This window comes from Acipenser ruthenus, chromosome 47 (genome assembly GCF_902713425.1).
Source record: "Acipenser ruthenus chromosome 47, fAciRut3.2 maternal haplotype, whole genome shotgun sequence".
NCBI classification, from domain to species: domain Eukaryota; kingdom Metazoa; phylum Chordata; class Actinopteri; order Acipenseriformes; family Acipenseridae; genus Acipenser; species Acipenser ruthenus.
The window spans coordinates 3,142,650-3,431,007 of NC_081235.1; the positions used below are offsets into that span (position 1 = coordinate 3,142,650).

The window sequence follows — 288,358 nt, forward strand, 5'->3', positions numbered from 1 at the left end:
TGAATCCTGGCCTTGCTGATTTGGTGATTTTGGCTGGAGCCATGCATCGACCTTTCACTTTGGGTTAGGAAGTAAAATCTGTATTGTGAACACTAGTACCACATCAATAATATAGCCCTCACCCTTTCAGATAGTGTCTTCACACTTGTTGCACAGCTGTATTCCCCGATCCTCTCAATACAATTCCATTACAGGCGTTTCCAGTAAAAATAATCAGTTTCACTTCTAGGGGTGTAATGATTCACCATGCATCGATGAATCATGGTACTTTAATTACATGATGTATTGTATCGTAATAAATGTATGTATAGTTACAAGACCAAAAGCACAACAATATGGTATTATAGTATTGATTTATCTTGCATTATTTCCAGTTTATTGATTTAAAATGGAAACCTACCTGCATAGAAAAGGCTATCGTTATTTCAGCGGATGTCAGTGATTAAATTGTCTACAATAAAGTGTTTAAGGCCATTAAGAGATTAACAGGAAAGTGCCCCTGCGTAGTAATCTGTTTCTAACATGGATCCAGCTCCATGTGAGAGTCACACTGCACGAGGCGTAACCATCCAAAAGCAATGGAGTTTGGAGGCAGCAACAGCAGATAATGTGGAAGAGGATGGTATGCATGGTCCAGGTGACAGGTGCTGTCAAAGCCTGCACCACAACAGCGCCCCCTATGATGCAAGATGCCAACCACACCATCCTAACTGCTATGTTTAAGTGTTCATTTATTAAAGTAGGTCTAAGTGATTAAGCAGGCCCAGTGTCTAGTTAAAATGCCATGCCTTTCATCTCTGGATGCTGGGGTCCAATTTGGCTACTCTGAAGCAGTCTCAGTTGGTATCACATAATGTCCTAACCCTTAAACCCCCTAATTAAACACAGACTGTTCTGGGCATGCCTGAATCCTTGTCCTTTATCTTTTAAGAGTAGACTGTCTGGTCTGGATTTAAACCCTTTTGTTACCGAGGGACATCTGGCTACCATTACGCCTCAACTTTGAACTTGATGACAAAGACTTTTTTTTCAGGCTGACTGGTAAAATACAACGAGGCCGACCTGTGTAGACACTGTTTGCATATTGTCAGCTGATGCCGGTGCAGAGCGTGGCGACGTCAGACGCAGCCTTGATGAGATCTGTGCAAGTCGGGGTCTGTGGAGGCTGCTGCAGACCGAAACGGTGCACAGAAAGGAACCGGATCACCTATTCAGGGGCAGGGCGGCTGTTTCAGCAAATAAATATTCACTTCTAAAGGATTCGTTGAACATTTGGCTCTGGAAGAGAAAGCAGAATGGACAACCACAAAAGGACGGTTGTTGTGACAGGTAGGCTAGTTGTCAACTCAAAGTTGGCCGGCGTAACCGGCCCGATTATTGCTGTAGTTTGAACTTGGAGACTGGGAAAAGAAAACCAGCACGATGTCACTTTGCACCTGACGTGTAGAATTGTAACGAGTTATCATGTTAAAACGTTTTTAATACAGTCCGGCCAAAAATAAATGTAAACAGAACAGAAAAGTTTACTTGTATGTCGAGACAGTAAACAAAGAAAAAAAAATCAAAGCGTGGCGTGTACAGCGAAACGGCGCTGTGTATGTTTAAAAAAAAAAAAACCCCAAAAAAACCTTATTGCCTCGTCATAAGTATATAGTATACTGTTGTTAGTTTCAGCAAAACGTTAGGGAATGCATTTTGGAAAACAAACAGTATGTAGCTTAGTAGTCGTGTATACATTTTGTTTATTAAGTAAACAGTGAAAGTTTGACACAATGCATTTCAGAGACGGGTAAAGAAGAATTTTGTGGTGCAATTTTATTACCCTTGGAAATTGGTTGAAAATCGCGAGTTCAAAAAGTTATGGGAAATGCACAAACTTTGTGAATATTGTAAAACTAAACCTAAACTAACGCGGTAATGTTTCCCATGAGGAGATATGGAATTTAAAATCGTATTTAATCAGGGTGGATAACTGTTGGAAAGACACAATGAACTCGGGGAAATCCCGGGTCAGACGGAAAAGAGAGAGATGAGATGCAGATTGCCTGTGAACAGGCGAGCAACACAAAGACAGAATGACAAGCAGCTGCAGAGTGCCCGAGCCCCCCAACCCCCAGCCATGAGAAAAGACTAGGATATTACATCAGCTATATACAATGTAGACGAGACAGCTCTAAAGCTGCATGAACACCAGCATTGTATACATAAAAAAGTGATGTAGTAGATACAATACCGTTACTTGAACCAGGTGCTTTTTGAGTTTTGCATTGTAATGCATGGGCTTCAGATCTTAATAGGGCTTCTGCATAATAACTGTATTAAGTCTCCTATAATTAATGCAGGCACATTTGCTTCCCGTCCTTTTTATTTTGACTCTTGCATTTCCTGCCACTACATTACAGACTTTCTTCCTGTGCATCAGGGAAAAGGGCCCCACCTGAAACTCGCATTCTTTCTGTGCTGCACTTGGGGGACCTAACGCCAGCTGCACAGGTGGAACCTGTGAAAATAGTTTCGAAACTAAAAAATCTATGAGAAAATAAAGATCTTAACAAAACATTTTGCAAGAAAATGATTTGGTAACTAAAACCAAGACATTCTGCTACAGAAAAACTATAGATTTAAAATTGCGCAGTGAACTTTTAAAACAAAAATTTTAGGTTTCCTGGAAAACTAAATCCAGTATCCCTCTTAAGTCTGCAATTCTGAGCATGTTATTCTTTCTAATAAATTAATAAGTGAAAAATACCGTGTTGTTACCAGCCACACTTCAGTGCTGTGCAAACCTGGTATTCGTTCAGCTAGTAACAATTTAAAGTCATTTTTATTTTGAAAAATATGAAGGCAATAGTTACGCTTATTTCAGACAAGGCTGGATGCAGATTATTCCCTCGCTGTACCTGAGATTATAAAATGCAGCATCTTTTGGAAAGACGGTTTGATGTTTAAAAACTGTTTCTGTAGTTTAGGGTAAAACTGACCTTACATAAAGGAGCTTGAGATGCATGTGCCATGGGAGCTCTCTCCATAGGCAACAGCTGAGTGCTGTACTAAAGCAGGGGATACAGTATCACATTGTAACACATTAGTAGTCTCTGAGATGGCCCAGGACAGCGGAGGGAGCGGGAAGGGTAGTTTGCTTTATTGTGCAGATCTAAATTGTGCAATGTAGCTTGAGTTGATTTGGTTAATATGCGCCATTTGTCACTGAATTGAAGTCTCTTTTGGTGTTTTTAAATTGGTGGTCTCAGTACTTTGTGTACTTGCTGTACTATTCAGTGTTTCATAGTTCTGGATGATTACCTTATTTGCATCTGTTGTTGGAAACTTACCTTGTTCATGTTTAAGAAAAGTGCTGACGAAGGACTGGGTTGTTTTCAGCTGTTCTGGTATCTGTTTAACCAGTTTCTCAGTAAAAGGATTCTTACAACAGTCCAATGTAACCTTTAGACTAAAGGTTTAAAGTGAAAGGTGGCATTATGAGCAAACACTACAGTCCCTGGGATAGGTGCTGTGAGATCAGTGTTTAAAAAAAAAAAAAAAATTGGAATTTACGAAAACAAAAATAATCTTGTTGTTTTTCATATAATTATACGTGTTCATTCTCATTTTGGTGATGCTGCTGTATACATTATACACAACTGGAGAAGCAGAGAAGGTACTGTAATGAGGTGGAGTTAGTAAAAAAAGAAGAAAAATGTGCAGATTTCCTTTGCAGTGCAAATGTCAAGAACAGGAAGTGTAAAAATAGAAATAAAAGTAGTCTGCCCATGTTTTATTTGATGTTATGGAGGTATCACTGGCATTGCAATGGGGAAAAATCGCATTAACTAGGAAAACATTCACCAGTCAAATATTATAAAAATAAATAAAATCTAAACAAACTCCCAGGCCCTAACTAACAGGAATGCATTTATGTAAATTAAGGTGTTTGAGAAAATGTTCAAATTTGTAGCTGTCAACCTTACCTAATATTTAAATACAATTATGCAGATTGACAGATTGACCCTACAGAAAGTGTGCTTTCTCTTATGCCTTACCGGTATAACTAAAGCTGCTGCTCAAGAAACGTGAAAAATACCTTCCTGAAAATGTGTAGCTTTGCTGCTCAAGGATTTCATGTTCATATCAACATGATGTTAAAAAAAAAAATAAAAAAAAAAAAATTCTGGGGGCTGCTGTAGCGGCACAAAATCACGCTGGTGGAAACATGCGTCCACGGTGGCTGCTTTTGAGAAACGTTGCTTCAGAGTCTGTCGGTGACTCTTGCGTACCGGTAAATCGTTACACACCAACTTCACATTAATCTATTACACATAGAATTGTGAGGGCCTGGAACCAACTCCCCTGTTGAAGCTGACACCCTGGGATCCTTCAAGAAGCTGCTTGATGAGATTCTAGGATCAATAAGCTACTAACAACCAAACGAGCAAGATGGGCCGAATGGCCTCCTCTCGTTTGTAAACTTTCATATGTTCTTATAGATTTACAATGAAAAGGTGCAACATAATGACTGTTCACTTTTCTTTTTAAGGGTTTGGTCCATTTGGAGAACACTCAATCAACGCCAGCTGGGTTGCAGTTCAGGTATGTTCAGTTCATGACATTTTGTGATTCCTGTGCACCAGTTAAGTGTCTAGGCCAGTCCTTTGAAACCGTGTTGTCTTATCATCAGGAACGAATTCCCTTTACACCATTACAGAAATAGGAACTGGGATTTCAAAGGCATAAGACAGTAATTAATAATAAAAAAAAAAAGTCTGTCTAGTTTTCCTTGGTGAACTGGAGAGAGGGGTTTTGTGTGTGTAATTAAATATTCAGCGTTTCATAGAGATTAGTAATAGTTTTGACATGTTTCAGAAATGCAGTACAGTGCTCCCCTTTATAATGCCATAGTCGGGAGCCTTAGTTCCGAGACTGGTCTATTTGTGTTCTGCCTTACGATAATGAAAGTGCTGGTGGCATGGCATTTATAGGGAATATGGGAGCCACGACTGTGTTGCTTTAACTGTTTATTTAGTTTGAAGTGGAAGCACTGTATCTAATTTGTGATTTATTGTGGTGCATTAATTCTTTGTGTATGGCTGAATAGTGATACTTCCTTCATGTGATATACTGTATTAGAGATGTCTAATGTGAGTGTGATATCCCAAAGCACTATATACTGTAGTTACTTGTAATTATGAAATCCAATAATTCACGAGTGATAGTGTATAGTTGGTGTGTGTGGGCACGTGTAATTGTTTATTCAAATAATCGATTAGTAATTTTCTAATCTTATAATCCTGAGCTGGCAATGGAACGTGAAACCAGCAATGTGATTGTTCGAGTGAGTTTCCTGCTGTCCGTATATTGAATGGATATGGACAGTTGGAGCCTTGTTACATATTCGAAATCACTGCGCTGCCTCACAGAATTTAAAGTACCGGTAGCCATCTTGTTTACAGTAACTATAAAACTGAGTGACCAATTACCAGCAAAAAAAATCCCCAAAGTAGTAAGTAGACATGCCGATTTTGGATGAAGAACAATGAAATGAACTGGAAGATAGTAAATAGGGGGTGGGGGACTGAAACAGGACTGACTGAAACAAAAAACAAATTCTCAACTGTGGAAAATGCACATCTTAAGAAAATCTTTATAAAATAGTAAGGCGTTTCTGTCGAGATGTAAGAAATGCTCATGGAGAAGAATATAACATTTCAAGCTACATTCGTCTCCCAGCTGGAATAAACCGCTGTCCTGAATTAAACAAAACTGGGGAATCTGTCAATATACACACCGACTTCGTCACTTCAAATAATGTTTTTTTAGCAGTTTGTAAACGTTACAGAAAAACACAAAGACACACATTTTCAGCCCATTTCCAACACAGACCTTAAAAAATTATTTAAATCCGAGATGGCATTGAATGTTTTTGTATGCCTCTCGGGCCTCCACTCTGCTCAAACAACACTAATAAAAAATTAACTTGGTGCTGTCTCAACGCCGCTTCCTGGCAGATCTTTTCAATGGCAATGTACAACTCAACACATATCAAAAATAAAGAAAAATCAATTAAATGAATTTACTCAGCTTAACTTGGTGTGTAGTTCAAATTATAAATCAGACTACTTGGCATAAGGATATTTAATAAAAAAAAAAAAAAAGTTTGCCCTAAACATGATTTATGCTTTTTTTTTCAAATCCACTGTCAAATCTTGGATTATAAATTCAGTAAGACCTGTCAGGGTGTCCATATACGTCCAATATACAGACTTCTCGTGCCTCACAACGCCTCGGAGTCTGTATATTCGACGTATACGGACACCCTGTCGGGCCTTATTGAATGTGTATAATCTCTTGAATTGCAACAAATATAAATTAACAGACTCATGAACCACGCTGAGCCTGCCGCTGCACCCAGTGTAGTACTATAAATAAGTATTACATCATTACTTCTTTATACGGCTCTAAATTACTCAAGCTCCTGAGAGATAAAAAAAAATAAAATAATAAAATACAGTCATTCTTAAGTGCAGGGCGACACCGGTACTGTAAGAGAGATCATATAATGCAGTATTGTCGGAGGTCATGGGATAATTACTTATACTTAATGGTTAATACTAATAAGCAGGCCGATACCAAATGGAACATGAGCGAGATTGCAGCCAATAAACTTAAAAAAAATTCCATTCTGATTTTAAAAAATAAAGTTAAAAAAAAAAAGTGTTTGGGGACATTTTACCAAATTAGACACTTTGCCATCAAAGACGGAGCTACATGAACAGCACAGGGACAATAATAACCACCTGCGATACAAGCATGTATCCACATACCTGCAGAGAGAGGCCCAGCCGCAAGCCTCGGGCTCCACTCACTGACAGCATGCCTTTATTAATTATTAATTGGTCATTTAGCTGACTCTTATCCACTAGGAGGTGAACTAGGTATCAACAACTGCTGCTGCAGTCACTTGCAATAGGACCTCGGCATCACGTCTCTTCCGAAGGACAGAGCACCAACCAGTAGCTAGCTGCACTGAATGTACTCCACAGAGGAGCAAATAACAGACCTAATGGTTGAAATGAGCGCTAAAGATAAACGGACTATCAGCATTGTTGACTTTTAGTTAATGACATTCAATGGTTTAACGTCTGCTCTGTACTGCATTATTTATTAGGCTTCATGTAGCAGAACGTATACCAAGACCGGGAGGTATGTACCATGTTTAATATGATATGCTGCTTCATGGAAACAGGTATTTATATTTCATAGATGTCCAATGAAGACATCATGTATTCATTCATTATAGTCTGTACGTTCTTATGTTGCCTTTAATTGCTGCTCGGAAATGATGCAGAAGTTGGGTTTTATGCATACTGTACTCGTATTACACTTCCTGTTAATAAAAAGAGCTACTTATTGAAGCATTGTCAAATAGTACTGTGATTGTTATTTATTTTAGTTATTTATTTTAGTTATTTATTTTAGTTATTTATTTAATTAAGTATTACTTCTATTTTGGTATTATGTAAGTATTGTTTTAGCCAGTGGCACATTGATGTAAAGTATAATAGTGTAATCATTTAGTAAATAACATGTATTCGATTATTAAAACATACAGAAATGCCCATCCCTAATATTAATAATGCTGTCTTGTTGGACATCATACAAAGCAGCCTATAAATACCGTAGCATGTATTGCTTTGCACGCTGTATTGTCACCTTGGGGTTTCCTTAAACTATAACCATCAGGCAGTCATGTAGACAAATATTTGGACTAGTGCCTCCTTCAGTGTGCTCATGGTTCAGATACCAGTGATCTGCATTGTGAGGTGTGATTTCTTTAAATCGGGAGCATGCAGATGACAATCATAACCTTCCACTGCTCCAGGTATTGGTGTGTGTGTGTGTGTGTGTGTGTGTGTGTGTGTCCTTCACAAAGGGGCTTGAATTAACCCTGCAGGTGAAACATGCAAACAAACGTTTTGATAAGGTGCGCTGCTTGGTAAACTATGAGGAAATGTAGTAGAAGGTCACCAAGGAACCATATTTTTTATTCTAAAAGTGAATATGATTGTGGGATACCGCAGCTTTATAATTAATATTTGTATTTATATTGACAAACTCTGTGAGCATTAGGCAAAAGCCACATCATTTTTAAGGCTTGTGTTGTACTTTTCATTTTCAACAGTATAAAATGTGTGCTACAGTGCTGCCATGGATATAGGAATATTCCTATTACAGTAGAGAGTTAATTATCCAAACTAATTGGGACCGATACTATTCGATTTGTATGGATAATTGAACCGGTATTAATAACAATTACTGTACCTTTAATGTATAGAAGAAAGTTAACATGCACAAGTACAGATGAACCGGTTTTATATCACCTCGCTTAATATCATGCCCTGTTTATTATCACGATTTTTCAAAAACCACCCACCATGCACCATAGGTTCTTTGAGAAATTATCTCTCAATATCATCTCACAAACCCGCTTGTTGTCATGTTTTGTGCAGCCTGTCAATGCTGCTTGGGCGGGCTTTACGCGTTATAGTTCAGTTTCATAACACCAACGTCGCCAAATGTTTCTTCTTTAACATAGTCAGTCTTATACAAATGCACACAATAAATCGCCAAGTGCAACGCCTAATTGATAGCTCTCATCCGTCGACAATTCATGCCTTTTTAAGATAATAACACAAATTGTTTTGTTCCAGTTAATGATACAAAGCGTATTTGTCCTGTAGTAAACTATATGCATTTGATTAAATGTCAAGAACGACTAAGTATTAACAGGAATTGAAAGCCTCTGTGTCATAAATACAATCCAGAATATTTAGCACTGGGATTTACATGTATTGGATCCGAGGACGACCCAAAACCCCAGTGTGTTATTTGTCAGGTTTTGTCAAACAAAGCCTGCAAAATATAGACTCCATTTATCTGCAAAGCATTCAGAATGTGAAAAAAGTGGACTTTTTTAAACAAAAGAAACGAGAACTTTACCATCAGTGACTTTCAATGCGCCAAATGACAACCTTGCTTGATGAACTGGTAGCGGTAGTGAAGATTCAACCCCAGTGATCTCAAGTTAGGAACGTTATATAAGTACTTTACTTTCTACATATACACTTGAGTTTAGAAAAAAAAAATGAAAGAATCATTTTTAAAGTGTGGCAAGTGGTCTGTGGGAAAAATCCAAACACCAAGGTGGTCCCTACATTGAAAAAGGTTGGGAAGCACTGCCCTTGACCAGTTAAGCAGCTTATGAATTATATTTCTCACCCATTTATTTATTTATATATATATATATATTTTTTTTTTTTTAAATGTACCTATGTGCACATTTCGCATCATGCTTCATGAATTGAAGAACATTTAAAATGGATCAACCTTTTTTCTTTTGCATGATTAGTCAGATTTGTATCTGAAATCAAAATCAGTCTGTGTCCTAATTTTAAGTTTAGCAGTGTGACATCGAAAGTGCTGAATTTAAAGGGGAGGGGGAGGGTCAGGGGGAGGTCTTTACTGCATTGTGCAGTGAGAGGGGGACAATGGTTGTCCGGGTGTCTAGACAGACCTGATAAGGATATTTAATCCAAACAAAAGGGGCTATTGTGGATGGGTGAGGGAACTGGTCACATGTTCTCCATTTCAGCATTTATTGGTGTGCTGGCTGAGGCCCGTGTGTCCTGTCTGATGGGGTAAATTGAGGGCTTTTTATAAGGTGGCAGTATTTTGAGTAGGAGGGAGATGATCATATTACTCCAAGGTGTTTTTTTTTTTTTTATATACCTGGGGTACATTTGAGAGTACATTTTACAGGAAAACCTGTCTGATCTGGCATCGCTGGACTTTACTCGTATGAGCAAATATTCTTACTACAACTGCGCTTAGTTGAACTAGCTCTTTAATGTAATTATTTACTGTCTTCTTTATTTTGCTCGTATTTGAATTTGATCTTTTTGCATTTGATTTTACTGTACTTTATAACTGCTCTTATCTCTAATATGATACTCTATTCTGATATTTTACAATGTGATATTTTGTAATGTGATACTTTGTACCGTCATATTTTGTAACAATTGTAAGTCGCCCTGGATAATGGCATCTGCTGCTAATACTACTACTAATAATAATACTAATAATAATAATAATAATCGCTTGGGACTGGAAAACAATACATGATTATACAGTGTGCTCGATTACAGAGGTACTGTGACATCTAATGCTGCACCCAAAATAAAATAAAAGTATAAATGACAAACTATTTGAACACTTATTTGATTTAATTTAACATCTTTTCAGGCCTTAGGGTGTATTATAGGTAGTGTACCTTGAATCTAGTGTATTTAAGCCATCAACTGTAAAAGGCCTTGAAAATATTAAATTTGTCCAATTGAACAAATAGTTAGATCAATTATGTTAATTGATAGCTTAAGTTGGAATGAAAACCAGAAGACCCTACAGCCCTGTGGACTGGAGTTTGACACCCCTCAGGTAAACCCTAAACTCGAGTATTTAATTTATTTAAATTTGTACTTTTTCCATTATGTGTACAAGGCTTTTACAGTACCATACCTGTGAGACATGCATATATTCACACAACATGTTTGATTGTAAAGTTAGAAAAGAAAACTCTCATGACTTGGTGCTGGACTACACAGCCAGATTTGCATTGATTTTAGGCAGACAAGACAAGTCATGCCGCATTCCAGAAGAGACAGGTTCTTTCAACAAAGTCCAGACTGAAAAAACAAAAATCGACCAATATTTCATTCATTACTGTGCAGCAGTTTGTTTGCAGCAAAAAAGAAGCATATCACTGGGTAAGGGGAGCTGCATTTTTTTTTGGTTTAACATAGGCAATGGCTTGGAAAGCATACAGTACTGTACACATTTATTAGAACACCACAAGATTTGTCATTTTATAATATAGATATATATATATATATTTAGATATATAGCGATAGATAGAGATATATATATATATATATATATATATATATATATATATATATATATATATATATATATATATATATAAAATGTGTCACTAGGTTGGTTGTTTATTATAATATGTAGTCATTTTTGCTAAACCATATGTGACGGACGTTACAAACACACAACGTTTTGAAGTTTTCCAAACATTAGCTAAAAACTGTGTAATAATCTTTCTGTACAGTATATGAAGCTTATTTCCAGCTATGATAAAAACACCAAAATTTAAACCTAATGCAGTCAAAGGCTAATACTGATTAATTAGCACGGACGTTACTCAGAAAACACAGATTCTTCAAACATAGTCAATTGACAGTTAGAATTGTGTGAATTGGCAACTTGTATAATGATCAATCATCTTTGAGTACCTGTGATTGTCCAATATAAAAACAAAAATTAAAAAAAACAAACTGTAAATTTGGAAAAAAAGTATTTAATTGGTGATAATTAGTTGACCATGATGGACGTTACATCAAACCAAAAGAAAAGACTAAATAGTTTTTTATTTACATTTATACTTGGCCAATGAGAGGGGTTATAATCTACCTCTTGGCATTAATAACACACAAACATCTTTAAAGTAGAACAGTTAACATCATGAACATGGAATGTTTTGTTAAAATCATATCTAATGCAATGTGCCATCATGCATTTTTAAATGAACCACCAATTTAAATGAACATAAAACCAAAAAGGCTAGGTTTGAACACTCAACTTTCTCTTTCTCTTTCAGGGATAGCATTTTATCATATCCCTTGAGAGTGGGTTTACATCACTTCAGGGATTGGTTCCCCAAAGATAAAACCACAGTACTTGTCAATCTCTGGCACTGGTAGCACACGCACAATGTCCATTTTGCTGATCCAAAAGTCCTGACTGTTGTCACTGTACACAAATCTCATAGCTTTACCATCTCGTAGCTTTTGCATAAAATTCATTTGGCATAAAATTCAAACTTACACTAATTTCACTGCGTCAGCCTCTGTAATCTGAGCAACAAAGCATTTTTCCTGCGTTGAAGTAGTTGGCACTTGCGTAACCACAAATACTCCTGGTGCTATAATTGGCAACTTTTGAGTCACTGGTTCAGACACCACTAAACAAGTCAAAATCTGTTCCAAGCGAATGGGCATGTATTTTGATGTGAATTTTTCCAGGAGCCAGTATTGAAATTTGGTGGACTTTCTAAGTACCAGGCAGTGTCGGGACCCCTTCCCAAGCCTCATCTAGCCTCTGTTTGGTTGGCTCTGTTTCTGGTGTTACAATAAAGATGATATTTACATTTTCTGTCACTTGTTTAGCACACTCTGCATATGTCTTGGCACTGTTCACAATACCTTTATTTGCCAACACTGCTGTCCATACTCTGTTCTTAACACAGCCCCCAACCCCATCAGCTGCACCCTTTCCGTGACTACTTTCAAAGAAGTTCCAGCCCAGGTCTTCAAGGCCGCACTCATCCCTGATTAATGTAATGTTTACAGAATTACATTTTTGCTTAAATTGTGATGCTGCACGATCAGAGAAAAAAATCAATTGAGGTCAGCCCAGGTGTGCGTTGCTGAAGATCTTTAATGATTGCAGTAACAAACACTGAGACTGCGTATTTGTCATGTGAAAGATAATCACTGATGAAAGCATATGGAATGGTGGTATTGGAACCCATCCATGCAACAGCTGTGAAAATAGCAACCTGTTAATGACAGAAGTAGGCTCTCTGAATTTCATTCTGATACCTAGCAGTAAAATCCACCTGTACAACAGCACAGAAGCTGTTTGTGTTTGCTTTGTGATGTTCGAAGTGTCAGCTCATTCTTTGGTAAAACAATGGGCAAGGAAATGGGGCAGGGATTCTCTATAAGATTTAGGGTAAGGTCAGCCGAAGTTCCATTCTTAACAGCCTTTGACATTCTGGAGCGTCCACTTCTTTCTTCCTGCATTGCTTGCCATGCATGCCCTTGTACTTCTTCTGCTTCACACTCAGTGAAAATTTGCTGTCCAGTAGATGAAAATTCTTGCAGACATCACACTTATTAAACATACACTGTTCATTACTTCTGTCTCAATCAAAGCTGAGGATTTGCATGGAAATCCAGGTACATTTTGGGCGATGGTTTGCAACATGAGATTTACGTTTTCATGATCACGACATAGACATGAGTCGTGGGGAGCGCTGACATTGGTAGCACGTGTTTAGGCCGAATTTCCTGGAATATGGAGATGCCTAATTTAATGTCCAAATTGTCTTTGTTCTCAGCTAAAAACAGCTGCTGTCATGATCAAATGTCATTTCTGAAACCTCAGTTTTGATCCATCTGACTGTCTCACTGAAATGACGTCCTTTTTACCCGGAGATTGGCAACTAATGTCATCATGGATATAAATGTTTTGCACGGCTTTGATAGTTATGACTGGTAATCTATTTCCATGATAAACTTTCACTTGCCAAAACCTTAAATGTAGGTCAATTTGTTTGTTTATTTATTTATTTGTTTTTATTTATTTATTTTTTAACCACACTATTAAGGATGAAAACTTATGGCTTGCTTGCACCATGCTCCTGTACCAAGTTCCTGGTTTTAAGTCACATGACTTGTTCTTTTTAAAGTTTAACACTAGGTGGCAGCACATGTAATGCAATGTAACGTCCGTCACGGCAAAATAAAGTATTAACGTCCAAAAACTTAAATGTACCAATCTTATGGTACCTTTTTAAGTATAGACCTATTAAGAATTTTCATTATGAATTTAAATGGACAATTCAACAATGTGTTTTGCTTTGAGGTAAATGGTGCGAATAAGTATCATGTCCCTCATGATAAAAGCAAACTTCAGTTTTTCTTCCTTAATCTTTTTGCTTATACATAAAGGAGCTTGTGCTAGATGTGGTTTTACATTAGTGAGGTGCAGTACAAGCAGAATATTAAAAATACCTGAAAAACAAAACATTTTAATACATGAAATACATTTACAGAACAGGAAGTCATCTCTGACTTACCCAGGTGTTCCTTTATGTATCACTTTAACAGGGGAAAAAATGAAAATTATGAGGGTGCCACTGTAAAAAACACACACATATACATATAAAACTCCATGTAATCCGAGGCGAACCAGAGTTGGCTGTAATTTGGTCTGTTAATTTAGTATAGTACCCAGCTTTCTGATCCTTTTTTGTTGACAGTTTTGGTTATTGTTGCTCTTTTTTTTTTTTTTCAGGAGCTGAAAAAGTTGGGCCTTGGCAACGAGGTGGAGCTGCATGTGTACGAGGTTCCTGTGGAGTACCAGACTGTCCAAACTCTAGTGCCTTCACTGTGGAAGCAGTACCACCCGCAGGTTCGTGCCCTCATTGAAACTCTGCCCAAAAGAAGGTTCATGGTACAGGCAATGAAGGTTCCTAGTCACAAAATTTAAACTCCTGGTTTATTTATAGCAACTTGAAACCCAAAATATATTTTTTTTATTGGATTTCCATTGCCTTTGAGCTGTTGATAATCCTGAGGGGGGGGGGGGGGGACACTTTGGAAACATTAGCAACCCATGAAAAACATTGGCTACATTTACAGCGTCCTTTTTCTAGAATTTTTGTACTATACTTTTCTGGGTTTTAACAGTTCCACGGTTGGAGTGGCAGTTTGGTATTATTAACAGCCCAGCTGGGTTTACTTTAGCCAGCCATTGCTTTTTGTTGATGTTAACTTTCTGCACCATCTCTCTTGTGAGTTCCCCAGTCAGCCTCTTCCTTCCTCAGCCAGAGCCTGTTAATACTTCTGTCTGTCTCCTCGGGTAGAGCCTTCACTGTACACTGCAATTCCTGTCCACTGAATCCAATATCTCCCAAGAAGAAATTGTAAATGCAATATACGAATTGATATACATACCTCCAGTCAGTGATAAATCAGTGAAATGTCAGCAACTAGCTTAACTCTCTGTTTAGGTCATGCAATAAAACCTTAGCTTGCGGTCCTTAAGAGCATACTGTAGCATGAACCCCCCCCCCCCCCCCCCTGCTGAAAAACATTTTAATACAAATTACTTAGAATTTATAGTAGTTGGACTGCATGCGTTATAGTGTCATTATTACAGCCTGCATTTGATAAAGTTTTATTCACAGCTGTTGCGAGGAGTGCCTGTTCCTGGAAGACGTTTAATTTATACATTCATGCTTTTACAGCTGGTGGTCCATGTTGGACTTTCTGGAATGGCAACAACAGTGACCCTGGAAAAGTGTGGCCATAACCACGGCTACAAGGGGCTAGACAACTGCAGCTTCTGTCCAGGCTCTCAGTGCTGTGTGGAGGGAGGTCCTGACTGCATAGACTCTGTCATTGACATGGACTCCGTCTGTAAAAGAGTCGCTGCTTCAGGACTGGGGGTTGCAGTCTCTGTATCGAAGGACGCTGGCAGGTAGGTGTCAAAAAGACATGCTCAACTGAATTGAACCCAGAGGCCAAAATACTGTATCTTCACAGTGAATTTCTTACTAGTTTAACAAAACCATCTGTTTTACTTACAAAGCCTGAAGTAGCTTGTTAGATGAACTTCATAACTTGTCGTTACTTGTTTGGCTCGCAGAGTGAAATGACAGCAGGCAGATCTGACACTTGGAGATGTTTCTCTCCTGTATACAACTTGCTTGTTCTAGTTTTGTTCAAAAGACAGACACAGGCTGCTGAGCGAACTAGCAACTGGGGAGAATGTTTCCCATAAGAGTTGTACATCATTATCTTGATACTTTTAGCCGATAACATTCATATTAGAATGCAGATTGAAATGTATTTGGTGGTAAAAACACCCATGTTTGTATTTGTTCATGTAACAATTTATAAATGGCTGGCAGTAAAACCAAACCTATTTCTGTCCTCCTTTCTTTATAGTTAATTGGGGTACTGGGATTTTACTGTAATGTGCTACAAATTATACTATACTGTAGTTTTCATTCGAACCCATGTTCAATGCAGCACTGAATGGAATTGTTGTCCAAACAGTAGCATGCAGTTGGTTGAGATCCAGACACAGCCTGTTTCCTTTGATCGGTCACAGGTTCCAGTAACTATTGTTTGCTCCTAGATACCTGTGCGATTTCACCTACTACACCTCCCTGTACCTGAGCCACGGCCGCTCCGCGTTCATCCACGTGCCCCCGCTGGGCAAGCCCTACACTGGGGAGGACCTGGGCCGGGCACTGCAGGCCATTGTGCGAGAGATGCTGGACATCCAAGAGCAGAGTGAGGCGAAAATCAACTGTCAGCATGCACACTGAAGACCCCGGAGACAGAGAGAGAGAGAGAGAGAGAGAGGGCTAGAGAAACCTCGTGGAACATTGCACTTAGGGAAAAATAAAAAGATCATGCCTCAACAATAATAAAAACCCAAATATGAAAGAAGCTTGTGAGAGCGGGTCGGGACATGAACTCGTTTGACAGGGGATCTGCTCAAATACTCCACGCAGACGACGTGCTGTCATGTGACCTTCCTCCTCTCTGCCAAGATTCCAAGTCCAGCAATTTAGATCCAGCCACTTTCACCTACTCAGAACCTCAACTGGTGCTAGTTTATGCTCTAAACTGCTTGTACATTAAGAAGTCTAGGCACAAGAATCCAAGTTCTGGTCAAGATTTATACCAGCTAGCCTAATTGGTCACTTGTGCCCCCTGGTCATAACTTTTGTACAAGATCCTACAAACGTGCATTAGTATACAACAAAGAATGATCAAGATACCTTAGAAGTAAAATATGAAATAGGTTAATTGTTTTTTATATATAATCTATCTTTTAGTTTTGTGATCTAGTATTCTATGAAGACAGTCTTTTTAATATTTTCAAATTGTATACAAATATATATACAATTACTACTTTGTTTTGTATACCTCCCTATAATTATAACAAAAAACTTTTTTCTTGAGTTTGCTTGAGTTTTAAATACTCCATTTCAAACAAGTGTATTTTTTTTAGAGAGCTCTAATCCAGATTACAGTACATTTGCCAGTTGAAGTGAACATAGTTTTTACTACAAAACCGTTTCAATTAAATTACATGGTTCAAAACTAATTTGCGTAGCAGTAAATAGAAAAAAACAATTCCTGTGATTTCTATTGTTCTAACATGTCATATCTGTGATCCTGTGTGTTGAAACAGTAGCACTTGTTCATTAAGAACACATGTTTTAATAGATTATTCCCCTTGTCACCTTGTTCCTTAAGCAGAACCGTATGGCCTTCAGCTAGGGATATCTTTAAACTATTGCACTTGCAGTAGTACTGTGAATCGGTCCTATTAGGTAGATAACGGTAAGGTAGACTCTAGTTTTGACTCTTTTCTAATTCCATGATTTTTGTTTCCATTAAATTCTAATGTGAATTATTCTTATTACATTTCCAGTATATTATTCTCATTCTATTTCTAGTGGTGTGGTTTATAGATGGTATTTGTAGGATCGTTTTTGAAATGTGATCTGTATTGTAACCACATTTTATTGTTGTTTTTGGTTGGTAGAGATGTGCAGCCTCCCAAACTTTCCATTTCCACACTGAGCTTAATCCAAATGGCATCCATTATTTTAAGTGCACTACAGTAAATTCAAAAACTTGTTTCATCAGTCTATGAAACCCCTTGTTCCGATGTCGCACTTGGGCTGCTGTCGGTCCTGCTTCTAGTCTACAGTCCAGTCTGCAAACAGACACAAACGTAAAATGTTACCTCCGAGTTCATACATTTTCATCTCTTTCCAATGCCTCCGGGACCTGATATACAAGTACAAATAAAAAGATTTGAGCTTGGACTCTGTATCAGATGGAAGCATGGCTGTAGTCGGGTTCCCAAACTCGTGCTTTCATCAGTGTTGGTCTGAATGGCAGTTGTATATTTTCAGTACATCAGTGTTGTCATAAAACTTGCTTGCTTGTCAGAATGGACAGGTTAAGCAGCTTGACCGAGAGATCCCATTCGTTCTGCTCAATTTAACAGCAAGTAGGATCAACAGAACTGTAACTGTCCTAAAGGGAATCATGTACAGCTATTTCATGGATGGGTTAGTGCTTCATAGCATTATCACTGGGTCTGCTTTCAGTGCTAAAAATCGGTTGGTTCTTCTGGCTTTTTAGCAGGATATGCATTGTGCTGTGGGTCACATGACTCTGATTGCAATTAGACCATTGGAGTAGATCTGACCTGCATCGGAGGAAGTGGTTAGGTACCGGGGAAGCAGCAACAGATGTGCGTTTTTTCATTATTTTAATGTTGAGGTATTTTGCCTATTGATTCTGAAATATTTTTTCTTGATGCATAGTGCCACCTGCTGGGTCGATATTGTATGTTTTTTTTTTTTTTTTTAAAGGGGATGCAGCAGCTTCTTTAGCGTTATATTTTAAATATGTCCAGAACAAACATAAACAAGTGAAGAACCAAATGATTATTGGCACAATAAAACCGGTACCAAGAATTATAGTAATAAAACAACTAAGTGTTCATTTCACCTGTTTGCCATTAGCGTTGTTTATCCCTTATTCGAAGCGACTGGAGTCCCATGTTTCTTCCACATTACCAGTTTAAAACCATTGGACACGGTGAGCATTAGGAAGCCTGCCCGTCTCTTCTGATTATAGAGGTGGTGTTGGTGTATGAAATCAGTCTGCAACCTTGGAGTAACAGTACTGTAGTGTGTCACAGCTGCTCCAGACCGCTGGCGGCACTGATTTTGACACAGACGTGGCGTAAGGTGGCATTACTCTACTTAGGCTTGTTTAAGCTGTTTTGTTTAAATCAATAAGGATGTAAAGTCCTTAAAAAAAAAAAAATAATAATAATAATAATAATAATAATAATAAAAAATACAAGTTCCACAGGACGTTGTTGCCTCTGTGTCCCCTTTGTGTAGCCAACCCAGTGAATCATGAAAGCGTGTTCTGAACTGAGCATTGGAAAGCAGTATCTGCAGGGTGACAGTCCTGTTGTATTTCAGTGCCACTTTGGTTCTGTGTGCAGTTCTTGCAGTGTGTATTGAAAGTAGTGGTGGTGATGTACAGCACTATATTGTGTGAAATCATAAGCCAGTAAATTTGGTATTTGTCTGAAAATGTTTAGTAGCTGCTCCCTTATTGGGGGGGTTATCGGGGTCAAACCAATCGATCATTTGAGGACCTATCTAGTGTACTGCATGAAGATCCATCACAGTATACAGAACTATCTAGTGTACTGCACGGAGATCCATCACAGTATACAGAACTATCTAGTGTACTGCATGCAGATCCATCACAGTATACAGAACTATCTAGTGTACTGCATGGAGATCCATCACAGTATACAGAACTATCTAGTATACTGCATGAAGATCTATCACAGTATACAGAACTATCTAGTGTACTGCATGAAGATCTATCACAGTATACAGAACTATCTAGTGTACTGCATGAAGATTCGTCACAGTATACAGAACTATCTAGTGTACTGCATGGAGATCCATCACAGTATACAGAACTATCTAGTATACTGCATGAAGATCTATCACAGTATACAGAACTATCTAGTGTACTGCATGAAGATCTATCACAGTATACAGAACTATCTAGTGTACTGCATGAAGATCTATCACAGTATACAGAACTATCTAGTATACTGCATGAAGATCTATCACAGTATACAGAACTATCTAGTGTACTGCACGGAGATCCATCACAGTATACAGAACTATCTAGTATACTGCATGCAGATCCATCACAGTATACAGAACTATCTAGTGTACTGCATGAAGATCTATCACAGTATACAGAACTATCTAGTGTACTGCATGGAGATTCGTCACAGTATACAGAACTATCTAGTGTACTGCATGAAGATTCGTCACAGTATACAGAACTATCTAGTGTACTGCATGAAGATCCATCACAGTATACAGAACTATCTAGTGTACTGCATGCAGATCCGTCACAGTATACAGGTACAGTGACCTGCTGATCTGATCCAGTCGGTGGTTTGTTTTGTGCTTCATCCTGAACTACAAAACCCTTGATTTAATGGTAAATTTTAGAAATCCTAAAAAGTCTTTCTCAATGAAGAAATGAAGTTTCTTTAAGTATTTCTAAACTGAGCATAATCAGTAACACACTTACAAATGCCATAGAACCGTCTTGTATTTGACACTTTGCATACTTCTCATTCAAAATACTTCACTCTAACTCTTGTATTTTGTTTTCTCTCCCTCTCTGACGGGCTGAACTGTAATACAGACGTGTTGGTCTCTGTTTGCAGTAGTATTTTAAATCCCTAGTGTGGAGCGTTCCTGTCGTTGCGATGGAGTGCTTCGGATTGTCGTTCAGTTCAGGTTTGTGGGAGTCTACTCTGTTTAATACAGTCTCACTGTATAAAGCAGCTTGACATGTAGGGACCCAGATTCTTTACAGCTGTGAGCTCTCTGTGTTATTGTCTATCTGCAGTGCCTTTTAAACCACATTGTTAACTGGAGTGTTGTAAAGGGCTCTGTCTTGCTAGTAAATAATAATTATTATTACTACTGCTGGCTTGTACGAAATATAATGACAGTTTTGAGTGACACTGTTTAAGCTCAATATATTTTCAATATAGATCGAATACCTACCTCTCTTATATTGTTCCCCTCCTTTTGAAATGTAATTTTCTGATTTCGGGGTTGTACCGTATTTAAATATGGCACCTAGCTTTATATTGGGTTCCACTGTAAAGGAAATGTATTTTCCAGTAAAATTTGTTATCAGACTTTTCAGCTGAACCTCTTAGTCTTTGTAACTTTGTAAGTGACATTGAAATTAAAATTGGGACAAAAAAAGGGTCAACGCACCTTTTTTTTAATTGAAAATATTCATGTTTAAAAAATTAAATAAACAATTGAAAATCTTTTTGTGATTGTATCTCTGCTTTTTATTCCGTTTTGTTTGACAGAGGGTGCAGTACTATCCTTTTAACAGCAGGTGGCACTGTAACACCTACCTGCTTTCTTGTTTTTACACTACCTGGTCGATTTGGAGTAAGTACGAAAAAATATATATTTATGAAAATAATCTTTTTGTATTTAACATGTAATCAAAGAAACTACAAAATGATATTGCAAAAGTCTACCGGAATCCATAATGGTAGTACAGTATTTCATGTTAGATTTTTGAAATGTAACATTTTACGATTTGTCAGTTTTTCATGAAGTATATGGGAGACTACAAATCAGTATGTAATTCAATAAACATTCAGCAGGTTTCATGTGACTTTATGAAGCTAAATTACTTAATTTTATAGGGGGGTGCAACACTTTTGGCCACAGCTGTATAAGCACCAAGATTGAAAGAGGAATCTGCAGCAAAGTATTGGTTCTATGTCTGTCTAATAACCTACATTAAACTTCAAAAATCAGCAAACGTAGACTAGACCCCAATACAATGTAACAAACTAGAGGGTGTGTGTTTTATAAAGCATTAACATGCCAGGAAATCCATAGGGCCCCAATGCAGTAACTGGCACAGAAATACATTATGGATTTGGCCCAATGTTTTTTACTTGCATATACAGTACCCTTAACTTGTTTTGTGATGTTTTCAATCAGACTGAGTGGTTTGTGCAGCAGTTCATTCAAATACGGTGTATTTTTTACTTTTTGATACGGTGCTTTGACCCGACTCAGAAGCTGGAAACTGGGACTGAAGAGCAACAGAGGTCAGAGCACCGTAAAAATAATAATACATCTGAAGCTATTTAGAAGTAGAATCGATGACACAAAATAAAACCCTGTGTTTACAGCATTTAACTGCATATAGAAAAAACAGTGAAGACATATTCTATATGAAATAAATGGGCTTACACTGGATACGTACTGCTATATAAACAGTAAGGCTAAGGTTTGGCATGCATCTTTTTGACATTTAGGCAAATTCAAAACATTTAACACTTTAAATTTTGAACGTTTGAGTGTAAAATGGCTGGGTGGGACAGCTGTCCTCCATGTTACTCCTTAATACTGTGTGTTTAATTCTGGTTGGCTGTTCTGTAACCCAGGCAGTTTGACATTCATCTGTCCCATTAATCGGGTGAAGGGGGATATCGTCTACGAAACTATCATGCTAGGATTTTAGCTTAAACCCGAAACCTAAATGCAGGTCCAAAACAACTGCTTTTAGTACGTGCAGCTCAGTGGATCACAACTATGAGCAGCTGCAAAAAGGCAACAGATGCACGTAGTGGAAAAGTCCAGGATGCTTCACGCTGTCTGCTCTCTGACTTCAGTGCAGTGAAACTGTTTACAGAAATCTGAAATCTGAAAGTGCTCAGCTCATGTTAGAAATAGACAGGAATAAGGGCCAGAAGTACAGCTATGGCCAAAAGTTTTGCATCTCACGCTGACACTACAGACCGCTCTGCAACCACACACCCGCACTGCAAACACACTGCAACCGCATACTGCACTGCAAACACACTGCAACCGCATACTGCACTGCAACCACACACTGCACTACGAACACACTGCAACCACACACCCGCACTGCAAACACACTGCAACCGCATACTGCACTGCAACCACACACTGCACTACGAACACACTGCAACCACACACCCGCACTGCAAACACACTGCAACCGCATACTGCACTGCAACCACACACTGCACTACGAACACACTGCAACCACACACCCGCACTGCAAACACACTGCAACCGCATACTGCACTGCAACCACACACTGCACTACGAACACACTGCAACCACACACCCGCACTGCAAACACACTGCAACCGCATACTGCACTGCAACCACACACTGCACTACGAACACACTGCAACCACATACCCGCACTGCAAACACACTGCAACCGCATACTGCACTGCAACCACACACTGCACTACGAACACACTGCAACCACACACCCGCACTGCAAACACACTGCAACCGCATACTGCACTGCAACCACACACTGCACTACGAACACACTGCAACCACACACCCGCACTGCAAACACACTGCAACCGCATACTGCACTGCAACCACACACTGCACTACGAACACACTGCAACCACACACCCACACTGCAAACACACTGCAACCGCATACTGCACTGCAACCACACACTGCACTACGAACACACTGCAACCACATACCCGCACTGCAAACACACTTCAACCACACACCCGTGCTGCAAAGTGCAAACACACTGCAACCACACACCCACACTACAAACGCACTTCAAGCACACACCCGCACTACAAACACACTGCAACCACACACTGCACTACAAACGCACTGTAACCACACACCCGCACTGCAAACACACTTCAACCACACACCCGCACTGCAAACACACTGCAACCACACACCCACACTACAAACACACTGTAACCACACACCCGCACTGCAAACACACTGTAACCACACACCCGCACTGCAACCGCATACTGCACTGCAACCACACACTGCACTACGAACACACTGCAACCACACACTGCACTACAAACGCACTGTAACCACACACCCGCACTGCAAACACACTGTAACCACACACCCGCACTACAAACACACTGCAACCACACACTGCACTACAAACACACTGTAACCACACTCTGCACTACAAACAGTAATCGATTAAAGGAATTCTACAAATATAACGCACTACTGAGAACAGACTGAGAGATCAGGTAACAAATCTCTTCTGATCTCGGCTTTGATTACAAACTGTACAGAGACTCGCAGTGCAACATGCTACTGAACGCGCCCTGTTTCTTTGTAATCCTTTTAAAATAGTAAGTTGTTTAAAATTACTTTCATAGGTTTTCATAGGCAGCTGTTCAGAGTTGTTCTTACAGCTATTACTAAAATACTGTTTTGTTTTTTTCGGTAAGTGTTTTCACCCGAGTTCAGGGGCTGCTCTTCAGTTCTGGTTGCCTGCCATACATTAGTGTGCACGTGTATTAGAACACCCCATTGCTTCTGCATTTTGATTTTTTCTGCATATAAAATCAAACCACTGCAATGAAAAAATCTTGGAAAATAGGCAAATTGTCTAATGTAATTGATAACTTTAATAGGCTACACATGCAATTAATTTAAAATAGTAATTGAAAAGGAACACAAATGGTAAAATGCATGAGACTTTTTTAAGATGCCTAATTAAAGCACAAAGTGGAGATCATTTTCACCCCCAGAGGTTTTCATGCAGGTAGGATATATAAAGGATATAAATGACCAATCTTGAGGTGTTGTAATAAATGTACACACGACTGTATGTTACACAGGCTAGATCATTGCCAGGCGCTTACTAACATAGACAGTCTGGCTGAACCAGTCTGTGTTACATGGCTGTGGCTGGCAAGGAGAACCGAAGAGCAGCTTCTGAACTCTGATGACCTGAGACGCAGTATTCTCGTCACTGCAATGAGAACCTCTCAGCATGGCGCGTTAGTGAAACAAGCCCAGTCTTGTTTGCTCATTTTCACCTTTCCCCTATTTCTTTTTTCCCCTTCAGTCACCACATCGAAACAGTGGCGCTGACATCATTTCACACAGCTGTTGCACATAACTTTCAAAACAATGGGCCACATTTATCAGAGCCTTTATTAAATGTGAAAAGAAAATCTTACTGTGAATGACACAAAACTGCAATACGCTAAAGTTAAAAGCTGCTGTTACAGATTGTTTTTAGGGTCTTTTTCATTCACAAAAAACAGCTTTCCTTAGGATTGTGTCTGTCTGTCTTGCAGGTTCTTGTTGTAATTACTCAAATACTGTTTGTGTTTTGGTGTTACTCTTTGACTATGAGTTCTGGAGCTAGGGGTTACCAGATTTACAGTGTGATCGGGGCATTTTCTTTCCTCAATTCATTGGAGCTGTAGCAACTCTGAAGCAGTTAAAGTAAGTATATAATAACAAAATAATAATTTAAAAATGAAACATTGTGTGTATAATATATATGCTGTGCTTGCCTCTCTAAGGCTGGGACCAAATCAAAACTTTCACAACCCGCTAATCGCATTTAACAAAACTGTATTTAATAGAAGAAATGAGATACTTACAAAAAAAAAGAAAACGCTATTAAATACAGTTTTGTTAACTGCGATTAGCGGGTTGTCAGAGTTTTGATTTGGTTCGGGCCTAAATCCAAGAAGCCTGTCACTCCAGCCATTGCTTTGAATGTAAACAAAATTCCAGGCCGTTCCCTTGAGTGTGGGAATGTTCCGGATTAAGAAGGAAAAAAAGCTGCAGCCTTGCTCCCCACACCCTCTTTGTGTTGCTGTAAACAGTGGGGGGGGGGGGGGGGGCTGTAGAAGGCTGACAAGGTTCCAACTTTCTGCACAGTATTTACAGGAACAACAATTATAAACAAGGCCTCTCTTTGCTTTCAGTTGTTTTATGTTGGTTGATAATATATACTGAATTCGGGTCAGGGGTCAGGGGTTATGAACTGAATTCCCTGCTGTTTTCCTACAGCTCGTTTGCAGCATTGTATTTGAAACTTGGTTTGGAAAACTGACTAACATTGATTATATAAGAAAAATGCATTTTTTTAAAAATTGTTTTGTTGATATTATTTTAAGTCGACAGCTAAGTGAATGACAATTAAAAGATATAATAATCACAGATGCTAGGAATCTGATTGATGTAGATTAATGGGGAAAAAATGAAGATTTTCTGTCTTTTCAGATAATTTTTAGGTTTTTTTTTTACTCTCTGTAGGAAAACTAACAAAGATAAAGACAATCAATACAATTAACAACATTGCTAAATTAGCTTTATATTTAGATAAACTACTTCCAATGCACAGGAGTTTGTAAATCAGGTGGATATACAAATGAGAGATAAGAGAATGTAGTTTAAATCGTTTTTCTCTGTTTTAAGACACTATAGTAGTAAATGCAAATGTAGACCCTGTTTACAGTTACAGCCAAATTGCAATTACAATTCTACTTAGTTGTTTTTGCTAGAATTACTTCAGTTGTGTGGTCATCTGAATGGTATTACAGCCTTTCTCCACTAGAGGTCGCTAGCTCTACAAGGTAAGAACAGATTAAGCAAGCGATTTACTTGAAATGAATCAGACTTCCTAGCAACAAAAACAAGTGGTGAAATTCAGGCAGTTTCCAGGAGGCATTTTCCAATTTGGGGTGAAAACGCAAGAGAATAAGATGGGCGTGTCTGTCAAAAAGAACAACAACATGCAATTATTTATGTGCCTCTTGTGCTTTTTCCTATTGTTTTCATCACGAAATAACGCAGATACCAAAACATAAATAAACTCGAATACGTCAAACAGACCAACATTTCGAAATGCAGACATTTGAAATACAGCTGGAGTAAAAAGTTGACTCAATATTTTCCAAGCATTAAACGGTTTGAAAATGCATGTCAAATAGAGAGGTCAGCTGTCGGGTTTCTACAGCAGGGTTTGTGAAGTGTAAGATTATTTATTCAATATGAATTCTGTTCCATACGCACAGAATTGTCGTGCAAATTGATGTTGCAGACCAACATGACACGCAACACGCTCTAATGGAGGGCTTCTGATGGCTGTTTTGATTGTTTATAAAAACGCTACAGCATTTACAGCACATGCATTGGAACGCCCCATTGCTTCTGATTGAAATCAATCCACTGGAACTGAAAATAGGCAACTTAGTGATTGTCTAATTTAATTGATGACTTTAACAGGCCACACATGGAATTAATCTAAAATAGTAAGAGAAAAGGAACACAGAGCCACAAATGGCAAAATGCATGAAACTTTTTAGAAGTTGTTTAAGAGGCCTAATTGAATCACAAAGTGGTCTAACATTTTCACACGAGTGCCTATTGTTTCTCTATCACTGATTACTGACTGAAAATTGAAATTCTCAGAACCCTGAGGTTTTCGTGCAGGTAGGTGTAAGGATATAAATGACACATCTTGAGGTGTGCTAGTAAATTTGCACACTGCTGCAGATGTTAAGTTTAAACATGTTCAATCCTAAAATTTAAGCAATTAGGAAATGTAATCTAATATCCCCGGACCATCAATCAAAAGAGAAGAGAAGCAGGGAGGACAGATGAGTTTTGAAAGCTGTAGTTAACACTCCTTGCAACAGACATTCAGCATGACTTTGGAGCTGTGCAGTGCACAATGCTTTTAAACCTCCTGCAACCAAGCTCTGGGCTATAGGTCATAAGGTTCCAAAATTCCTGACTGGGGAGGAGTGGCATTCTGCAGCCAGATCTGGCTATAGAGGTCCCCAGCTGACCAAACAGTTATGCCCCCAATGCTGTCATGTGACAAGTTTAATGAGCACTGCCTGGACATGGAAACGGTGCCAGAAATAAACCTCAATAAAGTGCACAGATCAGGAGGGCTTTAGTTTTCAGGGCTATATGACCTGATGTATTTTAGCGCTTCACAATTATATATTTTTCCTTCATGGCTTTTTAAATTTTTATTTGAGTTGATATGATAAATACACAGAAGCACAGCATTATGTGTACACATTACTGTGTACAGTTTTTCCTGGCTATAATAAAAAATATGTTGCTTTACCTGCCCTACTTATCATTTTCATTACTACTTAAATATTTAGACTTTACACAACAACCAGTACAGAATACTTCATACCAAACTTCATATGAATTTTAAAGTGTCGCCACATTTCTACCTAACTACCTAATTCTAATTATAATACAAGCAGTGCATGTGGCAGATTGCACCCTTTCTGTGGAACTGAGACACAATCACTGTGCATGTTTTCTGTGCACTGTGTCTGTCTGTCTGCATACACATGTCCTTTATGACCTGGGTTCACCATTTCACGGGGGGGGGCAGATCTTACCCGCACCCTTTCCTGTGGGGAGGTTTTCTAAGGGAACTTGCCTGGCACATGTGCTGTGTTTCAATCTGATGACCCTGTACAGTTACATAATATACATTAGCAAGGGATTTTTTTGTGGTGTGCAGTAAACAGGAAAGTGTTGTTTCCGTTCCCTGTGTTTGCAGTTTGGGGTTTGCTCCAGAGCAGTTCTTGGTCTCGTGTCGCCTCATTACCGGGTGATTCGTCCTGGAAGGCCGTTCAGCAGGTTTCTAGGTCCATTTCTGGAAAGCCCCATGTTTAATATATGCCCTTTTTCTATTTTTAATTAGTCTACCCAGTTATTTTACCCCAGTGTTTCTCCTCAGTTTTATAATGTTCAATTATGTTCCTTCACTGCAGCAACCCTCCACAACAGCTCAGGAAGACTGAAGGTCAGTGGGTGTCCCCTGATTCCTAATCCAATCGTCTCTTTACATCCAGGATCTTGAGCGTGGATGAGGAGGAACAGTCCCTGCTGATTCCGGGTCCGTAACCCGTCGGTGTACCAGAGCCAATGTCCCTGTGGAATACCCAACAAAGACCAGCAACCCGGCACAGCCAGGGAACTGCGCTCCCCTGACTGCATAACTCACCATGCACACCACATGGACATGCCTTTACCAAGTGAGCCACATAGCAGCCCTATAATATTAGTTAACCATTTAGTTATATTTCTTTGCCCAACGCAGGATCACGAATGCTAAAATACCAAGGTGAATTAACACATACAGGTCAGCACAAACAACAAGACAAGGCTGGTTTTGACAGGAAAGGCGAGTACATTTATTTAAATCCCATTGTTGCAGCTGTAATATATGCATGATCATGTATAGAGACCTGGGATCCAGGCTTATAAAGAGCCTGACAAACTGGTTCATGCTGGATCCTGGTGTGAAAATGAAAACACTGCCTCACTGTAGATGCGGCTTCTTACCAACATCCAGAAGGCATGATTTAAACATTACTTCAGTGACAGTATTGTGTTTTGGGTTTGTCAAGGAGTTCTGATTGCCTTAAATTGACTGTAGCAATCACAGCAACACACTCTCGATGCACGCTGTGCATGTTATGGTACATGGGCTAGGCCAGCATGGATAAATGATTGGTCCTATCAGTCTAATATTCTGATCCAGAGTAGAAAGCTAGTTGATGTTTAACAAAAATCCCATGTCTCTTATTTATCAGTCATAGTGTTTTTTATTGTTAGGCAGACCACACAAGCCTCGTCGAAGACCAGGGCGTGTTTTTTTTTGTGTGTTTTTCAAATAGTAGGGAATGGTTTAAAGATACAGCAGCATTTCAATATTAGAATTCAGAAACATGAAGTCAATGCATAAAAGGAGGGTCAATAATTTGCTATCTAATCAGATTGATTTATGAAATACAAATGCAAAAAAAAATGTTTGCTTGGAAAGAAGTACAGTGTATTGGTGTTGAAAACAAAGACACATTGAAATGAGGAATCTACAGGTAGATGTTAAGGATGCAAGATGGCTGTATATAAAAGCACAGTTATAGAGTTGATTTTGATTCATTGCTATATAACCAAGTAAATTAGTACTTGGTACTAGCAGAAATTTATCACTAACCTCACCCTTAGTAATAGCCTGTACCTTATGTAACACAGAAAATTACAGGTGCGTATAGAATAGCTGATTTCTGGTTATTACATATAATTATCTAATTAGTGATGTCAGCACAAATACGCTATGACATGTAAAGCAGAACCATGAATTAGATCAATATTGGACCCATAGTCTGGAATCAGCTGTCCTATTTATATGCCAAGTATTTTATATATGGAAATACATTTGATTTTGTTTATTGCGTAGACAGCCGGTAGGATTTATTGTAACCTAGCAACCGGCTTGAGTTCTCTTCAACAACTCTAGTATTAGACCTGATGTGGGACGTGGATCCCCTATCAGTCACATTACAAAGCTTGTGGAATATTCACAGGCCCTAATTGCACTTTAGTCAAGCTGAGGGATATTGAGTTTTGAACACTAAATATTTTCAAGTATAAATATATCCAATTAGCATGACACACACATTTTACTCCATTACAAAAGGGATATTATGGCCTTGGAGAGAGTCTAACGAAAATCAATTAGCCTAATCCCAAGCCTAAAATGCATAAGTTATGAAGATCTGTTTAGGGCACGGACCCTCCCCTCCTGCTGTTGTTTATTATATATATCAGGGCTACTCAACCCTGGTCCTGGAGGGCCGCTGTCCCACCTGGTTTTTGTTCCAACTGTACCGTAAATTACTTCATTGGACCAATTAAGTGCTTATTAGAAGCTCAATTGGTCCAAAATCAATTTAGTGTCCAGTTAGAACAAAAACCAGGAGGGACAGCGTCCCTCCAGGACCAGGGTTGAGCAGCCCTGATATACAGCACTGACTTGAATCAGGGAATAATTAGCAAGCTTCTCAAATTTACAGACGATGCAAAGCTTGGGGGAGTGGCCGGCACACTTTCAGCCACCCAGGAAATCCAAAAGTATTTAGGCCGTATCATACAGAACTGGACAGAAACGAGGCAAATTTAATGTCAACAGTGTTACAAAACAGTATCCACATACCAAATGGGTGGCATAGAACGAGAACAAGCACACCCAGAGAAAGCCCTCATGTTGCTACACCTGTTTAAATAATGTACTTGTCATTTTTCTTTCCATTGTTAACATCCTGACAACTTTTTATAACTTCAAAGTCTGTTTCAAAGCTCTTTTCAAAATAGCTGCTCTAGTGTACTGGTAGTGTGAAGATTCCTGCCCACATTGTCAAACAGCAATAACGACCCATGATGTGGTACGGAACAGAAAAGCCAGAGCACTTGTTATGTGTTTTTTTCCTGCAGTGATTTAGATTAGAAGACAGATCTCAAACCCCAGTGCACTAGAGCGGCCATTTAGAAAAGAGCTTTGAAACAGACTTTAAAGTTATACGTGTAAAAATGTGTCAGGATGTTAACAATGATAAGAAAAATGACAGGTACATTATTTAAACAGGTGTAGCAACACGTGGGGACGTGTAACACTATATTTTTCTCAAACCCGCTACTTACTTTTTAAAGGGATGAGCTATGGAGATCTAGTTTAGTGAGCTTTTAGACTAAAAATGAATGGGCACATGACTGAAGTCTTTAAAATCTCAAAAGGAGTTGACAAAGTAAAACCCAGAGCAATACTTTAAGTGCAGCACAGAAACCAGAGGATAGTAATGGATATGAAGTAGACACGTCTTTACACAGAGAGTGATGAGGGTATGAAATGGGCTACAAAGCCACATTGTTAATGCTGAAGCATCCTTTAAGGCCCACTAGACAGTTTGGGGATCAATCATCTACTTGGAAGCAGACGAGCGATGGTGAGCCGAATGGCCTCCTCTCTTTCATGAATCTTCTTATGTTCCAATGCCATCGCATGCATCAGATACTGTCTTCTTTGGGAACTCAGTTCTGTGGTAGTCGCACCGAGAAGGACCTTGAAATTCCATCTTTAAGTTTGCGTTAAAAATGCTGTCACTTTTCAAGCAGGAGCACAGCTACTGGCACATCAGCAATGTAACCCACTCAAACACAGCCCTACCTCAGCATCACATTCTTCTCCCGTTTATCACAGCTCTCCGGTCTCTCAAAGCAGAGGCCAACGCTCCTTAACATTTGATGGTTCGTCATCACAGCAGTGTTTACAGCAAGCTCCTAGCTGGCTCTCGCTACTGTTTGTCTGTGTGGGTGTTGATTCCAATTTTGGCCAGCCTACACTCTCAGTACCAAAGTGTGACTAATCCGGGCACGCTGCCAATGCTGTATTTACATGTCTGTGGATGTGAGAGGTAGAGAGAACCAGTTTTAACCAGCAGGCACTGACTCAATGGGGGAGATTCCAGATACCCGCTGCTTTCAGTGTAGAACCCAATGAACTGTCCTAAAGCTGTTTGTCACATTCCGTTTCATAGAGTGTTGCTCTCAGATTCCTGTTAAAATAGGACCATGTTATAATCAGCTGAGATAAATAGGATATACAAATCTGTTTCTTGTAAGGTGGCAGTGGGGTTGAGGGGGTCATAGCTAAATGCAAAGTCATAAACATCACATATCTTCAAGGTATGATAGGCACTTAAAATATCACCTCTCACACTATCAAAATGTAAGCCCTGTAAGATTGCTTTCTTCCTGTAAGAGGAGGGAGAGTGATTGGAAATGCCTGTGAGCTCCATATTCTGCAAACCTACTTTCTGGTGAAACAATAGCCTCTTATGCTACAGAACATGCTATAGTGCTAGATATCGCTACAGTAGTGTTCATCAATACAACTTATTTTAATTATACAGTCTACTGCACTACAGCTATGGCCAAAAGTTTTGCATCACCTAGAATTTTAGGATCGAGACATTATATTTTTTCACATTTTTACACCATGTAATCAAATACATTACAAACTGATATTGCAAAAGTCTACTGGAAGCCATAATAGTAATGCAGTATTTCATGTTAGATTTTCGGAATGTCACTTTTTTATTTTTGTCAGTATTGTAATTCAATATGTTAACATGACATTATTCAGCAGGTTTTGACTTTATGAAGCAAAGGGAGTTAATTCTATAGGGTGATGCAAAACTTTTGGCCAGAGCTGTACATGTAGGTTAGTAAAATCCATCCCCCGCCACAGCTGTAAATTCACAATTAGAGCTAACGGAGTGATGAAACAGCTGATGACTGTGACGTGTAGTATGTCTAGAATAAGAAATGGCAAGGAATCGTTTAATGAAAATTGGTATGTAAGTCCTAGACTGGGCAGCAGTGTGGAGTAGTGGTTAGGGTTCTGGACTCTTGACTGGAGGGTCGTGGGTTCAATCCCTGGTCGGGGAAACTGCTGTTGTACCCTTGAGCAAGGTACTTTACCTAGATTGCTCCAGTAAAAACCCAACTGTATAAATGGATAATTGTATGTAAAAATAATGTGATATCTTGTAACAATTGTAAGTCGCCCTGGATAAGGGCGTCTGCTAAGAAATAAATAATAATAATAATAATAATAGATATCATTAGTTAAGCAAATAAGGTGTTGATATCATTAGTATGTGGAATAATTTCTTGTGTTCTCAAGATATATGCAAAAATGAAAGTGTGACATACAGATGGACAAATGTACTGACTGACTCCCATATATCCCCAGAATCTAGCACTCCTAATAACGTCTGCTAAATCATACACAAGTATGCAGACGTGTGACGTGCCGACGTGGCATACTGTACGTGTGACATATAATCCCCCTGAGGGGAATCATAAACGTTTTGTATTTAATATTGTCCTACCGTACCTTTATATTTTGACTATTACATTAGCCTAGCAAAATTTCAACAGAAAATAGGTTATCTATGAAGAGCATATTGTGATAAATTGATGTCAATTTGTTTCCAGCAGTGAGGCAGACTGGCACACGGACGGCCTTCCTTGAGGTATGAAAGAGATGAGCTGGCTGCCCGGGGGCTGACCGCTCACACTGGTCAGTCTAAAGAAACTCCATGTACCAGCGGAGCACAGCGCTCCACAAATCCAAACAGCTTTGTAAATAGTATTTCTGACCCCTCTGCCAAGCAGGAAGAGCGAAGCAGTGTTACCAAGCCCTAGACACAACACTTACATGAGCATTGTAAACTAAACACAGATGGGAGTCCCCTTGAGGCAGGCTGGGCTGCAGTGTTGCAGTTTTCTCCCTTGGATTGTCTGTTTTTGAGTCAAATGGAACACAATATTAACAGCTGATATGCAATCCTAAATTCTCAAAGAAACTCAATAAATTCAAAGAGAAACGTTTCTTTAGTATTTCAGCACTGTTGAGTGTTTACAGTAATGGATGACAACCCTCAATTCCTGTAAGATTACTGGGTGCATTGCAGTGTCTGGTAAGACAAGCACCTGCCTAATTTCCCACTATTGGCAATTCGCCCCCTGTCATACATTTGCAGTGAATAAACCAGCACACATTCTGACCAGCACACACTGTTCATTTATGTTGCTTTACTATTTAAAGAAAAGTTTCCCATAAACTTTAAAAAAGAAAATAGGTGAAAGCAGCCATCCTAAAATGTATAAACCTGATTTTCTTGCAGACTATGAATGAACTGTGTTTCATGAACACTGTATTATCTGTAGGAGTTAATAAAAAAGGCCTTTACATCTGCATCCTGACACATTGTGGTTTTGCTCTCGTATAGTGAACTTGGCTGTCTGATCCCAGCTCCTGTGGAATCGTGTCAAAGTTAAAGGTTAGGGTCTCTACCAGCAGCCTGAAAATGAATTACACAGCAGTCCAGTTATGAGTCCAGGCCAATTCACTGGGAACATTCTGTTCAGGAACTTGGTAGATTTGAGCTGTTTAAAAAGTTAACAAACACAGCCCTGGCTGTTTAGTTCATTGTATACAGTAGACATCAGGGCCCCTCTGATGAAGTGCAACACAGAGGAATAGAGAGAGGATGCATCATCCAGGCAGCACTGCAGACACAAGCCTGATCGGGGGGTGCAATGTACAGATACCCACAGGGTCCAATTTCATATTTCTGGCAGTTTTTATCTCATGTTTTCTCCATTCTTTTATAAGAAGTGCCTCCATTCACTATCTTTTAAAGAAACTTATGTTTTAGCAAACCTGTATTTTCATTATCTGGTACTACAGCAGGTTAACGAATTAGCTGTTTGCTGGCCTTGCTTTCAGATAGCCTTGCCCTTCAGGGCCTTCTTTCCTGTCAGTAACCAGCCAGCTGCTTCCCCTAATGGTTGGCATGCTTTGCAGCCAGTAAGATGCATGACCCAGGCGACACTTCTAAGGTTGACTGATCTAGGAAGTTCAAGTGTCGGGCTTCCTAGAGAGCAAGGCAAACAAACTGAGAACTTCTTTAAGTAGTAACAGATGGTTTTAAATGAAAAGCTTGCAATATCGTGGTTGAGATCGATCTAGTGAATGAAAGTGCACAGATAAGATTTATGAAACTGTTTTGTCAGCTTGTGGCACGGTAGCGTCCCAGCCCAGATGGTATTGGCAAGAACAAAGACTCAGACACAGGAAGTTGCAGGTTAAACTGCGTTAATGTGCTCTTTTAATTCAAATGAACAAAAATAACACGGACAAAACGAAAGGCACAAGGGCCAAAACAAAAGGTTTTACACACACTCACAAAAAAACAGACAACACAGAACGGAACACGCATCACGATATCATCAACATCAATCCTAATCCTCACTAACACCCGTCAACACATATCTTATACACCTTCCCTGCCAACCTAATATTCCCCACGCAACATACACCCGTGCAGCGGCAGGGCTTTCACTCTGCCACACTGCCACACAGCTACAGACACATCTGAAGAATATTTTAAGACATTTAAAGTGCCGTCTAAACTGACTAAATATGAGTACTTGTTTAATAATGTTGTTTATCTCGGTGTGCACATTGTATCTGAATATGAGTACTTCTTATTTCAATCCGGCTCACCGCTGCCAACCCCACGCTGACTCGGGAGAGACGAAGACGGACACATGCTGTCTTCCAAAATGTGTGCTGTCAGGCGTCCACTTCTTTTCACTCTGCAGACCCGCCATGCAGCCACCTCAGAGCTACAGCGTTGGAGGACCATGCAGCTCTGAGCAGCTTACAGGCAAGCCCACAGGCGCCCGGCCAGTCTACAGGGATCGCTGGTGCACGGTGAGCCAAGGACACCCTGGCCAACCTAAGCCTTCCCCACCCGGGGAGGCTCTCAGCCAATTGTGCACTGTCCCCTGGGAACTCCCGTCCACGGTTGGCAGTGGAATAGCCTGGACTCGAACTGGCGACCTCCAGGCTACAGGGCACATCCATGCGGTACTTGTTTAATAATGTTGTTTATCTTAATGTGTACGTTGCATGTTTATTTAATTCAACTGGGTTTACCGGGATTGTTTTTGTAACAATGGAGACTGTAAATAGAACTATGGATACTGAAATTTACAGTGAATGTGCTGCTGTATTGGTTACATAACTAATACAGTCCTATTCCACTTTTAAACTTTGTACCACATCGCTGTGCCAGCTTGTTTTTACCTCTTCCCCTGACCCATGTAAATATGACCATCCTACCTCTAACACACTGTTTTCAAACAAACATGGAACGAACTCAATACAGTGGACAGAATGTCATGGAAAATTACCAGAAAGTTGCAGTTGAAGTGAATTCCAGACTGAACACGTCACATCAACCGTACCAATTTTGAAAGGAAAGCACGGTAGAAACTCAATATGGTTGATGTCATGAGTTTCTCTGTGACGTGTCATTGACTACTGCAGGTGAAACGTGCACTCTGATTGGCTGAATGATCCTTGGCAGTCTATCTCTACCACAGTAAATCTACACAGTAATCTTGCAGTTTTCCTCCCATGCTTTTGCCATGATGATACATTTACCGTCCTTTACCGTGATTTGCCATGTTTTTTAATGAGCTTTACCATGCTTATCAATTCTTTATCATGCTTATCAATTATTTTCCATGCTTATCAATTCCCTCAATGGAATAATTTAGTTAGATCTGTGTACTTTAAAGCTTTGGCTATTACACTTAAACAAATGAAAACAGGGCTCCCGAGTGGCGCATCCAGTAAAGGCGCTCCGTGCAGAGTGCAGGATGTGCCCTATAGACTGGAGATCACAAGTCCGAATCCAGGCTATGTCACAGCCGACCGTGACCGGGAGTTCCTAGTGGGCGGCGCACAATTGGCCGAGTGCCGCCCGGGTAGGGAGGGCTTAGGTCGACAGGGGAATCCATGCATCAGCGACCCCTGTGACCGATGGGGCGCCTGTGGTTCTGCAGTGGAGCTGCCAGATCTGTGTTGACCTCCGGAACTATAGGTCTGGTGGCCTCGCTGTGGATCCACAGTGCGAAAAATGACGGCTTGGCAGGAACACGTTTCGGAGGACGCGTGTTCCAGCCGCCGTTTCCCGAGTCGACGGGGGGTTTGCGTTCAGTGAGCCGAGGATACAGATAATAATTGGGCATACAAAACTGGGGAGAAATACTAGGGTAAATAAAAAACATGTGACAGTGAATGGCCCCCACAGTGCAAGTCACTTTCCTTGGTATAGTTTTGTCAGTAACAGCATAATGTTAACTGTGTTATACCCCCGTCACTAAAACATAATCCCGAACTACAGCAGACCCACCACAAGAAGTTTTAATAGACTCATGCTGTCAGCAACCACAGAGTATGGGGAAACAATCAAACAAGCAAACAGAATGTTTGGGTATATAACCAAAAGTGCACAAATCCAAGAAGGTAAGAAAGGTTACAAATGAGAGGAGGCCATTCGAACCATCTTGTCTGTTTGGTTGTTAGTAGCTTATTGATCCCAGAATCTCATCAAGCAGCATCTTGAAAGATCCCAGGGTGTCAGCTTCAACAACATTACTGGGGAGCTGGTTCCAGACTCCCACAATTCTCTGTGTAAAAAAGTGTCTTCTATTTTCTGTTCTGAATGCCCCTTTATTTAATCTCCATTTGTGACCCCTGGTCTTTGTTTCTTTTTTCAGGTTCCCTGGGTCGACATTGTCGATAACTTTTAGAAGATGGTACAGAGACACCAACTCCTGAACTTCCGTACTGACTCTTCACAAGAGTTCATTGAAATTCCAGAGATGTGTCCATTTATCTGAGATGTAGCTTGGTTGTATTTCCATTGTATTGCTGTAAACATTGTATTGCTGTAAACATTGTGTATTGCTGTAAACATTGTATTGCTGTAAACATTGTATTGTTGTAAATGTGATATTGGGACCAGGTATATAATGGTCCCATTTTAGTTCTCATGCTAACACCCCTTACTTGAGTGGAAATATTTCAAAGTGAGCACAAGTTCAGCCAGTTTTCTAATGGCATTAAAACGCTTCCTTGATGAACAGATAGTGAAACATTTTTTTTAGATGTACACAAAAGGTTTCAATGATTTATTTAACCTGTGTACAAAAAAAAAACCTTTCCATTGTTGTATTATTATTTTGTACGCTGCAGTTATACTTCCTTTGAAACTTCTATGAGACAGGAAGTAGAGAGAACATTGAAAGGTCAGCTACACTGTGAGAAAGCAAGTACTGCCAAAATCTGGGGGAAATGGAACAAACACAAGGGCCAATCACATTCAAGCTACACGCCACCCCCAGCCAATCACGGAGACGCGCCCTTCCTGCTGCTCTTCCTTAGCAACAGCTTTACTCGAGCCCAGCCAATGGGAAAGGTACTCAAGCCTCCCATTTAAAGTGTTGAAGGGGGCAGAAGGAGGGTCATTTCCTTTTAGCACAACTGATAATGCAGGCTTTCCTGTCACAAGTTTGCAGATGTGAGCTGAAAAAGAGACAACTGTTTTTTTTTTCTGTGGCTGAACAAGAAAGCCACTGCACTCACGTGGGAAGGATACAGAGGTAATTGCCTTGAATCTTGTGTCAGTTTTATCCCACGAATGAGGAATGACACAATTACCCTGAATTATATGAGCTTGTTCCTCATGAGTGGCACTAGAATATTTTTTCATTTTTCTTAAAATGTATTGCAGCGTTGCATGGAAAATGAAGGAAGCTCACACTGATATTTGCAGGTTCTTGAATTCACTGTTTATTAAGCTGGGACTCTACACTGGGCAGGTAAAAGCGTGCTGCTTTACCCGCCATGGTACAACTACAGCTGAGCAGCGTAGTGCAATTCTGTGACTGTGACAAATAAGAAAAGACAAGAAGAGAAAGTCCAAAAACACACTGTTTCGGCCGTGTGCTACAGCCACTAAGTGCAGTCTCTGGTGTCTCTTTGCTGTAGTCCTGCTTCTCTTCTGCTGTCCTTGGCTCTGTCTTCTGCGTTCTTCTCACTCCAGCCCGTTACTTATCCCCCTGTCCAGGGCGCGCCCCCGGTGCAGCAGCCACCATTCCCCAGCAGACACCGCTCTCGATCCATCTTGTCCCTTGGTTTGTGCCAACAGTGTTGCAACCTGGTACCAATCGCACGGCAAGCCGAGCCCTGATTGGTGGTGATTCTCCCGTCTCTGACATCCCTGAACACCTGCTGCCTTTGAACTGTTCACCGCGCACCAGCGACCCCTGTAGTCTGGCCGGGCGCCTGCGGGCTTGCCTCTAAGCTGCCCAGAGCTGCGTTGTCCTCCGACGCTGTAGCTCTGAGGTGGCTGCACGGTGAGTTTGCAGTGTGTAAAGAAGCAGGCGGCTGACGGCACACTCTTCGGAGGACAGCGTGTGTTCATCTTCGCCCCTCCCGAGTCAGCGCAGGGGTGGTAGCGGTGAGCTGAGCCTAAAAATAATTGGGCATTTTCAAATTGGGGAGAAAATAATAAAAACTAATTGGCAACGACTAAATTTATAAAAAAGAAAAAAAAAAGATAAGATTGATGATTTATTTCTTAGCAGACACCCTTATCCAGGGCGACTTACAATTGTTACAAGATATCACATTATTTTTACATACAATTACATTATTTTTTGCACATTATTTTTACATACAATTACATTATTTTTTGCACATTATTTTTACATACAATTACCCATTTATACAGTTGGGTTTTTATTGGAGCAATCTAGGTAAAATACCTTGCTCAAGGGTACAGCAGCAGTGTCCCCCGCCTGGGATTGAACCCACAACCCTCCAGTCAAGAGTCCAGAGCCCTAACCACTACTCCACACTGCTGCCCTCTCAGAAGATGTAGCCTACTCTTGTCTTCTCAAGACAACCTTTTATGCCCTAGATCAGTGTTTCTCAAACTGGGGGTGCCGACCCAAAATACTGACATAACCTTGAGATTAGGACTTCTGAGTTTCGGTTTTATTATGTAAGTATAGTTATGCACCACCAATCCCTACCTCTTTCTTTGACCCTTACAGTACGACTAGGCTCACTGAAAGCAACAGCTGTACATAACAAAATTGGGGTGTAATCGTCAGTATGGCCCTGTCTGTCTTGCTCTAGAGCTAAACACTGACAATGGGAAATCATGAGCATTCCAAGGTTCTCATTGTTTAATTGCATCAACATCATCAATGTTGAAATGCACCTTAGGAAAAATGTGTAATCAACCTGCATCCTGACGGGAAAGAAGTTGTGAAATAAAGAGAGGAGAATAGCTGCCGCCTCGGAGGATTATCTGTGGTGGCTTGACTGATGGCTCTGCGCCTGCAGTTTCTAAAAACGTCATCGGTAGCATTTAACCCTATCAGGTAAGAAAATTAAGATTTTTTTTTTTAAATAAATGATTTTATGTCTGTAAACAAATATAACAACAAGATGATGTATCTCATTAATCCTTAACAGTGAATGATGTCATATGAAGTCAGACCTCCTGCCGTGTTTACTAAGTGTGGATGCTTGTTTGTTTGTGTATATTAAAGTTGTATGAAGTGCTAGCACCAGTCACAAAAAAACTTTTTAAAATGTTCAGGTTTTTTTTTGTTTCACACTGTTTCTCAATTTGCCACAATCTTTCACAGGTCCCAAGTTTCATCAACTGGAATGCCTGTCCAGAATAATCTGCCCAGAATGATTAAAATTCCATTTTGAATCAATACAAGAAAACGAACTCAACAACATTGTTTAATTTAAAATGATTTGCAACTTTCAAGAACCCCTCAATGAATGTTCATACAATCATATGCTGAGAATGACAAGCTTGTTTTTTTTCATCACCCAGTTTAATCCACTTTCTACATTTGTATGCTTATTGGGACTCTAGTCTTGTGCTGCACTGAGATAGGGAACCAGCCAAGACTGACCTTAAATCCAATCTTACAAATCTGTTTTATTTTGTACAATGACTGTCGCGGGTCTGCGGGTTTTAATGTCAATTTGCGGGTCTGACCTGCGAAATGTGGGTCACTTAAGGTGCTTTCACCTGAGTTCTAGTAGCCATATAAAACAATTGAGCCGGACATTTTTAGTCAAAACATTTGTCATATACTGAGTTTCTTTTTCTAGGATTAGGGTTAGACTGAAAAATTGGTGGTGCCATATGTAGTTCTATTTTTTTTTCCAGTTACCTACCTGGTGTTCAGGGTATTATTGTTATATTATATTTAAAAAAAAAAAACTAGGTAGGCTGCACAAATATTGTGATATGTTTAATCGTGGTTTATAAAAACATAATTTTGCACAGCTTTGCCTTGCAGTCCTCTCGTCCACACTGCACGAGATGAAACCTCTTGCACAGTAAGAGACACTAGGAAATAAAAAGAAAGTGTATCTACATCTCCTGAGGACTGTTATTAAAGAACCCAAGTGAATTAGAGGACTGATGTCCAAGCAAACTGACATGCAAACCTTTCTGTACCAGCACTTATACACTGTCAGTGTGTCAAGAAAGTAGAAGACCTGGCTAACACTTTACATTAAGTGTCTCTAATTACTGTGTATTTACATAGTAGTTACTTAGTAAATACAGGTGTACTTACACATAATTACAATATTATTATGCATAGTTGCAAAGTACTTAATGTGTAATTTTTTTTTGCATGAAATAACCCTAATCCTGACCCTAACTCTAAACCTACCCCTAACCCTTTTCTGATACAATTGTGTACTTACATATATCGTGCAAAAATATTTGCATGTTAAGTACATTGTAACTATGCATAATAACATTGTAACAACTATGTAAATACACACTAATTACAGATACTTAATGTAAGGTGTAACCAAGACCTGCTTCCTAGAAACCAGTGTTGAGAAGTGCAGCATGGCCAGTCTCAGCCATGCACTTCAAAGCTGCTTGCAGCATTGCGGGGGTTAACAGTATTTGCCTTTTAAATGCTTGTGGTTTGAAGCTTCAGTGCAATGATCTCATTTAGAATCTTAAAATAGGCTTTTAGAGGAACAAGGACATTTTTGCTGCGTCCTGATTGGCTGCAACTTGCATCTCAACAAGCTCTGAGTACGCCTGACGACAGGTCATCCAATCAGAAAGCCTGACGCTCCGGGTTTGTGGTATGATGAGTTCTGCAGTACTAATCAGCCTTTAATAACGTCAGTGCTGCTGTGTGGTCAGTATTAAAATAAACAGGAGTTTACTCATTTCTGCTCTGTGCAAAACCACATTGTGTGTCTAATTCTTTTGTGAAAATATGAATTTGACGGGAAATGTTTTCTTAAATATTAATATTGTATTGTTTTCACAAAACAACATCAATAAATGATCAGTTAATCTGCTAGTGAACAGTGAACAAATCACAAATATCTATTCATACACATAGACAAGCGGTGGCACCATCAAGTGGTTAAAATCACCTGTTTTTCATATATTTTAACATTCTTTACCATGCCTTTGCATGCTTTCACTGTGTTAAATTACACTTCACCATGCTTTCACTGTGGGAAACTTTTATAAAGCTTACCATAACTTCAAAATGCTCAATCAAATTTCTAAGGTAAAACTAAGTCAAGTAGACAAACGTTTTGGCTAATGTTTTCATCAGGAACAAATTAAGAACTTGTTTTGTGGTATTTTTCTATAATTATATCATTTTGGTGAAGCAGTGTGATTTTGTTAATTTCTTATGGATCCCAGTGATGCAGCAGCAGCTTGGCTTGGTAACCCATACCATACCCTCACCACTCTGTGTGAAGAAACATCTCCCACCCTCATTTTAAAGCCACATCCATTTAATATTCCAGCTGTGTCCTCATTTTTTGAATTAGAGTACCCAATTATTTTACGCCTGATTTTCTCCCCAGTTTAGAATGTCCAATTATGGTGTGGTACCCTGCGATAAAACTGAAGTCAATGCGATATGCAATTTAGTTAACCTTTTAGGGTCTGCCCAATGTTAAATATCCCGCTGGCGATCTGGCCCTTTAACTCCTTTTACTCAGGCACTGTGAGAGACAGCCCTGACGATATGTCATTGGAAAGAGGAGATTCAGACCTTTAAAACGAGGTCCTACTTGTGTATGTCTGGTAGATGGCCATATTAGGAGGTAGCCGTGAATGCGTGTGTCTTGGAATGTTGTTTGCTTTGCTGAAGACAGCCCTACCTCAGTGCAGTAAACAAACATTTTCACACAAAATATTTACTAAATAAGAGAAATGGTGACATTGAAGGCACAAGGACCTATTTTCCGATAAATATAGATATATTTTTTGTGTGTGTTTGCGGATCAGATGCACTAGACCAGAGCTGTTTAGGGTTATGTTGCCCTGGTTGCCACCTTGCTGGCCATGATCAGGGTGCCTGGGACGCATAATCTGAAGGTTTTCTTTTCTTATTTATTATTTTTTTTGTTTTCTTTTGCACATTTTCAATTAATCAGGTTTTTTTTGGTCCCTTTTGTATATAGGGCCATAATTCCTTTATTTTGTATCCAATTTGTTCAATGTATTTTTTCCATGTTCCCTACATTTTGAATTTTTATTGTGCACTGTGAGATTTGAGCTGGCCATGCTAAAACATTTTTTTTTAAAACAATAAATAATGTTTTTTGTTATCTGTATTGATAACTATGTTATTTAATAGTTTCAGACTATTTCATTTTTTTATGAAAGTCTAGTGTGTGCGCACATTCATATCATGTATGACATGTACCTGTAACCTTTATCTAACAAATCGAACAACAGTAAAAAAAAACAGCCGAAAATAGCTCGGACACTTTTAATCTGTCCTGCATCTTCTGCACCCTTGAAACTGGTTTGTCACAGATTACTACTGAAATAAAATGTTTCACCAGCAGGTGTCACATGCTGAAGCTTATGAAGGCCAAACACGAAAAGCTTGCATTGAGTTAAAGTCATTTTTATCGATTGCAGTAATAGCTTGAATATGCCGAAGCCTGAAGAGATGGATAAATGCAGCATGCTACAGCCCAAACAAAATAGTTCTGGTGATATTATATCAATGAACCGCAGAAGCGGAGTCAGTGGTGCTCTGGCCCACCACACGGTCCTGTCTTTACCGTGAGGCCTAGTGTGAAAAATATATATATATATGTATTGTTTAAATGTATTGATTTCCACCTCTAGTATCATGACAACGAGGATACAGTTTATTAATTTGATCCTAATCTCTGTAGTTCATGAAAACTAAACTAGATAAATGAAGTTCTGTTTTTTAAGCTGATTTTAAAATAGTGATTCTAAAATGTAAACCAGATGTGCTTTGAATTAAAAAAAAACATTTAGAAATTGCAAAACATTAGCGTTTGTCGGCAGCCATGAACTCCCATCTACTGATAAGCAGATGATGTGGTTTCAGCTGATGAGACAGGATATTAGAGACAAGGGATCCTCTGTATTCTCGCTGCATTCTTTCTCTCGTAGCCTTTAAATGCCCTTGCAGGTACCTGGAGGAACTTGTTTTTTTGGCTTGTCGGGTCTGTTGTTTATATGGTGCACCGTTTGCCCTGATCACAACCTTGACATGGCATAGACTCCACAAGATGCTGGAAGGTGTCCATTCATTAATTAATATTTCATGCAATTGGAGCAGAGAGGCGGGCAGAGGATTGTGATGATGTCCAAGTTCATCCCAGGCATGCTCAATTGGATTTGGATTGCTGCTCCTCAAACTGTAATTTACCAGGAGAACATGCCCCATACCAGGGTATTCCAGGAGAACATGCCCCATACCAGGGTATACCAGGAGAACATGCCCCATACCAGGGTATACCAGGAGAACATGCCCCACACCAGGGTATACCAGGAGAACATGCCCCACACCAGGGTATACCAGGAGAACACGCCCCACACCAGGGTATACCAAGAGAATACGCCCCACACCAGGGCATACCAGGAGGACATGCCCACACCAGGGTGTACCAGGAGAACATGCCCACACCAGGGTATACCAGGAGAACATGCCCACACCAGGGTATACCAGGAGAACACGCCCCAGACAAGGGTGTACCAGGAGAACATGCCCCACACCAAGGTATACCAGGAGAACATGCCCACACCAGGGTATACCAGGAGAACACACCCCAGACAAGGGTGTACCAGGAGAACATGCCCCACACCAGGGTATACCAGGAGAACATGCCCCATACCAGGGTATACCAGGAGAACATGCCCCACACCAGGGTATACCAGGAGAACATGCCCCACAACAGAGCGATGCCAAGCCCAATCAGGTAGACAGGTCCTAAGTGGCCACTTTTAGTATTTTACCAATTAGAAGCGACACATCCTTTATTTTGTCAGTTAACTTCATTTTTTTATTTTTTATTTTTTACTGTTTTAGCCTCACAGTTTTAATTCAAATAAGATTAGCTCCCTTTTAAACAAGTTCTGCTTTTCAATTTATTAAAGTAGGGTTAGCCGTGCTGTAACTCAAACAAGATCTACAACAAAGGGGGTTTGGTTGTGGATGCCTCTTTAAAAGAAACTGGAGGCGAAGGAAGTTTGTCTTACAGGTGAGCTGGAATGTAAGAAAAGTTTGAGAAGGAGAAAAGGCCATTCAGCCCATCATGTCTCGTCCCTTGTTAGCACACCATTCTCCCGTACGGTGGGATCTCATTTAACAGCACAGAATCTAGTCTTTTTTATGATCCCAGTGTTTTAGATCCTACTCCGTCACCTGGTAGGATATTCCATGCATGTGTAACAAAGTGCTTCCTGCCTTCTGTTCTAAATTTATTTTTACTCAGCTTCCATTTATGCCCTCTTGTTCTTCCTGCTAAATTTGCAGTAGTGTCTTGGGTTCACTTTATCTAAACTATCTTAGTCTGAATTTTAATTTTACTTTCAGTTTCCATTCCTCACCTTGTAAGAATTTAAATATTGTATTAATTGTGACCACCCGCCAAAGGCCCTGTCTGTCTGGGGAAAGAGGATAAGATCTGGTTACTTTGAAGTTCAGAGTACCCTTTGAACTCAGGTGGAAGATGCTTTGTTTTCAAGGTGCTCGTTCCCCTATATAGAGCGGATTTGGGCATAGGTGTTAAAAACACGATCACGCCAGACAGAGACAGGTTTCCACAGACAAGGTGTCAGGCCTTGGCTGAGGGAAGGAGAGGGGCTGGTTATGCCTTCTATTTAAATGTATTTCTGTGCTCTTTACTCTTTCATCAAGCTCACCTGACGACGCTGAAGGGTCCTGTAGGGTCATACCTACAGTATTGTTTTGTTTGAAGATTTGTCCTTGCAGTTCGTATGGGGTTACGTTCTGTACTGTGTATCATTGGTTTTTGCTCTGTTCTGGAATTAAACTGTTTTTAAAATCACATCGAGAGGACGGGAATTTTTATTTTTGAGAAATAAACAAACCTATTAAATCTTACAACCTGAGAAGAGAGCTTTTACATGCATCTGGAGCTGCTTGTATAATTCTGATATAACTTGCTAAGGACATTCTTTATCCATAAATGTTAAACACTATATTGCTATATTTAGACATTTTAAAAAGAAATGTAATAAATGCAATGACAAATGTTTGTTTCAAAATCTTGCCACTGAATTTATTAAGTTTCTTTAAGGATTCTAATGAAATTCTTTAGCACAAGGTTTTCATGACCTGGGGATAGATGGGAGCTATCTGTCTGCCTGTCTGTAGATCATATTTACATTATTATTTCTGTACATCATATTTATATTATTATTATTTATTTCTTAGCAGACGCCATTATCCAGGGCGACTTACAATTGTTACACAATATCACATTATTTTTACATATAATTACCTATTTATACAGCTGGGTTTTTACTGGAGCAATCTAGGTAAAGTACCTTGCAGCAGCAGTGTCTCCCACCTGGGATTGAACCCACGACTCTCCGGTCAAGAGTCCAGAGCCCTAACCACTACTCCACACTGCTGCCCTAGTTGCATATACTGTATCTAGTGCTGGACGAACATGGTTTTTCATGTATTCAAGTATTCTTTCAAAATGTAAACCAATCTTCTTTAGCATTAGCTGGAAACTATAAATCTGACTATAGGCAACATTCTCAGTATTAAATAACCCCAGTACCCCATCACATGACCTATTAAAGAAAGGAGAGGAACACTGTTCCATACAGTGGAATGTGTGTTACTGATTTCAGACATTGTTGATGTATTGGTTTCCTTTGCATGATACAGTCATTTATAAATGCTGTTATACGAACATGGTCATTTTTGACAACAGATACGTTTCAAGCAGTGTTTGTTTGAATATTTGTCCCAGCACTACATATATCTATACATGTATATAGCTATGATTCATGCTGAATTTTCTCTGCATGTACTGTATAAGGAAACCCCCAATAGCATATCATCCCATTGCATCAGAACGCCTTGTGACTCTTTTGTTGCTAAACTGGTAGGCACCACTTTCAGCAGCATACACTGTAAAAAGAACGATAGTGTAATTGTGTGGTACTTCTTTCTGCTCGTTAAACAGAACAGAGCTGTATTTACCAACTAGTTGTGGCCTAACATGTCTTTGAGTTATTCACATTTCTTTTGCATGTTTTTATTCAATAAAACATATTTTTACATCCGCCCCATGTGATTATCAGTCCGGTTTCAACTGAGATTAGAATTTTAACACTTAACTTGCTTTAAAGGATAAGTACTGGGGTTGCGAAAAATATAGTGTTACACGTCCGCACATGTTGCTACAACTGTTTAAATAACATACCTGTAATTTTTCTTTTCATTGTTCACATCCTGATAACTTTTTACACTTAGCTTTGTGTTTCAAAGCTCTTTCGAAAATGTCTGGATGTTACAATGAAGTGTAAAAACCCTGCTACTCTTTAATCAGCCCTGATAATGAGCCTACATTCGCATGTAAGGCTTGTCAATCACACTGTCACAGTACGGATTTTATCGGTAAACAGTTTCTGTAACCAAGATCTTGAATTAGTTTAGACGAAGACTGGCCAAATTATAGAACAAAAAACGTTGTATATACATGTGCATATAATGTTAATATTTGTTTGTATATTTGTATTAGGTTAGAAGTAATTTGTATTAAAAATATTCATATTAAATGGTTATTTTGTGCAATACACCGTGGATATATAGTGTTATTTTATACAAACCTGCATATAGTTTTATATTTTGTGCCTTTAAAATACATCTCTGGCCCTGATTTTCATCCCAAAAGTGACCAGACAGTGGTTTCATGTTTAATTAGCAAGAATTTTGATAATTTTAAAATGTTTTTAATTGAAGCGCATTAATTGAGGTCAGTTGTTTCTATTTGGTGGCAGTGGAGGATTGAACTGTCCTGTGGGCAGGGCTGGTGTAGCCTTCAGGGTATGAGTCGGACTCTGATTGGGAGACAGACCTGGGTCTCTGGTGGGCCTAGTGAACACCATCGGGGGACAAACAGCTTGTGCTAATGGTTTTGCATTGTGAAAGCTGGTGCAGGGGGTAGGGAGACAGCCTGCACTGGCCCAGCAACAACATTCATGTTCTGAAGGACCAGAGACTGTGTGGGCCAAGGACTGGGCTCGTATTAGACCAGTTCCTTTCATTTGGTTTTCTTATGGGGCTGTGGTGGGTTATCTGCCATAGGGCTTTTATTTAGTAAAGACCAAAGGGAAAGATGAAACTGTTTTTATAAAATTGGGGATTTCTTTTATGATTATGAAGTTTCCATCACCGATAGACAACACTCACAGTTGCAGAGTTAAAATGGCGAGGGCGGTGGTGTATACACTGATAACTTCTGATGAGACAACTAAGAACAATGCAAGATATATTTATTATTGATTTACTAGTTTTGGGGGATTTCAGTTGTTTGGGGAGGTGATTATGTAATGAGTGGTATATTATTTATTTCTTAGCAGACACCCTTATCCAGGGCAACTTACAATGGTTACAAGATATCACATTATTTTTTACATATAATTACCCATTTATACAGTTGGTTTTTTACTGGAGCAATCTAGGTAAAGTACCTTGCTCAAGGGTACAGCAGAAGTGTCCCCTACCTGGGATTGAACCCACGACCCTCCAGTCAAGAGTCCAGAGCCCTAACCACTACTCCAAACTGCTGCTATACACAATATCTAGTAAATATGATGAGATTAATAAAAGAAGGCAAGAAATCTCCAAGACACTCATTATTTTGCTGTTATTTGGGGGTGTCGTGTTTTGTTCTCTTTTTCTTTAATATTAGACTGTGTCACCCTGGTCCGTCCTCCTGCTCCCTGGGTTGGCTCTCTCTCTAGTCATCTCATCACGGCTCTCCTGGAGCCAGGAGCTGATTCAATGTATTTTTTTAGATATAAAACAATGCATAGTAAGATAGTAAGTGATGGTAAGATAGTAAGACGTGCACACAAGATTTATATTTTTTCTCTCATGTCCCCTCCCGGGCTCCGTACAAAATTACTGTATGGCCATGCTCGTTACGAATACTCGTTTGTATTCATACTCGGGCACATCCCTACTAAATACATACTTATTAATAGAGCTCTCAGAATCAGCCTGCAGACATGATTATGAGAGCTTGGACTTCTGATATACAAAGTGAATCTAAACAAGAAGAATACATCAGGTAAGATAACCCTGATCCTTCACACCCGTGCCAGGTTGCACCAGGCTTTGCTAGAGTTTCAGCAGTGTTACATCACACTGGTGTGTGACACACTGACAGCGTGGTGTAAATCAGAGCTGTTATTCCATTTTTTCTTGAAAGGGAACAGACAATTTTTGTTACACGGAGCAGGTGGGTAGATATAGATGTCTTAGCTGGTTAACCCTTTGTGACATGCAAAAAACTGAGATATATTGTACAACAGAAACTGTTATTGAAAACAGCCCAGTATTGTAGCAGGAATGCCACGCATGGCTGATTATAATGAAAATTTCCCTGCTAATCCTATAAGCCGTGGGTGTGAGGGGGAGTTACACCTACTGATGCCAGGGTACAATGAGCTGAACCATGAGTAATCCCCATTGTGATTTTAAAGAGATTGCGTGACATACCACTTTTTTCGCTAACTCGTAAATATGGCGAAATTCACCAGAACCTTGCTTTACCCCCAAAGAATAAATGCATTAATTATTTTATGCATGGTGCTTTGGTAAAGCTGAGTCCATTATTACAGTCCCGTCTTGTCTCATTTCCATCTGACTTGAAACCGATTTGAAATCAGGCTTGCTGGTTCCCATCAGCAGCAGAGATAAAAATCAATTTCAACTGAGACTCCATAGGATTGCAGGTTGGAGGAGCTAGGTCTCTCCACACCGGCGGTTGGATTTACATAATGACTTAAAGAATGCGACATGTGGGGTTCAAATCTGCAGAAAAAAATATGTAGGTTGGGTACAGCTCTGCAAGTGAGGCAAGATTCCTGGGATTTGGGCCTCTGTGTGTACCAGAGAAACTAGAGGAAGCGTGTGATATTTGTCTGAGCCGCTCAGAACTGTCGTGGAAATGTGTTTTCCTTCTCGGTTGAATTGAGGGTCTGTTTCATGCTTTGGTATTACACAACCGCCTTTGACGAATCAGAAAGAGGCCGAATTGCTTGCCTCAGCACAGGGTTTACCCTCCGGTTGAAAGCTGTTTTTTGTCCTAATCTTCCAGTTTTTTTTTTTTTTTTTTTTGGCACGCACTCAGAAGACAGGAGGTTCTGTTTTTAACATCAAAGACTTTTCAAAGAGGAATGAAATATTCTGAATGGTATAAAACAATTCAAAAAGAATGGAGCTGCTTAACCCAGCGACTAGGTAGTTATAAAAAATGATATTCTGTTTTTTTATTCTCAGAAAACTACATGTTGATGTCAGCTGACAGTAATAAACCCTTCATGAATCCCCCTGTGGGGTTTGTCTGTGGCTCTCTTGCTGAGTTCTGTGTGTTTCTCAGAACAGGGCACGCTCACACAAACACACAAAAGAGGAGTTTTGTTCTCCATGCTCCACTCAGTTCTTTTTCCCCATCAAACTAATGTTAAATAAGGATTGTCTAGCCGTTACTACAAAACAGCCCTGTGGACAAGCATTATTTCCTACAAAGCGCATATATTGTCAACTACTTAATGTTATCTTCACTGTACATTCACTGACTTAAATTGAACCATTTTGCCATTGCTAATGGAACTTTCTATGCTCTAAATTGTGCAATATACTTTTATGATATTTGTTGGCACAATAGTTAATGTATAGCAGAATATTCCCTGGTAAAAGCATAGCACAGTGTAATAAAGCACAGGTGCGGTAGAGCATTAAAAACATGGTAAACTATGTTTAATACATACAATGCAAAATAACAGTGCAAAATGACCCTGGTTAACTATAATGAGGGTTAAAGTGTAACTAGCAGGGTTTCAGAAAATATATCGTTACACGTCCCCATGTGTTACTACAACTGTTTAAATAACGTACCTGTATTTTTTTCTTTTTATTGTTAACATCCTGACAACTTTTTACACTTAGAACTTTAAAAAGTTTCAATTAACAAATCCGGGAATTACTTTCGTTAGATCAAGTAGTTTGGAACCGTGTGATTCGTCTGGTCATTCTGTTGGACTTGAATGAATGAAATTGAAATTGTTTGGTGTGGCAGGCCCAAATCACATAGCTTTTCACCAGAATGCAGACCCTAGTGTGGAGCACAGTTACCTTCCAGTTGAGGCTTGGTGTCCTGCTGTTGCCTGTCTCTCTCAGGTCTCCAGTTGAGGCTTGATGTCCTGCTGTTGCCTGTCTCTCTCAGGTCTCCAGTTGAGGCTTGGTGTCCTGTTGTTGCCTGTCTCTCTCAGGTCTCCAGTTGAGGCTTGATGTCCTGCTGTTGCCTGTCTCTCTCAGGTCTCCAGTTGAGGCTTGGTGTCCTGCTGTTGCCTGTCTCTCTCAGGTCTCCAGTTGAGACTTGGTGTCCTGCTGTTGCCTGTCTCTCTCAGGTCTCCAGTTGAGACTTGGTGTCCTGCTGTTGCCTGTCTCTCTCAGGTCTCCAGTTGAGACTTGGTGTCCTGCTGTTGCCTGTCTCTCTCAGGTCTCCAGTTGAGACTTGGTGTCCTGCTGTTGCCTGTCTCTCTCAGGTCTCCAGTTGAGGCTTGGTGTCCTGCTGTTGCCTGTCTCTCTCAGGTCTCCAGTTGAGACTTGGTGTCCTGCTGTTGCCTGTCTCTCTCAGGTCTCCAGTTGAGGTTTGGTGTCCCCCTATGCCTGTCTCTCTTAAGTCTTGTTTCTGTTGAGAGAGGAATGTTCCTCGAGAGCCCCTGAGCGATTTCAACAGGTTGTGCCAAAAACAGCCCTGGCTACAGTGCTTGTCATGGTTTCAACACTACAGTGCTAGTTCAGCAATGTTTTGTGGACATTTTTAAGAATATTCAAATGGGGAGTAGTCACTACTGAGGTATCAGCTCTATAACCCACCCAATATTGAACAGTCACATTTTATAAACTCCTTAAAACATGTTTGAAATCAAATACTTTCCTTTATATTCTTGTAGTTAACAGATCATTTTAGACCATGTTTTATCTTTTGCAATACAGTGTGTTGTACATCTACAGCAATGTGCACATTTATTAGAACACCCCATTGCTTCTGTAGTTTTTGATTTGTTGTGCATACGAAATCAAACCACTGGAACTGAAAATCTTGGAAAAATTATTAAAATAGGCAAATTAGTGATTGTCTAATTTAATTGATGACTTAACAGGCCACACATGCAATTAGGGAAAGGAACACAGAGCCGCAAATTGTAAAATGCTTGAGACGTTTTAGAAGTTGTTTAAGATGCCTAATTAAAGCACGAAGCGTTCTAACATTTTCACACATGAGTGCCTGTTGTTTCTATGTCACTGATTACTGACCCACACCCAGAGGTTTTCATGCAGGTAGGTAAGACACATCTTGAGGTGCTGTAGTAAATGTGCACTCTGTTTATTGTATGATATAGTATGCAATGTCACTCTATCGGAATTAATAATCCTCCTATTATAGTTCTAGTTCCTCAACAGAACAGCGGCATGTGTTGTATCAGCACTTCTGTGTTTAAATGCAGAAGTGATATCAGACAAAATTATACAATAATAATTGGGGGCTTGGCAGTCACTCTGGCCATCCTCATGTGTGGAATAACTACAGCATCTGCATGGTGAATTCTCATGTGTGGAATAACTACAGTACCTGCATGGTGTATTCTCATGTGTGGAAGAACTACAGCACCTGCATGGTGTATTCTCGTGTGTGGAAGAACTACAGCATCTGCATGGTGTATTCTCATGTGTGGAATAACTACAGTACCTGCATGGTGTATTCTCATGTGTGGAAGAACTACAGCATCTGCATGGTGTATTCTCAATATACTTTTAGTTAGTTTTTTGACTAACTTAAAAGCTAAAGACCAAAGCTGTCTGTGAGAGATGAATGCTCTCTACAGAGACTCCCACACAAATACACAGCACACAATTATGATCTACTTCTAAACCATCTCCACCGTCATGAAACTTTTGGACAACATGTTTACATTTTTAGAACTAGCCCGAGGAGTGCTTGACAGATGAGGCGTGACATGTTTGATGCATTCTTCCACAGACAAGAAACAGCCCTTTTATTTCACCGCAATCTGTTTTTGGAAAAACTAGCCTGATCTTAATTTTCGGGTTAAGACACCCATGGCACCTCTAATCATGTGTTACACTTCAGTAAAATTGGAACTGGTCAGTGAGCTTGGTACAGCAATTCTGTGCAGTCTGAGCATAACTCATCGACCAGCTAGTACTCCACTCCCATGCTATGACTGGTAATACAACAGTTACAGATGTACATCTCGTGATTGGAAGCTATATTGTATTCAAATGTGTATATTTGATATTTATCACATAATGCTTCACAACATTCTGAGCACTGAAGCTGTTTGCAGAGGGCGCTCCATTAGATTCAGATCTGGAGGTAGCGTTGGTGCTTGCAACCCAGTGTTGAAATGTTTATTCAAAATGAACAGTTCTGGCATGCCAGAGGGAATAATGTTGATATGGATAGAAGAGGTTAATACTTATGTGCAACACATTATGCATAATGTATATATTATATCTTGAATATTTACACCTGAAGAAGGGGTTATAACATTGAATCTAGTAAACACGAGCAACTATTCAAATCAACTCCATGCAGTATACACAGGGGTTCAGTCGAAACAAATCAAACCACTGGAACCGAAAAATCTTGGAAAACTGTCAAAATAGTCAAATTAGTGATTGTCTAATTTAATTGATGACTGTAAAAGTTGGAGTCAATGGGGACAAACTCCTGATTACATCACAAGTACAAGATTAGAAGGATTAAGTGTAAGTAAATTGCTGTACGGGATTGAAATGTTCATATAAAGCAAGTCAGAACTGTGTAAAACACGTGTGTTTTAAAATGGTTACAATGTGTATATAGCAGACTGTATATTAAAAAGACATTGTATGAATGAACACTACTGTAATCAATGCTATACCTAATGTAATAGAATCGCCCTCACCACGGTTCGTTGCCCCTTTTAAAACACTGACCCAACACAGGAATGGATTTTTTTTTTTTTTTTTTTTTTTTTTTTTTTTTTTTTTTTTTTTTTTTTTTTTTTTTTTTTTAAGCGCAGTTGGGCTATTTTTAATGAACACAAAAACAAAAATAAACAAAACAAACACCTAGCTCTTCTTTGAGCAATAACTAAAACAAAACAGGAACCTAAACTGAAAACAGGACAGCTAAGCTGTTTACCTGTACAAAAACAAACAAACAAAACAGCACACACACAAAAAGACGTCACACTACCTTTTTCTTTTTTTAAATTACAGCTGTACCCACACACCAGCACAGTCGGGCCTCTGCCCTCTTCAGCAGCCGCCCAGAGCGGGCTGACTGCTCTCCTTAAATACCCTGCACCTGGCTCCAATTTTCAATAGTAGCCAGGTGCAGGTAATGATTAATCAATAAAACAATTAAACAATTAAACAAAACAATTAACAAAACAATTAAACAAGACAGATGTGCATTCCGCACATGTTTTTTCTGCAGAGAGGTTTTAACCCCCTCCCTGCCATCTCACACTAATAGCACAGCACTCCGTCTCAAAGCAGGCCTCTTTGTGGTATCAGCACTCCTGTTTTGCCAAGTTATTAGTATATCACCTTTGTTTATAGTCACCATTTTTACTCAGGACTTTTGAAGTGGCTATTTCAAGCTGGGGGTAAAATATTTATATTAATAAAATTAATATTTTGCATATATTTGAATGGTTTTCTAGACAGGTTTACCAAGATAGTAAGGCAGGGGTCTGAGTGAACCGTATGTCCAACACCAGGTTATGAATATATATTTATTTTTTCAATCTGTTGTATTATGGCAGCCACTGTAGTTATTAATATTATTTCTTAGCTGACGCCCTTATCCAGGGTGACTTACAATTGTTACAAGAGGTCACATTATTTTTACATACAATTACCCATTTATACAGTTGGGTTTTTATTGGAGCAGTCTAGGTAAAGTATCTTGCTCGAGGGTACAGCAACAGTGTCCGCCACCTGGGATTGAACCCACAACCTTCTGGTCAAGAGTCCAGAGCCCTAACCCCTACTCCACACTGCTGCCCTAGTTGCCCGTGCACAAAGCTGGCTGTACGGCATGTAAAGGGATAAAGAGTGAACTACATCCCACCATGAGACAGAAAGGAGAGTATTCAAAGAATGGCAGTTTGGATCTTGCAGGCTCCATTCCTGTTTGGTGCTGCTGGATGGAGGTAAGTTCAGGTTTGAGGTTGTGTTCAATATGTGTGCCTGGATTTTGTAAATGAATCATTTCAAACTGACTGTAAGTCTCAGTTTGCAGGTCTTTATGCATCAGCGTGTTGAAATGCACATCAGCAATGTTTTACTCAATATAAATCCTATCAACATATTACACCAGTCTTAAAATATTTCAGGTATATTTGAAGACACGTGTATCTAGTCGGCAATATCAAGATATGCAGGTGTATTGCCTTTCTACATTCCTATCACTCAAATCCTTTTCATAAATTTAAAGAAGAAATGCTGATCAGGGATTACTAAATCTTTACAAAGAAAGGGATATGATATAAAAGAGGAAATAACCCCCACCACCAGTTATTCTGTTTCAAGGCTGGAGACACCGTTGTGCACCAGTGTATATATGATTCAATATTTACTGCACAGTGTAGCAAGAAATTTAGCTGATAAAGGCCCTGAATAAAGTGCTGAGACAACATGGAACACTAGTCACATGCAAAAAAAATCAAAAATAGTTTCCTCTTATGAGAAGTCGATTTAACCAGTGAATGTATATTTCAATTCCTAACGCTTGCTTGTCACTGGATCACTGGTAGTTTCTGGAGTTGTTTTGAATGAATAGTGGGTATTGCTCTTCTGTTGCTTTAAAGCTGGTTTGTTTAAATCAGTAGCTATTATAAGTGTTACTATTTTCTTACAAAGGCCTTTAAAATGAATGGATTTAAAGTAATGGGTGCTAACAAAATAATTCCATTCATTTTCCACGCCACGCTCATTCACAACATTTTAGCACGCATGTATTTTCATTTAAAAAATGAAAAAACACCAGGGTAAATACCTCTCTGTTTGCATGCCTTGCTTTCAATAGTCATGCACTTTCATGGTCATTTTACCTGGAGAGTGAAATTGTCCCCACCCCTTCAGGATCTTCTTTCCTGTCAGTAACCAACCAGCTGCTTCCCCTAATGATTGACATACTTTTCAGCCAGTAAGATGCTTCACTCTGAAGAAACCGCTGAGTTAAAATTACCCAAGAAGTGCAAGTGTAACACATTTCCTGGAAGACAAAGCAGGCAAGCTGACTACTTTCTTTTACAAGGTGTAGTCCTATTTAACCAGTAGGGGGACTACATCAGCTGTCAAACAGCACATGGTGTTCCAGGTGGTCTCCCATCCAAGTACTAACCAAGCCCAACCTTGCTCTTCTTCTGAGGTCAGATAAGCTCAGGTTTACTCAAGGTGGTGTGGCTGATGTGACACCTGATGAAAAAATTAACTTTAGCACCCCCTAAACAATTGGGGGTGCTAACAAAGTGTCCATTAACTAAATTTAAAGAAAAAAAAGGTGAAAAGTCTGTAAAAAGAAACAAGGACCAGCGGTCACAAATGGAGATTAGATAAAGGGGTATTCAGAACAGAAAATACACTTTTTTTACACAGAGAATTGTGAAGGTCTGGAACCAACTCCCCAGTAATGTTGTTGAAGCTGACACCCTGGGATCCTTCAAGAAGCTGCTTTAATGAAATTCTGGGATCAATAAGCTACTAACAACCAAACGAGCATGATGGGCCGAATGGCCTCCTCTCTTTTGTACACTTTCTTATGTTCTTCTTATGTTCTTAAATTAAATGTTCAAATGTAATAATGAACCAAAAACACTTAGAGTCCACTGGTCAACAAAAGCTGTCATGTTGCCAGCGGACTCCGCGTTGGCATGCTCTAAAACAACCCGGGAGTGGACCAGGGCCCTGAACATGGCTCCGCAGTCAAAGAGACCCTCCCCGGTATACCAGGCGTAGTACTAGATGTCATGCTTTAAAATGAAAATATATGTCTTCTTGGCCTGACAGAAAGCCGGTGTTGCCCCCATGTCTTCTCTTCACACTCCCTCCTGCTGAGTGTTTTCAGTGAGTAACCTGTTTGAGTTAGTGTGTGTGGGAACTCTGTGCCCTCTCTTAGCTCGTATTTAGTGCTGTATTTACAGCAAGCCTGATATGAAAAGGGTTCTATTTAAATCTTTAGTTTAGTTTTAGAAATGACTCACTGAGATCCTGAGCCCAAGTTTCTGTTTGTCAGCTTGGAGATAAGTCTAGGCATGTTACTGTAAATGTGCTGGTACAATTACATGGAGAGCTGACTCATTCCTCACCTGACCATTACCTAACCAATCACAGAATCTGGCAGGTGTACTGGTATCACAGAATGTGTGTGTTGAACGCTCATGGTCCAGTTCTATGACAGCATTCAAACTAATGTCCTGTTATCCTAAGCTTCAGTCCAACTCAAGTGGACTGCTCTTTTAATAAGGAGGGGGTATTTAAAAAGATCCCAGTGCAGACAATCATTAACCCCCGCGAAGGGAATGCAGGAGAGGCGGTCGTACATACACTTCATTTTTCCATACATCTGGAGAACCACCTCTCCAGTTTGACAGAATTCGGCATTAACGTTATTTAGTTATTCAGAAGTTCGGATTCTGGGGACTGTCTGTCCGTTCATCCGTCCATCTGTTACACTTACATGTCTGCAAGTATGTGAAGAACTGCTTATGAAACTGTGATGAAACAATTCATCGCTCATTCATATTCTATACTACTGTGTGCACACGTCGTGGTCCTCGACTCTTTCATCATTCTGATGGCTCTGATTTTGAATTTACAGCCCTGGAAGGGAACACATGTTACTGCCAGACTTGTTTAACTGGTTAACACTTTTCGTGATAATATTTACTTTAGTTCTCTTTCATGCAAACTGTTCTAAGTTACTGTTTACGTTCTGAATGCAGTTGGTGCCACTTCTTTGTTGCTTAACAGCTGTTTTATAAATATAGCGAGACCGAGAGAGTGAGAGACTGATTGTTTGTGTATGATTTTTATTCACCACAGTAAACCATGAGCCCGACATGGGAGAGTTTATGGACATCCTCCTAAGGGGAATAAAAACTGTACCACGAGCGATCATTCAATATAGTGTATACCACAAGTATATCTTAAATAGCAATAAAGTTTGTACTTTTTGAATATTAAATCCATTCAACTAATTATGTGACTTCTAAAGATAATTGATTGCACCAGAGCTTATTTAGGTGTGTCATAGCAAAGGGGTGAATACTTATACAATCCATTATTTTCTGTTTTCTATTTGTAGTTAATTTAGAACAATTTGTAGATTTTATTTTTCACTTTGACATTATGGACTTTTTTGTGTTGATCAGTGGCAAAACTCCTAATTAAATCCATTTTGATTCCATGTTGTAACACAGTAAAATTTGGGAAAGCCCAAGGGGGGTGAATACTTTTGAGAGCCACTGTAACACTTGAAATGTGGGTGTATTGTTTTGCATTGTGAACATAGTGAACCTAATGACACAGATTGTGTAAACTATGAGTTGTTGTTTTAAAATACAGATGGCTTAACAATGTGTTCTCAAGCCTTGCGTGAGCAGAACTAGTAAGGCAGCATTAAGGATCTATTATTGTCATTTTAATTGAGAACACAAAGGGACTTGAATATGAGCTTCCCTCCAGCTCTGTATTTTTTTTAACACATTCAAGGGGTATTTTCTTTCCTCTCCGCTGTATTATTTCATTTCTTTCCTCTTTAATATCAGATTCCGTGTGATTCTTTGTTGCTGTTTCTGATTAAATCATTTTTACCAGGATTTCTAACTAGTGTCCTATTTCCTTCTGAAGCAGTTCTATAAAGCACCACTAGGGAGGCGCAAGGACTTGTTTGCTTTTAAACGGTTTCTCGCTGGTTAGGTTCCCAGTAGAGCGATCATTGTCCTACGGTAAATTCCCATTAAAAGTTAACGGCTTCATCACAAGCAAGCGATCCAGTCCAAAATGTAACCTAAAAGCACTGGTAAACCCTGTCTGTTGCATACACAAGAAGCATCTGTTCGGTTTACAATGGCACCAGCTTAATTAAACAGGTAAGAAGTGTCACAGAGTATATGCAGCAATTCAATGTACATTCAAGACCATTGAGTTACTATTAACATTATATTACAGTGATATCTTTGTATAATGGAGGGGGAGCGGTGTTGCCTGTATTACAGGCAGGGTCTTGTCAATTTGAATAGGCGCTAGGAGGGGTAGGAGTAGCCAGATTCTGGAAGGGGTGGGTGGAAATGTCGCCCATCTTTTGAAAGAACAAAATCAAACTGAAAAGAATAATTAGACATTAGAACGATGAGACTTTTGGCTCCCGAGTGGCGCATCCGGTAAAGGTGCTCCGCGTGGAGTGAAGGATGCGCTCTATAGCCTGGACGTCGCCGGTTCGAGTCCAGGCTATTCCACTGCCGACCGCGGACGGGAGCTCCCAGGGGGCGGCGCACAAATGGGCGAGCGCCGCCGGGGGGAGGGAGGGTTAGGTCGGCCAGGGTGTCCTCGGGTCACCGCGCACCAGCGACCCCTGTAGTCTGGCCGGGCGCCTGCGGGCTTGCCTGTAAGCTGCCCAGGGCTGTGTTGTCCTCCAACGCTGTATCACTTGGGTGGCTGCATGGTGAGTCCGCAGTGTGAAAAAAAGCAGTCGGCTGACGGCAAACGCTTCGGAGGACAGCATGTGTTTGTCTTCGCTCTCCCGAGTCAGCGCAGGGGTGGTAGCGGTGAGCTGAGCTTAAAAAATAATTGGCCATTCCAAATTGGGAGAAAATAATAAAAATAATTGGCAACGACTAAATAAAAATAAATAAATAAATAAAAGAACCACTGAACTCCTGCCCTGCTTTCCCCTACAGCTGTATCACCCCTCAGCTCGCCTCACCTGATTCTGGTTCATCGCAGCATTGTGGGGGTCAGCTGAACATTTCCAGGAACATTTTGCCTGGAGGAGCAACACATTTCCCCATGCGCTCTCAACCCGACGTGCGTTTTTCCCAGCAAATACCCAAATGTGTGTTGACAGAGACAGCATGATGTACTGTTTACACATGGACTGTAGTCAACATGTTTGAACACAAAGCAAGACCTTGTTGTCTTCCAAACATCATCGGAACATCCGTCAACACTGATGAGGACGGGAACAGCAGGGGGAGCGTCCTAAAGCAATCAGGTTCTCTCGTTTTGTATTGAGGACTTCTCTTATGTGCTGGACACAGCATGCTTCTACTGAAGTACAAACACAGGCACGTTTCTGGAAAATTATGAAGCTCCTGTAATTATGGTACTGTCAACTCTCATTAATACGAATTTCAAGGGAAGGGCAAAAAATATCTTATCAGTTATTCTTAAAATACACTGTATTGTCTTATAGTCAATATATTGAAGTTACAGTAACACTGAAATCAAATTTCAATTACTGTACAATGAAAAGTACTATACATTCAGAAGTACTGTGCAGTTTATTGAAAATGCAGTTTTAAGTGAACTTTTAACTTTTGTTGTGTTATTGAGTAATAAGACACCTCTATAGTAAACAATGGGAGCGCAGGGCCTGGTTGTTCTTCGATCAGGGATAAAACACACAGACAACACATGCACCATGAATGTGAATCTGTGAAGCCCATTCTACACAGTGAAAGCCCAGGACACACACCCTGTGCCATTCAGAGCCTTAGTGATGTTGCGTTAGTGTGTAGATTTCATCAGTGCATGAATTGATAGCCTTCTTTATTTGCCCCTGGTTTATAGTATTGGCTAACAAGTGGCCGGATATGGTGGTATTCTGTGCTTTATTACAGATTCTTTCTCCAGTGATCTTGCAGCACAGGACAGAAGATAATCCTAGTCCATATAGATGAAATCTGAAGCCATGTGATGTAAAAGGGATTTCTTCTATCTTCAGATTACACTCAAACTGGCACAAGTCACTGAACAACAGTGTCCGGAAATACCTCCGCTTTTGAAACAGATTATCAGATATGTTGAAGTCACTCTCCTGCAAAAATCGAAATAACACAGACTCATAAACGATGACCTTAGTAAAAGCATAGCCAAGTGTAATAAAGCATAGTAAAAACATGGATAAGCCTTGTAAAGCCCAGAGAGGTCTGGTAAAGCACGTGGCAAACCATGGTAAATGTATGATATAACTATGGAAAAAGCATGGGAAAAATGCAAAATTACTTTGGTAAACTTTCAAGGGGACTGAGGAAGGCACTAGACCAAAGAAACGTGTCTCCATTACTAAGTGGGGGTCAGTGTCAGACAGGTATAGTGATACAAGCATTGTGGAATTGACCAGGTCAAGCACCATTCTGCCCACACCTCAAGATCAGATCCCATAAGGCCAGGGCAGCGAGTGCTGATGCACACGGCCTCCACACAGTGCAGAGCTAGACCTGTAGACCAGCAGTAACATCAAGGCCCATTCTGGAGCTGCAATATTTCTGTGCTCCTCGTCAAAATACTGTAAGAAGAGCCCATCTGTTGTTTGTTTAAGGGAGCTATTTATTTTCAGCTGCTTCCTAAAAGCTTGTTTTCGCTGCCGTGATTATTCCTGGTTCCGTTTAAAGAACACCCGAGGAACAGAGAGCTTGCAGTAAGTGATATGAGTCTCCTAGATTCACTGGCGTTCCCAGAAGCGGGGAGGAATTCAGCGAAAGGGGGGCTGAGAGAGCAGCAAGCTGATACTCCAGATGGAATCAACAAGACATAGCCCAGAAGCCAGTCATAGTGAAGAGGCTGCACTGGATCTCTGTGTTTACTAGAGCAGATATTCTGTATACAGTATATGAAATACCCCACAGGAATACTAGACATGGCCAGGCAAGGGTGGACAAGGGTCTAGAACATGAGAATTTGGCCTGCAAGTGACGGCCAAAAAATGTGTATTTTACTTTTTTTTATTTTAGAGTGCCCAATTATTTTCTCCCTGATTTTTGTCGTCTGTTTCAAGTGCTTTGGGTCTGTAACCCTAACAGCCCATTCATGATGGCTTAAAGATAGTGTCTTGGTTCCCCAAGTCTGAGTTTGACCCAGGGCAGTATTCGAATGAGGACCACTGTGTTGTAAAGTGCTAGCATGTTCCATCACTGGGCTGGACTAACTTTGGTGTGTTGTGCTGAACCGATGAGAACAGGAGCTGCGTTGTTGTGTCAGAGAGGATATTATTGGCCTCCAGTCATGTCCAGGGTGTACTCTTGTGAGATTGTTTTACATGCTGGCTAGGTAGTCACACAATCTCACAATCTCTAAGCATCTCTTCTGTGTGTACTGTGAGATGTCGTCTTGAACAATCTTTCCTTACTAGAATTTAGACCCTTTTGATTTTTTGACGAGTTGCCCTAATATTTCTCTGCTGAAGCTGTAAGCTTGTACTATGATAGACACATTAAAGAGAACCTCTTTTGCTGGAACTTGTGTTAAATATTGCCCTTAGCAAGTTTCATCATAGTTAGGTAAGCGGTTCTCTAGACTTTTGTAAAGACATAAGCGTGACATGTGAACAGTCTCCTCCACTTTATAGATGCAATCACTGTAGACTGTGTTTATATTTAAATAAGAATTGAGCAAGGTTAGTTTAGAAGGCAGGCGACCTTTCTGAAGCAAGAGTTCAGAAAGACTGGCTTAATGTGGTTCTAGCTTACATTTCTTATATAGGTCTCAAATGTGCAGTTTTGAAAGAAACACATGTTATAGTAAATATGTATTTTTATTGTAAAAGATATCTACTACTACACCAGGTCTGTTTACAAGCCATGCTGTCAGATATTGTTGCACTTCCTAGGTCACCTAGGGGTGGCCTCACCCCTTTAAAATCTTCCTTCCTGTCATTAACCAACCAGGTGCTTCCCTTATTGAATGACAGCTAGTACCTGATGTTTTAAAATGAAAATACATATTTGCTATAACAAGTCTTTGAAAAGTGCCCATTTGAGATGGCTAAGGATCTCAAGTGTGTGCTTAGGGCAGTCAACTTAGGTCACAGGTCAAAAAATACATCCGATTATGACTACAAAGGTTCTGTGAATATTAAGTTGTTATCTGAAATGGTTTATGAGATTAGCAATCATTTACAAAACATGATCACATGATATATAATGTCTGTTTCATTTAGGTTTACTAATAATGTATATGTATTTATTCCAGTGGCTCAGAAATATTTCGAAGTGTCAGACACCTTATTTATGAGGTATTTGAAAAGCTGGCACGCAGTGTCTCAGTTCTGAGAAGCAAGCCTGGTGGAAGCTCCCTATTCATAGCCCCATGTGAATCCCTGCAGCCCTTCTGATAAGACTGCTGCTGTCACTGCTTCCTTCATATCAGAGTACATCACTCCTCCTCCAGCTGGGGGGGGGGGGGGGGGGGGGCTTCTGACATCATCACAAACACGCTCCCCAGGCAACACACACCCGTCACTGCAGCTGCAATTCAACATGTAGAGCTCTCTCTCATGAGAAGATAGACCACCGTGACCTACATATACACTCTGAAGGTGTAAAAAGGTAGTTTCAAAGTTATAAACCTACAGCTGTTATATATATATATATATATATATATATATATATATATATATATATATAACATTATGTAAATCAGAGAAACAACAAAATTATATTGCAAAAGTCTACCGGAATCCATAATAGTAGTACAGCATTTCATGTTAGATTTCAAAATGTCACATTTTTTAATTGTCAGTTTTTCGTTAAGTATATGGGCAAACTGCAAAGCGGTGTGTAATTCAATAGGTTACCATAACATTTTTCAGCAGGTTTCATTCGACCTTGTGAATGAGTTCATTCTACAGCAGGGTGACATGAAACTTTTAACCAGAGCTGAACGTGTCGCACAATCCTGATACAGTTTGAAGTTGCACAGAAGCAGTGAATTCGTACTGTAGCACAGTGTTTTGTAAATCATTGAAATGTTAAGAGTTCAGCAGCAGAATTTACAAACAGGAGGAGGTGATCTACCCCATCAGTGCTCCTCAGCTTCCCAAGAGCTGCTTGATCTCTTTATCAGGTCTGAAAAGGACCCCAATGACACAGCATCAACATGGCTAGGTAACCCATTCCACACCCTCACCACTCTGTGCAAAGAAGAGTCTCCCGTCCTTAGATTGTGTGTGAATCGAAAACAATACAAAAAGTACATTTCAGAAATAAAGAAGAAAAGTATGTCTTTAGGTATTTTTTCTTTGTTTATTAGAAAACGTGTAGCAAAACACACAAAAAAAAAAAAACCACAGGTACTGAACAGATTATCTTTGGCAAGACATTTAGACTCCTTTTTGTGTAAACACTACTTACAGAACATCTAAACAATCTTTGTATTTGCTGTCTTGTGTTACACTCCCACACCAACACAGGGCGACCGTTCCATTTCCATCACAGTATGGGAACAAGAAGACAGCTCTATTACATTATGGAATGTGTTGTAATAATCATTCACAACTATGTATTCACAAACAGTATGGCTCAGATAATATAACCAGGAGGTATTGGATTTTAAAGCCATGTATCCCCTCCCTCCTGCACTGCTCCCTGAAAGCATTTAGCTTCTTTGGTTATTTGTTTTAACATTTCAAGCATAGTGAAAGCTGTTGTTACATATAAAAGTACTGTGCCTGGTTCATATATATTTATACGTCTCATTCTCACTTTTCAGTACTGCTATACAGTTCTATAAAAGAACATAGCTGGCTATGCATCGTCCAGGAGAAGCTGGATTCATAAAAAGACACAAATGCAACTTCTGAAACATTTTGTTTTTGGCATTCTGCATATTCATGAAAGGTTGCATATCTATGAGGTGAAGGCTTTGCATTGGTGTGTACCACAGATCAGTGTGTACCACAGTATGTACCACATAGAACTCAGATTTCTACAGTGCAGCGAATGTCCCATTTCTTCTTGCATGGGCGTAGTCTGCCCTCAGTTCAAACAGAAAGGCTGATATGATAGAATCCAGATTCTCTCCCAGGCTATAGTTGGAAGGATTATATTTTCATCCTTGTACGCCACAGAACGGCAAACAGCAAGTGCTTTGTTTCTTCTGCAGTCTGCATTGTATCACTGTTAAGTTTTTCCAGCATCATTTTCAACAGTTTTTATTTACTTTTTATTTCTCCAAAACCGCACCAGAGCTGTGCGTGGGAGACCAGCGGATGCGGGTTCAGGATTTTCCTGGCGTCCAAATCCCATCCGCGCTCCAATCCTTGGAGATGCAAAGGGGGGAAAAAACATTCATTCTTCAACCACGCCCCCTAGCAAAACACGCTTCGGGACTTCAATCGAGTCTCTGGATAACGAATCCAGGCGAAATCACTTCTATTCAGTCACGTCGTGCTGTTCAACATGTCATGCAGCGTCTTCTCATGTTGGGGGTCTGAGGATGGGGGTCAACCTGGAAAACACAGAGGAGGGTTATTACCATCGCGAATACAATGAAATTAGATCCGAGTATGAAATATATACTGAGCATCAAAAGAAACTTATCACTTATATTTGAGCATCAAAAGAAACGTATCACTTATATTTGAGCAGGTGACTTTATTGTGCTGATTAACAATTGACATCACGAAGATGCTGCAAAATGATCTGTCGATCTTGGGCAGGTGTTGTGACTCTTGGTCTCCCAGTTGTTGGCCTGTCATTGACAGAGTGTGTCTGATTATACCGTCTCGCCAGGTTTGAAATTGCTGGCTGTGAGCACCCAAGACGGCGAGCCACAGCACGCTGCCCTAGTCCAGCTTCCAACATGCCGATTGCACGAAGGCGCTGTTCTCTTGACAGACGTGACATATTGTTTTTTTTTCTGTGATTTTCTTTATTGCTTTTATTCAAGCTTGTAACTCAACAGCTGAAATCACTCCATATCCAGTGTCCAATCAACTGTCTCACTAATTAGGTGATTAAGTGCATATGCTTCAGTCATAGTCACTCAAGCGTGTCATGGTCAAGGATGAATGACCAAGTGATTAAAAAGAAACCAAAAACATTTTGAAAATAAATGTGTTATAATAGTGATACGTTTCTTTTGACGCTCGGTATATATATATATATATATATGGTTTCATATTTGTATGCATTATGTTGTCATTTAGAGAACCAAAATAGATTATTTAAAATCGTACATTCTAAAGATTAAAATCAAGTAGACAACAAAGTTGCGTCTCAAATGTCTTCATCTGTGTTTCAAGTTTTTCAATTCGTCTTTTTTATTTCAAATCAGGTGCATTCCATTCTAAGAATTCAGCTCAAAGAAGATCTATAACTGGGGCTACATCTCGAGATATTGGGCACAACTGGTAAAACTCCCTCTCAGACCTCAGGCAGCGTGGATGCTCAGTGACTCACCTCAGAGTAGAAGGGAGGGGGGCGGTAACGGAACTCCTGCACGTAGGCAAAGAAGGGGCGCTGCAGGACCCCCGTGAAGTCTTCCTCGATCAGAGGTGGGGACATGTTGCGCTCTGCTTCCTCGTCGGAGACAATGGCGCAGTAATCTGGCGGAGCTGAGGGGGGAAAACAAGGTCACCTTAGACAGGCTGAAAAGAGTCTACGATGAAGACCAAGACCAAAGAATCTAGTAGTTCTAACAATCCTATAAAAACTGTCCCAAAATCTGAATGCTTCCGGTTTGCAATGAAGGAAGCCGCAGTTGCAGGAAGGTGAATCGGAGGCAGTACTCACGCTCGGGCTGCTCGGGGATGGCCATGCGGAGCCACTCCAGGTTCACGCTGTACTGGCTGCTCACGCTGGAGGTGCGGCTGCCGAAGGGGTGCAGTGGGATGGTGCCCATGACCAAGGGCAGCTCCAGGGACAGCTTGGAGGTTCCAGGGACATCCACGCACACCTGCAAGAACCAGGCAACAGCTCAACATTCAGCAGCCGTCAGAGCTGCGATCTCCTCTACTGTATACATAGTCTGCCTTGCTGGAATGTGTTACCATGCTGTTTTGTTTCTTGGATTATCTGTAACATTTGTGTTTTGACTTGATTTTTATTTTTATTTTTTCTAGCTCAGAATTGCTTGTTATCCATTTGCAAGGAATACAGGCTTGTAACTGATAAAAATCTTTAGTTGTTTCTCTAAAAGCAATTTACAAAACTACTAACGAGCCACTCAGATGGTACTTCAGTGTGTGTGTGTGTCTTTTATAAAACTTTGGGAGTTCCTCTTTAGTTCATTGTTCTCTATTAATAGCTTCATTGTTAATAGTTTTTACCAAACTTGTATTATACACTTCAGCTTGCTACATTTGTTGCAAGTTGTTTTTGGCAACAATCTGATAACTCTGGGTTTTATGGAAATGTTTTTAACCTTTCGGATACTGTGTGAGTATTGCAAGATTAGAAGGACTGTGCTTGTTTATATGGTCTGTTTTCCCTTTGGTGTAAACGTTGCTAAGCCTAGCTCCCTATCTGCGTGCTCAGCAGTGCTCCTCACTGGCGTGGGGCTCGTACCCGCAGCATGTACTCCACGCGGATGATGCGACACTGCAGGATGGACGGCCCCACGGGAGGGATCTTGATGGCTCGCCCGTGCCAGGTCTCCCGTTTCCGTGCCCCGACCGCGTCGCCACTCAGGGTGGCCACGATCGATTTCTTCTGCTTCATGGTGCCACGGGCGATGAAGGTCTGAGTCTGAGTGATATAAGCCTTCGGGACCACGGAGCGATGGGTGGAGTTGTCAAATTCCGCGAAGATTGGGATCACTTCACCTGGAAGCACACAAACACAAGAGGTGTGAGTGAAAGAAGCACACCCCTTCAACACTGAAAACATCTCTTTAGGGTCTGTCACACAGCAGCCATCAGAAGCTTCACATTCATGCACAAATGAAGAGAGCTCTTGTGTACCCGGTGTGTAGCCCTTTCTGTCGATCTTGGCGGTCAGGGAAACTTGCCCGAGGTTACGGTACCACATCCGCGCCATTTTGTCTTTGGTGCCAGCTTGAGATGCCTGGCAAAGAGGAACAGAAAAAACAATTCATAAAAAGAACCGCAGCGCCATCCGATAACAAGTCTCAATTTAACACAGCCCTGGGGGCCTGGCTTCTGCTACTGAAGTCCATCACACAAGCAGACGTAAAGGACAGTGAATGGACTACACAGAGCCCCAATCCAACCAAAGGCATCACTCACTATACAGATGTATATATATTTCCTCTTACTAGTAATGCTGGCGTGTTGATATCAATGGGCTCGATCACGGTGAACTCCTTTTTTATTTTCTTCACAGTGTTCCAGGGTCTGTGCAGCTTTGCTTTAACCCAGTATCGGATGCTGCCATGCTTTCCCTCAAAGGAGGTCACCAGAGTTCTGTTTTAAAAGGAGAAAGACAGACAGTTAAGTTTTGTCTTTTCCAGGCACACAGCACCTTAAAATTAACATTTCAGCGTTTGTCAAGCTGACTTTCTTGTTGTTCGTTGTGGTTCTGCTAAGCTAGAGAGAGAACAGCTTTGAGAGTTCTGAATGAACACTTACTCTTCAGGAAGCTGGAAGCTGAAGGGAAATTCATGCTTTCCAGCCTGCAGAACGGTGAGCTCCCCGTTATCTGAAAACACAAAAGCAAAAAAACACTTATTTTGGTTCTGAAAACCTGTACGATCAGCTGATAATGCGGTTCTGAATGGTCAACTGTAAAGTGCAGGCAGTCACATGACCTTGTTGCCAAAATCCATGATAAGTCCATCTGCATGCTGCGCCAAACATTACACCAGAGCATGAGACCCTTCTGACTGCTGCTGTGACACAGGTGTGAGGAGGTGCGGTTTGGCAAACTGACACTCGGAATTAAGCTGACCGCACAGCATTAGGGAAGGTATTCTCTGCCACCTAACCGCGACAGCACTGAGCAGAATGTCACCTTTAAATACTGGGTTTCGTGCGGTGAAGTCTGCTTATAGTTAGCCGATAAAGACAATGAGGTAGGCTTGTTTCAGTTGCCTATCACTATCTAAAAACGTGTGCGGCTACCGCAACGTTTGCGCATAATTAATTACACAAAATTCAATTGATGTCGCCCGCCTTCAAAACTTATGATCTGTCTCTCTTGTTGCAAAATTAATTTGTGTAACCATAACGTGGTAAAAATGTATATTATAATACATGTTCAATTCATTTTTTTTTTCTTTAAGTGGAGCTTTATTTGTACCACCCCACGTTGGGTTAGACGCGCTTGCGACAAAGTATCTCAAAAGAAAAATTACAAGTAAATGGTAAATCGCATACCTTGGCCACCATTCGCGCTGATATTTGATAAAACCATGCAGTTTGTACATTTGTATGTTATATATTGTATGAGTAATTATGTATTAGTAGCCTACCAAGTTGTCACGGTATTGTTATGATCACGTTATAGCTAATATGCATTAGCTCAGTTGAAGATTTGCTCGTCTATCTAGTCGTGTGACTCTTTAACCCGACGATCTACCACGCTGTACGCTGCTCTTGCTTCTCAGAAGCACACTGACCTGCTTGCATGAGCGTTTCTCGCCGGTCCAGGTACTCCACCTCGTCGCAGTAATTCTGTGTGTAAGCGGTGCTGGAGCCCGCACTCCGAGATTCGGTCCAGTGGACCTTAGCGAACCCTTCAGCGTGCAGTTTTAGCGACTCCACTTTGGATGCGGTGCCCAGCTCCAGCACCACTTTCCCGGACACAACGTCGGCGCTGCTGAACACGGGAGGTGAGTCGACTTCGATGGAGTCGAACACAATGTCGAACTTCTTTACTTTGTCGAAAATCATCTTTGGGCCAGTAGCAGGTAGCGCGCGTGGTTCTCTTTGGTTCTGTGTGCAAGTCGAGACTAACTTCACTTTCAAGTTCCAAAACAAGACTATCAAAGTGCAGACGAGGACTTCCCCAAGTGCTTTGAACACGACGTCAGGAGGCGGAGCGCTGCTAATACATGCAAGGCAATCGCAGGCAGCATGAGATTGTTGCTGGCTAATAAACATCTTGAGAGGGCGTGGCGACAGCGGCAGGGCTCGGCTGGGCTGAGGTGATTGATGCTTCCAGGTTTTGAACAAAACAAGCTCACTGAGCATGCTCCGATTTCAGCGTGACATCATTTTGCAAAACATACATTATACAACATGTCCTTAATTATTGTCTCCCCGTTTAAACTAGCCCTTTTTTGTATTAAAAGTTTATAACCGTCTTTGCAAAAACTTCCAAGTCAATAGAGTGCAATGGTGTTCTGTTCTATATTAATAAGTTTGAAAACTCGTGCCAATAGTTAACACCGGTATTTATCATTTATATCAATACATTAACGTGCATTTTTATTTTGAATGAGGTTTAAAATAATTTAAACCGAGTTATTTTTTTCGTTGCAATATATTAAAACGTGTTCAATATCGTAGTGTAATGTATATAACGCAGGATAACTGAATTGATTAAATACAAACACAAACAGGTTTACATTTTTCTAAAATACACAAAGCATTTTTCTTCACTCCCAGGCTGTAAATATGATATGTGAAAGAACACGGTGTCCGCTTCCGCGTCGCGTCGTACACAATGTCTTGAACTTCTTAAAAACATGTTTACTGTCTTCTCTTTCTTAGGAGCTTCCATGTGTGCAAGATCGCCATCTTGTGGGAATATTGTCCAACTACACACACGCTATACATTCTGCCGCTCTTTGTTTATGGAAGGTCATCTGGGTCAAAAATGTATTGTGTAGTACACGTTTCAAATATTCACTACGCGTACTCATTTGGACCAGTCAGAGCACAGAAATGACTACGTGTACCAATTTTACGTGGCTTCATGACAACGTATTCGCTTAACTATGAAAAATAGTAAGTGTTATCACTATTATTATTATTATCATTATTATTATTATTTTTATTATTATTTTTATTATTATTTTTATTATTATTATTATTATTATTATTATTATTATTATTATTATTGTTTATAGCGCCGGGGGCGTTTCTTTACAATATTTGCCAGAAGCTCCCTCGACTATTGAGACCCAGCGTTTATTATGTAACATCATTAATATCTTCAAATACTTCAGATGCAACCTTATAGCATTAACATAACTACATTTTGTATTTTGTCATATACTTGTATTTGCTAGAACCGAAGTGATTGTATTTTATCTTGCTCTTAATTGTATTAATACTTGCACTGTGATTCTTGAAATGTATTTTTGTTTAAGACTGTAAGTCGCCCTGGATAAGGGCGTCTGCTAAGAAATAAATAAATACATAAATAAATAAATAAATAAATAAATAAATAAATAAATTAATAATAATAATAATAATAATAATAATAATAATAATAATAATAATAATAATAATAATGACTTTAGAACATTCCAGCAACATCGTTAAAAGGTTGTGTCAGTGGGTATTAAGTAACCATTTATTTTATAACACAATGCCACTGTATTGTACACCCCAAAGTATAAAGCAAAGTAAACAAGGATATGCAAAACGTTAGAAAATGAACAAGCAGAAGAACGAATCTGCATTGAAAAACTGTTAATAAAAACAATACAACCCACTAAAAAGATCGCATCAATAAAAAAATAAAATAAAACAGCATACTACAGGAAAAGTAAAGGCATATAAAAACATTGTACAAACAGAAGTTAAGCAATTGGAAAGGCAAGTTTTAAAAAATATGTTTTGAGACGGCTTTTAAAAATATTCAAAAGGCTCAGATTCCCTGATCACTTCTGGAAGAGCATGGAAAATGTGAGGCGACTTTTCATTGGATCATTTAGTACACGTACTATTTTCTTTAAATTAATTGGTTCCAATTTCATTTCTAAAGAACTGATTGGCCCAAATGTGTACGTGTAGTAAAAATAGTACGTGTAGTTAACAAAATAGAACGCGTAGTGTATTGCAGCACTACAAGTAGTAACCGATTTGAAACGTGTACTAACACATTATTATCTGGGCAAACCTCTTGTTTCTACAGATGAATACAAATGTAAGTGTACTGTGCTATTCTCACCACAAGATGGCGCCACACAATCCTGCATTTACTGTAAACTGTAATCCATAGGTAAGTGTCTTTAGCTGATGTATCGTCTCATCAGACACTAGATTGACTACAGTAGGCATCGCCTTGGTTCTGTATTGACAGTCAAAGGAGGTTGGAAGGTGGCAATGACATCACTACAGGGGGTATTTGGTTAAGGATCACAATGGATCCAACACGCACAACCAACCAGTGTAGCAGGGTTACAATGTGTGTCTCATTGCTGGTAAGACAGCATGTGTCTCGAGATGTCCTAGAGGAGGCCCTGAAGTAATGTCCCTTTCTTTATTTCTGTTTGAAGCACTGCTCTGACGCCCCTATCCGAGGGTGGGGCTTTAGGCTTGCTTAGGCTACTGAGGGACTACGTGCCTGGCTGTAATCTCAATTTCAACAGACACCACAACACTGGACCCACCCACACCATCCCTAGCCAAGTTGTCGTGTTGCTTTGCAGGGCATAAACACATGACGTCTTCTTTATTAAGTCTGTTTCAGGTGGTTCGAGGAGCGTTAATAACTGGAAGGTGGTCAAATAAAATCCACATCTCTTGAAAGAGCTTGTGGGAATATGAAGTTGTGTAATGTAAATGTGGGTTATACGCAGAACACACTATCACTGCTCTCACTCTTTGTATACACAAAATAAATACAGGATAAAACTGCCCCATGAACTTTGTATTTGGACTGGAGGCTTGGGAGAAGGATTGCAGTTCCACACACACACACACACACACACACACACACACACACAGACACACACACACTCACACAGACACACACACACACACACTCACACAGACACACACACTCTCACACAGACACACACACTCTCACACAGACACACACACACTCACACAGACACACACACACTCTCACACAGACACACACTCTCACACAGACACACACACTCTCACACAGACACACACACACAGATACACTCTCTCAACAGACACACACTCACACAGACACACACACACTCTCACACAGACACACACACTCTCTCACAGAGACACACACACTCTCACACAGACACACACTCTCTCACACAGACACACTCTCTCACACAGACACACACACACTCTCACACAGACACACACACTCACACAGACACACACACACTCTCACACAGACACACACACAGACACACTCTCACACAGATACACACACACTCTCACACAGATACACACACACTCTCACACAGACACACACACAGACACACTCTCTCACACAGACACACACACACTCTCACAGACACACACACACACTCTCACACAGACACACACACAGACACTCTCTCTCACACAGACACACACACTCTCTCACACAGACACACACACTCTCACACAGACACACACACACACACAGACACACTCTCTCACACAGACACACACACACTCTCACACAGACACACACACAGACACACTCTCTCACACAGACACACACACACTCTCACACAGACACACACACTCCCAAAATTAAACTATGAAATGACAGATCTTTGTGTTTTGACAACATTATTCAGAAGAATTATCAGTCATTAGATTTCTGGACATAGACTATGTGCCTGTACCAATATTGCAGAAGTAACACAACACTAAAAGTTACCCATGGTCAAATAAGAGCAAGTCAGAGTTTTTATTAAGATTTCAAAATCTATGGACTTCTGTAAAGCTCTTACCCACACCCTACCCCCAATGCCAAACCCCCATCCCCACACTCCCAGTAGAAGATATTGTAACATTGTAATATTTACCACACTACGGTTTTCCCTCACTTTAACCTGAATCAAGCTCTCCCACCTGCTGCTTGCCTGTTGCCTAGGTAACCCAGGTGGCACTTTTTAAAAACTCCTGGCTGAACAAACAGGAAGTCTTTTACTGGCCTGTACTACTATTGGACATGAGATCCATTTCATAAAGCTAACAGCACCTAGAACTAGTTCTGGGAAAATAAAAAAAATATTGGAACACACTGTTTGAAATGTATTTGGTGGTATTTGTTCATATAAATAAGAATTTTGTATTATGAGGAAGCCAATGCATACATGACATCTGAAATAAAGAAGTTACATTCAGCTGTACAGATTGAAGAGTGACTCTCTCTTTTCATTAATAGATTGAGGGGGTATCAGATTGATTTGACTCCCATGAGATTTCATGAACTGCAATATGGTACAACCTGTATTTTCCATCTAATTTAAAGAATATTCATTGATATTTTAAAAGAATCTTCAAAGCATGGCAAACCCATATTCGTCTCAGCACTACCTAAACATTGTTTGATCTGAAGAAACAAAACCAAAACGGGACTTCCATTGCATGACTATTATGTAAATGGCATAGCTATACCCAACTGACAATGATATGGCAGGTGTTTCTATTTATTTGTCCAAGATCCTCATGTGAAACACACGCACTTCTGTTTGATAACAGTTTGCGGACTGGAATGGAAAGCAGAGTGTTTACTTAAGAGAACAAATATTGGATTGCAGACTTTGCTCTGAACTGCTTCATGCTAAATAAATATTTCTATGAACTGCAAACTCCAGCATGATCCTTTAACTTCCCCTTCAAGTACAGAAACAGAGCCTGCTTTGTGCAGTGAGTTATATGCACATGTGGACAAAATGTGTTAAAAACAGTGGTAACCAGTGAGTGATGGTGTGCTGAATCCAATCTGCAGAATCAATCAGCTTCCCCATCGGGATAGTTCTTGCAATTAGACACAGAAACTTCAACAGGATCTCTACTGTTTGCATGACTTCTAACGTGAAATAATATCAACTTTTCATTTAAAAAAACTGTTGTTTTCTCATTCGTTTTTATGTTATTTTAGGGGTAGTTGCCCTGGGTCAGAAGTTTAGTACAGCCAGTATCACTGTATGCTAACCTGGGTAAAATTATTTGTATAGAAAACGATAGATATAGGGCAGCAGTGTGGCGTAGTGGTTAGGGCTCTGGACTCTTGACCGGAGGGTTGTGGGTTCAATCCCAGGTGGGGGACGCTGCTGCTGCTGTACCCTTGAGCAAGGTATTTTACCTAGATTGCTCCAGTAAAAACCCAACTGTATAAATGGGTAATTGTATATAAAAATAATGTGATATCTTGTAACAATTGTAAGTCGCCCTGGATAAGGGCGTCTGCTAAGAAATAAATAAATAATAGATATAGCGGTCTGTAATTAACTATTGTGACCTACAGCAGCAACTTTTTAAATTTTAGTTTGGTAGCTTTGTATTTGGAAAATATTCAGACATTACATTTTAAAAAGCAAATAACTAAAATATGTTTTTTCATTGCAATGAAAAGGGAGCAGTAATTTTCAATATGCCTGACCACAAGCCTCTGCGCTTTCCAATGCTTTTACTATGGGGAGCTTTTAGAAGGGTATGTGCAATGCTTTTCTGAGAAGGATAAACCATTGCAACGTTATACAACTACATAAGCTACAGCTTGCAGGAAATAGATAACTGTGTGTTTTTTCTTTAGTTCCCCTCCCTGGTTTGACATGGCACCTGCTTCAAAATAAACTCCTGACAATTGCCCCTACCTCTGATGAGACGGTAGCGTTTTCTGAAGTAGGTCTGGCTGGACGAGTAGTCGTTGTAGACGATGTTCATGCCCACGCTGCGGTTCTGGATCCAGTGCACGGTCGCCACGCCACTGCCAGCTACCTTCAGCGACCTCACCTTGATCTCCCTGCCGAGGTCGAGAACCACCTTCCCGTACACCATCTCTCCGCTGGTGAACACCGCGTCCTCGGGGCCCTCCAGCTCCACAGAGAAACTTTTGATGCTCTTAAAAGGCATTTTGGTATTTTACCTTCTGGTTCTCGTTAGCTGCGGTCAAGCTTTGGAAAGTCAGTTCACACAAAAAACACTTCATCCGTCGCTTAGCGTCCTGACAGATACATCTAGTTTAGAACTGTAGGCTATAAGATGCGTATCTGCAATAAAAACAACGATGATAGCTTTTATACGTTTTTGTTGCAGATTTTACTTAGCTTTCTTATGTGCATGTGTTTTGTGATGCCAATAATGACAGAAACTATTTGGAAAGTTCAGTCACGTGATAATTCCTGTGCTAAAAGCCCACCTTCCTTCACAAATGATGCAGTGTATATCTCTGCTTCCGCTTTCCACTCTCTCCGAACCTGCCTGCTTCCAAGAGCATGTTACTGTTTCAGTTTCGAGGTTTATTTATAAATTCATTGCAGTGCCTGCCCCCATGACGTGTTCCCCAGTAAGATTACAAAGTTGGGTTTCTTCTCTCGACCAATGGAAGCGTTTTGTTCTTTAAAACTCAACACCCCTCCCTCCCCGCCACGTTCTGTAGAGGCTGTGCACGCTTGTGTTGTCACGTTCTGTGTATGGGGGGGGGGGGGGGGGGGGGGGGTTAATTAATCTGACCTAAATTATTAAAATGACATTTAGAATCAATACAAGAAAAATAAAACAACAGTATTGGTTAATTTAAACTAATGTAATTTGCAACTTGAATGAATAACTCCTCCATGAAAGCTTGGAGTGTACATACAATCATATAAACTGCAGTTTCTTACAATCACCTAACAGTGATCTTACATTGTTGTGTTTTGCGGGTTGTAGAATGACTGTCGCGGGTCTGCGGGTTTTAATGTCAATTCCCGGGTCACTTGGGTGGTCAATGAACAGGTAATATTGTTTTGCATATGATTAATATTAAGGGTTTGATAACCTTACATCTATTTCACCCGTCTCCGTGTATCAAACTTACATTTTTACAGTTATCGAATGAACATCGCTAACCTGCAAGGTCTGAATTGGATAGTTACATGTGTAGTTACACATTATTACAATGTTATTATGCATAGTTACAATGTGATATAACCGTAATGCTAAGCTCAATCCTAACCCTAACGCTAACTCTTAACCTAACCCTAAAGCTTTTCTGATACAACTGTGTACTTGCATATGTATCTTGCAAAGAGATTTACACATTAAGTACATTGTAACTGTGCATAATAACATTGTAATGACTTGTAGGCTTTTTGCCTCAGTCGGTGGTCTCTGAAGGTCGGAATAACATCATCCACACTGCAGCGAGCTGCGTTTTTTTTATGAAAAGTCGTACTGCCTTTTCTTGTGCGTCAGCGACCGCAAAACGCACAGGGTCTGATGATGTTGAAAAAATCCAACATTTGTCGCATGGTCGCAAGCCAGTGAAGCTCGACAGAGCAAGTTTATGAGGAACCCAATAAACATGAACAACAGAATAGGGTTTTAAACTTGCCTCTAAACTGAATGTGATTAACAGCTGATCAGTGTTACTTGTTTGCTGCTCATAATATATATATATATGAGCCCATTTACACATTCACTTCATTCAAGAGGCGGGCAATTTTAAAACCCCGTCTCAAAGTGTCCCAGGATCTTGGAGCCTGTTGGCAACCCTAGGCACAAGCCGACTGGCTGAAAGTATGACCGACATCTACGACCACTTTGCTGCGTCAAAAAGTCTGCGACCTCGGGGGGTGCTTCCGTAGAAGTGTCTGCAGCTGACGTGCGGCTTTTGTCTGCGAGAGAAATATAAACCGACCTCAAATACACATGTATTTGCTGTGTAACTACCATGTAAACACACTAATTAGAGACACTTCATGTAAAGTGAATTGATACTCCAGCTACAAAAACAGACACAAGTCACAGACTATCTGCTCGCGGCACCTGGCTGCGTTTTATTTGCTTATTTATTTTGTTTTCTTTCCTGACTCCAAGGAAGAAACTCAGTTAACTGACGTTCTACAGACATAAGCAGAAACGAGAAAAAAAAGTCTTCAAAACGACTGTCTAAAAATATTACAGATGAAATACCAGACAGGTTTTCATAAAGTATTTCACATATAGGCTACAGCTTTTTAAATGCATATGATCTTGACACATATATAACACTATGGAAGCGCATACTGTATCTGTAGCCCAAAAAACTAAAACAAATTAAACATTTTTAAACACCACATTTGTGCATTGACTTTATTATTATTTTGTTTTTGCCATTTCAATTTTTTGTTTTGTTTTTGGGTTTGTTTAATTTAACAACGGCTACTGCAGTGATCCAGCAATGGAGTTACTAAATAAAGTACCCCGGGGGTCAAAATTTTGGATCCAAACACGGCCTTTGACCTTCCCCTGGATGAAAGAGGAAGTGATGCAAAGTTTGGTTGCACTGGCTCCTGCAGAAAGGAACAGACAGACAGACAAACTCTTCTTTATAAATATATCTTATACTTTTTTAGCAAATACTTGACAACAAAATCAATTCTGATGTAAGTCTAACAAAATGTACTGTCCTTATAAAAAGATATTTCAAGTCATGTAAGAAAAAATTTGCTACATTTGTTACTAATTCCTATCTCATTGTTAGGACTGTGGAAAGACTATTCACAAAGTTTTATAAGTTATTTAAATATTTTTTATTATTATTATTAATAAAATACAGGTTCATGCATACGTGTTCATGACAGTGTTCTGGTTAAAGGAGTCAGTAAATGTTCGGTTGGCAGCTCTTGTGAAGGTGTTTGCCAGCTCAGTAAATAGATCTAGTCTCATGTGAGCTAAGCAAACCTGCCCTGCAATCTCAGACAGGATGGGAGAGTCCATGTCCCTTCATTGCCAGAAAAGACTCCACCCAGTCTATTACTGTCCTGGGTTGAAGTTATAGCAAACACATTACTTTATCTATACTTTGCATCATCTGTATCTCAGCAATATATTTATCACAACAATCCACATACAAATACATCTCTTACTGCCTAAAATACTAAAATACCAAAGCAGGGTTAGCTGCAAAAATAACAGAGCAAATATACTGTGATAAACTTTTATAGCTTGCAATCCCTGAGCTCCCTCTGGCGTCTCCTGCTGGTACTGCACTTCGTTATGAGGCGTGCTCAGAGTGGCAGGTTGCTCTGGAACAGATTCCCATGCTCTGCAATGGGAGGGATGGCTTTGGGGCAGTAGGAGTCTCTCTGCAGGGTAGTGAAGTGGTACTGTTGGCTTGAGGGAGCAGTGATATGGCTATACTTCAGCTGTCAACAAGAAACTTCATTAGACAGTCTGCTTCCAATAAGCAAGCGCATATGAAAGGGTTCAATGAGGGATTTGGCCCATGCATGACTTAAAAACGCCAAAGGTCTAGATGCAAATTTTGCCTTAAAGTTCTGACCAAAAATAAAACATTTACCTTGTAAAGAAACTATCGTACAGTATATTCACAGAACTTGCCTATTGCCATATTTATTGGTGTGTATCATATCCTATGTAGGCCCACTTGTGCACATTTTTAAATCCATAAAAGATGGCATTATTTAAAGATGTGCTCACATTAAAAATTATGTAAAAGTAAGAAAAAAAAAATTAAAACTGGGCCGGGATAGGATTTGATAAACGTGTTGTACCACTGCCGCCACCTACTGGAGATGTTAAGTACAACAACAGTGCAAAAACGAGTGAAACAGCCCTAGGAGGTCGTTCTGAGGGTTAATATAAGACCACCGAACCCAGTTGACTTGCGACCCGTGACTAGCCAGATCTGGATGTTATGCAAGGGTAAAGAATTAGTCTGATTTGAATGAATAAATACCTGCTGCAGGTGAGATGCACAGAGACTCTGCTTGTCTTGCACTGGTACTTGGTAATCACTCTGCATTGTTGTCTGCCACTCTTTTCTATCTGATCAAACAGCAAACAAAAAGGTATAATTAGAAACAGCTTCAGCTTTGTCTTCTTTTCTTTGGGGGTCCCCTTACAGCTGTATGGTGTTTGCAAACACGTGGGTTTCTATTGCAACAACTTTGGGCAGTTTAACACTTTGGGCAGGAGTGTGGAGTAGTGGTTAGGGCTCCGGACTCTTGACCGGAGGGTCGTGGGTTCAATCCCAGGCGACAATTTAAAATAAAAATATGTGTTTCCAATAGCACGTGTTTCTTTCAAAACTGGACTTCATTGTGTTTGCTTTAATCATGTCATTTAACTGGGCATCGGAAAATGACTTTGATTCAGCCTCCCCTCTGCTGTGGTAGAGAAGCAGCAAGCTAACCAGTTAGATTATTTAACCAGTTAGGGTATTTAAATATTGAGACGCACAAGCAGGTTTGAGGTAGATTTCACTGCCTGGCATTGTCTGGTAGAATGAAATGCGAAGCAGCCGTAGATCTAGGAAATAACATGCTGCTAACATAAGCAAGTACTGTGTGAGTGCCTTGAACTGCACTGGAGTCAGACAGCTTATATAAGAACATATGAAAGGTTACAAACGAGAGCAGGCCATTCGGCCCATCTTGCTCGTTTGGTTGTTAATAGCTTATTGATCCCAGAATCCCATCAAGCAGCTTCTTGAAGGATCCCAGGGTTTCAGCTTCAACAACATTACTGGGGAGTTGGTTTCAGACCCTCACAATTCTCTGTGTAAAAAAGTGCCTCCTATTTTCTGTTCTGAATGCCCCTTTATCGAATCTCCTTTTGTGGCCCCTGGTCCTTGTTTCTTTTTTCAGGTTGGAAAAGTCCCCTGGGTCGACATTGTCAATACTTTAGGATTTTGAATGCTTGAATCAGATACCAATATAAGTCCCCTTGATTGACTTGGAATTGAGATGTTTCAGATGGTTAGTAAATACAACTTCAGAGTTACACAGTTACCCGGATGAAGAGACAAGCTATAAAGAGTTAACTCATTCTGTCACCGTTTGATAAGGACTCGGTTAGGCCTGATCATGACACACTACTTGTTTGATTATAGGGCTCCAAGGAGATTTACTGAACTTTTAAAGTGTTATTTGTTTAAAATCTGAAAATCATTTGACACTCAGGCAGAAGAAATTCCTGGCTTTAGGGACAGATAGCTGGGTATCATCAGCATAGCAATGGAAGTTCACTCCGTGTCTGTGGATAATGTCACCTAACGGTAGCAAATATAATGAAAACAACAAGGGATCTAGAATGGATCCCTGTGGAACACCACAGACAACTTCAGATAATGCGGATTCTACCTCCAAATAGAGACGAACTGAAACCTATCAGAAAGATAAGATTTGAACCAGGATAGGACAAGGCCAGACAGTACCACTGTGCTTTCAAGACGATTCAGTGGAATACAGTATCAAAGGTAGCACTTAGATCTAGAATGAATACTGATGGAAAGCCTGAGTCAAAGCTTATCAGCAGATCATTCACATCTCTGACAAGGGCCATCTCGGTGCTACGTGCAGCACGAAAACCAGACCGAACCTTCTCAAATATGCCATTAAGAGTTAGAAATGTTTGTAACTGAACTCTGTGTTTACTCAGCAGGTAGCGGGAATGGTAGGATACTTTAACCTGAATTTGACAAGCCTCTTTAGATTCCCTCCCCTCCCCAGTTCCTAGTTTAAATACCTAAATATATTTTTTCCAGGTCAGGTATACAGTATATGCATGGTTAAAGCAGTATAAAGAGTGGTAACACAAGGGAACACAAAGTTCCAAGCCATGAAGTGTCTTCGAGTGAGAAGGGAGTTAAAGCATGACTGAAATAATCCATTGCTCATTGACAATGTAATTGCAGCTGTACTCACCGTGGCCCCCTAGCTGCACCATGCTGACCTGTGTGCGTGCCCTGGTCACGGGGACAGTCGCTGGCCGGTAGTGAGACGCAGTGCTGGTGCTGTAGAAACAAGGGTTCAGTTTGGGTTTCCCAATCTCCACATTGCTCTGTGTTATGAGCTGAGACCCGTCCACTGGAGGCCGACACTCCTTCATATCTGGCTGAAGTAGAAACACAGGTTGTAAACATTTTTATGAGGCTTGACAAAAACCACAAGTATGTCAGTAACACGCATGCACCCCCCGCCAAACACTAGAGCTGTCAGTATGACGAAAAAGCTGATAACCACGACGTACTTCAACACCATGACCAGAATACAGTATAGAATCAGAGTGAGGAGTTTAATGATAATTGGATCTGTGGTGTTGGTAACGATGGTAATGAGAGTGTAAGCAAAATTAGAAAATATCTAGCCTGCAAAACGTACAGAACCCTAATGCACACCATTAAACCTAAAGAAGTGTCGTTTTTGTGCAACTATTCAGCAACAATCCTCAGAAAGCAGAAGCATCTGTGATTTTACAATGCCTGTGGAGCTCTCCTCTAATGTTGTGGGCAGTCAGTTTCTGATTACAGTGTCTAAAAGCCAATTAAAGGAGTGCTAACCAAGGCTTAAACAGCCCTGCCCCTGTGATGACATAACAGTTATCCAGCCGTCCTCAGTCCTGGTCTCCCATAGCTATTACAATAGGGCTGAATTCTGAAATACTCAATTCAACTTAACAAATGCAATGGCAAATATTTCGACTAGAATACACTAACAAAGCGTTTGTCATTGAATTGATAACATTTCTTTTAGTGTTTGACATCCTCATTCGTGGAATAGCTACTTCATGAACGCTGGAGGTTTATGCATAGCACAACACCCTTGCTATTTGAAAGTGGATTTTGGAAAGTCTCGGCTGTCCCTCTTTGCTGTCAGTACTTCAGTGAAATGAAGAGTGTTCATGGTGACTGAGCCTCTCTCTCGATTCCTCCCAGGATCAGTGTCCCCCACTGGGATCAAACTGGAATTTTTGTTCTTGCGAACATGGACCACCGGCTCTAACACAGACAAGCAAGACAGCGTAACTTTAAACAGACGTGTTAAATCAGAAGATTTAGTTCTATTATATGTGTACTGTGTCATTCTCTAGTGCTGTTTCAACTTAGAATGATTGTTGCTTTCAACATAATTCTTACCTGTTTTTGCATTTCCATTAGATACATAGGTTTCAAATGTGCAGTTTTGAAAGAAACACATGCTGTAGCACACATGCATTTCCGTTTGAATTCATTGTACTGGTAGTGCACTAAGTGACAGACAGAGCTCAGTTTCTGCCACACTTGCACTTCCTAGGTCATCTCTCCTCAGCTGTGTCTTCTAGGTCAATGACAGAAGATTTCTTACGCCTAGTTTAGTACCAGATTTCATGTTTTCAAATGGAAGTGCACATGGACTATAACATTTGAGAGCTCTTAACAAATGGACGAGTACGACAGGTAAGATTCATGGAGTTCTTTTGTCAGCTACAATCACTTTGAATCTGTTTTCTGTTTACCTCAGTTGCAGTAGGGGGGCAGCAATTGCAGACATGCCCCCTAGTGGTCATTTCCCATAATGATCTAAGCAGAAACAGCAATACTGTATGATCAGGGATGGAAATGAGACTCCCCTTGCATAGCAGTTTGATCCATTCCTGGTTTTACCATGAGACACAATGGATCTTGTTACCTATACACTGTGGTTAATAACGCTTGTAATAAAACCTGGAATGGGCAAAACTGCTATGCAATAGGAGTCTTATTTCCATCCCTGGTATTATCCACGTGATGGGATATTAAACTATACTTATGAGCACCACTATGCTTTGCTAAACTGTTTGAATTACTGACTGAGAATTGCAGGCAGGTATATAAAGGATATCGATGACAAATCTCGAGGCTTTGTAATCCATCTGCACACGACTGTATGAAAATAATGCCTATAATGAAAAAGCAAATCCTTTGTACCTGATTTGGCTGCAGCGTATGATTGTGTGAAAGTGCTTTTGTGATTGTCAGTGCGTCGGTCCCCTACTTTAAAACTTGTTTTGTGAAGATTTCGTATGCCTTCAGTTGCTGCATGGTAATTCCTAGAGAATTGAAAGAAACTTGAATCACAATTGAATAAGACTTATTTCAATGTGTGCGAAAATGCCTATAAAATGTGAACTTGCCTCCAAGGCTAAAAAAGAACATGATTTACTGTTTAATGTGAGCGTCGTCTTTAAACAATATCATCTCTTTATATTTATCACATCTCATAACTCTAAACAATATACTGGAGAATGGAAAGGTCTCTCTCTCTCTCTCTCTCTCTCTCTCTCTCTCTCTCTCTCTCTCTCTCTCTCTCTCTCTCCTCCCTCTATCACATGCACCAAATTGACAGCATTTGAACAACAAAGCAAACTTATTTTTGTATGTTTGCCTACCCCGTATTCATTTGGTAACAGGACTTCTGAGTGGTTGAGAATTCTTGTATTTTCTGCCTATCTCCCCATGCAATTGAAGAGTAAGTTTGCTGAAAGCCAAATAAGTTAATGATCTAGTACAGCAAATACTTCAAATCAGTCACAGGGGCACCTACATTACATGACTTTCTCAAGATGTACATGTAAAAGTGTGACATAAAGACAGATGGATGTACATATACCCCTACAATCTGATACTCTCAATACAGTATGCTTAATAGTGTTAATACCAAATTTCAGCACAATTTAAAACGCGGCTTTCCAGATGAATGCAAAAAGTGTGACATAAAGGTAGACACATTTACAGACAGACATACCCAACATTATAAACCCAGAATCAAATGCTCTCAGGAACTTCTGCTAAATAATGTTAATTCCGAGTTGCATTGGATAGGCAGTTGGCTGATCTATGGTAAAGTGTGCCGCTGCCTCCACCTTGGCAGTAGTTTTCAGGATAATAATTATCAGTGCAAAGGCACTGATTGCATTACCTTTTCCACTGGCTGTGGAGGTGGGTGTATCCTCGAATTGCTGCGTCTTCACCTGCACAGAATGACACAGTCTCCCCTCCAAAACTCAAAGAGCAACACAGCTTCAAATGACATCTGAACTGGGTTTTTTTTCTCTAATTGCCTCCTTTACCTTTTAATGATGTTCTAGATACAATTACTCAAGTTCGTATTTGGTAAGCCTGTGTTAGGGGCTGTGTAATATAGGATAGATCAGTGTCTTTGTAGAATAATAGCCAGCGCCGTCTAGCAAACAGCAAATCTGCTTTTGTTTGCTGGCAGTACAGTGCTGTGCACTAGAGGGCGCTGTGCACTAATATAAAGACTCTTTGGCTGATCAAGCTTAGCTTACATGTGGCAAGCAGCTAAAACTGAAGAGCAGCTCCTGAACTCAGTACTTTTACTAGGGAAAGACATGAAGGGTCATGTTTAATACATTTTGAAAATGACATTTTACCTAAATGTTTACAGGGAGCTTTGACAGTAGGGTGTAACCTCACATCATGGCCCTTGTATGCAGACTGTTCTGTCAAAGGCAGTGTGAACTCCTCTCTATCTCCACACACTGGGCCCACATAACCTCTACCCTTCTGATACGCCACTGCGGTCCTACTGGGAATGTGGCGTGCCAGTCTGGGTTTGAAGTGGCTCGTGTGAATGGTTGTGAAAGTATCGGTTCTGGGGTCACCGTGCATTTTAAAGTTGGTGGTTAGTCTAGACCATGCTGGGACCCTTTCTATTGGATCCAGTTGTTTGAGGGAGAAGGCGTTGCAGGTTTCTGACTGGAATTCTTTGGTTCGGAGCAGGTCCTTGTGCTCCACCTGTGCTGGTTTGGGCTGCTGTGAAAGGGGCAGTTTGGTTGCCGTGACAGGGAGGAAGTGGCTTTTGAAAGTGGATTTCATGGTGTCTCCCCACTGTCGGAAATCAAGGCCAAGCTGCATATGGGTGGATTTGAGGAAATCTTTCCCTACCAGGGGAGTAGGGATCAGGGTCTGAAGTGCTGCCATTTATTGCCTGGAAAGAAAATTCAAAATCAAAGCGGGTTACAACACGTGTGTCAGTAACAGACTTCCCTTTCTGAACTCCAGCAGCCCCACCAACTGTGCACAGACAGAGTGGCAGGGCTGGCAGAGTGGAAAAGATCGCACTGTCACATGATCTGAGTGTAATGGGAAAGGTCATTTAGTCCCGGCACTTAGGATTCTCCAGACAAGTTCAAAACGAGCTGAAGGTCAGGTGAGGGCAGATCTACAGAAAAAACTCAATAGTGGAGAAACAGGACCCAGAACCAGCCAGAATGATCAGAAACTCCATGAAACAGGAAGTTAAAAAGCAAAATGACATTTGAAGCTGCTTACTCTTTCATTTGTACATTAATGTTTGCAGCTCTGTTCATGCTAATGCAATCTGTCATTCATAAATACTACCAGGAAGACTGGTTCCTGGGTGTTCTTTCCATGGAACTTGCTTTTTCTTTAGGTTCTAAGAGAACCATTGCTGTTTACTCAACACAGAGGCTTACAGGTGATACATGGAACCATCAAGGGTTCCATATTGTGATTCTTCATATTTGGAACCATTATGGAACTGCTGAAACTAATTGAGCCTTCTGATTTTGCATGGAGCCTCTTAAACTGGACCGCAACACACACGCACGCACGCACACACGCACGCATGCACGCACACACACACACACACACACACACACACACACACACACACACACACACACACACACACACGCACGCACGCACGCACACACAAAACATTGCAATACAAATGTTAATACCTTTAATTTTCATTGTAATTGTAACAGTATTCAAATATAGTAATAATACCTTATTTTGGAGTTTTTTTGCATTTGTATTTTTGTATTATTATTATTATTATTATTATTATTATTATTATTATTATTATACTGTCAATTTGATAGATTTACAGTTTAGGACTGGTGAAGTGTAATAATAATAATAATAATAATAATAATAATAATAATAATAATAATAATAATAATAATTGTTGACAATAGGTGATATCGATGCATACTCTAAAATGAATACAACCTATTTTAAAATACAAGTTTTAACAAAATCTATTAATAGGGAAGATTCCAGCCTATGTTGTGAAATACTTTTCCTACCTTTTGCTGTCTGACGGGAGTCCAGTTTAAAATGAAATGCCTGGTGCAGGACATTTTTCATAAAGACGATGGTATATGGTAATGAAGGGTCACCATAGTAACAGTGACATCAAACACATACCTTTTAAAGTAAAGGCGAAGTCACAGAAATTAATCAACAATTGAATTATAAAATGAGTGAGAGCAATATCATATTTATATGGAGATAATAAAACAGGAATGTGACCTTCTTAGGATCTTTAAACACGAGTCAACCCTTTTTATGCTATAAATAAATGAACTTTTCTTTATAAGTGATGACGTATAGTATAATTTGAGTTATAGTACTGTAGCACACGCGAACATTTTAGAAATACCTCCATTGATTCCTATGAGGATTTTTTTAATGGGATAACTGTTGTAAAGGGGATAGGTGTGGTTACCAACCTGTGGGTTACAAGAGCTGAGTGGGAGAGACACAGGAATAGAGTGGTATGAAACAGTGGGCGTGGGAGTGAAATAATCGCGGGACTGTACCGCGGGTGGGCGAGCGAGCGGAGACGAGAGCACTACGCTGATTCCTGGCTTTGTTTCAATGATGTTTTTATAATATACATTATTACACACAGTTACGCTGTTAAGTAGTTGGGTGTGTATTATTTGCTTATGTTTTAGATTTGGATGGGATAGATGTACAGTGGTCACCTCATGGGATATGGTGACATGAGCAGCAGTTCTATGCGTTAAATAAATTCAAGCCTGTCTCGTAGTGTCTTAGTTCGGTGCCCACCAGTGCTCATGTTGGGTATTGCACACTTAGCTTTAGTAGGCTAGGAACCTCGCCGTGGTGGTAGCGGTTTTTCTACCAGTTTAGTTTACAATAATAAAGGAGTTTAAGTATCGTGTTCGGTCGTACGCGAACCCAAACAACGATTCTCCTAGATAAGGGCCAATTACAGCAGTGTTGACGGTACATTACTTCATGACAACAATCTGCAATATGCTATCAAATGTATTATTACATTAATTTTATTTACATGCTGTCTATAGTCAATACAACAATGTTAAAACACACTATATATATATATATATATATATATATATATATATATATATATATATATATATATATATATATATAATGAAATGAAAATTAAAATCAAGCCACAGACCGAGTATTTTTCATGTATTTTAATTCGGGTCGTGGCTAGCCCAGCCCACACAATAAACAATCTGCAAATAGAAAACATTCATTGGTTTACGAGTATTCCGTCATTGCCGTTCCAATTCGTGATTGGTTTGCGCTCTGTCAGTCATCGATGTAAACAGTAACGCTTCCTGGTTTAAAGTCTAAAATCGGTATTTCGGAAGGTTGCTTCCATGAAAGACGTTTGCTCGTGTTATATCGGGTTTCATTCGAAATAGGTTTGTCTTTAAGTTAACACAGTGGTAACATTAACACCGAGAAAGCTTCCTTTCCCTAGCCCCGCCGTTCTGTTTAGTTTAATTTTGTTTTTTTTAACCGTACCGGTATTTTTGAGAACGTGTTTATCAAACCATGGCGAGCTCAGTAAACGGGTTAGTTAATATACTGGAATCTTACAGAGGGCGAGATAAGGTGGTGAGTATGAGCCTTTTAAACTATGAAACCAGCAATTCAGATCAAAGTTACTGCTGTGATTATATAAACCCGTTCTTACTTAGTTCAGTAAATAACGCATAAGGTGACCATGTGACTCCGCGTTGAGCGAGACAGTTTGGGATAGTTCAGGCTTTTCATCTCGCAACTCAATGCATTCTGGTATGTTTTACCTGTCTCAGGTACCATTCTTACCTTTAAGAGAAGCAGGACTACGCTTACCAGAATGCATTGGGTTGTGAGTTGAAAAGCCTGAACTGTCCCAAACTGTCCCGCTGAACACAGAGCCATATGGTCATCTTAATACTGAAATAATGCAGTACGAGTCCTCAGCTGCGGTATGTACTGTATAATCGCAGTGAAGTGACAGGTATTCAGATCATGCGGTTAATCCTCCGAGGTGTATCGGCGATAGAATGAACTGATATATCTGAATCTAGCATTGTTTTTTTTTTAAATATTTATTATATGTTTCATTCCAGAACCTGCATTATATGTGCTTCAGTGCTCTATAGAAACATGAATGTAACAATAATATAGCTATAAAATACACTAAATATAAATGTACTTTTGATTGAAAATACACACTGCCTGGCCAGTTTTATTAGGACTTGTCTACCCGATTGGGTTTGGCACTGCCCTGGTGTGGGGCATGTTCTCCTGGTGTACCCTGGATCTCTGTGGATGGTCAAAGGAATGCCATTGCTTACTTAAGCATCACTGCAGATCGAGTCCACTCAGTAAGTCTGGATTGGTCCCTACTTTCAAGACGATAATGTACCCCTGGTTCAGGATCATGGAAGCCACTTCAGGCATATTCCATGGCCACCACAGTCCCTGAATCTCAATCCAGTTGAGCTTGTTTGGAATGACTGAAGGGATTTCCAGCCCCTTGACTCACCTTCCAAGCACCTTGTGGAGTCTGTGCTGTGTCAAGGCTGTGATCAGGGCAAACTGTAGTCCTATGTGTACAGGCCCTAATAAAGGGGCCAGGCAGGGTATGTTTGAACAGTGTAGATCTGCAGCCCTTAATACACGGGACTATGAAGGCATTGCCACACATGTTGACCTTGTTTTTCCCTAGCAGTTTAAAGCCTGTGTTAAACAACCTTGAGTTGTAACATTGCTTTCATTCTTGTACAGATTTGTTGCCCTCTTATCTCTGCAGGTTAGAACACTCTGCTATGGCAGTCAGCTTGCTGGTGGGGTTTTGTGCCAGAAGGCGTCAGGGGGGTCTGAACTTGGAAAAAGCCTTTTAGTGTTTTCAGCACAGCTGAGTCAGTGTCGCACGGTGCTCAGGCTGTTTGATGACCTCTCCATGTACGCTTACTCGCGAGACTACGGCCTGGGAGCCAAGGTGAGACAGAGCAGCTATCCAGGTCTAAACTCTCAAATCAGTGCGGAGGAAGCGAGTAAAAGCCAGACCAAGACAGAACTGCCCAGACGGGGCATTCAAATATGGAGAAATGCCTTCAAACCTACACCACAACAGAGCTACTCAGCATGATTGCAAACACCATATAAGGGAAAGGAACAAATTGAAGCTTTTTTTACTCCTTAAAAGATACCTAGCATTAACACAATTATCACTGGCCTCATTCAGATTAAGATCAAATGTTTAGCTGTCAGCTATACAGGGGATTTATAGTCATCTTTTCAATGTGTCCTGTCTTCTCCATTCAGTCAGTTGGGTTTGCTTGCCCCTCAGGATGAAGACTCTGCCCTGCGTTGCATGTCTGTGCTCAATAACCTGGCTGACCAGCTGTACTACCCCTGTGAACACCTCGCCTGGGCTGCCGACGCCAAGGTCATCAGCACACAGTCTGGCAAGTGGTGGACTTTGAGCACAGCACTGTGGGGGATCTCTCTGCTACTGGGTATAATGAGGTTAGCAAGACTTTAGAGATGCAAAGATCAGTTGATTCTTGATCGCCACCGCCTGTAGGTCACGAGCCTCAATTAAACACCCTGGGGCCTTATTTGAACCTGTTTTCTGAGGAAATGCAGTAAGTCTTATATTAGTATACAGTAGTGTGCCAATGTATTAGAGCACCCCATTGCTTCTGTTTTGATTTGTTGTGCACATGAATTCAAACCACTGGAACTGGAAATTGTCAAAATAGGCAAATTCGTGATTGTGTAATTTAATTGATTAATTTAATAGGCCACACGTGTAATTAATTTAAAATAGTAAGAGAAAAGGAAGACATAGCCACGAATGGTAAAATGCATGAGACTTTTTAGAAGTTGTTTAAGATGTTAATTAAAGCACAGAGTGGTCTAACATTTTCACCCATGAGTGCCCATAGTTTCTATATCACTGATTATTGACAATGAAATTCTCACCCCCAGAGGTTTTCATGCAGGTAGGTATATAAAGGATATAAATTACAAATCTTGAAGTGTTCTAACACATTTGCACACTAGTGTGCTTTAGTGTGTCATATTTGTATTCTTTTGCAGGTCTCTGCGAGCAATCGTGCTGTTTAAGAGAAAATTGAAACAACGGGAGAGAGACAGGTGTGTGGGAAGCAGGTAGAAAGATCTCTGTTTGTCTTTGTACTTGTGTTTACGCTTTTACAGTATCGTGCAGTACAGAAATGTTCTGTGATTCTGTTTGATCTCTCTTTATTTCCTCCGATACAGAAATGTTCTGTGATTCTGTTTGATCTCTCTTTATTTTCTCCGATACAGAAATGTTCTGTGATTCTGTTTGATCTCTCTTAATTTCCTCCGATACAGAAATGTTCTGTGATTCTGTTTGATCTCTCTTTATTTCCTCCGATACAGAAATGTTCTGTGATTCTGTTTGATCTCTCTTTATTTCCTCCGATACAGAAATGTTCTGTGATTCTGTTTGATCTCTCTTTATTTCCAGTGAGGCCCCTAATGGAATGGAGAACCGGCAGCAGCTATGTTCTGAAGTCTTCAGCATCCTCAGCAGCATGGCAGACTTTGCGAATGCCGTCAATTGGATGCCCCCAGGATTTCTCTGGGCAGGGAAGTTCCCTGATTGGCTGGTTGGACTGTTAGGCACCACCTCCTCACTGATTGGTCTATACCAGATGTGCGCTGGAGGGAGCGGAGGCAGTGTTTAAAGTTATACGAAGGCTTTATAAACATTTCCACACCTCCCGTTAGAGCTGGTATCTGTCTTCTGTGACCTTGACCTGGAGGTCAAAGGCTTCCCACAGGACGAACTGACAAACAGAATGCATCACTGATAAGAACATCTCATTTATGCAGTAGTGTGCAAATGTATTAGAGCACCCCGTTGATTCTGTTGTTTTGATTCGTTGTGCATATGAAATCAAACCACTGTAACTGAAAATTAGAGACTGTAATAGGCCACACATGTAATTAATTAAAAATAGTAAGAGAAACGGAACATAGAGCCATAAGTGGTAAAATGCATGAGGCTTTTTAGAAGTTGTTTAAGATGCTTAAATCACAGTGGTCTCATATTTTCACACGAGTGCCTATTGTTTCTATATTGCCGATTCCAGACCAACAATTGAAATTCTCACACCCAGAGGTTTTCATGTTTGTGTTCTGGCAGCTGTGGGATTTAAACAAACTGAACGAAAACAACAATTATATAGAACACACGTAGTAGGTTGTTAAATATAATCTTAGGAAATTATAGATGATATACATTATCCCTTTAAAAATATAGTTACCGAATGAGGACTATACCACTGCAATGCACTTCTCATATAACACATGCATTGAAGAAACAGGGCTGCTCACGGGACACCCACTATTGAATTACATTGAACCCTGCAGATCATTTGTTTCTGTCAGATTCAAAATAACCAATCCAAGCTGTGATCCAGGAAGATGAGCAAACAAGAATGTGTAACAAAAGAAACAGCAGTAGAAAGCTCTGTGTGTGGTTACTGAGCTGTGTGATTTACGATTGAAATTCCAGGTTTACACTGAGGAATGCGCTGGCCAAAACGTTTTGTCTGCTTGACGTTTGTTAGCAGTGGAATTCATGGAATTCCAACACAAAATGCTGTCTATTGTACAAGGTTTTAAATCTGTTTTCTGCATTCCAAATAAAGTATGTTACAAAAAAACGTTTAGAAACTTCAGCAGCACAATGATATGGGGATCAGTGAAAAATGAAGAAAAATGCTTAACAGATTGACCTATTAAGGCGGTCAAATGAAAATATTTATGGTATCTTACATGATTATGTGTTTAATAATTAATATTCTGTTTACCTTCCTGGACCTTGTCTAGTTTTTTATTGTATCTTGGTGGTGCCACTAGCCAAATGAATCCCATTTGTGTCTTGATAAACACAGCCTTTTTTTTTTAATACACCCAACGTTGAATTTTGTGAAACTTGGCTGGGGCATTCTGTAGCAAGTTAGTGATTTTTTACGTGTATAAAAATAAATGAAAACAAAAGGTTATTTTTTATAGGAACAACACTCAACATTACTGAATGTGGTATTCTTCCTATTATTTAACGTGTAAACACGTAGATGTCTTTATTGAACTACTAGTGTAAGTACAGTAGAGCAGCTGATGAATCGGTGAACTGTAGCGATTGATGAATCGGGGCTGGACTGATGGAGACTGAGACAAGTGACGTAAGAGCTTGGACACGTCACGGGCAAAGATGGCAGAGGTTTGGAGAAAGGAAGAAGTATTTACAATGTCGTGTAACAACATAGCGAGTGTTGCAGTTAAGTAATGTTATAAACTTTTGTAACTTGTGTTTACATTTGTGATAACGATGTAGTAGTTGTTATACGTCTTAAATTTGAAATAAGTTTTTTTTTTTTTTAAGTTTACACAGCGATAAACATCACCTACTGAGCGAGTTTAAAGTTCATAGCATACGTGACATTTAAATGGGTTGACTTTTTAGAAGTAATCACTGGCGATTAAGAGAAAACAGACTGTATTGGACGAGCATCAGCCATTTCAATTGGTAGGATATATGTTTAATACTTTTAAGTTTGTTAAAATAAGAGTGTATTTATAGGATGATTTAGTTCCGTTAATTACATAGTCAAGTTCATGAATGCATGCTTAATTTCTTGCTGACACGAAACAGTGTTCATACCTGTACAAAGATAGCTATCATTGAAGTATATTATTAGTCCAAGCATTACGGTATGTTATATTGTAATTGAATATGTTATAATTATTATCTATGTGCCGTGTGCGTGGCCCGGCAGAAGTTCTGTCTCACAGCTATTGTGTAAAGTGTTTGTTGAAAGTAAATTCAAATATTATCAGGGTTTTCTAATTCAATGAATGCAAGTCATTTTTAGACTCTCTTGCATTGCAGTTTCAGCTAGTGGCCCTATCTGAGATATACTCAAGTCTTAATTTCTGTTCCTGAGTTTTTAACTTGTTAAATATTTATCATGTGTTTTGTATTGAATATGATTTGATGTGTATGTAGAATAGATGTGAGATGTAACAGCTCAATTACATTAATGAGCTCTCCTCCTAGTATATGGGAGCTGGGCAGGGTAATGTAACTTCACTAAGACTGGATAAGATTGCAACACCAGCCATATCTTTTGAAGCTCTGGAATTAGTTCCATAGTTTAACTACAGGTTAACTTCATTTTTCTTTTGTCAGTTATTGCATTTAAGCAACTTGTATTCCTTTTTAATGTTTTTTTCAGAGTCTGTTTTTATGACTAAAATACTGTTGACTAAATTAATTTTTAACAGCCGTCTAGAACAGTTTCAGGAATATCAAACTTTATTTTATTCATAAAAACAGATAGGTAACTGGATAGAGTGTGGTATCTCCAATGTGTAAGACTGGCTCAGTGTATGTGTTATGTGGTGTAGCCTATCTCTCTATCTATTCATCCATCCACATACATTCCGGTCAGTATCTTCGAGACATCCCACCCAACACCAAATTTATTTTCTATATATGAACCATGAAATGAATTGACCTCTTGGGCAGAAATTATTCTGCAATATTTTAGTAGTTTTTATGGAAGGGCAAATAGGGGGTTAATAAACTATAAATTGCCACTGGTGAGAAAAACTAAAAAAAAAAAACAATAGAAGGTGTCCTTATGTAGATGAATTAAAAACACCCTCCTCCTGTGTGTCGTAACCTCACAGCTGTTTGAAATGCTCTGCCCTTAGGCTCCCTGTCTTAGGACCCTTGTGAATGGAAGCGCGTGATGGATCTTCACTCGGACGGCCTCCTTGCACAGGGCAGTGTAGCCCCAGGCACCATGGAGGACAAGCCTCAACGCGAAACAATAGCCAGTCACAACCTGGGGGTAGGAAGCCAACCCCCGGGAGAGGAAGCCAGAACAGATGAAACAGGCTCCCCCCTCCCTGAAGCTCCCCCAGCAGCAGAGGAGAACTCTGCAGGCAGCTTGCCCAATGACCTGTGTAACCCGGCTGGGGATACAGAAGAATCAGACTCCTTCAGTCTCATTGAGCCCCCTCCTTTGGACTGGAGTGAGTCCGGAAGCCTGGATTCCTCCATTGACAGTGTGGGGTGCTCTGCCCCGGAGGCAGACAGGGATGGCATGTCCTTTAAGGCTGAAATGGATTTACTGCCAGATCAATTTAACCAACTTGAGCCACTCCCAGACCTTGGGTTGGACGAGTCTGGCGCTGTGGCCACAGATCTCCACAGAGTTGGGTTACAACAGAGCGATGACGAACAAGAGGACAGGTTGGCAGGCTGTGAGGAAGAGGAAGAGGATACTAGTGGGGATTATAAGATGGAAGACGAAGACCACAGCCAGATCCAGGCGCTTCTAGCCAGGCTTCAAACATACAGCCAGCCCCCAGCGACTCGTTCCCTCTCCCACTTCCCCAGCATGGGGGAACGGGTCACCTCTGCCGTAGAGGACTTGGTTTCAAGCGTAGCGCTGAGCGCGAGGCATGACGTAGGAGATCACGATCCACAGAGAGACAGGAACACTGGGCTGCTCTTCTCTGAGGCAAACCAGAGAGACTTGTTGAACCTCTTGGACGATGGTGGGCTGGGGGAGGAGAGGGAGCAGAGAGAGGAGAAAGCCCCTCCTCGAGCACAGTACCAGGCACAGGGCAGCGAGGTTGACTCTGTGGTGAGCATCACTTATGACGAGGCGGATGGGGGATTTGGAGAGACGCAGGGGAAGAACTCTCTTGGGCGTGGCCGACCGGCTGGAGCGGAGGTCAGCATCTATCCCTGCAGCCCTGAGGAACAGCCGGAGCCAGTTTGGATGAAAACAGCCAACTCCTCGATGCCAGAGGAGCAGCAGCAGCAAACACAGACTGAGGAGGCTGTGAGTGTCTCTCCTTTTCAGTGCGTGATAACTAGAGGCAGTCCAAACCTATGGGAAATTTGAAGTAGATATCTGTGGAGTGTTCTGTGGAGCATCTTATGTGTTTAGTATTTGTATTAAAAATGGCTTAGAAAAATGTAAATCAAGTAAACATAATCATATCAAACAATTTATGTGTTAAGAAAGTCTGATTTAATATATCAACCATTTTTGTAGGTCAAATCTGACATCCCATGAGACCTCTTATTGGGCCACATTTTCAAAGCCTGAACTCCAGTCTTGACAGAATTGACTCCTACTTTTTGAAAGGTGACAAAACATCTGTTAATTTTACAAAACTCACTTTAGCAGTCTGTTTGATTGTGATGTAGCTGCAAAACACGGTGAATCCGTGGAACACTGTGAATTCCGTGCAAGCCTGCAAATTCTATGATTTCCAAGGAATTCTGTTATCCAGATTTGGACTGCCTCTAGTTATAATCAACACAATAATTTTGTAGCAGAAAAATTGGCTTTACCCTGCAAAACTGCAGCAGTTTGATGTAAGAAATCCCTTGTTTGTTTGGTGTGGTATTTCTTGCTGATGTATTTATTTTTGCCACTGGGGGCAGAGTGTTGCAAGGGGACAGGTTAAAGCAGGGGTGGCCAGCCCTGGTGCTGGAGAGCCAGAGGGTCTTCTGGTTTTTGTTCCAATGACTTAATTGAACCCATTATTTTCTTAATTAGCCATTGATGGTTTAAAGAAAACCATTAAAAAAAACCCTGCAGGATTGTGGCTCTCCAGGACCAGGGTTGGCCAGCCCTGGGTTAATGGTTACACTCTTTGAGAAACTTTGAGAAAATACATTGATTGGGGGCACTGGTTGTTTCTGTGTTTTTAAAAAAGCACCAGGGTGAATGAAATGGAATTTGATCCAGAGCTGCGCTACACAAGTAGAATACATTCATTGGGATAGCTGTGGTATTTCAGACCCGTAGCAAGGTGTTTAAGTCTGGAAACAATATTTTGTAGATAAGTACTCTGTTTCCTGTACAACCTTTTCTTCAACATAGTAACCTTAACCTTCTACGACCATAATAATAGTATGTTTACCTTTTGATTTCAGAGTAGCAAGAACTGTCCAGCTTACAAGGAAGGTAAGCCAAAATATCCTGGGTCTGTTTATGTGTTTATCTCAAGATATCCTGGGTCTGTTTATGTATTTCTTACCTCAAGACGGTTATTCCCTTTATTTGTCCCAGATTGGCACTCTGTAGCTTTGAGACGAGCAAAGCCAATGAGACTGGACTCGTCCCGCCAGGGCAGGAATGTATGAGAAGTTATACATGACTTCAAAACGCTCAATCAGAACTCAAAGGGAAAACTTCAGTTGGAGAAGCATGAGATTAAATGTTTGCTTAGTGACTTGTTTCTTTCTGCTTTTACCTTGAGTTATGATTGAGAGTTTTGTTGAAGTCGCAGAGTTGATCTCTGAGTGTACACCACACTTAACAACAAAACACAGTCCTTATACAACGCTGCTCTATAGAAAAACAAGAAACAGTTTCCCTAGCTTTACCTGCTCCAATCTGCACACCTATGAATGTTGTCAATTATAAAAGTAGAATTATTTGGTTGGGTTAAATAGTCATGATAGTTCCATTCCATTACAGCTCAAGTTACAGAATGTAAAGACATTTCAAATTACTGTGCTGCCGCTTTCGCATTTCCAGATGGTTTGGAGTCTGTCTGAAGATTTTGCACAGTCTGCTATTCTGACTGACTCTTTGCTCAGTGTTTTCCCCTCTCTGTCTGTCCACAGTGCCTGGTCCCTGTGACCCAGAGGATCTGCTGGATGGCGTGATCTTTGGGGCAAAATATCTGGGCTCCACCCGACTCCTCTCCGTTAAGAACCCCTCTACCAGCACCCGCATGGCACAGGCTCAGGAAGCCGTTGACAGGATTAAGGTACCGTCCCCGCAAAGTCCCTCTGGTCTGAGAGGCTTTGGGCAGTCCTCTATTGAAACTTTCAAGATCGATTGATTCTGCTAGAAGTTTGAATTTAGGACCATTTTAATTACTGTATTCCTTCGAATTTAAGACACCCTCAGCTTGAGGAAAAAAATGAAACATCAAATAAAGATGCATTTACAAAGATACATCCTCAATTACGCATATAAGAAAAAGGGGTGTGATCAGCATTTCTGAGCTGTCCAAGCTGGTACTGTTTGTTAGAACAAAGATTAATAAAGAAACGCTGAAATGTAAAAGCTTCTCTTCGAATTCCTCAGGAAGCAAATGATGACTCTTTGAAAATATGTACTCGGGCACTTTTGGTTTCAAAAGTGCGTCTTAAATTGGAAGGAATACAGTAAATTAATATGTAATTCATATTTTTTGTACGTAATTCATATTTTTTCAATGCGTAAGACACCCAGTAAGCAGCTTATCTGGAGCGCTGACTAAAGCATTAATATGGATGAGACTGCATGCGCTCAACATTATGTGTTTATGATGGAAAAGCCATTTAATAAATAGCCTTACACTGTACACGTCCCGCTGTATAAGATCTACAGCTAACCGCTACATTTGACATGCACATCTCTGACAATGGTTAAGGGAAAAATGTAAACATTTAACACGTGGAGAAGGTTTAAACCCTAAACTATTATCCTCCTGCTGGGTCGCTGTGAGTCTGATTTGGGATGTTTGAATTCCCAGGCTCCTGATGGAGAGTCCCAGCCAATGACAGAGGTGGATCTCTTCATTTCCACCAAGAGGATCAAGGTGCTCAGTGCGGATACGCAGGTAAAGAACGCTTGGCAAAACAGCCCTGGCAATAGCTATTAGAAAAACCACTTCACCTGGAAAGTGAAATCCTATACCTGTATAGGAGCACAACAAAACAAAACATTCCTCACTATACGTAACATTTACCTTGCAAGTTGGGCCAGTGTTTGGAAAGCGTGAAGCATTTTCCAGTGACGTACAGTACCTGCTTCTGTATCCCCCGATTCTGACTCGCTTGCCACATCTGAAGCAGCACTTTTGCTGATCCTGTTTTTTGTGTTAATCCCACACAGCACTTTCCATTTTAGAAACTCTCTGAAATTCTGGGAAGGTGGTAAATCGGTGGAAGGCAAAACACAATGTGAATGCAAAGATGTAAAGTCAATACTATACAAATCTCGATCCGAGAAGCATTAACTATATATTTAACAATACAGAGCTTTTGCATAATCTAAGAAATGAAGATGAATTGATCCATGTTGAGCTGTTTAACAGATGAACTATGAGCTCTAAGTCCTGTGTCATGGATGCAGTGTTAAGCCTGTGTCAGGGATGCAGTATTAATCCTGTGTCAGGGATGCAGTGTTAAGCCTGTGTAAGGGATGCAGTGTTAAGCCTGTGTCAGGGATGCAGTGTTAAGCCTGTGTCAGGGATGCAGTATTAAGCCTGTGTCAGGGATGCAGTGTTAAGCCTGTGTCATGGATACAGTGTTAAGCCTGTGTCATGGATGCAGTGTTAAGCCTGTGTTAGGGATGCAGTGTTAAGCCTGTGTCAGGGATGCAGTAGTGAACATGTACTGTTTCTCTTGGCTCAGGAGGCCATGATGGACCACTCCTTGCAGTCGATCTCTTACATCGCCGATATCGGCAGCATTCTTGTCCTGATGGCTCGCAGGAAGCTGCCAGGCCAGCGCGCTGCAGAGGGAGAGGGGGAGGGGGAGGGGGAAGCATCCTGCTCACCAGCTCAGAAGAAGTGCTGCATGATCTGCCACGCGTTCCACTCAGAGGACGTGAGTACCGGTTTTAAAATGAAAATGCATCTCTGCTGTAACATGTGTTTCTTTCAAAATCTGCATGTGCGAAAATTTTGGCTCATCTCCGGCAGGCTCAGCTCATTGCTCAGGCGATTGGCCAGGCGTTCAGCGTTGCCTATCAGCAGTTCCTGCAGGTGAACGGCATCAAGCCCAGCGAGCTGCAGCCCAGCGAGTACAGCGACTACCTGGGGACTCAGGAGCTCTATAACGGGGACCTGGTGCACTTCTCCCGCTCCGAGAACATCCGCCAGGTGAGGCCACTCCGCCCCGCAGTACCAGACACCACACAGGGGCTGACAGCACTCTGAATGAGAGCGAGCGTGGTCCCCAGTGTGCCACTGGCTCTGCAACCCCCCCCCTCCACAGGACATGTTTCCACTCTCCATTCCACAGCAGTATTTACTGTTTACTGATGTGGGGGCTGTCTATCACTGACTTTCTTGTTTAGCAGTTCTTTTATGATGGATTCAATCCATAAAGAATGGTTCCATACAGGTTTAAGCATGTATACAGTGTTTCATTAAATCCATTAAAGCAGAATGTTTTGTGAATAGGTCCCAATGTGAAAGAATGCCAGCTGTCAGCCCTAAATGTAATGGTGTGTAGTATTAAGCCCTTTCCCCGCGCCCTGGCCCAGAGGCAGCGTGCCGTGTGTAACCTGTCCCTCCCTCCCTGTGCCTCTGCAGGTGTGCATTGAGAAGCCGCGTGGGGAGATCCTAGGCCTGGCCATCGTGGAGTCTGGCTGGGGTTCCATACTGCCCACTGTGGTAGTAGCTAACCTCCTCCACGGGGGGGCAGCAGAGCGCTGTGGGGAGCTCAGTATCGGGGACAGAGTCATGTCTGTCAACGGCACTAGCCTGGTGGGGCTGCCCATCACCACCTGCCAGAGCATCATCAGGGTGAGTTTACCCCAGCACTGCCTCTTTCAGCACAGCCACTTGAAGTGACTGGAAGTGTTGAGTTGAGTTTACCAATACCCTGCTGAAAGAATAGGTGCAATCAAACACATGCATGTGCATATTATTATACATAGCAGTATATATAGACATTGAAAACTGTTCATTACATTATTAAAAAGCTAGAAGACTTTTTTCTTAGATTCTGCCATTTCTCATCACAAAACGAATACAAACAGACAAGCTTTAGTTTCTCAGAGTGAGTAGAGGCTGTGCTGCTGGGTAGCAAGCTGCAGGAGGCTACAAATGGCACTAGGGGGGTTAATCAATTAACAAAGGTTTAATTGAAGCTTGTAAAATAAAAGCCATGGCGGTCAATAATTGATTAATTCAAGCAAATGTGTTTTTGCTGTCAAAGTGTAATACTAGGTTTTTACAATGACCTCAGCTGTGTTAATTAGTAAAACATTTAAAGTTCAAGAATAAAACAGTTTAATGTTTAAACTTGCTTGTTACTCATCATAAGACGTCCTCCAGTATGTGTTTTAAAATCTGTAATCCAGCGCTGTTTAACCTTTTAGGCTGAGAAGCCACATCGATGGCTCTTTAAACAGGTTTCATGGTTAAGTGTTTGTTTTTGCACTTTGACTTTCTTCTAACAAAACGACCTGCCTTCTCATCGAAATCAAGAGAGACATAATGTGGAGCTTACTGACCATGGCTCGAGGGTGACACGCTGTGAACTTAACACCCCGAGCGGGGCTCTTGCAGGGGGTAGAAATCCAATAAAGAACACTCCGAGCGGGGCTCTTTCAGGGGGTAGAGGTCTAGTAAAGAACACTCAGAGCGGGGAGCTTACAGGGGGTAGAGGTCTAATAAAGAACACTCCGAGCGGGGCTCTTTCAGGGGGTAGAGGTCTAGTAAAGAACACTCAGAGCGGGGCTCTTACAGGGGGTAGAGGTCTAGTAAAGAACACTCCGAGCGGGGCTCTTTCAGGGGGTAGAGGTCTAGTAAAGAACACTCAGAGCGGGGAGCTTACAGGGGGTAGAGGTCTAATAAAGAACACTCCGAGCGGGGCTCTTTCAGGGGGTAGAGGTCTAGTAAAGAACACTCAGAGCGGGGCTCTTACAGGGGGTAGAGGTCTAGTAAAGAACACTCAGAGCGGGGCTCTTTCAGGGGGTAGAGGTCTAGTAAAGAACACTCCGAGCGGGGCTCTTACAGGGAGTAGAGGTCTAGTAAAGAACACTCTGAGCGGGGCTCTTGCAAGGGGTAGAGGTCTAGTAAAGAACACTCAGAGCGGGGCTCTTTCAGGGGGTAGAGGTCTAGTAAAGAACACTCAGAGCGGGGCTCTTACAGGGGGTAGAGGTCTAGTAAAGAACACTCAGAGCGGGGAGCTTACAGGGGGTAGAGGTCTAATAAAGAACACTCCGAGCGGGGCTCTTTCAGGGGGTAGAGGTCTAGTAAAGAACACTCAGAGCGGGGCTCTTACAGGGGGTAGAGGTCTAGTAAAGAACACTCCGAGCGGGGCTCTTTCAGGGGGTAGAGGTCTAGTAAAGAACACTCAGAGCGGGGAGCTTACAGGGGGTAGAGGTCTAATAAAGAACACTCCGAGCGGGGCTCTTTCAGGGGGTAGAGGTCTAGTAAAGAACACTCAGAGCGGGGCTCTTACAGGGGGTAGAGGTCTAGTAAAGAACACTCAGAGCGGGGCTCTTTCAGGGGGTAGAGGTCTAGTAAAGAACACTCCGAGCGGGGCTCTTACAGGGAGTAGAGGTCTAGTAAAGAACACTCTGAGCGGGGCTCTTGCAGGGGGTAGAGGTCTAGTAAAGAACACTCAGAGCGGGGCTCTTTCAGGGGGTAGAGGTCTAGTAAAGAACACTCTGAGCGGGGCTCTTGCAGGGGGTAGAGGTCTAGTAAAGAACACTCAGAGCGGGGCTCTTTCAGGGGGTAGAGGTCTAGTAAAGAACACTCCGAGCAGGGAGCTTACAGGAGGTAGAAATCTAGTAAGGACAGTGAAATCCAGTTAGCAGTAGAGAATTCTCGTGTATAGTGTTGTCCTGCCAGATGGTATAAATGCAGTTAACCCAAGACACGACTTCAAATTTAGCACAGAGGGAAGAACAAGAGGGCATAAGTAGAAGCTGAGTAAAAATAAGTTTAGAACTGAAGGTAGGAAGCACTTCTTTTTTTACACTGAGTTATAAATGCATGGAATAGCCTACCAGACGAAGTAGTACGATATAAAAAATTGGGAACATATAAAAGATTATTTTAAAAGAGATTTCCCAAACTTTTCCTGTGTTCTTATGAGTCAGTCCTGTTAGCTCGGTTGACACTGGGGCACATGCACAAACTCCTCGGGCTCCCAGGCTGTCTGAGGCATTGGTTTTGTAGGGGCACTGCAGAACATAGCTTGCAAACCAAGCTATCAGCAGGCTGTGTTAAAGTATAGGCTAGATCTGGGCTTAGCATGCTTAGTGAGCGCAAGTGAAAGCCTAGTTTAATGTCAAATGGAACATGACTGTGGGAGCATTGCAGCATTTTAATACTAGTTTGTGTTATATTTGCATGCTTAGCAAAGGCAAAACAAACCAACCGATATACAAAGAGGAATCCGAGACTGTGACCACCCCCAACCTCAGGCTGTGCTGCCTTGAAAAACAAAACATGCACGACTCACACAGGGTCAGTAGCAATACAGAAAATGAACTGAGTTTGCTTTCAAAAGTTTGCTTTTTTTAATAATATAAAAGATCAGTTCTATTGGAATAGATTTTTAAAATGTATTGGAATTTATTTTATTTATTTATTTATTTATTTATTTATTTATTTTAAGGATCTGAAGAACCAGACAGAGGTGAAGCTCAGCATTGTGCACTGCCCTCCCGTTACCATGGCGATCATCAAACGGCCGGATCCCAAGTACCAGTTGGGCTTCAGTGTCGAGGATGGAATTGTGAGTCAGCCTGGGGTGAAAGAGTCACCTCTCCTACTCTCTGACCTTCTTTCTACAGTCCTGTGAAATACATGATGGTGTTTCTGCACCACGTTCCGGAAACATCAGCTTATAAATCTGTTCTTCACTGTCTGCCAACTAGAGAGAAATCATTTAATTTCTTCTGTTACAATGCGAGTGTTTTATAGTATAAGTTGATACATCATATGTATGGAGTCTCTTACTGTTGTAAGAGATTTCATCTTGTGCAAAAGCTGCTCAAACTGCACAATGATGTCTGTTGTATTAAGAGATCCCCTACACAAAACATAAACTCTATAAATCTCTAAAATGGAAGATTGTTATGTCATTGCCGACCGTGACCGGGGGTTCCTAGTGGGCGGTGCACAATTGGCCGCGCGCCGGCCAGGTAGAGAGGGCTTAGCTCGGCAGGGCATTCCACGGTTCACCGCGCACCAGTGACTCCTGTGGCTGATAGGACGCCTGCGGGTCTGCAGTGGAGCCATTCAGATCTGTGTTGTCCTCCGGCACTATAGGTCTGATGGCTTCTCTGTGGATCCGCAGTGCGAAAAATGACAGATTGGCAGGAACACTTTTTGGAGGACACGTGTTTCAGCCTCCGTTTCCTGAGTCGCCGGGGGTTTGCAGCAGTGAACCGGGATAAAAAATAATAATTGGGCATTTCAAATTGGGGAGAAAACCGGGGTAAAAAAAAATGCAAGATTGTACTCAACTACCTTTACTTTAGAACGTTGCTGTATTTTCTGTGGATTTACAGCTCTGGCCAAAAGTTTTGCGTCACCTAGAATTTTAGGATTGAGACTAATTAAAAAAACCAAACAAACAAAAAAAAAAACCATAGGAACATAATTTAGTTATTTTATTTAACTTCATGTAATCAAAGAAAATACAAAATGGTAACGCAAAAGTCTACTGGAAGCCATAATAGTATTTACAGTAACAGTATTTCATGTTAAAATTCGTCATTTGAGAAATCCATTTGGTTCAATATACATGATTTATAATTACTGAAAAATATTTCTAATGGAGCCTGCTTTTTTCCTTATAATGTCAACTGCCTAGAAGGCTGTTCCTGACCCTCTGCTCTCTCCTCTCCCCAGATCTGCAGCCTGATGCGGGGTGGCATTGCGGAGCGAGGCGGGATTCGTGTGGGGCATCGCATTATTGAGATCAACGAGCAGAGCGTGGTTGCCACGCCACACGAGAAAATCATCCACATCCTGACCCATGCCGTGGGAGAGGTGAGTAATTCTGCAATCCTCACTGGGGCTAACAGAGTCAAAATTGAAAGCCAACTGATCTCGATCTGCAGCTGATGGAAATGAGTCTGCTTTCAAGTCAATCCTAGGTGCAGATGGGAACATAGTATCTGGTTCATCTTGCCTTTGCCCACACGTGTAACCCTGGCCTCTGTCTCTGTTCCAGATCCACCTGAAGACCATGCCAGCCTCTACCTACCGCCTCCTCACAGGTCAGGAGCAGCCTCTGTTTCTGTGACGGCCTCCCAGGGGCCGATGCAGGCGTAGGGAGCAACACAGCCCAGAGGGAAGAGCCCGACACTGGCATGAATTCTCACCCATGTCCCCTGCACATTCAAGCAGGGTACTCCATGGTGCCTTCTGCTATACACTATCTGCGGGATACTGCCAGGGAATATTCTCATTATTTCATGCAGTGAACTTGTCTTTGCATCTTTTTGCGTCTGTTCCTCCAAAGGCACCAGATTGTGAACCTGCCAGCAGCACTTGTTGAGAGATGTGTGGAGCTCATCCATGCTGTAGTATTGCACTCTCAACTAAATGCTATTAAAAGAATTATAAATCAGTCCTTCACATTGTGCTAAACTGTTGGTGGTACAATGTCCAATTCAAACTTCTTATGTGTAATATTTGAGAATGTACACCCAGGTCAAATGTGTCTATTTCTTTAGGTTTAGACACTTCAATTTATAGCCTCTTCATTGAAGTGATTTAAAAAATGACTTTTCTTCACAACAGTACCACCCCCCCCCCCCCCCCCCCCCAGAATTGTATACTGTTGCCCTTTAGTTATCCAATGCAAAGCACAGTTTGCTGTCTGTGGAAAACCAGCTGAAAGAACACAGAATGAACCGTAGCAAAAAGCCCACCGGGATCACCTTGAGTTTGGATTATCCCCTGCACTGTGGTTCTCTGGGAGGTCATGGATGGGATGGGATGGGATAAGTGGTGCCTGCCTGCCTGCGTGCCTGCCTGCCTGCTCACACCAGATTACAGCTAAAGCACATGCTTCTTTAACGGGTAATAGCCAAGGCATCAAATACCATATCCTAGAAATAGCACAGCAACTTTCTACAAAATCCTGTATATCAATTTGCTGTGTTTCTTTTTCTTCAAAGAGAGAAAGAGGTTAGTGTTGTGGCAGGGAAAAGGGACTTCAAGAAAGTTTAAATTAAAAATAAGCCTTTTATACGAGGTCTGTCTGTGCCTTGCTGTGCTCCACAATTCAACCATCTTACCGAAGGCTTTGAGTGGGTTTGAAATGGTTGTCTTTGGTAGAAGATACATTTAAAATGCAAACATGTTTAGCGTACAAATACTGTTGCAGTGTCTTGTTTTCTAAAACCTTTTTCTCAACTTTTGTCCTCCATTTGTGTTTGGGATTATCTTTCTCTTTTTTGTTCTGGCTGTACTATAAAGATAGGGCCCTTGTGAGATCATTGCTGTGCTGTTGGGGAGTAAGAATGTGTTTTTTTAAGTCTTGTATCAGTTCTTTTAAGAGTCTTCCTTCACTCCTGTGCGGTGGAGCTCCGGGCGGCCGGGTACCAGAGGGCTCATGCAGTTTCAGCACATTGACCTCTATCATAGACTCTTATTCTTCTAATTTTCTTAATGGGATGGTTGATGATGCTTTTTTTATATAACCTAAAGCAGTATTGGCTGCAAATAAAAATAATGAAATACTGATGTGAATTTTTGTGTCGATATTTGAGTGTGAATGTGTTGCCACTAGAGGGAGCGCCAACACTTTCAGATTGATGAGAAGTATGATTTTCCTGTGTTTTAATTCCTTCCACCTAGTATTGGTCCACTTGTTATGAGTTTGCCCACTAATATGATTCATTATTTTGAGGGTGTGGGGAGAGCATCAGTGTTGCAGTGAGGTACCAGGCTGCTACCACTGCAGAGAGACTTGGATTACCTCAATAACGAAACAGCCAAAAACAAACTGTGCTTGACCAAGGAAATCAAGGTGCTTGAACTGAAATTGTGCATGTATCCCAATAGAACATATTAAACACCACTGCTTTATAGTGCAGATGACATCTAGAACATTGTGTTTTTTTTTAAACATTGCAGAATTACAATCAGTCTGTCAAACTCTATAGGCCAAAACCTTAATGCATTAGAATTTAGCACACACAAGTGGGCTTACTGGCCGTTCTGACCTTGAGTGGGTGAAAATCAGCTTGTATCTCACACAGCACTGTAAACTATGTATTTGTTTTATAATATATAAACAATACACACCCTAGTCTCTGTAAGTCGCCTTGGATAAAGGCATCTGCTAAATAAACAAATAATACAGCGAATTTTAATATGATGTCATTTCAATCTGATGCTATGAAGTTTCAGATGGCGGTATCACGTCAATATCAAGGTCTGTTTCTTATTATGTATGTGTGTGTTTATATGTATATTTAAAAACAAATTCCCAACAATGGGTTGAGCTAAATACCTCCGAAGTGTGTCTAGAACAAATACCACATCATTGTAAGCGGAAAGTGGAAAGTGAAGTGGTCTGTCCGATTTACGATCTGGGGTAGAGAATGTTCTTTCAGAAAGAGGAACAGGTTTTACATTTGGTTGACCAGTTTGCTAAAAATATGAGAAATGCAGAATTCTGACTCGTGTTCCAGCTTTAGAAACGCATGACTGTAAACAAGCTTAGCATAACAATGCTGTAATAACAATGACTGTATATACAGTATATACTGCAGTACTGTTGCGCTGACATGAACATTAATAATTAATACAAAGTTCCCAAGTCTAACAAGTCTGTCTAAATTGACAGTATTGTTAATTAAGTTGACGGCAGTGTAAAGTCCCCCTCAATATTAAGACTGTATTCAGGAATAAGGCTGCCATCTGCAGTCCCAAACTTATCAAGCCACTGTTAAATTACCTATCTAGACCATCAGTCTGTAAACTACCAACCCTTTTTTATATAACTATTAAAGGATCCTGGCCCTTGTTGTCAGTGGTTACATCATACTATGTCCCTTAAAACAGGAATTGAATCAAGTACCACAGCTACTTCATCATTACCTCATTGCAGAGGAGTGCTGAGTAAACACTTCTTTATAAAGCACTGTATCCAAAGCAGCAGGGACGGGTTGGGTGTCTTTGACTGGCGTGTTTCAACCTGATTTCTCCCCAGGTTAACACACCTCACTCGCTGACATGTGCTTCCTGTTCTTTTGTTCTGTGTGTAGCCAGGTGCAGGATTAGCTAAGAAGGATTTCTTGTTTTATCTGGTGACCCAGGTAACGGTTGGGTGGTGTTGATCTTGTCTGTAATGTGTGCAGAGTGCACAGGACCATCTACAGCACAGTGTCCCTTTAAAGAAGGATTTCAATTCTTACCACCTATAACCCCCCGCTGGGGATGAAGTGGAGGCGGCTGTTCGTTTGTGTGTTACACTTTACAGATTTCTCCATATATCTGGAGAACCCAGATGTATCCAATTATCCAATTGTAATGAAACTTGGTATTAACATTATTTAGCATACGTTATTGAGAATATTAGATTCTGGGGCTACAGAGGGGTGTCTGCATGTCCGTACATCCATCCCCTAGATTACGTCAACAGTGTTAATACAATCCAGGCTGATTCCCTGGTGCTGTAAAATTCACCAGTGGAAATGCAGCTGTGGCTTGTCTCAATGTGGTGAGTGTAAGGGATCTCCTTCTGTTAACCAGGGAGTTAATAATACTGACATCAGCATAATTCCCTCTTGAATGGTAAGACTGTAGTCTTTGCTGCACAATGTAATTGAATTCAATAAGATGAGATGCCCATTACAACAGGTTGATCATGTCAAGTAATATTAAAGAAAGACTCCCTTAGGATAACTGTCTTATAGGGAAAAATAAAACTGGATATGGAGTGAATTTACCTTTCCTTTAGTATTAGAGGGGAGATGTGTGCATGTAGTGTGGAAAGAGCTAATGTAGGAGATGTAGATCTTTGAATTACAATGCTAAGTTATTGGTTCCTGATCACTTATGGCTGGTTTCACAGACCCAGATCCCTGACTATATGGCTGGTTTCACTAGTGTCAGTGCTAATCACCCTGGATTACATTAACACTGTAATTGAATTCAATGAGCTGAGAGGCCCATTACTGACAGTGTTTAAATATGTCTATACCCTTATTCAACTTGTAGGACACTTCACAAGCAGACTCCATATAGAACAGACAAAATATTAAACATTAAATATCTTTGAAAATGTAGAAGCAGGAAAGAGGAAGGAAGGAGGGGGTGACAAAGAGATGCTGTGGTCAGACAACCAGTATCTCGGTTTGGCTTGAATTGAAGTTCAGAGCATTAAAGACCAGTGGGATTGTCACCTACTGTGGTTGCTTTTAAAGAAGAAAAAAAAAACTAAACTAAACTTGAACCAAACAACTGCACTGTTAATAGTCTCAGGGAGTGCTAATTAGGGTTTAAGTCCTAACCTCTTTGTAGAAGTGTCACTGTTCTGACTTTTATTGAGCTGGGACTGGCTATTTATTTATTTATTTAATTTTTTAATTAAGGCTACGGAAATGTTTCAAATACAATGCTTTAGATAACCATGTGCATTTCTTCTGAAAAGACTCCTAAATGATGTGGCGTTTTCTCAGTAATTTCTTAAACATGTAATGTATAAGGAATGTTTGTAACCAATCAGAAAAGACATCACAGCTTCACTTTTTAGAAATGACTTTGTATAGGTCTTTATGTGTGTAGCTTTGAACTGTATACAGAAAAGCCTTTTACCACAGTAGTCTATCACAGGGCTGGTAAAATGTTCTCAAGGAAGGGGAAGATGCACCCCTCGCCCCCATTCCAGTTGATGAAACTTGGGACCCGTGTTCCTATTCTAGTGTTCCCTATTGTCTCTGGAGACAGAGATGAGGTGTATCCCCTCACAGAGCTGCAGGAGAGGAAAGCCAGTGTAAGATCTGCTTCTTGTAAACAGCAGATATTTGACTTCCCTAGACTTTGTTCCAGATGCCAGAATAAGATCCTCTCCTCCCCCTCGACCAAAGCCACAGGAATGTAAGCGAAGCACAGCAGTCTCGCATAGGCAGTTAAAGCAGAACAGTTGAGATTGCAAGCCTGTCTGTGCCTCCAAGATATGAAGCAGCCATACAAACCCAGTATTAGCATGGTATAGAGTGGCACAGCAGACTGGTATCTGGTATCACACTTCAATTTCAGTTAGCGTTGCACTGGCTTGGTCATTTCTCCTTGTCCTTAACCTACAAGCTGCTTCCACTATACTGACACTGTTCAATATTTTCCCTTTAGGCTGGGCCATAGCATTCACTAAAAGTTAGTCGGCTGGCTGGCTGGCTGGCACCTTCCCCAAACAAAGGCTTTCTCCTCTTTTATACAAGTGCCCACTCCCCAATTATCACTCAGTTACCTAACTGGTGATTGGCCACACCTGGGATTGCTGGCAGGGACAGAGTTAACCCCATCCTTGCCAACCTTACATTCCCACACACACATTGTATACATTGAGGGCTTACGCCCTGCCACAGTATAACATGGTTCTTTAAAAACTGCACATGTGAGACCTATGCAGACCCCAGTACCTTCTGTAACTGCGTATTGAGGCTTCACCAGCAGCACTGACTTCTGTGCAGGGCAATGTCAGAAGTGAACACGGCAGTCCTCTGTGGGCGTGGAGACACCTCCCTAGCAATCTGGTTAGTGCAGATAACAAAAGGGCTGCCCGAAGGCAGATCAGAGCCTGTCAGCACTTGTTTACATCAAACTATCAAACTATGAGACCAGAGCCCAAGAAATGCAGCGTTTAGCTTTTAGGAAGTGCAAGTGTATCAGATGACCTGATAATAATGCACAGAAACTGAGAGCTTCCTTTATAACCTAGAGTCGCACCAGATATCATGTTTTAGAATTCAAACACACAAGTGCTATTATAGGTGCTTCTTTCAAAACTGCACACTTCAGACTAGTGTAGCGGATGGACGTGAATACAAAATAGTACAACCAAGACGATTGAATGAAGGTTGAAAACTGGGCCAATCCCAGCTTTCCCGGGATGTCTGGTAATTCCAGCTAGGGTCTTTATAGAAGAACGAGTGCTGTCTAGTGTAACACTTTATAAAAGTAAAGGCATGCAAACAGAGCTGTCATTAAAAAGCTGCTATTTTATGAAAATTCACGTTTCTTTCAAAATTTTACAAGTGTTTGAGTATTTCATAAACTATAAGCACCGTCAGATCAATTCCAATCTGCAAGCACAGATCCAACCACACTCATTCATTAGTTCTGCATTCTGTACTGAACCTTTAAAAATAAAAGTATTTTTGCAGTTTATCATAGCACAGGTATTTCGCATATTTGCATATCTCATGCACTATTTTGTAATACGCCTTTTGAACTGTGACGTGTGACGATCACACAAAAACGCATAACTCAAAAAATACGTATTCACTTAAATGTTCTTTCTCAGACCAGGTGACGTCAGGCAGTTGTGATTTAGGATAGTCTTCGCATTGTTCTGCACTGACTGGGAATCTTGTACTCCGGAAACTCCTATCCTGGACAAAAGTGTGCCCTTTCTGTCCTTATAAGGACTTTTTCGATATTAATCAAAGTTCACAAAGGAGTAAAGGGAGGCGCTACAGAGGCGGGACAATGCAGGGAGTTGAGCAAGCAGCCCACAGAGGAGAGCGAAACTTCTCACACGCTGTAAGGAAGTTGCGATTGCTACAGAAGAAGGGAACGGTCTTCTGCCTTTATCTTTATAGCAAGAAACTCATTTTTAATATCGCTGAAAAAAATGTCCAGTGGTCAGTTTAACAAGGGGCCGGCTTATGGCCTGACTGCAGAAGTGAAAAACAGAGTAAGTTTCTTTCTTTCTTTTTTTTTTTCTTAAAAACTAAAAATAAATAAATAATCGTTTGGGGTTTATGGCGCAGAAGGTGATCGTGATCAGGAACGGCTTACGGCCAAATTTGTGCTAGCCTGCTGTAGTGTTGTTATGGTACATGTTTTAATTACACCGCTACTGTATACAGTTTTCTACATTTATTTATTTAATGAAGCGATGTGGTTGTTTTTGGTAGTTTTCAGTGGAGTTGATGAATATATGAATTGCATTTTACAATACTGTAAACACGTGTTATAAGTTAGTCGTGTTTCCATCGCAGACTTTATTTATGAATTTGCAAATGCATTGCATGTTTGTTATTGTATTTAAAATAAGCAATGCCGTGGTGAATTTTACGGTTTTCCGTGTTGTGTATCCTTTGCCGCAAATTGTGAATCTGGGACTGGGCGTCGCCCCTTTGGCTAAACTATTTGGATTTGGGGACTGAAATGGATTTTTAAATCAAACCAAGAAGAAAATCGAAACTTAACCGTCGTGTTCTCTAAAATAGATGGTTTGAAGTCTATGCACGGATCTGTTCCCCGCTCTCATCTCAACAGCTCTCAGATATTAATGAAAGGGACACAGGTTTTTTTTTTTTTTTTTTTTTTTTTTTACATCACCCAAACAGTGATAAGTTTTATTTTTAGGGTTTAGTGAGTGTCGGCGGTCTGCGGGGCTTCATGTCAACTTGCAGGTCACTTGGGTGTCTTGGGTACAGATCTGAGGGATGTAGCTGTAGGCCTGAGCTCTGAGAGGCGGAGGTGAGGGGATGTAGCTCTGAGAGGCGGAGGTGACGGGATGTAGCTCTGAGAGGCGGAGGTGAGGGGATGTAGCTCTGCCTGAGCTCTGAGAGGCGGAGGTGAGGGGATGTAGCTCTGAGAGGCGGAGGTGACGGGATGTAGCTCTGAGAGGCGGAGGTGACGGGATGTAGCTCTGCCTGAGCTCTGAGAGGCGGAGGTGACGGGATGTAGCTCTGAGAGACGGAGGTGACGGGATGTAGCTCTGAGAGGCGGAGGTGACGGGATGTAGCTCTGAGAGGCGGAGGTGACGGGATGTAGCTCTGCCTGAGCTCTGAGAGGCGGAGGTGACGGGATGTAGCTCTGAGAGGCGGAGGTGACGGGATGTAGCTCTGTGAGGCGGAGGTGACGGGATGTAGCTCTGAGAGGCGGAGGTGACGGGATGTAGCTCTGAGAGGCGGAGGTGAGGGGATGTAGCTCTGCCTGAGCTCTGGGAGTCGGAGGTGACGGGATGTAGCTCTGCCTGAGCTCTGAGAGGCGGAGGTGACGGGATGTAGCGCTGCCTGAGCTCTGAGAGGCGGAGGTGACGGGATGTAGCTCTGAGAGGCGGAGGTGACGGGATGTAGCTCTGCCTGAGCTCTGGGAGTCGGAGGTGACGGGATGTAGCTCTGAGAGGCGGAGGTGACGGGATGTAGCTCTGAGAGGCGGAGGTGAGGGGATGTAGCTCTGCCTGAGCTCTGAGAGGCGGAGGTGACGGGATGTAGCTCTGCCTGAGCTCTGAGAGGCGGAGGTGAGGGGATGTAGCTCTGAGAGGCGGAGGTGACGGGATGTAGCTCTGAGAGGCGGAGGTGAGGGGATGTAGCTCTGCCTGAGCTCTGAGAGGCGGAGGTGAGGGGATGTAGCTCTGCCTGAGCTCTGAGAGGCGGAGGTGACGGGATGTAGCTCTGAGAGGCGGAGGTGAGGGGATGTAGCTCTGCCTGAGCTCTGAGAGGCGGAGGTGAGGGGATGTAGCTCTGCCTGAGCTCTGGGAGTCGGAGGTGACGGGATGTAGCTCTAAGAGGCGGAGGTGAGGGAATGTAGCTCTGCCTGAGCTCTGAGAGGCGGAGGTGACGGGATGTAGCTCTGCCTGAGCTCTGAGAGGCGGAGGTGACGGGATGTAGCTCTGAGAGGCGGAGAGTACCTAAGTTTTCTTAGTTTTAGGCGTACAAGACAACGATTTAAAGTACTAGTAATGGAATAGATACAGTGACTCATGGAAACAGCCATTTGAGTCAGTTACTTTCTTTGTACTGCTGGCATCACAATTTGTAGGTGACAGCTTTGTCATTAAAAAGTACACTATAATGCACTTCATATTCATAGGTGCATGTCACACATACATTTTGAAATGTATCTAGCGCGGGTTCCCAGACTGCGGGCCCGTGAGATGGTTTTGGGAGGGGGGGGGGGGGGGGGGGGGATTTTGATTGAAGGGATCAAAATCTAAATGTGGATGGGAGTCCTGTCAGGATGCCTAATGCCATGGGGGGGCCAAGAAAGTTTGGGAACCGCTGTGAGAACCATTATCCAACTACTATTAAACTTGGTACAGACTTTTTGGTAGTATTTTTTAGCTCTCATCAAACAATAGACAGAAAAAAAAGAGCGTGCGTGAGAAGAACACCAGGGAGAAAGTAAATGGGATTTAAAACACAATTTAAGGTCATTGTGATCATTTCTTTATCAAGCATCTATTTATTTTTTTAGCCTGTAGCCATGGTGGGGGGTACAGTATGTTATCATTATTTTGTTATTGCATTGCCTCACACAGACAAAACATAGCTCTGTGTGCCCCTGGTACTCCTGTGCTTGTCCAGCTCTAATTGCCCACACTCATTCAGAGGGGGAGAGTGCTTGATAAGATGTACTCTTCTTTATAAACAAATTCCCTTTGTCCCTTCCTGGCTGTCTTGTTTATTTTGTAAAATTAAAAATACTTTGGTATCGGTTGTCCCTCCACCTCACTTTAACCATGCATTCCATAGCAGACAGCTCTTTTTTATTACATCTTTCTAGGTTTATTTTTTTTTGTAGATGGACAAAAATCTGTTCTTCTCGTGGCTTTTATTTTAATACCGTCTGCAAGCAAATTGACCGGTTCTTTCTGTTATTCCCTGAAGTGCAGTTCTGGGGGTTTTGATGTGTTGAGGCTTCCTGAGCTGAGTCTCAAATCCACTCGCAGCACAGACGTGAGCTGCAACTCAGCAGAATGAACTGCACTGTGAAAGTGTGACAGTAAGTGAACACAAAGCAGGTAGTCATCTCTGGAGTTTAAACAGCGCTTTGGTTTTTACAGATCTCCCCATGGGGCTTTTGTCTGGAAGAGTTCTCAGTAATCCAATTTCTGAATGACCTGGGATTGTAATGGGTTTGCATACAAACCCTTACCAAACATTAGCACCTTCCAGATGGTCTTACAAAGCCTGCTAATCCTCTGTTGTGCTGCTTGTGTCGTTCAGACAGATGCTGGGAACAAGTAAACAAAGGGGAGTGCATTTATAAGTTAATAGAACAATACTCCATGTGCTTGGGGCAAAGCCGAGTATTGGAACACATTCACGCTGTATGTGGTGTAGCATTGTGGGCTGGACGGGATTGTAAGTAAAGCTGAGCTTTCGCCAGCCTTCTAGAATAATCGAGGGACCCAGGGTCGGTTGTCTTTTGCTTCCTGTGCTGATGACAACAGGATGCCTTGCAGTGCTAGCTCTCTTGCAGGAAGATGAGAGGTGGCTGTGCTGAATGTCTTTCCGGTTGAGTCTCTCGCTCACCTTGCATCGTACACTATCACAGATTTAGCTTTGATTCTACTTTCTGTAAAGGCTGAAAATACTAACAGGGCTCTACGCTAACTTTTTAACTGAAATAATCGAGGCACACACTGAAAAAAAAAAAAAAATACACACAAACACAATTTAGCACAAATAAGTAATACCAGCTTTTATTTGCTGTTGAACATCTATAAATATTTTTCTTTTTTTACATGGCACCTGTAGAGTATAATACTTTTACATCAACAAACGGACAATTTTTCCCAACTTAAATTTTCTTTCTTTTTTCCGCATCAATAATACAGTCCCCTGTGTGGGCTTACCTGTACGTGAAATAAAAGCTCAGCGGTCCTGACTGGATATGGGATGAGAAACTAAAAAGAAACCGCTAATTATTTATTTTTTTTACAGTATTTTTGGGGTCTTCATGTCCTTATAACTTGCATGTCTTGCAAACCATGAATACTGAACACTGATCAAAGTGCACGTCATGGATTTACCGGTAACGCTTGTGGTGTGTGGGATATGCAGTTTTTAAAACCTTGCTAGCAATAGAAATAATAATACAATGGACTACGATCCCATAGACACACCGTGATTAAAAAACAAACTCCAGATAGCCTTGTTCAGATGTGTTTAAATTTGTAGCTGACAGCATTTTCATTTTGATCAGTTTTTGAGGTTGTGAAAGCATTGGGCGCATACGTGTGGCTAAAACAGAACTGATGATCGCACCAACAACTGGATATGCGTAGGGTTACCACTTACCAGACATCCCGGGAAAACTGGGACGCTCCCACATTTCAGCCTTCATTTTTTGTCGGAACAGTATAAATGTTCAATCGTCCCAGTTTTGCTTTTGTAATCTCATTTTTTTAAAGTTCTGTATCACTGTGGTCAGAAAGTTAACAGCAGAGTAATCATGAGGTTGTGTTAGCACCATTCCTAAAATAAGCACTCTTCTGATATTTGTTTGATAATTGTGTATATCTCCTGTTTAAATGGTAATAGCTGATCTATTTTTTTCTATCCTGGCTTTTTGTACATTTAACATGTTTTGATCAGATAACAATAAAAAAGAGTTATGATATGCAATTAATACACCTGATGTTTCATTTTTAAATTATGACTGTTATTATATACTGTCTTTAGAGCTGCTATAGCATCTGTGAATTGGGGGGGGGGGGGGGGGGGGTAAATTGACGGGGTACCAGGTTAATTCTACTCCTGAGAGATTTCTTTCCTGTAATACTGTGCTAATATACTCTCTAAACAATTAAATAACTTTTAAGGCTTTTTAAGGATTTTTTGTGTTTTATAAACAGATATTTTATACAGGTTATCAGTCCTTTTAAAACCTGAGAATAAACAAATAAATCCTCTAAACAGTTTTAAAAATCCTCTAAACAGTTTAAAATAAAAAAAAACGTTCCTAACAAAGCATTCCTTTTAAACCGTGCCTCCAGTTTTGTGAGCGGACCCACTTTCAAAGCTGTTGGCACACAGTTTCCTTGCTTGGCTGCGTTGCTCAGGCTGCTCTTGTTTCCCTGCAGATCGCTCTGAAGTACGATGCTCAGAAGGAGGAGGAGCTGCGGGTCTGGATCGAGGACGTCACGGGCAAGCGGATCGGAGACGACTTCCAGAAGAGCCTGAAGAGCGGAACCATTCTGTGCGAGTGAGTAAAGCACTCGGGTCAGGCCATGCAGCAGCTGTACAGGGGCTGGGTCCGAACCCGAACCCAACGTTACCCGAACCCTAATCCAGCGTTACCCGAACCCAACGTTACCCGAATCCAAACCCAATGTTACCCTAACCCAACGTTACCCGAACCCAACGTTACCCGAATCCGAACCCAATGTTACCCTAACCCAACGTTACCCAAACCCTAATCCAGCATTACCCGAACCCAACGTAACCCGAACCCTAACCCAACGTAACCCTAACCCAACATAACCCTAACCCAATGTTACCCGAACCCTAACCCAACGTTACCCGAACCCAACGTTACCCAAACCCTAATCCAGCGTTACCAGAACCCAACGTTACCCGAACCCTAACCCAACGTAACCCTAACCCAACGTAACCCTAACCCAATGTTACCCGAACCCTAACCCAACGTTACCCGAACCCAATGTTACCCGAACCCTAATCCAGCGTTACCAGAACCCAACGTTACCCGAACCCTAACCCAACGTTACCCGAACCCTAACCCTAATCCAACGTTACCGCAGGTAAAGCAGGCCTGGGTTAGTGCTAGTCCGGGTGGGTGAGACCAGGCATTAAGCGCTAAACCAGCATTTACACAAATGGTTTAAAAGTTCAACTGTCCTATATGTTTTTCAGTGAAAAGTTGACTTTAGGATTTCTAGTCATATTTGTATTTTAAATGTGCATTTCATTAAGTTTTACACATACAATATTCAATCACGGTGATTAACAGTGCATACAAATACAATGAGAAACTCGTTTTAATACTGGAAGAAAATCAATGCAAGATTGTGATGACAATACATTGTTTGTTTAGTGCAGTGCTGTTTAGAATATTGTTGGTACAGTAGACACATTTCCTTAATGCAGGCTGTCTGTTTAACACACTGCACCGCTGATGCAGGTGAGCTGCACCAGATTCACACGGTCGGCATTCATTAAGAACAGGAGCAGGTGAGCTGCTTTTCCGTGTTAATTCCCAATAGGATAGTTACCTGGAAAACAAATGTTTACCCTCATTTCATCTGTGTTTATGTATTTATTCATTTTTAATAAACACTGATAAGTTCCTAGGATATTTTATTTAAAAAAAAAAGAATATAAAGGACCTTGATTACACCCTTAAAGATGTTTCCACCAATAACATTAACTTAGTGTATATAATTAAAAAACATTTAAACAACACTGCAGTCATGTGAAGACCTGTATGATCCAGCCAAAATATTCACTGAACAGCCCCTGGAAATTCTAAGGGAATTTCTTCCATTTCCAATGCAGTAGTAAAGGACTGTGTGTGACCAGCTAATTAAAAACCTACTCCTTTCATTCAAAAATAGAATTCATTCTGGTCTAACGAGGTCCTTTCCATTCTGCTAGCTGAGAAATGTGATAAAACGACGCGATTCGGACTCCTTGCATAGAAAACAAACTTGGAAAATGGACTATGGACAATGGAATGCCCCTTCTCTTTGGAAAGAACCCAGCTTTTCATTTTTACTGTTGATGTTACAAATAACTTATTTAAAAGGTTTATGTTTGACCTGCATGTTTTTCACAATGGTTGATACTTGGCTATCGTGTATATTACCCACAAGTTTGGCATCACCTAGAATTTTCGGAATGAGACATTTTATACAAAATTTTTTAAAAAACTATATGAACATAATTTGGATCGTTTAACATCATGTAATCAAATAAACTACAAAATTTATATCGCAAAAGTCTACCGGAAGATATAATAGTAACACAGTATTTCATGTTAGATTTTGAAATGTCAGGTTTTTCATTAAGAATATGGAAAACTACAAAGCGGTATTTAATTCAACATGTTAAAATAACATTATTCAGCAGCTTTCATTCAACTTTATGAAACAAAATTAGTTAATTCTATAGGGTGATGCAAAACGTTTGGCCATAGCTGTAGTTTGTGGGAGGAGTAATAATTAATGTTTTTTTTTTTTTCCCATGAACTTCATAGCGTCTGAACTGTGAGTGGCAGGTGATTCTGGTGCCAGTAATATTCACTGATATTTTTGCATTTCTCTCCAGACTGATTAACGTCCTCCAGCCGGGCTCAGTGAACAAGATCAACCACTCTGAAAAGAACTGGCACCAGGTGAGGGGAGCCGTCTGATTCGGACTCGGAAATGTATTATACAGGGTGTACCCCCATAATGAGATGTACTTCACAACTTCCTGCTTCAGTCACTGCGTCCTGGTGACTTCATAAAACTGACCGCCCAAGTGACCCGCAAATTGACATTCAGACCTTGGCTGGTTCCCTGTCTCAGTGCAGCACAAGACTAGAGTCACAATAACCATACGAATGTAGAAAGTGGATTAAACTGTTTGGGTGATGGTGGAAAAAAAACAGTAATCTGCCCCCTGCAATATTCGAGTAGGTGGAAGAAATGTCTCATACTAATGAGTTATATGGGCAGCAGTATGGATTAGTGGTGAGGGCTCTGGACTCTTGACCGGAGGATCGTGGGTTCAATCCCAGGTGGGGGACGCTGCTGCTGTACCCTTGAGCATTGTATATCAAAATAATGTGATATCTTGTAACAATTGTAAGTTGCTCTGGATAAGGGTGTCTGCTAAGAAATAAATAATTATTATTTGTTTATTTAGCAGACGCCTTTATCCAAGGCGACTTACAGAGACAAGGGTGTGTGAACTATGCAGCAGCTGCAGAGTCACTTACAATTACGTCTGACCCGAAAAACGGAGCACAAGGAGGTTAATTGACTTGCTCAGGGTCACACAGTGAGTCAGTGGCCGAGGTGGGATTTGAACTGGGGACCTCCTGGTTACAAGCCCCTTTCTTTAACCACTGGACCACACGATGATGATGATGATGATGATGATGATGATGATGATGATGATGATGATGATGATGATGATGATGATGATGATGATGATGATGATGATGATGATGATGATGATGATGATGATGATGATGATGATGATGATGATGATGATGATGATGATGATGATGATGATGATGATGATGATGATGATGATGATGATGATGATGATGATGATGATGATGATGATGATGCACCTCCTGGGGGCAGAGTCCCATGATGCGATGTCTAAAACAGAAACCACAAGATTGCTGAAGAACACATTAAATAGATGTGATGTTTCTCTCCCACACGAAGCTGCTCAAGTATTTAATTAAGTAGTAACAGTAAGTACAGACAGCTGACTGATCCGACACAGGGAGTCTTTGAAACCACAGGCTGTCAGGGAGGCACCGCGGTGTCGAGTATTTATGTAGCAATTAGATAAACCTTAGGGCTGGGTTACACAAGGCAATCTGTGCTGGAATAGCTGTCAAATTGCATAGCGTAGCATGATTTTGCATGATTGCTGTTTACACATCCATTTCAAGTACTGTTTGTTCAAATATTTGAGTAACACGAATATATCATTAAAGGAGTGGTGGTGTTTTAAAATCCATTTTTTTGCCCCATTGGAAATAGCAATGTTATCACTGCCCCCCCTTTAAGGAGTGATAACCTGTGCTTTAACATTCAATTAGTACTGGCAATATTGGAGCTGGGCTCCCCTTTAAGAGTCCTAACTAAGGTTTATCTATAGTCTTGCATTTGATAAATCCTGTATGCTTAAATTAGATTGTTTTTTGGTTCTAAGAAGTTAAATTAAATAAGTACCTTTTTACACTCTGCGTGTGGATTGTTCCCATGCTGTTTGACATTCTGTGGTATCACTAACTTGTGGATTTTCCTCCTTTGTCTTGTTCTGATTTAGCTGGAGAATCTGACCAACTTTATTAAAGCCATCACAGCCTATGGACTGAAGCCCCACGATATCTTCGAAGCGAACGACCTGTTTGAAAGTGGAAACCTGACCCAGGTTCAGACCACGCTCCTGGCTCTGGCTGGCATGGTAGGTTGTTAAAGAATGCAATGTCCAGCTTACAGTGGTTCAGATTAAAGCCCTGTCTGTATTGTGCGTTCGGATGAAATATCCCTAATGCAGAGATTCTATTTGGTTAGGCTATGGATCATGGCAATCTATCACCTATATAAATGTGTGTGATTCCCTTTAGTTTAGTACTGCCACTACTTTTGCCTGTTTTTCTAAATCTGTTCTTATGTCGACCCTCCAAGTGCAGCTGGCACACCAGTGTAAGCATGAACCTGTCCCTCTGCAATACTCCAGTGGCTGTAAAAAAATGCATCAGTAAGAAAAGCCACATAGAATAAATGTGGTGTGTTTCTTATATCTAATAAGAACAGGGTGTTGCAGCTTAATAGTTACATTGTGGTGTACCAGATGAGAGGCGTTTTAAAAAGTCGAAAATAAATGGAGTGAGTCTAAACCAAAGGAATACATTAGTCATGTCTTGTTTTACTGGTTCTTAGGCAAAGACCAAAGGCAACCAGCCTCGAGTGGACATCGGAGTGAAATACGCAGATAAGCAGAAGCATGCCTTTGACGAGGAGAAGGTGAAGGCAGGAAAATGTGTCATTGGGCTGCAGGTACGAGCTTAGCAACGGCATGGTGCATCCTCACACAAACTCTTAGAAGACAAGTTCTCTAATTGCAATGAAACTTGGTAAGGACATTCTTTAGCACAAGTTATGCAGACTAGTATCAGAATCTGGAGCTTTTCATCTGTCTGTGTCTGTATGTATGTCTTGCTGTATTTTTAGACAGCTGTTTAACTTCGTTATGAAAGTCTGGGGCTATATGGAGGAACCTGCACTCTTGCACTTATATTTTTGATTGCATATTGACCATGCTGGTCTACTTTTTCATGATGCAAATATCTCTACATTTGTACAGCCATCCGAAATTTGCCATAAGCCACTTGCCTTTGCTCCCCTCTCCCATCTGGGATTGTCAGCCTGTTTCCACGCCCTGCTTTGGTTATGCCCTTTGACTTCTTTCCACACTGTGCCCAAAAGGACCTCCTGCCCCCTCCACAGTATCCCTGAACCCCATGTTTCTTCTCTCCAGATGGGTACCAATAAGTGTGCTAGCCAGGCGGGGATGAATGCTTACGGCACAAGGAGACACCTGTACGACCCCAAGGCTCACATCGAGCCCCCAATGGACAGCTCCACCATCGGCCTGCAGATGGGAACAAACAAGGGGGCCAGCCAGGTAAGGGCAACACAAACCCAACTCTAGCATGAACACGTGGTGGAACAGATCACTGTGTATCAATGCTGCGAGCTTCCAGCCATTGTCCATTTTGTAGACAATGCACTTTGGGGTAGCACTGCTTGTGTCAGAACTTTAAATAATTTTCAATACCAAGCTATTAAGTAAGCAAGCAGTCTGAATGTAACCTAAACCACAAACCAAGCAGGGGTGGTTGAATACTTTGAGTCACTGACTATACAAACTGCAATGTAGGTCATGGTGGTCCGATTTATTTTATTTTTTCATGCTGGCTCTAATTTTCAATGCTGTTATACTGATCTATAAATATTTCTCCTGCTAGACTGGCATGACCGCCCCTGGCACCAGACGCGCCATCTACGACCAGAAACTGGGCACAGAGAAGTGCGACAACAGCACCATGTCCCTACAGATGGGCTACACCCAGGGAGCCAATCAGAGCGGGCAGAATTTCGGCTTGGGCAGACAGATCTACGATGCCAAGTACTGCCCCAAGAGCGAGCTGGGAGAGAATGAAGCAGCTGCGGGCATAAGCTACAACCAGGAGTACCACGATGAGGGCTACCAGGGATACCAAGAAGATGGGCAGGGCTAGTTACCCTGGCAAAGGAGGCCACGGGGGTGGGGGGTGGGGGGATTGGGAAAGGTGGGGGGGCTGACTCCAGCCGCAGCACATCGGGATTCCTAGCTATGTTTGTTTTTCATTGGTAGTGCCTGCTTCAAAACGATCAGACAAGAGCGATGGGTTTATATTCCTCGTTTTGAGGGTGATGTTGTTAACAGTGGAACACAGGGTGTGTGCTAATGAACATAGCCTTCTGTAGCTGGGGGCCGTATCTAAACCCGAGAGGATTCACAGTGTGGAAAGCAGGAGATGAATGTGCTGTCCTGCATCCAGGTTCTTGTTGCATATTGGCTGATGCTAGTTTTTCAAATTTGTAGTTTCAGTTCAACCCAATAAGTGTTAAAAATGGATGTGAATACAGAAACCAATATCTTAGCAAGGTTCTTGTTATCAAAGTATAAAAATGACAGTTTTCCCATCGGCTTTTCCATTTATAAGCTGTGCTGCCCCCATGAATGGGCTGAAAAGAACTCTACCATTGAGTAGAACTCCGAGCCACGGCAGATTTTCACAGCTGAGCTTATTTAGACAGACCGTTGACTTGACAAACACAGCTGTCATAAAGCTCTGGAGTGGCTCAGGCAGCTACACAATGGGAGTTCTTTCCATCTCTGCAATAGACAAATGTTTACTGAAAGGTCACCAATTTATAAAAGACGTGAAATCAGGAGGACCAGCAATTTTGCATTCGAAACTCCTGCAGTGACACCATGTACAGGACTGTATGTAACTTGTAATTCTTATCTTTTTTTTGTATTTGTCCTATAAAGGTCAGAATGTTGGGGTACATCAAAGAAGCACTTTTTTTTTTTATTGTAAAACCCTTCATTTAAATAAGACTTCCTTGGTATTTTTGTTTTAATTTTCCAACAAAGTTTTGTTTTAGTTCCACTGACTATCTTATGTCTTTTAAAGTTTAATATGTATTGTAGTTGAGAAAAATGTAGAGCTCAAACCATGAAACGCCACTGAATCCAATATTGGGGACCAATATTTCTAATAGAGATGGTGTCAAAGGGATTTTGAAGAGGGAGTTAATGTGTGTATGTTGCTTAGTCTGAACAGCAATCCATACTAAAGGTTGTGCTTAACCTCCCGAAAATTAAATATAATATTTAATCAACTGCTTTAAAGTACCGAATCATCATGGTGGCGTCTGACTCCTTATGCATTGTAGTAAAATGGATACGCCTTGAAATGGATAGATTCTTATCCTGTAGACAGCAGCTCTCCACTGCCTGCCATTAACAGCATGATTCTTAATAGGATCCTGCTGTTGTTTTAGCTGAGTGGTGGCAATAGTTAGGTCTGCCACTGTTTGAATAGTTTTAATGAGTCCCGTATTACCTGCACTCTGATGTCAATCATGTGTAAATCGTAGAAGAAACTCTATTCAAGAAGACGAAAGTTTGTCAACTTGACTTTAAGTTTCACCTACAGTATGATTTGAGTGTGTTGAATTTCTAGATGACTGTTTTTTTCAAGGGAACAATCAGCTGTTGAAATGTGTTTCTGTTAAATGTTTTTTGCCCAACGTGCCATATCGATACGGGTACAGTATTTTGGAAGGTGCCAACATAAAATGTTTTTAAGGTGTGTGTTGTTTTTTGTATGCATCTTTTTATACAATTCCAAAGCAGCATTCTATCCATTCCAAACTCAGAACTGGAATCTTAGTTTGTTAAAGTTGCCTATGATTAATATTTGTAAACAGCTAAACTGTGGAAATAATCTGATCATTTTAACTGGTTCTGTATTTAAAATTGTTTTTTAAAATTGAAAATAAAAATGAAGTGCCATGTGTTCTATTTGTACCTGCCTTGTGTGTCATGTGACTTTGCAACAAACGGTACTGCGTCTTGTATATAAGCAGCGCGTGGCTGTTTATTAGGGTCTAGAGAATCATTTTCTGTATTGTGTATCGAGGAGCCAGTCCGTTGAATTGCTGTCTTCTCAGAGATATACGCTATCACTCCTGCTCAAAATGTGTGTTGCTTGTTTCTGTTTTTGATAATGCAATATCACGTTTATATTTCGCTTTTATATGTTAAGATCAGATGAAATGATGATTAACCTCGCAGTGCTGTAGACAGGATGCAGCCTTCACTTGTAGGTAATCCATACAAATGGATTAAAACATTCACATGTAGTTTAAAATACGTTATACAGAACAGTAATCATGTTTTTATAATTTAAATAAAATACATGTTGTTTATTTACACGTAATTGAGCCTGCTTGCGATCTATACAGTAAGCTTGCATTGCAGCAGCACCAACTGCTGCGGACAAAGCTTTATTGAACAGTCACCGTGCCAAGCAGCTTATCAGTCACATTTTACGACTACTAGAAATATTATTATTAATAATAATAATAATAATAATAATAATAATAATATGAACTTACGCTTGTCAAGTGACCCCAGAGATTGGTTATGCCTCCATGATACGAGTCGCTTGCACAGTTTGCATTAAACTTTTTTTTTTGGTTGTCTGGACATTTAACAAAAAAAATCCCAAACAGCAGAGGGTTTGAGACATTTCTGTCAATACAGCGTACGCTATACAGTGCTTTGCTGTCGAGATAGCGAAATAACTCATTTGCTTCTGGTTAACACGAGCTGGAGGGGCATTTCGAAATTAAAATTATTAGTGTTGGCGTATATTGTGTATTTTTCAAACATATTCCACTGTAGCACTTCTCTTACATTGTCTTGTACATTAGGTATTCAGTACATATTTTACTGAAGCACTACAGCCACTAGAGGTACGAGCCCACTGCTTTAGATACCCTGCTCCATACACGGCAGAGGCGCCATCTAGCGTTGAACGTAATGTATAACGATTTGGTAGCAATATGCATTACACAAATCAAAAGACGGAATTTTGCATTTTTTAATCTGTGAAGTATAGTATTCACACATTGTCAAACAGTTTCTGTTAACAGGAAGAAGAAAAAAAAACATACAGTGCGTGAACCGGTCTGACGAACCTTCAAAGGTGTTCGAATCCCTGGCAAGCGAACGAACCTTTGAACCTTCGGACACAGCCCTGCAGTTTAGTATAAAGGTCTTCATCTGAGCGAAAATAAGATTATATATTTTTTAAGCCTTCATAGTTTCACTAATATGACTAGGTAGTATTATTCCTGCTTCCTATAACTACGACTGTGGTTCATCGGCATGAATACTGTTTGGTAAGTGTGTAAACGTGTGTTTCCATGAGCAGTACCTTAGTACAGCCCCATTCAGAAAGTTCAAGTTCATCATTGCTCTGTTTTATACTTCAAACAATACCATTGCCTGAAAAAAAGAAGAAAAAATGACAAAAGTCTTATTTCACCTAATTGTTTTTGTTTATCGCTGCCTGTCAAAAGTGGCTTAATTTAAACTGGTTCAAACTAAACCCTTCAAAAACAGAGGTTTTATTATTGGGATTTTATTATTAGGATTGACAATAACTCTCAAGAAGCTTGAGAATAGCTTTACCCCTCCGAACATGAATGGAACTACACCTACTGTAAAGCTAGGAACCTGGGAGTGATTATTGATGATCACCTTTCATTTATCCCCCAAATTAATCAGGTGGTAACTTCCTCTACTTTTCTCTTGCGTAATTTAAAAGTTATTAAACCATTTTTGCCAGGTTCCCTTTTTTGGACAGTTGTGCAAACACTTTTTAAGCCCTAAACTGGATTACTGCAACTCCCTTTATTCAGGCCTCCCTGTGGTCCAGTTTAATAGACTTCAGAGGATTGTAAACATGTCGGCTCGCCTTGTGTCTGGGACTGCGCTGCGCTCACACATCACTCCGGTTCTGAGGGAGCTGCACTGGCTCCCAGTCTGTGACAGATTTAGATTTATGAAGTGTAAATGGAGTTGGACCAGCCTACCTTCCAGCTGGTCTTCCTGTTAGAATCAATACCAAGAGTTTATGTTTGAATGGTTCCCTCCATATTTCTCTTTATTCCCAAGTTAATTTGGGAGGCCGCACCTTTCAGAGCAGCTCATTTATGGAATTTGATGCCAGTGGAAATTAGACTCTCTCCTAGCCTTCTTAAGTTTAGAAAGCAATTAAAAACTTTGCTTTATCAAAGATCTGTGTAACTTTGGAGAAGCTGGAATGGTTTCAATAATGTAATACATGACTGGAAAGTGTATAATCTTGTACCATATATTTATGTTGTAGTGCACAGTGTGTTTTTTATGGTATGTTTTTATATACGGTACTATATTGGAGGCTGTGTTGTCCAGTGGTTAAAGAAAAGGGCTTGTAACCACGAGGTCCCCGGTTCAAATCCCACCTCAGCCACTGACTCATTGTGTGACCCTGAGCAAATCACTTAACCTCCTTGTGCTCTGTCTTTCGGGTGAGACGTAGTTGCAAGTGACTCTGCAGCTGCTGCATAGTTCACACACCCTAGTCTCTGTAAGTCGCCTTGGATAAAGGCGTCTGCTAAATAAACAAATAATAATAATATATTGTAGCGTGCACGGAGGAAGGCAGCAGCAGGGCTGGTAGGTGACGTAATCACACACGTAGACATAAGCCCGATATCCGCTCCTTCCAGGAGCCGGCTCTTTTGTACAGCGGTATCGGCGCTATGCTTTATTGCGACGTCCCGGTTTCACGCCCGCCCTCCGGCGAAACCAGTACCGGTCTCATTAAATCACCTCGCACCGCTGTTGTCCCCTTGTAATCTTGTATAACTTCCACCACCTGCACAGGCTTTAGACAATCCCCTCTGCAGGATAACCCAAAATAGAACGCTTCGAAAGCCTCGTCAACCAATCAGCGCCCGAATCAGCTAAGGGGCGTGCTGAAAAGACCAAAATAGGAGCGGTCGACCCAATCAGCGGCTGGAGATGGGCGTGGAAAAGGCGAGCTGATGAAAATACTGTCAAGCCGGGGCTTCTACAGAAAGCTTGGGAGAGAGAAGCGGCGTAGTTACGGGTCATGTAATCTGTCAAGCGGAATCGTGGATTCCTGTACACACGTAGTTTGCAAAAAGGTAAGTAAATACACGTCGAGTGTTTAAATCGGAATGAACAGGTGCCTTTTTGTTTTTTGGTCGGCGCAGTGTTGAATATTTAATGAAGTGCTTGTCGCAGCATCGTCTCCGGAAAGCTTGTTAAAGTAGGAGGACCCGATCATTAACTAAAGTGCATGCACTTCAAGGGACAGCCGTGCATGCTGTGGTTCAATGACAATTAACCATACCGCTTCCTCCATTGAGCAGGACTTGGTATTGTGACAGTACTGTGTCTGTAACATCATTGATTGATATCAGTGTTAGCTGTAAAGATCCAGCAATTGCAACACATTTAAATGATGAAAAGCACAACTGATTGCATTGAACAATTTACTTTAAATCTGCCATACTAACGTTAGTTGACACGGGCACACGACATAGGTAATGGTGCTGTGTTAGTTAGTGTTATTTTATAATACCGTGTAGGCGCACCTGTTGTAAAAGTTTTTAGTTGTATTAAAACAATATACAACTTTGTTACTGAGATTCGCCTTTCTTTCTTTATTGAAAATGTATAATATCAGATACATTAAGTAGCACATATTCTGATGTGTGAGTCTAGTTCCCAGTACTACTACGAGTGACATTTGTCACGTGATTAGCGTTTGATGATGACGTAACAGAGCCGCGGTCCTCTCTTCATGTCTTCCTCTCGTACTGCACGGACGGTAAGGGTTACGCATTTCATAGATTCTATTGAGACGAGGAAAGACTTTGTAAGGTTGCTTCTAGAACAAAGATGCCCTGTTGCTTGTGTGCAATAACGCTGAGCAGGATGGGAAGTCTTTGTGTAATAATATACTAACCTTAAGGCGTGGTATTGCTGACCTGAGGTGTGTCTTGCATTCACCTGAGGTTGAAATAAGTTCATATGCACCGTTGACCATGTGTCCTATGGTATTGAATGTTTTCACGTGATCACATAGATAATGCTATTTCCATGTCTTTAGATTTTTTGTCAGCTTGCTAAAATAAGATTTAATGGAATGCTGAGAAATCTAGCGTTTTGATTGGATTAGAGCGGCTTCATGGTTTGTATTTGTTACTCTATGATGAGAGCCCTGCGTTTTTCACTTGTTCTTTTTTAACCTGTAGTTTAGTCCTCTCGCCACACGATGTCGATATAGCCTCCACAGTAAGCCACTTAATGAACAATCATTAAACAATCATCCTATTACTTTAACCATTTGAATTGCTCGTCCCATTCCTACAAAATACGCATTTGCAGATTAATAAACAGAACGCTGTAGATGCCGACTGACGTTTATTAAACCCGTACATCCCTGTGAATACGTATAACAGGATTTTAAAAGGAAGATTTTTCCGATATTATTTCATACGAATACAATATTTATAGGTTTTAATTTAACAGTACACTTTTACACACATCATTTGTTAATAACATGAATTCCTTGATATCTGCTTCTTGCCGGGCACAAATACGTAATTCGTCGACAGAAGGGGAGATTTTAATGAAAGACCAATAAATATATAAATTCTCAGTTCTTGTGCGTTATATTTTGCTGTTAAATTTAAGCATGGTCAGTTGGTTCACCCGGTCTTTTCATGGATTGACGTTGCTCTGTGAAAATTTGTCCATAGGGAGAAACACTGTCAGCAGCCACAGAATTGGTAACAACTGACAAATGTCTTTTATTCTGTTTTGCTAAATTGGGAAATAGTTATTCTGCATTTCTCCAAAATACGATCAAAGAAATTCCACTACCATTTCTTTTTGCATATAGCTGATATCCCTCCAGTTCTGATTTACAGTCAGCATCAAACCCTGGAATACAATCTAACGGGAGGGGTTATTTATCCAAACTACTAACTTGTTGTGTGTCTCAAATCCTTACTGCCTTCAGAAACGTGTGAGTTGGTTGAATAAAACATGTTTTTATTCTGCATTGATCAGGGTTGTAGTAGCTTGTCAATTTTTCATAAACCTTGTGGAAAGTTTGAACACACTCTTTGTTTATACTGGCACCTGTGCTGTGAAGCTCTTATGCTCGGTATGTATTTATTAATTCTGCTACTTTATTATACATTTGATGAACTCTTAACGTTACAGCTTTCAAACCTCTGTACAAGATCCACTAGTCCAGGAGTCTCGAACCCTGTCCTGGAGATGGGGTGGGGGTGTTTTCTAATTATCCCAAATGTCATGCGTTGATTCCTTAATTATTCTTAAGAACAGTTTAGCTGGAGTGGCTACACGGACATCTAGAGGTTTAGGACTGAATTTCATGTTAGTCCTGTTTTAATTCTCCCGTTAATTTCGCAGGGCTCTACCTATGATGTCCCAGATGCACTTGAAGGTTAGACATGATTCTGAGGGCTCTATTGAGTCACCAGGCTGTGATGATTAAAACAGAAATGAAGTGAATTTAAACAATCAGAAGAAACCTTTATATAAGAGAACAAGTGGCTCTTTAAAGGTCGTGGGTTTGATATTAAAGTCTTCCACTGCCACTGCTATTTTGTAGGTGGTGGTAATATAAGTTTGTATATTCAAATGTTTCTCTTCGTTTTTAACACCTACCCTCATGTAATGGAAATAATGAAGATCTGGATACGTCCAGTGACTGCTGTGAATAGTACAGCTGGCAACAAGGGAAAGACCTTGTGACAGCCTGGAGAGACAGCTGACAGGAGGAAATAGACCCCACTGGGGCTGGCAGGGGTTAGCCACCCTAGCTGGCAGTATCCAGCTCTGTGTGTTCAAATGGAACAGGATGCTGGAGACACCCGCCCAAGACCTCTAAGAAATTAAAGAGAAAAATACCCCTAGAGTCTGCGAGAGCGGGGGTGGAAGATGACTCAAAGTTTGACAACATGGTTAACAACTTAGGAAAGGAAACGGATATAAGAACAGAGAGTACTTTGCAAAGGACTAGCTCAAGATCTGCAGTTAGCAAAGACATGGAGCTCCAGGTTTGTGTCTGTGGCTGGAGCAAAGTGACAACGGTCAGGGGTTTGAAGATTCATCAAGGGAGAATGAAATGCTTGAGGGAGAAGGGACAAGGGCCTCGCATTGATCAGTATTTCTTACGAAGTCAGTCAAGTCAGTCGAATGAAATCCAGCGACAGGAAGCAAACCACAGTTCGCAGGATGTCAGCACCCCTGTCATAGATAAACACAGCTAGTGATGAACCCGGTCAGATGAACCAGCATAAGAGAGAAAAGAACCTCAACGGACAAGCCTGGAGTTAAATGGACAAGAGCTTCTGAGAAATCAGCGTGGGACACAGTAAACACAGATCTCTGTTTTGCATTGGAAAGGTTAGGTGGAAGTCGAAAAGAAGCTGGATAAATTTGGGGATACCATCTACGCATATGGAAGCGAGAGGTTTGGAGTTGATAAAAGAAAGGAGAAAGTACAAACTATTCTTGTAAAGTCTAGACAGCAGATGGAAATTGAGCACTTGAGCACAATTAGAGAAAGGAGGCAGCTGAGGAAGCAATGGAGGAGAGCAGAACAAAGTCACTGAATCTATTACAAAGGGTCCTAAAAGATAAGCTTGCCACATTGCGCAGAGCTGAGTGCCTACGGAAACGCTGCAAAAAGAAGCGTGTGAGAACTGACTTTTATAAAGACCCATTCAAACTTGCAAAGAAGTTAATCACCAGGGAGAAAAATGGCACGCTAAAAGCAATGAAGTCTGAGCTGGAGAGATATCTCGAGGAAACGCACACAGATTCAAAAAGGCAGGAGCCTGTGTCGATTCTTTCAGACATCCCATCAATCCGCCAGAATACCAAATGGAGGACTGCGCACCTAAGTGGAAAGAAGTAGAGCATTGTTGCTCCGAGATTGTCAGCTTACCTATTGAACAACTGCTTTATTGACACTTCAGTACAGGAAGCCGGTATTCTAGGTTTCCCAGGATGCTTGGAGCACATCAGTGTGATCTGGCAGCAAATTCAAACCGCTAAAAAGGAGAGGAAGGAGTTCCATGTGATTCCTGGATTTAGCTAATGCATATGATTCAGTACCACATGAGCTGCTTTGGGCAGCATTTCATTTTTTCAGTGTACCGATGACAATAACAAACTTAGTGAAAGCCTACTTCGGAGATTTGCAGTTTTGTTTTTCAACTTCAGAATTCACTACCACATGGCAATGTCTAGAAATTGGAATAATGGCAGGATACACCATTTCTCCACTGGATTTTATCATGGCAATGGAAGTAATTATTAGGGCATCAAAATGGGTAGTGGGATGAGAACGCTTGCACTAATCGGTTATCGGGCAAACTAATCAATAACATTGAATGGGCCCGAATGCAATTCAAGCCCACTAAGTCAAGGAGCATCTCTATAATTAAACGTAAAGTAGTGGATAAGAGGTTCTACAGTAAGGGTGAGGCGGTACCAACAGTGTCTGAGAAGCCTGTGAAATGTCTTGGGAGATGGTATGAATAGGACCTAAAGGACACAGTTTGTGTGGGAGAAGTGAGACAACAAGCAGTGGAAGGGTTGAAGAGCATAGACAGCAGCACTTTACCGGACAAACTTAAACTGGTGCTTTGTTTGGTCTACTGCCAAGACACCATTCACTGTGTATGAGGTTTCCTTGACAACAGTAGAGAAGCTGGAAGCGTTGACCAGTTCATACGTCAGGAAATGCTTAGGAGTTACACGCTGTTTCAGCAGAGTGGGACTGTACGGTAAAGGGATACTGCAGCTGCCAGTCTCAGCTCTAACCGAGGAGTTTAAGTGCGCCAAGGTTCGATTGGAAATGACATTAGTAGAGTCACACGACGAATGTGTGAGGGAGGCAGCACCTGTGTTGAAAACTGGAAGAAAGTGGGTGGCAAAAGAAGCTGTGGCAGATGCAAAGGCTGCCCTTCGAATCGGTGATATCATGGGGCAAGTTCAGCATGGAAGAGGGGGTCTTGGTCTCAGTTCAGCTCCTCCTACATGGCACAAAGCAGCCCCAGCTCAACGGAGCAAGCTGGTAGTCAACGAGGTGCAAAAGCAGGAGGAGAGGATGAGGTGCATAAAGGCAGTTTCCCAGGTCAAGCAGGGAGAATAATAATAATAAATAATAATAATCTTTATTTTTGTATAGTGTTTTTTCTTGTGGACCACCATCACACAGCGCTTTACAAGATAAGAGACGTTCTGTTATTCACACCCCCAGCTGCAATCCCTTTTAAACACTCTATGCATTTCAGATTGATAACTTCGACTACATAGTGAGGAAATTGAAAACACTACTGGAAAATCAAAAGCCACTCTAATATGTACACAGACCTTGCCTGCAGCATCAGTAATAATCCTGTTAAAGATTCATAAGAACAGATGCACGGAACAGCTGACTCATAACATGGCCAGTAATTAGAAATTGTTCAATTTAGTCAGTTGGCTCAGTCCATTAAAAAGCTTTATCATTGGACCCAATTGATTTACAACGATGCCGTGTTCACTAAAATCAGATCAATTGATATCTGCTTGCTGCATTCTTTGAAGTAGTTTTAGCTAACTAAAACAAATCCTAAATTACTTGTTCAATATGGATCTGAAAAACACAAGCCTTTTGCAAGCCTTTCTATAGTGTTGCACTTCCTAGATCATTTCACACGAAGAGGGAAAATTGTCCCCAGCCTTTCCTGTCATTATCCAACCAGTTGCTTCCCCTCTTGACCGATGTGCTTTTGAGCCAGTGACATGTTTGCCAGATGCTCCGATGAAGTGACCCAGCATAGGAACCAGTAACAGACTACCTGCCCCAAAGCCGTGCACAGCGAGCTGCTGTGGTGCTGGAAAGCACTTTTCAAAATGAAAATGCATCTTTCCATTATTCAGCTCAAGAGCCATGCATTGGCAGCAGACTTACTACAGGAAATCAATCAGAAGCACATGATAAACAACCAAGTTCTTTGTTAACGCTTGTAGAATTGGGGCTCTGCATGTCGTCTGCAGTGCATTGCAGCGAGTCACGAAGAAGCACTTGTGTCACTTCAGGGAAACGGTTCACACAAGTTGCTCCAGAAGAAAGAGTTCTGTTTAAGTCTGCGGTGACCTATTTTTCATTTGGATATACTTGAAAGGGTGCGTTGCCTTGGTAACAATATGGTGCCATTGTGGCCTAATCCGATTGCTGAACTTTTAAAACTCTTACCTGACAAAGCGCTCTCATGTTACTGTTTTTGTCTGTTTACTCATTGTTTTCAGTCTGGGTTTCATTTGTGTAAAGCAACGGAGAGCTAGGAAGGGAGTTCTCCTTTAAAATTGGATACCAGCCTTGGCAGAGTACTATTGCAGAAACCCATTATTGGGTAAAATAAAGTACAAATGCTTGTTCCCAGTCATTCTGCATGTATTCATTCATTCCAATACTAGGGACGTGTAACAGTGGGAGACAAATCCCAACAGCATTGCTGTAGCGTTTAAAATGTAGAAATACTAAAGGAAGGGGCATTCTGTGTCAAATCAACCAACATTTTGCAAAATGTCACTATATTATTAAAACACAGAAGTGTTGAATCAATAATTATGCCTGTTTTTCTGAGGGGAAAACTATAATACTAGGTTTGCATTGATTACAATAGTGTTGATCAATCAAGTTTATTTTCCATATACTGTAAGATTTGTTGATTTAGTTATATGTAAGATTGTAAGGTTAATTATATGTAAGGTAGAGAATTATTAAATATGTGGTTGTGGCTTTAATTTCTTACACATATATTATTGTCATTATAAAGTGTAATTAAGACGAGAATGACTCATGATTGAATTTAAACAGTATTACATTTATTGAGTCTCAAAGCACACATGCATAAGAAGAGATTAACATTAGACATGTTAAAATGGTTTAAACAATAGTTTGGTAATCGGCCTTATTACCTTCCCATTGAGAGTCACGTTGGTCATACCTCAGCATGATGTTCAGGGAGGAGAATGGGAGCTCTCAGATGCGTGTCTCTTTGAACGCTTGTGGGGCTCCCAAATTATACAGACAGATAAACAATCTTCTGTGCTGTGCTAAAATTACCTCCCATCTCTACAGTCTACTTCCAGTTCAACCTTTAAATGTTAAACAGTAACTTGTGCTAATCTGGGTGTGTGAAACCAGAACATTCACACTCTTGCCATTTGATATTCCATTTCTTGCTATGGGTCTAGATTTTGCAAAGTTTGCTTGCAATAGGCTTTTGCAACAGCTCAGGAAAATGCGCCAGCATTGACCTTAAAGCAGTCATGCCCTGAGCTTGTGCACCAGCATTGACCTTAAAGCAGTCATGCCCTGAGCTTGTGCACCAGCATTGACCTTTACAATACGGTCAAATCCACGGTACATTTACAATATATTATAATAGTTAAAAACATAAGAAACCTCAAGTGGCTAATGGAACTCTTCCCTCTTTCTGTCTTCAGGCTGCAGTGGGTACTCCTGCAGAGTGCTATGGAGAGATAGCCCAGACCCCTCCTTGACATCATGGGCTTCTGGATACAGCTGGGGCTCCTGCTGTGGAAGAACTTCACCTATCGCAGGCGGCAGACTGTATGCAAACTGCCCGCATCGTTATCTTATTTGTTTATCACATTTTTAATTATTATCACCAGTAGGGGTGGGATTGTTGGGTGTTAATACTTTGTGGTTGGTTTTACAGACCCTGATTAGTACTAAGCTTGGACTACCGAATGTTACTTTTGGTAAGGGAAATCAAGACTTGTGCTAACCTGGGTGTGTGAAACCAGCCGTGCAAGTTTGCCAATCATTATTTTTAAAAGGAAATCGCTGCAAAAAGGTTTTGGTTACGTGGCCCCTGCCCTTGCCTTTCCCTCAGTGCGGCCGTGTCAGTGAAGACTCCTCTGTGGGGCTCCGCTGTGGCGCACAGTGTTTCTGTGCAGAGTTGTCACTGAAGACTCCTCTGTAGGGCTCCGCTGTGGTGCACAGTGTTTCTGTGCAGAGTTGTCACTGAAGACTCCTCTGTGGGGCTCCGCTGTGGGGCACAGTGTTTCTGTGCAGAGTTGTCACTGAAGACTCCTCTGTAGGGCTCCGCTGTGGTGCACAGTGTTTCTGTGCAGAGTTGTCACTGAAGACCTCTGTGGGGCTCCGCTGTGGTGCACAGTGTTTCTGTGCAGAGTTGTCACTGAAGACTCCTCTGTGGGGCTCCGCTGTGGTGCACAGTGTTTCTGTGCAGAGTTGTCACTGAAGACCTCTGTGGGGCTCCGCTGTGGTGCACAGTGTTTCTGTGCAGAGTTGTCACTGAAGACCTCTGTGGGGCTCCGCTGTGGTGCACAGTGTTTCTGTGCAGAGTTGTCACTGACTAGCTGCTGTCTCTCCCTCTCTCAGATCCAGCTGGGGATTGAGCTGCTCTGGCCCCTGTTTCTCTTCTTCATTCTCATCTCTGTGCGCTGGTCACACCCTCCATTTGAGCAGAGTGAATGTGAGTATTGCGGGGACGGGCCCCCCGAGACACTAGCCGTTATTTAGAGATCTCTACACAGATAGAGATGTGGGGACGTGCTCCGGACATTCACTCAGAGAAATGCACTTTCATCCTGTGAAGAGGCCTCTGCAGTCTTGAAACATCCACATTCATCCAGGTTTTTACTCCAGGGCAATTTTCACTACAGCTTCTGGTAACCTGAAAAGCACATATTTGCATTGTACAAGTCATGAGGTTTTAAAACTATTTCTTATTAGCAAAATGAATTGTTCTTTCCGCTGTCTATCTCATTTGATTTTACTTTAATTGTGGATATAACTCTCTAAAGACTTAAAGTTCAAAAGCTAGGCATATTGAAAAAATATGTTGGTTTGCTGTATATTTTTTCTTTTATCTTTATTACAAACCTATGCAGTAGTTTCTCCTAGCCCTGCTGCTACTTGCTTCATTTCATTGTTACTATTCATTATTAATTCCCTGGAACTGCACAGGAACTGATGCTGTTATATTACTAATGTTTATGTGCTTGAAAACACATTGGTGTAATTACTCATTTATAAAACCGCTGTGTGTGGTTCTGTGTGCCAAAGTAATGTGCTTACATTTGGGGGACAGGAATTGAGTCTGTAAACTAGCATTCAACTCTGGAGAAGGTGCATGCAGTAGGGACAGATAATATAAAAGCACTGTGACTAGTTCAGTTTCCACCACAGAGACAAGCATATCTACTCCACGCCACACCTGACTGTCCCAGGAAAAGGTCATATCTTTATGTATACTTATGGCTTAATATAATACATTGTTATATTGGAAGTAAACAACAAACACTGTTAACGTTGCCTCTTTGTGTGATGTTGTGTTTGTTCTCCATCGCCTTCGGTGGTCTTATTTTTTGGTCCTCACCGCAGCAATTTCCCACGTCGCTCAGGAAAACTGTCCTGTGGGTGTCCCAGGTTTAAACTATCTTGTTATTTTTCAGGTCACTTCCCAAACAAGCCCCTACCCTCGGCTGGCACCCTTCCCTGGATCCAGGGGATCATTTGCAATGTGAACAACCCCTGCTTCCGCTACCCCACACCTGGAGAGACCCCTGGCCTGGTGGGCAACTTCAACAGCTCCATGTGGGTACTTGCTTTCCAGGGGGGTCCTGGGTCACTGTGAACCATTATCTCAGCTTTATGGTTTTTACTTTTGAATTTCGTAGCCATTTGAATAAAAACACAGAGCAAGCTGTAAACACGTTACATACTTCTCATAGAATTCTGAGATTCTACAGGTGCTGTCAGTGTAGGTTTCGTAGTGATGGCATGGTTCATTTTATAGATCGGATCACCATTGGATTATGGCATTTAATGCCAGTTTTTACCCCACTCTGCTAATTAGTCATTGGCTCAATCCGAGTAATCAAATAATAGATTTGTGCAATTCTAATAATTTAGTATTCCAGTAATTCCCAGTAGTAAAATGCATCCTCTAATGGATTGATTCCCTACTCTCCTCAGACTCTCTCGTCTTCTTGCTGACACGCAGAAGATCCTCTCCCACTCCAGCAGCCAATCATTGCCCGGGGAATTCCAGCAGCTCCTATTGGCTCTCCGCAGCCTGAGAGAGAGAAGAGAGGCCTGGCCAAGTGAGAGTCTCACCCAACTGAGATTTCATTGTTTTTATATTCATCCCTCTATTTTGTTAACATAAAAATATTCAATGAGATTGTTTAATGGAGAGCATGTATTCATACGAACACTCTTCATCTCAGCTGGTTAGTGCAGTGACCTATGTTGTCTTGTGTCACGACACAGACGATACACACCTCTGTTACACTATGTTACATCATGTAAAGAAAGTATCACGAGTCATTGATACACGATAAACCAAGAGTTTATGTCTTTACACCTAATTGATTGTTTTGAGTTACCCATGAAGAAGCATTGTTTCCAAGACTCTATTGTGACCTACAAGTTGACCATTGAAATATGAAAACTACTAATAACTCTGATATTGTAATGATGGACCTAAATGTTCTTATGTACATAAGAAGGCCTGTGCTAAGTGGATGGTAAATAGTCACACTTTTGTTTGCTGGTTTTCCTTTCCTGATCCTCGACAATGAGAGCTGGGGGTGTAACAATTGATTGTGTATCGATGATACTCTCTGTACATGATGACTCGTATTATAATAGAGGCATGTATCGATTGCAATGTGATGCAAGACCAGAAGCACAACGTAGCTTACTGTAGTTCACCAAATGGTTCTTGAAATGAAGTGTGTTTTATAGTTGGTATAAATACATACTTTCGTTTTTTATATACTGTATGAAATTAGTGTTTCCGGAGACTTTCCAAAATGCTTGAGCGTTTTTTTTTTTTTTTCTGTTAAAGTATATATAGCAGTAACTCAACAGCACGTGCTTCTTTCTTGCTGTCTTCCACAATGAAGTCCTTATGGTCACGAGCACATTCTTCAGGGGGTTTTGTGTGTAGGCATTTTTTTACATTTCGACACAATTTGCAATTCTGTTTTAAATCCTCCGTATCTTAACTGTAATACAGCTATAAATCCTGCTAACAACCAACCATTCCGAATTGTAATCTCATTTTAAATCTTGCAAGTGGAGTCTCCAATAGAAATGTAGGAATGTGCTGTCACTCAGTAGTTGGGGCAGGTTTAAAGTATTCAGAACGAATCAATGATAGATACAAGGCAGGAAAGCGGGACACTGCCCAGCAGTGCTGGGAAATTATTATTATTATTATTATTATTATTATTATTATTATTTATTTCTTAGCAGATGCCCTTATCCAGGGCAATTTACTATTATTACAAGATATCACATTATTTTTACATACAATTACCCATTTATACAGTTGGGTTTTTACTGGAGCAATCTAGGTAAAGTACCTTGCTCAAGGGTACAGCAGCAGTGTCCCCCACCTGGGATTGAACCCATGGCCCTCCAGTCAAGAGTCCAGAGCCCTGACCACTACTCCACACTGCTGCACTAAATGTATTTTTATTTGTAGTAGGTTTTATTTTTTAACGGGAAAGGGGTGATGTCAGCGTCAATTGATTAACCATTTACACTATTTTTCCGGTGGGTTCCGGTGTTTATTGGCTATTCACCGATTAGATTTTTTTTGTATCCGGGTTTTTTATCGGTTAAAACCAAAAGTCAGTAGCCCTACTCATAACATTTTGCCTTTTAATAAAACAGTCTATTAATAAATGTAGCCCATCATAATACATATCTTATACCAATCTGCATACCGAACCTTAATTGGGAGAATGCCTGCTTATTTGCGTAGTTTACTGGAGCTCTCTTCTTCATTATATAAGATCCAGTCATTTTATTAAACTACTTGTTCCCATGCAGGGTAGCAATAGTTTGTGGTCGTCACTCATTTTGGTTTGCAGCAGCCAATGACTGGAATGAGTTTCAACAAAAGTTTAAATTAGAATGGTTCGTATCTGAGGTTGCTTTTAGTAGGGTCGACTCAATGCTGACTGACGTCTGTGCTGCTGAGTTGCTGCTGAGTTTTATATTTTATGTTTTATGTTTTCTGATTGTTTTTTACTCCTTACTTCTTGATGTTTGCTGTGGTGTTTGGGAGCCTCTTGCCAGGTCGTCATTGTAAATGAGAATTTATTCTCCATTGACTCATCTGGATCAATAAAGGCTGTGATTGATTGATTGATTGATTGATTGATTGATGGATTGATATTGTGATTCATATTGTTACTCCCCTGCAATGCTTGTGCTGCAGAGTCGTCTGTGAGAGAGTTCCTCCGACAGAACGAAACCTTCTCCCAGTTCCTGTTGGTTAATGCCAGCCTCCCTCAGAATGTGGTTGACCAGTTGCTGAAGGCGCAGCTGAACCTGCAAGTGGTAAGCAGCAAAACTGTGATCTGTCCCATCAGCTTGCTAAAAGTAACAGTGTAAAAATGATCGCCCACTGGTTATATTACGAGTAATTCCCTTTAACAGATTTTCTGTCTGCAGGTATTAAATAAAGCTGGAATTTCCTCATCTGTACACTTGAGTATTAGTCAATGACAGTTCTGCATTGAGGGATTTAAAGGCTGATTGGAAGCGAATCCAGGTTAATTAAATACCTGCTGTCATAAAACATGTTAAAGGGATTGCCTCAGAATATCTGAGCACTTTCACAGCCCTGATACATAGACATGTGTCGCAGTATTGATTTGCAGTTTTAGAAGCTTGCTAAGGACATTCTTAATGAATGTATCATAACCGGGGAGTGTACGGAGACCGCCTCTCTGTTTGTCCAAATCTTGCTTAAAAAGGAGCTCAATAGGACCATCAAATGTATGTGCAGAAATGGAATGAAATGTGGTAAACAAGTGACCATGGTAACCTTGTAAAGAGATTGGTTAGCGGTTGGTTGCACTTGAATGGAGTAAGATAACAAAAACAGACTGTAGTTCTGTTCTAAGCCCATATGGTATAAATACCGGGCATGCAGGCGACACAGACAGAGAAGCCTCTAATATCTCCAGGATGATCGTGAACCATCGGGGTATCAGTCTGAGGGCTCTGTCCAGGATTCACATAATCTGATCAGTTGCCTATATCTGTTAATACTAGTGGCACGTACTGTATCTAACGTTAACGTTCAATGTAGAATTTAAACCTTGTTAAAATTTGAAACATGGTCTGGTCTCCTTCTTATAGCGTGACAAAGTAGTTCCTTCCATGTGTACCTTGATTCATAACCCTTGCACAGACATGGCCACTCCTGCAAGGCACTTGGAGGGCTGTTCTAGTCCAGGTTAAACGGGTATAATGAAGTAGTTTAACTTCAGAACCCGGAGGTGTAATTGGTACAAATGAACAATTCAGAACGTGGTTGTAACACAGACCTGCACTGGGCGGGCCCTGGTTCACACTGCTGCACTCGCCAAAGCGTTTGCCTGTTTGCTCTGCAGGTGTCCCTGGCCGGCTCAGGCCTGCGTCTCCAGGAGATTGTGTGCAATGCTTCCCTGCTCAGCGAGTACCTGCTCCCTGCTGACGGAGCGCCTCTGTCCCTTCTGCAGCCCAGCCTGTGTGCTGTGCCCGCCTCCACACTGCAGACGGCAGAGCGGGTCTTTCTGTCTCAGCTCGACTACAGCCGGCTGCTCACCGTGAGTCCTGGCGAACTGTTCAGCTCTGGAAATCGGAGACTGAAACAATGTGTTGAGAACTGTTACTCACATATACAGGGTCATTCAGGGCCATTGCCTACCAGAGGGTTGTTCGATAATGTCGACATATGAATACAATTGAAAATAATTGACCCAGCATTGCTGTTTTGCATTATGCATCACTCTGTAGCCACTTTATTTCCAGCTCATGCATGTTGTCAGTTGTATTTGAAGGTTTTTGTGAAAAGTAGATTATTATTATTTTTTTTTGTATTTGACCAATACAAATATTGTCATTTTATCGATTTATTGATTACCTGTCCAATATAAGATGAAGAAATTGGTTAGTGCTTGCAGCTCTACTTTTACAGTTATTATTATACAGCAGGAAGCGTGTAGGACATTGCTTTATTTTGGCTGTGCTTGTATAGAACCTCTCACTACTCTGTGTTCCTCCCTTTCCAGGAGAGACTGAGCTCCGATACTGGGAGCCTCCTGGAAGTGACAGAAGCTGTGAACTCCTTCACTGAGGGATTGGGGGCCATTCTGTTAGAGGTGAGCATCAAGTAATATATAGAGTCCCCTATTTGAATGGCATTTCACACAGCAACCCACATACTCAGAAAGACTGAACACTGGAGAAGAGGGCCCAGCCTATTTTTCTCACTAAGACCAATGCAGCTTTCTCTGTGATAATTTGGCAAGACCACGATTCAAACCATTCGAACCACTGTTAATGGCTAGTGTTCCTGTGTATGTGTGTGTGTGTGCAATGGGATCTGTGCATGCTAATGGCTAGTGTTCCTGTGTGTGTGTGTCTGCAGTTGTCGGCGCGGAGCAGTTTCTCCCAGTTGAGTGAGGAGCTGAGCAGGCTGTCTCGAGGGAGCACCACCGGCTCTCCGCGTGACCAGTTCAGAGCGGTGTCCCGCATCGTGTGTGGACACCCCGAGGGGGGAGGGGAGCGCATCCCCTCACTGAACTGGTACGAGGACAACGACATCAAGGCCTTCCTGGGACGCAATGACACTGAAGAGAGAGAGGTGCAGCTAGACAATAACACCAGTGAGTGAGGGGCCTTTCAAAGCTGGTTTAATTAAAAAAAAAAAAAAAAACACATTTCATATAGAGGTGTCTCTGTGTTTTGTACATTTTATATAGAGGTGTCTCTATGTCTGTACATTTTGTCAGTCAGTATGTCACACTTGCATTCTTACATAAATCTCATACTGATAGATATCATTTTGAATTTACAACTGTGGCGGGATATGTGCCTCTATCCCTGTGTCAGTGTGTCACTATCGCTGTGTCTGTGTGTCACTGTATGTGTGTGTGTGTGTGTGTCTATCCATGTGTCTATGTGTCACTGTATGTGTGTCTCTATCCCTGTGTCAGTGTGACTGTACGTGTGTGTCTCTATCCCTGTGTCAGTGTGTCACTGTATGTGTGTCACTATCCCTGTGTCTGTGTGTCACTATCCCTGTTTGTGCTTCAGCCCCGTACTGCAGGGATCTGATCCGCGGCCTGGAGTCGAACCCGCTCTCCCGTATCATCTGGCGTGGGATCAAACCTCTGTTCATTGGGAAGCTGCTGTACACACCTGACACGCCAGCCACACGCAGCATCATGAAAGAGGTAGGGAACTTGCAATCTCTAAAGAAACACACTTCAACACTAATCAAATATCTTTCTTTTGAACCACACATTAGAAATGTTATCAAAATCTCTATCGTTCTTTCATCTAAGAAATATCGCCAAATTAAAGTATTCTTTCCTGACCAGATGCTGAGAAGCTGATGCATGCTCTTGTATCTTCAGGGATTGATTACTGTAATGCCCCATTCTTTGGTACTCATAGTCATGTTATTTCTCGTCTGCAACTTGTACAAAACGCTGCTACTAGAGTTTTAACAGGGACTAAGCCTGCTCTGTAAGCCCTGTCCTGTTCCCTAAACCCTGCTCTGTAAGCCCTGGTATCACTGCCCCAATACCCCTGTCCTGTGCTCAGGTTAACCGGACGTTCGAGGACCTGTCGGTGCTGGAGGAGGTGAGAGGGGCTTGGCAGGAGCTTGGACCACGAATCAGGACCTTTATGGAGAGCAGCCTGGAGATCCAAATGCTACAGGTAAGGCTGCCATGATCTTCACCTGGCTTTTTGTGACCAAATAACAAAGGAGCTGAAGACCTGAGAGGGGTTTCGTTGTGTTCCAGGACCTGTTGAAGACCCCAGAGGTCGCTGGCCTTGTTGACCTTCGCCTTGCGGACACTTCCTGGACTGCGGCCCGCATTGCCCACTTCCTGTCCACTAGGCCCCCTGAGGCTGGTTCCAACTCTACCTGGAGAGACACGTACCGGGAGGTGGACGAGATAGTGACCACTCTCTCCCAGTTTATCCAGGTACTCTGCACTGGACCTAAATCACAAGAGATCTCTGCAGGCCTTTGTGGTGTTAAATATAATTATAGTTATAGCAAATATCCTAACTATTGTATTAACTCTTAGTGGTCCTGCAATTTTCCCTTTCCGGTCCAATGTCGGACCCTGTCCGACATCATCAAAAAGACGTAAAAAACAGGTCTCTAGTCGAAAAAGCCGAGAAAACCATTCAATGGCAGAGTGAGACCGATAGGAGCCGAGAGAAGCTGAAAAAGAAAATGGGGGGGCGTATCTGAGGAATACACATAGCCCCGGCACCACAGAGATAACACGGACATAAACAAACAAGATAGCTGCTTCCGCATCCAGCGCTCAAAGAATATCACAGACATTTGCAGAGCTTTTTGAGATGTTATAATAATAAAATAATGATTTGGATCAGATGCTCGAGGAGTTTGGTGATAACATGAGTGATCAGGAGATGATTTATCGGTATGCACTACTATGAAGAGGTATGTGAAAAATACAGCGAACAAGGGGTGGGGCGGTGCTGGAGATGCAGTACCGAGTGTCTGTTGATATGCAGTGCCTTTTAAACCTGTTTTACTGTGAAAAAAATACTTTAACGCGCTGAATAAATGGACCGCAAAGGGTTAATTATAATCCATAACAAGTCTTGAACAGTGGTAAATGTTAATAGTAAAATTAGATTGTATTAAATGTTAATATCATTGGTTATTGATTGTACAGGAATAAACAGTTATTGCAACATATCTCTCGAAATATAAGAGTCAGCTAGTTAAAACAGTTGCAGAATAGGTGTGCAACATCTACCTGAACTGGGGAGAACCTCTTACAGACAGAACCCTTCACCTTATCCCTTATGCAAGTTTCCTGCAGTACAAGTATAGCAAAGAGTAATAAAGCACAGTGAAGGAATAGTAACGCATGGGTAAGTATTGTGAAAAAAAAGCCCAGAAAAAAAAAAAAAAACATTTACATATAACTCGAAAAATAGCTAAAAATAAGCAAGGAAAAATTAAACTGATAAAAACAGGAAAACAGAAGCCCTATACATACTCTCGCTAGCCCACTTAATTTTTGTCTTTTAACAAAGTGGTCCATCATTAAATAACCATTGTATCTTGTTTTGCATCATATATCTGCATATCACTATATGAAATATTAAAAAATACATAACCAAAACATCTTGAGCGCAAGAAAACCAGTGATCTATGCTGCTGTTGCTAAGAAGATGTAAACTCTTGATTCGCACTGCTTTAAAGCTGGAGGTAGTGGGCTGCTCTCCACTCCTGTGCAGGGAGTGTAACCCTGCCTGTGTCTCTGCAGTGCGTGTCCCTCAATAAGCTGGAGGCCGTCCCCACAGAGGAGCGACTGGTGTCCCGGGCCCTGGAGCTGCTCGAGGAGAGGCAGTTCTGGGCGGGGATCGTCTTCCAGCTACAGGACGTCCCGCCCCCAAACCTGCCGCCCCACCTCACCTACAAGATCCGCATGGACATCGATGACGTCACTCGAACCAACAAGATCAAAGACCGGTCAGTGTGGGGACAGGGGGTGAGGGAGAGAACGCACTTGGAGAGAGGGAAGGAGGGAGAGGGACTGACTGGGAAGGGTGGAGAGTGAGGAACTGAGAGTGGAGATGGGTCTGGGGATAAGGGGGAGATTGGAGAGGGAAAGAGACTGGGCAGAGGGGAGAGGCAGAGAGGTGCTGGTGAGAAGTGATAGAAAGGCTGTCGCTCGTCATTCCTATTGAACTTGCTTTCAGATAGTCATGCACTTTCATGGTCATTTTACCTGGAGAGTGAAAATGTCCCCGCCCCTTCAGGATCTTCTTTCCTGTCAGTAACGAACCAGCTGCCTCCCCTAATGACTGACATGCAGTCAGTTAGATGCTTCACCCTGAAGACACTGCTGAGGTGAAATGACCTAAGAAGTGCCAGTGTAACTGATACCCTGGAAGGAAGGCAAGCACACTGAGAACTTTCTTTCTAGACTGGGCGGGGTTACTGTTGACTCCGCACAGTGACACTGTCTCCCATCCCTCAGGTTCTGGGACCCCGGGCCGGCAGCGGACCCCTTCAGTGACCTGCGCTATGTGTGGGGGGGCTTTGTGTATGTGCAGGACCTGGTGGAGCAGGCTGTGACGAGGGTCCTGAGCGGGGGCCGGGCCCCTCGCACTGGGCTGTACCTGCAGCAGATGCCCTATCCCTGCTACGTGGATGATGTGTGAGTACAGCAGCAGTGCCGCCTTCACACTTACTTATTTAATATGTAGGAAATGCGTATAGCAGTTAAACGGATGACCTAAGGCTTTTAAAATCTATTCTCTTATTCATAACAGCAGCATGACATCCTACATTAAAAATAAACGCAATAAAAACATCAGTAATATTGAAATGAAGTTAGAGGTATGAACATTGATTAAATCACTGGTTGTAATGCAAAGCAGTTAGATTGCGATCAGGGCTCAATATGCATTGCAATAAAAGTTCAGTGTGGTTTGCTCTCCAGGTTCCTGCGGGTGCTGAACCGCTCGCTGCCCCTCTTCATGACCTTGGCCTGGATCTACTCGGTGGCCATGATCATCAAGGGTGTGGTGCACGAGAAGGAGGCACGACTCAAAGAGACCATGAGGATCATGGGCCTGAGCAACGGTACTCTGTGGATCAGCTGGTTCATCAGCAGCCTCCTGCCCTTCCTGGTCAGCGCAGCCTTACTCATTCTCATTCTCAAGGTAGGCAAGCCGTATCCAGGATCCTGGCTCAAACATTAACAGCTAAAATAATTCCCTTTTCAGCTTCACTAAGGTGTGCTATCTAAAGCCACATTTCCATCTGCTATTTGACTTGAATACAATTTTAAAATGAGATTGAGATCAAATCGATTTCAATTGGGACTCAGCAACAGTTAGGATTGTGGGCTGGAAGAACTGGATCTCTCCAACTCACGCTGATTGTGAAAGTTAACCTAATGAGCATCCAATGCAAAGGAGCCGACGGCTTTTAAATCTCTGATGCAGAAAGAAATATGTATGCAGAAAATTAGGGCTGTGAATATAGTATACTGTCAAGGAAATGGTCATGAATTCACTGGAACGAGATTTCTACTGTATGTAAGAGGCAGCGGTGTGTATCTGTATCTGTGTGTTTACCTTCCTCCAGCGAGGAGACATTCTGCCCTACAGTGACCCTGCAGTGATCTTCCTCTTCCTGGCGACCTTCGCCACGGCGACCATCCTGCAGTGCTTCCTGATCAGCACGCTGTTCTCGCGAGCAAACCTGGCGGCGGCATGCGGTGGGATCATCTACTTCTCCCTGTACCTGCCCTACGTGCTGTGTGTGGCCTGGAGGGACCACGTCACCTTCACAATGAGGATATTCGCTGTGAGGAACATTCTGTTGTCTTGGCCATTTGAAGAGAAACATACCAGAGCTACCTTGGCTTCTTGTTTCACTTGGATTCATTTTCTGTGCCAGTCAATCGACTTTTTAAAGACGTTTTAAAGCACCTCTGTGACTCCTGGAGCTTTAAGATTTGTGTCTGACTTCCAAGTACAGCCAGAGCGTAACCCATTAACATCTAGTACACCAGATTAAACCTGTAGGTTAGACATGATTTTGAGAGCATTACTGAAACTGGGATTTCTGTCATCGTATCCTAGTGACAGAATTTAAAGCACCCCCATGGCCTCAGCTCTCTCTTTTTAATAGAACTTGATATTTCGCACAAATACCAAGTTGCTTTTCAGACAGTTGCTCATTTCCTGTCCCTCGGGTGTTCGGTTTCCATGGTAGGGTTCTGGAAACCTGTTAATTATCCAGCAGGTTTCACTGCTTTCGGTTAATGAGTTGTTCTGACCAGCTGGGTTGACGACACGCTATAATTGAGTTGGGCGGCGATACTGGTACCAGTCAACATTGGAAACAGGCCAGTAAAGACTGACACCCATTTCATTTGCTGTGATTTTCCTTGTGTCGCTTGTATACCCCTGCCTGAGTCGCGTTTGGTCAGCTGCTGGTCAGAAGCAAATAAATGTAAAATTATTGAATTTAGTAGCAAATTTAATAGCAAAATTACCACGGTGGAGGGACAGCATCATAGAGTTCATGATGTTTCAATTAAATACGTCACTGTAAAAGGAGATTTTTATTACAGTATTTAGTGAGCCCCTGAAATATTAGACATTGAAAAGAAGCAAGCCTACTTATAACTGGACATGACATTGTACTGTGCTGTTAGCCCCGATCCAGAGCGTACTGTGCTGTTAGCCCTGATCCAGAGTGTACTGTGCTGTTCGCCCCGATCCAGAGTGTACTGTGCTGTTTCGCCCCGATCCAGAGCGTACTGTGCTGTTAGCCCGATCCAGAGTGTACTGTGCTGTTAGCCCTGATCCAGAGTGTACTGTGCTGTTAGCCCTGATCCAGAGTGTACTGTGCTGTTAGCCCTGATCCAGAGTGTACTGTGCTGTTAGCCCTGATCCAGAGTGTACTGTGCTGTTAGCCCCGATCCAGAGTGTACTGTGCTGTTAGCCCCGATCCAGAGTGTACTGTGCTGTTAGCCCTGATCCAGAGTGTACTGTGCTGTTAGCCCGATCCAGAGTGTATTGTGCTGTTAGCACCGATCCAGAGTGTACTGTGCTGTTCCACCGATCCAGAGTGTACTGTGCTGTTAGCCCTGATCCAGAGTGTACTGTGCTGTTAGCCCTGATCCAGAGTGTACTGTGCTGTTAGCCCTGATCCAGAGTGTACTGTGCTGTTAGCACCGATCCAGAGCGTACTGTGCTGTTAGCCCCGATCCAGAGTGTACTGTGCTGTTAGCCCTGATCCAGAGTGTACTGTGCTGTTAGCCCTGATCCAGAGTGTACTGTGCTGTTAGCACCGATCCAGAGTGTACTGTGCTGTTAGCCCGATCCAGAGTGTACTGTGCTGTTAGCACCGATCCAGAGTGTACTGTGCTGTTAGCACCGATCCAGAGTGTACTGTGCTGTTAGCCCGATCCAGAGTGTACTGTGCTGTTCCACCGATCCAGAGTGTACTGTGCTGTTAGCCCTGATCCAGAGTGTACTGTGCTGTTAGCCCTGATCCAGAGTGTACTGTGCTGTTAGCACCGATCCAGAGTGTACTGTGCTGTTCCACCGATCCAGAGTGTACTGTGCTGTTAGCCCTGATCCAGAGTGTACTGTGCTGTTAGCCCTGATCCAGAGTGTACTGTGCTGTTAGCCCTGATCCAGAGTGTACTGTGCTGTTAGCCTGATCCAGAGTGTACTGTGCTGTTAGCCCCGATCCAGAGTGTAATACTCGCTTCCTGTGCGCCCCTGCAGAGCCTGCTATCTCCTGTAGCCTTCGGGTTTGGCTGTGAGTATTTCTCTCTGTACGAGGAGCAGGGCGTGGGTATCCAGTGGTCTAATCTGGGTTCCAGCCCTGTCGAGGGGGATCGCTACAGCTTCAGCACCTCCATCCTGCTCCTGCTGGTGGACGCAGTGATCTACGGCCTGGCTACCTGCTACATAGAGGCTGTCTTCCCGGGTGAGTGAGGCTGGATAATATATTAGGGGTGTGCAGATACTCATACTTTCATTGTAATTCCCTTTTTAAAGTGTTTGAACATGTTAGGGATTAATTAAATAGAATAAAATATGTTGATTACAATCAATAACAATTTGACAGTGTGTTTTTTTTTCTTCTTAATATACGATCTGTCATCATGATCAAATGAAGTAAAACCACTGGGATTACTTTGATGTAATTAATATTAACATATGATAGTTTAAAGATGGCACTGCCATTGCAAGTATACAATGTTTTCATACACAGTTACTCTTCTTGTCAAAGTAAATTGGAATCCCTCATTCTCATTATTGAAGGTCAGTTTGGGATTCCGAAGCCCTGGAATTTCCTGTTTCTCCGGAGTTACTGGTTCGGGGAGTCTCTCTCGGATGTTCCCCTGTCAATTCCACCCACCAACAAGGAAGAAGGTAAGAGCAGTTGTTCTACTTTACAGTTCAGTGTTTTTATTTAAAATCTAACAAGGATGAAAATCTTGATCATGTAGGTTATGTTATTGCAAATACATAAACGCCATGAGCATTCACTGTGTACTGTAGTTATTCCATAAGTGAAGGTAGCTGGGTAAGCCTCGGGCCATCTTCATGAGTCTCCTTGATCTCCATGTGCTTGTTACAGTGTGTCTGGAGGCTGAGCCAAGTCACCTCCCCCTGGGAGTGTCCATCCAGAACCTGGTGAAGGTGTACAGCTCCGGGGCCAAGCTGGCCGTCAACGGGCTGAACCTCAACTTCTACCAGGGCCAGATCACCTCCTTCCTGGGGCACAACGGGGCAGGCAAGACCACCACCATGTGAGTGCAGGGAGATTGGTGAAGGGGTGGGAACATGACTAGATTCTACATTCATTGGTGAGTCTTAGTGAAGAGGCGGGGCATGGCTGTATTCTGCATTGTGATTGGTGTGGTCATGGAGATGGGAGGGGTCTGGTCATGTCTACATTCTGCTTCTAAAGGGGTTTGGTCTCAACGAAAGGGCAGAGGCATGGCTAGAATCTGCTCAGAGATATCTATTTGGTTTGGCTGTCAAACTCCTGCTCCCTCTCCCCAGGTCCATCCTCACTGGATTGTTCCCCCCCTCTGCTGGGACGGCCTATATCCAGGGAAAGGACATCCGCACGGAAATGGACTCCATCCGGAAAACCCTGGGAATGTGCCCTCAGCACAACGTCCTCTTTGACATGTAGGTGAAGAAGCTCTGAGAGCCCAACAACACCTTGTCTTTGTAGTCTTGTGTTCATCTGAAATCAGGGTTGCACCCTTAAACTCTGTATTTCTAAAAGATTGCTTCTAGTGAAATTGTGTACACATATGAATGTGACACCCCTATATGCCCCACTGCCTCCCAGTCCCTCAGCGTTAAGCACTAGACCACACTGCCTCCATCCTAGTCTCTCAGCTCTAACCATTAGACCACACTGCCTCCCTCCCAGTCACTCCACTCTAACCACTAGGCTACAGTGCCTCCCAGTCCTCAGCTCTAACCACTAGGCCATACTGCCTCCCAGTCCCTCAGCTCTAACCACTAGGCCACACTACCTCCCAGTGGAATCTCTCAGATATAATTTCAGACATGGAAGTGGTTTAGCAGTGTGAAATGAGATCATAGAGATGCAGTTTGTCACTTGTAGAAGTTGTTTGCGGTTTAGCATGATAACAGTACAGCAAAGTGTAGCACAGCATATTATATACAGTACAGACACTTGTTACTTTAAAAGCAAGCAAACTGAGTAAAACAATGTAGACTTCTAACTATAGAAGTATTGAAATAAATGCACAAAAGTGACCAAGCACTTCTGCCATGGTAAACTTTGATAAGAGCGATCTGTTGGGATCTATAGGAAGGTCTCCCACTTCTCTGTTCCTGTATAAAGCTGAGGACCACAAAGCCACCTTTTCAGGAACAGTGGCTTGAAACCTGGTTCCAGGAGACCGGGAAACCTAGTTTGAGGCAACTTTGTTGTATCAAACCCCAAGTCTCCCCTGGTGTGCCGTGCAGTGGCATGAAACCAAGTCTCATGAAACCAAGATCCAAACTACAAAGTGGTTTGTGCTCCCTTAGCTTCGGGTTCTCTCTTCCTGTACTAGGCTGAATAAAGTGGAGACATGTTTGCATAGGACTGTACACAGGGGGCTTGGTGGTCCAGTGGTTAGAGAAAGGGGCTTGTTACCAGGTGGTAACAAGCCCCTTTGCTAAATGACTCATAATAATAATAATAATAATAATGCTTGGAATTGTACATGTATCTTGAGATTGCATTGCATTGTGATGGAATTTGCTGAGTTATTGAGTATCGGACTATGTTATTTGGAGGAACCTTGCATTTTACATGGATGTAGGTCATAGGGAATTGCGTTTTGTCACTCGTTTCTCTAATTTGAGTATTTTTCAGACTTCAAGTCCATAGAGGTAACATTCAATAGGTCATTTCGTACGTCTCACTTCTCCATTATAAAGGGTGCACACGTTCTAGTAAACGTCTATTTATTTATTTATTTGAATTTTTCAATGCTGGTCATGAACAACATTCCCACCACTGCTTGTCTCATAAAGCAAGGCAGAGACGCTGGTAAGTCATTGAAACAGCAGCACTAAGAAGAAGAAGCAGAGTGTGAGGAATCTGGGAGAGTCTGACTTCTTTGGTTAATATTATTCTTTCCATTCATAACGCAGTCTGACCGTGGAGGAGCATGTCTGGTTTTACGGGCGTCTGAAGGGCCTCACAGAGGAGGAGGTGACGGCAGAGCTGGGGCGCATGCTGGAGGATGTGGGGCTCCCTCACAAGCGCAGGGAGCAGACCAAGAACCTCTCAGGTACCAGCCTGTGCTGCATCAATACACCCACCACCGTGTGTACTGGAGGCACCCAGACATTACATATACAGCTATAGCCAAGTGTTTTGCATCACCCTATAGAATTAACACATTTTGCTTTAAAAAGTCTAATGAAACCTGCTGAATAATGCTACATTTAACATTGAATTACATACTGCTTTCTAGTTTTCCATATATTTATCACAAAACTGACAATTTAAAAATGTGACATTTCAAAATCTAACATGAAATACTGTACTACTGTTATGGCTTTCTGGTAGACTTTTACAATATAATTTTGTAGTTTCTTTGATTACATGATGTTAAATAAAAGATTTAAATTTATGTTCACATAGTTTCGTTTTTTTTTAAATTCTGTCTCTATCCTAAAATTCTAGGTGATGCAACACTTTTGGCCATCGCTGTACAGTCAAATACTACTGTTAATATTACCCTCTGCTTATTTTCACAACATTGTCCCGAATGCCAAAATATAATGGGAGTCAACTTACTGTATTTCCACCCAACTTCATTATCACTTTGGGGTAAAAGATTAAGGTTATAAGTTTTATAAGTACAGTAAGTTGTTTTGCAGTAGTGGCATTAGTTCCATTTCCACAGCATACAGAACAGTACAATGGGTGTGTTTACAGTTCATTTAGAAGACTGATTTGGATTCAGTTTGTTTCTTTCAGCTTGCTGGGAGATGCTCAGTGTTTCTCCCGCTTCCCCCTGGCAGGTGGCATGCAGAGGAAGCTGTCGGTAGCCATTGCCTTCATTGGGGGGTCCAAGGTGGTCATCCTGGACGAGCCCACGGCTGGGGTGGACCCTTACTCTCGCAGGGGCATATGGGACCTGCTGCTCAAGTACCGCAAGGGTAGGAGGGCTTGAGAACTCATGGGCATGTTCATGAGGGCAACCATGAAGTGTGCATTTCCTGTAGGTCACTTCCACTCCAGTGGTCCAGCTGCATTCACACTGTGAAGTGTGGATTTCCTGTAGGTCACTTCCACTCCAGTGGTCCAGCTGCATTCACACTGTGAAGTGTGCATTTCCTGTAGGTCACTTCCACTTCAGTGGTCCAGCTGCATTCACACTGTGAAGTGTGCATTTCCTGTAGGTCACTTCCACTCCAGAGGTCTAGCTGCATTCACACTGTGAAGCAATGAGGTGCTCTAATAAGTTAGCACACTGCTGTATGTGCATGACACAGGACGTTTCTGGAGCTAGTTTGTCAGCCTCAAATGCTTCCAGGTTGAGCTCTCTGATTGCTGTCCCTCAGAGCGCACCATCATACTCTCGACTCACTACATGGATGAGGCGGACCTGCTTGGGGATCGCATCGCTATCATCTCCCAGGGACGCCTGTGCTGCTGTGGCTCTCCCCTCTTCCTGAAGACCCAGCTGGGGATGGGATACTACCTGACCGCTGTGAAGAGAGACTCGGAGACGAGACCCCCAAACAGTGCCAGCGCTGGGAGCATCGCCCTCGCCAGGGGGAAGAAGGTGAGCCCCAAAGCACAGCGCCAGCTGCCCCCCACATCCTGCTAAATACTGCCATGATTCTCCAAATCACCATTAGGGCAATTAAAAAATACAAAACCCTAATTGAAATGTCTCAGTTGTTTCTTTCTGGTTTCTTTATTAGGTGCTTCTTTCCTTTCTGAAAAAAGTAAGCTCATGACAATTTGTAGTAAAGAGCTTTGAGAGTCTAGCGGCTATTCCTATTTAAGGATTAAGACTAAACCATTATTGCTTGCGAATCTGTAAACAGCAATAGTCAACTGAATTGTTTGTTGACAATCCCGATACTTTCCTCACTGCTTGTATGGTGTTTGAAATCATTCTGAGTGATTGTGTTCGGTTGCTCCCATATCGAGTTACCATTTCTCCAGATCCACCCTTTTTGAGCTTGTTTGGAGAATCCGAAGAGCCAGGGCTCATATTCTTGAAAGTCTACTTAAGAAAAAAACTTAATGTTCTTAAGAAGGATCTTAGGAAGATCTTAAATATCTTGAGTGCAATTGTCCGAATTTTCTTATGATTCTTACATTTCTTAGGAGCTTTTTATATGTCATCTTAAGAAGAGAAAATAATTCTTAAGAAATGTAGTGATACAGCCTAGTTAACTGGTAAACAGTGTTCAAACTATAATTATTGCTCTTCAAACTATTATTATTATTATTATTATTATTATTATTATATTATATTATATTAGTATCTTAGGCCCATCTAATGTGAATTTGTTTCCATTGGCTATGTTGGATACATTTCGGTGCATGAAAAAAGTGTAATTCACATAAATTAACAATCAACTGAATCTCAAGTATCAATTAGGAAGAAATGTTTCAAGTGGCTTAAACCACTCAAAGTGTTGAATCGGTAAGAAAATAATCCACAGTGTCTCTGGCCTAACGGCACTCAAACATGTGTCTCTCTCTCTTCCCCCCCCCCCAGGGTGACGGTGAGTCTGACAGGAGTTCAGACACAGGACTGGGCAGTGAGCAGTGCAGTGAGATCAGCTCAGCTGGTAAGTGCTGTTGCAGGTTTAGGATTCCTATGGCTTGCAGGTGGTTTTGCATGCACAGTCAGTCAGTGTCTCTCATTGCCCCTCAGATGTGCCAGGCCTGTCTGCTCTGGTGCGGCGCTGGGTGCCGGGGGCTCGGCTGGTTGAGGATGTGGGCAGGGAGGTGGTGTTTAATGTCCCGTACAGAGCGGCCCGGGATGGCAGCCTGGCAGACCTGCTGAGAGAGCTGGACTGCAGGCAGGGAGAGCTGGGCGTGTCCAGCTACGGGGTCTCCGACACCAGCCTGGAGGAGGTGAGGGAGTCTTCTTACTATCCTCCGCGGTATAGCGGAGGTGGGCATCGCTTCTCCAGACGTCATGAAATTTAGTATTAACATTAGCTAAGTTATTGGTATCCGATTGTGGGCATATGTGAAGGTGTTTTCACTAAACTGTTCATTTCTGTGTCTTATTTTATTCCGTTCTGTGCATACTATTGATCTATAGGTCATGGTCATCAGCTTGGTCCTCATATTGATAGCACTCATGCTTGTTAGGGGTGTATCCGCGCCCCAGGATACTTCCTTACATGATCGTAATGGAGTTGTTTATCGTATAGATCATTGATAAATGCTTCTTAAGTGATGTGTGATTTTGAATGCTGCTGTGAATACATGGACGCTGTCAGACCAGCGTAGTGTTTAAAGCGCTCCTGTTTCTCCAGGTCTTCCTTAAGGTGGCGGAGGAGACCGGGGTGGATGCAGACCCTGCAGACGAGGTGCTCCCGGAGCAGAGAGACCACGTCCCGGCAGACCCCCTGGAGACGGACAGCGACACTGGTAAAGTGCATCATTGGAGTGGGGCTCGGCTGTAGCACCTGCTGCCTGCTATTTAGTCCTACAGCCACCAGATGTCAGTGTTGACAGACCTCAGGGCATATGTTATACTGAGCTATGAAATGTCCCCTTGTACTGGACAGAGCGATCTTTAGCAGAAATGTTTCTAATCTGTGATGCAGCTGGTACCTTTTTCGATGATGTCATTTTAAAGAACTGGTGCAACTCTATGCAGTGTGTTCAATCATTTACCGGAAGAAAACAACCGGCTGCCAGGTTCCTAAATGCAGTGTAACAGGTAGTGCGGCAATAAGGCAAACGTTTGCTGTATTTATTTTCAAGTGATAAAAAATATATTTATATTCTTTCAGAAATGGGAATTTTTATGTAGAACTACATACTAGACGGCAATGGGTAATTTGTCGGAAATTGTGAAATCTGTGCAAAAAATACAGTCTTACGCATAATTAATGCCTGACCTCTGCCAACACTGACATCTGGTGGCTGTAGGACCTAATAGCAGACAGACAGGTGCTAATATAGAGCCCGAATAGGACAAAATATTCTACAGCATAAAAATACTATAGTTTTAAAAGGGGCTGATGACAGAATAGCTTATAATTCTCATGTATTTTCATTTTACAATATGATGTCAGGTGCCATACTAGGTTAAAGAAATGTTTGCAGGCCTTACATGCAAGACCGTTGACCTCTCTGACCTGTGGGGGCGCTAGAGCCAATGCAACGCTCCCTGTGGAATCCCAAGCAAAGACTGAAAACTGTGCACATCCAGGAAGAGGTGCTCCCCTGACTGCATTCCTCCCCCTGCAGCCTGCTTGTATCATCATTCTGTATAAAACTGATGGAACACAAGACAGTGACCCCAATGTCATTACTGACCTTCGCAACACTGCTGAGCTTAGTGTGTGTGTGTGCGCGCTCTTCAGTAACTGTTGTGTTCTCTTCATATTCTGAATTCTGCTGCTTAAAGGAAAGAAAGTGCCACGCAAACAAGGTATGCTTTGGTCTGTCTATCTGTCTGTCTGTCTGTCTGTCTGTATCTATCTATCTCACTTTTCCATCATGTGCCAAGCGTAGAATATTAAAAGCCTTGACCATCTCGATTAGCAGGAGATGTCTCCTCTTGTTTTCTTTTGGTCATTCTCTTTCTCAGACACACATGCAGTATTAAAACACAGCTGTGTTGCTAATACGGGGTTAGCCGGTCCACAGAAAGGGAGCATTTTGACACACTTTTCCCACATGTTCTCTGTTTACCACCAACAAAAGCAGAATGAACTGTCTGGGTGGGATATTTGTTTATAATTAATACCAGATTCTGATATTAAATGAATAAATATAACACATTGTATAGGGTGTTATTTTTTACTTCACTCAATGCCAGAGCCAGAAAGTCTATTTGAGGAACAGAGGCTTTATACACAAAATAATCACCCGCCCACAATATAATGGGAGTCAATGGGGATAAGCGCCTGATAATATCAGTTTGGTTGTTATCAATCAAATTTCAAGTCACTACACTACAGTACACTGTAGTAGACTACAGACTAAAAAATGAAGACTATTGTAATGAATACAAAAACTTGTACTATGTATGTGTGTGAGATATCTATCTATCTATCTATCTATCTATCTATATATACAATCACAGTGTTTTATGCTTATTTTACCAGTTTTTTAGTGAACAAAAATGCAGTTTTTGGTGTAATATATACTTTCTTCCTCTATCTAAAGTCAAACCCATTTCTAATATCACTTGTAATATGACTGGTACATCCTATGTGACAGTCACCATTGTAGATTCAGGAGTACTTATATATTTAGTAAGAATGGGATCAAATGGGCAGCTAATGTACCATTCTCAAGTGGCTGGTTGCTCCCCTGTATTGAGAGTGCAGTGTGTGTGACCCCCCTCTCTCCCGGCAGAGGCACAGGAGACAGACCTCCTGAGCAGGGAGGGGAAAGGCTCGGCCCCCCTGCTCGGCTGGGCTCTGACCCTGCAGCAGCTGCGCGCTCTCTTCATCAAGAGGCTCCTGTACGCCCGCCGCAGCCGACGAGGATTCCTCGCCCAGGTACCCTCCGCGCGCCGCCAGCAACCAACGCTGCACGTTACTCCAGTGTCTCTTCAGTCAAAGATCATAGAAATCAATCCCAAATGTATAGAGAGTTCTATACACTCTCCACTTCATTAGGACTAATGTGGGGTTGGGTCTCAGTGTCCTAATCAAAGTGTTCACACAACGTGACACAACCAGGGATCCATACAATCATTCTTATTTCAGTTGGTGCAGAGAGGCAGGCAGGGGCTCGTGATGATGAATGCATTGTCCAAGTTCATCCCACACATGCTCAATAGGGTAGAGATCGGGGGATCGTGGAGGATGCCTAAAGTCTTGCCCCTCAAAGCATTTGAGCGGCAGATGGGTGAATTATTGTCTTGGACAGTAGCCATTAGGGTACAAGGGCAGCATTGTTGAGTGGACTTGATCTGCAACCATGCTTCAGTAAACTACGGAAAGCATTCAGACATCCAGGGTTATCGGAGGACCAGGGCATATCAAATCCAAATGTGACTGGGTGTATAGACCCCACAGTGCTGAATCCAGGGCTGGTTAAAAGTTCATGTGTAACTTTTGATGGTACTGTACTAGCCAGTCCTAATGAGCAAACTAGTCTAATTCACACACAAAGATGCCACCTGTGCTGAAACAATGGGCTATAGAGGGATGTAATTCATGTAGTTTGAAGTGAAGTGTGTGAATTACCAACCAGCCCTTCAAAGAGTGATTGGTTGGCTACTTTAATAGAAAGTAAAGGTATGGGGTCTATACACCCCGCACAGGGTCCTAATAAACTGACATGCTGTATTACTGGATTCGATGGTGGAGACCCCTGTATGAGTCATAATCTCAATGAAAAATTAGTTCAACTTTCAGCTTGCATAGTAATGCATAAAACATACTGGTGTGCAAGTAGCGATACAACTGCTTTGGATTAAAGATACTAACAAAGGTCAGGTGATTTCGGAATAGCATTTTGTAAAAAAAAAAAAAACACCAAGAAACCTTCAATGAGAAACACCAAGTTGATGTAAGGATGAACTTTAATTGCCCATCGTCTTGTTGTTTTTGGGTGGTTTGTAGATCGTTCTGCCAGCTGTGTTTGTGTGCGTCGCCCTGCTCTTCACCCTCATTGTCCCCCCGTTTGGGAAGTACCCCCCTCTGGAGCTGCAGCCCTGGATGTATGGAGATCAGTTCACCTTCTTCAGGTGAATCTTCGCTTCAGTCACTCCTATCAGTGGAGCTGCCTGTATGGGCGTGTGCCACTCTAGAGTCTTCCACACAAGCTGGCATGAAGTCACTTGGGATCTATCCACATGCTGTGACTTCTCCAGCCTGCCTGGAGTGCTGACAGGCGTATCAGGTTCTGGGGTATATGGAGGTTGATCTGTCATGCTTTGTTACATGTAGATGTACAGCAGTGTGCAAATATATTAGAACACCCTATTGCTTCTGTTTTGATTTGTTGTGCTTATGAAATCAAACCACTGGAACTGAAAATCTTGAACATTTGTCAAAAATAGGCAAATTAGTGATCTAATTGATCACCAATTGATGACTTACATATGCCACACTTGCAATTCATTTAAAGTAGTAAGAGAAAATGAACAGATAGCCACAAATGGTAAAATGCATGAGACTTTTTAGAAGTTGTTTTAAGATGCGTAATTAAAACACAAAGTGGTCTAACATTTTGATTACAGACCGCAAATTGAAATTCTCACACCCTGAGGTTTCCATGCAGGTAGGTATATACAGGATAGCAATGACTGCTCTTCAGTGTAAATGCTCACACCCTGAGGTTTCCATGCAGGTAGGTATATACAGGATGGCAATGACTGCTCTTCAGTGTAAATGCTCACACCCTGAGGTTTCCATGCAGGTAGGTATGTACAGGATAGCAATGACTGCTCTTCAGTGTAAATGCTCACACCCTGAGGTTTCCATGCAGGTAGGTATGTACAGGATAGCAATGACTGCTCTTCAGTGTAAATTCTCACACCCTGAGGTTTCCATGCAGGTAGGTATATACAGGATAGCAATGACTGCTCTTCAGTTCTAGCTTCCTGCTGTAGAGGTATGTAGGCTAGATAACCCAAAGTGTCTTTGCATTTGTAAGCGCCAGCCCCATCTAGTGCACAGCAGTGCAATGGCAGTAAAGCAAACTTCAGCCAAAGGGGCTAATCCCAAGCTGGCGCTGCCTCATACTTCTGAAACATCACAGGGACTCGTCTAGCCGAAGTGACATTCATCTTTCACAGGCAACTAGAACTGAAGAGCATTTCCTGAACTCGTAGGCAAAGCAGCTTAACACAGACTTACCAGAAAATAAGAAATAAAGTCATTGCAATAAGATCAGTGTTGAAGACACTGAGAAAGACATCTAGTCCTTGAATTGATGTTGTTTACATGTGTTTGTGATGATCCTCTGCACCTTTAACACAACGCTGTTGCCCTGCCAGTGATGACGCCCCAGAGGACCCAGGCAGTGGAGCCCTGCTCAGCGCCCTGCTAGGCTCGCCCGGGTTTGGAACCAGGTGCATGGCAGGGAAGGAGAGGGAGAGGGGGTGAGTCTGAGGAATCGGATCTAAACATCGCACAGGGATAAAAAGAAATCCGCGGTGGAAAGTTGGTGATGTCCACCTTCATTTGTTAAAAGGGTCTCTGGGTTATAGTGGAGTCATCATTAAAAGTATCTCGCCAATGTGGTGAGGCAATTAAAAAGGCAAATGAATATTAGGCTGTATTACAAAAAGCATGGAATACAAGTCTAGAGGTTAAGATTATCCAATGCTCTAGTTAGACCCCACCTAGAATACTGTGTAGTTTCGGTCACCTCACTACAAAAAAGACATCATTGCACTCGAAGGTACAGAGAAGGGCAGCTAGGCTGATCCTAGGACTGAATGACTTGAGCTATGAGGACTGGTTAAAATAATTAAATCTCGTCAGCCTAGAAAAAAGAAGAGAAAGAGGGGACTTGATTGAAGTCTTTAAAATCATAAATATAGATAAAGTGAACCCAAGACACGATTTCAGATTTAGCACAGAGAGAACAAGAGGGCATAAGTGGAAGCTGAGTAAAATAAGTTTAGAACAAAAGGTAGGAAGCACTTTTTTAGAGAGTTAGACATGCGTGGAATAGCCGATCAGGTGAAGTAGCTGGAGAAGCACCTGAAAGTTGGGTCCATGTTTTAAAAAGCCGCATGGTCCTTGTTTTAAAAGCCACGTGGTCCTTGTTTTAAAAAGCCGCGTGGTCCTTGTTTGCGCAGGGAGTCTGAGTGTGAGGGTGGAGTGGGAGAGTTTGTCATACCTCCTGTCCCTCCCTCTGTCATGGAGCTGCTCAGCACAGGAAACTGGAGCCTGGACAACCCCTCCCCTTCCTGTGAGTGCAGCTCGGAGGAGACGCGCAGGATGCTGCCCGAGTGTCCGGAGGGAGCTGGGGGGCTGCCCCCCCCACAGGTCAGACACAACACAACATAGGAGATTGACTGCCCCACACAGGGATGAGCCTCGCCCCTCTCCCCTCTCCCCAACAAGAATTCCTTTCTTTAAAAGCCTTGGAAGATTCCTAAACACCAGTATTTGTCAGCCAGTTAAGACAATCTCCCCACTACTTGTATGATATTAGGCAATGTTCTGTTAACTGGACCATTTGACCCTAATAATCGCACCCATTTTCAATATGTGCTTTTGGAACTTTTTAAAATATGTTACAGCAAGGATAGCAGCACCATAATTCCAGATTTCGCAGCACAATCTAGGTACTCGCACAGTGAAAAAAGGAAAACCCAACATGCAGAAAATGTGTGTGATTACACTCTCCATTTAGCAAGCAATAGAGAATGTACAATTCTGGAAAAGTAACAAAGCAAAGGAACATACTGACATTTTGAATGGCTGATATCCCAGAGTTTAGTTTTAGGTGTTTAGTGGCTGGTGTTTAGCAGTTGTAAACTTAAGCATGGACAAGTTTCACATTGACTCCCTCCCCCTCCCCCTCTGAACAGGTCAAAAGGATCACTGGAGACATCCTGCAGAACTTGACAGGACGCAACCTCTCAGACTACCTGGTGAAGACCTACTCCCAGATCCTCAGGAAAAGGTGAGCTTCTCACATAACCAGCACTCCAGATACAGTTTTGGGTCCTTGAGTAATTTACAGTTTAGACACCGAGTAAAATGCAACACGACCTTGAGTTCATGAGTACTTTCAATAAATACTGTTCATACTTTATACCAGCTTATGGGGTATGCATAACTACAGCCTTGCATTTTAACTGTAATGTTACTTTGAACTACTGTATAAAAACTTGGTCTTACTATAAAAACTAAAACAAAACTTATTCTTATTTGCTTTATTGATCACAAACAATATTGATCAAGAAACAGAACTTTTAATTCCAACGCTGCAGATGGAATATACTTAACAAAAGGCCTGCATGCACTTACTATTTATTTATTTATTTATTTATTTTTTTAAACTACTGATACTGCACTAATGCAAATAAATAAATGATAATATTGTATTCCTTATTGATCGCCTTGCTATAATAATATAAATGATAATATTGTATTCCTTATTGATCGCCTTGCTATAATAATATAAAGCATCCCGACTGTCTGCAAACACAGAATATTTAATTTTATCATATAGATTTACCTTCCAAAAATGAGGCTGACAGATGGGTAAATTGGTAGGTTAGGTTGAGGAGGACTAAGGATCAAGAATTCAGTCACTTATTCACCAATCACAATATAGACACAATAATCACCTGCCCACAATATACAAACGCGCATTACAAGTGAGTGGATTCAACTGGCATTTTACGTTTTTTTAACTGAAACCCCAGACTTATTGGTCACTTTGTTTCTGGCAATTCCCAGACAGGCTAGAATGAACTGTCCTGACATTTCAGTGATCCATTCTCTAGCTCCCGCATGCAGTATATTCACAATTGACCATTGAGACACCAGGAACCAACCAAGTACAAGAAGCTGGATAACATGCAAACTCAAGCTGTGCAGAAAGATTGCACTGCGTATGCTTTACGCATTCCATTTAAATATGCGTAATTCATATATTTTCAATGTGTAAAACACCCAGTAAGCAGCAGGTAACGTTAACCTCTTGGCTGCAGCTGGATGAAAGAGCCAAGAGCCTTCCTGGAATGTGTGCTGAATGGCACACCCAGCCTTGTAGGACTTGTGGCAGCAATGGCTTGACTCTTCATATCAAACTGAAGACCTTGATAAATACAGTTTTGTTATTCTATATGAGGTCACTCTCAGCCAATCAAAATGCCGTATTTCTGAACATTCCAGTACATCTTATTATGCCAGAGGTCTTGTGCACAGTGGACTAGCTTTAGAAGCCATGGATGCACCATTACCTGTGCATTGTGTTCTTTCCTTTTTAATGAAACCCTGCTTCATAAGAAATAAATATGTACAGTTGACCCTGTCTCTTACTGTAAGAGGTGTCTTCTTGTTTTGCACATAAACAAGATTTAAATGCTACACTTTGCTTCGCAGTCCTCTTTCCCACCCAAAGTGCTCGCCATAGAGACGGGATTAGTTGTTATGCTAGTTTCCTTGATTCTAATAGTTGTTCTGTCTCTCCCTTTTCAGCTTGAAGACCAAGAAATGGGTGAATGAGTTCCGGTGAGTGGCTGCAGGGTGGGGTTAACCCTGCGAGTGCTGGGGAGGTACACAGTGTCCAGTGTTGTCACACACCAGCATCCCTGTGGACAGACAGACGTTAAAAAAACAAGTCCTGCTGATTTTGGACCAACCTGGAGTTTGTAATTGATCTTATAAAATTGCACAGCTCCCGAAGTGAATTGCTTGTCAAGTAAATCAAGTAGTGTCTCTAAGTGCTACAAGACAGATCTGCCCAGGTTTGAACGTTTGTTAACCAATGAGATTGGTCCCTCTATTCTTGCCATTTTATAATGCTTAATGAGGAATGTGGAAATACAGAAAGAAACTAAAAAGACAGAGCTAAAGAATTGGTCATTGAAATTTATTTTTTTTCGGATTGTTAAATCCAGCGTTCCTGAGTGTTTAATAGTTGTGGATTAATGAGAATGTGTGTGTTGGCTCTGTAGGTACGGTGGATTCTCACTGGGGGCCCGCAGCTCTCAGGTTCTGCCATCAGTCCAGCAGGTGAACAAAACCGTGCGAGAGATCCGGGCTTACCTGCAGCTCACTGAGGTAGGAGCTCCCGTGACAGTGGAGGAGTCGAGTAATGATCCCCAATATTCAATATTAACCCCGAGTCCAATCGAGCGTTGTTTGAGCATGGTTGCAAATAAAAGTAAAATCCGTCTTGCCCACTTTACCAGGTTGAGGCCCTGCTGGCCTCTGCTAACCTGTGCCTCTGTGTCTCTGCTCTGTTCTCCAGGGGAGTTCTCTGGACAGACTGCTGGGAAACCTCACCAGGTTCATAACTGGCCTGGAGACACAGAGCATTGTGAAGGTGAGAGGAGGGGAGAGAGAGGAGGGAGAGAGAGAGGGATTGCATTTTCCTTTTTTTCCATGAGATTCTGTACTTCTCCTGGTTAATCTATATGATTCTCAAACATCCCAATAAATAAAAACACTGCATCAAAGGGGACTTCAACAGTTCTAGTCTGTTCATTTATATCTACAGTCTTTTCTCCTTAAGACCAACTTCAAGGTACCAGAAAAGAAGAATTGTATTGTTATCAGGAGTCTATTCTGCATTGGTATTCTTGCACCTACCGCATTACTGAACATGTGTTGTACATAAACACAAACTGCGGTGGTAATTAAACATCTAGAAAACAAACCAGCATTTATAACATGCACACTACCAATACTGTATCCTATAAGAAATACTTTTTATTTTAAAAAGCAGCACATTCAAAAGAGTTAAAGTGTAATAATACAAACTTTTTACTGTGCTGGGTCGTTTTAAATGAAGGGTTAGACTAATTGTTCAGACTGTAGCCTGTACCAAACTGTGCAGCTCCTGATCTTGCTGCTCGGATTCCACTTCAAACAGGCAAGTAAATATAACAAAATAAATACAGCAAAAAATTAAGGATCTGTCTCAATTCAATATATATTTTCGTGATCCAGTATTCATTCATAATGGATATAGTGGAAGGTCTGGGTTACAGCAAGAAGGGTTGCTTGTTAAATTGTATTGGGAGAACATGTGTGCTATCTTTGTTTTGAATGAGAATTTACTGGGTAGCAGTACTCTTTGATTCAAGTTAGATTCCAGAATACCAATGGTGCATTATTTTTGTATTTAAGGACAAACAGATACTTAGACATGACAAAGACTTGTCGTTAGGAAGTTTGCTTAAGATTTTATTTAATACAGTTGACTTCAGGAGATTACGCACTATTTACCTGTAGATAGGTATTGGTTTAATTCTGTTTGCCTGTCCCTAATCCATGCATTCACTAGTGCCCTCCGTGGCGTTCATTCTCCTCCAGGTTTGGTTCAACAACAAGGGCTGGCACGCCATGGCATCCTTCATTAACATCATCAACAACGGGGTGCTGCGAGCTAGCCTGCCCCCTGGCACAGACCCCCGCCTCTACGGGATAACTGCTCTCAACCACCCCCTGAACCTGACCAGGGAGCAGCTCAGCGAAGTGGCGCTGTGAGTGAACACCCAAGATTGGGGGAAAAAAAAATAGTTCTAGCAGTGCCACCACAGATATGAAGATCATCTTCTTTTTAAAATGACACTTTTTTTCTTACCTTTTTATTAACCCTAGCAGCAATATCACCGCTCTTCCTTTCAGTTTTATCTTGTGGTTCTTTGCTTGTATTTTGTACATGAAGCAAAAGAGCCTCTGCTGCTGCTGCTGTAGCTTGCCTTCAGTGATCTGGCTGCATTTGGACCACATGACCCACAGTGTTGTACTGTGACAAATCTCGAGATCCTGAATTAAAACCAGCAAAGAACCAAAAGATCTGTGACACAGGAAAAAGAGAGTGAGCATTGCCAACCAAACCCTTTGAGAACTTCTTGCCTTAATGGAATTTAATTGAGAGACTGTAAGTAAGCACTTTGAAAAAGTTGACTTTGTAGATGAAGATGAGCACGTTCTCGGATTGACGTGAAGGTTGAGCCCCTCTCTGTCTCTCTGTCTCGCAGGATGAACACCTCTGTGGATGTCCTGGTGTCGATCTGTGTGATCTTCGCCATGTCCTTCGTGCCGGCCAGCTTTGTGCTCTTCCTGATCGAGGAGCGGGTCAGCAAGGCCAAGCACCTGCAGTTTGTCAGCGGGGTGAAGCCCATCCTCTACTGGCTGGCCAACTTCTCCTGGGACATGGTGGGTGCCTTTCCCCTGCAGCCAGTCCGCAGCAATGTGGACACCTTGCCTACAGCACTGTCTTCAGGGCTTTGAATGCTGTCGGAATCGCTTTTGTTGTATTCCACAAGAATTATAAATATAACAAGTCTGTATATCCTGCAATATATTAACTCGGTACAGAAGCAGTATACCTGCGAGAAACCCTTCATCAACAAGCGAAAATGCAGCAAATAAACCAGCACTCCCAGTAAACCTTCAATATAAACCAGCACTCCCCATAGAACTTCAATATAAACCAGCACTCCCCATAGAACTTGGGTCGGCCAGGGTGTCCTCGGCTCCCTGCACACCAGCGACCCCTGTAGTCTGGCCGGGCGCCTGCGGGCTTGCCTGTAAGCTGCCCAGAGCTGCGTTGTCCTCTGATGTTGTAGCTCTGGGTTGACTGCAAAAAAAAAAAGGTCAGATGATGGTGCACGCTTCGGAGGACAGCGTGTGTTCGTCTTCACCGCTCCTGAGTCAGCGCAGGAGGTGAAGAAAAACGGGTAAAAACAATTGCTGACTACTAAATTAAAAAAATAAATAAATAAAATATCAAACTCAATATTGAAAATAAACAAGCAATAAATAAATAAATAAGAAAAATCATAATACATAGATTGATAGACAGACCAATTCATAAATGAATTCATAACAATGCTAGTGTTGATGATGTTATTAATGGGTTGATTAAGGCTGATCAATACTCACTAACCTAACTTTGAAATAGGGATTCCAGACAATGTCATTTTATTGTTAAGGTGCAGGTGGGAGGATTAAGTTTGACTATTACAGTAAAATGAATTGATCGCTCTATTAGTTCTACCATCGCAATTCAAATTGGTTTGATCTCAAAGGAAATAGACAGGACTGAAATAAAATGAAATGAAATAGAGATAAAGTGCTGTTAACCGCTGTGCTCCCTGTCTCTCCGCAGTGTAATTACACTGTTCTGTTAACCGCTGTGCTCCCTGTCTCTCTGCAGTGTAATTACACTGTGCTGTTAACCGCTGTGCTCCCTGTCTCTCTCTGCAGTGTAATTACACTGTGCTGTTAACCGCTGTGCTCCCTGTCTCTCTGCAGTGTAATTACACTGTGCTGTTAACCGCTGTGCTCCCTGTCTCTCCGCAGTGTAATTACACTGTTCTGTTAACCGCTGTGCTCCCTGTCTCTCTGCAGTGTAATTACACTGTGCTGTTAACCGCTGTGCTCCCTGTCTCTCTCTGCAGTGTAATTACACTGTGCTGTTAACCGCTGTGCTCCCTGTCTCTCTGCAGTGTAATTACACTGTGCTGTTAACCGCTGTGCTCCTTTTCTCTCTCTGCAGTGTAATTACACTGTGCTGTTAACCGCTGTGCTCCCTGTCTCTCTGCAGTGTAATTACACTGTGCTGTTAACCGCTGTGCTCCCTGTCTCTCTGCAGTGTAATTACACCGTGCCTGCGACTCTGGTGGTGATCATCTTCATCTGTTTCCAGCAGAAGTCCTACGTGTCTCCCACCAACCTGCCTGCTCTGGTGCTGCTGCTGTTTTTTTATGGGTAAGGGCTCCAGCTGGGTCGAGGGCAGTAGTATTATATGAATAAACACCCCTATGAGACAGCACAGGTCTTGTCTACTGTTGGAGATGTTCTTTGAAATCCGTTTCGAGAACTATTTCATTTATGTATTAGTGGTCCTGGAAGCTGTGGCTGTGGGCATATTCCTGCCAACAAGACCAGAATCTTGTGCCCATAATGGCATCTGACATAATCTGGAATACTGCAATACTGATGTCATTGCAGTGTCTGCATTTTTGCCATTTGGTAAATCTGAATTTTAATGTAATTTTATGTTACATTTTGGTTGTTAGTAAAATGTCTTTAAGAGAAGATTGAAGCAAAACAGACTTAAAGAAAAACACACAGTCCTTAAAAATAGCTGTGCCTGTTGCCTGGCTACCTTCTTGCAGTACGGTCTGAACAAGACTCTAGAGAACTGCTTATCCAATTGGAATAAAACTTGATAGGGCATTGGTTGGTTATTGTGAGTATGGCAAATTGGTGATACATGGAGACTCCTGTCCATTCGTCTGTTTGATTTTCCCCAGTATTGTTCATTTTTGAGGTTGTCTTTCAATGACTCTCCCTGTGTCTGGTAGCTGGTCCATCACTCCTCTGATGTACCCGGCCTCCTTCCTGTTCAGCATCCCCAGCACCGCCTATGTGGTGCTCACCTCACTGAACCTCTTCATCGGGATCAATGGCAGTGTGGCTACCTTCGTCCTGGAGCTCTTCACAGACAAGGTACTGACCCTGCCTAAATGATATACTCCACACTTTTAATGCCACTGGACTGTATATAAGAGAGTGTCTTTGTACAGTGAACTTGTGTTCAGTAACCTGTGGGTGGAAAATAACTGTCTGTGCTAATATGTTTCAGTGTCGAAAGGGGGAATGTAAGGTCAATGTTGGTGCATTAGCTCAACTGTTGCAAAACTCAGAGCTCAGAAAGTGCAAAGATTATGTTGTAGGCAAAACTCTGCAAAATCTAGACAAAGCAGGAAGTAACAGGTGGCAAGAGTGTGATGAAAGTAATGTTCTGTGGAAACAACTATGCTAAGAAAAGGGAAAGTCAAGTGTAGACATTGGAAGTAATTTTAGCACAGCATGCAAGCTTGTTTATCTGTCTGTGTAAATTTGGGAGTACACACAAGTGCTCAGAGAGACACACTTCCATTCTCCTCCCTGAACATCATGCTGAGGTATCACCAACGTGACTCCCATTGGGAAGGTAATAAGGCCGATTACCCAACTATTGTTTAAACCATTTTAACATGTCTAATGTTAATCTCTTCTTATGCATGTGTGCTTTGAGACTCAATAAATGTAATACTGTTTGTCATAATTATACTTTATTAATTGTAATTGATAATGACAGTAATTCATCAGTAGTGTAATTGTAAGAAATTAAAACCTCAACCTTCCAGCGCTGATGAAGGCATTAGCAGAAACATTTGTCTGCTCGACTTCACCCGAATCCCATCTACAGCTGTCTTGTTTGTTGTAATGAAGACCTGAAATGTTTCTATTGACGCTGTCGGTCTCCCCGGAACAGAATCTGAACGACGTCAATAACATCCTGAAGAAAGTCTTCCTGATCTTCCCCCACTTCTGCCTGGGCCGGGGGCTCATCGACATGGCCAAGAACCAGGCCATGGCCGATGCCTTCCAGAGATTCGGTGAGGCCTGCTCCCATCGCTGAATTACAGCCTTCCACACAGATAAAAGGCCACAGAACAGAATAAATATATATATATATATATATATATATTAGAATGAATGTGCATGTATATGTATAATATGTACCTAACTTTGAAAATACATATATATTTGAAAAAAATTGAATACAAAATAGAAACTAGTATAGCATAGAAAGTCTAAAAAAGCACTCCAATCTGTTCCTTACAATTGTAGCTTGATTAAGTGTTAGATTCTAGGACTTGCAGTGATTTATACAAGAAACACGTTCCTTTATATTGTCTGAGTCCTGGCCTGGCTTGTCGTGATGGGTTTGTTTTGTCGCCCCCTGCAGGTGCCAGTCAGACGCTGTCTCCTTTGTCGTGGGACTTCGTTGGGAAGAACCTGTTTGCCATGGCCGTGCAAGGGCTGGTCTTCTTCCTCTTCACAATCCTGCTGCAGTACAAGTTCTTCATTAACTTCAGGTACGCTGTCCTCCAAGAGGGAGCAAGCCAGGGGTTCCTATTCATTCCTGTTGGAAAAAATAATAATTCATCGGTACAAGATGACCAATACCAATGTTTGTTTGAGTAAGAAGACCCCAAAACTGGTGACCAAAATAACAAAATCCATTTCACTGAAAAAAAAAAAAAACATATCACACAATAATATGAGGAAGCTGTTAAAATCAGAATACCAAGTCAAGTGCCAAGGACGGTGAATCAGCAGTCTGAATAGCAGTCCTGAGCTTTCCACTGGAGCTCAATGATGTCAGTGTTTGAGATCAGTCTTAACAAAACACCCATATTGAAGTACTGCTGCCTTTACTATTTCACTCTTCCCTGAAGCTTCCTGCATTGGCAGATCTTCCATCAACAAATTTGCATGGGGCTTTCCCATAGGAAAAATGCCTGCTTACCACCAAACTGTCTATAAATGCTGAAATAATGAAATAATAGTCTTTCAGACAAAGACTCGCTGTGTTTTTGCCCACTAGTTTTTTGCATACCTAAGGTTGGCTATGGTGAGGAAAGCTGGCATGAACAGCTTTAGTTAATCCTAGTCCGTCAAACTGATGTAGATGGTAGAGGTAGATGATGAAATGATGAAACTTTGCATGGACATTTATTCCATTAATATAACTGATCACACTGTGAAGGCTACATTGACCTACATGTTCATATTACTGACACACAATTGGCTGTTTTAATGGCTTATTATTAAAGGCTATATCTTTGGAAATGCTTGTCTGGATTCAATCGCTTTGTCATCAGGTAGGAATGTTATAATCTTGGTTTCTAATAGTTTTGAATGATTATTTTTCTTAATAAAATGTTTTTTAAGAATAGGCTGCTGGTAGATTGCACCATGTTGGTTTCTTGGAGGTCTGTTAACAAAGGTGTAAACGTGGGACTGCAGATGATGGCCTTGATTCTAAATACAGGGCAGTGAAATGTGTACCTGTTCGTCAGTGATTTGGGAGTCCCTCCCCCTAGGCCCTTCTCTGTGAAGCTGCCCCCTGTTGGTCAGGAGGATGAAGACGTGGCCCGAGAGAGAGAGAGGGTCAAGAGCGGCCGAGCGAAGGGGGATATCCTAGAGGTGAAGGAGTTGACCAAGGTGAGGGGACTGTTTGGGGCTGTGGTATTCAAATAAACACATTCCTGTTTCATTCAAGTAGGTAACTTCAGACTTCATCTATGTGTTTAAAACTTCTTTAATTTGAGATTGCTAGTGTTGCAAATTGTTGCTCTGTGTGTGTAACAGCGCCCCCTGTGTTTCCCAGGTGTATAGGCTGCAGAGGAAGCCCGCTGTGGACAGGCTGTGTCTGGGGATCCCACGAGGGGAGGTGAGTGCAAGACACACACCATCATTCACTCACATTATCGAACTGTCACACTGCCACTACTCACTGAAGTCAAGGATACTATGTGATTATTATTATTATTATTATTATTATTATTATTATTATTATTATTATTATTATTATTATTATTATTATTATTTGTTCATTTAGCAGATGCCTTTTTCCAAGGCGACTTACAGAGACTAGGGTGTGTGAACTATTAGCTGCAGTGTCACTTACAACAATGTCTTCACCAGAAAGATGGAACACAAGGAGGTTAAGTGACTTGCTCAGGGTCACACAGTGAGTCAGTGAGTGAGCTGGGATTTGAACCGGGGACCTCCTGGTTACAAGCCCTTTTCTTTAACCACTGGACCACACAGCCTCCTATACAGTAGTGTGCAAATATTAGAACACCTTGGTCAGTAATCGGTGATATAGAAACAATAGGCACTCGTGTGTGAAAATGTTAGACCACTTTGTGCTTTAATCAGGCATCTTAAAATCTAAAAAGTCTCCTGCATTTTACCATTTGTGGTTATGTGTTCCTTTTCTCTTACTATTTTAAATGACTTGTGTGGCCTATTAAAGTCATCAATTAAATTAGACAATCACGAACTTACCTATTTTGACAATTTTTCAAGATTTTCAGTTCCAGTGGTTTGATTTCGTACGCACACCAAATCAAAACCAAAGCAGTGGACTGTTCTAATACATTTGCACAGGACTGTACATATCAGAGTATCTCAAGGGTGATCTAATCTAGTCAAGAAACACCAAGATGTAACGTCAGCGAGAGCTCTACATGGGGTGAATGAGGTAACAAATGTTGTCAAAAGCACCATAACTCTACGATTGGATCATTTTGAATTTGAGAGTGCAGTAGCTTCTTATACTTCACTTGGTGCTCATTTGCTTGTACCAGCCTCTAGCAGAGACTCACTAAAGTTGTCTGCAGAGAGAGGTGTTACACATTTGGCAACTGACCAGGTCTCCTTGCATAGACTGCTTCTACTCATCCAGGCTGAAAGCTGGTAGAGGAGGTGGAGAGGCCAGAGAGCTTTTTATTTCCAGAGCTCGTTAGCTTTTAAGTCCCTTTTTCTAGTCCATTGTGACTGCACGTTGTGTCTGTGTTGCAGTGTTTCGGGTTGCTGGGTGTCAATGGAGCTGGGAAGACGTCCACATTCCGCATGCTGACTGGAGACACCACAGTCAGCAGTGGAGAGGCCTTCCTGAACGGGTGCAGGTGAGCGAGCCCATGCTACCCAGCAAAACATCTAGAATTACAGCAAAGAAAACCGGAAACAATTTCAGAGCTGAAAAGAGTCCTACACTAAAAGTGTCAAGGAAAACAAAATGTGCACATCCCAAAACATGAAAACACACACGCATGAACAGTGAGAGGGCCAGTGATAACACTGCAGAGCTAACCAGTGCCATTACAAGGATTTCCTATAGAAACAGAGACACGCTGTACAGCCCAAAATAAACAGGGGCTCTTTCTATTATCACTGATTCAGCCCAAGACATACAGCTATGGCCAAAGGTTTTGCATCTCCCTATAGAATAAATAAATTATGCTTCATAAAGTCGAATGATCCCTGCTGAATAATGTTGAATTGTTAACGTATTGAATTACGTACGGCTTTGTAGTTTTCCTTATATTTTACGAAAAACTGACAAATTAAACAATGTGAAATTTCGAAATCTTACATGAAATACTGTACGACTATTATGGCTTCCGGTAGACTTTTGCGATATAATTTGGTAGTTTTACACAATGTTAAATAAACATTGTTTCTCATTTATGCCACAAATGTTTACATTATATATAAATACGTTATCAGTACGAACACTGTAGCTACACAGACTCATTTGAAGATACTGCACGGTAATCTGTATATTCTTACAAGGCTATTTGGAGTCGGTACAGAGCTCATCACTTGCAGGTCAGCTGGATGTAGGCTAGAAGTGTATTCAGTGTAAAGTCTTTTTGAAATTCCTCTATTCAAATATCTCCATAAAGTCAAAACTTTATGTCCATCTTAAAATATTAGGTATTTTGTGAACATCAGCGTTTTGAAAATAGTTTGTTTTAAATGCTGCACGCTGTGCTACACTAAAAAATCTGGGTAATGACTTTTTATGACATCATGGAAATGTAGTTACATGCATGGTTATCTAAGATTACAGAACTATCCGAAAACAACTAAGATGCTTGTAGGAGCTCTAAATGATCAACCTCTTGAGTTATTTGATTTCTTTTTAGAAAAAAAACAGGTGTTAGCAGCCCTGTGGTAAATGTTTTTGATGTCATATTTTGCAGTCCATGTGTGAAGGTTGATACACACTAACAGTGGCTCTGTGTGCTTGGCAGTGTCCTGACGAATCTGCAGGCTGTGCACCAGCACATGGGATACTGCCCGCAGTTCGACGCCATCAATGACCTGCTGACCGGCCGAGAGCACCTGGAGTTCTACGCACGACTGAGAGGTGTGCAAGAGGAGGACGTGAGCAAGGTACAGCTCCACAGCAAGGGTACCGCGCTGTCAGAGAAGAGCACAGGGAGGCTATGAGCAAGGTACAGCTCCACAGCAAGGGTACCGCGCTGTCAGAGAGGAGCAAGGCTGTGAGCAAGGTACAGCTCCACAGCAAGGGTACCACGCTGTCAGAGAGGAGCACAGGGAGGCTGTGAGCAAGGTACAGCTCCACAGCAAGGGTACCGCGCTGTCAGAGAGGAGCAAGGCTGTGAGCAAGGTACAGCTCCACAGCAAGGGTACCGCGCTGTCAGAGAGGAGCACAGGGAGGCTGTGAGCAAGGTACAGCTCCACAGCAAGGGTACCGCGCTGTCAGAGAGGAGCACAGGGAGGCTGTGAGCAAGGTACAGCTCCACAGCAAGGGTACCCAATGAATCCATAGAAGTGGAGCGCCTTACTTTCATTGCAAACATCTTGCCTTGCTCTTAAAAAATTCAATAGAATTCACAGCTGCTTTGGGTGTTTTTGCTGTAAATGGTGTTTCAACTTTGAAGGTTTGAGGCAAATCGACAGCAATTCCAAGCAGTTCAAGACCATCTTCCTTTGTAACGCAAACAAATCCAAACTGAATATATTCTGTCTTCCACAGTGTGATTCTGATTCCTTCAGTAAGAGGAGTTGTTTGTTTTACGGGCGGTGATTGAAGTACTTCTGCTTTCATTGTGTTCAGTGTCATTTCTCAGACGTTTGAGAAACCGTCCCATAATTACTGTACTGACTGCACATGCAACGTGACCCTGCCTGTAAAGGGAAGCGGGAGCCGTATATTTAGGTAGGGGGAGAAAAAAATATCAAAAACTTCTACGGAAAAAGCATACTTTGCATAAATCCTTTATTTATTTATGTATATATTTAAATTAATTTAAAACGTTGTTATAATTAAGTGCATTAATACAGTTGTCTATTTTGTTCTCCTTAGGGCCCCCCCCCCATGTTTTTTGTATATTGGTACATACTGTTGGCGCAGGTATGAGCTGGCTTCAGTGTTCCAGTCAAATAATCCCAGTTTGGGAACCCCTGACAAAAACAAGTTACAATGGACACTTCCTGGCCATGTGGGGCTGCATGTCTCTCTCTTTTTTGCATTCACACAGATGCCCTTGCCCCATTGCCCTCCCCAGGATTTGGCCAACTTGTCCTGTAATGACTATTAAAACCCTAGTCTTCATGTGTGACTCCTGTTCCTGTAGGTGGCGCTGTGGGGGATCAGGAAGCTGGGTCTGGTGCAGTATGCAGAGCGGCCTGCTGGGAAATACAGCGGGGGAAACAAACGCAAGCTGTCCACAGCCATCTCCCTGATTGGAGCCCCGCCTGTTGTCTTCCTGGTGAGTCTGCTGAGGCAGGGGCAGGCTGGGGCCAATGCACTGCTCAGAGCTCAGCTCGGAGATCTCTTATATCTACCTAGAAGTACTTGGCATTCCTGTGTACAGAGATCTCATGTTTCTGGGTCAGATCAAATCTATTTCATTTACAATTCCCGCCCCCCCCTTCTCTGCAGGATGAGCCCACGACCGGCATGGATCCCAAGGCCAGGAGATTCCTGTGGACCTGCATCCTGAATGTCATCAGAGAGGGCCGCTCCGTTATCCTCACCTCCCACAGGTAGTGATGAGAAGTGTGTCCAGTTCAGTGCAGGAGACTGATTCAAACTCTGATACCTATTCCCTAATATACCTACAAGGGATGCGTCTAACAGTGAATGCCTTGCCTTGTCATGCCCTGTCAGTCTGGGTTTCTGGGTCTCCCATGGTGTGCATCTGTCCCCAACCCCAGTCTACCGGCATTTAAACAGGGAATTATTATTACCGATTCAACACTTATCATTGTTTATCCCTCACAGAAAACACTGCAGGAATTACATATAGATTTGCAGGGGAAATTAGAAATCTGTAACTTATGGTGTTGGGTACTTTCTTAACATCTCACAAAAATGTCAGCTTCCCAACAAGATCAAAACGTGGTCAGATAGAGGCAGCGGGTCACACTTTTACAACCTTACATTAATCAATATGCAAAGGCACTGGAAAGGGTAATAAAACGCAAGCAGTGTGTTAGGATCCCAGATTGACACTGCTTTCTCTCTCTCTCTCTCTCTCTCTCTCTCTCTCTCTCTCTCTCTCTCTCTCTCTCTCTCTCTCTCTCCCCAGCATGGAGGAGTGTGAGGCTCTCTGCACCCGCATGGCTATCATGGTGAACGGGCGGTTCCGCTGCCTGGGCTCAGTCCAGCACCTCAAGAACAGGTAACTGGGAGCGCTGAGCTCAGACTGGGGCCCACCTGCTATCGGCTCCACCTCAGGCTCTGGCAGAGGATGGGAACAGAACATTGTTACAATGGTCTGTGAGCCCATCGTAGAACAGAGGGAAGATCAAGCCACTGCAGTCCGATAGTTTGCTGGTTCTTCTTCAGCTCTCATTGTCATTCTTTAATTTAATATTCTGTTATTTGCATTGGTTAAAATTACAACTTCCACCTGTGTTGATGAGCTGTTCTTGTAAGGGCCAGTGTCATTGAGTGATCTGCCACTTTATATTTACATCACACAACTGCCAGGTAACAAATTCAGCAAAGGTAGAGAATTGAGCTGGTAAAAGATACTGCTGGATTCCACTCAATGTAATAGAGTAGTGAGAAGAGCTAGTCTGTCATTCACACCGACACTGCAAGCCTGGCACAAGGCAGCAGGGTCCTTGGAAGAGGAGCGTCTGTGAAGATTAGGAAGCCTGTGTCTCTCTTGCAGGTTCGGAGACGGCTACACCATCATCCTGCGTCTCTCTGGGCTCTGTCGGGAGCCCTGCCCAGTGGAGGAGTTCATGAGCTCAGCATTCCCCGGGATCGAGCTGAAAGAGCATCACCAGAACGTGCTGCAGTACCAGCTGCCCTCCGGTGCCTGCCCCCTGGCCCGCCTCTTCAGAGTCCTGTCCGAGCAGAGAGAGAGGCTGGGCATCGGGGACTACTCCGTCTCCCAGACCACCCTTGACCAGGTGAGCTGCACAGAGCCAAGGGGACCCCTGTGTTAGTTGAGACGGATTTCTCTGGGTTGTCGTATAAAATGTGGTCAGTTTTTTTTTTTTTCGTGGTTTGCAGCATTTTCCTGTTTCCTTAGTAAACAAAATTATTTGAAATCTAAGTCACTTTGATCTGCATTAAGACCTTTATTTAGTATTTCTTAATTTAGCACTAAAACTATTAATAAAAAAAAAACATTAAATAAAGCCCCCCCTAGGGGTGCTCGAGGGTCTCCCCTGGTAAAAGCACGGCTGCATGGTGTGCAGGGTGAGTCATACTGCCAGTGCAGGTTCATGTCCTGGCTGTGAGAAGTCGCTGGTATTCACTGGGGATTTCAGAGGGAGCGTTTCATTGGCTGTGACGCTCCTGCTGGTTAGGGTAGCAAAACCAGAAGGGATTGTTTCTCCACATCGCACTACAGCGGACCCTACCGGTCAGATACCTAGTGCGCTTGGGTGGACACCTGCAGGGCTGGCCTTTGTCCTCCAAAGGCCAGTAGCTCTCTGACATCCGCTCTGGAGTTCCTGGGTTGTAGAAGAGGCTTGATCGAGGGATCGGAGGACACTCAATGAACCTTCAGTTCTTCTAAGCTGTGTGGGGAATTGCTGTGGTGTGGGGAAAAAATAATTAGACACACTAAATTGGGGAGAAAATTGTGGGTAAAATAATTGGACACACTTTTTATTTTAAATTAAATAAATAAATGCCCTCATCTATTCCAGGTGTTTGTAAACTTTGCCAAGGATCAAAGCGACGAGGACCAGCTGAAAGAGGTGGTTGTGAATGGGGTGGAGAGCTCCAAGGACTCCAAACGCATCACCTTGTTCCTGGAGGACGCTAGTGTTGAGGAGAGCCGGCTGTGAGGCAGGCAAAGAGAGGGGCAGCCGATGGGCTCCCTCAAGCCTGAGGACCCCAGGAAGTGATATTGCACAGCTGGGATTTCAATCAGAACTGAGCACTCCAGATTGCCAGGACTTGTGCTACTCGTGGGTGAATCCTGGTACTGTCCATAGGTGCTGTCGGAGCTGGCTCTTGGTTTTGGTGTCAAGGTTACCTGGTTCAATTCCTACGACCAGCACCAATCCACAGCATTTGAATTGAAGCCGTTGACGAGATCTCATTTATAAAGAAACATTGTTCTGTTTCCTTGGCAATTAGAAAAAGTGTGCTAACCAATGCTTTAAAACCACTATTGTTGTCTCTCATTAGTTTTGTGTACATGATCTCTGGTCCTCCTTTATTTGTGCTTGGTTTTGTACCTTAATTGGGTATTTTTCAAACATATCAAATGCAACGCTATAGAGCAGCGGTTCCCAAAGTTTTGATTATCACGTACCCCCTTCAAGAGCTATCAACTGTTTGCGTATCCTTAGCATACAGGTTTATAGTTCAATGCTATTTTTAATATATGCTTTCATAATACACATATAATACACATAAACAATATAATACATTGCTCTGGTGCAAGACTGTGAAGTAGACCCCCCCCCCCCACCAGCACAAGCTTTTGAAAATAAATACATCAGCAGCACTATCTGAATCGGTATATGTTCCAACAATACATATTCTGATGTTATTATTTTAAGATGATTGAACAAGACAGTAATCAAGTAACAGCCAAAGATTTTAATAAATCAGTGATGTAACAAGATTAATCAATTTGATTAATAACTCGATGTAGTTAATATTGAAACCTATTAATAGCTTCAAATTAGTCACAGAAACGTATTAATCGTAGGCATAGGCATTCAGTACAACTCATAAGCGAAACAACATTCTATGAACACACAACAAATTAATACCCCAAAAGCATGACATTTTTTTAAATACTGAATTTTACCATCCGTTGATTACATCAGCCAGCAGAGCAATCACATGACCTCAGGAACACTGACCTATTGGCAGAGTGCTCGCTCTGCGCCCCGCCTCCAGATAGACAATCTGTTTGTTGGCTCTGATTTGCGGATTTGTGTTTTCATTGACAAATTGACTCAAGGCTGGGGCCCCAGGGGGGTGCAGCTGCGTCCCTTGCACCCCCCTGAAGCCGGCCCTGTACATACAATATAAATAACTATACTAATATAATCATATAATTCATGCTGTACGGTGATTGGTGGTGAGGGCTCTCTACGTCGTTGTCTCTCTCTATCTTTGTTTTCACTGGCACCTCTTGGAGGTTTGTAATAAACGGGCACGCCAGGGCGGTGGACCCAAGTGTCCCGCAGCTGCGTGATTGTCTGGCACCGCACAGCCGCTCTTTTTGTTTCTAACTAACCAGCGTCACGTGCCATTTCACACCAGAAATTAAAAGGAATTCCCAATGAGTTTTAAAGCTTTGTATGACAAGTCTTATGAAAATGCAAAAAAAATAAATAAAATGTTCGCCATTACACAATTTGTCCCCCTACACACATCGTGCATACCCTGAGGGTACCACAGTTTGGGAACCACTGCTATAGATAAACTGCTGCTTCTTGGCCATGACTTTAAACTACAACAGATGAGGTGAATAGGAAGCAGCAGCATATTTCAAATGAAAGATCTAATGCAGGAAAAAGGCAAGCTGTAATGAGCTTGATAATTTTAATGAGACAAGAAAATGGCTTTTAAATTTGCTTTGCCTCTTCCTTGGGTCTAGTCCTATTGTTTAAGACCCTGGTGGATTCATTTGTCAAATACTCTGATACAAACTATCAGATTTACTTCAAGCCCAACATTTTTGCTCCAGACCCTACCAAGTACAAACTGATGCACAAAAAACAAGCAATCTACAGCTCACTCCAGCACACGGTCCAGCATGTACTGTAGACAGGAGGACACTGGGGTATGCACTGGAAACAAAGGGCAATCTGTTCCATTTAATGAAGGTACAAGGCCAGATTTATCAATGTCTTTCCACAGAAACGACATCTGCACCAAATCACGCATTTAATGTTACAAAAGTAGTAATTAACAACTCATGCAAACTTCTGCAATGTTTTTACTAGTTTAGTTTAAGAAAACAATATCAAATGCATTTTTGTATAAAGACTCTGATAAATGTGGCCCAAAGTGTGTGTTTAAAAAATGCTCTAGTGAAGTCAGAGATGGGGTAGGGTTGGTACAGGATGCTCTAGTGAAGTCAGAGATGGGGTAGGGTTGGTACAGGATGCTCTAATGAAGTCAGAGATGGGTAGGGTTGGTACAGGATGCTCTAGTGAAGTCAGAGATGGGGTAGGGTTGGTACAGGATGCTCTAATGAAATCAGAGATGGGGTAGGGTTGGTACAGGATGCTCTAATGAAGTCAGAGATGGGGTAGGGTTGGTACAGGATGCTCTCGTGAAGTCAGAGATGGGGTAGGGTTGGTACAGGATGCTCTCGTGAAGTCAGAGATGGGGTAGGGTTGGTACAGGATGCTCTAGTGAAGTCAGAGATGGGGTAGGGTTGGTACAGGATGCTCTAGTGAAGTCAGAGATGGGGTAGGGTTGGTACTGGATGCTCTAGTGAAGTCAGAGATGGGGTAGGGTTGGTACAGGATGCTCTAGTGAAGTCAGAGATGGGGTAGGGTTGGTACAGGATGCTCTAGTGAAGTCAGAGATGGGGTAGGGTTGGTACAGGATGCTCTCGTGAAGTCAGAGATGGGGTAGGGTTGGTACAGGATGCTCTCGTGAAGTCAGAGATGGGGTAGGGTTGGTACAGGATGCTCTAGTGAAGTCAGAGATGGGGTAGGGTTGGTACTGGATGCTCTAGTGAAGTCAGAGATGGAGTAGGGTTGGTACTGGATGCTCGGACTCCTTGCTCACTAAATATCAAGGTATCCCTGTATTGATAAAGCATCCCCATTTGAGATTTGTTACATGCAAGATATTTTATTGTGGACACTGTCTCATTAGTCAGCGAATGTATACAAAAGAATGGCAAGATTTGCTTTATGTGCTGCAGGCAATATATATCCATCCCAATTTCACAATACTGACTGGATCAGAAAACCTGTTAAAATGAAATGCATTACATTAGAACAGGAGTGTTCAATCACAGTCCTAGAGGGCCACTCCACTCCACGTTTAACAGGCAACATGAGATCATGAACGACGCTATCGTTTGCGTGGAGGTTTAATTGGTTCATTTAAACATTTTAGATCAGGATTGGAACAGACTGGAAGGGCCAACTTTGGAATTCAAAAATCAAAACCATGTTTGAAAATGTTTCAAGACCAGAATTGCTGTTGATATTTATTACAGTAATCCTTCATGTATCCGCCCTAACTGTTTCACCACCATGATCAAGCTCTTCAGCACAGTGTGTGTGTGAGTGAGAGAGAACCAGAACCAGGGTTGGATACTGAAGAGTGAGAAAGCAAGTCAAAACCACAGACAGCCGGGCGCATAGTCGGAGTTCGTTTATTATTGAACGGAGAAGATTAGTTCAGAGATTGTAGATCCCACCAAAGTTTTCGTACACTGTGTTGTATGTACTCTGTGTGCTACCATTGCTGGTAGTGTCACGTGAGCTGTTCAGTGTGTTGACTTGAAATATAAATAAATCCTGTTCGCCTGCGGGGGGCGTATCAACTTCAACTTCAGTCTTGATCTCCTGCCTGTCACTCCGCAGCGAATGCACGCACCCACATGGCAGATGGCTACCCTGTCACAAGCATTAATACCCTGTATCTTTCTAAACAAGAGACTCATGTGTTTTTTGTTTACAGTCCTCTGTAGATGCTGCTCGGCCAGTCCTGGGTAGATTTTCCTCCTGTTAGATGTTCGATTTCATTACTTTCCACCCCTCAAAATAACTCCCAATTGCAAACTGGGAATCTATTTTAACTGCCTGTTAACTGTGAGATATGCAATCTTTGATCACTTATTTTATGCAAACCTGAAGGCGTCTCTAGAGCTTTGAGATCATTAAATCTGTGTAACTGGTGGGACTGTGGATAACAACTGAACTGGGTGTATTCAGCCTGTTTGATAGCCTATCTATTCACATGGCAAATGTAAGCAAGCTGAATACAGAAAGCAAGTTAGACTTGTCTTTAAATAGAAATCCCCTGCTTTTGAAAGCAAGTAATACATTGTTTATTTAGTGGAGTTTCAACATGTCTGATTAGTAGTATAATGCAACAAATCAGATGAAGGTGTTGCTGATGTTCTGCTCTGTATACAAGAACACAACAAGAATAATGTCACAATTGACAGGTTTCTCATTCGGATTACAACCCCACTGGTTATCCTATTACATTTGCTGTAAACAACTTTTTTATATCACAAAGTATAAAAAACAGGCAAAGAACCAAAATATTTTCAACAGAAGAGATATTCGTGATAATATTGCAAGTGCTAATAAGTGAATGGATTTGAAAACCTTGCTCGTGCTCCTTTTAAATGAGGCTCTGTGCTTGCACTGTTCTCCCTGCAGGTCTCCTCTTGTACAGATTGAATTTGACAGCCGCTGGTTTCCCAGCGGGTCCCTGCGCAGCAGCCTCGGGTTTGGCTGTAGTCTCCAGAGGGGATTTTGTTCCGTGGTAGGGATAGCCCTTTCTACTCAGCTCTGTCTGAAATGGGCTGGCTGATTCTCTGGAAAAAAAGGAAAAGTGAAGTAACAAAAGACTGTTAAACAGTGTATCAACTGACAGTGTATCAATTTGTAAATTCAACGCTGTTAGCACCATTTAAACACATTTGATTTTCACCCTTTCAAAACTAAGAAGTAGATACATGTTTTTGGATAGTGCCTTTATCTGTGTGCATTTGTCTACAACTTGGTGTGTGTGTGTGAGTGTGTGTGTGTGTCTATGTATATATATATATTGTGAACTGGGCTATAATAAAAAGTTGTTCACAAAAAAGAATATATCTATTAATATTTTATTGATTGGGTGGCCCACCAAATAGTCTAATTGAATTAAATAATTGCCAAAATGACCCGTTTAATTGTAAGTGTCTTCAATTAAGAGCTTAACATAAATGGACAAGGGTCTATAAGATGAGAATTCTTCCTACACAGATGGACAAAATATTTCCTATGGAAGTTGTTTCACCATTAATGGAACTGTCATGGGGGTAGATTTGCAACATTCTTATTTTGTATTGGATGGAATCCTATGTAGGCTCACTTGTGCAATTTGACAAATTTTAAAATATTCCCACTTTGCATCAAGTTTTTAATGTCATGCCATCTTTACACAATATCACCTTTTAATATTTATCACATGTCACACTGCTGAACAACATGCTGGAGTTCTCTAAAGAAGGCCCTCACATTAAACACTGAATGCAAAGTTGGAAAGCGCCACAGACCAGGGAAATCAAGCAGGTGTTTGAATGGATTCACCCCGACAGTGATCACTGACAATGAAAAGGAAGTGTCTGGTTCTCACGCTGTATGGGCCACCTCTTGGGGCAGCGCTGGGTTCCAGAGCGCCCCCCGAAGTGCGCGCAGAACCCCAGCCAGGAGGAGGTGGTCTGTGCTGGAGGGGGGGTTCTGCACTCGCCCCAACAGCTGCTTCAGAGAGACTGGGGCGAGGGGAAGCGACACAGCCTGCTTCTGTGGGGACAAGGTACAAATCAGTGCAGGCCCATACAGAGGGGCCTCGCTATTTAATAATAATCACACTGCACCTGAAAGCTACAAATCTATTTGCATGAAATCGAAGCAGATTATAACCAAGAGCAATCTGAAACATCTGTAGGAGACAAGGTAAGTTTAGTGAGGGTTGGTGCAAATTCGAGGCAGTTATCATGTATACCATGTAGATTGTGACAGAAGGACAGACATGATGATCATAAAGGCCCCCATTTTTTTAACAAGGAGCCTAAGAAGCAAAAATCTCCCCAATTTTAGGGATTTAAAATCATTTGTTATTAGGTACTCTCTATACATTTGTATGTCACACATGTATCTTGAGGATACAAGAAGAAATTCCACAAACTGTAGATCTGTCATTTTAATATACTTTACCATGACACTAGCTCTTTTTCAAAGCAGTTTGTTGCCTAATAGTTTGTAAATAATGATGGTAGCAGAAGCCTCATTAGAGACGCATACATAACACACATAATCAGATGCAGGTCAGAAATTAAGTAGAAAGAAATTTGATTTCTTTAGCTGATATCCACTTACTGTTTCTGTGATCTTTTTGGTTTGCTGGTTGCTTTGCTTCAGGATAATCTTTGGAAAGGAAACTGGTGACTTGGGAGCCATGCTGTGATTGGAGGAGCTGGCCAGGGTGCCGTCCCCTGAGACACTAACCAAGCCTACAAAGGGGTGGATCCCGGTGTCTGGGGGATCCAGCGGCACGCAAGCAGTCCGCCTTGCCACAGGAGGCAAAGCTGCTCTGAGCATCCGGACAGCCTCCTCTCTCTCAGAACTGAAGCTGTGATGAGAAGCCGCTTTGTCAGGCGATTCAGCCCCTGCTCTGGGGTAGCTCATCCTTGGTACCCCTCTCTCCCAGTTGACCTCTTCAGAGTCACACAGCTCAGTGGCGGCTGCTAAGGCAGGTCGAAGGTCAACGAAGATCTTGCGGACCTTCCTTTGAGTCTGAAGGGCCGAGCTGCTGTCCAGGCTTGGCCTTGTAGGTGACTGGGAGATGGCTTTGCTGTTTGTCCCGCCAGGCTTGCCTGGGTTCAGGGAAGCTCTAAGGCAGGCCCCTGCTTTTTCAGTGCTGACCCGGTCCTCCAGTCTCTTCTGAGGAGCTGTTTCTTTCCAAAGAGCTGTACACCCCACTGCCTTCCAGGACAGCTCCCCCCCCTCGCCCTCAGTGGGTTCCCTGTTGACCTCTTCAGAGTCACACAGCTTGTTGGCGGCTGCTAAGGCAGGTCGAAGGTCAACGCAGATCTTGCGGACCTTCCTTTGAGTCTGAAGGGCCGAGCTGCTGTCCAGGCTTGGCCTTGTAGGTGACTGGGAGACGGCTTTGCTGGTTATCCTGCAAGGCCTGCCTGGGTTCAGGGAAGCTCTAAGGCAGGCCCCTGCTTTTTCAGAGCTGACCCGGTCCTCCAGTCTCTTCTGAGGGACTGGGTCTTTCCAAAGAGATGCACACTCCACTGCCCTCCAAGAAAGGTCCCCCCCCTCGCCCAGCTTCGCTCCAGCTTGATTCAGGGAAAAATTTCGAATGTGATGGGGAACACTGTTCTTTTTCATTTTATTTCCCTTGAGAAAAGTTCACGAATACCAGGATCAAACAGTAAATGATACGCAGAAGGCGACACTAGCCATGCCTCTGTCGTCTTGTATTCATCTTAATGTGTGACATCTATCTTCTCCATTCTTTAAAACGTGGCACTGCAGTGTTCTTTTTTTTACCTTAGAATTCTGATGATCAAAACAATCATACGGTGTTCATCACACGGTCCCTTAAAATATTCTGTGAAGCCATTGTGATTGCTACAGGGCTAAGTCTGTGCTGCTGTGGTGCATCAATGTTGCATTTTACAAACAATCCTGCTTGTATACTATCGTCTGCTAATAGATTGTAACCAAGCAACAGAAGACTGGGCAACACCTGCTCTGTGCCAGTTCAGTGTTGGGCTTGCAAATTCAAGGTGAAAGTATTGGGTTATGTTAGCTGCTTCAAGACCAGAGAGTATTGACTACTGAGGAGCATTCTGAAATAGCTCAAATATAGATCTCATGGGGGCGAGTGGTCTCTCCAAATGGGGGCTCCTCGTCTAGTGGGTTATTGAGTCCAAAATGTTGTTCGAGGTTGACAAGCTTGCAAAAATGGTTTAGAGACTGAGTTACTACATAACTGTGTGGAGGAGGGTCCGGTGTGAGTCTGTAAAGAAATCGTGAGTTACATTGTTCATGTGTGTCTTCAAGGCTGTGGAAATACCAAATCAATGCTTTAGTGGAGAAATCCACACCTTTTTGCTTATGCTGACATGAGGACACTATTGATCTGTTAACACTGTATCCAGGCTTTTCAATTACTGGACTGGAACAAAACCACATCCAATAACATCTCAAGACTTGCAGTTTTCCATTATACTTTTCAACTATTAGCAACTTCATTGTATATTCCACAACTTCCACAGTACAAAGTCATGCCAGGGCTTGAAACGGGCTTCCAGTTATGAGTTTCAGAACTTCCCTTGTGTAGGTGTACTGTTGAAAAGTGCAGGTACCAGGAGTTTGAACAATCAGGGACCTGGAAATGTGCTTTGAAAGAACTGATTGCACTTCCCATTACAGCATGAATAAGTCATACCTGAGTGTGCAGGTTTACTAATAGAAATTGTGCAGCTTTGAGAGAGGAACAATCGATTTAATATCAAATCCCTTGCTCCTGATCACTGAAATAATCTACTTGATTGAAGGTACAGCAGTGTGCAAATATAGTAGAACACCCCACTGCTTCTGTTGTTTTCATGTGTTGTGCAATGAAATCAAACCACTGGAACTGAAAAATTGTCAAACTAGGCCAGACATGCAATTAATGTAAAACAGTAAGAGAAAAGGAACACAGAGCCACAAATTGTAAAATGCATGAGACTTTTTAGAAGTTGTTTAAGATGCCTAATTAAAGCACAAAGTGGTCTAACATTTACACTCATGAGTGCCTGTTGTTTCTATGTCACTGATTACTGACTGAAGATGGAAATTGTCACACCCAGAGGTTTTCATGCAGGTAGGTATATAAAGGATATCCATGACAAATCTTGAGGTGTTGTAATACATTTGCACAGTGCTGTAGTTCTGAACCGCAGAGCTGGGTGCAGCAGGGAGTGTGTGTGTTTCAAGCCCTGGCATGATTTTGTTTAAGTTGTGGAATATACAATGAGGCTGTTAATAGTTGAAAAGCATCGTGGGAAACAGACAACATGTGACCAGTGTCTGGAGATAGAAAGTACACAATAGAATTCAGCGTTGACAGGGAGATTTGCTTTCCTTCTCTGGTGGATGATTTAATCATTTCAAGTTCACTTTTTTGTTTCTGATTTGGCTCAATTTGAAATGTATGAATGTGTTTTTGTTCACCTACACACACACACATACATGATATATACATGAATACATGCATGACAACTAACAAGAAATGTTTTTAGAAAATAACATAAAACAAATTACTTTATATACAGAAAAACATTCTATATCAGGGGTTCCCAAACTGTGGTCTGCTGCCCAAAGGTGGTGCCGCGACACTGTCCCGCGTGGGCCGCGGGAGCATTGACAAGCTGTCCTAGGCTAATCCTCACCCTGTCAGGCCAATTCTCACCCCCAGGCGCTAAACAAGATTACTGGTTTGTAGTGTATGAAACATTTTTGTTCTATTATCGTTCTCACTATTGTTCAATAAACTTTGCTTATTTTGTCTACATCACTGATTAGCTTAGATTAGTTATCGTACAATGAGAACGATTATGCTGTGTACGGAGTCCTGGGGTGAGAATTGGCCCGGGCTAATGTTCACCCTCCCAGAAGAGTACCGGGGTGAGAACCAGCCTGTAACACCACCGGCAGCTGTAACTCTAGCAAGGCAGTAAGAATTAAGTATTGGTGGACTGTCAATAAAATCAGAAATTCACAAATCAGAGCTAACAGATTGCGTACCTGTAGGCGGGATGTAGAGCGAGGGCTCTGACAATAGGGCGGTGTTAAGGTCATGTGATCGCTCAGCTGGCAGATGTAAAAAGTGTGTTCAGTGTTAATAAAATTACAATATGTCGAACCCGCTACCAAAGAACACGTTTTGCAAAGTATAAAGGACGAAACAGACAGCTGCAGGAGTTTGAATGCATACGTGGGCTCAGTTTTGAGGTACTGGAATGTTTTGGGTTTTTTTCTTTTGTAGAAACGTTTTCATGCTAACTTTTGTAGTTGATAACATTCATTTAAAAATGTAATTGTTGCCTATGATGAATACGTTTTTGTGACTAATTAGCATTTAACATTAAAAAAATATTTAGTACTTTGATGTATGTTTCAATATTAACAAAATCAAGTTATTACTCAAACTGATCAATCTTGTTACAAAAAGTGATTCCTGTTCAGGTATTTAAATGAATGGGAATAATATGAGACATGCACTTCTTGTTTGATGACCAAGAAAAATAACTGCATTTCTAACATGTTCAATTATACAGGTACCTAATTTAAAGGTTTGATAAAAAATGTCATTTTTTTTTTTGCAATTTATTTTATTTATTAAAAGTGTTTCAAAAATTATTTTCACTCAGTGCATGTTCTATGTGATTTCACAATACTTATTCAAATGAATAAAGAACAGTTTAGATTTACTGATAATATTACAGGTTTAAACTAACGAACCGTGATTCTCACAGGCGGACGTGGGACGCGAACCCGGGACCTCCCGCTCAAAAGCATAGGGCAGACACCGCTGAATCGGGATCGGGATCGGCGCTGTGCTTTAGTGCGAGAGGTCCCGGGTTCGCCTGTGTGTGGATTGCGCTACAATATAAAATGTGTTTAATTTGACATTTTCCCCAAGGAGTGCTAATAGTGGACCACAGTGCCTAATACACCTGAACAGATGGGCCTCAGGTCAAAAAGTTTGGTAACCCCTGCTCTAACCTATATAATATTATATTAATATAAAACCAAACAGCACCAAAGGACGTACCACGTATGGTTCTATATCGGTTTTGCGTCGTTATTTACAAGTTAGTTTGTTTGTAAATGGTTTTGTGTATATTGGTAGAATCATTATATAGTACTTGATATAGCTGAACTTAAAATTCAACTATAATAATGCATTGTATTTATTTTGAAAATTCAAGTTTACGGGGGCGAACTATGTGATAAAATAAATAAATAAATAAATAAAACAATATAATGTAACGCTTTGCAAACTAAGTTTTAAAAATCTATGTATATTATAAACGACAGAGCAGAAATGCAAATGTACCTGAACAACGAGGTAAGTCTGGCTGAGGTGGTCATAAATACCTGGAGAACGTTTGCGTGCTTCCTTGAATCGTTTTACCCGACAGCACAGCGTTGTCAACGTTTAAAAGAACATTTATTATTAGAAAAGCGGTTTGCATTACCTATAAACGAACTCAAAACAGCAGAAGTAAAAACACACATACCCGTACCCCCAGTGCAGCAGATTAACCTTGAAATGCACACCTGCGCCACACACTCCCCCTGCAGCGCCTCCTGCTATTTGTGTTAATACGAATCGGTAGTAACACAAACAAAAGTCAGACAACCAACTAAAAACAACGTACTGCTGTCCAGCTCTCTGTCCTAACAGCGTCTGGGCTCATAAATCATGGTCCTGTTATTACTAAAGCAATGTCATTTTGAAAACACCAAGCATGAAAATTATACCAACCCATCATAAATTAATGTACAGCAAGACGTTTCAACAAGAAGTAGACGTCAGTTTTTTATTTACTTCCTTTATCCTTAATCCATTCTAATATGTTTGTATATGTATGTATGTATTTATATAATAATAATAATAATAATAATAATAATAATAATAATAATAATAATAATAATAATAATAGTAATTTCTCTTTTTAATCAGGTAATACATAAATAGTAAATATTTGTTTATAAAAAAATTGAATCCACCTTAATTTGTATTACTATTATATATTTTATTCATTTCATAAGGAAAATATACCCATAGAGAAAATAAATGTTAAAAGCAACACCTCAATAACATGTAGCTATACAATGAAACGTATATACACATATAGCTATATATATATATATAAGGTCTGTTAAAAGTATGGTATTTAAATAAATGAATGTTCTAGCTTGTGAGGTAATGTTGGAACTATTTTGTACTGTGACATGTTTTTCTAAGAACTCTGGAAACAGCAGGTTTGGAATATTTGGAACTCTTTACCATGGCAACAGCCTAGTAGAATGAAAACTTTTTTTTCCTGTTTTCCTGACACTCACAGGCATTTCAATAGAACATTTTTCTTTATCACCCATGGAAAACTTAACTGGAAATGCATTTTCAAGGAGTTATACCCAGCCGAACGTCATTCATCCCCGGGCAAGCTAGAATAACTCGGAATCACAGTGCAGGTCAGCTAAGCTTTGTTTACACTTGAATATGTTATAATTTTAATTATTTGAAGTCATTTTTGTGTTACGGTGTTCACTAACCCATTGTTTTTTATGTTATTCTCAGTGCTTGTTTATATTAGTTGGACATGAAATGTATGAGGCAAAAACTGCATCTCCACTAAAGTCCAAAAGTTTCTTTTAAATACACCTGCAGTTCTTAAACACTTTTTCAGGAACAGTGGCTTGAAACCTGCTTCCAGGAGACCTAGTTTGAAGCAACCTTACTGTAGCAAATCCCAAATCTGAATGCCATGCAGTGGCTTGAAACCCAGTCTCCTGAAACCAATTCCCTCAGCTTTAAATGCACCTGCAGTTCAGTCCCCTCACAAACGGGCTGACAACTGTACCAAAGTGTGGTTTGGTTTGTCACTTGATGCTGATTTGATCAACTTACACAACGCCAGGAAAGCCCCAGCTGTATGTTTTAGATCGTATTACAGTGCCAGGGAATCCACCTGGATTTCAACAGCCGCTTATTTTTAGGGGTAATCCTGGATAACCACAGATAGGTGGTTAATGCAATCCAAGGTGATCCCCAGTGCTGCAAAATGCTCTAAAAAATCCAGCTGTGGCTGGTGTCTCACAGTGCTCCCTTTTAAATTCTTCACTAATAATGGTCTCCATTAGCCATCTAGTGTCCTACATGAAACGAGACCCTCTCATATTCTTACAGTTGCAGTCACATTATGAAACAAGCAAGAAAGATCAAACGCAGTATATTATATTTGTATTCATTTTGCAGGGTTGACCCACAGCCAAGGTAATCCACATTGCTATCTGCAGACACATGTCCTCCATCCTACACTTCACCAGACCAGAAGTGGTAACGAGCCTTCTCATCTGCACAGGCAAATCGTATCTCCAGCTGCTCACCAACAAGCCAGAAGTTGCTATGACAGTCCTCAGGTGCAGACACATATACTTGTCCCTGCAGTCCACCAAACCAGCTGTGGTACTGGGAACCCTCCAGAGCAGAGACGATTCTTAGCTCCTGGTGTCCAGCAAAGCCGCCATCAGAACTCGTTTATGCGGATGCACACCTTAACTCCTGTGCAGACACAAGTCGTAACTCCAACTGTTCACCAAAGCAAGCCTTCTCAATTGCAGAGACAAATCTTAGCTCCAGCCACACACCAAGGCAGCCAAGCTTATACTGTAGCATCAAATATCCAAGGTAGAGCAAGAACCCAGCCGCCTGTCTACATTCCAGATCACAGATCTTGCAACCAGACCGACATGGCGTACAGGTCATATATGCAGAATGATCCAGGGCAGGGCCAGTTGCCTATGACTTGGAGCACTGGGCTCCCTGTGTCTAGCATGCATACACTAATGAATTGTGGCTGCCTACAGTGTGTTGCCTTAAGGCCTCCAGCAACTTGTAACTACGACTGCAACAACATTGCTCTTCCCAGGCCAGTTGCATGGATTCCCATTGAAGGCCCAGGGTCTTGCAGCTTCCCATTTCCATATGGAGCGCATACAGAGGCAGGCCTGTCCCGATCTGTGCCTCTTCACTGTCCCTGGTCTTATCCTCCACCAACGGTACCCCAGCTGAGGCCTGCTGGGGTAAGCAGAGTTGTGAGACATGAGCCCAGGGCTCCTTCAAGACAAGCCCAGTGCTGCTTTGAATCTGCTCGGAGGCCAGTGGTAAAAGAGGATCCGTTGCTTGCTCCAAACCTACAAGGCTTACACGATGCGAAACGTGCGTCTAGAGCTGGGAGAAGTGGTGACGTGACGTCTGCTAAACGATTACCTGACACCCCGCAGGAGAAAAACAAAAGGATTAAGAGACTCTCAACTGCTTCCTTGCTTCCTAAAACCAGCTATTCTCCAGAGCTGTGCCACACCCAATGTAAGGTATGTGCTGAACCCAAACCACTGACAACCACAGGGCAGTCTTCTGATAATCCAGGTGAAAGCACTTTCAAGAGCTTGGATAGTGTCAAGCGTAAGGCAGCATCCAAAAGCAATCAGGTTGCTGGTGGCCCTTATCAGGTTTCACCTGACAAAAAGATTAAGATTAGGAGCCCCTTAGCTCAAGTGATAGAACATGAAACCATTGAAGTCGATTATCAACAGTCACTCCACAAGACTAGTGATGGGCCCAAAGCACTACCTACCACACCTGAACTGTCCCCCAGCTCCATCACTGATTCTTTAAGAGCAGGCACGCTACCCTCTTTGCAAGACTCTGGTTTAGAAGTGGAGGTGACGGACAACTCTTCGGATGAGGATCCGCCTGGATTCGTGGATAAAGTTGGCAGTGAGCTTTGCTGGCTGCTGCCCCGCTGTCCCCTCCCTCCACAGGGTCTGTCGGGCCCCTACACGTGCTCTGCCTGTCTGGCGACGTTCCGCTCTATGGCCTCTCTGGTGTTTCACATTCGGTACGGCAGAATGAAGAACGGCTTCAGCTGCCTGATGCTTATAAGGAAGAGCCAAAGACCCAAACCAAAGCCCACCCTGATCACATATTTGAGGAAGAAGATCCGCCTTTTTAAGAGAATGCTGAAGAACAAGCAGAAACTCAGATGGGACATTTGAGAACTTTTAAAAAATAAAACAGATATTTAAATACTACCCGTAATTGAAGGTGTTTTTAGGTCAAATATTCCTTTTCCAAAGAGTTTAAACAAATACCTCAGCACATCCATACTACATTGATGAAATAGTGAATTCCCTGGGACCTAAAATGACATGGTATAGTCCTGTTTCCTAATAAACTATACTGCTTTTTCTCTTTTTAGAATCAGTAGGTTGCAACTGCCACCTTACCGAGTAATAGTATGTTTGGAACAGATAATGCACAGCACTTTTTTTTTTTTTTATAAAGATAGTAATAGATTGCATTGTTTAAAATATAAATCTCTAGTAACATTACAAAAACAGTAAGATTCTTCTCGTGTCATTTGAAACTGCAAAGTAAAACAAATAAGAACATAAGAACATAAGAAAGTTTACAAACGAGAGGAAGCCATTCAGCCAAACTTGCTCGTTTGGTTGTTAGTAGCTTATTGATCCCAGAATCTCATCAAGCAGCTTCTTGAAGGATCCCAGGGTGTCAGCTTCAACATTACTGGGGAGTTGGTTCCAAACCCGGGATAATTCTGGTTGCTCTTCTTTGCACTCTTTCTAGAGCAGCAATATCCTTTTTGTAACGAGGTGACCAGAACTGAACACAATATTCTAGGCAAGGTCTTACTAATGCATTGTAAAGTTTTAACATTACTTCCCTTGATTTAAATTCAACACTTCTCACAATATATCCGAGCATCTTGCTGGCCTTTTTTATAGCTTCCCCACATTGTCTAGATGAAGACATTTCTGAGTCAACATAAACTCCTAGGTCTTTTTCATAGTTCCCTCCTTCAATTTCAGTATCTACCATATGATATTTATAATGCACATTTTTATTGCCTGCATGCAATACTTTACACTTTTCTCTTTTAAATGGCATTTGCCATGTGTCTGCCCAGTTCTGAATGCTGTCTAGATCATTTTGAATGACCTTTGCTGCTGCAACAGTGCTTGCCACTTCTCCTATTTTTGTGTCATCTGCAAATTTAACAAGTTTGCTTACTTTACCAGAATCTAAATCATTAATGTAGATTAGGAATAGCAGAGGACCTAATACTGATCCCTGTGGTACACCACTGGTTACCTCGCTCCATTTTGAGGTTTCTCCTCTAATCAGTACTTTCTGTTTTCTACATGTTAACCACTCCCTAATCCATGTGCATGCATTTCCTTGAATCCCTACTGCGTTCAGTTTGAGAATTAATCTTTTATGCAGGACTTTTTCAAAAGCTTTCTGGAAACCATGTCGTATGCTTTGCAATTATCCATTGTCAATGTTGCATCCTCAAAAAAGTCATAGGTAACTCAGGACAATGCTGCAAAGTGTGTTAACATTACCACATTAAAAACATTAACAAACTAAGCTGAGGATTGGGGTTATCAACCCTCAGGTCACATTATTGCTTAATTAAAATGACAAAGAAAGGAAAAAAAGGCAAGACAGCAAACTTCACATTTAGGCATTTTTATTTTTGCTATGAATCTGCACCTGAGATTCGGGAATCTGATACGTTATATTTACAGTTTCAGTGCAAAGCCCATCTCACGTAGCTATTATGTACTTGGCTTTATTTTTTAAGCAACTGACAATCAAAGACATCTAGTATGTGTTTGTCTTTGTCCTGTGTAACAGCATCCTGTTGAGATAATGAACATCATGGGCACTATTTTGAAGTAACTACAAAGAGAGGAATACAATCATTTTGATGGTATAAAGCGAGTAAGAAACTATGCAAACCATAATTGAACGGCTCCTTTCTGCAACTAAGTTGCTCTTTACAAGTTTCATGATTCTATTTTTGTTTTAATTCTCTTTGAAAATGTGCCTTGTTCTTTGTACTTGCTTCAAAAAGGGCCCAAGGACAATACAAAAACAAACACTGTGATATGGGTTTATTGAGGTTTACATGTTAAACAATGTCCTTAATGTATTAATATTTAAGGCTAAACAGTAAATACTTTAAAATCTCATTCATTCAAATCCAACGACAAAATGACTGTATGAATCACGTTGGGTTCCAAAGCAGATGGGAAGCTTGATATAAGGTAAGAAACTCCCTGAATTCAACTGTTTAATTTAGGTTTAAACCTACTTCCCTTTCCTGACAGTATATAATATAAACAGAATAATCCATTAACGTTCATGGAGTGCTGTTTTTTTTTTTTTTTTTTTCCAAGTGTTATTGGTGGACTAACTACAGTACTCCATGAACACTCATAATATATCCACTATTTAATGGAATAAACAATCCACTCACTTACTAGCCCATCCTCGTTCATGGTATAACTACAGTACACAATGAAAGTGCATGAAGTCTCTATATATATTTTTATACTATATTTAAATACGGCTTTGTTTAATTTAATTAATAAAATATCTCTTTTATATGAATCCCTATATATTCTACTTGTTATATCTGATTTATTCCTACAGATCATCAGAGATGTATCACATGTATTTCTGGAGGGAGGAGAGGGCTACGCCACGGGCTATGGTAGTGCTGATGTGGAGACAGTAGGAATGAGCAGAACAACCAAACTCCATAATAAACTCAGGGTCAATTACAATGCACTTCTGAATTGAGTACAGATCCAGGGGCTAAACAACGTAGTAGCTAGTATTAGTTAGCTCATTGCAATTGGTACTATCTTGCAGATTACTGTTAGCCCTGTCCTCTGTACTAACTATGAGATGATCTCTAGTTCAGTGCAATTGACTCAGGGAGACAATTGCCCAGTTTACATGTACAATCTAATCTGAATTAAGCTGCCTTTTTGAAGAATCAATTCCCAAAGTCTCTATATATCATGCACGTAAAGCAGCCTGGAGCAGTAATCTGGTTGGTGTTTTAATCAGATTCAACTGAATGGTTTCAGAAGCTTTGGTTTCTTCTAACCAGAGTTTGGCATATCAAAGCTGCACATTTATTTTCAGATTCAAAAGAATCAATTTCAAAAGCATTGACTTCCTTGTGCATGTAAAAGTAGAAACTGAAAAATGTACTGACGCTATTTAAGAAGTTATAGCCAAGTCCTCAGAATCTGACCTGAGCAAAATGATCACTCCCCCCCTCCCAAATTATTCCACTGAAGATATTTCTGACCTTTGGCTGCTTCTTTAAATTCCACCACACAATAGATGTCACATTGAAACAGTTTATTCCTGGTACCCTATCACTCCCTGTGCTCAAGCTTCAGTCCTTCAGGTTTCAGACTGTGAAGCTCTCTCCGCAGCCACACGTCCCTTTCACGTTGGGGTTGTTGAACACAAATTCGCTGGAGAGTTTTGAGTCCATGAAATCCATTTCTGTCCCCAAGAGGGTCAGTTGGGCCTTCTGATCAATAATCACTCGAACACCTGCAAGCACAGACAGCACGCAATCAGTGAACCCATGAACACATTTCTCTGGCAGAAATCAGGAAACAAGAGGTACGTTTTCACAATACCCTGGGTGCATTCATGTCACTAAAAGAACTGGAAGTTATCCGAAGAGGCAAATGGATGCCCGTGTTTCCAGATTTTCATGACAACGCCATCTGTGTTTGACAAAGGGGGGGGGGGGGGTGTAAAGATGGAACACTTTGTTCCAGTCACCCACCATCTTGTTTGACTTCTTCCTCAAACTTCCCCTTCTCCTTGGCATATTCAATGGTGTAGGAGAGACCATTGCAACCCCGGCTCCTCACCCCAATTTTTAAACCAATCTGCAGAAAAGAATGAGAGAGACACACGGTCAGCACCAGCTACTTCAGAGCACTCTCAGGGTCCATACTGTTCCTTTCAGCTACCACTACATCCCTCATTTATTAATGGTCTTGTTCTTATCCATATTACTTGAGAGACTTTTAATTAGATGCAAAGGAGCAGTATGCTTTTAAAATTTATTTTCTGCTATAAAGAAAACACTACAGCAAAAACCAATCCATTGACATAGTTGAAACCCAGCCATTGCATTAATGTGATAATGGCACTCAACGAATAACCATTTCCTTAGAAACAGCATTTAGATTGATTAAGCTGTGCTTCACCAACCCCTTTATGTTGCTGTATTAGTATGAAAACAAATGACTCATAAGCATTGCTGAATTCTGAGAAAAGAAATGTGATATCTTTATTGGCATAATGAGGTCTTGCATCCTGTGTACTTGCACATCATCCACTTCAGTTTGGTGTATGAAAATGCACGCTTGATAAAAGTACTATATTAGGGGTTCTCAAAGTGGGGGTCGCAGAAATGTTCTAGGAAAAACAGCAGCTGTTAAAAAGTTTATAAATGTAAAGAAAGTGGGGCTGCCAGAGTTGAAGTTCACACTGTCACATGATTTAAATGGAATGAGGAAGGCTGCTCACTTACAATTCTCCAGACAAACCCCAAGCAGCTCAAAACCAGGTGAAGGCAGCTTTAAAGAAAATAGTATTGCCGCAACAGAATACAGAATAATGATTGCAAACGCGATGCAAGGATACATACAGCTGAAATCAATTTACTTAGTCCTGACTCACATGGCAAGATGCAGTGTAACAGTGGCAATGCACAGAGTGCCAGCGCATTGCTTGAGTAATACTTTGAAATAAGGGAAAGCAAAGGCAGTGTTTCTGCTGGTACTTACAAACTCAGGTTTGTCACTGAGTAGTTGTTTTATCCTGTTTACTGCTGCAGGGGTCTGTAGTGAAAACAAACACAAAAATCACTGTATGAAGCAAAGGTGTTTATAGTTCAAACATTACCCAGATATTTATAGTTTTTACAGGAGTAACTATACAGTGGAAGAGCGTTCAATATTCAGTAGCCGTTCCTAGACCGTATACATATTAATGATATACTGCAGTCTACATATATTACTATTGTGGTCATTTATTGCAAACCCTGTTATCGGTGCTTCTTGACACTGTTTATCTTATTGTTAAGGTTTAAGCGTGTTTCATTTTAAAGTTTAGGATAATAAATAAAACCTAACACTCTGGAAATGAGACATTTGTAAAACACGAGGCATAGCAGTTTAAAAACATCCAGTCGCCAATCAGCACAAACGTGTAACTATGGAAACCGCTGAGCTTTGTTTACAAAGGTTATCATGACCTTTTGCAGTTTTTAATAAAGCACCGCCAGAAATTCGGCACAGACCTCTTCACTTCGTGCCAAGATCAATTCGATTTTTTACTTGGCATCCTGCTGTCATTTTATTTGTAGTTGCTTAGCAATGCATGGGGGCAGCATTAGCACAAAGAGCCAGCTGCCCAACGTTTTGATATGTTGTACATATCTTTCTCAAGGGAGCCTGTGTTTGAATCAAAACATTGGAGGTATTTATTGGTTTTTGACGGCATGACAACTACTTGTTATTGTTTATATTCAAATCCATGATTTATTCTTACATGATGTAATGGTGTTCTATGTATTGTGACATCATTTTTACTTCTATCTTTAAATCTGTATTAATTCTAATTAACATTATTTTATAGAAACATATTTATATTATCATGAAATGCTGGCTTTGAGGATCAGCCTTGATTTGGCCTCCCCAGCTTACCAGCATGCACAACTTTTGAATGAATTTTGTTTATTTATTTATTTATTTAAAAGTTATATATTTATTGAAGTTAATTAGTCAGTTCTTTTCTGTTGAGTCCCGCTGGCATAACCGTGTTCAGGCTATTTATCCATTTACTTTCTTTTATTCTTCTCTATGTTGCATTGTCTAATTTTAGCTGTTCTAATACTACAAACTTTACATCATTTATGTCACTGACTGGTGCTGTACTATTGGTTCATTTTTTTTTTCCTTTTTCCTAATTAATGAAAGGTGGTTCTGAATTAGTTTATATAAAGTTGTTCCAGTCTCTCCAACATTTTATTTTTTTCACAGGCTATTCCATAAACAACATTGCTATTTTTAGAGTAGGTATTAGTTTTTAGTGGATATGTGTTGTTCTTATGTTTAATTATATTTTTACTTTGTTCCATGTACTTACACACTTTACATGTACTAGTGCAAGCATTTGTAGACCCTATTCTGTCAATTATTCTTTTATGTTTACTGTGAACTAAAATATCACCTAAATTAGCTTCTCTTTTGAATGCTACAACTGGGGCCTTAAGAAATACTTTTTTTTCAACGATATACACACGTTTTGTGCTACATTAAGCTATTAAACAGGACCAGTCTGTAACGGTTACTATTCTAAATGTTCTAATAATACTGTTTACCCAATAAACCGGATTTATTTCAGTAATTGCACAGAGCTACTCGTTTTGTTTGTGGTCTGTTCACGTCAAGAACAAGTGAGCTTGCGTAACTAAATAATATAAAAAGACAATTGTGTCGCGGTTTCTCCCCGGTATTTAACGTTTAAAAGTGCTATTCGTTTTTATCTCACCAGCACCAAAGCAGCTCGAGGTGAAATGATTTGTCTGGCTTTTTTCACAGCTCGTACGCCGGCTATCACCGAGGGGGCCGCCATCTTGTGTTGTTATTTAAAACATCACATGACCGTAGCGACGGCGCTGATTGGATTTTGTTTATCAGCTATTCTAAACACTTGACTCGCCGGCCGACTCCTCCCCACGTAAAGCGCTAAAATAATTATTTTACTGGTAGCGTTTGAAATAAACGTTTCCCGTTTAATTTTATTGAAATAACAAACTGTTTTGAGGTGTTGCTGGTTGACCGGTGACCACTTAGTTCAGGTGGCTAGAACCATTTTTATAGTAATACTGAACTAAATATTATATTGATTTAGTATTTGGTTTTTTAATATGCTTCACCATGCCTCTATGGGTTTTACAATGCTTAGCTATGCCTTTCCATGCTTTCACTGAGCCCTGTCCTCCTCCCTCCCACTGATCACTAATTGGGAGCTGCACAATGTAAACATGCTGTTTGTTTATAAGGCTACAGGAGCTCAGCTATAGCTCCTACTCCTGTGCTCCAGGGACTCGAGTGCTTTTAGGATGTATTTGTGTCCCAGAACATAGCAGTACTCAGGAGAGAAGTGGGTACATGTAGTTTTTCATCACTGAATTACTGCAGATGCAGCTCCAAGAAATGCCAGTGTGACACATTTGTAATGCAATGGTTCTGTATAAACGGGCAATGGTAGCACACAAGATACCAAGATGTGATTACAGAGGCACCACAATTATTCAGAAATAAAATGTTTGTCTTCAGTTTTATACCACATAACACACACTGAATGACCAAAGAAATGCCAGAGTGTTAGTAAAATGAGGAAATCCGTTGGTCTGAATTGTATGCAAGCTTGTCATGGTCAACTAGATTGCTATTCAGCAAAGGTTTGGGAAAGTAGAAGCATCGCAGTCTCTTCACTAGGGATGCATGTTGGATTGTAGACTGCAGATGGAACCGTCTGCAGCCCCACATTGATCAGTAACATACCGCCATGACTGTCAATTCAAAATTAGAGCTATTAGGATGATGACATACAGCAACAGCATGTACAGAATAGTATAGAATAAGAATTAGCAATGAAATGTTTAATCACAATTTTACACAGAAATGGAATACATTTGAAATGTATTTTGAAATCCAGGAAACTATTTCACAAAAAGAGATCCATCAACATAATCATTTTTATCCATGGGAAACGACATACTTCAGGCTAACATCACAATTACAGGTAGATGTATGCAAAATTCAGAGAAAATGGTTTGCATGTAAAGAACGAAGAAGCTTCTTTAATTTTCCATGAACTTGATCCAAGAGACATCTTCATCTGCGCAACTGCCATGCCAAGGGCCCTAATTACACATGACATTTGGATTCATGTGATACATTGAAACCTTGAGGTATTTGCATACATGGATGCATTGATGGATTCTAAAGAAAAATGATCTGGCTAAATTCAACCCAAACACCCAAAGACAGCAGGAGGCTACTGTGTGGAAACTGTGGAGAGTTTAGGTGGCTGTCCTAAAATTGTGAGGGGAAATCCTGGAACTGAAAACGGACAGGTGGTTTTCCTCAGGAGAGAGTGCCTGGAATTCTGGATTTCTATATGCGTCTCTCTCAGAGATAACAGCCGAGCAGATCCAAATCTATAACATTTGACATATTTCTGAAAAAAAAAAATCATATAAAATAACACAAACTGCAGTAGACTGTACTTCAATATCGCTGCCGCGGGACACAACTGCAAAGTCACTGTGTCCAAATACTCATTTTTTAAAAGAAATATTTCTGGCATGTATACTGTTAACACTATACTTGTAAGAAGGCTTGCTCATTAAATATTTTCTATATATTTATAGAAAGTAGAGGTGTCTGAGTGAGGTCAGACAAGCAACTAATCCCCCAGCTCCAGCTGCTCTGCAATTATTCATCTTGTAATTGTTGAAGCAACCTTCATTATAGAGCAGAGCATATTATCATAATTGTTGTCAATTATAATTATTATTATTGCAGGTGAATTAGATGAGACAGCACAAGTGTGGGATTCCCATTTCATCTGGCCATTGCAGAATGAGAAGGTACACAGTGGACCCAATGTTATGTTCTTACGGCCATAACTGTCTGGATCTCAAGACTCCATGTCCCCTGTTGAAGTGTCCAGCTTGAGTTGTGTAGGAGTGAATGCTTTGACCCTGCCATGTGCAGCATTGTCATGGCAGAGTATACTCTAAACTAATGAAACTTGGTTAGTAAATTCTTTGGCAATTGCAAGTCTGGGTATATAAGGGGGTGACTGTCTGTGTGTCTTTATAGAAAAGCACTTTTCCGACTGTAATGGAATGTGGTTAGGACATTGTTTAGCACACATGAGTATTGCAATCTGGGGAGATAAAAAGGTGTCTATCTGTCTGTCAGTCTGTAGATTTATAGGGGAGCTCTCCTGGTGCCTGTCTGTAGCCAGAACAAGTCAACAGCACTGATAAAACCAACAAACAAATAAAAAATATGAAACTCAGTAGAATGGGGTGCAATAGGGCACTGCAATGTGTTTTGGTAAGTTGAAGTACTCTATACATTTGCTTTCTGTATGAGTCCAATTATAAAAACTCCAGGTTTACCCCCATCTTCATCTGCATTGCCATGGTTACAAAGTTGACAAAGCTCTGTGTATGATTCCTTTGAAGGTCAATCGATGTCTTTGATTTCCCTGACCTTAAAAAAGCACAAGTCATTTCAAATTCAATTTAGAGAGGCAAAGAAACATGTAGTTTTGTTTTTCAGTTGTTAACAACAAATGCAGAACACATCATTTCATTTTAAGGGCTGGCAGTCATTACCAAGTTATCGTGCATCTGCATCCATGTTTAATCAGTGCAAATACAAGGAAGGCAGAGGAGGCGCGTTTTATAGAATTGCTTCTTGAAGTAAATCGATTGCATCCACACTATGCGCAGATTCATTTCCAACCCTGTCGTATGGCATCCTCCGTTTGCTTCAACGGAGGATGAGAGATTGAATTTCCTTTGCCCAGTGCGGGCATTGAGACTCTACATGGATAGGATAAGAGCTCAGCTTCAGTCTGACCAGCTCTTTGCCTGTCATGGGACATGGACCCTAGGACAGCCCCTCTCAAAGCAGCGTCTGTCACATTGGATTGTGGACACAGTCTCGACTGTGTATGATGGTGCTGGCTTGGTCATCTTCGAATTGAAAGGGAACGTTAGGTTACTTACTGTAACCCTGGATCCCTGAAAGAGAAGACAACCACCAACCGCGAGGTCACATTGGTCGCCCTCACGGGTTCTGTGGAGATTAACAATCCCATTGAAACTACAATTGTGCATGAGGAGTTAACCCCTGTGTCATAATTCCAATACAAGTCAATACAATTGTGATCTGGCTAATTAAAAAAAAATTAAAAAGCAGGTAATGATGACATCACATGATGTACTTTACTGTACTTTACCCCTCACTAATTCACTGTTTGATATGAAAGTCAGATAGCGAATGCACATGTTATGTAGTAACTATAATAAAAGCCCTGTCCCAGTTTACTGGAAACAGAATATCAATACACGGCCAGTGTTTTAAAAATATATATGAAGTCCTCCTGGCTTTAAAGTGTGCTATCTAAAAGCAACTTGGAAGTGGGGTTGCAGTGCAAATGATTCTTCACAGCTTGAAGAGGTATAGTAAGTGGTGTATCCCTTTGAAGTGGAGGTTCTTTGAAAGGTAGGCTGAGTTTGATGCACTTACATCAGTAGGGTTTATTGACAGCACCATCTGGAGAATCTCTGCTTTAGTGCATAAAACAAAAACACAAACAGATATCTCTAGGTAATAAATAGCTTATATAATTTTGAAAATATACAGCATGTTCCCAAATTCTCAGCGTTTATAGGTCAGTACAAAATAATATGCTCTATTAAAAAAAAAGAAAACTTTGTGTGCCTCGGTGTTGCAATTATGTTGTTCCAATGTCAATTACTCAAATGATACTTAATGTTGTTTATTCTGAATATTTTGAGAAGTCTGTGTTAAGGTGCTTTCATCTCCATTCAGGAGCTCTTTAGTTCTAGCTGCCTGGCAGGGTTTCCAGATTGGGGGGGGGGGGGGGGGGGGGAATCCATTTGTAGCCATGGGGGGCAACGTGGGGGGAAATATTTTTCAAATAGGGGGCTTAAGCTAAAAATTGGGGATTTTATGTCCTCTGTAGTGAGCTCCTTAGTACTTTCCCATAGTGTTTTCATGGTCTTTTAAAAATATTAACCCTACCTTCTGACAGTGATGGCCTACTGCAATAGCCAATAGTACAAGCCTTTTACCATAAGTCCCGCCTTACGCTTGACGACTCCACCATCCACACACGCACACTCCTCCACTGCATTGAATAAAGCAGAGAGGTAACATTTTGTATGACTCTTGATTCACAGACAATATTTTCAGAGAAATTCTGTACTATGTTATGTAGCATTTATATTATTATTATTATTATTATTATTATTATTATTATTATTATTATTAATTTATTCAATTATCTAAAAACACTGACAAAGTACACAAAATATACAGGAGTCGTGAACGCTTGAATCCTCCTTGTCTATGCCTTCTCAAGGCTGTCAATCAGTGAAGGCAGTGAAGTCAAGGCTGTCAGTCAGGAAGCCTCCTGGGTGTTAAGTATGGCTTGCAGTGGAGAGGACAAGGTTGCAGGAGCTTTCAGCCAATCACACATATACTCCAGAAATTCACTGCCTAGAAAACTTTCTTAGTGATGCCTAATATTTGAGTAAATTACAGCAACACCTGAATTATTTTTTAATCCTCGGATGGTAAATACTATCCATGCAACTCCCCCTTTCCCATACGGGTATTGTGTAAATGGGGGGAAATTGATTCACCAATAGGGGGATTTTATGAGTAGCATCTGGCAACCCTGCTGCCTGCCATAGATATACATAACCTGGGCTTGATCAGGCAGTGTCTCTTTAGAAGTAAGAGCTAGCGCCATCTGGTGATTTGCCTCTTTGCAAAAAAAAAAAAGTTTCCTTTAGTGTTGCTGGCAATACCTCGCTATACACTAGATTCCCAACCCTAGTCAGACCCCGTGTCTGCTGGTTTTCATTCCAACTGAGCTCAATTACTTATTGTCAATAACAATACCCTTCATTGAACTGATCATTTGCTTAATTAGACCTTTTTATTAGTTTTCAGCTCTTAAAATTAAGGTGTAAAAAATAATGTAATTGTATGTAAAAAAATAATGTGATATCTTAATGTAACAATTGTAAGTCGCTATGGATAAGGGCATCTGCTAAGAAATAAATAAATAAATAAATAAATAAATAAATAAATAAATAAATAAATAATAATAATAATAATAATAATAATAATAATAATAATAATAATAATAAAAAGAAGAAAAAAACATTTACAATTTGACTCTTTTAAGAAAACAATGCGTTGGTAACACTGCTTTTCAAAAAGCCAGAAGCCATTTGTCACACCTGAGTAATAATATCCTATGTGATGTTGGACGGCAGAGAAGCGCTGCCCCTTTAAATGTGCTCGCTATCCTGCTTGAATGACCTCACTTCCCTCAGGAGGAACGGGAGGCTGAGGCTTCTGTAAGAATCAACACATACTACATAGATAGCTACATACAATAAAAAGTCATTTATACTTTTAAAATATAAATAACTTTTTTTTTTTTAATTGCAAAGTTAATAGCAGTGCCGTAGTCACCTCTCTGTACTGCAAATATGGTTGTATTACATAACAACAATGACACTGTCCAGGAAGAGGATTATCTGTAAGTAAATAAAACAATCAAACACATTACTGAAAGTAAAACATTTTGAACTTGTTAATGAATAGTTACCTTGTTTAATTAGGCCAATTATAGATATACTGCCAGTCACTGTTAGAAAATAGGATTGAAGGGTGGAATTTTTAATTCGATTTTCCTCAGACTACGTTTAATATAAAACCAATAATGTCACGACTTCCAAAAAAACAAAACGTCAATAATGTATTTATGAAAAAAAAGTATAATGTTGCCTTCAAGTCGTTATAGCAGTCGCTGTCCTTTGCTTCCATAAAAGACAGTAGATTTATTTATGGTTTAGGGACGCCATTTTGGAGACATGTTTTGGAAACAGTCGTGTAATGTACATATGCTGTTCGGCTGGTGTGGTGTTTTGTGTTGTACATGTTTGAAAGAAAATACAATTGTGATATGTCAACAATTTAATACACACGATTGTGCGAGCGATTATGTAAGACCTTATTTACATTTATTTATATAAATATTGTTTTGGGGAGTTTTACACTTGAAATACAGATTTTAAAAAATACACATATTTTGGACAATATAGGTATGTTTTTAATAAAAGCCTATCAATAAACAAGTACGTGCTTTATGCATTTATTTGTACAATTTAATTGTTTTAAATTGATTTTGCAGTATATAATTAAACCAGCGCTTTGCCTGGTTATTGTTTTGCCTTTTCTTTTTAGTTACCTGGTTATAATAATGCCCGAGTGACTGACAGTTTTCAATACCCTATTCCAGACCGAATGATGACACCTTTTATCCAATCTTAAAGTAGAACGTCAGTTAGGGCGGGGCTCACAACCGAAAAGTTATTGTGTAGGATACGTTATGTAGATTGATCCGTATCTTAAAACGGCTCCTTTGGAATGTCTTCCCTATAATTTCCTGTTTAAATACAATAGTTTACAAATAATTTGTTATAATGTGAGGGGTATGTAATTAATTTTATTTTTTACAGCATGTGTAATTTGTGTTATTGATCATGTTTGGTAGAATACAACTAAAGTGAAAAAGACCCCCCCCCCCCCCCCTTAGAAAAAGGTGAACCCCATTTTCACAAATTGAAAGTCTTTGTTAACCAGACTTTATGTTCATGTTGTAGCCAATGTATCCTCCCACCACCCTATAACTATATATCCCATGCAGCATAAATTAGCCTGACCTCACAGTCCTACAGTGTGAGGCTCATGATGACTAGTACCATAGTACCAGCTGCACAGGACGCAGACATTGTGCGGGACATACAGTCATTATTCAACCCGATTTCAAATAGTTTTCTGCAATATTGACTACCAAGCCTGTTACCCTTTTAATTTTTTTATTTTTTTAAGTCTGATTGATGACTGTTGCTCATCGTTGCCATGCTCCCCTTCAAAGCGAGTGTCCCCAGCCAAAAGGAAGCAGCATTTCATCAACCAGGCGATCCGCAACTCCGACCTCACCCCCAAAGCTAAGGGGCGCAAGAGCCTGCGCAGACTGGAGAACAGTGAGTATTGGCCTCTACTGTTGTGCTTTGGAAACTGTTTCATTACAACCTTCCTTCCTTCCTCTTCATGTTGTCTGTACAGACGCTCTCACCTTGCAGTTAACTACCAGACAGTAATGCCTTTTAATCTCAGGCCTATCATTTAATAGAAGAACCTGTCTATCCCTTACTCTAATTCTGCATTTACAGTTGTGATGGGAATGTATTTTACAAGCGTGCTTGGTATCAATAGAAACATAATCCTAAGCAAAGTTTTATAATCCTTAATAGCACCACTAGGGCCATTCGATAAGCAATGAGAATGCTAATAAAAGATAAGGAAATGGCTTTTAAAGCCTTGTCTACCCAGTAGTCTAGCCTTGGTTATCCCAATGCCTCCTCATTCCCTGTCCCCTTACCAGCTCGCTACCTGGCTAACCTGCTGGAGAGAGACGAGTGCTCGAAGGATGAAGAGGAGGAGAGTGAGCAGACAGCCCCCCCCTCCATCTTCACAGAGGCCTGCACCAATGAGAACTATGTGCAGGTACCCCGGTTGGGGTGTGGGGTGTGGGGTGTGGGGTGTGGGGTGTGGGGTGTGGGGTGTGGGGTTGGAACAGCATTCGATCATAGTGATGAAATGTATACTGACACCAGGTGGACTTATTAAAGATTCTTCAAATTGTTTCGGTTCTAGAATGAGAAAGAGCCACTTTTGAGTGTGTAAGTCCTCAAACAGATATGAAAAAACGATTGTGCATGAAAATATGTTTTGTGTTATTTTCTTTTTGTTTTATTTTTTGTGTGAAGGGTTATTCGATTGCCAGCTGAGTTAGTTTACAGGGAGTCTCAGCTGGCAATGCAAAAAAAAAAAAAAAAAAACATATTATGATATTTGGTGACAGTGAACAGGACAGTAATCAATTAAGTAACAGTATATCCAGACATGTTAATAAATCAATTATGTAACAAGATCAGTCAATTTGATTAATAACTCAATTTAGTTAATATTAAAACAGCTTCAAATTAGTCATAAAATGTATTAATCATAGGCATCAATTAAATCATGAAAAATCATGAACACACTTAACAAATTAATATCCCAAAAGCATGTATTTTTTTTTTTTTTAAGACTGAATTTTTACCATCCGTTGATAGTGTCACATCTGCCAGCAGAGAATCACATGACCGTAACAACACTGACCTATTGGCAGAGCACTCGCTCTGCGTCCCGCCTCCAGATAGACAATCTGTTAGATTTACAAATGTGTGTTTTGATTGACAGTCTGCCAGTACTACCTTGCTACGGTTTATTTTTCTAATCTTAGTAGATTACACGACACCTGAATATTTTTTACTTTTAGTCATTAAAGTGGCAGGGCTCCTCCCTCCAAAGGCTGGTCCCTGGTGCAGTTGCGTCCCAGGTAGTTCTTCAAAGCATTTAACCGCAGCTGTTTTATGGTGATTAGTCTCTACCTGAAACATTTGTCTATTTGACGTAGTTTTACCTTAACTTCCAACTTGTGATGCTCTTCAAAATATATTGATTGAATTTGCTCTTAATGAAATGGGATTCCTTTTTCATTTTCTCAGCTTTTGTTTTTTACAATTACCAAAAAAGTGCAGGGCTCTTTACCAGATTCCTGGGATCTCCACACTAACTGCTACTCTCTTTGAAGCATGTGCTTGGTGTCCACATTCCCTCCTCCTCCTCCTCCTCCCTGTGCCTGAGCTCTGTGCCTCCGCTCTCCTCTAGCTGTGGAATGACTTTATGAACCGCTCCGGGGAAGAGCAAGAGAAACTACTGGTCTATCTGGAAGAAGAGGCCAAGAGAAAACGCAGCACAAAGCTTCCAGAGAAAGCAGAGAATGACCAAAGAGAAGGTAGGACAACCTAGAAATATAGATTCATTTGTGAAACCTGAGTTAACCAGTTACCATAGTGCCTGAACCTTTGAGGCTGCAGATCTAAATGCATAGTTAGTGGGTCAACCCCCCGGCAGATAAACATTAGCAGGATTTACTTTAAAGTAATTGTACTTAATTAAATAATTCCATTTTGCACTAATGTATAAAATGTACAGTTTTAAAATAAACACGTTCTAGCACACATGCATTTTGATTTTAAAACAAAGGAAGCTATCTGTTTCTGTGCTGGAAAGCTGGTTTCTGAGAAAGTACACATAACTACTTGCCACATAATTCTGGCATAAAAATAGACATAGATGAGGGGCAGATTTAAATGGGTTTTAGTCTAGAAGTGTGCTAAAGTTGGATTTATGATTCCCTCCTTTCAGAGTACCCTGCCTACACCCCCAAAGACAGCTTCCAGAGAATTGACCGGAGACTGCGTGCTGCATTGAAGCGCAAGCAAATCCCAATGGTGAGCAGCGATCTTACACGGCTTGAGCCGACACTGGGGCCGCATGCCTGTTCATGTAACCCTCCATTCATGTGGCAGGGGAGATACAGTGGAGGACCAACCAGTAATGAATTTTGATTTAGAGGTCTCATCCATAAACGCTTGCCCCATTTTGAAGCATGGGCAAAGGGCTTTTTTTTTTGGTGGCGAATCCTTAACTCTGAAAAGTAGTTTAGCTATAATGAATTGCATTACAACAGCCAAGAATATCAAACTATTTTACCAGGTGAAGTAGTAGGATCTAAAATAGATTTTGAATTTATCTCAACTCTAACGGGCTCTTTGCATTTCGACTGTATGAACCAGCCTTGAGTGATAGAAAGCAGGTGGTGGATCAGTGATGCTTTCCTCTCTTTCCTGACCCAGGGTACACTGGAGTTCCTAGAGGAGAAGCTGATGGTTTTTTTCTCAGCACAGCCGCAATCTGTTTTCAAGGCAGTACTGGAGAGCAGGTTTGTATCAACAGATTCAGAACTTCAGACATCTCAAAACTCTTTTCTCTTATTATAGTTTTGAGGGACTGTAAGAGAGGGGCTGACACACGGGAGAGTCACACAGAGCTTGTGTTTGACCACGCTACGCAGGTACACAGATTTATTTAGATTGGACAGTCCTTTTTTGTCTTTTGGTTGTAATTACAAGATGCCTCTGCTAGAGTACCAATAATGGTAGCATCTAGTGTGGGATGAGACAAGTCAGGAAACCACGTGATAGTACCAACAACGGTGAGGTCATGGGCACGTGAGCACAGAGTGGAGTGTAAGTAAAGGAACAGGACAAACAGCAACAAGTAAGGTGCAAAAATAAAATGTGAAAACGCAGCTAAGAAAATAAAGTTGGCATACAGGCGGCCAAGCGCTACCTCCACTAAAAGGAGGGTCCCGCTCCCAGAGCCTACAGCTCTACACACTGCAGCGGGATTCCCAGTTAACTGACGTACAAGGCAGAATTCGTACTGTTGAGCTAGTTCACTCTCCCCGAACTCTCCTAGTGATTTAGTCTGGTAGCCGATCCAAGTTGGTTCTTTCTGTCTCGCTCTCTCTTGCCTCTTTTCACCTGGACAAAGAACAAAGGTGTGTAGCACAGTCCTCTTTTTAAAGTGTCAGGCGCTCACCTGGACACACCCCTCCAGCCAATCAGGGATCCTCAGTCAGCCCGTCCCTGGCCGGGCCTCCCTGTGAAACCAACTGGCTGGTGGCCCGTCTCCCGCCAGCGTCCGAACTGCCCCTGCAGTACCACGCATGTGCCCGAGAAGTCAGTGACGGAACCTGTCCCTGCAACAAGGACTTCACCAGTGACATCTCTTAGCATTAACCTTTTAATTTCATTTATAGCTGGTTTTATACACTATTAAGAAATTGATTGAAGACTATTTTTAGAAGTACTTAATTGATTAAGCCTACTAAAAAACAGTCCAAAAAGAAACCTGTTAACACTTTCGACAAACGTTGATGTACAGTGCATATATATACTGAGTGTGTATATATATATATAATTTTGTTTTATTTATTGTCTAGCTATGAGAGATTGCTGCTTCATGCTATCTGCCAGTATATGGACCTTGTCTCTGCAAGTGAGTATATCTGTGCTTCCTGAGTTGCCTTTAAATTAAAGCATTAGACCCAGCAGGCGTTGCAGCTTAATAATCAAACAGTGCCAATAAATTAATGAATGGCAAGGGTCCATTATCAAGCTGCAATGCCTGATACACAGGATATTAACGGCATTATGAACAATAGTTTTTGTATATGAACCCATAAACCAGGTATGTGGATGAAGACTTTAGGACTATCAGCAGCACTGTCTAAAGCCTACAGAAGTGTTTTTGAATTAACTGGCAAAAATGGGCAACATTCATTACTTTAAAGGTGTGCTAACCAAGGTTTCAAAACCCATAGCCAAATAAAGTTTGTGCTCCTTTGTACTGGAACAGTGGGCTTGTTCTTACATGCTGAGAATTTGGTCTTCATGTATCTGTGTAGGCCTACATGTTGAAGTACTTTACGAGAGTACCCAAATGTTAAAAACTAAAAGTTAATTTCTTTAAAGTGGTTAAAACATTCATACGTTCTTTATTAGTATTCTACTTTGTTTACATTTGCTCGCCTCGAGTTTGATCGAAGTTCAATGTAATGGAGCACTGTGCCGTTAAGAAACGAATACTTTGAACAAAAGTAGGTGACGTCACAGATGACATGCGAGTATGTCTACGGACTTAAAAGTAAAAATGTGCCGTAGTCGTAGCTTACTACAAGGATAAGAAGTAAAAGAAAATATATCTAAAAAGCTTTACCATCACTGAAAGAGACCCTGCTCCACGCAAAGCTCCCTGTGAGTAGAAAAGAGTTTGTTTGTACGGATTAAAGAAGTAATACGTATTGCTTTATTAAACATTTAACTCGAACTGTTTTATTACCGCGAATGCTTTCGCGTCCTCGTTCGCTAAGTGCTGTCTTTGATTTAGTCCGGTCCTAAGTCAGGTAGCAGTACAGTTTAATGAAGGAACAATCTGTTCCAAGAACACACAAGAACAACTGATGGCAGGGCAGGTTTTCAGATTGTTCCTGTTCTCTATTATCCCTCGCCTGTTCCATTAACAAAGCCACAATTAGGATTTAATGTGCTGATAAGTAAAGAAAAAAAAAAAAACACATTCTGAAGAGGATTGAAATTTAAGGACATTAATGAATACAATGTAATTGCCTTTAGTCGAGGGTTTTGAGATAAAAAGATCAGGAATTGTGCCTGGTCTACACATGTGGTTTCTTTTTAAATATTCGAAATGGACATTGCACTGAGAGGCTACCAAACACAAAACTGGAATTAACCAGTGACCGGCAGGACTGATCGTGTGGATCCTTTTCCAAGGTGCCTGTGTCACTTCTGTTTTATAGAAGAGAAGTGATGATCAAAGGCTTTGAAGTTTCTTATCTTAATAGCATTCAAAAACATTTCTACCATTATTAGAATAAAACTGACCTGTGTTGTTTGTATTGATATTGATCCATTAGGCTGCTTCTCTTTTAAACAGGTTCTGACTGTGACGGGAAGAGACAGACTGAAGTGGTGAACAAGCAGGAGGAGTTCCTGCCTCCGGGTCTGCTCTTGTCTGCCTACCTGGAACAGATGTGTTGACAGAGAGCCTTTTCCAAACAAACCTCTACCTTCACACACAGTCACTCTGCCAGCCTCGGCGCATTCAGGGGATACCTTTACTAAACCATAGCCACAGTATTGTACAGTCGGAATGATCTTTTCTCTTGACTAGGATAAAGAAAGCCCTTGTTGTCTAGAGCATGGGTGTATCTGCTTCCATTGCCGGTGATTGATCACACATTTTTAAAACGACCCAATGAATTTATCGGTCAGCAGTGTTTCAGGCTGAAGAGTTGCCCATAACTAAACATATAGAGTGCGCCTTTTCAAAAACGAATGCCACTGAAACCGTTACAGAATACAGTGAAACCGGCTTAATATCACCGTCCTCTTAATATCAACACATTTGAGATGTCCCGGACAGGCTCCTGATAATATCACTCAAGTCACACAACTTCACCACACTTAATATCAACTTGGGAAATTAAAACATAAAACTAGATGTCTAGCGCAGTGATCATGTTGCACGTTGCTGCCTGCACTACATGGAAGTAAGTTGGGATGTGTTAAAATGATCCAGTGCCGGCAATATAGATAACTCCTGATGGTTAAATCTGCAGGAGTTACTAGTAACACAATCCCTGCTATCAATAACCCTTTACCAATTCAGAGCTGATCTAGTACAGGCCTGATCGGTTTAGTAATGCATTTCCAAGTAGTTATAGAAAACAAGACTAGATGCTGCAGGGCAGGCAAATTGATCAGTCCACCCCTGCAGATGTTTGACTTCTACAGGAGATGCTTACTGTGATTAGTAACCCAAAATGGGGCCAGTTCCATGAATAGAACATTGACATGTAAATCTAGAAGCGTTTTCTATTTGAAAGCACAGCAGTAAGCGAAGCGCAGGTCTGCAGTTGTAAGTTCAGTAATATCGGGCATGAGCGTCTCCTGTAACCTGGCCCTAAGCAGTACGACTGCTTAATACAAGACGCTTAATTAAATTTCCACGTTTTTTATTTCTTCACTTATTGGGTGCGTTTTCTTTTCTGAAAGAAAATTGTGTCCATATACAACAAACCAAATTATCGGCACTTCCTTTTATCCCTGGAATATGTTTATTGTCGAAACAACTGTATTCTGCAAAACGTTCAGACCGTCCGACCTAAAATCAGTGATTTAGGCGCTTATTGGACAATGTGTATACCCCCATACCTAATTTAATTACGCTAGATCATGGGTAAAAATATCTCTCAGCCCACTGCAGCAGGAAAAAGACAAAAGATTCCCAGAGCCTTAATTTCAAAAGGAAAACGATCAATCATGGCGGATGATAGTTGGTACACTTTTAGTTATTACATGTAAGCCATTAACACGTGAACCATTAAGCCTTATGTATGTATGTATGCATGTATATATACATATTTTGTCTGTGTATATGTGTGTATGTATATGTGTTCTCTTTGGAGCTGCATGGAAATTTCTTCCATGGGCTCATTTCAGGCAAAGAACTGATATTTTAGTAATCTGTTTAGTGATACGTTTAAGGACAATAATGTAAAGTTACCAAAGTTTGTGTTTTTAGCTATTTTGTGTACAACATTATAGTCCCAAAGTATACTAGCCTTCTGACCATCTCAGAATGTTTCTCAGTGACCATCAGTGGTCCTCATTGATTGTTTATAAACACCAAAGGGCTTTTTTATATTAAAACCATTTGTGGTCATATTAATTGTGTTATTTAAGTGGCTTTCTATTATAAAAAATAAACTGGATACCATTTATTTTTGGTAGCTGTGTGGTTAATTTATAACTGTGCTGGACTCATTGTTTTCAAACTCATACAAAAAACATGCTTCAGATACATGTGATGATCAAAAGTATGGGGATGTTTGTTGGATATTGACTGTATTTACACAACGCTTTTATTTGGTAGAGAGCACACTAGGGTGACTCTCGCTAGTGTTTGGCTTTGTGCTAGAAGACAGTTGAGGAGCAAGATAACTCCAGGGATGCTAATTTTGATTTTCATTACATGAGCGTAGCAGTTAATTACTTAATGCTAATATTGGACAAGATAAAATGAGATAGTAGTGGTGGGGACAAATCAAGACGTAACTTTGCTGTAACTTATGAGCCTTCAGTGCTGTTCCTCCACCGGATGTGTTGGCCCGGTGTTGGTGGCTGAAGTGTAATGCTGGCTCCAGGGATCGGCCTATTTGCGAGTCCCCCTGGCGCATCAGCACACACAGCAGCAGTGATGCTGGCTCCAGGGATCAACCAAAGTGCGGCCTCCCTAGTGTCTCAGCATGGCAGTCGTGTGGATTGGGCTGGGTGGGGTACTTCGCAGGGGTCATCAGGTGGTCACCTCTGTTACATCGACTAGCCCATGACACCTCAGGAAAGCTCGACAGTGATGCTGGCATCCCAGCACCAATCCCCAGCCCAGCCGAGTTTACTTACCTTAGCCATCCATTCCTTTTCATTGATGTTAAATTTCTCCATCACCCCAACCAGCCTCTTTTGGCTGTTGCTACTTCTGTCTGCCTCCTCGGAGAGAGCCTCCACTAAACACTGCAATTCCTGTCCACTGAATCCAGTATCTCTAAGAAGCCGAGTCATGGAGTGCACAACGAATTCCTGAAATCCCACCTCTACTGGATAAACCTGGACTAGCCACCCCCCGTTCCACCTCAGTGGCTAACTCTGCATACCCAAATGTCTTCCTCTCGTAAGCCCCATCCACAGAATCCCCCCACGGCACTGTTAGCTCCATCAATGCAATAACTGCAAACCAGTATTCACTACTTTGCAGATCAAGTGAACATAATTGACTTGTCAAATACAATTGTCAGTGTGTAAGAAAAATACTTGCACAGTGTTGGGGAGGCTAGATGCATTGGAGTGGTAGCTAAAAAAAATAATTTTAATAAATCTTGACTGAAGTGCAATTCCTTGCACTGTATAGGTACAATTTATTTTCTTGTTAAAATATCTGGTACTACACAAGGTTAGAGAAAGTTCTCAGTTTCCTTGCTATGCCTTAAAGAGGTTTACTATACAATCATTAGTCATTGCATTTGAAATAATGATAACACATATAGCACCCTTTAAAAAAAATGGGGGTTTGCTGTAAGTTTAAAGTTGGCGATTTTGTTTTTTTCTAAGTTTGTTGGTATGAAGATACAGCTGTTTCTTCAATTGTATTGGTGCATACAATATTAGGGTTCAACTGGATTATGGATTATATCAAACCTATGTTAATCTTTCCCCAGGGGATATAACCCAAAAAAATCTGCCTAGAACATCAAGCCTTTTCCACAGACCATTCTTGAGATACTGCTTGCTAAAAACAAAGTGTTCTTCCCAGTACGCTACAAACTATACTAAAGAAACTATTAACTAAAAAAAAAAAAAGTTTGATCTATTATGTTAGTTATTATATTGAATATACTCTGACATTTTTAAAGGTCAAGACATTAATTTATGTACAAGGAAATGAGTAGTGTAATTCCTTAGACAAGCACAGTGGGTTTCTTAATCAGTCGCAAATTATTTCAAGTGTTGTAGGTTGGTCCTCTCACTGGAAGTACAAAGCGGAGACATTCTGTTCTAGCCTAAAATCTTTTTTCTTTAATCTAAATCTGAATATATTATGCTGAGGCAAAATATATAGTTTTTAAAACTGCAAAACACTTTTTGGATAAAGTTGGATTGTAACTGCATTTCACAGCATAGTATGGATGAGAGATATTTTAGAAATATGAATAGCTGGACAAAAACCAACTGAGGCCGGAATTAACTCAGACTTTATGGCTGTGCTGTAGCTGTACTCCAGGTCTAGGATGAGTTATTGTCCAGACACTGTGGAATTCCCTGTTCATATACTATGTGATGCGCAGTCCCATTTTCAATGAATCAATGCCAATCAAGTGCTTTCAGTATGTGTTGTAATTTTAGGGAGTGTGGAGATATAGAGGTCTGCATGGGGTAGTGTGTGATATGAGAATGCAATGCACACCAGAGGGGTGGGATGCTACATGTTGGAAACGTATGTTTCTCTTGGATTTACCTGATTTTCACTGGAGGTGGAGGGCTCGGACGGGGTTTCTTTATCAAGTACACACTAGAGAATTGTGAAGATGTGTTGCTGTTTGGGGTAGCACTGTTGCTGGTATTAATGAGCATGCTTTTCCCATAACATTACTGAGGAGTTGGTTCCAGACCCTCACAATTCTCTGTGTAAAAAAGTGCCTCCTATTTTCTGTTCTGAATGCCCCTTTATCTAATCTACGTTTGTGACCCCTGGTCCTTGTTTCTTTTTTCAGGTCAAAAAAGTCCCCTGGGTCGACATTGTCTATACCTTTTAGGATTTTGAATGTTTGAATCAGATCACCGCGTAGTCTTCTTTGTTCAAGACTGAATAGATTCAATTCTTTTAGCCTGTCTGCATACGACATGCCTTTTAAACCCGGGATAATTCTGGTTGCTCTTCTTTGCACTCTTTCTAGAGCAGCAATATCCTTTTTGTAACGAGGTGACCAGAACTGAACACAATATTCGAGGTGAGGTCTTAAAAATGCATTGTAAAGTTTTAACATTACTTCCCTTGATTTAAATTCAACACTTCTCTCTTTTATAGCTTCTCCACATTGTCTAGATGAAGACATTTCTGAGTCAACATAAACTCCTAGGTCTTTTTCATAGATTCCTAGATCATTTTGAATGACCTTTGCTGCTGCAGCAGTGTTTGCCACTCGTATTGGAACAGGTACAGCATTGTTTTTACCACTTTATACTGATCAGAACCCGTCACACTGTGTGTGTGCTGAGCTGCATTATGGAGATGGAGGTCAAAGCGACCTCCTTCATCACCTGTCATGTTATATTTCTATCTTGGGATAAAGGCAGGTTTTACTTCTGTAATCATTTAGAAATCTGAGTTCTGCTTTAAAGAAAATTGCTTTTCGTATCCAATTTACACATATTTTAGCAAAAGGGATACTATTGAAGTATAATGTTTTTTTATTCTGGATATAGTATTGTGCATAGCGCCAGGTGCTCAGCAAACAAACAGCACTTGAAACCGCATGCATAATGAAAGCAATTTATACAAATCTAATTTCTTTGATTTCCTTGCGGTTTAAGGAAAATGTTAAAGTAACTGTCCATTTCCTTGCTTTTTTATATCCCTGTTAAATTGTATGGTGTTTGCAATTATTCTTAGTCGTTCTGGGTTATATTAAAACCACTGCTCAAGAAACCTACCTTGGATCACAATGTTCTTAATAACTACAGACCTATTTCAAATCTTCCATTTCTGTCTAGTTTTAGAAAGAGTAGTTGCTGAACAACTGAAAAAATAATAACAGCCAATTCTTCCTCGTTAATTACAGGACCAAAGTACGACCTGACCAAAAAAAGTGTCAACTCCGTTGTCGAAACTGAAAAAAACTACTTCACCTTGTGTGGAATAAAAATGTTAAAAAAAACCTGTCGCCTCAGTTATCGTAAAAAAATGAAACTTGTAGACGCGGGAACCTTGTTGCACAAGTAATTGCTCAGGTGTGGACACAGCAATTGCTCGCAACTGAGTTGCGTGATTTCAGGAGCAATCGGGTTGCGCAACTGATCGCTCAAGTGTGGACACGGCTTTACACTGATGATACACAGCTATATTTATCCCTGAAACAGGGTGACACCTCGGCTGTAAATATTTTGAGTACCTATCTTGCTAACATAAAAAAAATGTATTTTTGAAAACTTTTTAATGCTAAACTCAGATAAAACAGAAGTGATGATTCTGGGATGATTCAGAAGCAACACAGTTATATGTCTGATTTACTCCTTGGTGGCTTCTCTTATGAACTTACAGACAAAATGAGAAATTTAGGTGTGATCTTTCACCCAAATCTTTCTTTTGATACCAGATGGTATTGCAGGGACAGAGACTCGGACACACAACACTGCAAGTTAAATTGCGCTAATGCGCTTTATAATCAAAGCAAACAGACAAAACAAAACGGACAAAACACTAACAAAAACACATTTAACAAAACAAACGGCACAAGGGCCAAAACAAAAGGTCTGTTGTTAGACCCTTTGTCAAAAGGCCAAAAGGTGTAACACCAACATCAAACCTAACCCTTTCTCATTACCCCCGTGAATACGTATTTTATACACCCATGGCTGGAGCCTAATTAATCACTTAATCATGTATTCACTTGTCGGCTCCAGCCACATTCCCACGTGTTTTGACAGGGAAAAACTACCAATCCAATATTCCCCACAGAACACACACACGCACATGCACCAGCAGGGCTTTCACCCTGCCACACTGCCACACACCTCCCCCCTTGTGCACAGCACACAAGGCTGCTAGGGTGTCTCCAACGCTGATAGCGGGACGAGGCATTCCAGCAGCGCAAATGCTGCTAGTGGCAGCGTTGGCAAGCACTCTAGCCATAGCCACACTGGCAATGGTGCGGGGCATTCCAGCCGTGACCACGCAGGCAGCGGCAATGCTGACAGCGGAAATGCTGACTCCTCCGGATGTGCAGCCAGCAGTGCTGACATCAGCGTGGGGCACTCCGGCAGTAGCGGTAGCGCTGCTCACACAGGTAGTGGTGGCGCATGGCAGTGACAATTGTGAATGCAGCATTGCTGACAACAGTGCGAGGTGGCGGCGCTGAAGACGGCAGCGGCTCCTCCCCCTTCCACACGCAGGATGGTAGCTCCTCCCTTTCTGGCTCTTGGGCAGGCAACTCCTCCTTCTCTGGTCTTTGGGCAGGCAACTTCTCCTCCTCCTCCTCCTCTGGGAGGGGGCAGTTTAGCACAAAGTGCCCCCACTCCCCACAGATGAATTTCCTGTGCCATTAGAGGAAAAACAGCCCCATAGAAGGATGTTACCACCTCCATGCTTGACAGTAGGTATGGTGTTCTTTTCTTTGTATGGCTCACCAGGGTTTCTCCAAACGTAACAACTATCAGTGTGATTAAATAGCTCTTTGTTTCATCACTCCACAAAACCTTTGACCAGAACTCACATCCATCATTCAAATGCCGTTTTGCAAACTTTAAGCAATTGTCCTTGTGATGTTTTCCTAAGAGCGCCTTTTTCCTTGACCTACAACCATTGAGACCTTCACCATGCAATACTCGACCTATGGTTGAAATGGAAACCCCAGTCCCACTTGCAGCCAATTCACTTTGAATATCTTTGGCAGTCGAGTTATTAACCTTCCTCACAATTCTTCTACTTGTTCTTGGTGAAAGAACCTTCTTTCTTCCAGACCGAGGGAGCGTTGTGACAGTACCATGAGTCTTGTACGTCTTGATAATAGAAACAATAGTTGAAATTGGGATACTCAAATGCTTGGAAATCTTCTTGTATACTTCTTCAGTTTTATGACAATAAATAATGTTCTGCCTAAGGTCATCAGACAGCTCTTTACTTTATCCCATACTGACTTATTGGTAATGAACAGCAATCATCCTATGCCTAACTTGTTTTCCAGAAAGTTCTAGAAATTATAAATTTCCATTGGGGTATGTAAACTTTTGACTAGAATATGTATATATATATATATAGAGAGAGAGAGAGAGAGTAAGCAGAAATAGAAAAGAAAAAAAAACGTTTTAAAAATACAAATATATTTTGTTTAAGCAATTTCTGAGTAAAATCTTCATTAGTGTATAATAAGTGAATATGTTGTGTGTCGGCACCTCTTATTGTATAAGACATCATTTTGCAGAATGGCTCGGCTTTGCTTTGCAGTCCATCTCTTATACAATGAGAGACACCCTACACACGATGTATTCACTTCTAACATTGGGGCAACAGGACCCAGAACCACTCACAAGGATTACAAACACTGAAGAAGAGCAAGGCATCTGATCACATTAAGTCCAGGGTGAGAAATGTTTCATTTGGACATCCTTTTGTATTCATATTTAAATTAAAATGTGTCTGTTTTCCGAAGACACAAGCACAGTATTTATAGGACAGGATGTGCATGCACAAAGGTACGTCATACTACATTAAAGGGTAGAGGGAAGGAAAGGCGCAAAGTGATAAAGAATGGTGTTCTCCTGGCGTTCTGCACCCGCTATCAAATTTGCACGTTGCCATCATTAATCCATTAGAATTATAAAGAAATGCAATTAGATTAAGAAAAGAGAATGGAATTGGGTGGGATCTGGATACTAAGTGGGCGCAAACATTCCAATGTGATGTAAGGATTTTGCCTTGCACTTAGGCAATCGATGACTCTCCAAAAACTTTACACCTCTATACAAGGTGCAAACCATTGTTGAAGCGAGTAACTAAGAGCTGTATAAAAGCACACACCTGCAGAGACCTGTCATTGGTGATGGTGACACTTCCTGATGCAGCGACACTTGGCTCTTGTTGAGGAGAGTTAGGAACACGTTCGGAGAAGGGTCACTTTGTTTGGGATGCATTGCTACAGCGTTATCGTCTCACTCCGCAGGTCATCCTAAACCTAATAGCTGAGCGATGAGCTAGACCCCAGCGTCAATCTAGGGACCGCTATCCCAGCACATGGGAAAGTGCTGTGTTCTCTGCACTACTTAGCCTCTGATACCTTTCAGACCACAGTTGGAGTGTCTAGAGGGACAGCCCAATCCTCCTTTTCCAGAGTGCCAGGCACATTTCTGGATGCATTGCTGAAAAGGGCAGGTCAATACATATAATTTCCTAAGGATACTAACATAACTGATGTTGGCTGAGGCTTTTCCAAACAACTCCATTTCATGCTGAGTGGCCTCAGATGTAAGGACTCTCAGCTCCTTCTCAGAAAACATTTATTTTCTGTGCGCCAAGAGGACTTTGCTGCCTTTTCTCTGACGCATGGCTCATTGAGCCCCACGTTATAATTGCTGATCATTATTTGTGCGCGTGAGTAATTTGCATTGCACTTAAGCGTACATAGGGCGCAGTGCAAAATAATTATATCTTCCCCTAAGTGTGGGGAAACATTTTTACTGCAAGGAACCATACCACAATGTAATAGGCTTAAGTAATTAAAGTTATTTCCTGTACCAAGCAATTAGAGAACATTTTCCACATGTGTGCCTCAGACAATATGATTTGCCTGATGTGTGTAATTTAAATCTCCTTCTTTCTGCATTCTCCCTGCTGCTGACGGCACACAATTATAGACAGAGTACCTCATTTTAAAGATTGCTTGAACACTGCACTCCAGGGTCTCTTTTAAGCTGGCATTGGTGCCAATAGTTTTATCCTCTTTTTTTTCAGAATGATGATGCAAAATGGTTTAATGCAGAAATCTGCATTGTGAATGGCAGAGTTTTGCTTCTGTGTTTTAATTAAAGGCAGACTTCATCATAACTTCTGAAACAATCCATTAGAGATTCTACAGAAAAAAAAATGTTTTTTTATAATTGCTTTACATTTTTCCTACTTATATCTGAAGGAGTTTTAAATCGTTCTGAGTGTGTCTAGGTTCATCTGTCTGTACCTTGCTTAGAGCTTGTCTGGAGAATCCCTGGTGCTAGCGGCGTTCCTCATGCCATTCAAATCATGTTTCATTTCAACTCTGCCTGCCCACCTACTCTCTGACTGTACCATCAGATACAAGCTATTGGGTACATGTAGAATATTGCACAGGGTGCTGTATCATACAAGCTGAGATCCCCTCCATAAGAGGTCAAAGTGGCCTTTGTCATGAGTGGGCTTACCAGCCGCTCTGACCTTGAGTGGGTGAATAGCAGTGGGTGAAAATCTTAAGCTGAGGGAACACAAAGCCACTTTGTAGCTTGGAACTTGGTTTAATGAGACTAGGTTTCAGGCCGCTGCACGGCACACCAGAGGAGACTTGGGGTTTGATACAGCCTCTAAGAAGGTCTCCCGGTCTCCTGGAACCAGGTTTCAAGCCACTGCTCCTGTAAAAGTGGCTCCGTGTTCCCTCAGCTCTACACAGCACCCTCTACTATATTTTTTAATCATAATAGCTCATTTTATTTTGACATCATTTCCATCTGATACAAACTATATGTCGTTGAACCAACAGAGTAGGTATTCACAAGCTTTCACTCCTGTAAAGACACTTTGACTGATCTAGCAGATATTTTTCAAATACAACTTAAAATAATTCAGAGTTGCTGTCCATATTGTTACCTAATGCCCTGCTCCTGTGTTGAATCTCAGTATTACTCCATGCATTCCACCTGCAATCACAATGTGAGCAACAGCAATAGAAATTACAAGCAACAGTATTATCTATCTATCTATCTATCTATCTATCTATCTATCTATCTATCTATCTGTCTATCTATCTATAGTACTTGAAAAACATTTATACCTGAATTTAGAAAAATAAAGAAAACAATAAAAAGTTTCTCTAGTAACATGGTTTATCTAACCCGTTTTTTTTTATTATTATTATTATTATTATTGAAGGGCTTTTACCGAAATTGGTGACTAACCCTTTCATCCTCCGACAGTTAAACTATGTAGGTGTGTGCTATAGATCTCTTTCTAGGGTGGTTTTTTCTCCATGTTAGTGAATGTGGAGCACATGAAAGTTCAGGGACTAAAAGCATTCGATGCAGAAGAGTACTATCCGCGTTCCCTAAATCAATGCCATACCCCTCCAGTCAAGGAAGACTAGTACCGAGTCCCGAGCCAGACCCTGCATGTCAGTTCTGCTGCATGTGAGGGCTAAGGTGATGTGTGCAATATTAACGTTACTGTTGCTAACAATATAATTCCACTAATATCACTTGTTGTATGCTTCAGTTCGTTATGCAGGTGTAAAACAAATACAGGACCGGTATATTGGATTTTGTCCTAGGAAGAATCAGGCCATGTATGAATGTGTTAATTACACCCAGTTAAGGGGTAGTATCGTTTTGAAGTTGTGCTTGGAGGGAGATGTGTTAATAAGTTAGATGTTTGCTGGTAATCGCTGATACTTCAAGGGAAGTGGTACTACGTACAGTGACTCATGCACAAGGTTTACCGATTGAAGCACAGGTTTGTTCACTCTAGTGTGTCAAATAATAGCGTGCACAATTGAGCAATTGAGCTGAAACGCGCGTCATGTGCGTCAGACCGGCTCCAGAATCACACAGATACCTGTATGTGTTCAGGTAACACATGTTATTACAGAATGCTAAAATAAGCATTGCAGGCTAGTCGTTCGTCCGTCCGTGTCCCGTCCCACACCCCGCCCCTCGCGATGGGACAACCATATAAATAGCAGCACGGTCTAAATGGGCATCAGACGCAACAGCAGAACAGCATCACTGTATTTAATATAAAGACAGGTTGATAAAACCGCGGTAGAGTTTCATTTCCATCAGAAAATGTTTTTGTGCTTTTTCTGCCCGAACGTGTTGCGCCTCGTGATCTTGGAAAACAACAAGTCAGTTTATGAACTATTATGTATTTCTGAATTTATTTTGAAACCTACCAGACAGAATTAGCATTTTTTTTTTCAAAGAAAACTGCATGGACTTCAGTGACAAGCCACCAGCAGGAAGAATGCGCGGCAGCTCTCTTTATCCATTGCGAAGTCTGGTTGTCTAGTAATAATATACAAACCGACCTGTATCAGTCAGGCAGCAGCACCGCACCGGGGAGTTCCTCGTCACCTTACTCTTGCTACTTGAAGAACATCATTTCAGCTTCAAAAACAGCCGCAAGATGTTGTGCGCTTACTAATGTTATTTGGAAAGCCCAATTTATAATAGTTTGACATTTTTGGAGCAGCGCAAAATAGTCTGAAGTAGACAACCTACTCAAATCTTGAAAGGTAATTATTATTATTGTGTACACCTTAATACACTAAGTCAAGTCGACAAACATTTCGGCTACTGCCTTTATCAATGTACTGTACTTGTGAAGTTATAGATCTATTTATTATTACTGTTGGGTCTTATTTTCTCAGCATGATTCTATTTTCATTTTATTATAAGGAATGCGGCTTTAATAATAATAATAATAATAATAATAATAATAATAATAATAAACACGTTTTGGCTTGAGCCTTCATTACTATGCATTGAATGTATAGGTGTGAATGATTATTATTAGAGATGTTTCCTGACGCGTCGGAGAGCCCCAGTTTGAAGGACTCCATCGCGTTCCTGCTCAATGACTCGTGTGTCGGGCCGGGTCTGTGCAGGAACAGCTCGGGTCCGCTTAACCCCCCGTTCCTGGTCGATGCCTGGCTCGTGCCCCTCTTCTTCGCCATTCTCATGGTGGTGGGGCTCGCGGGCAACTCACTGGTCATCTACGTCGTTACCAAACACAAGAAAATGAGGACTGTCACCAACTTCTACATCGGTAAGCGCATTTCTCTTTCTTTCTTTCTTTCTTTCTTTCTTTCTTTCTTTCTTTCTTTCTTTCTATATTACAGTCTGTCACATTTTTTTTTAATGTTATGTGAACTCTATGGGCTACGAGAAGTTGTCCTGTCAAAAACGTAATACTGTATTCAAGTCTGAGGTTAAACTGGTCCTCGACATTTTGAGCATATGCACTGTACCAAACTACCAATTGTTCAACCGAAACCAAATTAACGAACAAATGGTTTCCCGTTCTCCAGCTAACCTGGCCACCACTGACATCATCTTCCTGGTGTGCTGCGTGCCCTTCACCGCCGCTCTGTACCCACTTCCCAGCTGGATCTTCGGGGAGTTCATGTGCAAATTAGTCAATTACATCCAGCAGGTGACAGTCATTTAGATACATTACTCTTTCAAAATGGTGAAAGCCACAGTAGCCATCCAGCCGAGTTAGAATAAAGGATGGTGGAAAAACTGCCATGGTTACCTTTCAGGACCAAATGTTCCAGTATAGGAGCCCAGGGGAATCCTATTAACATGAATAACCGATGTGTGTTTAGTGGTTATTTTTTATTTAGAGGTTGTGGGTTCGCACTTCTGGTGCCTATCCTCTCTCTCTCTCTCCAGGTTTCTGCCCAAGCGACGTGCGTGACACTGACAGCGATGAGTGTTGACCGCTGGTACGTGACGGTGTATCCACTGCACTCCCTGCGACAGAGAACTCCTCAAGTCGCCGCCACAGTGAGTCTGGGGATCTGGATAGGTAAGATCAGCTTGCAAAATCCGAGCAGCGTTTAGTCCAGGAGAAGGCTCTAGTTTGAGCTACATGTTATCTTTTATTAAGGATTAAAACAAAGAAGGTTATCCAGTAAAGGCACTAGCGTAGGTGGTGCAGGTTTAGTCATGCAATCAGGAGCCTGTTGTTTCGAATCGTGGTCATGTTGAATTGCAGATCTTGGCTGGGAGCCCACAGAGTGTGAAACATTAGCCTAAAGCTCATCTACATGTAGGCTAGGGAGAAAAATGAACCTCCTCATGCCTCCCTTCTGGTCAGCCATTCCACTTCCCTGACTGGGCTCTCGCCTCCAGGGTTCAGTAGCTTAGTAACATCCATAAGAACTTTCTGACATGTGCCTTACTGCTGCTGTAGGGAAACAGTGCAAACCCCTTAACAAAAATAAGACATATTATTTAGAATATGTCCAGTACTATATAGTGCCATATAGTATTGGTCATATGACAAATTAATGTGAGGTTTGATATCTTGATGTTCTCTTGATTCCATCCTGATCTCTCTGTCTGTTATTTTGATGTTATTTCCATTAATTTACATTGTTTAGCTTGAGGTATTTGCATAAAGTGACCTTTGGAGGCAAACACAATTAGCAATAGGGATTGCGATGAATATGGAATATGTTGGGCCACTTGTTCCTCTTTGATCTCATAGGTGTCTGCTACAGTGCACATGTTCGAGAGTAAGTAGTTCAAATTATATTGTGTTATGTGCTTTGATAAGTCAGTGTTATGGTGCTGCTCTTCAGTTCTAGTTGTCTGCCATAGACAAATGTAAATTTTATTAATTAGTCATTTAGCAGGTGCTTTTATCCATAGCGACTTAGACTAGGGGTTGAACTATGCATCACAACTGCTGCTGCAGAGTCACTTCCAATAGGACCTCGGTTTTATGTCTCATCTGAAGGACGGAGCACAAGGAGGTTAAGTGACTTGCTCAGGGTCACACACAGAGAGTCAGTGGTTGAGCTGGGATTGAACCTCCTTGTATCAAGACCTTTTCTTTACTCACTGGACCACCAAGCCTCCTTGTAGATGTGTCTTTATATTAGTAAGCGCCAGCACCATCTAGTGAACAGCAAAACTAAAATTGCAGACCACTAGATGGCGCTGGCTCTTACTTCTACTGCAAGGCTAGTGTATCGCAGGCTAGAGATAGTAATGATAGGGAACTGGAACTGAAGGGCAGATCCTGAACTGTGGTGAAAGCAACACAGACTGATCAAAAAACAAAAACAGCGTTTGAGTGATTGCAATAAGAACCACCCTGAATGATTGCGCACATCATGAAAAGTTGAAGAAGTGTCCTTGCGTTGTCTGGACTCCCGCCTGTTCCTTTTCTATGCTGCAGGCTCATTCTTGGTGTCCATCCCAGTCCCCATGTACCACCGGATAACCAAAGGGGAATGGTTCGGACCACAGACCTACTGCACTGAACACTTCCCCTCCATCTCCCACGAGAAAGCCTTCATCCTCTACAATTTCCTGGCGGTCTACTTGCTCCCCCTAGTGACCATCTGTGTGTGTTACACCGCCATGCTATGCCAGATGGGGCGCCCCACTGTGGAACCATCTGACAACAACTATCAGGTAGAAGCACTGCTCTTCTTAATGTCATAATCATGGAGGTTTCTTTACATGGGCCTATGGTGGATAAAACCAGAAGAACATATGCACATTTTCTAACGAGGATCGATGCTTGAATTCCAGGATTCAACAGTTTAGCTGCAGTGTTGTATTTGAAATATTTACATATCCTGAATTTGTCTTAAGCAAAACAAATTAAGAATAATACAATTGGGGACCTGAAATAATGCTAAAGAGTAAGTCGCTTCAAATGGCATTTTTGTTGGCCAAAGTATCTTTATATGTGTAAGCGCCAGCATTATCTCTTCCCCAGCATTTGTAATGCCAGCAGTACTAAATTAAACATATTTCCCAAGTGGCAGATCACTAGATGGCGTTGGCTTTTACTTCCATAAAGACATAGAGATAAGAGTCTGTTGATTAATACCTTACAGATGTGTATGGCAGGCCACTGGCATAGTTCTTGAACTCAGGTGAAAGTAGCCTAAAACAGAGTTATCATTCACTCATAAAAAGGCAGCAGGGCAGTAAAAACAAAGGAAATTAAATTTGAAGCTACATGTGCTTTCATAAAGCTAGTCAGGAGTTTCAAACGTCTCCCCACTTCCAGCTGCAGTTGCTGGCGGGGCGCTCGGAGGCGATGAGAGCCAAGATCTCCCGCATGGTGGCTGTGATGGTGCTTCTCTTTGCCCTCTGCTGGGGCCCCATCCAGCTCTACATCCTGGTGCAGGCCTTCAGCCCCAGCTTTGAGCGTGACTACTACATCTACAAGGTGAAGATCTGGGCTCACTGCATGTCCTACACCAACTCCTCTGTCAACCCGATTGTGTACTCCTTCATGGGAACTAACTTCCGCAAGGCCTTCAAGAAAGCCTTCCCCTTCATATTCAAGCAGCGCATCGCGGCCGCCAACCTTCCCCAGGGCACTGCCAACGCAGAGATGCACTTCATCTCCTCTGGATCTCAGATTGCACCCACGAGCCAGGAGTAAGTGGACCACCTGAGGCTACCCCTAGACCCTGCTAATGTGGCCCATGGAATCGGAGGCTGTAGTTAAGTTGCACTGTTAAGTAGTGCATTCTTTTTAAGAAATTGGAGCACCACAGAAACCAATGCTGTGAGTTTGTTTTATGACAAAGAGACCAGCAGGGATTACATATACTAGTGTACCCTATTATTTTATTTTTCCCCATGTCCAATAATGTTCCTCCTGCCAATTTTGCCTAATCTGCAGGAGTGCCAGGGCCAATACGACGCTTCCTGTGGAATCCCCGGCAACAACCAGCAGCTTCATACATGCAAGACACAAGTCTGCACTGCCGCGGCTGTGCTTTTACCAGGTGAGCCACGCAGGGACCCTTGCCTGTCTTGAGCAAGTCTTACGACTGGTGGAAAGCCAGGGCACTCTATGCCCCTTGTATTATAATGTTAATTGATATAAACAAAGTATAAACTGTGCCAGCTTATGTGATTGACTTTTTTGTGAGAAGTTTGTTTTATGGGCCCGGTTCACAAGATTGTTTGAAGTAATGTTTTGACTGTTTTGCAGACCATTAGATTGTTTTCAGATGCGTTTGAGCCCTCGCATGAAGAGGAGGTTTTGAGTGTGTATTGTAAATCTTGTGTGCATGTGTTGTAAATAATGAATGAAGTGCCTGACGCTCCTGGGAGAGCCTGTCTGCTGTGTGTGATTACCAGCTGCGGAATCTAATCAGCAGGTAGGGGTGTCCCAGCGGGGCGTCGGGTTCTGTTTATACACAACTGGGCTTCTGTAAAGCCATAAGATAACGAGCTGAAGAGTGTCCACTCTACCTAGAAGACCTTGCTGAAATCCTCTGATCGCCATGAGAGTAAACTGGGATCAGAACATAAAGAAGCTGAAATTCACAGACGGCTGTGTGTGTGAACTAGGGTTGAATACTGAAGAGTCAGCAAGTCGAAACCGCTGATCACTGTGTGTTTTAATTTATTTATTGCATTTATTTATTTATTGCATTTATATAGCACTTTTTATACAAAAGTATCGCAAAGCTGTGTACAGTACACAGCAGAAAAAAGAACAAACCACAATACATTTGTATAGCATGTCACACATACAGTACAAATGCCATAATCAGACCATTTAAATAACATATTTAAATAACCGTATAAACATAATACAAAAGCAGCAATTTTAAAATTACATTAAAATCCACTAAGATAAGATAAAACAAAGGCATGCATAGTCTCTCGGCATCAGATACAGAAATAATTGGTCTAAGTTTGGCTATATTTCTCTTTGGCTAATAGTAAAAAGATACTTTAGTAACTTCCCTAAAATGAGAGATCAGGAGCAAAGATGACCCCCAAACTCTTAATTTCTAACCAGGGTCAGGGTTAGTTCAGGGATTATAAATCCCACCAGAGTATAGTGAGCGAGGTGTAGAAGCAGACCTCCATTTATTAGGAGTTTTCACGGCACCTTTTATTTGTACAGTGTTTTATATTGCTTTTCGTACACTGCGTTGTATATCCTCTGTGCACTACCATTGTTGATAGTGTCAAGTAAGCTGTTCAGTGTTGTTCTATGTTAATAAAACCTGTGCTCCTGCGAGCATATCAACTACAACCTCCGTCTCGATCTCCTGCCTGTCACTCAGCAGCGAATACACAGACCCGCACAGCAGACGCCTGTCACAGAGCTCTACAGTATATCTCAAACCTGAACGATGTTGTAAAGCCTGAGAGTATCTTCCTGAGTATTTTTGTAGGATCTCATTCTAGAACCTTGCCATCATTCAAATACAATGACAGAATGAATGGGCTTTCAACACTGTTACAAATGAAGTTGCTAAATAAAATATTAGGAAAATTAGATGAAGTAAAGTGTCCCTTTAATTGGTATTCATAAGGATCACCACTAGGGGGCATAGTATAACGGAAATGACTTTCAATGACTTGGAAAGGGATTCCAGTCTTACCAGTAGCTGACTATATAAGTGATAGAGCACAGCTGCTTGCTACAGGAGGGAACTTGATTTTTTTTAACCCCCTAAAAGGAGCTGACAAAGTTAACCCCTAGCCAGTACTGAAACCGGAATCAGAGGACACTGTTTGAAATTAAGTGAGGTAGGAAACTTTTTTTTTTGCACACAGTGTAGACATGCCCCCTCACCCCCCCCCCATTTATATTGTAGTAACTAGTAGCAACATGAACATGTTTTAAATGCTCAATACTTGAAGCCTGTCTCGTTTTCACCTCCAACCTCTTCAATGCTCTAGTGCAGGGGCCTCCAACCCTGGTACTGGAGAGCCCCAATCCTGCTGAAATGGAAACCAGAAGACCCAGTAGCTCTCCAGGGCCAGGGTTGGAGACTTCTGCTCTACTGGATTCAGAACTGGAGATGGGTTATAGACAAGAAACCTTGATATTTCCACCCCCCTGTCAAAACCTTACATCAAAATCAGCATTTACTGAACTGTAGAGAGAGTCAATGCTACTCTATATATATTGGTTACATTGGTTAATCTACTTTATACAACTGTAAAGGTTTATAACAGCTACAGATTAATTTAGCAGTTATGCATTTTACAGTACTGGCGATATAAAATGTGTTATTATTTATCTTGAACCAGAATAACTAATTCATCTATTGAACCAGCATGTGCAACTGAAAACTTGTTCAATAAGCTCTCTGACACTTCTAAATTTCCAAGCATGGATTTGAAAATCAGCAATCAAAATCCTGGAAGAAAATGTAAATCTGTACAAGGAACAGGTTAGAATGAGTTAAAATACCAGGGCCGGACACAGCAGAGACAGAAACCTCACCAACTTCATCTTCCATGATCTCTCCACCCCACGTCACCCCAAAGGCACCATGGGTAACACCACCCCTCCCCCACTGCAGCTCATCTGCTAGTCAGGAAGTACCGCCTGCGGAGGGTCAAAGGTCAAACCAGTAAACTACTTCTGGAATTCTTGCCCAGCTGTAGATTAGGCAGAGAGATATTTCAGAATGACTTTTGTTGCTATCCTTAGGTGTATATATTACATTGCATAACAACTGCTTTTTTTCACTGCAATTGAAAGAAACAATCCTTGAATTAAAAAAAAAACCCACTATAAATAGTTTAAAAACAGGGAAATAATGCTCTTAAAACTACAGATGTGTAATGCTTTTATTATTATTATTATTATTATTATTATTATTATTATTATTATTATTATTATTATTAGTAGTAGTATGTGTTACTTTATTAGCTTTATCAATAATAATAATAATAATAATAATAATAATAATAATAATAATAATAATAATTGTAGTAGTAGTAAACACAGGAGTTGGACAAAAGTAGAAACACCATAAATCTGTGCTTGGAAGATCATGGGTCATTATAAGCCATTTATCAAAGTCTGTCTCAGCTGTCTTGCACATTGTAACTGAAACTGACTCACATCTGAGATGCAGCCTGAATATGACAGTCCACGACAGATAAAACATACACTGATGAATATGACAGTCCACGTCAGATAAAACATACACTGATGAAGCCACAAGCTGTAACATGTTTGGTTGAGTGTTTTGAATTTATGGAAGAATATATCATACTACAGTATTTGCAAAACAAATGGAACCCGAAATGGCAGCATCTTCACACCCAAGTGTGTGCAAACTTGTTTTTTGTTCAACACCTGTGCATTATTTGCATTTCGGACCACACCGAGGGATGTTTTCATGTATTTGTTAACTATGTATCTGGATTTTATTAATAATAATAATGTGTAAAAAAATACATTGCTGGGTAACAGAAACACTGCTAGACTTGTCTTGATCTGTGCAGTTTTACTAAAGCTATCTATGTCTAGATAATGAGGAAACAGTAATTTGATTTACATTAAGATATACTGTACAGGCAGAGTGCTGTTAATTTGAGTGTCTGATTCAAACAATAAATAAAATAAATACAAATATATAATTATGTATAACGTATCAGTTTTTAAGTTGAATTACTATTAACATTTCCAAAGTGCAATAGCGAACAGGACACACTATTTGAACAGCAATGTGTGTGTGTTTGTTTGTTTGTTTGTTTGTGTGTGTGTGAGAGAGAGACTCGGACGACTTCGAACAGATAAACTGCAAAAACGTTTGTGGAAGAAGCAGGGACAGTCTTCAAAGAGCTGCGTGGTTGTAAAAAGAAAGCACTGAAAAGCACCGTGTCTGTTGTTGAATTGATCATAGGGAAGCCCGTGGTCCTTTTGCAGACGGTCCCTGTGCGGGGGGAGGTGAGCTCCCGAGCCCTGCCCCTGAATCAGGGGATAGGAATTTGCATCTGATCAGTTTTGTCAACCAATGATTTGTCAACTGGCCAGTAAGCACGCCTTAGATCAAACTAGGATACAATGTTCGTTCCATGTCAGACCAGACATTAAACCCGGATTAGGTATTCCGGATGAAATAAAAGTAACATTAATGAATTAATTATTATTAATAATAATAATACACATTATAACAATATAATGATAATAAAAAATCAAACTTTTTTTTTTTATTTCTATGGAAGGTAGGGATGTCCCTACACGTTCCCAAGAGTTTACGAAAACAAAACGGAAGCTGATTGTAGGTAAGTTTATTATTTTTTCCGTTTTGAAATCATTTTGCAAAATGATAAGGCTTTTAATATTGGTGGCGAGCTTTCACTGCCGTGAAGTGTTGAATCTGTAAACAATTAACTACAAAGTTGTTTTTGTTTTTATATAAAAATATTTGAGTGTGTTTACTGTATTTCTACTTCACATGTAAAAACAAACATTAAAAAACAGCACATGGGTATGTGTTGCGAGCGCGTGCCGCTCACGATTCGATATGTTATTACTGTGTCCTCTAGCTATCCTTAGTTACATTCCTGCCATCTGCTTAATTAATAAAATTAAACACAAAAGTAATGCTTTCTGAAGCGGTGACTTCAGATACCTTTTTGATTTGTTTTTTAGTTGATTGTGCATTTTGAAAGATTATGCGTGGTCAGCATTAAATGCATTACGTTGTTCAAAGTGTTTATGGAAAATGTGGCTGGAAAAAAACAACTATATTTTTTTGCAAAACAAGGCAGAAACAGACCCAGTGTCAACAATTTGAAATAAAAAAACCGAATCAATCTCGGACGACTTTTTGTTTAGAAAATGCATTTGTAAGCGATTGTAATTTGCTAGCAATATAAACATGGTAGCCTTCGTTAGACCTGCCTGTGTACGAAAGTAACTGTATGTTTCTGTGTGACTCTTTTATTTTTTAAATGTTTCATTCAGCGTGAGCAGCCCTTTTCTTCGTTCGTAGCTACTGAAGCAGCTGGAATACATTGTTGACAATGGCCGTACGAGGAACATTTAAATAAACACATTCGTATTATGTGTACATTTGCTTCAGTTTAAAGTGTTCTATTTGATTATATATTCAGATTTTGCACTGTGGCAAATTATATATTGTAGGTGTTTTATTTTAAAAGTGTAATTCTACCTGTTGAAAGAGCGACGGTTTATGCAGCCTGTTTGGGTGAATGATCGTTGAAATTTGTTCCCGGTTTCTGTTATAGATTACTCTGAGGTAGTGTAAACATAAGCCAAGCTTAATTTACTATTGCTTTTGTAATCGTATTATTATTAGATTGTCTGTGATGTTTGTTTTGAATTAATCCTAATTTGAAGTAATAATAAACAGGCATATATCACAATACAGAAGCAGGACGATCCTCCATTGTGAAATTCACGACTGTAAACATTTTCGCTCTACTTCCAAATTACATTCCTTTTTAATTTAAGATGTCTGAAATCGTGACGTAATGATATACTTTTACACCTAAAAGTAATTTTATATTTTAGTAATAACAATAAAAGTTTTCCTATAGTATAAGGTTCTAATTACAACCGAAAATGTAAAAGCTTAGGCCTGGGCTTTTTTTGTTTGTTTTAGTTCAGCTGCAAGGCAGCTGAAACTAATTTTGTTAGTATTTGGTGTTTCTACCTATTTCCTCACAATAAACACTATTTAGAGGTTTAAATGTGTAGAAGATGTTAGTGTTTAGTTAGTATTTCTTTAAAATGAAAAATAGCTGCCAACTGTAGCCATAGTCGTCTATACACGGCCGCATACACGTTTGTTCTTCTGTACAAAAATTAAATAGAATTTCACAGAAACATCTTGTTAAAAGTACAGTATAATTATTTAGAATTATTTCTATAACACACAGTTCATGGCATCTGAGATAAACAAACATTTGCTTGCTTGAATATAAAATACAGCGTTCAGATACAACACCATTGTGTCAGTTTCACGTTTTGACTACATGACTGCTTATTCTGTGAATCACAATTGTACTGCAACACATCTGTCCTGTATCTGCGATTGAAATTAGAATGTAAACGCTAGAATCGGACCCTGTGAAACTGAATCTACTATTTATCCTATATTTGGATACAAGGTTTCAGTTTTATTATTTCTCAGCTATTCCAAATTTAAATCCAGTTGGGACTTGCCAGTATTAAACAGATGGGCATGTAAAGGGGGGGATTGTTTTACATTTTAAAATGTATTTCTAGTAAAAAAAAACAAACAAAAAAAAAAAGTCAGATCTTGGGTGAACATGGATAACCCTGAAGATGCAATCAGGAGGAGGAAATTGATGGACTATTGATTGTCAATAAAATAATCAATGCACGCGAGATCAATACAGCAGCTGTCAGCAGAAAAGGAATAACAACATGGATTCATCAGTTTTCCTTTACACAAACTATGTTTCTCCAAATTACATTTTAAGTGGCTTTCAAAGGCGTAGCCGAGGGTCACCCTGCATCAGCGGTCTTTGTGTGATAGAAGGGGTGTTGTGAGAACAGGAAAGGGGTCATTCATTCAGTGCCTGGAATCCTCTGCAGACACGTGCTGGAGCTCAGTTCATTTCATGTCTACAATAGAGCCTTTCCAGGAATTTGTTACAGAGGATCAGTGCTCAGTATGAGTCTATGGCAAGCCCAGATCAATGATAATGCTTTTCTTATTTTTAAAATGTTTACAATGTGTTACACAGTATAGATTGTTATACTGATCCAAAACAAATGGCATTGTAACCATTTGCAAAACCTAGTAGTGTGTCTCCACTGAAAAATAGGCATGCTTGTATGAACGCGCAGCCTGTGTTTTAACACTCATTTTACCAGGGTATTGCTGAGCTCCTGGTAAAACCAGCTCTTTGTTTTTGCTATTTTTGCAATGTTAAAAGGGTTTGTAGTGGCTTCTAAATAGACAATTATCATATTCACTATTGAGTATTTTCCACAATGTTGTGAGCCAGTCATAAAAGTCATTTGGACAAACATTCTGAAGTCTTAATCGATATGTTCTTTCAAACAAATGGTTGTTGTCATTTTTTTTTTTTTTTAAAAACACTCTGTTTGTCTTATTGATTACAAGCACATCTCTTCATCTTAAATGTCAAAAAGGTGTTCTGTTGTGAAACGTGTGTAGGATATTCTACACAACACCACTAACATGCAGCTTCATTTGAACTTGCATTTATTGAGTGTAGCTGTGGTGCATTTATAAATACTAGAATAAACCTTTTAACATTCAGAGACAGTCTTTCTTCAGTTGGTCTGTGATACGTTTTTGTAGATCAGAGATCTTTTATATCTTTGTTGTGTTGATTGCAATTTAAGACCTTGAAAAAGACTTCACGAAATCTGTCATTGAATGTTAGTGTTTACGATCAATGTGTTTTATAGGGTCGTGGCTGTTTCATTTCCTAAGCGTTTAAGTATTAAATATATGTAATCGAATCGATCACTTTTCATAATTGCAGCATATATTTGTGTCTAACACTATGTGTACAGCATTTAAATACATTTGCCATGCACACATGTGTTTCTTTCAAAACTGCACATTAGAGACGTGCGTGGCTAATGGAAGTGCAAATTGGGTTATGGAACTACTTTATTACCTACAATTACTTTAATTGTACAGGGGAAATACTTGAATGTGAAATAATTTGGCTTGCACTATACACTACTGTGTAAACACAGAGGCTAACACTTAGACCTGATTATTTTTGACAACGCTTTAGGCAAAATTCCAAATCTTTAGCACTTGAGTACCGTTTACACATTTACAATCTAAGCTGCTAACAACCCTATTTCTAATACAGCTTTAGTCTAGAGGGAGTGTGCTGCATTCTCCCGTGTGTCGTTCTGGGAAGACTGTCCAAAGAAGAGCAACCAGACTGACCGAAAACACTTGGACCCTTTTAAGAAACGGACGAGTGCTGATGGGCCTTATGTTTAACTTTGCAAACAGAACGGGCTCGCTACTACAGTGAAAACCTCTTCAGGTCATCATGTCTGTATGCTTTCATTTCAATCACATCCAGCCATTGATTCAATGAATCAATTCCATTATACAGTGATTCTATAAAGCACTTTTCTGTACCTGCATCAGCAGTATGTCAAATGACCTGCAAAGTGTAACTTGGATGCAAAACATAATGCACTCTCCTTATATTCCCAGGTGGGGAATATACAGATAACATTTTACATGCAGATCTTTTGTGTACATTCTTTTTAAAATCATATAGGGTGCTCCCTTAAACTAATGGCAATCCATAACTGGGCAATACATATACTTAATTATATACATATCCAATTGAGACGAAACTTGGTGAGGACATTCTTTAGCACATGGTTACGGAGAGTATCAGAAAAACCTGTTTGTAATACAAATATTAGAATAACAAATGTGTGCATGAAAATCTATTTGGGTATGTCCTAAAGGGATGGGCGGTTACATCAGACCTACATATTTTATTTTGGACTAGAAACGGTAAGGGATGTAGGCCTACTTGTTTATATAAACTGGGGTCCTCGCTGTATTGCTAAAGAGGCTTTCAAATTGCCTGAATGGAATAGGCAGTAGAGTCACATTCATCTGTATATGAAGTCGAACTCTATTTTTAAATATCAATGTGTTTTTAATTCCCATCGAATTTTCGCCAAATAATGTTTGTATGTGTAAAGAATCTAAAAAAAAAAAAATTGATTTTTGGCCGCCACTTGTGGGCACAATTCCTATCATATTGCCCTTTCCTGTAACTTACTGCTTGTGGAACCTAAGCTTCCTATTCAGCCACTCCTGTACGCTCTCTTTAAGCAGCTCATGCTGGAGTACTGGAGGTCCACAAGTGCCAGGTCACCTTCCACCACACAGGTAACCATGCCAGGCAGAAGAAGGTGCTTGTCCTTTTTTCTCAGACTGCTGTTTGTACAGAAGAACAAATGGGCAAAAACAACTGACCATCTGCAGCCCCGCTGAGATTCTGACTGTGGGTTCAAATACTGCTGCTGTCCTAAAACTACCCCCCCTCATTTATATTGTACCTATTCATCTTAAGTGAAAATAAAACCTCACCTGGGGAAAACACCTGCTGGGTAAATACAGTCAAAAGACAGCAGTTTGGGTCATTAAAAAAAGTATCAAAAACATATCAAAAATTACCATTCGTGTCACAAAATGTATAAATGACGGTTTGAAACAGATATCCGCGCATGACTGTAATAAACTAGGGATACAAAGGTTACAATTTGTTCAAACTGAAACTCCATTTACATAAAATTCCAAACCGAATGATACCGACAAAAGATAAAACCCAAAGATTGTGAAACTGGAGTAAGCAGTAAACTGGGCGAGGCTGCAAAACAAGCGAAAGAGACCGTGCATGGAGCAGCTTGATTGTAATTTGAGGAAGGCTGTGCTTGTGAAAGCGCCTCGATCTCAAAGGGGCGTTCCAACCGGGAGTTCTAGCTTTAGTTTTTTGCTGACCTAAATCTAGGTGACATTTTAAATTTAGAAGTGTTTCCTCATCAGAAACAATTTAAAATGCTGCCAAACAACTCTGTCACTTTGAAGCTTGCATGCTGAATAAATAATTTCAATTTCAAAAACCACGAGCTGCAGTTCTACTCAGACGTGATTTGCATGTGATTCAACCCATTACAAAGGACCGCGTTGACAATGGGGATACCAGCAAAATGATAAATACAACAGTTGAATGTCTCTTAATACATTATTTAATTCTTTCTACGTTGTGTCTAATTGTAGAGTGTATCAGTTTGATTGATGCAATAACACTGTATCCAGCTGATTTGTCACATGACATGTGTAATAATGGAATGTCCAATTACCTTGGCTGCAGGGCCAGCACGAGGATTTTTGCCACCCTAGGCAAACACAATTTTGCCACCCTCCCTTTTCACTCTTTTTTAAAAAATATGTATAAACACATTATTGTACACCAGATTATGTTTTTTTTTTTTTTTTTTTACATCGTCACAAAACTATATACAGTCATCACTCTGGTTACAAACAGTAGTGACATCTACTGTCAGCTCTACAATGTCAATATTTATGATCAATGGATTCTACCACCATGCATGAGCTTAGAGTTATAAATATCAATTGATACAGGATACGCAGGTTACTTCAAACACATCGTATTTTCATTGTACCTTTATTTGTTCAGTATCGTATTGCGTTCCTTAACTACTAATGTGTAGGTTAGTGATCGTATACTCGTGCACAGAATATCCTCCGGTACTTTTTTCTGTAGGCAGATCCTTGATCATAGAATTAAAGAATCTTTGCTGATGTGTTATGAAAATGCTTTAATGGCACACAACCGCTCTAATTTCAGTGGCACCGATGAGGCGATCCCTTTTCCTTGTTGTGTCAAGGCAGTAATAAGCTGTGCAGAAATCAAATGTTTTTTTCTGCGCCTTCAAGCAGTGTTGCCAATTTAGCGAATTTCCTCCCAAATCTAATGACTTTAAGGGCTGACTTGTCAAAAGCAACTAGCTACAAATCTAGTGATTTTTCAGGACAGTCATCAGAGAATTTCAGAGATATAAAATCAGTAAAACGTTTCGATTGTCCTGTATTAGCAACGTTCTTTTATAAGAATCATCATCAGGATAATTAAATGAAATCCAGTAATGCCCGGCCCCATTTGAATACTCAAGGATCTTCAATGCACCTTTGCTTAGCAACAGGCTCAACAACCACAAGCCTGTTTCCAGGGGAGACCAGATTTCACGTGACACCGCACCGGCATGATCGCCCCCACAGCGTTCCTGTACTTCCAGGTTTAGGACTACACCTCTGCTCATGATATGGTTCTGGAACATCAGTAGGTTTTGCAGAACAAGAAACAGTGATCTAAGATGTTGAACATTTTACGACTAAAGAAATGTGAAGTATAAAATGTAATTATATACCGTTTTTGCCGCCCCCTTTCAATTTGCCGCCCTAGGCGGCCGCCTGTTCTAGCTGTATGGTTGAGAATATTCAAACATGGAAAACCCATGTTTGTCTAAGCAAAAGTACATATATGACACTATTGAATTATAGTACTGTTGTCTTTTTGCAAATTTATTGTGTTAAACTAATACATTGTAAAACCTGGAATGGCTTAAACTGTTTTTGCAATGGGAGTCTTGCAGTAAAATCAAACTGTTTTTGCAATGGGAGTCTTGCAGTAAAATCAAACTGTTTTTGCAATGGGAGTCTTGCAGTAAAATCAAACTGCTTTTGCAATGGGAGTCTTGCAGTAAAATCAAACTGTTTTTGCAATGGGAGTCTTGCAGTAAAATCAAACTGCTTTTGCAATGGGAGTCTTGCAGTAAAATCAAACTGCTTTGCAATGGGAGTCATCAGACTGCTTTGCAATGGGAGGTTTCCCATCCATTTCAAGAGCACGCATCGGCTCACCTGGGTATGCCTGTCGCCAGTCAGGTTTTACACCGCAGATGCTGCTCAGTTGAAGGAGAGAGTGTGGTAACATTCCTGGCTGCTGCCATTAAGGAAGTTGTTAAGCTTGCTCATGGGCTTTCAGCTGGTGTTGTGCCTGTCTGCCAAAAGCCACAATGAAGCTCTGGTTTGGCAAACAGACAGCAGCGCTGAGAACCCAAACACACTTTCATTCACACAGAGCGGCTACTGTGAGCCAGCAGGAGGAATCCCTCACACTGTGATGTTATCTTACTGGGGGAAAGCCAGCAAATTCACTGCAATGTAGTGCAGGCCAGAACGTGGAACTGTGGATGTGAGAGGAAAGGAAATTCAGTAACAGTCTAGTATAGTTGTGTTTGTTCTTTTAACCTTTTTCTTTCAGATATTGTTTATACATAGCTTTCCTTTGCATGATATCTTTAATGTACACTTTCTACTGTACAGTAGTGTCACTCCCTTTTTTAGAAGGTCATTTGATGGGGTACTACCAAGTTTATACTATAGAGGATTTAGTACTGGAGATCCGAGAGCCAGTACATCAAATACAGTCTAGATTAGCAGAGTATTGCAACCACCAAAAACTGTCAAATATCTAATCTATATTGAGTGGCTTTAATGGAGAGCTGCTCTAAATTAAGGAAGCGTACTGCACTAGGATTTGAGACTGACTTGAAATCTTGTTCATTTCCATGAGCAGCAGATCGAGATCAAATCCATTTCAACTGGGACTCTGTCAGTCAACCCCAGTTAGGATTGTAGGCTGGCAGAACTCCATCTCTCCATACTGATGGGGGAGTTACCTAATGAGGGTCCAATGCTAAGAATGAAAAAATAAAATGTAGGCTGTGAATATATAATGCTGTCAGGGAAATATTAGAGGTAGCTGAATGTCCTTCTTAATTGCGATTATGCAAAATGTGATACATGCAGGTGCTCTTTGATCTTGTGTAATGCCTGGCTGCAGATTGGATTGTAGACTGCAGATGGAACCAGCTGCAGCCCCAGTTTGATACTGGGAACGAGATGAGATTGCGTTTTACAGATTGGTTTCATGGTGCAGATGTGGCAGAAGTCTGTATGTAGATAACTTTGTTTAGATTCTGTGGGCCAATGCTGACTACTTCCCAATACTGGGGAAACCACAGAGTTTTATGAAAAGGGAGAGAATAACTAAATACCATATATATATATATATATATATATATATATATATATATATATATATATATTTTTTAATTCCATAATGATTCTGGCTTTAGTAATCCAATACTGTATTTAGCAGTTATTTCTCCACCCTAAGAAGAGACAGTTTTAGCCTTCATAGAAAACACACAGCAAAAGCAACAGGGTTTGTCGCAACCATGCAAATTATAGCATGGCAACGCATTTCTAATCTAGGAAGACTAAACAGTCTTTTATTTTGAGCGAGGTTCAAAGGAGAAACAACTTGGTATAATCATTATTTAGCATAATTGAGAGTATTAGATTATAGGGATATAAGGAGGCGTCCTTCCGTCTGCACAGTATGGCACACAGCTCAGAAGTTTAAAGCACTCTCATGGCCTCAGTAGAGCTCCCAGAATCATGTCTCCTTCTGGTACACCAGAGTGTAACAATAAACCTGACCTCCTGTAACACTGCTGTTATAAATACAGAGGTTTAAAAAGTCCCCAGGATGTGATGACTGAAACAAATGATACAAAGTGAATCAAACCCTCTTTTCCACTGTGCAGCCGAGGAGGAGCCTGGTTGTGTTTCCACTGCAGAGCCCGAGCCACGCAGCTGACGGCACACGCAGGCACCGCGTCGAGCCTCGCGTAGACGTGGCATTAAGAAGCGCTGTGTTTGAGTTGAGAAAGGCGGATCCAGAGGTTACGGTTGTGTTTTTCTTCGTTTTTGTTCATCGTATATTACTGAATACAACTGAAATGCAACAACGGGCTGATTTACGCAAAGAGGAGAAGAGTGTTTCTTGGAGAGAGCAGTGATTTGAATCGGGCGAGCAAGATACTCGGTCTTGAGCGTTCTGACTGACTCAACATAATGATGAAGATCATTCCCCTTGCCCCTGTCCCTGCTCGGCTCCGAGACACATTCAGATGTTTTGTGAGGTTTTCACTCTGCTTGACAAACAGCCGTGAGGGCTGGGGCCTTAATATAAATCTAAAAAGAAAATTGTGTCAAGATGGTGCTCGCTTTAAAAAATGTATGCAAAGTAGGAAAAATGCCCTGAAAATATGGAAAATGAAACATCGATAATGTGTCAGTAGACAAGTTTGTTTCTGCAGATGTACTCTGTGGTCGTTCCATAGTAAATATTGCATTGTTGGCTGCCATAGGTAATGTCGTCTGTGTGCGGTTTGAGGCTGTGCAGATTTAGAGATGTCTGTAGTTGGTTAAACGTGCGACAGACGATAGACAGTCTATATGTTACAAATGCACTCCTCCACTGGGATAATAAAGAAATTCACCTTTTGAAGTCTTTAAATATCGAGCAGTCAGCGTCCAACTCTGCCACCGTTGAGCTGCATGTGACACGTACAGAAGGTGCCTCAATATCAGGGCTGCGACTTGTGTGTTAGAATGGATGACTCTGAAAGATCATCAAGGTGCAGATCAATCAGGCAGGGTTTCCTTTGGGCTTGTTTTCTCCTTGCCTCTGTAGAGGTTGGGTTTGTTTTCTTCTGTTTTACAATGGCTAATTCCACCTAGCTTTTAGTTTCCAACATTGATTAGGTTGTTAATTTAAAAAAAAACAATTAAAAACGTGTGTTTCCTGAAAGCACCATTGATCACTATAGGGTTAAAAGAAGCTCCCTGTTTTACGACTGTATATTCATGTGACAGGCTTCTATTCACAGTTACTGAACAGGCATTTAAAATGTGAATGAGGTGGCTCAGTGGAGTTGAGTCGCACCTGCTCTGCCCTGCCCTGCCTGCTCATTGTTATCTCTTTGGAGGAGGACTTGTTTATCGCTCCTCTGTGTTTCGCCTCCCTCTCTGTTCACTCCTGAATTTTTATTCTGAGTGAGTATTAACCCTTTCCCGGCCTTCTATTTGGTTTTGAGAGATTTCCTAACGTCAAGTGGCTTGCTGGTGTTCATTATGTTTGCATCGCTAGATCTTCTTCAGAATGGATATTCAACCAGGTCTGATGACATGCCAGAAAGAGAAGGTATTGCCTTCAGGAAAAATCAGGAATTTCCCTCTGCTTTGCACAGTATCGTGAATTTGTTTCCCATTAATCAAACTTCATTATCATTTTTATAAATAAATCGATTTTGAAGACACAGTTGTCAAATGTTAATTATCAGATTTTAACAAGTAGGAAACACAGAGGAGACCCCATGAACGTTCATGGCTGAATAACCAAAGAGCCCCCAATGGGAAAGAAAGTGTGTTTAACTCAATTAAACAGCTGAATTCCAGGAATTACCTTCCTTAGGGCAAGCTCTTCCTCTCTTTTGCGATGTAGTGTGGAACACTGCAATTTGATCGGACATTTTGTTCAGAAAAAATTGAATACAAAATAATTATTTAATGTTCGATACTTCAACGCTTTTATAATTGTTAGTATTTTAAAGAGTAAGAACTGATCGCAGTGCAATTCTCAGGATATAACGATACATGTGTTTCACTGTATGCTGTTGGGAAGATGGGCTGATGTGAATGATGCTGCATTAGATTGAGTATGGCTCTCTTGCCTATGACAATGGTTGAATGGAGTTTGGGATTTAAATATGTACTTGTGGGTTTTGTCTTGTCTACATATATAAAGTCACTGTAGTATACAGAAAAAAATATTGATATTATCAGAGGAATCGATTATTGTCTCAGTCATACCCTCAACCTGTTCTGTGTCATTTGCAGGAGCTGAGTGAGCCTCACTGGGAGTCTGAACAAGTCCACTTCCCACCATTAGACAGACGAGTGCAGAGTGGAGACATATGGAACTGGACAGATAAAGCACGGACCAGGCTACAACTTCAAAGGGATACACTGAATAATCCCTTTTAAAAGATTGCAACGATTTTACAAGTGCAAAAGTACTTTGAGAACGTAACAGAACTTCAATGAAGCTCAGAACTGCTTTCCAACAAGACTAGTTCTGGTGCAGCTTTGCAGAAAAAGCCATTCTGAGGATTGTATTCCTGGGAGGGCATTGCACAGGGAGATTGTGCCACTGTATCCCCATCCTGTGATTCTGCTTTTGTAGCCAACACTCGCGTGAAGAAACGGAACCACACGTGAGGATGAAACTTCAAGCAGTCATGGAGAATCTGCAGAGGCAGCAGAGAGCCAAACTCCAACTGCAACTCGAGCAACAGCAGCAGCTAGCCAGCCAATCACAGGCACAGCTGTCCTCGTCTGCCAATCCCGGCACGGGGAGAGAGGAGCCTGCAAGGGGCAGACCTGGTGGGAGCCCCGCCCCTGAGGAGGGCTCAGGAGAGCAGTCTCACACCCAGATGGCAGCTTTGGCAGCCATGCGGGCGGCAGCAGCAGGGCTACAGAGACCCCCTGACAGCCCCCTGATGGAGGACAGCAGCGAGGATGAGGAGGAGGGAGGGGATGAGCAGTACAAAGATATGATGGGCTCGGAGGAAGAAGAGCACATGTGAGTCTTGAGACCAATTTTGAAGCTACTAACATAAAAGTAGCAAGAAACAACTCCAAAGACTCCAACAGACCCCAATTAGCCTTATTCCTGGACTACCTTACCTAACATTAGGTCGACTAAGATTGGTGCTAATCATGGTCTAGGAAACTAGCCGTTGGACTTGATTCTTGCTAATTTTGTAATGTTCGTAAAAACAAACGGGGTGGGGAAACTCACTTCAGAACAGAAGGTAGAGTACAGAGAGTTGTAAATGCATGGAATATTCTAACAGGTGAAGCAAGTGATCTATTATTCAAGCTTTTAGTGTCGCCTGTGCTTTACCTGTCCCCACAATAACCCTTTCAATGCGATTTGCTTTGATATTTACTATTCCCATGTCGTGTATAATTCAATCCAGTGTGGAATGAGATAGTGGTGCAGTCGGCAACCTCGTTTCTTGTTCGATTATCGTATAGGCGTTTATCAACGATAATCGATGCATTGACGTTTTATTTTTCAAAATAAAGAACAAACATTCTTTTTTTTAAACAGAAGATCCAATGACTAAAAACTAGACATAACAGTTCAACAAAAGGCACAACTCACATTCAAATTAGAACATTTCTGATTATATAAAAAGAAATACATCTGTAAATGCGTGCGTCCGCGTTAGATGTACCTTTAACATTATTGTAATAATAATAAAAAATACTATATTTTAACAGAAGTCATTTCGATCTTAACATTTTATGCTCAAAGCAAAACATTTGAATTAATCTCACAAATCCTGACTAATTTAACTACTGTACTAAATTCAGCTTTTTTTTTTATATAATATTGCCATATAATCCAAACACAACATACTTTGAAGCAAAAGGAGGTAATCGATAGATTTAATATTGGCATTCTTTTGAAATGATTACGCATAACATAAAAGGATGCTGTGTTCTTGTCACTTTTTAATGCAGAAAAATGCAGTGAAGCAACTCCCCTCATTTTACATGGTGTATATACAACGCAAATGTAGAGGCCAAAGTGCGTATCCTAGCAACGCACTGACGTTGTTTATCTACCGTAATAGCACTAAAAGAAGCGCATTCTCATACACTCTAGGTTTTAATGCAAACCGACAACAGGAGACTTCAAACTGGGTTCTAATTCGATGCATCGGTTAATTGTTGCACCACTATAATGAGATTGAATCTCTAGCCCAGCTGTGCACATTGTAAGGTAATTCAGAGTTTCACAATCTGCAGACATGACAGGCAGTGGCTTCAGTATAGTTGTGTGTTGACGCGACACAGATTTTGGAAAACTACGCTCCGTATTTCAGTATGTTTCATTCGTCATTTGTTGCTGGATTCAAGAGCTTTGACAACGCCAACACGCAAGCCAACTTGAACATTGCGTTGCGGCTTGCGAGATCTGATCCACAAACTCTCTCACAATTTGATCTTAAAGCCGGTTAAGAGGCAGATGGCTTGATCCAGTTTTGCAGACCTGTTGAGTCTCCCTCCTTCAGTCCCTAACTCCTTGCTCAGTTGTGGGTTGATGGGCCGGTGTCAGAATAACGTATTGCAATGAAGTCAGTGACCTGGGTCATCCCTAGGATGCAGCCCCTGCTGTGGGAACAAGATCTGGCTTGAGGTTTGCCCAGGGGGGCTCTGTCCTTCAGCTGCTCATCCTGGTCCTTTAGTAAGGAGGGAGGCACCATCCACTTGTAGAGCTGAGGGACTGGGAGGGGTACAGTGTCGTCCAGTAGTGAGAGCTGAGTGACTGGGAGAGAGGCAGTGTGGTCCAGTGGTGAGAGCTGAGGGACTGGGTGAGAGGCAGTGTGGTCCAGTGGTGAGAGCTGAGGGACTGGGAGGGAGCCAGTGCGGCCTAGTGGTTAGAGTGGAGTGACTGGGAGGGAGGCAGTGTGGTATGGTGGTTAGAGCTGAGGGACTGGGAGGTAGGCAGTGTGGTATAGCAGTTAGCAGACCCATTTTGATGCCTTTAGTCTTTCTGGAAATGCTATCAAAAAAGATGTGGCATAATTTAACATACTATATTTTTTGTAGAAAGAAGAAGTGGGATGAGGAAGACTTTGAAGAGGAGATGGAAGAAGACTATGATGATGAGCTTGGGGAGGAAGGGGTGGGGGTCGTGGGAGGGGCCTCTATACCAGGAAAGGAGGCCCCACTGCACCGCCAGCTCCACAGTCACCCCCAGCTGCTGAAGGCAAAGGGGGCTGGGGGGCAGGAGCTCCGAATTCAGAGTTTACCCTCCCAGGGGTCCCTGAGTCAGACGCCAGGGCAGGACCATGGGGACTGGACCTACGAAGAGCAGTTCAAACAGGTACCCACCTTCATCACCTGAGTTTCAAAGGTTTAGCAGCACAGGGGGTTGTTGAGAGACCTCCGGCTACTATAGATGACACATGGCTGTTGCTTGGAGCGCAGGGCTGAATAGTAATCTCACCTTGTGGAAGGAGTGTGATCTGTTCTTGAAAAAAATCACGTGACGCCGTCCAAATTGAGATCTCCCAGGCAAATGGGACATGTGATTAAAGCAGAGAATAGCAACTTGTGTGTCTAGTGTTTAGAGGTGAGGATCTGGGAGGGAGGCAGTGTGGCTAGTGTTTAGAGGTGAGGATCTGGGAGGGAGGCAGTGTGGCTAGTGTTTAGAGGTGAGGATCTGGGAGGGAGGCAGTGTGGCTAGTGTTTAGAGATGAGGATCTGGGAGGGAGGCAGTGTGTCTAGTGTTTAGAGGTGAGGATCTGGGAGGGAGGCAGTGTGTCTAGTGTTTAGAGATGAGGATCTGGGAGGGAGGCAGTGTGTAGTGTTTAGAGATGAGGATCTGGGAGGGAGGCAGTGTGTCTAGTGTTTAGAGGTGAGGATCTGGGAGGGAGGCAGTGTGTAGTGTTTGGAGGTGAGGATCTGGGAGGGAGGCAGAGTGTCTAGTGTTTAGAGGTGAGGATCTGGGAGGGAGGCAGTGTATAGTGTTTAGAGATGAGGATCTGGGAGGGAGGCAGTGTGTAGTGTTTAGAGATGAGGATCTGGGAGGGAGGCAGTGTATAGTGTTTAGAGATGAGGATCTGGGAGGGAGGCAGTGTGTAGTGTTTAGAGGTGAGGATCTGGGAGGGAGGCAGAGTGTCTAGTGTTTAGAGGTGAGGATCTGGGAGGGAGGCAGTGTGTAGTGTTTGGAGGTGAGGATCTGGGAGGGAGGCAGTGTGTCTAGTGTTTAGAGATGAGGATCTGGGAGGGAGGCAGTGTGTAGTGTTTGGAGGTGAGGATCTGGGAGGGAGGCAGAGTGTCTAGTGTTTGGAGGTGAGGATCTGGGAGGGAGGCAGAGGGACCTAGTGGTTAGAGCTGGGGGACTGGGAGGCAGTGTTGTGTGTTTTTTTTTTTTTTTTTTTTTTTTTTTTAACTGCAAATGAGATGGCTTTTCAATAGAACAGGGAGGGGGGTGGGAGAAATACCTTGTCTGGAGGCTGATCCTAATGCTGATACGTCTCGGCTATTGTTGGATGAAGCCTGGTGGTTTTATTTTGTGTTGGGTCTCATGAACAAAAAACAAAGAAACAAGAATAGTGAGGAATGTTCCCGAGGCAGCTTGAATACCTGCTGGCTACTCGAGACTCCTATCAGCATGGTCGAGTCACTTACAATAACAGCATTGCTCTCTGAAATCACACTGGCAGGAATGGGATCTCTGGATCTGTAGGTGTCGAATGCACTGCAAGCGAATCACTTTACTGCATAGAAATGTGCACAGAAAAAACACTGTGGGATGGTTCATTTCAACTCCTTGTTCATTTAACTAAGTTGGAAAGTGGGATGTTTCCTTTTTTTTTAACTTGCTCTTTTCAATAGTTTTTTCCCACGTGTTTTTGTTTTTATTCACGTTCCAATCTCTGATTTTTAAATTCATTTTGAATTACAAGACTAACAGCCTAATGTATTGATCTTGGCTCCTCCAGCATGGCTGACTTCCCACTCAGAAAGTTGCCTTGTCTTTCTAAAGGGGAGGGACACACCCAAACTGTGCACTGCAAAACCAACACAAACAGCCAGATATTTATACAGCGCTGGGTGAAATAAAAAAACACAAGGCAATTCAGTTAGAGACATAACCTGCTAAACCAGAGAAGTCTGCATTAAACATCCTCACTGCCCTCCGGCCCAGGCACAGCTATGCTTTGATCCTCAATTCAGGGGGCTGGTTTTGTGCTTTGAATGCAAACAGAAGGGCCGATAGAACCCAGCTGGGTAGAAAAGAAGAGCCTCTTTAAAAATTCATCACAGCTTCTGTTATCTGGTGTATTAATGGAAGCCTGCATTAAAGATTTAACAGTGCAGGCAAGGGAGAGAACATGTGGGGGCTAGCTATTGCAATATTAATCTATTGAAACCAAGCCTGCTTATACATTTAAAAGCACAGAATCAAGTCTTTTTTTAAATAGACACATTTTTCTGTTGAGGGTTTGATCTATAAATCTGTGCACTCTATTTTTAGATTTTTTAAACAAGTTAACAATTTTAAAAACATTTATATACATCAAAAATATTTTGATATTTGTGTTGCACTTTAGTTTCAAATTCATATTTTTTGGTGTAAAACTACACAGCTTATTTTCTCTTTTTTTTCTATAACTTAGATTTTGAATCTTAAATTGTAAGATGGAAAATAAGGAAGTTAGTCAAGTTGAATTTGTTATGCTTCTAATGCATTTATAAAAGAACGTTGTACTTAATACAGTACAGCTAATAATATTGCAGATTTCAATATCGATCTGAAGTTCTGATATTGTTTGTGAAATTGAAATGTTTGGTGAATTTTTCCCCATGTGTGTAGGTGTTTGTTGGAGAAGTAAAATTCCAATGGTATTTTTTGTAAAAGACCAAACAGGTAAATCCTGTGATGTGTCGCTAGGGTTGCCAACTGTCCAGTTTTTAAACCCGCTGCCCGGATTTCCAGTACACTGAAAAGCTTTTGATAGGTCCATAATTTAATGTATGCTGCCATTCAGTTATTTTCAGCAAATCCCTGTAAAGATAGATGTTGCTAGGAGCCAAACAGAGAAGGAGGCGGTGCCTGTGTTGTAATAGGGATGGCAACTGTCCAGTTTTGGACGGGACATCCAGTTTTAAGAGATTTGTACGCTGTCTGTGGGGCTGTGGGGGGGGAGGGGGGGTCCGGTTTTAAGAGATTTGTACAATTGGCAGCCCTGTGTGTAAGCGCCCTCTGACTGACTCAGTGAAGACCACGTAGCTATAAATGAAATCTTTCATTTCAGACCTACCTCTTCATCAGGTTTTAACCACCTTGAGTGGTTCTCATTGCAGTTGTTCTGTCGGCATTGCACAGATCTCAATAAACATATCTCTTTGAAAAGGTACAGTACTGTGCAAAAGTTTTAGGCAGGTGTGAAAAAATGCTGTAAAGTAAGAATGCTTTCAAAAATAGACATGTTAATAGTTTATATTTATCAATTAACAAAATGCAAAGTGAGTGAACAGAAGAAAAATCTACATCAAATCAATATTTGGTGTGACCACCCTTTGCCTTCAAAACAACATCAATTCTTCTAGGTACACTTGCACACAGTTTTTGAAGGAACTCGGCAGGTAGGTTGGCCCAAACATCTTGGAGAACTAACCACAGTTCTTCTGTGGATTTAGGCAGCCTCAGTTGCTTCTCTCTCTTCATGTAATCCCAGACAGACTCGATGATGTTGAGATCAGGGCTCTGTGGGGGCCATACCATCACTTCCAGGACTCCTTGTTCTTCTTTACGCTGAAGATAGTTCTTAATGACTTTTGCTGTATGTTTGGGGTCGTTGTCATGCTGCAGAATCAATTTGGGGCCAATCAGATGCCTCCCTGATGGTATTGCATGATGGATAAGTATCTGCCTGTACTTCTCAGCATTGAGGAGACCATTAATTCTGACCAAATCCCCAGCTCCAAACTTGCAAGGAACCTCCACCATGCTTCACTGTTGCCTGCAGACACTCATTCATGTACCGCTCTCCAGCCCTTCGGCGAATAAACTGCCTTCTGCTACAGCCAAATATTTCAAATTTTGACTCATCAGTCCAGAGCACCTGCTGCCATTTTTCTGCACCCCAGTTCCTGTGTTTTCGTGCTAGTTGAGTCGCTTGGTCTTGTTTCCACGTCGGAGGCATGGCTTTTTGGCCTCAAGTCTTCCATGAAGGCCACTTCTGACCAGACTTCTCCGGACAGTAGATGGGTGTACCAGGGTTCCACTGTTTTCTGCCAATTCTGAGCTGATGGCACTGCTGGACATCTTCCGATTGCGAAGGGAAGTAAGCATGATGTGTCTTTCATCTGCTGCAGTAAGTTTCCTTGGCGGTCCTCAACGTTGCCCGTTTCTTTGTGCTTCTTCAAAAGAGCTTGGACAGCACATCTGGAAACCCCTGTCTGCCTTGAAATTTCTGCCTGGGAGAGACCTTGCTGATGCAGTATAACTACCTTGTGTCTTGTTGCTGTGCTCAGTCTTGCCATGGTGTATGACTTTTGACAGTAAACTGTCTTCAGCAACCTCACCTTGCTAGCTGAGTTTGGCTGTTCCTCACCCAGTTTTATTCCTCCTACACAGCTGTTTCTGTTTCAGTTAATGATGCTGTTTTGAAGGCAAAGGGTGGTCACACCAAATATGGATTTGATTTAGATTTTTCTTCTGTTCACTCACTTTGCATTTAGTTAATTGATAAATATAATCTATTAACATGTCTATTTTTGAAAGCATTCTTACTTTACAGCATTTTTTCACACCTGCCTAAAACTTTTGCACAGTACTGTATTTCTCTGAACATCGCCTTAAGGTTGTAAATGTTAAATAGCAGACTAACAACTAAACTTAATAAATGTGAACTATTTTGAATTGTGTTTTGCTCTGCTAAAATGTGTTCCAGTGCTTTGAGAGGACCTGGTCTTGAAAGACACTATAAGTACAATGCTGTTGTTGTCGATGGTACTGGCTATGCATTGCTTGTATAAAAACAAGAACCTCTCACAATGATTGCAAAGCTGAAGGGGATTAAAAAAAATAAAGGACTTGCGTTTTACTAATGTACACTCTGTCTTGCGGTTGTTGTACTGGAAGTTGGCAGAGCAGCTGAAAGGAAAAAAAGATGCTTTTATTAAACACTTCCTAACAGACTCAGGAGAGAGTGAGCGAGCCAGGCAAAGGTTGAGCTTTTATTGGCAAGGCAGCTGCTTTGGAGGAGTTCCAGCAGATATTTGCGGGGTAGGTTTCTGTCCGCGAATTTCAGCCAAGAGAGAAGCTATTAATAATTGGCTGGCTCTCACACAGCGTAGCAGGGAGGAGGAATGTAAACAGAGATTACATAAGCCGCGGCTGCCATGGAGACCAGCATTTTTTTTCTTTAATTTAATCTTTAATTTACTCGACAAGCTTTATGTGAGGCACAGAATTCTCTGGGTGTGAAGAATTCCTTACAAGGAATTGCTAACGGTGGTTATTTTACTAAATGTTTTGCAAGGTTTTTTTTTTTTTTTTTTTTTTTACAAATTTAGTCGTTGCCAGTGATTTTTTAATTATTTTCTCCCCAATTTGAAATGCCCAATTATTTTTAGGCTCAGCTCACCGCTACCACCCCTGCGCTGACTCGGGAGAGGCGAAGATGAACACACGCTGTCCTCCGAAGCGTGTGCTGTCAGCCGTCCGCTTCTTTACACTCTGCAGACTCGGAGGACAACGCAGCTCTGGGCAGCTTACAGGCAAGCCCGCAAGCGCCTGGCCAGACTACAGGAGTCGCTGGTGCGCGGTGAGCCGAGGACACCCTGGCCGACCTAACCCTCCCTCCCCCCGGGTGACGCTCGGCCAATTGAGCACAGCCCCCTCGGAGCTCCCGTCCACGGTCGGCTGTGGAATAGCCTGGATTCGAACTCGCAACATCCAGGCTATAGAGCGCATCCTGCACTCTAGCGAGTGCTTTTACTGGATGCGCCACTTGGGAGCCCCCTGTTTTGCAAGGTTTTAAAATCAATTTTCTTACATTATAGCAATATTATCACTGTTCACTTTTTTTTTTCTTCTGTTGATCTTTTGGTTTTTTGCCCTAGCCCTGCACCCAGTCCAGGGCTTCAGTACTTCCCATGTTTGGGTTATTGCACCCAGTCCTCAGCTTCAGAACTTCCCATGTTTGGGTTATTAGTGAAATTATCAGGTGCCAGGAGTTTGAACAGGCAGGCTCCTGGGGAATCTGAAGACACACCTGTAGTGAATCTGTAGGCTTAGAAGCAGGAGTTGTTTATAAAGGAGGAACCATTTTATTTAACATGAAATTCCTGGCTCCCAATCATCTATATAATATTGAAAAGCAGCATTGCCTTATTCAACTTCTCATGAGGATATTATTGGCTCAGTAAATAATAATGGCTCTGTATTGAAAACAAACACTTTGGTAATCTTTGTTGTGTATTAGCACTGTTTGGCGTGCTATGTTCACATGTTCACACCCCACTGGCCATACTGGGATTTGAACTATGGGAAGCTTGGACCACTGTGGTGTCTCCACTTTTCTGCTGGTTTTGCAAAGTGGAGCTAATCTGTGTTCCCCTGTGAGACAGACAGACAGACAGACAGACAGACGTTTCATGTCCTCCTGCCCTAGTTTCAAGACTGCTAACACATTCTCGTTGGGATAAGCCCACAATGTTTTGTTTTTTTTGTTTTTTATTTAGTAGTCGACAGTTATTTTATTATTTTCTCTCAATTTAGATGCTCTGTTATATATCGTGTGAAATAGCGTTGTATGTGTGTGTTCAGTGGAGAGCGTGAGAGTCTGGGCAAGCCTCTGGAGAGTAGTGTGTTGGGAACTGGCTGCTTGTCAGAATCCCTCTTGGTTATTGGCACAGAGCCAACAGCACAGCAGGTCACTGCTCTCCCAGGTGATTGTCAGCTAATGTGATAATTGAAGCAGTTCACAAAGTGAGGTTCCTACAGCTTTCAGAGGCAGGGAGAGAGGGAGTGGGGCTGTGCAGGCCTTCTCTCTCTCTCTCTCTCTCTCTCTCTTTCAACTGAGGATGGAGGTTTTTTTAGAATTAGAATGACAAGTGTGTCCATTAAATTAGGTGCAGTAAGGGATAAACAACGCTAAGTGTTGAATCGGTAAAAATAATTCACTGTTTCGAGTGCCGTTTCTTCCCAGTTGATACTTGTTTGATAATGAGATTCAATTGATTGTTAATTTGGTAATTGGATTTGGTTTTTGCTCTTTTGTTACGCTTGGTTCAAACAGTTAAAATGTTTGTCTCATGTTGTAGGAATGTTGTCATAAGTTCCTCAGAGCTGGAATTTGAAATCCCACTTACACAGACACAAGTGTCTGTTGTAAGTGAAGATAGTAGCGAGGACTGTTTTAGATGTAGAACATGTTAATAGAATGGATGAAGACCTAAGTGTCATTGCCAGCGATTTGGTTTTTGAGAAGTACTCTGGCAAAAAGTAAGTGGGCTGTTCGCTCGCTTGAACAATGGTTCAGCGAAAGAAATGCAAAAGCAAGTGCAATGTGAAGTGCTAAACTGAAACCACAAGCCCCTTTCAAAGCCTTGCGTTTGAAATGTGTAATACTGTCATTAAGGAATTGTTGAAATGATTCTTGAGGAATGAAATGGTATTCGCTTTTCTGTTGCATTGTTCTGACTGTGGTTTTGTTTTCTGTGGATTTGCAGCAGTAACTGTGGATTTGTTTAATCAACTCTATATCTGCCACACACTCCGCTTCTCTTCAAACAGCTTGGCTGTAATTGCACCTTTAGCAGCACAACTTCTGTACAGGGCTCGGGGTATATTGGCTGAAAACGACCTTCAGTGTTGTATATTATTGGAGTAATTATTGAATATAAAAATTGAATTTAACAAGAGCTTGAGATAAAACATATTAATCCCCCAGTGGGGATGAACCCCCCCTGGAAGGGGATATAGTGGAGTTGCATTCAAGTCTGTGTGTCACACTTCACATGTATCTGCAAAACTGCTTATCCAAATGTCATGACGCTTGGTCATTCTTATTCTATACCACTCTGTACATACTGTTGTCATGGTCATCACACTGATAGCTCTAATTTGTAATATATAGCTGTGGTTTTGAATTGGCAATTCGTATCTTAAGGTTCATTATAAGGTACTATTATGTTTAGACAGGGATCTAAAAATGGTATCATGAGGAAATGATCTGATGGATTCTTTTGAATGAATTGACTGTGCATGTATAGCTTTCTCTTTCTTTTAACAGTCATGACTAATGGTCTTATCAGACATCATACTTTGTGATTCATACTGTACCGTGACCTGCATATTGGGATCTCAACCTTAGTGTATGTAGCCTATAGATAATTGACTTATCCTGGCTATGCCGAGACGGGCTCCTCTTAATGAATAGGCTTATTAAGGGGAGTTGCTGCTATAGTCCCCCCCCCCCCCACCCCCCCCTGCACACACTTCTTTCTTTGAAAAGGGGAGAGGGGAGGACAGCTGACAAGTGGAGGACAATTGGGGTTCACCGAGGTTAAGCGCTAACTTGTTCTCCCATTGATCTGTGTTCCTGGCAGCGTGCTGTGACATCATCATCATCATCATCATCATCCTCTTCATTGTGATCCTTGGGGTGGCAGCTGTTTAGAGCCAGAGGCGCTGACAATGCAGTATTGATCCAGGTTTACACGGTGCGGGTCAGCGCGTGTGGCTTTCTAGCATTGTCAGTGTTGTCGATTTAAATTTACGAATTATTGATTTGATTTATTCTGATAACTAAGTATCACTCAATGGCAAATGCATGCACCTTTTCTAAGAATATTTCACCAATATTTTTTTGTAAAAATGTCACAGACCAGTGTTAGCAATGCTCACAACCCCTGAGGTTCTGGAAAGCACGGTTTTCATTTGAGAAATAAAAGCTTTGCAAAGCTTCGACTTACACCTGCTGCAGGCGTGCGTGACTCTTCCCAGTCGAAAGCTTTGTCTGCGCAGGTCATCACTGGTATTCGAGGAAAGGGGTTAATTCACTGAAGCACAGATTCTGCCTCTTTGAAAGTTGTGATCCAGGCCTCATGATGCTAACTGACGAATATAGTGCAATATGTTGGTTCTTGTAAAACAACACTTGAGATTCCTAATATATTTAAGCGATAAATATATTAGGAAGGTGCAGTCTACACAGATTTAACAGGGATTTAAACCTGGGACAATACTACATTTACAATACTACTAACTTTTTTTAAAGCTCCTGTATTTCAATAAAAAGTTGCTCTGAATCAGAATTCAACTGAAATAGGCTGCGGAGTGGCTGCCAATGGGACCACTGTACAGCCCCATGTTATTGCAGTGTAACAGGGTTTAGTATCCAGTTAAAAGAGGGTGACAGTGTACAATATGATATAGAAACAGCGACCGCCCCATATATTCTTTATATATATTAGAGCTACTCCGATTAATACACTGAGAGCAGTGACCGGTTTAATCAACTAAAGATCTGATCGCAGATTTTTTTATTTTTATTCAATTGTGCAGTTCAATTTTTGTATATAAAATAAAATCAACCAATAGAACATCCTGCATTTTCTCCTCGGCAGTCCAATCATAAATGAGCAGAGGCGGGACATGAACTGTTGAAGGTCTTTAGTAGGGTTAACCAGTGGGAGAGTCAAAGATCTGCCCCTTGTTATACCAGTGTCCAATCATGAGTGAGCAGAGGCGGGAAATAAATATGTTAGGATAGCTAAATTTCATGCGAAATTGCTTATTATAGAGACAGTTTTGGAGAATTATATTGAACTTTTTACAAATTAAAAAAAAAAGTCAGACAACGGAGACATTGTAGTTGATTTGGTTACGAATCAATTTAAGAACTTTCTCAGAAAAAATGGAGGGGTGCACCAAAATACCTGAAGGCACCAATTCTTCAAGTAGCGGTAATTATGTGGAATTACTTTCTCTGATTTCTGACTACGACAGCATGTTAAACAATCACTTCAGTCAATAACCACAGTGTTCTCGGGTACCTGTAACAAGATTCCAGACGGCGTCATCTCTTCAGTGCCTCGGGTTCTGCTAGATTCAGAAGTACAAGGAAGCCAAGTACATAACTATGTGAACAACCGATGTTCTGTGAAAATGTGTTCCATTTACTAAACTAAAAATAATTTTAAAAAATGCTTTTAAAAAGACCAGATTTCCATTGGTTTATTTGTATTTTATTTTTTAGATTTATATAGTTTTTTTTAGAATTACTATAAGATTGACTTTCCTTTTCCGTTAGTAAACAATTAAATGTCCGTATTCCATTTTGTGTCAATGTATTTGAATGGTACGGGAACTGGCCTGTGAGCCGGGGGGGGTCAGGGTTAACAAGGGTCTGCCTGCCTCTGTGTTTGAGGAGACAGTGTGGAGAGGAGGGGCCGCCTCCTCACTGTTAACAAGGACACAGTGTTAGAAGGACATGCCCTTCTGCTTAAAAGGTGCAAGTGTTGGAGCGTTAGGCCAATCTCAGGGGAAGGAATCCACTGGAGAGACAAGATTAATCTGAGAGGCTTTCTCTACAGGATTGACCCCGGCCAGCAGATACTAGTGAGTAGTCACATGGCAACTGGCCATCATTCTCGTAAAAATAATTCAGCCTAAATAAAAGCCCCTCGTTGTTTATTTGCTGTACATAAAAATATGGGAATACATATTGAATAAGGATTACACTACACCAAGTTTAGCACCTTATTTGGTCTGTATATTTTTACACATCAGTTATACCTTCTTTCAAACATATATATATATATATATATATATATATATATATATATATATATATATATATATATATATATATATATATATAAATAATGTGAATGTGTGTGTGTGTGTGGGGGGGGGGGTTCTGTTTATATCGGACACAGACCTGAAACCCCGTCAATGATAATTCGATGCAGCTTTGTTTTTGTTTTTGCACTCATTTGAAGGAAAGCTGTCGTTTGGGCCGAATCCTTTTAATCCTGAATCCTGTCACCTGTCATGAAGCAGCTTGCAGACACGTCAGTGATCCGATACAGGCTCCTGTCTGTCGTATCAGACTCCTCCGATATGAATCTGATATGCAGCCGCAGCTGCTTAATGAGAGCAGATTCCAGCATCTCTGTGCCCAGCAGACCTCCATATATAACCTCCTCCTGCTGCTGCTGCGGAGCGGGCATTCCAGAGCCCTGCTGGAGCTGCAGAGACGGAGGGCGTACCTGCTGGGCTCCCCAGCCGTTAGCTAGCATTACAGAGTCAAATAAAGAAAATGTACTGTCGCACTGTCCTTTCTGTAAGCAGTGGGGCAGCAGTGTGGAGTAGTGGTGAGGGCTCTGGACCGGAGGGTCGTGGGTTTAATCCCAGGTGGGGGACACTGCTGCTGTACCCTTGAGCTACCTAGATTGCTCCAGTAAAAACCCAACTGTATAAATGGGTAATTGTATGTAAAAATAATGTGACAACATCTTGTAAGTCTCCCTGGATAAGGGCGTCTGCTAAGAAAGAAATAATAATAATAATAATAATGACAGCTGGCCCTAATTTAAATCGAATAGCACTCCTGTTCACATCACCCTTTTCATCTGTAACTTCAACAATGCTCAATCAGATTTAGATGGCAAAATTATGAGAAACGAAGTCAAGCAGTGTCACCATTTGTCTGTTGCCACGCTGTTGTTTTTACCATGTGCATCAAATCGTTTTTTCTGCTCTGCAAGTAAGCCCCGTCCGGAAAGAACTTCAGTCTTCAGTGTGTTTAGCATCATGAGGTGAATATTGGGGGTGTGGTGGCTCGTGGTAAGCAGTGCAATCTCATTTATAACTTATTCTTTTTGTTGCAAACTTTATTCAAGTTAACGCTGTATAATGATGTCTTTTCTGTCTGTGCATAACCAGCGTTTTGTGTGCTTGGGGCTTTCCAGTTCTTGTCATACAGATCATCATCTGTGTTTCTTGGACCTTTTGATATTGTATCAGGTACCGCTAGTAACTAATAAACCAGCGATATAGTAACAGCCTACAAGTAAGTATGTTTGATGCACATTATTACTTACGGTTTCTTCGTAGTCTTATTATCTGTTATTTTTACTATTCCTAGTAGTAAACTAGTTTTTCATGGTAGCGATGCTGTATTTCATGTTTTGAAATGTTAAACAGAAATGCAATATGAATAATGCAATAAAAATGTCAAGCAGGAAACCGCAGATTTATAAAACGCTGGTTTTATTGCAAACTCCGATACCACTCTTTAGTAAATCCACCAGTGAATGTATAGGAGTGTTTGATTTCAGTAAACTTGTCACATGCTATTGATTTGTCAGTGTTTTGCTAAATTCACTTCTGACAGGATCACATGCTACCGATGCATTTGATCCGGATCAGAAATGGCAGTGTAAACGCTCCTCTTGGTTACATCCCTAGTTAAGGCCCCTTGATCTAGGCAAGCTATGTGGTTTGCAGTGCTGTTCTTTAGATACAAACTGTAAGCACTACTGTAGCATTTTCATTTCATTAATTCTGTTTATATGTACTGCAAAGGTAAACTGCAGTCAGTTTTGCCGCGGACAAGTTCATTTCTGTGAATATCCCCAATGGGAGTTGAAACATTGTCCGTAGTACATATTTCAGTCACATTCTGAATTACAGACCACTGTCCTTTTCAAAACAAACCAAACTAAATGCTTAAGTGCAGCTCAGTTATTCAGGTTTTAAACCAGCAGCCCATTAAATAGCATTGGCACCTGACACGTCTTCCCTCAGGCAGACAGCACAGCATGGAGAAGGAGACGTGGGGGGAGGGGAGTCTGTACTAGGGGCCCAGGCTGAGCTGCAGTCCAAAGGCCGAAGCAGTGTAAGGTGTGGTCTTCTGGTGTGGAATTGTAGAGGAGGGTTACAAAGAGCATTGTAATGCTCTCAGATAAACGCACTGGGCTTGTCAGGGCGTGGTGGGCTTGAATTTGGAGTCAAATTCCATATCTTTCAGCTCCAGACTAGGGGGTGGGGGTATTTGCATTGTTCTGTATTGGTAGCCTTTTTTTCTGTGTTTTTGATCTCTTTCAACACTGCAGATCTTAATACAAGTCAAGTAGTTTACAGGAAAGAGAACTCCACTCCACACTGCAGAGCGCTCTAGCAGTATAGGAAAGAGAACTCCACACTGCAGAGCGTTTTAGTAGTATAGGAAAGCATTGAACTTTAATACAATTTACACATGAGAATCTTAACATGGTTTGAACATGCAAGCACAGCTGGCAGCCACATGATGGAGAGTCAAATCTCATGACTTGTCTATCCATCCAGCTATCTCCCTGAAGTGAAAACCACATGAAAAAGGCTTTTTATTGGCAGTTCATCCGTTTCCGATTCTTTTCATCTTTTAAACACCTCTCACCTGCAGGGGTAAACTTCGCTTTGTCTTTGTTAGGGGTAAAGTGAAGGTTATAAGCCCTAGGTGTCCATCTGTCCATATGTGTGAACCATAAGGATATGTGTGTGTGTGTGTGTCACTATGCTTGTACAGAATTTTGTATTGGTATGCTAATTCTTTGTTTTACTTCAGTGGTGCAAATATTGCACTGGAGCAAATGCTGTTTTGGTTTTAAATGGATTTGAATGAATGAATCTGCTTTGCTTTGTTTTTTAAATACTGAGAAACCCCAAGCTTGTTCTATACATTGCAATGGGATTGAAATACACATTTTTTAATTGTTAGATTGCTTTATGTGCAATTATTATGACAGCCCCACAATAGTAGGGCAGTGTGTGTGTTTATATATATATATATATATATATATATATATATATATATATATATATATATATATATATATATATATAAAATATATATATATATATATATATATATATATATATATATATAAAATATATATATATATATATATATATATATATATATATATATATATAAAATATATATATATATATATATATATAAAATATATATATATATATAATATTGTATCTTATTGTATTTTTATAGAGAGCATGGGCAGTATTTATGTAAATGCCGCTAATGAGAAATTATGGTAAGTAAATTTTTCTGTGCGAGGTCTGTTGATCAAAATGTTAAAATAAATAAATAAATAAAAATAACAAATACATGTATGTAGTTAAAACATGATGTATCCTATACTATTATTGATATGCTTATATTGTAGTTGTTTTATTAATGTGTATCTGTAATAAATCGACATTTGTGAAAAATAAAATGAGAAATTATAAAAAATAATTTCACGAGGCTCTAGAAATAAGTCTCCCATTGCATAGCAGTCGATCCACACCTGTGCTTGCTACATACACACTGTGGCTAATCAAGCTTGTACTAATACCTGGAATGGAAGAAACTGCTATGCAATGGGATTCTTATTTCCATCCCTGATAAAGCACACTTTCTAAATGACTATCAGAAAGATATCATGCAGACCAAAGCACAAGCGACATCTGGAATACATAACACATGTTCTGGTGTCTGGAGAGTTTTTCTTCTGTCTTTTAAAAGATCATTTTAATTGGGGAGATTTTTTTTTTTTTTTAAACTTTAATATGGTACACATTTTACTTTTCAAAATCAATGTTCGACCCAGCGCTGGTATTGAATGTGTAGTAGATAGAAACTGTTGTATGTGTCGCACTCCAATTTGTACTTGTATCTCGAGATTGTGGTAAAACTTGGTAATACTACGCATGTCACATTGAAACATTTGTCCATGTGCATAACGTGGATGTAATTGTGGTCAAGCCTTTTCATGATACTAATGGCTCACAAAGGAGCCTTTGTTCATCATTCAAGAAACCATTTGGTGGATCACAGATTGGCTACGTGGTGGTCTGGAATCATAGTACCCAGCCTCTGCATCATGATACTTTGATCTTCAGTGTTTTCCCTCAACCTGGCTTTAAAAAAAAATAAAAATAAATAAAAATAAAATAAAAACCTTAAATACACAGTCTTCAAGAGTGGTGGTGTTTGGATCAGCTGCTGTAAAATCTTTAAAGTAGAACCCTCTGTTTTCCATGTGGTTCTTGGAAACCTGAGTCAGAAGGCACAGAAAGGTGAAAGAACGCATGTAAATCGACCCACCCAGTCAAGAGAACAGACGTGTTCAGATGGGGATTCTCAGTATAGTTCTTATTCAGAGGAAACAGCTGTCAGCAGTGATCAAAACGACAGGGGGGAAGGGGGATAGAAACTCAGCTGGTGTTGGTGCTGCTTTACCTACGACCGTTATTTTAGAGAGCTTGGATCCCAGCAGCAAACTGGCTAGAACTGCAAGCTATTAGAAAAGAGGAGACAGAGAGAGGCCATCAATACTGAAAGCACAACACTGCCTAACACTTAACATTATTAATAGTGCCATGCGCTGTTTTCCTGCGATAACCTGACTGTCCTGTTTATAATAAACGTCACAAAGGCTCCCAGTGACACACTGAATGTGTAAAGTGCACTAGCGAACCAGTAACACATGGTCTTCCTGTGTGTTGCAAGACTAAAGCACTTCTGTTTGGTTTTGTGATGAGATGTTAGAATCTAAAAGAAAAAAACAACCAGTCGGTACATGCTTTTTGCTTTTGAATGATCGTGTTCTGCATTGATCATTACCAGTGGGATATTTGATCAGTAAGTGAGTTGCTGACTGCACCAAATGGGGAAGAGTGTGTGTGTGTGTTAGCTGAGTTTAAACATTATCCAAACTTTTAAAATGGTGCCTGAACATTATTAGAAATATGCATGTGTATGTTGGCCTTAATTTGAATACAGCTGTACAGTGTAAAGATATGTTATATTCAGTCTTTATTCATAGTCTGTTTCCTGTCCACGTTACTGCTGTACACATGTAGTCCCACACACACTAATATGGGGGTCATTCCTTTCAAACTCTCCTACTGGAGTGCATGTTGTTGTGTGTTATCTGTTTGGATACCAGCATTTCAGACATGAAGGCTGAAGGTTTAAATTGATAGGAAGTGAATGTATTTAGGAGAGTGGGGGTTGCTGCATCAGTAACTGCTGTGTTTAGGGTCTAAACAAGCCATTTCAAAGATTTATAGCTTGCCGCTCCCTAGAAATGAGTGTATCCTGTAATTAAAGTTCTGTTTTTATACAGCTCTCTATAATGCCCCCCCCCCCTCCCCGCAATCCCATCTCCACTCTGTTTTCTGTGTCTCGTTTATACAACCACAAAGAGAAATGGAGATTTTAGGGTTATAACCTGAAACTGCTAGGCTGGGCTTCACGACTGGTCAACAGCACAGATACACGATGCTAATAAATACAGCAGCTGTCTAGTAATACCTGGGACTGGTAGCTGGAGGGAGGAAACACAAAGACCAGATTAAAAACTGCATTCTGAGCTTCCAGGCGTTTTTTATATTATCTCTTAAAGGTGTTAGCTGTGTATTGTTTGTTAGGACTATATAATTATGGTACTCCTTTTCAATAACTATTATAATTAACTTAGAAATAAAACTGGTAAAATATTAGGGAAAAGCACCCTCCATTTTACAGTGAAAATGATGTGAATAATTTACTTAACAGGCCAGGGGAAAGCCCGTGTTCCAGACTGTAAGCACGAAGTGTTGATATAACCCCCCACCACCACGACCGCCACACACACACACTCACACACACTCACACACACTCTCTCTCACACACTCACACACACTCTCTCTCACACACACACACACACTCTCACACACACACACACTCACACACACACACACACACAGACGCACACACTCTCTCTCTCACACTCTCACACACACTCTCACACACCGACACACACACACTCTCACACACAGACTCACACACAGACACACACACACCACCACACACACACACCACCACACACTCTCTCTGTCACACACACACACAGACACACCACCACACACACACACACACACACCTGTAGCTCTATCAGATACAGCTTTATTGTTAATGTACGAGTTACAAAAATGCTTCTGTATTTGTTTTCTAACCATTACCAATCTGAATTCAGTCCGTTGTGGTTTTCATTGAAAAGAGGGAACGGTTGCTGCAGAGTTAAAGGGCTGAGATAGTTGGCTGGTTGGGATGTTTTAAATGGACTTTGCAGTTGGAAAGTCCAAGAGGTGCCTCAGGTATGTTGTCATGTACGGCAGGCGACGTTAGCCCTGCCAGTATTGAGAATAAAGCCAGTAGAGACTCTATGGGGTGTGGTGTGTTCGGGTATACAGCATGCAAAGCAAACACTGTGATTGTTTGAAAGATCCTGAGCAGGCAATCTGTATTTATATGTATCTAAGTCAACAAAATGATCTCGCCAGTTGAAAATTTCTTAGATTTTAAACAACTGTCTTTTGCTTCTATTTTCAGTTATATGAACTGGATGGGGACCCAAAGAGGAAGGAGTTCCTGGATGATTTGTTTAGTTTCATGCAAAAGAGAGGTAAGAGAGCTGACTACATGTCCAGTGTTTGCATAAATAAGAGACCTTTCTTGCTCGCATTGGTATATTAAAAGGTTTGCATGAGCCTGTTCTTGTGTTACTGTTGACTGGCTGAATGTGGTTTAGCATGTTTCCATTATTCAGGGCTGGGGCATTTACAGCACTGGGGAACTTGGACTGATGTGCCCCAGTGCTGTAAAATGCCATAATGAAATCCAACTGTGGCTTATCCCAAAGATAACCTTTGGAAATAGTGTGCATTGATGTACAGTATATTAGACATCTATATTATAACTCCTGTTCTGTTCCTGTACAACTGGAGTGCTCTGCAGTTTTGAGTGGACTTACCTTTCCTTGGTCTGTTAATAAACCCCTATTCTTTTGGGGGTGTGGCTCACCTGATATGACCATGTGGTGCGCAGGGTCACTTCCTACCTGTGCAAAGTTGCCGATCTTCCCAGGTGATTCTATAGGGAGTATCGCATTGGCTCTGGTGCTCTCACAGGTTAGAGACGCAAAATCAGCAAGGGCTGTTTCTCCTCGCTGCACTACAGCGGTACTATCAGTACTTATATTAATGGATTCAGTTTAGAATTAGGCTTACTACTTTTCGATATTAATTGGTAAAGCTCGTCAAACATCGAATTCCCAAAAAATATGAGTTCAACTGAAATAAATTTATATAGGATAAACAGTAAAACCACTCGCTTTAATTTTCCTTGCAAAAATAATCATTTAGAAATCATCTCTAGTTTGTGTAGTTTTTATACTTACTGTCTGTCCTGCCTCCGTACTGCTCTGAATGGCTAGGGGTCGCTGTCAGTCATCTGAGTGGTCTGTTAGTACTGTAGTTTCACTGTCACTGTCACTCTCATCCTGTTTTGACATCGTTGACTGAAGCAGTGCTAGAATGCTCTCATTCGTTTAAATGACTGTCAATCATCATGACCTGCACCGACTGTGCACTTTCATTTGCCAGCTACAGCGCCTGTCATTCAAAGCGCCTACTTTGAAATTAGCGGGTTAAGGTGAAGGTAAGCTTTTGCTTTAGGTATACAATGACAGTTATTAGTTTAAATTGAAAATGGGGTGTAAGAGAAGAACACACAATGAATATTGTGCACAATACCTTGCTGACGGCTGAAGTCTCTGCGGCAGGATGAAGTGGGCCTGTCTGCCTTGCCTTCCAGTGACTCTGAGTCCAGCTGTGCTGAAGCAGGAGGGGTGGAGCTCAGACTCCAAATAATAAGTGCAAACTAGTTCTGTTCAACTATCTAATGTTTTGTTCTGTGCATATTTTTACTTGTAAATTTATGCTATAAAAGTCTGTGTGTGCTGCGTTTTCTACGGTTTTATTTGAGAACATTTTAAAATTGTGTAGGATCTTTATCTTTACAAGGTATAGCTCCGCTGTGACCAAACATTATTTAAATTAGAATGTTGGTAACCATGGTTTTGTTGCATGTTGAATATGATAAACGGGTTTTGCTAAATGAGACGTTTCTCAATGGCATAAAAAGTCTTTTAAAGCATAAAGGTAGATTTCTCTGCTTGAATTGAAAAATAAATATAGAAAAAAACAGTAAATTCTTTCTAAAATAAATGTCAATATTAATCGTCGATTTTGGCAAAAAAGTAAAAATCGAACAGTAGCAAGCCTGTTTTATAATAAATGACATTTAATATTCGACTGCTTGCTTTATTTGAATCACACACGGCTTTGTTGCAGTTGTTCAGACCTGGTCTGCCCCCCTTCACGGTAAGTGTTTATAAATGATGATATACCATTGATGGTATCATTTAAAAGCAGCAAGTGAGTTTTCCATTCAGAGCATTAGCACTGGGCCTCTCTTCCAGCCATTAACTACTGGAGGCCACTTTGCTTGGTGATTTCTATTTCAGTGAAACGCAGTATACTACAATGATGCTGTCCGCCCATCCGGCACACGCCAAACTTCACAAACTAAGTGATGGAGGTCATTGACACAAAGATAAACAAGGTCCTGCTAGGATTGTGGGATACCTATGAGCTCTGGGTTAGGGTCCCAGAACGGCAGGACGCTCCTCTGTTTTTAAAAGCAGGCATAATAAGATCCGGACAGATGATCTTAAATGGATGTACTGTTACAGAGTAGTGTACAAAACGGGTTCCCTTTGCGTTGGTATGTCTGTATTTTATGACACTCACAGTTCCATTACTGACATCCAGTAAAAACAAGCCAGTTCGATACCACATTGTCTTAGTCTCTGGCCATATCAATGATACAATTTTACTCTGTGGTTGAATTCGATCGGAGATGCCATTCTCCTTATGTGTTTTTGCTCGCTGTAAGCACTATGGTGGTGAAGCTTACCCGTCCATCACGTTGGGTCACAAATCTGTTTGTTTTTTTGGGTTATGAAATTAAATTACCGTGTTCTAAGAAATTCAGTTTGTTGTTCGGATCCAACATGATTATTGTGCTTTCTTGTTTATCAGACAGCAGGGTGTATATTTTGTACATTTAGAAGCATTCTCTTGAAGAGAGGCTTAAAAACAAAGAGTACACTGCAGCTGTACACTTCCGTTCAGGCTTTAATTCCAGCTAGGCCTAAACAAACACCATAGTTCATGTTTTTATTTTAATCATTCAGGTTATAAAATAAAGTTGCAATCAGGTTTCTTTTAAGAACATTGATCTTCATGTGAGTTATTTGAATACGGTGTTCCCTGTGGCAGAGGTGCTGTCTTGGAAGGCAGGAATATTAAGGCAGGGCATGTGGTATTAGGCAATACATCAAGGTCATAGAGGTTAATGTGTGGGTGTGCCTGGATTAACATTGTCTAACTGCTGGTATTACCGGCATTCTTAAGCAATTGTATTTGGTAAAACCAAACACAGAGGAGAGAAACCCATTCTCATGTTACAGCAGGCCAGGCATTTTAAAAGTTTGGATATTGTTGCCTTTTCTTCTAGGAGATGTCTTTGGGGCCCAACTGCCCATGTATAGTATCTCTCTCAACCAAGCCCATGTCTTTCAGCTGCAGGTTGCGTGGTCAGGTGGTTAGAGCTGAGGGTTGGGGGTTGGTGTGGGCTGGTGTTAACCCTGAAGGGCTGGGAGGCAGTGTAGCCTAGTGGTGGAAACTGAGCTGAAAGACCAGGTGGTCTAATGGTTGGAGCTGAGAGACTGGGAAGGCAGCCGGGCAAACAGTGTGGTCTCTGGGCCCATACACTGTAAACTAGGGTGCATGGAAAACCCTGCAGCCTAGTGGTTAGAACTGAGGGTCTTGGAAGCAGTGTGGTCTGGTGGTTGTAGCTGAGGGTCTGGGAAGCAGTGTGGTCTGGTGGTTGTAGCTGGGGGACTGGGAAGCAGTGTGGTCTGGTGGTTGTAGCTGAGGGTCTAGGAAGCAGTGTGGTCTGGTGGTTGTAGCTGGGGGACTGGGAAGCAGTGTGGCCTAGTGTTAAGAGATGAGAGACTGGGACTTATTTCAGGCCCAAATCTGAAATGAGTAATTTTCCATTCCTTTATAAATCAATATGTGACACAGTGGCGCTTCATTCCCAGGTTGCAGTTGTCTGGGGAAAATACTTTCATTAACCTTTGTGCAGTAAATAAGGCCCAGAGCAATTCGATGTGAAAAACATGCGAAAATCATGTGGCTTGGCTCCCTTGCATACATCATTTCCTTGTAGTTTCTAATAAAATGGCCTCAGCCTTTCATGTGAATTAAGGTTTGTTATGGAGTGTCTGTTTATATATAGTGTAAAGGGGGATCTCTTAGATTGATTCTCCACAGTTCTGAGTGTTTTGACTTAAATATACCACAGGGGCTGCAGGACTCAACAGCACTGCCATTGTGGACAGAGCTACTCCTTCATCTGACTCAAGGTTCTCATTGAAATGTCAGTGGCCTCTTTGAAAATTCCTGGTCAGTCCTATCAGATAGTGATCATTTGAATGCTAACGGTTGCTAAAAGGCATTTCTTCGTAAGCAATCAAGCTTTGGCCATACCGTGAAATGTGCAAGTTCCCAAGAAAACTGTATGAAGAACTCCGACTCTTCTAAAGAAATGAACAGAAACTATATAATCTGCTTTTATTTCCCTAAGTGATTATTACTGGGGTGGAAATCAGTTGCATGACTGATATCGAAAGGAGTGTGATTATAAAAGCGATGTTATCAGCACTGCCTACCATTAGCTGCATTAGTGGTTAGAGCTGAGAGACTAGGAGAGAGGCAGTGTGGTCTGTATTCTGTTAAGTCTCTTTTGAGGGTCACGTTTGCCGCAATAGAGAGGGCTGCAGTGAGTTTGCTAAGGCTTGTGTCTTTGCTTGTTCTTTTCAGGGACGCCTGTGAATCGCATCCCCATCATGGCCAAGCAAGTCCTGGATCTCTACATGCTGTACATGCTGGTGACAGAGAAGGGGGGACTAGTGGAGGTGATCAATAAGAAGCTATGGAGAGAGATCACCAAAGGACTCAACCTGCCTACCTCAATAACCAGTGCAGCCTTCACCCTCCGTACACAGTGAGTACACACTCTCTGCAACTCCACTGGGAAAGCACTTGATGTTGTTTATGTGGAACAAAGTTCTGGCATTGCAGTAAAACAATGTTGTCCCACGGGGGTCCCCGAGTGGCTCACCTGGTAAAGACAGGACTGGAGATGGTTCTCCAGGAGCCGGTCGCTCACCACTCTCTTGTGGAAGTCCAGAGTGTAAAGAGAAAATGGATTTATGTTAAGGGGAATGTAAAAAAGTAATTCAAATGGCATTTGAAACTACTAAAATAAACAAGAGTGGACTGTTTGAAAGCTAGTATCTTCATAAGTTCTTAACATTTTCTCACAGACCCCCGTCATTGGTAAAAAAAAAATCATAGGCAATATTTATGTGGGTAGATTGCCAAGTCCATAGTAAATGCCTTTTGAAATTGTCAGTCTGCCATCCGTGGAAAACAACTTTACTCCTTACCTTACGCCCCTTTTCTTTCTGTGGCAATATTCCTCTGTTTGTTGTGCAGGTACATGAAGTATCTGTACCCTTACGAGTGTGAAAAGAGGTCACTGAGTAACCCCAATGAGCTCCAGGCAGCGATCGACAGCAACCGCAGGGAGGGGCGGCGCCAGGGCTTCGGGGGCACGCTCTTCACCTACTCCCCCAACGGGACCCCCACCATGCTCTCCTCTCCCAAGCTACCCCTGCCCAGCCTGAGCAGAGCCACCAACGGGAAGCCCCCCGCCCCCACCCAGAAGATAAAGAAAGGTAAACATCTCTGGCAGCCAAGGAGAGAACAAAACAACGTGATGACAAAATAACGTTCTTTATGTACTCATTTCAAATCTGTTTATACGTTTTTGTTTTTTTTTCAACTTAAAATGGCATAATGTTTATGAATCTTTTGAGTGACCAATTACAATTATTTGCTAATTCGGTGACATTTATTTTGGAAATTAACAATCTCAATACTCTTTGCATATTTTTTAAACACACTCACGTTTACATAATTGCAAGAAAATAATGTAATCTCTGGCATTTATTTTCTAACCCAGTTTGTATATATGAATGATAATCTTGGGCGATTATAGTGGCTTTATTCACACTTTTACACACATGTGGAGAAGCGCTTATTCATCTGTGATAGAACCTGATTTGGAAATCATAGAGCACAAGCTATTGAGAGTATCTGACTGAAGGCATCTGTATGTCAAACTTACATTTTCATGTGAGCACTCAGTTGATGCAAGTCACGCTAAGCTATTTTAAGCCACTGATGACTCTAAATTTATATCTACAGCTGTGGTGGGGGATAGATGTCACTGGCTTGCTTTAATACTTGTGTTTGTGTGAGCAACTGGCTAATAGATTAATCACATCTTAATATATCAGGAGGAAAGTTTGTCTGTCTCTGGTCTTTTATGCATTCGGACCCCGCAGGAGCCAGTGCAACCAAACTCTGCACGGCCTCCTCTTTCATCCAGGGGAAGGTCGAGGGTATGTTTGGATCCAAGATTTTGACCCCCTGGGTACTTTATTTAGTAACCCCATTGCTGGATCGCTACAGTAGCCGTGTATCTCAAATTAAAGAAACCCACAAAAACAAAAAAATAAATAAAAAGAACAAAAATTAAAAAATGGCAAAAAAACCCCAAAAATTCAGTTTAAAAAAAGGAAAGGGGTCCGAGCGCATTGTGCGACACCCAAGATCGGTAACTTATAGGAAACCATAAGGCTACCGTTCCCCGATTTGTCATGCAAGAAATATTGAATTTCCCCGGGCAAAGCCGGGTACTTCAGCTAGTTTAATATATAGCAGACCCTGATAGTGATGTGATACAGCCATCTGCAGTTACTTTGTATGGGATGAAAATGACACATACAGGCTGCTCTGACTTCTCGTGGAGCGTGCATCATACAGCACCCCGCACCACAGATATGCTTTTAGAATGATATGACATTGTGAAACACGTTTCCATTTGAAATTGTGTGCTGGAGCCCCAGTGCAGCTGTGCCTCGATGCTTCACTGTGTTGGTCTGGCCTGTCATGCAATCTCTGTACCCTGCCCTGTTTTTTGCAGAGGAGGAGGGGGGTGGCTCCGTGGCGGGGCCTGGCCGGCTGGCAGGACACTCCATGGCGGTGCAGGCAGCAGCAGCAGCAGCCCAGGCGGCCATGTCAGCCCAGGTGGCTGCGCTGGAGCAGCTGAGAGACCAGGTGGAGATCGGGGAGCCCCCAGAGAAGAAGATGGCCCTGATGGCAGACGAGCAGCAGAGACTGATGCAGAGAGCTCTTCAGCAGAACCTGCTCGCCATGACAACCGCACACGTGCCAATGAACATCCGCATCAACAACCAAGGTGCGGGCAGAGCCTGGACTTCCATAAATCTGACATGTTGTGCACTTGGGTTCGTTCTAGAGGTCTCGTATATGTAGATTTTAAAGAAGCAAACAGTATTCTTTTAAGTGTCATGCAGGTACTACACCAAATACTGTTACATTTGTAAAATGAGTGTGTACAACACTGTTGTGTATATAGAAAACTTTGAATAAATAACCATACAGTATACACAGCTTACTCTATAAATACCACAGCTACCCTTGATTCTGCTCATGCATGTTTGTTAATGGTTAAACATTTGACGATTTCAATAATGCCGGCATGCCAAACTGTATTGTGAAGATCTGGTTCATGTCCTTGCATTCCTTGAATGTTGATTGCTCTGTGGGTAGTCATTTCAGTGATACAGATCCTTTTGAAATCTCTTTCCAGAGAGCAGGCGGGACTCTGCACTGAACCTCACTACAAACGGTACAAACAGTATTCGCATGTCAGTGGAGCTCAACGGGGTTGTCTACACAGGTAAGCGTGTTGCCTTTCTACCCACAATCCTTCACAAGGAAAGCGGCACCCGCACATTCTGAGACTCCCTCTGCATTGTAACACTCCACATGTATTTCCTCCCCCAAAGAGGATTACAAACTTCCACTGGTCCTGCACCCCTTTCTAGGTTTCAGAGCTCCCCTTAATTAAGAATATTGGTATTTCATATAGCACTATGAACAGCTCCTAATAGCTCACCCACAGACTCAGGTGACACTTGCAGTATTCATGCTGTGATGAGGAGTGCAGTCAGTTTAGCAGATTTAGCACAGGCCTGATTGCTCAAACTCCTGGAATCTGATCATTTCAATAAGAGACCTAAACAGTTCTGATACCCAGAACTGGCTGCAGGGCGTGTGTGTCTCTAATCCTATTGATTGCAGCTTCAGGTGCAAGATGGTTTAGTTTGTGAAATGCAAAAGGGAATATTCTCAGTACTGACTGTTCATCATTTTGTGTTGCGGGTGGGGACACCTTTTACAGGAAAACCTTACAGAGCTGTTGCTGTAAGCTGTTCTAATATATGAGGGGATGTGTCTTCGTGTCACAAACGGGTTTATTAAAGAGTACCTGCAGTTACTAGGAAGGGCGATTGAATGGCAGATATAAAAAACTAAGGCCACGCTTACTTACCATTCTGTGGACACACTGCCACCTTGTGGTGCAATGTGAGAAGTGCAGTTCCTTATGTTTCCAAAACTGAAAGATTTTAGAAGAACGAATGTATGTCACGCTTCACATTTTCCCATATTCTGGGCAACCAATTATGGATGTGGATGTGTGAAGCGGTCTGTCTGTACAGACACTGGAGAACCGCGTATCAGTTTGTTATTACATTCTGTTCCGGTCGTCATCTTTATCATACTGATAGCTGAAGGCAGTCCAAATCTGCAGATAACGGAATTCCTCGGAAATCACAGAATTTCCAAGCTCCCGCGGAATTCCACAGATTCTCTATTCTGCAGCTACATCACAATCATCATGATCACAAACACACTGCTAAAGTGACCTAGAAGTGACTTAGTAGTTCAGTTCTAGTTTTGTTAAATTTAATAGATGTTTTGTCCCCTTCAAAAAATAGGAGTTAATTAAAGACTGGCGTCAAGGCTTTGGAAAAAAGTCTCATGTGATGTTTGACAGTTTCTAAAAATCTCAACGACCGAAAAATGCTTGATAGATTACATTGGAAGTGCTTAACCTGTAGATTGTTTGATATGGTTGTTTACTGATTGGATGTTCTGTGCATGTATTTGGTTGTCACCGACTCTCTTTTATTTTTCTAGGTGTTCTTTTCGCACAAGCAGCTGCCTCTTCCTCCTCTGTATCAAGCCACAGCACAGGGATTGCTGGCCTGCCTGTGTCCCACACACCTACCTCCTCCAGCAATCCATCACCTTAGCAACGGCCAAATCACACCACAGCTAGCGCCAAACTATCTCCAATAAGAAGTGCACGATCTCAGGTTAACAAATCCAACCCGAGGGTTTTTGTTTTGTTTTTTTAAGCAGGTAGACATCAACAGCCAAGTAGATGAAAGCCAGAGCCAGTATATTAATAATATATGCAAAAACTTGTGAATAATTTATTTTCTCTCATCCTGTACAGATTTTATTGAGAACAAAAAAAAAAAAAAAAAAAAAAGGAAAAATGCACTGTTTTAGTTTCCACGTTGAATTTCATCTACTGACTGGTTTGGGTTTGAAGTATGATTTTTTATTTTCCCTGTTTTCAAAAAGGCTGGAGGTATTTTTCAATCTTTTATTAACTACACTTGGCAAAAGTATATATAAGGTTTTAAAGTAAATGTAAATATCTTCTATTTTATTCTAGTACATAAAAATGAGCTTTAAAGTTATATATTTGTTCAGGGCATAGCAAAACACCTCACAATTTAGGTTTTCGATATGGTTTTTGTGATGAAGATAGCTGAGCAAAAGGGTCTGTGAGATATCTTTCATCGCTTTCTTAACAGTAAGACACTTTGCTAAGTGTTCTGTGTTAATAATTTAAGCTGGTCAAAGTACTGCCAGTAAGACACAAGGAGGCGCTGTGCACCCCTACTGTTCTGGAAAAACCCAAGCAGGAGACTAGATTCTGTTCTCAATGAAGTGGAGACAGACTCAGGACAGAGGGTGGGAGACACGTCTTCACGCTGAGGTATGGGATGGGTAACCAAGCCACGCTGTTGATGCTGGATTGTTGGGATCCGGTGCAATCTCCCGTTACTTTTGCCTGGGTTTTCAGAGATCAGGTCTCAAAGTTGATATTAACCAGCCCCTGCCCTGGGTATCAGGCAACTCATAGTACACTAGCTAACAGATGTATACAGAGTTTTTGAGTCATCTGTGTTAACAGTTTTTAAACTACAAATCCAATGACATCGTTTTACTCTGTGTATTCCAACATGTTCTAAATGTACACAGGGCCCCTCACTTTATCAGGAGCGTGCTCCTACAGTGCAGTCCAGTTTGGCCGAATGCAACGTACAGCAGCTTGAACCCATGATGCGGTCCAAGTTAATATCGGAGGGGTTTTGTAAGGTGTATGATGGCTGGGACCCAATGTGTCTTGTGACCTCCAAGTAAATGGTTTGATTGCACATATTGAGGGGTGTCCAGGGCCTATAACTGGAAGGTGCATTACCTGCATTTTTCTTCCACCTTATCAGTGAAATGTCTTTTTGTATGCAGCATGTCAATCTGAATCTTCCCATATCATATTTATTTCAATAAGGTGGGTTCTTTTCTAAACCCACGCCTGTAGAGGGCTTGTTTGTCTCTAGTCTCTCTCCTCGCCACGGTGGCTAGGGAAACGAGTGTTAGTCTGGTGCTTGGTTTGAAACTCTTCAGGAAGTAATAATTATTCTCAGGGAGCTGTTGCTAGTCAGGATTCACTGAATTGAAGAAACCGGAAACGTGGTTTTATTTTTATTATTATTTTTTTAAATCCTAGTTTCTAAGTACACACACAAAGCTAGACTGAAAACCAACTCTCGTACCATTGTCAAGCATACTGGATTTTTGCCTAGTTTTGTCACAGCAACTAAATATAGTTTTGTTGTCAACAATCACTTCACTAGATCTTAACAGTAAAGGGATTAGTTAACTGCTCTTAAACCAACATATTAAATTCAGTTAAAGTAAATTGCTTGCATTTTCAACAGCGGCAGAAGTTTTGCATTAAGAGACTAATAAACCTTCAGTATATGAATTATATGTTAGGTTTACAGCTTTGGATCTGTTGCTATTGCGCTCGAGATGACGAACATACTCGCAGGGTCAGAAAGACCAGGATCTTTAGAAACCTTTCAGGATAAAGGGTCACAACCTTTGACCTATCATCACCCATTGACTTATTGAAGACAATCATTGATTTATTTATTTTTTTTCACCAGCTTGCTTGTTGTCCCTGGTAATAATGATAAATTCAATAAATGGTACAGAGCTGATAAGTCCTAGATTTTGGTTGAGATGCTATCGGAGGTAGAGGAATGGAGCATTGATCGTTTCTCTCAATAATGTTGATTCAGTTGACTTCTTGACCCCCAGCCCTTGTGGGATTTGGGTGTCTTTCCAATTGGGTGTTGAGTTAAAGTGGCCTCCTGTATGGGAGAGAGCAGACACTTGGCTTAATGCTGAATATCGAGTCCAGTTACAGAGAATCCACTTTCTTCAATGAGATACAATTGCAATTTTAATCTCAGGGACAGCTTGTATTTGTACAGTTTTGTAGCAGCATAGGACGGTTCGACCCTCAATAGGTTTTGATTCACATGGATACCCAGGTGGGGTTTAGTCTTCAGAACAAACTGATCCTGCAATATCTTGAACACAATCTGGACTGCTTTGAATGTACTTTGAACAAGACTGGCTTGAATAATCAATGAGATTTAGTGTCTCATAGGTCCCAAATTTGATCAACAGTGGGGGGGGGGGGGAGGGTTCAGGGTATCCTCTTTCCTCTAAATATTTTGGACAATTATTAATCTGACCTAAATTAATAATTAATTACATTTCAAATCAATAAAAGAAAAAGAAAGCAACAACACTTATTTTATTTTAATATGATTAGAATATACAGTTATGAATTATGAACCCACCAGTGAATGGGGGTGCACATACAATCATATGTTGATAATTGCAGACTTTTCTACACCATGCAAACAGTGATCTTACATAGGTTTTTTTTTGCGGTTGTACACTGACTGTCACCAGGGTGTAATTTGTCAAAGCGCTTTGAATTTAGCTTGAAATGTTTGAGAGGCTAAAGACCTGTACCTGGCCTGGGAACTCCCTGGAATGCCAAATTTAAAGCATACCCCCCTCCCCGATTGCATACCCCTAACAATAATATCAGCTTCCCATAAGAACCTCATACCCCCCTCCCCGATTGCATACCCCTAACAATAATATCAGCTTCCCATAAGAACCTCATACCCCCCTCCCTGATTGCATACCCCTAACAATAATATCAGCTTCCCATAAGAACCTCAGTGTGTTGCTGCCTTTTGAAACCATTCCTGCTCTTTCTGAACTTGCCCCATTTGGTGACTCAAAAGTTGACAATCATTAAGCAGACACTATTTGACAGGGGTGAGCATTCGGATTAGATGCAAAATACTGCCAGGAGACGCTATTCGGCAGGGCACAGTGCACCTGGTTAACTGTAGGGTTCCAGTATGGGTCGGCTTGTCTCTTGTGTGTCAAGATTTTACAGTTGTATTTCTGCACTGGAAGACCTTTTTATATTTTCTGTACATTCTACTTGAACCAGCAGGTCTGATTAACTCGGGCTGTCAAGTCCATCTGGATCTGTCCAGTCAAACACGTATAGGCAGCTTGAACGCTAGCAATAGAAAACACATTTCACCTTTAAAAGCCTCGACCTGGTCCGTTCGGACAGTTATTACTGACCCAGCCTGTCAGATTTGAAATGGAGAAAAATTTCAAACAGGTTAAACGTTATCTAGCTGCTAATGTGAACTGAGACGGCTCTGCTCGACAATGGTTTTGAAATGTTTCCAGATGTTTTCTGTCGTTTCCCGGGCTTGTTTCCACAACTTTAGATGAATACGGAATGGCGTGCAATTTGGAGTATCTAGCTGCTGAAAATAAGAGCAAAAAATAGAACGAAGAAATCCAGAAAAGACTAAAAGCTGGCACCTAAATATTAGGAGCTGCTAGACCTCCTGGACTCGTGTAAGCATCGTTTAATCAGCAGTAAACCCCAACGCTTTCAAATCACACTGACCTTTATTATGAGGAGTTCACTTTGCTGTTAACTACTGAAACCAAAGAAACCGGGTGTTACCATGGTTACCAATGTTAGTTTAGGAACCCTAAACCAGGCCTTAAAGTCTAACCCCATCCTCCCGCCTCCCTATATCTACACTATGTGTGATCTGATGTGTGTGTTTATTGACTTGTCCTTCATTTCCCACCTCCTGTCTGTATTATTATTATTATTATTATTATTATTATTATTGAATGAATATTCTTATTAGATTTCTTCTGCTGTTTATTAAGTTTGTCTGCAGATTAATACAAAGACATCTGGTTTCCTCGACCATGATTAGCACTCATCTGGGACTACCTTATCTAAGGTAACACAAGGCAGTACAAGACTCAGTAGATCATATTAGCGGAGATTCACGTTGTATTCTTGTAGTCTTGGTAGCTGTGCTGTCCTCTGAGACACTTGCTCTGCTCGGACCAGCGGAGTCCGGCACTACTTGTTTAGACAGCAGGCTTGTTTAGTTTTTCCCTTTTCTTATTTCTAGATAGTGTCTTGTTTTTCGTAGCCCCTGTAACCCGTTTTGCCCACTCTTGTACTGTGAATAGTGCTAAATACCTGCACATCCTGTTCTGTAATGAGCGTCTAAAGCAAAGGAAAGCTGCAAAAAAAAAATCCTTTCTCCTTTCTCTCAAACAATTCAGGGAGTGAGTTTAGAAATTGAATTTACAAAAAAAGTGGCGTACCTGTTTGTGTAGCGCTGTCATGCAGATTGGATTGCAGACTGCAGATGGAACCAGCAGTAGGTAAGGTATTGGAACAAGACGGGTTTGAGTTTTAATAGCGCTATGAAAGTAGACCTTCGAGAGATGGGAGACAAAACCTAGAGATATGATATCGGGTAGCTCACTGTGATGCTAGCTTATTATCAAACACCAGAGGTGTTCAGCTGTACACAGTCCAGTCTCCTCAAGGGCTCACGGAAGCCAGGGTTCAAAGGATCTACCTTGAATACACTACAGAGCTCCAGAGACGGGGCTCCCTACCTCAGCCTTTCAGCCAACAAGAGTCCTGCGGATGAGCTAAAGAATTTGAAGGACTCCCTAGGAATTATACATTACATATCACAAACACTTATTACCTGTCCTGTAGGAAGGGAAGATGAAGGACATTATAAAAGGAATGGGAAAGAAAAAGGACTCTGGACCCTAACTGCCAGTGAAGGCTGTGTGGTGTGTGCTTGTCTTCTCAGCGTAGTTTGCTCAGGCCTTAGAGGGGAGGTTGTTTTAAAGAAAATTCAGAACAGAGTTCAAACTCATCTTTTTAAAAACAAAATGATTGATAAAAAATCTTTTTTTTTGGTGCAAAATGATTAAGTTGTCAGGCACATTTTCAAGTACAATGCTTCTTAATATATATTCGGTATGTAAATATTATATATTTTAATGCTGTTGACATTTTGCAGTGTATTGCCTATCTTAAAGCCAAAGATAGTACAGCAGTACTAATAAGAATACTAGCAATCCAAAATAACACTTTTATATACTAAACTACTGCTCAAGGGTTCTGTTATCTTCAGAGGAGATGCAAATAATAGTAAATAATTACTGATCAAACCAAATGTGTCTACCTCCCTACCCTGCTGTAGAATTCACAATGCCTGATTCATACTGAACTAAGCACTAGGCGTGTCCTTCCAGAATATATATGTCAAATATATAGCATGTGGGACAGGGTGCTGTACGCTTCAAGCTGATATCCACTCCATGGGGCCTGAATGGGGAAAAGATAGCTTGTAACTTGGCCTTCAACATTAGGCCTGTGTTTCTGACCCCATGTATTTCTTTGAGGAAGATTTGTGAACTATATCGAGGTATGTGGAGACAGGCTGTTCGAACAAAATAATATCACAGATAACAGTTCGCCGACAATCTACAGGTCCTTTTTGGCTTTATTAAATTAACCAAAAACATGTCTGAGACAGCCTGTTAAGCTGATCAGTACAGGAACTGAAGAAATAAAAAGGGGACAGGCAATTGCGGGGTGGGTGGGCAAAGGGATGCCATGCCTTATGCAGTGACAATTCATGCTTAAATCTCCCTTAATAAATTGAAGGGGAGGGAGGGGGGGTATTAGATTTTCTCTCGTTTTTGGGTGTAGAGTTTTATAGTAGGTTTGTATTTTGTTCAGGTCATTTTTTTCCTTCAAATATTCTGTATTAACTGGGTAAAAAGCTATTAATAAATGTGTTTTGTTGTTGTTTTTTTTTAAGCTGGGGCACAAAACTAATTATTTCATTTTTATCTGACATTGAAACATCTAATATATATATATATATATATATATATATGTAATGCAATTTGAAATGTGCATTTTTTTCTGCTCAGGAATAGCTTACACTTCTACCTCCTGTATTTCTCTGTTCAGCCCTTGGCTTCTGTAATGACGTGTGTGTTTTTAACAGTTTTATAAGCATTCAGGAATTCATTGCTTTGTGACTATTAAACACTTTTGAAAGAGTTTACATTTTATAATAACATTATACAGATTGTATTTAAACCTCAGCATATTTAAAAAGACAGTTGTTACTCTGTAAAGTTGACAGAATATTATTAATTAAAACAAAGTTCTTACTGCTCAGACTGTGTGCGCTTTTTCATTTGGATTTTGACGTCTTAATTCTGTTCTATCCTGGAGCAAAACAACTGTGCTTTTTGAATGCTTTGTCATTTTCAATGTGCCCCCCATCCAGACCCTGACGTCCAGCCTGGAGTGGAGAGGCCCCTCCAGGACCGTGACTGGCACCCCTAGCTTAGGCAGCAGTGCACTTTTGTGTGAAGTATGAATTGAATATGCAATCACTCATTCAGTGGAGCTAAGCTCCACATTAATAACTAGTCTAATAAATGCTTAATTATTCCACACAAAACAATTTTCTTCTTATAAAAAGCTAGAACAAAAATCTAGAAAAACAAGATTTAAAACACAAATTACTTGCCTGTTTAAAAGGACCGTAAAAATAAATAAAAAGATTTTACTTCTGGGCTATTCTTTATTAAAATAAATATTTAATCCTACATCCCCCAAAAAATGACCGTTGAATTGTTAAAATGACAATACAGCCCCATTATTAAATAACATCGATCAAACTACAATTTAAATAGAAAATGACAGACTCTCTGTTTAAATCTGGCCCATGACAGGTTCTCAGCAAGCAGACAGTTTGCTCCAATGCGTGAGGCTGAGACAATTCAGGGAAGTAAACAGTACCATGAAATTCTGCTTGAACGACAATGTTTTCCAGAGATTTGTAGCAGTTACCAGTTCTCCTATTTCCTTCGGTCACAGAGACTGAGACAGGGTTCAGTAGGACAGCTTGTGATGAAATCTTTAGTTCTCTGAATGCATCTGCTAAAGCAATAAGGTAATGCCGTTGGCAGACAGTAACAGTATATTTCCTGTTGGTCTGCATTTGAACCATCTGTTAGTTTCTCTCTTCCTCTTTATGCAACAGAACATGTGCCTCAGCACTGAGTTTAACACACGCATGCACTAACACCCTGAAGGGTGATTCTCATTCAATAATTGAGGTATTGAATGTTACTGTTTAACTAGATACTTTATTATTAAAAGTACTTCACTTTCAATTACTATATATATATAGAGAGAGAGAGAGAACAAACAGCATCACATCCAGAATATATAACCAACTTTTATCAATCACTAGAAATACTTAGAGATATTGATAAACAGAAAACAACATTATCAATATACATAGGCATTATAGAGTACAGCCTACCTGAAAAGGATGTGTCATGCTCATGTATACAGAATTATAATGTTGTCAATTCTTTCATATTTTTATATATTCTACTGTGTGTGCGAGAGGCACGTCCATTTGAACACGCATAATCCAATTATAATGGTTCCAATTTTAAAAAACAGATCAGTGTTAACAATCTTATACATACTCCGATATTATAGTACGCTCCCTTATATGGCCGCAGGGTAAAGCAAAACTGAATTTAAAAGACTATAGAAGTAGCTTATGCTATTCGGAAGTTATATAAAAATGTTATCCAACAGCATTCATGTATAAATTCTTATTTCTACCAGAAGGTGGCACTGTTGGTCCACAATTGCAACAGCTGCTGTAACTAATTTGCAACTTGTGTGGTTCCATGTGTTTGTTGTGTGGTGAAGGGAATTGCGCTTCCCCTGTATTCACAGTCTGATTGGCTAACATGCTGTAATCGTGCATTTCAATATCTGGCTGGCAGCTTGTGTGTCTGTTTGACTCTCTCTTCCCACATTATCTGCTGTGAAGGAGGACAGTAAAAGCAATGAGGAAGATAGAGGGAGTGCGCTGCTGTTGTCTTGCAGTCTGGCTGAGCTGTAAGTATTTCTGCTGAGATTGAGATCAATGTGTTTTTGCTCATAATAACTTCAAGAACTCAACTATAAAACTGTAAGAAAGGCAGAATTTTAACTGATTCCATGTCTAGTGCAGAGTTTTTACCAGAAAAAAAACACAATTAAACCATGAAAGTAATAAACTCCACACAAGTATTTGTCTGGTGAATGACATTTAAAAAAATCAGCAATTCTCTGCTTTGTGAAATTCTCCAGTTTGTTCCTGTCTCTTGTTATTCTGTGACACAGCTGCAGCCAATCTCAGTTGAATTGTTTTTTAATAACATTTGAATGTGTTTATTGAGGGGAGAGCATCGCCTCCGAATTTCAAATCTGGATCAGTGTAAAATTAGAAAAATTGCCAAAGGCAATTTGGTACATATTAAATAAATACAAATAATATGTGGAACTAGGCAAGCTCAGTTCTATGGTAGTTTTATTAAAGGTGAAAAAACCTATTTAGTCCACTTTTCATTAGAGACTCTTTACAAATGAAAGGAGGCCCATCAATACTGCTTCCTATAGCGGACTGATTGCAAAAGAAGTTACCAAGATATAGCCTAGAGCCTCAGCACAGTGTCTTGAACCCTCTCCCCACTGACATGGTATATAATAAAGCTGTTGTTCCTGCAGGGGCTCTGTCTGTGACAGTGCTGAAGGCTGCAGCCCGAAGCCTGTCTCTCAGCCCGGGACAGACAGCCGTCCTGGACTGCAGCATTGAGAGGGACAGCGGTGAGCTTGTGAGCTGGTACAAGCAGAGCCCTGGGGATGCGCCTCAGTTTGTTCTCAGTCATTACCACACCAACAGCTCAGCCGCTAACTACGGCTCCGGATTCTCCTCCGAGCGCTTCACTGCCGGGGCGAAGGACCCGCTCACCTACCAGCTAGTGATTCGCAGTGTAGAGTGGAGTGATGTAGCCGTGTATTACTGTGGAGCATGGACTTCAGCACACGGATAAGGGTGCACTACAGGAAGAAACACACAGACTCATACCTCTGTTTAAACTGTTATTCACTAGAGTGGACTACAGTAGTGTGCAGATGGAGAAGAACACCTCACGATTATGAAATTAATTTTTGCATGTTATTTTTCATGTTATGCATGTTATGTAATAATTTGTTGTTTTATCATAAAGCTGAATCTCTGCTTTAATTTCTATCTTTCAATAGAACAATTAGAAATTATAGAAATCACTTTCTTTGTGTTTTTTCTCATTTTTTTAAACTGCCCAAATACTTTTGTGGGCTATATATATATATATATATATATACAATCACTATGGGGGCATCCAGGTGAGCATGGAAAGCAAGAGAGAACAGGTAGGTCTTGAGAGCTGATTTAAGCGAGTGACGGTGGGAGCATCACACACCAAAGCTGGGAGAGAGTTCCAAAGAGTCGGAGCCATGAAGCTAAACGAGCGCTCTCCGAGTGTGGTGCACTTTTGCTTGGGGATAACAAGCAGGCCAGAGTCGGAGGACCTCAGCTTGTGAGCTGGGATGTAGCGGGTCAGCAGGTTGAGGAGGTACTCGGGATTGTGAGCAGGAGAGTTTTGAAAAGAATCCAGAGAAAAGTGTGGCAGCTTGTCAGTAGATAAAAGATAAAGTACAAGAGTGTGTATCATAAGAGTGAGAAAGAAGCACCCGTGTGCTTAGTGGCACTGGAACCATTTTTATAGTGGGGGTGCTGAAAGCCACTGAACAAAACTGCAAACCCTGTATATGATGGAAGCCGGTGCACAGCACTTCAATCCAGCAATCCTGCGTGTGCTGACGGGCTCCCATGCCCGCACACAGCTGGGTGACTCCACTCATCCCGCTGGAGTTACACAGCAGGCTGAGTGGAGCTGCATGCCCCATGGTTGCTGCCCAGCCCCCTCTGCCTGTGACACAGAGGGTGCTGTTATGTGGCCCGTGGGGAGCATGGTGTGGAGATGACCCATCTGCTGTTGGAGTTTTTGTAGCCATAGATATTTCTGAAGGTTGCTGTAGGGTCGTTACTCATAGCACAGGAGCCTTCTGTAAAATCTCAGCACAGAGTTAAACAAATTCAAATGTATTACTGTATAATAAAAGGAATCAAATGTTTTAATTGGGCATACATTTTTTGTAACAAAAAAATCAGTACTAAACAGTAAAAAGATATACAAATTATTCAGTTAAAGCTGGAATATAGAACGTTTTAAAACTTTCCAATTGCATTTAAAATAGCATCAAATTACAGTCATCAGCTCTAGTCTTCTTGCCGTTGCATGATGTTTCCATTCTTTCGGTATGGGTCTTATTGCAGTTACTAAAATACTGCTTTGACCCGGCCGGAGTTCAGGAGCCGTTACTTTCTTTTACCATCAGGCCCTGTAACACAGATAAGAAAAGTGCCTGTTTAGAGTTAATGCCAGCGCCAGCTAGTGCATTCAGTACCTGGACACGATACCTGGTCGCAGGGTGCCTGACTATCACATTGTGTAGCTATTCTAGTTGTCTTTATTTTATCACATACTTGAAAAATGTTTAGAGTCAGCTAGGTTCATAGCAGCATGCCTCGGTGATTGTCAGTGTTTCAAACAGAAGAAAGCCTACATGCGCATGACACCACCACGCTTATTTCTACATGTGTACCCTTTCTACTTTTATTTAAGGTAGCAAATCCTTTAAATTTCATCTCAATGGCAAATTTAAAACTTTTAAAAGTAAAATCTGACTGTAAAAACAAAACATCGACAGTTTCCACAATTAATTATCGTGTATTTATGGGATGCATTTGGTCTCTTCAGAACTAGCACACAACTGGTGTCGCTTTAGAATGGAGACGATATCCATATGGTTGCAGTTACACAAAGAAACTGAAATAAATGGCAAAATACTATTACAAAGCATTTAAAAAATGCCTTTTGGTTTACCGAAACTCTTGTGTAAATGATAGTGCCCTGTGTCTCGCCTTTGACAAACAGAATTCCTTTTGGTTTCACCACAACACTTATAGCTTCCATTTAAATATGACCCTTCGTGATTCAGCACAGTCTCGTATTCATACTCAAGGCTGTTGGCGTTCATCTGCCCTGCCTCGATAGCAGCGTGTTGAGTTGCTTCTGCTCCACGTATAGTTATAGCATTTGATATTCCAAACAGCCTCTCACTAACTTCATGGACCTCGACGTACAGTCCCTCATAAGTGATGTCTTTTGTTCCCAAGAAGTGCGACACCTCGTGGATGAGGGTCCCGGGCTGTGAATCCTTTTCGAGGTTGGTTGGAGCCTGCCAGAACTGCTTACACAAGTACACGATACATTCTTTATCAGTAGGAAAAACATAGGCGTAATCACAGTCGCACGATGACGCAATTTCTTTCTTAAATTTCACTTTGTCCAATTTTCCTAACATATTTGATATGACATCTTTTGTGGGCATAGCACAGAACTTGTAAGGGTCAACAAGGTCGCCACAAGTATATCCAAACTGGATAGGTTGGTCTGTGCCATACATATTTTTCTCCAGTGCATCCTCTAGAATCTCCTTAGCGGCGGCCCTCGCGTTTTCAGCTATTTTTGCCTCGTTTTTATCGAGGTCAATAACAATAGATTCTTCTGCTGGATCAGAAGCGGTAGAATCTTCTTTTCGGCACATGCACGAACCTTGAGCTTTGACGTATTTGATCATCTTGTCTGTTTTTCTTGAATGCTTGGATGGTCCTGTTAGTCTTGTGTGCAAGCGTTTAACTACTGCGTATGTGGCGGCCAAGTCGTTTCACTTTCTGTTTAAAAGGTCAGTCAAAATGAAAGTATGATAGCAAGGCAAATGTTGGAGTTTATTTCAGGATAAGGGAAAAACCGCGGGTTAATCGATGCAATTTCTGTTTTTCTCCAGAATTTAGTTTTTTTTTTTTCATTTGAGCAGTGTTTTTGTATTTAGTTTCAAAGTGCTCCAAAATGCATTGTTTTACATTGCTGCTGTGCTATCCAGAGCTAAGTTCAAAATGCATTGTTTTACATTGCTGCTGTGCTATCCAGAGCTAAGTTCAAAATGCATTGTTTTACATTGCTGCTGTGCTATCCAGAGCTAAGTTCAAAATGCATTGTTTTACATTGCTGCTGTGCTATCCAGAGCTAAGTTCAAAATGCATGGTTTTACATTGCTGCTGTGCTATCCAGAGCTAAGTTCAAAATGCATTGTTTTACATTGCTGCTGTGCTATCCAGAGCTAAGTTCAAAATGCATTGTTTTACATTGCTGCTGTGCTATCCAGAGCTAAGTTCAAAATGCATTGTTTTACATTGCTGCTGTGCTATCCAGAGCTAAGTTCAAAATGCATGGTTTTACATTGCTGCTGTGCTATCCAGAGCTAAGTTCAAAATGCATTGTTTTACATTGCTGCTGTGCTATCCAGAGCTAAGTTCAAAATGCATTGTTTTACATTGCTGCTGTGCTATCCAGAGCTAAGTTCAAAATGCATTGTTTTACATTGCTGCTGTGCTATCCAGAGCTAAGTTCATTGCAGGATTGCAGATGCAAAAGACCCTTTCCCTGCGAGAACCAACAACAGAGTTTTGTAAACACAGACCCGCGAGAGTCATTGCAAACCCTGCTAAATAAAACTTCTATGTAAGAGCACAGTTTGGCTGATGTAAAAAAGCTTGTCATTATCAGTGTATGATTGTAAGTGCACTCCATTCATTACTGGGTTCTTAATTCAAGTTGCAAATTGTATCATTTTAAATTAACCAATGTTGTTATGTTCTTTTTCTTTTATTGATTCAAACTGTAGTTGATGGAAATTGGGAGCTATGACATGGTCCTCAGATATATGGAATCATTTGAATGAGTTTCATATATATATATATATATATATATATATATATATATATTACAGATTTGAAATACTGCAAAATTAATCTGTTGCTTCCTGGTACCTAGTCACTTCCTGTGTTGTAGGTCACATAATCAGAAGTGGACCATGGGCGTGAAACGCACAGAATAATAGTGCTACCTGCAAGCACATGCCTGCTCTTCTCTCATGGATCAGCACACCCCTGTTACAGAAGGGAATGTGCCTGTGTGGGTGTTACACTGTATGCACCATTAGCATGCTATTGTAAATATCTGCATATTCAAAGTTAAGGAGTTCCATTCAGAAACAACACTCCAGTGTTAAATCTCACCTGCGTTCTTTCTCACTGTGAAAAACACACCAGTGCATTTTTTTCTGAATATGGTTGTTAGTTTATTTCTAGAAGGATGTTTCACTGTCTGTGAGTTACAATCTCACACCTTGCAGTGGAAAGGATTTACAGAATAAATGTGACAATTGAAATATCAATGACAAGATCTGTTTTTTTGAGTGAAGCCGTATTGGTTATTATATTACTGTTATAATAAGCCGTTTTCACCCGCACTGCAGCTGGTTCATGGACTGTAAAAACTGTTAACAGATCTTTCCTGTTTTCTAGATCACAGTACTGGTTTTAACTGATTTAGATATGTATGGAAAACAACCAGGCTGCAATGCACTGTTAACTCCTCACAAAACACATTCTCAGTAGCGACGAGTGTATCAATAAAATGGCTTGTTAATCTTTTTATGTTCCTTTTCATCATTCTTGATTTCTATTACAGAAAGGTAAGGGTATTACACGCACAGGCACACGCACACACACGGTGTAGTCAAACGTTTACACAGCACAATGAAAATGTACAATTTTGAGTAAATTCTCAAAAACAAAGAATTTTAGGAAAAATCTTTTGTAGCAAAAGCTCTGCTTTTGTGGATGAGGAAAAATGTTACAAGAACTAAATGTTTACAATTATTTATTCAGCAATTGTTTTGCAAAACTCCAAAAATGCAAATTCAAAAGTTTACTACCATTTTACTATTTTATGTGGAAAACATGTTCAATCTATTGCTCAGATTGTGAATTAGTTGTATTGTATGGTGTTAAGCTCCCTCTATTTTTATAAGGCAAATATATTTGCTATTTATATTTTTTGTATTATATTTATCAACATAAATAGCAAATATATTCGCCTTATAACTAAACTATACAAAGAGATGATTTAAATGTAATGATCTAAATATGTAACTGTATATTTACTGTGAAATAAAACCAATGTACTGTGATTTATCCAATATGATTTTTTTAAGTTTGGATATATAAATATGAAACTTGTCATTGGCAAAACAAAACAAAAAAAAAATAGTAAAATATTGTTTCAAAGTTTTAGAAAGCGATTTTTATAAATACTGATACATTCATGAAATAAATATATTGCTCATAATATAAAAACTACTTTGGAAACAGAATTCCTGCCATATAAACAATATCTATTAGTGATGTATTAAACCATATGAAATATGCAATTAAAACAGTTTTAACATAGTATAAATCAGATAGAAACGACGCGGTTTTGTCGCTTGCAATGAGATTGATCACGGGTCAGCGGTTCAGCAGCGTGTTTTTTTCTGTATTCAGATTGTGTAACTGGTGAAAACTAATTTGCATCTCTTCATATTCGCGATGTGCTGAACAGCTTGAGTGTGTGTGTGTGCTGGGAAGAGGGAAGCTGCTGGAAATGAGGCGCACACTGTGGCTGTGGTTCTGGGTTGCAGTCTGGATCAGGTGTAAGTATTCATCTGGATTGTTAATCATTACAAAAACACGGTGTAGTGTACAGAACACACGTATTGCTTACTATCACTAATATAAGCCAAGGACACGTTTATGTGTAAATATAGATATGTGTTCTTATTTGAACTGAAGGCAGATCACAAACATGTGGGTGTAAGTAGAGCTGGATTGTACAAGTACAGGTGCATCTGTGGGTGTAAGTGGAGTTGTATGTAAATCATGCAAGTATTACCCTCCTTGGTGGTTTTAATATTTTACAGACATGGTTTTCTCAACATTGAAACACATAGGACACTTATACAGAGTGTCTTATAATTCACACAACATTGTGGGAGCATCGTGTAAACCGGAGGCTACGTGGAGGATAATATTCAAAGAGAAAGTCTCTGTGACACAGAGAGACACTGTGACGCTCCTATTGGCCACCAGAAGGCTGTTCACTTTGAAGTAATTCTGGTGGTTTCTAGATCAGCTACTGTTTAGATTAATTGAATATGGGTCACATAATTCTAATAGGAACCTCGGCAGAACTACAGAAGGACGGGTCGCGCTCTACCTGGTGCAGAAAGACGAGTCGCGCTATACCTGGTGCAGAAAGACGAGTCGCGCTATACCTGGTGCAGAAAGACGAGTCGCGCTATACCTGGTGCAGAAAGACGAGTCGCGCTATACCTGGTGCAGAAAGACGAGTCGCGCTATACCTGGTGCAGAAAGACGAGTCGCGCTATACCTGGTGCAGAAAGACGAGTCGCGCTATACCTGGTGCAGAAAGAAGGGCTGCGCTCTTTACCTGACGAAGAAAGACGGGCCAGTGGAATAGGTTCTTTCAAACACAGGAAGCGTTCTTTTCAAGACGTTGCTTTTAGCATTAGGGTTAGAGTTTGGCTGATTTAAATCCTAAATGTGTTATTCGAATTCTCTCAGATGGCTCGTCGCTGGCCCGTCTTTCTGCACAGATCCAGCAACAACTCTCGTCTTGTGTTTTTCTTTTACAGAAGAGACCGTGGTGAATGAATGTGGTGGAGATTGGGGACGAGGACTTTGAAAAGGATCTCTGGGTTATACTGTAGTGGAGTCATCATTAAAAGTATCTCGCCAGTGCGGTGAGGCAATTAAAAATGCAAATGAATGTCAGTCTATAATGCAAAAAGCGTGGAATACAAGTGTAGAGGTTATACTAAGATTATACAATGCTCTTAGACCCCACCTAGAATACTGTGTGCAGTTTCGGTCACCTCACTACAAAAAAGACACCATTGCACTCGAGAAGGGTACAGAGAAGGGCAGCTAGGCTGATCCCAGGACTCAATGACATGAGCTATGAGGACTGGGTAAAATAATTAAATCTCTTCAGCCTAGAAAATGGTATTGAAAAAGTTAACCCAAGATACGACTGCAAATTTAGCACAGAGAGAACAGAAGGCAGGATGCACTTTTTTACACACATTTAATGCATGGAATATCCAGGCGAAGTAGTACGATATTAAACACTGGGAACGGAAAACAGATTCTCTGCTTTTAAAATATATCCCCCTAGTAGGGGAGAGAATGGTGCGCTAACAAGGGACGAGCCTTATTGTTGGAAATGTGTTATTTTTATTCATTAAAAAAAGCGGTTCGAGGTTGAATTTGTTATTTATTCCTTTAGATTAAGATTTTTTGTTTGGTCGGTCGGTGTTTCTTAAATTAACATTAGGACTGAAGAAATTGCAA

The 288,358-nt window shown here is 41.1% G+C and overlaps 13 protein-coding genes, 1 long non-coding RNA gene and 2 gene segments (V, D, J or C); 12 read left to right on the forward strand and 4 right to left on the reverse strand.

Moving 5' to 3' along the window:
- The first annotated feature begins 1,057 nt into the window (after positions 1-1,057).
- Positions 1,058-20,855, forward strand: LOC117401459 (pyroglutamyl-peptidase 1-like). 2 transcript variants are annotated; one of them, XM_059013946.1, is made up of 5 exons: positions 1,058-1,329; positions 4,535-4,587; positions 14,206-14,322; positions 15,161-15,393; positions 16,057-20,855. In XM_059013946.1, the coding sequence occupies exons 1-5, from the start codon at positions 1,296-1,298 to the stop codon at positions 16,247-16,249; spliced, it is 630 nt and encodes a 209-aa protein (XP_058869929.1). In that variant the 5' UTR covers positions 1,058-1,295; the 3' UTR covers positions 16,250-20,855. The 2 variants fall into 2 exon arrangements, with proteins under 2 accessions (XP_058869929.1, XP_058869930.1); XM_059013947.1 differs by lacking the exon at positions 1,058-1,329 and adding an exon at positions 7,163-7,197 and having other exon boundaries at positions 4,542-4,587.
- Positions 20,856-24,571: 3,716 nt separating this feature from the next.
- On the forward strand, positions 24,572-39,151 carry LOC117966154 (uncharacterized). 2 transcript variants are annotated; one of them, XR_009319824.1, is made up of 3 exons: positions 24,572-24,841; positions 28,159-28,422; positions 37,373-39,151. It is a non-coding gene; the product is annotated as an uncharacterized LOC117966154 (long non-coding RNA). The 2 variants fall into 2 exon arrangements; XR_004661633.2 differs by lacking the exon at positions 37,373-39,151 and adding an exon at positions 33,230-35,984.
- Positions 39,152-64,543: 25,392 nt separating this feature from the next.
- LOC117966373 (arrestin domain-containing protein 2-like) lies at positions 64,544-76,536 on the reverse strand. Of its 2 annotated transcripts, none has more exons than XM_034912330.2 (8): positions 75,920-76,536; positions 68,850-68,919; positions 68,537-68,684; positions 68,223-68,325; positions 67,828-68,084; positions 67,054-67,216; positions 66,721-66,875; positions 64,544-65,767 (listed from the first exon to the last, which is right to left on the reverse strand). In XM_034912330.2, the coding sequence occupies exons 1-8, from the start codon at positions 76,176-76,178 to the stop codon at positions 65,714-65,716; spliced, it is 1,209 nt and encodes a 402-aa protein (XP_034768221.2). In that variant the 5' UTR covers positions 76,179-76,536; the 3' UTR covers positions 64,544-65,713. The 2 variants fall into 2 exon arrangements, with proteins under 2 accessions (XP_034768221.2, XP_034768220.2); XM_034912329.2 differs by lacking the exon at positions 75,920-76,536 and adding an exon at positions 69,839-70,553.
- Positions 76,537-88,435: 11,899 nt separating this feature from the next.
- On the forward strand, positions 88,436-92,356 carry LOC117428848 (peroxisomal membrane protein 11C-like). Of its 2 annotated transcripts, none has more exons than XM_034047815.3 (5): positions 88,436-88,728; positions 89,915-90,103; positions 90,455-90,633; positions 91,210-91,281; positions 91,625-92,356. In XM_034047815.3, exons 1-5 carry the CDS (start codon positions 88,666-88,668, stop codon positions 91,842-91,844), a joined length of 723 nt encoding a protein of 240 aa, XP_033903706.3. In that variant the 5' UTR covers positions 88,436-88,665; the 3' UTR covers positions 91,845-92,356. The 2 variants fall into 2 exon arrangements, with proteins under 2 accessions (XP_033903706.3, XP_033903707.3); XM_034047816.3 differs by having other exon boundaries at positions 88,438-88,728; positions 91,210-91,266.
- Positions 92,357-93,224: 868 nt separating this feature from the next.
- Positions 93,225-106,650, forward strand: LOC117401210 (amyloid-beta A4 precursor protein-binding family A member 3-like). 2 transcript variants are annotated; one of them, XM_034911643.2, is made up of 11 exons: positions 93,225-93,694; positions 94,885-96,026; positions 97,133-97,163; positions 97,829-97,974; positions 98,728-98,814; positions 99,611-99,805; positions 99,901-100,080; positions 100,516-100,728; positions 103,559-103,678; positions 104,800-104,940; positions 105,125-106,650. In XM_034911643.2, exons 2-11 carry the CDS (start codon positions 94,923-94,925, stop codon positions 105,194-105,196), a joined length of 2,289 nt encoding a protein of 762 aa, XP_034767534.2. In that variant the 5' UTR covers positions 93,225-93,694; positions 94,885-94,922; the 3' UTR covers positions 105,197-106,650. The 2 variants fall into 2 exon arrangements, with proteins under 2 accessions (XP_034767534.2, XP_034767535.2); XM_034911644.2 differs by having other exon boundaries at positions 93,225-93,445.
- A 4,949-nt stretch (positions 106,651-111,599) lies between these two features.
- LOC117401516 (calponin-2-like) lies at positions 111,600-124,695 on the forward strand. Its single transcript, XM_034002289.3, has 7 exons — positions 111,600-111,826; positions 116,954-117,075; positions 119,157-119,223; positions 120,885-121,022; positions 121,502-121,618; positions 122,100-122,246; positions 122,590-124,695. The coding sequence occupies exons 1-7, from the start codon at positions 111,764-111,766 to the stop codon at positions 122,860-122,862; spliced, it is 927 nt and encodes a 308-aa protein (XP_033858180.2). The 5' UTR covers positions 111,600-111,763; the 3' UTR covers positions 122,863-124,695.
- Positions 124,696-127,744: 3,049 nt separating this feature from the next.
- On the forward strand, positions 127,745-179,011 carry LOC117401321 (phospholipid-transporting ATPase ABCA1-like). Of its 4 annotated transcripts, XM_059014164.1 has the most exons (50): positions 127,745-127,900; positions 135,306-135,432; positions 136,228-136,321; positions 137,304-137,445; positions 137,827-137,954; positions 140,087-140,208; positions 141,270-141,464; positions 141,930-142,019; positions 142,289-142,526; positions 142,957-143,096; positions 143,470-143,586; positions 143,673-143,858; positions 145,188-145,393; positions 145,905-146,084; positions 146,370-146,592; positions 147,020-147,241; positions 149,179-149,383; positions 149,722-149,832; positions 150,041-150,212; positions 150,469-150,600; positions 152,092-152,231; positions 152,971-153,108; positions 153,514-153,737; positions 154,689-154,761; positions 154,848-155,050; positions 155,461-155,575; positions 156,564-156,587; positions 157,520-157,665; positions 158,737-158,861; positions 160,116-160,220; positions 160,926-161,115; positions 161,664-161,758; positions 163,285-163,317; positions 163,764-163,869; positions 164,060-164,134; positions 165,127-165,296; positions 165,798-165,975; positions 167,417-167,532; positions 168,132-168,276; positions 169,088-169,211; positions 169,565-169,694; positions 170,706-170,826; positions 170,993-171,055; positions 172,192-172,298; positions 173,430-173,571; positions 174,780-174,914; positions 175,088-175,191; positions 175,737-175,829; positions 176,328-176,571; positions 177,319-179,011. In XM_059014164.1, exons 2-50 carry the CDS (start codon positions 135,367-135,369, stop codon positions 177,457-177,459), a joined length of 6,774 nt encoding a protein of 2,257 aa, XP_058870147.1. In that variant the 5' UTR covers positions 127,745-127,900; positions 135,306-135,366; the 3' UTR covers positions 177,460-179,011. The 4 variants fall into 4 exon arrangements, 3 of the variants coding, with proteins under 3 accessions (XP_058870147.1, XP_058870148.1, XP_058870149.1); XM_059014165.1 differs by lacking the exon at positions 156,564-156,587; XR_009319836.1 differs by lacking the exons at positions 175,088-175,191; positions 175,737-175,829; positions 176,328-176,571; positions 177,319-179,011 and adding an exon at positions 174,260-174,361 and having other exon boundaries at positions 174,780-174,915.
- A 195-nt stretch (positions 179,012-179,206) lies between these two features.
- On the reverse strand, positions 179,207-188,803 carry LOC117966286 (uncharacterized). 2 transcript variants are annotated; one of them, XM_059014170.1, is made up of 4 exons: positions 188,625-188,803; positions 183,700-185,395; positions 182,957-183,123; positions 179,207-182,153 (listed from the first exon to the last, which is right to left on the reverse strand). In XM_059014170.1, exons 2-4 carry the CDS (start codon positions 184,714-184,716, stop codon positions 181,958-181,960), a joined length of 1,380 nt encoding a protein of 459 aa, XP_058870153.1. In that variant the 5' UTR covers positions 184,717-185,395; positions 188,625-188,803; the 3' UTR covers positions 179,207-181,957. The 2 variants fall into 2 exon arrangements, with proteins under 2 accessions (XP_058870153.1, XP_058870152.1); XM_059014169.1 differs by having other exon boundaries at positions 188,482-188,803.
- Positions 187,148-194,377, forward strand: LOC131721058 (uncharacterized). Of its 2 annotated transcripts, XM_059014167.1 has the most exons (3): positions 187,148-187,332; positions 189,456-189,585; positions 190,370-194,377. In XM_059014167.1, exons 2-3 carry the CDS (start codon positions 189,507-189,509, stop codon positions 192,169-192,171), a joined length of 1,881 nt encoding a protein of 626 aa, XP_058870150.1. In that variant the 5' UTR covers positions 187,148-187,332; positions 189,456-189,506; the 3' UTR covers positions 192,172-194,377. The 2 variants fall into 2 exon arrangements, with proteins under 2 accessions (XP_058870150.1, XP_058870151.1); XM_059014168.1 differs by lacking the exon at positions 189,456-189,585.
- On the reverse strand, positions 193,654-198,703 carry LOC117401489 (iron-sulfur cluster assembly 1 homolog, mitochondrial-like). The gene is made up of 4 exons (XM_034002251.3): positions 198,584-198,703; positions 196,816-196,869; positions 195,804-195,909; positions 193,654-195,562 (listed from the first exon to the last, which is right to left on the reverse strand). Exons 1-4 carry the CDS (start codon positions 198,665-198,667, stop codon positions 195,414-195,416), a joined length of 393 nt encoding a protein of 130 aa, XP_033858142.3. The 5' UTR covers positions 198,668-198,703; the 3' UTR covers positions 193,654-195,413.
- A 5,493-nt stretch (positions 198,704-204,196) lies between these two features.
- On the forward strand, positions 204,197-213,211 carry LOC117428811 (R3H domain-containing protein 4-like). Of its 2 annotated transcripts, none has more exons than XR_004661646.2 (8): positions 204,197-204,424; positions 205,780-205,934; positions 206,336-206,457; positions 207,667-207,793; positions 208,207-208,292; positions 208,698-208,915; positions 209,849-209,904; positions 211,363-211,439. XR_004661646.2 is itself a non-coding variant. In XM_034047748.3 (8 exons), exons 1-8 carry the CDS (start codon positions 204,375-204,377, stop codon positions 211,464-211,466), a joined length of 786 nt encoding a protein of 261 aa, XP_033903639.1. In that variant the 5' UTR covers positions 204,198-204,374; the 3' UTR covers positions 211,467-213,211. The 2 variants fall into 2 exon arrangements, 1 of the variants encoding a protein (XP_033903639.1); XM_034047748.3 differs by having other exon boundaries at positions 204,198-204,424; positions 208,698-208,783; positions 211,363-213,211.
- A 10,300-nt stretch (positions 213,212-223,511) lies between these two features.
- LOC117401494 (G-protein coupled receptor 54-like) lies at positions 223,512-227,495 on the forward strand. Its single transcript, XM_059014293.1, has 5 exons — positions 223,512-223,761; positions 224,024-224,148; positions 224,391-224,526; positions 225,907-226,145; positions 226,753-227,495. The coding sequence occupies exons 1-5, from the start codon at positions 223,512-223,514 to the stop codon at positions 227,131-227,133; spliced, it is 1,131 nt and encodes a 376-aa protein (XP_058870276.1). The 3' UTR covers positions 227,134-227,495.
- A 3,938-nt stretch (positions 227,496-231,433) lies between these two features.
- Positions 231,434-278,256, forward strand: LOC131721041 (AT-rich interactive domain-containing protein 3A-like). Of its 3 annotated transcripts, XM_059014025.1 has the most exons (10): positions 231,434-231,589; positions 231,690-231,749; positions 242,822-243,566; positions 245,609-245,885; positions 262,951-263,023; positions 267,351-267,534; positions 268,029-268,270; positions 269,584-269,859; positions 270,274-270,363; positions 271,668-278,256. In XM_059014025.1, exons 3-10 carry the CDS (start codon positions 243,205-243,207, stop codon positions 271,781-271,783), a joined length of 1,620 nt encoding a protein of 539 aa, XP_058870008.1. In that variant the 5' UTR covers positions 231,434-231,589; positions 231,690-231,749; positions 242,822-243,204; the 3' UTR covers positions 271,784-278,256. The 3 variants fall into 3 exon arrangements, with proteins under 3 accessions (XP_058870008.1, XP_058870007.1, XP_058870009.1); XM_059014024.1 differs by having other exon boundaries at positions 231,434-231,749; XM_059014026.1 differs by having other exon boundaries at positions 231,434-231,745.
- Positions 278,257-278,594: 338 nt separating this feature from the next.
- On the forward strand, positions 278,595-281,202 carry LOC131696770 (immunoglobulin kappa variable 3-11-like). The segment is given in 2 exon segments: positions 278,595-280,011; positions 280,663-281,202. Coding segments are annotated over 2 exon segments (378 nt in total).
- Positions 281,203-282,096: 894 nt separating this feature from the next.
- On the reverse strand, positions 282,097-283,783 carry LOC117966335 (uncharacterized). Its single transcript, XM_034912230.2, has 2 exons — positions 282,927-283,783; positions 282,097-282,381 (listed from the first exon to the last, which is right to left on the reverse strand). Exons 1-2 carry the CDS (start codon positions 283,681-283,683, stop codon positions 282,359-282,361), a joined length of 780 nt encoding a protein of 259 aa, XP_034768121.2. The 5' UTR covers positions 283,684-283,783; the 3' UTR covers positions 282,097-282,358.
- Positions 283,784-286,492: 2,709 nt separating this feature from the next.
- LOC117966336 (Ig lambda chain C region-like) overlaps positions 286,493-288,358 on the forward strand; it is a 4,532-nt gene continuing 2,666 nt past the window's right edge. Inside the window, 1 exon segment of the C gene segment in view lies at positions 286,493-286,636. Coding sequence covers positions 286,590-286,636 — 47 coding nt within the window.

Bases quoted from the DNA above. Each gene is read 5' to 3' on its own strand.
- LOC117401459 (XM_059013946.1), top strand. From the start codon at position 1,296: ATGGACAACCACAAAAGGACGGTTGTTGTGACAG. The intron at 1,330-4,534 runs GTAGGCTAGTTG...TTTCTTTTTAAG, and splicing joins AAGGACGGTTGTTGTGACAG to GGTTTGGTCCATTTGGAGAA. The intron at 14,323-15,160 runs GTTCGTGCCCTC...ATGCTTTTACAG, and splicing joins GGAAGCAGTACCACCCGCAG to CTGGTGGTCCATGTTGGACT.
- LOC117966373 (XM_034912329.2), bottom strand. From the start codon at position 70,412: ATGCTCAGTGAGCTTGTTTTGTTCAAAACCTGGAAGCATCAATCACCT. The intron at 68,326-68,536 runs GTAAGAGGAAAT...CCTCTTTGCCAG, and splicing joins TCAACACGCCAGCATTACTA to GCATCTCAAGCTGGCACCAA. The intron at 68,085-68,222 runs GTACACAAGAGC...GTGTGCTTCCAG, and splicing joins CAGAAAGGGCTACACACCGG to GTGAAGTGATCCCAATCTTC.
- LOC117428848 (XM_034047815.3), top strand. From the start codon at position 88,666: ATGGCGAGCTCAGTAAACGGGTTAGTTAATATACTGGAATCTTACAGA. The intron at 88,729-89,914 runs GTGAGTATGAGC...TTATCTCTGCAG, and splicing joins ACAGAGGGCGAGATAAGGTG to GTTAGAACACTCTGCTATGG. The intron at 91,282-91,624 runs GTAGAAAGATCT...CTTTATTTCCAG, and splicing joins GACAGGTGTGTGGGAAGCAG to TGAGGCCCCTAATGGAATGG.
- LOC117401210 (XM_034911643.2), top strand. From the start codon at position 94,923: ATGGATCTTCACTCGGACGGCCTCCTTGCACAGGGCAGTGTAGCCCCA. The intron at 99,806-99,900 runs GTGAGTACCGGT...CATCTCCGGCAG, and splicing joins ACGCGTTCCACTCAGAGGAC to GCTCAGCTCATTGCTCAGGC. The intron at 100,081-100,515 runs GTGAGGCCACTC...GTGCCTCTGCAG, and splicing joins GCTCCGAGAACATCCGCCAG to GTGTGCATTGAGAAGCCGCG.
- LOC117401516 (XM_034002289.3), top strand. From the start codon at position 111,764: ATGTCCAGTGGTCAGTTTAACAAGGGGCCGGCTTATGGCCTGACTGCA. The intron at 111,827-116,953 runs GTAAGTTTCTTT...GTTTCCCTGCAG, and splicing joins CTGCAGAAGTGAAAAACAGA to ATCGCTCTGAAGTACGATGC. The intron at 121,023-121,501 runs GTAGGTTGTTAA...ACTGGTTCTTAG, and splicing joins TCCTGGCTCTGGCTGGCATG to GCAAAGACCAAAGGCAACCA.
- LOC117401321 (XM_059014164.1), top strand. From the start codon at position 135,367: ATGGGCTTCTGGATACAGCTGGGGCTCCTGCTGTGGAAGAACTTCACC. The intron at 140,209-141,269 runs GTAAGCAGCAAA...TTTGCTCTGCAG, and splicing joins CGCAGCTGAACCTGCAAGTG to GTGTCCCTGGCCGGCTCAGG. The intron at 145,394-145,904 runs GTCAGTGTGGGG...CCCATCCCTCAG, and splicing joins ACCAACAAGATCAAAGACCG to GTTCTGGGACCCCGGGCCGG.
- LOC117966286 (XM_059014170.1), bottom strand. From the start codon at position 184,716: ATGAAAAAGAACAGTGTTCCCCATCACATTCGAAATTTTTCCCTGAAT. The intron at 183,124-183,699 runs GTAAGTGGATAT...TTGTCCCCACAG, and splicing joins CCAAAAAGATCACAGAAACA to AAGCAGGCTGTGTCGCTTCC. The intron at 182,154-182,956 runs GTGAGAACCAGA...CTTTTTTTCCAG, and splicing joins CAAGAGGTGGCCCATACAGC to AGAATCAGCCAGCCCATTTC.
- LOC131721058 (XM_059014167.1), top strand. From the start codon at position 189,507: ATGCATTTTCAAGGAGTTATACCCAGCCGAACGTCATTCATCCCCGGG. The intron at 189,586-190,369 runs GTCAGCTAAGCT...TTCATTTTGCAG, and splicing joins AACTCGGAATCACAGTGCAG to GGTTGACCCACAGCCAAGGT.
- LOC117401489 (XM_034002251.3), bottom strand. From the start codon at position 198,667: ATGGCGGCCCCCTCGGTGATAGCCGGCGTACGAGCTGTGAAAAAAGCC. The intron at 196,870-198,583 runs GTGAGATAAAAA...TTTTCACTACAG, and splicing joins CTCGAGCTGCTTTGGTGCTG to ACCCCTGCAGCAGTAAACAG. The intron at 195,910-196,815 runs GTAAGTACCAGC...TCTTTTCTGCAG, and splicing joins TCAGTGACAAACCTGAGTTT to ATTGGTTTAAAAATTGGGGT.
- LOC117428811 (XM_034047748.3), top strand. From the start codon at position 204,375: ATGGTTGTATTACATAACAACAATGACACTGTCCAGGAAGAGGATTAT. The intron at 208,293-208,697 runs GTGAGCAGCGAT...TTCCTGACCCAG, and splicing joins AGCGCAAGCAAATCCCAATG to GGTACACTGGAGTTCCTAGA. The intron at 208,784-209,848 runs GTTTGTATCAAC...TTTATTGTCTAG, and splicing joins AAGGCAGTACTGGAGAGCAG to CTATGAGAGATTGCTGCTTC.
- LOC117401494 (XM_059014293.1), top strand. From the start codon at position 223,512: ATGTTTCCTGACGCGTCGGAGAGCCCCAGTTTGAAGGACTCCATCGCG. The intron at 224,149-224,390 runs GTGACAGTCATT...CTCTCTCTCCAG, and splicing joins TAGTCAATTACATCCAGCAG to GTTTCTGCCCAAGCGACGTG. The intron at 226,146-226,752 runs GTAGAAGCACTG...CCCCACTTCCAG, and splicing joins CATCTGACAACAACTATCAG to CTGCAGTTGCTGGCGGGGCG.
- LOC131721041 (XM_059014024.1), top strand. From the start codon at position 243,205: ATGAAACTTCAAGCAGTCATGGAGAATCTGCAGAGGCAGCAGAGAGCC. The intron at 263,024-267,350 runs GTAAGAGAGCTG...TGTTCTTTTCAG, and splicing joins TAGTTTCATGCAAAAGAGAG to GGACGCCTGTGAATCGCATC. The intron at 268,271-269,583 runs GTAAACATCTCT...TGTTTTTTGCAG, and splicing joins CACCCAGAAGATAAAGAAAG to AGGAGGAGGGGGGTGGCTCC.
- LOC117966335 (XM_034912230.2), bottom strand. From the start codon at position 283,683: ATGATCAAATACGTCAAAGCTCAAGGTTCGTGCATGTGCCGAAAAGAA. The intron at 282,382-282,926 runs GTAAACCAAAAG...TCTGTGTTACAG, and splicing joins TCATTTACACAAGAGTTTCG to GGCCTGATGGTAAAAGAAAG.